The sequence below is a fragment of the Pyrus communis genome, chromosome 9 (assembly GCF_963583255.1).
Source record: "Pyrus communis chromosome 9, drPyrComm1.1, whole genome shotgun sequence".
Lineage (NCBI taxonomy): Eukaryota > Viridiplantae > Streptophyta > Magnoliopsida > Rosales > Rosaceae > Pyrus > Pyrus communis.
Genome location: NC_084811.1, coordinates 6999923 through 7222644, shown reverse-complemented (window position 1 = coordinate 7222644; position 222722 = coordinate 6999923). Strand labels below are relative to the sequence as shown.

Here is a 222722-nt window from a genome sequence, read left to right as displayed (position 1 = left end):
GACCTTATATTTTTTTCAATAAGTAAAATTATCATATATAATAGTATTCTTGTTTATTAGTACGTGAAAAGTCTTATGTTCGACTCACGTGAATGACAATGAAGTTTAATATTTGTGTTAAGTATAATACCTAGTTATATTTGACAAACTGGTTTGTCTAGTTTAGCAAACCAAGACAAAATACTAGTATAAAGAATATTTCTTATGGGAAGTATTATTGGCACTCTAAAAATCTCATTCGACACTCTTCACAAGTGTATTTTTCTTTCCTAATATAGAAAGTTTGGAGTGTAGAATGAGATTTTTGGAGTGTTAATAATAATTCCCTTTCTTATTTCTAGTTTACTAATACCAAATTAATTAATTAGAGTCTTTTTGGTAATCATATCAAACTCTAATCTTGCTGGCCTTTAATTAATTAATTTGGTTAAGGTAAATAGAAATAAGAAATATATTTTATACTGCTAATTTTTTGGTTGAGTCAAATTGTAACATCCCGTCCCAAATTTCATTTTAACGTACGTGTGAATTTACGATTTTACCCCCTAATTCGTTTTTATCACATTAGTGTTGTATGGTGTGGTGTGTAGGACCACACACACTCATACACTCTCTTTTCTCCCGGGATTCCCTCCCTCTTTCCCTCACTTTCTGTCACTCTGTCTCTCAATCTCTCTCTCTCTCCCCGAGTCCATCTTTCTTCTTCTTCCTTCTGCAAACATACGGATATACACACAAACACACTCAAATCTTCACCAATCGAGAAACCAAGACCACCCTCGTGCTCGTGAGGCTAAGAGGAGTCCAGTGGTGCCATTTCCAGGTAAGAACTTTGACGTTTTCACGTCGATATCACCATGGCCGATTTGAGCACTGTTCATGCAAACCTAATCTAGCTTGTTTTAGGAGATTCTAAGCTTGTAGTTGTGTTTGTGAGGTTCCCAGGAGCTTGGGAGTGTTTCGTTGGACGAGTTTGGACGTCGGGATCGTCCTGTTCAAAGTTGGCCGAGTTTTGACCTTGAAGACAGGTATAATTCCTTAATTTGTAGGCCTTAAAACTAGTCTATCGTGATTCTACTAGTCCTAAGCTTCATTTTGGTATAAAGATCGTGAAAAATGGTTGAAAAACGAAGGAGAAAACACGGTTGGAAAATTTCCCAGTTTTCCGGCGCCGTCGCCGGCGCCGGAGGCTCGCCGGAGAAGAAAGGGGAATATTCCGTTAAGTTTAACGGAATATTCCTAACGGCAGTGGACGGCGTCAGTTAAGTTTAACGGAATATTCCGTCAGTTTAATGGAATATTCCTGACGGCGTCAGTTGATGCCGTCAGTGTGCATGGCACGTGGCCGCGCGTGGGGGGCCCGTAGGTCCGTGCCTAGGACGGCGCGTGGGGGCGCGTGCGTGGTCCAAAAATTATTTTAAAAATATGGGTGTGATCCTGAGGTTGTGTAGATCACGTTGGTATATTCAATTGTCCAAATTGAGCAATGTATGAGAAGTTATTACGAGAAGTTGGTTAAGTGCTTTTAAATTAACGTTTTCGTAGCTTTTTCGCGTATAGGTGATACGTATCCCGAGGACGAGCGTACACACTCGAGGCAGGGGGGCTACGACCCTTCCAATTATCAGTGAGTGGGCTTTTGTTTTCCGTATATACCTATATACATATTAATTCCCAGAAATTAAATAGAAAAGGTTATTTGTTTTATGCCATGCATCATATGAATGTGGTTTACGCATCATCGCACGTATTAGTAGTAGCATACATATATATATATGTGTATTTGGTGCTGTGGACGCACAGGTAAGTGGTATTCATGTTTGTATTTCAGTAGTAGTTTGAGATGCTTAGAGAGCTCATAATCTGCACCCCCGGTGTTAGTGCTCCCGCCCAGAGAGGGGCAGAGTCCTTCACGTGATGTTCACCCGCACCACACGCTCGCCTTGGATCCAAGTTAGGTGCAAGCCTTGTCGTGCAGACCACATTAGGTGGTTCCGACTCGTAGGTGACCCGCGATTATTCGCACAGTCTTCACGTGATCGTAGCACTAGAGCGTATATATTACACCCAGTCCTGTCGTACATACCACGTTAGGTGGTTCCGACTCGTGTGCAGATTCAGATGTTGAGTTGAGATTGGAGCTCTATCTGCAGCTGTACAGGTCACGTTAGGTGATTCCCGGCTGCCAGATTATATGTTATTGATGTGAATTACGCTTGAGCATTTATATTTGATTATGAGATTCTGTTGTGGCATATTCTCGAGCATAAATGGCATATTGTGAGCATGAATGGCATATGGTGAAGCATGATTGGCATACCTATATATACGCATATATGTTCATTTTCTGGGAAGTATACAGGTTTTACGGCGAGGGGTTAAAATGTATTTTGCTAAAGAGTTTTCAAAGAACTTTGTTTTTGCCCACTCACGCTTTTGTTTTTGCGTCCCTCCAGGTTCTAGTGGTTTAGAAGGTTCGGTGGTCTTTCCCAGAGGGCGTCCCGGCATTTCTGACAGACACTCACCATTGTAGGGTCACCTTCGGGTGTAAATATGTCGTATCTTTTCCGTTTGGACTGTTGTAGACTTGCTCTGAGTTGTGTCTCACATACACTAGTACTTTGTATGCTAGTTAGTTTTTTTATTATTAGTACTTTTATATTACTATCTTAATAGCTTCCGCACGCGCACATGGCTACGTCACCTTCGTGTGACGGCCAGCACGCCCTGATCTCGGTCGGGGTGTGTCACAAATGATATCGTATCTTATATTTTTCTTAACGGTTTTGTTTACTTTGTCTTTGTGGTTTAGTGAAACTCAGGAATGAGGTTTTTAAATTCGATTTTAATATTAGTTCTAAAGCTACCTAATCAACTATTATTTGCATCCCTCTCTTTTGCCCTCATTTTTCTGTTAAAGGCATATTTCTTTGTATTTTCTTCCTATAATTTCGAATTATTTTACTTGGTACCCTAGTCTCTAACTCCCACTTAGTTTTATTATACTTGAATATATATATAAGATTTGTCCTTGTTGTATCTAAAAAATCTTGTTTTTTTTTTTTAACAGAAAAAGATAAAAAAAAAAAAAGCCTTTGCAATTGCCGGAAATATTAAGCCCAATAAAGTTTTTTTCAGTTTGGGTTTGGTAGAGATAATATTTTTTTGAGTTGGGAGCAATTTAACCCAATTATAAATACAAATGGGAGCTTGCTTGAGATGCTCTGCGTTGTCAAGAAGTTTTTACTCAATTTATGTAAAATGAAAAAAAAAAATTGTTAAAAGAAAAAAGCATTACAGAAGCTCAAAAAAAAAAAAAAAATTTAGTGCAACGCTATATTTTACATTAAAAGGAGGAGGAGTCAAGCTAAATCACACAATGGGCAACCTAATTTGGTATCGAATTTGTCATCCATGAGATTTGAACCTAAGACCTCTCACTTACAAGAATTAAAACAAATAAAAGCACCTAATAGCCCACCTGTTATTTGTAGATTCGATCAAAGTTCCTTTACATGTGTGAATTTTTAGAGTTCTTCCAGTATTTTTCTCTCTTGATATAATTTCAATTCATCACCAAAACCACATAAAGTTGATATATTTAAAGGAAAATATTAGCAGGACAGAATTTTTAAATCAAAATGTGTAAACCAAATGATGTTGTTATTAAAGATTGGATTTTTATTCAAATGTTGATTAACGTGCTTATTTTTTATTGGTGACACATTATTTAGTTTACGAATTTTGTTTAAAAATTTAATTCCCTTAACATTGTTCGTATACAAATTAGAAGGCAACAAAAGGAGATTAATAGATTAACCATTTGCTTTTAATACCTGTAGTTTTTTCGAGCAAAGACAAACGGCTTCGTTAATTCCACAGAAGAACTTGTTAACCTAATTAGTTGACCAGTTAAAATAGTTATCTCTCATAAAATTTGAATGTCCTTGCATTATCGAAGTTGGCGGGTGTGACGGTTTGGTGCTACTGGTTAGTTTAAGGTTATTGTGATGTGAAATTGTAGTTAGTACGGATGTCGTCCTTTTCAGTCATACGGTTTTGTTCTGCTTGGAAAATTTGAAAAAATAACTAAAATTTGGACTTCAAATAGAATTATAGTTATCCTTTGAGATTTATGATAATTATAACCAAAAGTTGATATGAAAGTACTAATATATCCTTGCATAATAATTGTATCAAAATAAAAACTCAAAAAATGGATATTTAAATCTATTTCCACTGCAAGTTCAAAGACAAAACATACCAAAATCATATAATGCAGAAGAGGAATGCCAAATAAAAAATGATATTAAATTTGAAATCGACAAAACCCAGCTTATAGATAATCATCTTCTTTTTTATGCTAGTTAGATGTCCCAAACTAGTGAAAAAAAATTGCGAAATGCAAACGAATCAATGTATGTGGCGGGGTGGTGCCGCAGTAAATCTATATAGACATGCTCTCCAAGAGGTATCAAACATGAGTGTTCACAGTTGGAGCAATCTTCCTCAGTTGTCCGCGAGGCATTCACGAAAACAAATGATGTTCGATAGGTGTTGCCGGAGAAATGACTAGATGTGAACTGGATGTGCTTGAGCGATGTCAATGAAAATGCTGCTAGCACAAACATTACCCTCTCACTGGGCAAACACGAAACGAGGAGAGGAAACCATGTCCAGAAAACTAGGATACCCATGATGTTCAATCCTTTGTTTGGGACATTCTGCCTCGAAAACAAGAACAAGATGTCCGGATAAACAATTTAACCCTCCCCACCATCTTAACCAAATAACAAGTTTTGTTTATCACGCACAAATCAAACTGAGAAAATCCTTGTGTTTGAGTTTTTTTGGATCTGTATTCAAACACTCTCCTTACTCTCAATTTCTATTTTAAGGGTATATTAGTATTTTTATATCAATTTTTTGTTATAATTATCATAAACTTAAAATTGTGACTATAATTCTACATTAGGTCTAAATTTTGGTTATTTTTCCAAATTTCCCCTGTCTATTCCTATACCACCATAGAAAAGTCGAAGCATGGATTTTGCATTTGGATTGTTTATGGTATACGAGACCAGAATACATATATACATGCCTTTTATGTAAAGGGATTCTCATTTTCTTTTTCAAAAAAAGGGATTAGGTGTGGGGCCCACTCCACATTGAACTTCAACGATCCGAACCGTCTATTTTTTAAGTCTTAATTCATAGATCATTCTTACAAAAATTTAATTCAATCTGAAATTATTTGTCTATTTAATGATCAAGATAAACTTTCATTGTTTCTTATATAACAAAGTATTCGTTAATTTCTTTGAACTTAATTAGATGTCTTAAACATTTCCAATTTGGCTAATATTTTACAAGGATGATCTATGAGGTGCAACTTGAAAAATAAACATGGTGTGGACCTCACAACTAATCCCTATTTTTATAAAAATATGGGAATCTCTTCCCTTAAAGTTTCATATATATATATGTAGAGAGAGAGAGAGAGAGAGAGAGAGAGAGAGAGAGAGAGAGAGAGAGAGAGAGAGAGAGAGAGAGAGAGAGAGAGAGAGAGAGAGAGAGAGAGAGAGAGAGAGAGAGAGAGAGAGAGAGAGAGAGAGAGAGAGAAGAATCTGAGCACTTTGGAAGCTTGAAGGTTAAAGGAATTGCAGAGAGAGTTTTTTAATTTACTAAACAATGGTATTCTCTGTTGTGACATATGTTCTTATCAATATGTGATTATGTAAATTCTAAGTAGAGATAAAATAGGAATTCTTTGGGATCTAGAAGATCTTTCCTAATATACTTTGTATTACTTGGAGAACAAGTTTCTCTCCTCCTTATTACTATAAATAAAGGCACAAGGACTGGGGAATTAACACACAATTCCTCAAGCTTATTCTCCAATCTCTTACCCTTCCCCTTGCTGCACCTCTCTATTAAATATAGGTCACAACACGTTATCAGCACGCTCTTCACGCTGTGCTAAAGAGAATTTATTCATCTTCAATCAGGGGAGTATTACGTTTCAATTATTTTTAATTGATTAAATTTTGATTTTATTTGAATTCATATACTTTTATTGATTCAATTTTATTTTTTATGTTGAATGTGATACAAGCTTTGGAGATGGAAAGCCGAAATTGAAGCAATAATTTTCAGCATTAAACCAATTCATCAATATCATAACGTAATCAGGTTCTTCCAAAACAACAGTTTTTAACTCGATATTTTTACAGCCCTGAACATTCAGCATAATACATGACCTAACTTTACGTTTTTCGAATTTTAGGTTCTACATAAATTATGTATGTATTATAATCATAATCCTTTGAATTATGTGAATTGATATTGGTATGAATATATTGAATATGCATGAATTGAATTATATATGCATAAAATTGAAAAAAAATTAAACTAGGGTTTCGAAAACCCAACCGCCATAAAGAGACACGGAGCTGCGATACACCAGAGCATCGCCCCTGCTGCACTGAGAACCTGAGAAAACGACGCCGTTTTGGCATCACTCCCAACCTTGAAAAACCCAGCCTTGCCTGAAGCCAAGACTACGGATTTGCCGTCTTTCTTTCTGGACACCACGACCTGCAGTCGTGTTAGTTTGGGTTTTCATCGTCGACTGTAACGACGTTCTTTGAATTTCTGTTGAAATTCATCGAAATCACAGATTCCCGAATCAAATCCCATGGGTTCGACCCTTCCCCGACGTTGAGGATCCTCCTCCGTCGTTGAGATTGGTTCCTCGATGAACCATCATGCATCGAAACTCACTCCCAAAGTTTCCCGACGAAGACACCGTCGCCAAAAACGGCAGCGCCGGCTTCCTTCTCCAGCGTTGCTGGGGTGCTTTTTGGTCCAGACCCGAGCCCTATTGGGCTTGTTCTCTTTTGGCCCGCAACAACTGGAAAAAAAAAAAAAAAACTGGGTTTTTTTTTTCCTCCTGGACTCGCTTGCAGCAGCCCAGTGTAGCTGTCTTGCTCGGCCTGCGTGGCTGTGGTGCTCCCATGTGACGCATCACACTGGATCGCGCCCTACTTGGGCCTTGCCATCTGAGCTTGCGTCTGCAGCCCTTATCTATGCACATGGGCTTGGCTTTTCCAGCCCAATTATGGGGTTTGGACCTTCTATATATTTGTTTTTGCAATTTCAGCCACCGATGCGCCACCTAATTTAATCACCTAATTCTTTTTAAGCTTTACTGAGTTTATATTTTTCTCCCAATTCTTTCTATTGGCCCGAAGATCAATAATTAATTAAATCACTATATATTCTTGCCTACATGCATTTTTCAATTGCTATATATTTTTTTCTTGTATATATATTGCGTTTGTTTGCAGGTGTTATGAACCTGAAGTTCATACTTCCGAACCCGAAGTTTCAGAAAAGTGCCACTGAAACCTGAACTTTCTTAACGAGCAACACTCATGTTGAGACCCGAAGTTCTCCATGCTTAAATCCGTTTAAACCAAACCATGTCCTAGAACCTGAATGTTCTAACTCTGATGTTTATGGAAATTTTACTTCCTAAAACACCAATCACATTCTTGTTTCCACCATTCAGCGTATTGTCAAACCGTAACAAGTTCGATTTCACTGATTTGGAAGTTTTGAATAAGAAACTACTTTATGTGGATACAAGACATGACACCTTGCTTGACTATGACTAGTTGCGAAATCATTGTAGCCAGTTCTTCATTCGAAGACTTATGCCTGAAGCAAAATCAAATGGAAGTACCTCACTATTGAGGACTCCATGGCTCTTTGACACGCTATGGACCGTTTCCAATCATGCAAAGATAAATTCTTGCCCGAAGCAAAACATGATTGAAACCTTTACGTCCATGAATAAATACAATTCTGAAGTTTATATCCAATCGAATTTTGCCTGGGAGAAAACCTTTCTCGTCCACCTAAAAACTTTAAGAATAAGGGATAGTGTTCCTGAACCTCAACCCTACAAAATCTAACTCCATTTTGACGGAATAGATCATTGGTTATGCACTTTTCAGTGCTTCTACCAATATTGTTGAGGAGTACCATTCCCGTAATCAATCTGTGAAACTAATTTTGCTTCACCCAACACATTTGGAAGAGCGAAATTTAACATGGAAGGCCCTATTGGTCGAACCCCTTTCTATATTTGGTTTACTTTGCAAGTAATTTATTTTGTTCTCGGATTTAAGATTGGTGTTTGGATGTCACTATTATTCTCAAATAAAGAGTTAATTAACGAAATTACCACATGTGACTACAATTAACTCAGGCTTAGGTATGTTTTGTGGGGAAGTTACCAGTCTGGTTCTATGCTAACTTCATACCTAATCATCCCCTGACAACCTTTCAGGCTTGTCCAACCTGATTGTGGGGCATGGCACTGCCCTATATTGTCCAATGGTACTAAATTTACCATAAAGGGAAGCCTTATACTCACTCGTTCTGGCAAAACGCCCTTTTTGAGTTTTAAGGATATTCGAGAGCACTATTACCATATTAAAACCAATGTAGAAAAATGGAGTAAAATTCCTTAGCATATTACCATATTGCACTTCCTATGAATATAGCCAAATGCATATTCTAGAGAAGATGGAACGCTTAACGAGTGGATTTACACTCATTCAAGCCACTAAGTGGCTGGCTAGAAGCCTGTGATTCCAAGGGAATTTTCGTTATGGATGTACGTTTGGAATATCTAGGATGATTCGTGATGCGCCGTTTTGGGCATCCTTTACCAGAAGTAAAGAAATTGTATTGGACACGTATTATACCTTAGCACCCTCCATCTTTTCTACAAAGGATTCAAATGGGACATTTGTGGACTAATTCAGCCACTCTACGAACTCTTTAGATACTTTATAGTATCGGTTGATGCTTCTACACGTTTGTCACACATGTGGCTGTTGTCCACAAACTACATTCTCCACACTGGTAGCTTAGATTAACAAGCTTAGGGCTCACCACCTTGATTATCTAATCAAGTTTATTTGATTTGATAAGTTGGAGAATTTACATCAAAAACGTTAACTTTTGATGGATATTGCATGTCGGTTGGGTTTTGAAGTTGAACATCCAATCCCATGTTCAAACCCAAAACGACCCAGCATACGCATTCATTAAATGCCTTCAAATGATTGTGCGATCGATTGGTCATACGTACCAAAAGTTCCCAATCTCTGCTTGGGGCTATGCAATATTGCAAGCAACCATATTTGTCCGCCTGAGGCCCATCACGACCCAACCTTATAAAGCGCATGTCAGTTGGTTACTAGATACGGACTCGATATATCGCATATGCGCATCTTTGGTTGTGTGGTCTATGTGCCATTTTACAGCGCCTTTACGTGCAAAGGAACAAATGGGTCCTCAGGGAAGGATGGAAATCTATGTCAGTCATGATTCTCCTTTTAATATTCGTTACTAAGAACCTTTGATAGGCGATCTCTTTACCGCTCGTTTTGCGGATTGTCACTTTTATGAGACAGTCTTCCTGTCGTAAGAATGTTAACGTTCCTAAAAGAACAATGCGAATTATCGTGGATGTCCCACTATGTCTCATATGGATCTCAATCTAGATCATCAAAGTATAACCAGACACTTCCTCTGATCTAGCAAAAGTGATGAGATCACATATACCAGCTGCAAATGTGCCTGCAAAGAAGAATGTACCAAATGTACGATGGACCTTAGTCCTAAAAGCAGGAACGCCACAATTGTGGCTGACCCTCGTACATTGGCGGCTAGCCAATCAATATGTCATACACCAGAAGCTTGATGGATCACTCAGTTCAAGGATTCACTTGCCCAAAAATGAAGGAATATGGCATGAACAAATCCGCCCCTCGATTGTTGTCTCAATCCTTTTCATCTCATGAGATTAAATCCATATTACTCCTGAGACCTGAAGTTCTCGGTCCTGTATACTAATTTGGATGAGATATGGAATTGAAATGAAATTATCATAGATGATGTTTCATTTATATGGTTACTACTGACATAAATAAAAACCAACGATAACGAATTGCGTTCCGTTGATTAGTGTCAACATAGAACTGATTGGTCAACTAGAAGAATCAATCTATGACGAATGAGAAGAATGAAATAGTGAAAATGACTCCTTGTGGAGCAAGGTTTCTCTCATACGCCATGTGATTGATTGCAGCATTATAAACGTGGTTGTAGTATCTCTGGGATTGTGATACGAACCTATATGGAGTTTGCAAATGACTTACATGTACTAATTCAAATAGTTCTAGACCACAAGAACATCTTCTCGGTCCTCAATAGGTCATCACTTTGCGGATGCAGAACTATCCGGGCGAATGTGGTATACCCGTCTAAGTGAATATTTGATTAGTTAGGGATATATGTCCCTACGTGTACAAAATCCGAAATTGCTAGAGTTGAGAATATTAACTCGTACCTAAATCGGACTTTAAGATGAATGATCTTGGGAAAACTCGACATTACCTTGACCTGAAGTTTCAAGCTAGTTCTAATGGTATTCTGGTCCACCACTCAAACTAGACCTAGAAGGTATTACATTTTGAGTATACCCTGATTGTCTGTATGCTAGATGCAAATGAGACCTTTATGAAGGGTATGGAGCATAAGGTTCCATATTTGAACGTAAGGCAGCCATATCTAAGTACCATGGGCGTTTGTTGTACTTAGCTCAAAGGCACTAGATTGAACATCTTATGTGCTGATAATCTTTTGCCATAAAGCAGCACTGTGCCTAACATGCCACCACCCAATTTGGTGTTAAAGACGTTTAACGGATTTGGGCTTTTCTATCCCTATGTATCTCAGAATAGATCACACCCCTTGATATTCGGAATGATGTCTACTTTGTGGGATTCGCTGAATTAGACCATTTGTCTGACTGCACAAGGTACGTTCTCGCATGGTTATGTCTTTACCATTAAGGAACACCGCAGTATCTTGGAAGTTAACTAGATAGACCTTTTTGTTGTGAAACCTTTGAATCGTTCCAAGATTCATTATGTCTCATCACGTGAGAGATATGGTCGAGAACTCTTGTTGAGCATATTCAAAATCCCTGCAATTTTCATCCATCGTTGAGTCCCAACGACGATCCATAAATACAGCGCCGTATGTATTGACCAGATCATGATACATCCAATAAGTCAACACTAAGCATATTGCGTCTACATCAGCATCAGAAGATTAAAGTCAAGCAGTCTAATCCTAAATGACCTTGCCGACCTTTACAACATCATTGTTGAAGTCTACCTTTTTCAGAAGCTTGTCTAAGGAATTGGTATGCGTAACTTTCTCACTTGCGATGCTTGTAGTTTCATTTGGAAGTTTTGTCAAACTCAAGGGGAGTATCCAGAAGTTTACTCACTTGATCTTAATGTACTATTTTTCCCTACGATGAGGAACATTTTTCCCACTAGTTTTTTTCTACCTAACTAGGTTTTAATGAGGCACCCATCCTGGGCTGATCATACCCTTGTGAGCTATTATACTTGCGTCCAGAAGACGTATAGTTTTGACTTAATGCAACTTCTCACTTTTCTCCTTAGCCTATGAGTTTTTCTCCCATCTTGGGTTTTACCATAGCGAGGTTTTGAAAGTTTTACTACCCATACATTCTTCCGTTTGTTTTGAGACTTGCATTTGCTACTTGTGCCGACTAAATGAGACGACTTCATCAACTGCTTCTACATTTGCCTGAAGATCTGATGCGCCATCTACTTGAGTATTTGCACACTCAAGGGGGAGTGTTGTGACATATGTTCTTATCAATATGTTATTGTGTAAATCCTAAGTAGAGATAAAGTAGGAATCCTTTGGGATCTAGAAGATTTTTCCTAATATACTTTGTATTACTTGGAGAGCAAGTTTCTCTCATCCTTATTACTATAAATAAAGGCACAATGACTGGGGAATTAACACACAATTCCTCAAGATTATTCTCCAATCTCTTACTCTTCCCTTTGGCCAGACCTCTCTATTAAATATAGGGCACAACATTCTCATTATTTTTAAAATTGAACAATGAATATTTTTTAAACTAAACAATCTTTTTACATTATTCTAAAAAAAATTTCGCCAGAGTTTGAGCGCTTAAACAATCTTTTTTCCATTTTGACACTTCATGTCACTGACACAAATTAAGGGGACATTAGCTTGTCTGGTTGTAAATGTATTTTTGTATGTATTTAAATATTACTTTTGCAAATTGCAATGGAAATAAATATTAACTGGTGCACCACATGGATGTCTGTTAGCAGCCAGGATTCCAGGACAGCGATGAAGCGGGAGCACCGAACGCTAGTCGTTTTGACACCCTAAAATAAGAATAAGTCTTCCCTGTTGAAAGTTCAACCGCAGCTGCTGAAAGATCAACAGCAGCTGCTGAAAGATCAACAGCAGCTGCTGATAACCAATTAAACATAGATACATATTTTTATTTTAATATTTTTAATTAAAACTCGAACATGTGTCCGCGTGTGATACTCCATCAGCAGAAAGTTGTTTCCCTAAAATAATATGCGACATGAATCTATTCATGTTTACAAAGTCAAAAGAATAAAATAAAATAGTAATTCTTGCACGTCAATCTCCTCCGAATACGCTATCTTATAATAATAATAATAATAATAATAATAATATAATAATTATTATTATTATTATTATTAATATTATTATTATTTGTTGCTCCTTTACCAAAATACCCTTAATATTAATATAAATAATGCATCTAACCATATTCTAACTTTTCTTTTAGTATTTTCTGGAACAAAGTCTTCTGTAATCTTCAAAAAAAAAAAAAAAAAAAAGTCTTCTGCAATCCTGCACCGTACTGTAAATGCATCCAACAATTATGTCTTACCTAATTCTGTTTATTCAAAGTCTCTGCAATCATTGCTTTGACATTCAAACAATTATTTGCAGAAGATTTCATAAAAAAAACAAAATTAAACGATTGACAGTACGAGATATACTGTTTAGCGAGTAACCCGAAATCAACTGTAGGTTCAAAGTTCAAATTGGCTTGGCACAGCGGTGAAGAAATTGAGATGGATGATGGGTCATTGAGCAAGGAATCAGGCTCGCACAAGTAATCTGGATTTGCAATTGGGGGTGATCGGCGAGTAATTTATAGGGACCTGGATTGCCTCCTCTCTCATCCCATACTCTTTTTATCCTCTCCTATTTCTATGATTACGGTTAAGCTACGTTAAAATTTTATATTTCCATTGTTTTTTATCTTATTCTTTCTATAAAAAAAATCAATATAAAATGTTGATGTGGCTTAACCGTGACCACAAAATATAAAAGGGGATGGAAAGGGTATGGGATGGGGAGGGCAGACAAGCCAATAGAGTTATAAAATATTAACGTGACTTAACCATGATCACACAAAACAGGAAGGCACATGAAGTGGGAGGGCAGAGAATCTACCTCCACAATCCAACTCCAATTTATAAGGAAGGGGCTATTACTTCTCAGAGGGGCCGTCTGTGTTTGTGGTACAGTCTTGCAAAACAGTGGTGGCAGTGGTGGAGGAAGCGACAGCTATGGAATAAAAAAAAAATAATAATATCATAGGAAGATTTAACCAACCTCATTCCCCTTAATGTAAATAATATCGTTTTTCAAAACAAAAAAGAATAAAAAAAATAAACATTGTTAGGGGTAAAACTAGAAACTTGTTAGTTATTTTGGTTGAGCTGTGTCCTAACCATTAAATAAAATTATTAAATGATTTTTTTGTTAAAATTCAAAATTTTAAAACTCCTTTCATTAATTTTCGTATAGAAGATTTATATATTGTAAATTAAGCTATATTCCAGAAACTCAAAAGATATCAATACATGATTTAAATAGAGCCAATCTATTCCTACAATCAAGGGAAATCAAATATCCTAAATAATATTGTCTTATAATATTTCAGAATTGTGTTCATGACTTTATGCGAGCATTCATTGATTAATCGCCAACTTAATCAAACTGTTAGCTGGATATACAATACCATTCATTTTATACGCCTGCACGTTCCACGTTTCAAAGTCCTTAATTATCAAAGCAAGTAAAATTTATTGCTTACCTTGTCAGCAACTTCTTTTCAAATGCCTATATAAACATAACATATATCTTCACAACAATGTACGATTCTCAAACTTATCATTTCCCCATCAGCTAGCTCCTTTGTTCCCCATATGGCACACTCAGCCTTTGTGCTAGCTTGTTTTCTAACTCTGTTGGCTTCTTCAGTAGCCTCTGGTGCAATTGTTGAGCATTCTTTTAGTGTAAGTCGAGCCTCAATTTTGGATATGCTCATGAATGTTTCTAGCATCGCTAAAACCGGATTTTGACGTTCAAAATTACTTCTGATTTAATTTGATGGAAAAATTTAAATAGTTTCATAGAAGCGGTTTTTCGAAGCAATATTCAAACATGCCCTCCAGGATCCTTGTTTTATCATGCATATTTCTCACTAATTATTTAAATGTTTCCTTTGAATAATAGTAGTCATAATAGTATTTTTTTTATTTCAACTGCTTCAGGTGAACAACTTGACTGTTAGCCGATTATGCCGGAATCAAACGATTACTGTAGTAAATGGATGCTATCCCGGACCAACAATATATGCACGAGATGGAGACACACTTATCGTCCACGTTTTAAACCAGTCGCCCTACAACATTACTATTCACTGGTAAATAATAGTTTACATATCCAAAATCATTTACCGCTCGACATTATTCTAGAACAAAACAAGAATTCTATTTGGACACACTTAATGACGCACCATTCAATAAAGATGACCCATCAAATTATTTAGGACCCACAAGTATTAGAGAGTGTTGAGTTTTGTGTATCCAAATCACGTTACTTAGAACAAAATGCAAATCCATATTTTCTTAGTCATTTTTTTTTTTTGGTGGATTAGCAAACACCCCGGGGAATGTTGGGTTATGTTTTATAGTTTCTTTCTTAATGCAGGCATGGAATCTTTCAGCTTCTGAGTGCATGGGCAGATGGACCTGCATATGTAACTCAATGCCCTATACGCCCTAGACAAAGCTTTACATATAAATTTAATATCACCGGACAAGAAGGCACCCTTTGGTGGCATGCCCACGTTTCATGGCTCCGCGCAACCGTCCATGGCGCACTCATAATCCACCCGAAAGCCGGTCGATCCTTCCCTTTCCTCAAGCCCGCCGAAGAAGTTCCTATCTTATTAGGTAATTAACGATCAATACCATTCAACATAGTTAACATTCATCATGATACGCACTTAAACAGTAATTTTTGTGACTAATTATAAAATGTTTGATGGAATTGCAGGAGAGTGGTACAATGGTAATGTTGTTGACATTGAGGAAGAAGGTTTGGCTACCGGAATTGCTCCTAATAATTCAAATGCTTACACCATAAATGGACTTCCCGGTGATCTTTACGACTGCTCTCAAAATCGTATGTAACCATGTATGCATGCATGTACATTTGTTTGTTTTTATATATTACTTATGAATGATGAATATTAACAGTTTAACATCAATTTATTAGAGACATATCAACTTAGTGTGGTGAGAGGAAATACCTACCTCCTACGCCTAATCAACGTTGCACTCAATAACCAACTCTTCTTCAAGATAGCCAATCATAACATGACAGTTGTTGCCATCGACGCCTCCTACACCACTCCATATGTCACCGACGTGGTGGTTACTGGACCCGGTCAAACCACTGACGTTCTTGTCAAATTCAATCAACCTATCGGATCTTATTACATGGCCGCCACTCCGTATGCTAGCGCAAACATCGCATTTGATAACACGACCACTAGAGGCGTCATCGTCTACAAGAACTCCAAGTCATCAACCCCCATTATGCCGACCTTGCCCAACCCTCGCGACACGTCGTTGGCCCACAAGTTCTATACTAATCTCACTTGCCTCATTGGCGGGCCCCAGTGGGTCCCGGTCCCACTTCAAGTGGACAAACACATGTTCGTGACAATCGGCGTGAACTTGGAAGTGTGTCCCAAAAATGCCACATGTCAGGGCCCACTCTTTAGCCGATTGTCCGCTAGCATGAATAACGAGTCATTCGTGCTTCCGAGCAATACTTCAATGATGGAAGCACATTTTAATAACGTGAGCGGGGTTTACACCAGAGATTTTCCTGACAAGCCTCCAGTAAAGTTTGACTACACGGACACAAATGTCAGCTTCGACCCGTCGCTAATATACGCACCAAAATCAACCAAGGTCAAGATGTTAAAGTTCAATTCGACGGTGGAGATCGTGCTTCAAAACACAGCATTTTTGGCGATCGAGAACCATCCTATCCATCTCCACGGCTTCAATTTTCACGTGCTGGCACAAGGGTTTGGTAACTACGACCCGATTAACGACCCCAAAAAATTCAACTTCATTAATCCACAAAAACGCAACACAATTGGTGTGCCGGTCGGAGGATGGGCTGTGATTAGGTTTCAAGCAAATAATCCGGGTTAGTTTTTTAATCACCTCATCAATTAAATGCCTTATATTTAGTTATTTTATTATTATTAATTAATGTTTGGTTATTTATTCTAAACAATTGTCTTAGGAATCTGGTTCATGCACTGTCATTTGGACGTTCATCTGTCATGGGGGCTAGCCTTGGCTTTTGAGGTTGAAAATGGACCGACTCCAGACTCTACTTTGCCTCCGCCACCACTTCATCTGCCCAAATGTTAGAAGAAGTTTGGAAGAGACCTCAAAATATTGTTTCCTTTTTTGTACTCTTTGAATTATAATATCGTGGTCAATTTCGTTCTTTTGGTTAGAAATCAATTTAACTTTGTAATAAAATTAGTCACAAATGTTATAAGTTGGTCATCATTGTTCGACTAAAATTACAATAGATTGTTTGATGAAAGTGGATTGTCTGCCCTCCCATTTCTATACTCTTCTCATGTCCTCCTATTTGTGTGGTCATGGTTAAGCCACGTCAACATTTTATATTCCTATTACTTTTTGTTTTATTATTTCTATAAAAAATTAATATAAAATATTGACGTGACTTAAACGTGACCACACATCACAGAAGGCTATGGGAAGAGTATGAAAATGGGATGGCAAACAATCCACCTCCTTGTTTGATTACTAATATTTGACGTGTCCTAATTCATTGAATGAATGACGTCATTGTTTTTTCTGTAAGTAAAATAATCATAGATAATAGTATTCTTGTTTATTAGTATGTGAAAAGGCTCGTATTCGACTAACGTAAATGACAGTGAAGTTTAATATTTGGATTAAGTATAATACCTAGTTATATATGACTCATTGGTTTATCTAGTTTAGCTAACCAAGAGAAATAAATACTAGTATAAAAAAATATTTCTTATTTCTTGTTTGCTAATACCAAATTAATTTTTACCAAATTAATTAATTAAAGTATATCTGGTAATCATATCGAACTCTAATCTTGTTGGCCTTTAATTAATTAATTTGGTTAAGTTTGTAACAACCCACATCGTCCAAGGGAGTGGATTCCGTAAGCCTTATATGTATATTCCCATCTCTACCTAACGCAAGGCCTTTTGGGAGCTCACTGGCTTCGGGTTCCATCGGAACTCTGAAGTTAAGTGAGTAGTGCGTGAGAGCAATCCCATGATGGGTGACCCACTGGGAAGTTCTCATGTGAGTTCCAAGAAACAAAATTGTGAGGGCGTGGTCGGGGCCCAAAGCGAACAATATCGTGCTACGATAGAGTCGAGCCCGGGATGTGGTGGGGGCCCAGGCTGGGATGTGACAATTTGGTATCAGAGCCAATCCCTGGCTGGAAGTGTGCCGACGAGGATGTCGGGCCCCTAAGGGGGGTAGATTGTAACATCCTACATCGCCCAAGGGAGTGGATCATGTAAGCCTTATATGTATATTTCCATCTCTACCTAGCATAAGGCTTTTTAGGAGCTCACTGGCTTCAGGTTCCATCGGAACTTCAAAGTTAAGCGAGTAGCGCGCGAGAGCAATCTCATGATGGGTAACCCATTGGGAAGTTCTTGTGTGAGTTCCTAGAAACAAAACCATGAGGTCGTGGTCGGGGCCCAAAGCGGACAATATCATGCTACGATAGAGTCGAGCCTAGGATATGGTGGGGGCCCGAGCCGGGTGTAGACATCGAAATTTCAGTAAAACAAATGTTCACCAATGCATTAAAGTTTTGACGTGTCAAGGCATACATGGCATACGCCACGTGTTTTACAAATTGTACACATGGCGTGTGACTCAACAAAATAGGAAGAAATACCCTTGAAGATTAAATAAGTTTTTCTTCTCATTTTGGGCAATGACAAGGTAAGCACATTTCAATCCATTGAAGATCAAAACAAGTTTTTCTTCTCATTTTGGGCAATGACAAAGCATACACATTTCAAGTTTAAAATGGTGTTAAGTGGGAAATTAGGCCATAAGTTAGACCACTTCGGGGGCGTTTGTTTGCCCTCACTAAGTTGGACTGGACTGGATTGGACTAGCTATTAGTCCAATACTGTGTTTGTTCCATGCTGGGACTAACATTAATGAGACTAAAGGGGACTAGCATGGACAAAACCTTTCACTAAGAGGTCTTAGCGAGACCCCCCAATAACCATGGGACTAGTTAAGACTATCCTCTCTTTCTTGTCCTCGTCATGCTCAATGACCATTCCCGACAGACTCCTCGTCATCTCCGGCCACCTAGATCAATCATTAACTTTCCGACTCTCTTTCAGATCCATTTCACAACCAACTTTCATATAAAATATACCAAATTGAAGCTGGGAGTGACAAGATTACAATTTTACCTGAATCGAGGCCAAAATGTGGTCGAATGTGGCCGGAAAATGGCCTGGAAGTCTCGGCATGTTTGGGCTTCTTCAAATCCATAACAGATTCGAGCATTCAAAGCTAAGATCTCGGTCTAGGGATGGTGATGAATTTTTTGGCGGTGCTAACTTCATCCAATTTAACGAGGGTTGGCCGGAAAACACATCGGGAAACCTGCAACTCGTTGGATAAATTGGAGCCGTGAGGTTCCATTCGAACAACGCATAGCTAGAAAGGGAGGGAGGATAGAGAAATAGAGACTGGAATCAATAAGGAGTTTGACCAGGAATGAGAAAGAGACATGAATTGAGAGGTCTAAGAGGAAAAAAAGAGGGAGAGGGTGGGATGATGAGAGAAGAGGAAAAGAGTGGGACGGAAATGGTAGGAAAAGATGAAGAAAAAGATAAGATCATAATAAAATATTAATCATTTATATATTAAATAATATAATATTAGAATTTGTTATTATCCAGCTTCTTAGTCCAATACTGCACCAAACGCTTCACTAAGTTAGTCCAGTTTAGTCTAGTCTAAGCCAGTCCAACTTAGTCCTTGAAGCTAATACAGTCCGAGATAGTCCGGCGCAACAAACGCCCCCTTCAAGTTTAAAATGGTATTAAGTGGGAAATTAGGCCATAAGTTACACCACTTCAATTTCAATATTGCATTAAGTGGGAAAATTAGGCAATGGTGCTTGGAAAGGAAAAAAATATTTTGTGGTGGTGATTCATTCTCAAAGCCTATAAATAGGCTTCTCCATCAAGGTATCAAGCATCAAGGAATTCACAAATACATTTCTCTACTCCAAAATTAGAAGAGAATTCCCCAAATCCTTGAAGCTTTGAAACTCCAAAGCTCTCAAGCATCCAAATTCCCAAGAATTCCGAAGGATCAAGAAAGCACTCTTCGTTCTTCGTCAAATCCTCCTTCAAGATCAAGCCCCAACGGCCCTTGAAGAACTCCCACCAACTCAAGATCAAGCCCCGACGGCCCCTTGAAGAAAGTGTTCATCATTCATCATCCGTTCATCCTAAGATCAAGCCCCAACGGCCATTTGGATCAACAACCTCAACAAACCCATACACCCATTCTTCAAGATCAAGCCCAACGCCCCTTGAAGATCCGTTCAACAACTGTTCACCCAAGATCAAGCCCCGACGGCCCTTGGATCAACAAACAAATCCACACATCTATTCTTCAAGATCAAGCCCAAAAGCCCTTGAAGAAAACCAATTGTTCATTCAAGATCAAGCCTCGACGTCTCTTGAAGAAAACCAACCGTTCTTCAAGATCAAGCCCAAAAGCCCTTGAAGATCCGCTCATCCATCAACATTCAAGATCAAGCCCCGACGACCCTTGGATCAACAAACAAATCCACACACCTATTCTTCAAGATCAAGCCCAACAGCCCTTGAAGATCCGCTCATCCATCAACATTCAAGATCAAGCCCCGAAGGCCCTTGAAGAAACTTACAACTGTTCATCCAAGATCAAGCCCCGACGGCCCTTTGGATCAACAACTCATCAATAAATCTACATCTTACGAAGATAGAATCAGAGGACCAAATTTGAGAGAGATCGTAACCCCAAAATCATAAACACAAAAATATTATTTTGTACACGTTATTCTGGTTTCTTGTTTCAAGGAATCTTTCGTGTTCACAAATTTGGCACGCCCGGTGGGACCATCTCTACCTCTCATCTCTGTCTCCGTTCAAGATATTTAAGCACAGTCCATGGCTTCAAACAAAGAACAAGTCATGACTATCGGCACTACCTCCATTGAAAAACAGTTGGTTCAGATGAAGGAAACAATTGCAAGGCTGCTAAAGACTGCAGAGGAGAAAAACTTGCAAACCGCCGGACTCATCAACCGTCTGGAGGCGCAACATGGCGTCAAAGTGAAACCAAGCTCTCTTCCAACTAAGAAGACCGAAGAAGGCTTTAACCCAAATGCCTACGAACTCATGTCAAAGGCTAGGCATGACTTTGCTTCCTCTTCAAATCTTGGAAAGAAGGTTTCAAACACCGTCAACGACAAAAATCGCGACCTCACCGAGACTCAAAAGAAGTTGAAGGAGCATGGTTACGGAGTTGACAACAACCAAAGCACACCTCCAAAATCAATGGCATCAAGCAAGGGACAAGCCGTTCTTGCAACCACCAAGGGAAGAAGCATAAGCACTTCCGCCGCAAATGGAGCATCCATTGGTGCCACAACCACTTCTCAACATGCCGCTGCAAAGTTGGTACTGCTAAGCAAGCAAGAGCAGCATCAAAGGCGCGAGTCGGTCATCCACCTGACCTTGATGGGGGCACCAAAACATGCTATTGAGGCGCACAAGATGACACCCGAAAACGGCCAATGGGGTTCTTCATCAGCACTATGGATGTCTGAAGGAAAGTCGTGTCTATTGGTTGCACAAGTCATGACCATCGGTGTCACCTCTGTTGAAGAACAACTGGCTCAAATGAGCGAAGCAATTGCAAAGCTTGCACAGACTGTGGAAGAAAAGGATTTGCAGATCGCCGCACTCATCAACCAACTAGATGCGCAGCTCGACATGAAAGTCGACCCAAATGTTGGTCCATTAAAGAAAGAAGTCGACGAAGAAGAGGAGCCTCCAGTGGAGAAAGTCGAAGAGAAGCTGAAGCTAGACCAAGCAACGGCGTTCATGGAATCTCTCTCTATCCAGCAGCTACAGGAGATGATCGCAAGCACTGTCAAGACACAGTACGAAGGAAGCTCGCATGACTCCGTACTGTACTCAAAGCCTTACTCCAAGAAGATTGATGCTTTGAAGATGCCAAAGGGTTATCAGCCCCCAAAATTCATGCAGTTCGATGGAAAAGGCAACCCGAAGCAACATGTCGCCCATTTCATTGAAACTTGCAACAATGCTGGGACAGAGGGAGACTACCTTGTCAAACAGTTCGTACGTTCGCTGAAAAGTAACGCTTTTGACTGGTACACCGACCTCGAACCCGAGTCTATCAACAGTTGGGACCAGCTAGAAAGGGAATTCCTCAACCGTTTCTACAGCACTCGTCGTACTGTAAGCATGCTAGAGCTGACCAGTACGAAACAGTGGAGAGATGAACCTGTCATCAACTACATAAATAGATGGCGCTCCTTAAGTCTGGATTGTAAAGATCGGCTTTCTGAAATCTCTGCCATTGAGATGTGCGTTCAAGGCATGCAGTGGGGACTACACTACATCCTTCAAGGCATCAAACCACGAACATTTGAGGAGTTAGCCACCCGCGCCCATGATATGGAGTTAAGCATCACCCGTCATGGGAAGAAAGAACAGATCGCCGACTACAAGAATGACAAAGTTTTGGGGCCAAAGGTGGATAAGGCTGCGTGGAAACCCACCAAGGAAGCAATGACGGTCAACACAACTCCAGTCAAAACCCATACACGAGGCAAGGCGATTCAAACCGAAGCTTTTCGTGATCAAGAGATACGTAGACGCACTTTGAAGGAGCTTGAGGAGAAGACTTATCCATTCCCCGACTCTGACGTGGTTGCCATGTTGAAAGACTTGCTTGACAAAAAGGTGATCGACCTACCTGAGTGCAAACGGCCGGAAGAGATGAACCGTACTGACAGTCTAAGGTACTGTAAATTCCACCGCTTCATTGGTCATCCGACAGAAAAGTGCTTTGTGCTAAAAGATCTCATCATGAAGTTAGCTCAGAAAGGGATCATCGAGCTAGATCTTAATGATGTGGTGAAGTCAAACTATACCACCGTCACTTCTGGCTCTTTGAACTCAAAATCTTCACCTCAACCGCTGGGGGCATGCTCCAAAACCATGTCAGTCACGTCAAGTGAAGTTGAAGGATGAACTTATGTCACTCCAAAGAAAATGCACAAGAAACATAGGTCTCCTCCACAAGTTCACCAATCGGAAAGGGGGCAAAGCAGCTACCGTCAACCTTCAAAGCTACATGAAAATGTTGAGGATGATGAAATTATGACACCAAGATCGTCCGTTGCCATCACGATGCGCGATTTCTTCCCAGAAGACTTCTTCAATCACTCAGTCAAGACTCCTTGCTATGAAGATTGCAAGGAATGCCTCTCTAAGATCGTTTGACAAATTCAAACACGCTCCTCGTTCGCACGAGCCTAAAAGGCGACAACCAAAGCTCCTCGTTCGCACGAGCCTAAAAGGCGACAAGCAAAGCTCCTGGTCCGCATGAGCATAAAAGGCGATAACCAACGCTCCTCGTTCGCACGAGCCTAAAAGGCGACAACCAACGCTCCTGGTCCGCATGAGCATAAAAGGCAACAACCAAAGCTCCTCGTTCGCACGAGCCTAAAAGGCGACAACCAAACGCTCCTCGTTCGCACGAGCCTAAAAGGCGACAACCAACGCTCCTGGTCCGCATGAGCATAAAAGGCAACAACCAAAGCTCCTCGTTCGCACGAGCCTAAAAGGTGACAACAAACGCTCTTTGCCTGCACGAGTTGAAACTGCAAGCGGCACCAAACGCTCCTTGCCTGCACGAGTTGAAACTGCAAATGGCACCAAACGCTCCTTGCCTGCACGAGCTGAAACTGCAAACGGCACCAAAACGCTCCTTGCCTGCACGAACTGAAACTGCAAATGGCACCAAGCTCCTTGCCTGCACGAGCTGAAACTGCAAACGGCACCAAAACGCTCCTTGCCTGCACGAGCTGAAACTGCAAACGGCACCAAACGCTCCTTGCCTGCGCTGAAACTGCAAACGGCACCAAACGCTCCTTGCCTGCACGAGCTGAAACTGCAAACGGCACCAAAACGCTCATTGCCTGCACGAGCTGAAACTGCAAACGGCACCAAACGCTCCTGGTCCGCAAGAGCATAAACTGTGTACGGCAAAATCATCAAAAAAAAAAAAAAAATCATCACTCATTTGAACTACGTCATGACTTGATCCCTCCTCAACCAAGGGTACGTAGGCAACTTGAAACTTCAAAACTTCAAGTACAGTCACATCATCAAAAAAAAAAAAAAAAAAAAAAAAAAAAAAAGGAAATAACACATCTTGGTGATGTATATGTTTTATCTGTATTTAGCACAATACACTAAATAAGTAAAGCATGTTCATTGATCTCCGAGAAATTACAAGTGCGTACAAAAAAAAAAAAAAAAAAAAAAAAAGAGATGGAGCTTTCATAAAGGTTGTTCACGTGAAGCCCCACTACTTGGGAAAACTACAGAAGCGGGAGGCATCAAAGAAGAGGCCTCAATACTTGGTGGAACGCTAGATGAGCCAGGAAAAAGGTGCCTCTGGAAAAAAGCAGCAAGCCTTTGACGGTCACTTTGACGGTCACTTTGAATTCGACCACTGGATTCTTGCAGCTCATCAAGCTTCCTCTTCATGCCCGTCGAATAGTTATTTGCAAGCACATGCAAACTTCTATTCTCGTGCTTAAGCTGTTTGATCTCTTGCTTAAGAGTTTCCACCTCCGCCATCAATGATTCCACTTGGCGGGATCGAGCAAGTAGGCGTTGGCCCATGTTGGACACAAAGCCTGTGCACTGAACACTGAGAGTTAGGGACTCTTGAACGGCCAACTCATCGGACCGTTCTGAAAGCAGCCTACTATCTTTTGGAGTGAGGAAGTTCCTAGCTACTATCGTAGCTGTTGTTGCGTCCTTCATCACAGAATCTTCACCTGTCAAAGGGCCATTAGAAGATAAGAAAGAAGGGCACCATACATTTACCTGACGCGGCGCACTCGGATCACTGCTGAGACTCAAATCTAAGCAAATGTTAGACGGGTTAGCCATTGTCAAAAGGTTAAAAGAGAAATGTGGATGGAGTAAAATCAGAAAGGGCCGAAGACGATTTTCACAAACGGGCGATCTTCAAAGTGTGCATGTTGGAGGTAATCGATACCTCTATAAAAAGCCAAGGCGACACGACCACCGATTCAAAAAATCGGATTTTCCTGCGTGAAGTTCGGCGACGCTTTCGCGGCTTTTCAGATAACGCGTTCAACTTTGTCAAAAGATCTCTGACAAAGTTGAAAACACGTGAAGGTTATCATCCCAACTACGCGCCTTTGCCAACAAGCGTGGTGACAGAGCCGCACCCGTGACTACTTTTTCGAAGAGGCACTCGCTCAGAAATCGAAGAGACGCTTGTTAAAAAATCGAAGAGACGTTTGTCGACAAGGGTAAAAGAACATAACCACCACTTGCTATTGGGAAATCCCTATATATGTCGACCTTCATCTTTTATGGCAAGGCAGACCTGAAAAAAAAAAATGCCCAACTCTTCCTCACCTCTGAGGGCGCACTCCCAGCAAAGCCTTTCGAAATACTCAATTTTTTCTTCTTCCCCAAAGAAGATACCAGATGCCTGGAGTGCAGATGACCCAGGAGGAAACGGTAGATTGAAGTATGTGGAGACAAGCACAACAAATACATATGCTGATCCATTCGCCGCTTCTTCAAAAGCAAAGGTATCTCATATCATCAAGGGCGAAAGCAAAGGTATCTCATATCATGCTTTTTCCCTGTCTTTTCCTTTGCCCTTGTTCTCACCTGCCAAGACAAGGACAGAGAAAGCAATATGTCGGAACCTCCACTCAAACTTGCGCTGCCACCAAGAAGTGAGGGTCCATTCAAATGCAAGGTTTGCATTCAACTCCTGCATCAGAGGACAAATACTACAAGAGAAGATGCCACACCTGCATAAGGAAATACCACTTCTGCAAAGGGGAGCAAGTAAGGCAAGTAAAAATGATACATCGAAGCATGTGGAGACAAGCACAACAAATATATGTGCTGATTCATTCGATGCTTCTTCGAAAGCAAAGGTATCTCATATCATGCCTTCTCCATGTCCTTTCCTTTGTCCTTGTTCTTACTCGCATGGCAAAGTGAAAGAGAGCCATCAGCCGGCACTTGGAGTCAGTCTTCCGATCTGGAACCGACTACCTGGAATCTGTTCCCTAGTTGCTTACCTAGCGTTGTTCTCGAGTAGTCATCTTCAACGGTTGATACACTTCCAGAGAAGAGACCACATCTGCTTGGAGAACAGCTAAGATGAGTGACAATGAAACATCAATCTTGTGGATAGTCAGCAAACGCAACAACTGCATATGCTGAGTTATCCTCTAACCCTCTTCAATACGAATTGGAAAGATTGAACAAAGAAACAGGTCATCACCTCCACCTCGTGCTTGCCTGCCATGTGTCTGAATCCTGAAACCGCTCATGGTCCTATTTTCACTCAAGATCAAGCCTCGATGGCCCTTGAAGAAATCACAAGCCCGATTCAAAATCAATTGTTCTCCACCCTTGAATCAAATTCAACTCCAGATAAAAGGAGTAAATTCAGACCTTCAGGGGAGACCAAAAGAATTTGCTGCCCAATTCAAGAGTAGCACAAAGGAAAATCAACGATTGGAGGAAACCAGAAAATCTTCCAGTCGAACTCAAGATCAAGCCTCGATGGCCCTTGAAAAAATTTCCTGCTGCCCAGTTCAAGAGTAGCACAAAGGAAAATCAACGATTGGAGGAAACCAGAAAATCTTCCAGTCGAACTCAAGATCAAGCCTCAATGGCCCTTGAAGAAATTTCCTGCTGCCCAGTTCAAGAGTAGCACAAAGGAAAATCAACGATTGGAGGAAACCAGAAAATCTTCCAGTCGAACTCAAGATCAAGCCTCAATGGCCCTTGAAAAAAATTTCCTGCTGCCCAGTTCAAGAGTAGCACAAAGGAAAATCAACGATTGGAGGAAACCAGAAAATCTTCCAGTCGAACTCAAGATCAAGCCTCAATGGCCCTTGAAGAAATTTCCTGCTGCCCAGTTCAAGAGTAGCACAAAGGAAAATCAACGATTAGAGGAAACCAGAAAATCTTCCAGTCGAACTCAAGATCAAGCCTCAATGGCCCTTGAAAAAATTTCCTGCAGCCCAGTTCAAGACTAAGCCTGTGGAAAATCAACGATTGGAGGAAACCAGAAAATCTTCCAGTCGAACTCAAGATCAAGCCTCAATGGCCCTTGAAGAAATTTCCAGCCCAGTTCAAGACTAAACCTGTGGAAAATCAACGATTGGAGGAAACCAGAAAATCTTCCAGTCGAACTCAAGATCAAGCCTCAATGGCCCTTGAAGAAATTTCCAGCCCAATTCAAGATCAAGCCTCGACGGCCCTTGGGTTGACATCTACATTAAGGGACTTCAAAACGCATCTTCTACACGTGACAAGCACATGTCTACGACGCGCCTTGAAGTGGGGGCATTTGTAGACATCGAAATTTCAGTAAAACAAATGTTCACCAATGCATTAAAGTTTTGACGTGTCAAGGCATACATGGCATACGCCACGTGTTGTACAAATTGTACACATGGCGTGTGACTCAACAAAATAGGAAGAAATACCCTTGAAGATTAAATAAGTTTTTCTTCTCATTTTGGGCAATGACAAGGTAAGCACATTTCAATCCATTGAAGATCAAAACAAGTTTTTCTTCTCATTTTGGGCAATGACAAAGCATACACATTTCAAGTTTAAAATGGTGTTAAGTGGGAAATTAGGCCATAAGTTAGACCACTTCAAGTTTAAAATGGTATTAAGTGGGAAATTAGGCCATAAGTTACACCACTTCAATTTCAATATTGCATTAAGTGGGAAAATTAGGCAATGGTGCTTGGAAAGGAAAAAAATATTTTGTGGTGGTGATTCATTCTCAAAGCCTATAAATAGGCTTCTCCATCAAGGTATCAAGCATCAAGGAATTCACAAATACATTTCTCTACTCCAAAATTAGAAGAGAATTCCCCAAATCCTTGAAGCTTTGAAACTCCAAAGCTCTCAAGCATCCAAATTCCCAAGAATTCCGAAGGATCAAGAAAGCACTCTTCGTTCTTCGTCAAATCCTCCTTCAAGATCAAGCCCCAACGGCCCTTGAAGAACTCCCACCAACTCAAGATCAAGCCCCGACGGCCCCTTGAAGAAAGTGTTCATCATTCATCATCCGTTCATCCTAAGATCAAGCCCCAACGGCCCTTTGGATCAACAACCTCAACAAACCCATACACCCATTCTTCAAGATCAAGCCCAACGCCCCTTGAAGATCCGTTCAACAACTGTTCACCCAAGATCAAGCCCCGACGGCCCTTGGATCAACAAACAAATCCACACATCTATTCTTCAAGATCAAGCCCAAAAGCCCTTGAAGAAAACCAATTGTTCATTCAAGATCAAGCCTCGACGTCTCTTGAAGAAAACCAACCGTTCTTCAAGATCAAGCCCAAAAGCCCTTGAAGATCCGCTCATCCATCAACATTCAAGATCAAGCCCCGACGACCCTTGGATCAACAAACAAATCCACACACCTATTCTTCAAGATCAAGCCCAAAAGCCCTTGAAGATCCGCTCATCCATCAACATTCAAGATCAAGCCCCGAAGGCCCTTGAAGAAACTTACAACTGTTCATCCAAGATCAAGCCCCGACGGCCCTTTGGATCAACAACTCATCAATAAATCTACATCTTACGAAGATAGAATCAGAGGACCAAATTTGAGAGAGATCGTAACCCCAAAATCATAAACACAAAAATATTATTTTGTACACGTTATTCTGGTTTCTTGTTTCAAGGAATCTTTCGTGTTCACACCGGGATGTGACAATTTGGTATCAGAGCCAATCTCTGGCTAGAAGTGTGCCGACAAGGATGTCGGGCCCCTAAGGGGGATGGATTGTAACATCCTACATCACCCAAAGGAGTGGATCATGTAAGCCTTATATGTATATTCCCATCTCTACCTAGCATAAGGCTTTTTGGGAACTCACTGGCTTCGGGTTCCATCAAAACTTCGAAGTTAAGCGAATAGCGCGCGAGAGCAATCCCATGATGGGTGACCTATTGGGAAGTTCTTGTGTGAGTTCCTAGAAATAAAACCATAGGGGCATGGTCGGGGCCCAAAGCGGACAATATCGTGCTACGGTAGAGTTGAGCCCCGGATGTGGTGGGGCCCAGGCCGAGATGTGACAAAGTTAAACTAGAAATAAGAAATATTTTTTATATTACTATTTTTTTTGTTGAGTCAAACGATGTGACAACCCGTCCCTTATTTTATGATTTTATTAATTTTAAAATAGTGAATTGACAAAAAAGTTCTAGAGGCGAGATTGTTGACTTTTCGTTGACCGTTTTTCATGAAGTATGCGAGCTATTATTTTACCGTATTCTCAAAGTACCTGATGGTACAAACGCGTAGGCGCAAGCGAAATCGAATTCGAGGTTACAATGAAGATTTTACGGAACTACGAATCTGAAAAATACTTTTGTAAAATTACTATTTTAGTTATTTTTATTTTTATATTATTTTAATTAAAATTTTTATGGCCATGGGGCCCACATCCCAACTTTCCTCTCCTACCTTGCCATCTGGCACACTGTCTCCCACATTTTGGGATTCTCTCTTTCCACTCACCCATCTCTTTCTCCCCTTCTTTCTCTCAATCTCCTGGACCTCTCTCTCTCCTCTCTGTGCTCCGCTGCAGCACTGCCACCACTCACCTCGTCAGCAAGCCGCACCCCCATCATCCTCACCTCGTCTATCTCTCTACCTAAGCCCAAAAAAAAAAACAAAAAAAACAAAAACTCGAACAACTCTCGAACCCGCACTCATATCGGGAAAAAAAAACTGAAAATGGAGAACTGAGGCGAGTTCTCATCGTCTCCAACAAGGTAACGTTCGAAAACCCTTTAAAACCTAGTAGATTGTGTTTTGTTGTATATTTCAAGTAGTTTTGAGAAGTTTGGTGACTTTTGGAACGCAAAGGAAGTTTCCCAACCAATTTGAAGTTAAACGAAGCCGAGGAAGTTTCCCAGGCAATTCCAGTTCTAGCTTTCTCCTTGCTGGGTTCTGCGGGTGTAACCCGCGAGTCCAATAGGTCAACACGACCTGTTTTATATATATATATATATATATATATATATGTATATTAAAAAAAAAAGGCTTAACCCCAAACTCACCACAAACCATAAGCCTAAACCTTTGGGCCACTTTTCCAGCCCGGCCCATTTTTGAAATGGACTCAGAATATTATGAGAATATTCTTGAAATATTCCTTGTGTTGACTTTTTCGAAATTTCTCAGAAACCCTTCTAGGCTAATTTCGATGCCCCGAGTCTGTTTTTAACATCCATTTAGTGAAATTCTAAATTTTTAACGTAGTTTACCACTGGGGTGTCTGGGTTGACTTTTTAGGGTTGACCATTTACATTTTACGAAAATTGTCCGGGACCCTTCTTACCGTATTTCGACACGCTGATTCTGAATCCACCGTCTGTTTCTCCAAATTCAAATGTTTTAATTGAGTTTTACTAATGGGTCTCTATTATGCTTAGGTACGATTAACATCGGTGATCCATATTTACACGTTCAAATGGCTGTGACCTCATAAGTATGTGTGAGTGAGTCTTTTCTTTTATATAGTGTGTGTGTGTGTGTGTGTGCGTGTGCGTGTGCATGTGTGTGTGTGTGTGTATTTGTTAGTTTCCACATATAGATTTATTAATGAATTTTCTACGTGATTGCCATAATTAAATTAATGGTTATAAGGAAATGTTGTATTATTGGGAAATTATGATTAATCCTACGGGATGCACATGTAGACGGACTAAGGGAATGCCTTAATTATATTTACGGCTCGGAAATGGGATTATATTGACTAGAATTGTTGAATTATTGTGGCATGATTATATTTATGTTATCAGCTCATCGTGTGCTACACTGGTGTTAGTACTTGCCCGGGCTAGGACCAGTCTTCTAGTGTATATTCACATCGCACCGTACGCTCACTTTGGATACATTGTAGGTTCCAGTCTTGTTCTAGATTGTTATAGGCAATTAGGACTCGTATGTGATGCACACAGCGCCAGTCTTTACGTGATTGTAGTACTAAAGCGTAAATCATTATTACACCCAATCATGTTTATGCCAGAATACCTCTGCAATGAACTCGTATGTCAGCATATGACGATGAGCACTCATTTTGATATACGTTTATGTGAGTTATTATGGTTGTTGTACGCTATGGTTTATTTATGAAATTTTGTGAAATTTTGCATTTTCAAGTTGTTACTATTTATGGTAAGTATTATCATACTATATGTAGTATGCTATGTATTGAAACTATACTTGTTTTACGGTGAACGGTTATTACATTTTCAAAAAGGTTTTACTAAAATTTATTTTTAGGCCCACTAAGATTTATTTTTAGGCCCACTCACCTTCATTTTTTGCCCCTCCAGGTTTTAGTAGCTGAGCTTTCATGTTGACGAGGACTCTTGGAAAATCTTGGTATAGTGACTATATTCGATGGTATAATTCTCAATCTACTTCTATTGTACATTACTTATGCTTTGACATCACATGTGAATTGGGTTCAATCTTGCTTACATGCGCACTCTTGCATTTAGGCACTTTTAGGTTTAAATTTACTCACTTTTTCCATATCACTACACTTTATGGCTTCGCCGCCCTCTTGGTGACGGCCATCACAACTCGATTCGAAGTCCAGGTGGACATACCGAGTCAAGGTGTGTCAAACGACGCCATATCTTATACTTTTCTAACATTTTGTTTATTTTGTCTTCATGGTTTAGTGAAACTTAGGGATAAAGTTTAAAATTGACTTCATTATTATTTCTAAAGCAACCTAATCAACTATTATTTGCAAGCCTCTCCTTTGGCCTCATTTTTCTGTCAAACAATTCAAACTAGAATTCTTTGTATTTTCTTCCTATAATTTCGAATTTTTTACTGGTTACCTCGCTCTCTAACTCCAACTTAATTTTATTATACACTTCTTTTTTTATTCTTTCTATTAAATTTAACGTGTCTTACAGTTTTGTGAAGATTACTTTAATTGCTCATGTTATGAGTTCGAAATTTTTTCTCAAAACATATATGAAATTAAGGCCTTATCTCACAAAGAATTATGGCTCTGCCACTTAACCTTTTCACAGTAAAAAAATGTTTTGTGGACTTTATTAAATTAGAAAACATTTTTTAATGATCGAATTTGCTATTATGATTATTCAGATAGTTTTTTCTTTTTTTTTTAATAGTCTAAATTTTCAGTTGAACAAAATATTACAATTATAATCAGATAAGTCGTTCCTCATTGATTTGAAATTTTCGGGTATGAAGGCGGAGATGGGGAAAAAATATTTATCAGAGTGTAATGACATGCCATCACCGATTCGACCCACTATCTTCCCCACATGCCCTTTGATTTTTACAAAAAAAAAAAAGGGGCATTAAGATATAGGTCCAAAAAATTGACGTACTATTGGCTTTAGTCCAATTTTTTAAAATTTCTGATTTAGGTCCACTTAACTATTTTTTTTAACCTATTTTACCCCTTGTTTTCAAATTTTGAATATTTAAACATCTGCAACCCACTAAACATTTAAAAAACGTTTCAATTATTTACCCGTTTAATAAAATAAAATATTTTTATCATAGATTAAGTTGCAAAAATATACAACCTAATTAAAAGGTACTAATACATAAATGTACATATACCTATAAGTAAGATATCAAACGAAGAAAATATATTTAATCAATAGGTAGATAAACGAATTGAGAGGTACAAATACACAATTTACCTACCTATAAGCAAGATAAATTACTATGTAATATAGGAAAACATATAGAAGCAATCTGTGGTAGAGATAGATAATAGAAATAGAAAAATATAATCTACCTATAATAGAGGTAGGTTATATAACAAAATCTTGTGATATAGGTAGATTAATATCGGCCATGAAACCAATTAATTTGAGTAAAAATACAACTCAAATGAAGATTCAATTTTGACCATGAAATTAACTAATTTGAACACAACCAGCAATTTGATGAAAGAAGCCAACCGACCTCCATTCTTTGATCAAACATGAATCAAATTTCATATATAGTGGAAGCCTGAGAAGAGAAGAGGAAAACTGAACAATGATGAAGAAGAAGAAGATTCGCAAGGCAAATGATAAATCCTAACTAAGAAAAAGGTTTTAGATAACAAACCAAAAAGAAATAATAGATAAATGAAGAAGAAATGAAGAGGCGTATCCTGACTTGGAGATATATAGGAAGTAATTTTATTCCAACAATTATCCTATCATTAAGGGAATTTTATTCTTTAAACCTCAAATAGGTAAAACTTATCACAAATACTAATCCTAAAATCAAGGGATAATATTGATTACTTACAAGTAATTTTAGGAGTAAATTGGTATGAAAATGAAAAAACTGACATGGAATATAATTGGACTTATCTCAAAAATGACTCACAAAATTGGATTCATATCAAGTTTCCCCAAAAAAAAAATGAAAATTAGTTGTGGGACCTACTCTACATAGAACTTTAACAATTTGAACCATCTATTTTGAAAGTCTCAATTTATCGATCATCCTTACAAAAATTCAATTCAATCTAAAATCATTTGACTGTTTAATTATCACGATAAAATTTCATGTTATAGAAACATCATTAACATTAAATGCGAAGTAGTAATGTTTCAAAGAAGACATTTTTTTGTATTATCATCATATATATTGGCTAAATTGTATTTCCGATGGATTCCAGATGCTGCAATTAATCAACAAAAAAAACTGTATGCAATTTTGACTATTTTGATCACCTATATATTATATTTGATAGTAAAATGAACAGAGCTTACGTGCAAGTGCAAAACATACGTCAAAAAACCAGATCGTGGTTGCCACTTTCCACTAGACCAACTTCTTATCTTTCTTCTCTTAGTTGTAGAGAAGTCTTCATTTAATTTATGTAAAATAATACAATTGTTCAAAGAAACAACAAAACAAAATAGGGTAAATCTCAGTTTACTATCCTCAAGTTTCGTGATTTTCAACATTTAGTACATGAAGTTTTTTTCATCTCAGAGTCATACCTAAAGTGTTAATTTTGAAACAGTCTCATACATCCGTTAGTCTGTCTGTTAAGTTTCTCGTTAACTGATGATGTGGCGCTCATGTGGACAATGATTGGGCGCCACGTGCAAGGCCGTCTCTGAGATTTCAAGGGCCCTATTCGGAATTTATAAAAGAGTCCCTCCTTAAGATAGTTAAAAAAAAAATAAAAAAAAAAAACCAATGTATTGATGTTAGAAAACAATCACTTAAATCAAAACAAACTTTAGCACTCACTGATTGCAAGTTTACAAATGTCATTAATTATTCTTAAAAAAGTTGCTAACACAACATTCACTAAATAATCAAAAGCAGTTCAATCTTAAACAACCAAACATGAAGAAAAAAACTTCAAAACTCTAACTTTAAAATTTCCCTTGAATATATGACATTATTATATAAAAAAATTGAAAACCCATCGTTTTTTGGGGTGTTATTATTGACAATGAGAATATCTCATTGTACTCTAAATTTTTATATTGAGTAATGCTAGGGAGACTAAATTTGTAGTTAAAATTTTGTAAATTAGACATATGAGTTTATATACGTGCTTATTTCTTATTGGTGACACATCATTTAGTTTACAAATTTAGTCTTTTTAGCATTACCGTTTTATATTTAAAAAGAAAAAAAATTACGCTTATAAGGAATGCAATGAGATTTTAAAATGCTAACAAAAGCCATTTTCTAAATATAGAACATTATTACATAATATTAGATAGCAAAATTTTGGGGGCCCCTTCAAATTTGGGGTCCTGTGCGATTGCACCTTTCGCTTTCCTCCAACGCCCCCTCTGACCACGTGTCATTAAGGGGCTCACGTAGAAATTAAAAATTAAAAAAAAATTCCCGTCCAAATTTAAAATATTAAAATAATTAATTAAATTAAAAAATTAAAAAAACAAAAAAAAAAATACAAAACTTAGAACCCCCTTCATCTTCCTCACCCGAGACCCTCCATGGCTCCATCCCCTCCAATGCAGATTCCAATGACAAAACACGACCCAAATCAACCAAAGAATCAAAGCACACCTCTTTTCGACATGATCAGTAAACAATCTCACTCATCCTAGACCCCTCCTCACACAAACCAACGCCATTTCTCCCACCAGACCGCCTCAGCTTCCTCGAAATCAGAATCTGAACTCACACGAAATGGAGAAATTTTTAGTTATGACAGAAACACAAGTGGTACACAACGTGTTTTAATAGGAGTCGTGGGAAATTTTATTTTTTAAGTTATTAACTTTTTAGCATACATATCTCACCATTTGTATAATGACACGCCAAAATTTCATGTCATATATTCTAACACACAAATTAAACCCTATAATTGTAGTATGGGTAAGTAGGGATCGTTCTAGGCCGGGGATTAGGAGGTATTGCTAATCTACTTAAAACTGACTCAAAAACACAAAACTAGGCTTGAAAACATAGCTTTTGGGAGTGTTGGAGCGTTTCTGGGGTGTCTTCTATCCTTGTTTTAGTTTTACAATTATGTTGATTTCGTTGTTAATTTCTACAATTATGTGGAACTAATTTCTTTTTAGTTAGAGGTGAATTCAAAGCCATGAACATATATGTGATATGAATTGATTTTCTACAATATTGTTTCGTAAAACATGAATGCGATTTATTTATCTGTTTGATTGATACTTATTCTTGTATGTTGATTAAGGATGCTTACTTAGTTTGCATACATGAATTTGATGCTAAAATATAAGGGAATTTCACCTAATCGTTATGAACTTATATTTACAAGTAGTGGAAGTCACTAGTCATGATTGTGTTAAATAAATCCATGGCAGAAGTATCATGCAGTTCATAGTTACGAATCCCTTGTCAATGCTTATGATTTTCACAAAGCTTAATGATCTTTGATTGTATCTCTATTATGCTGTTCATGTAGGAAACTATTGAAGAATAATTTGGTTGTCAATACGTTATCCATCCAATTCAATGAGATTAGGAAAATCTGAAAGTTAATTTGTACTTCTCATGATTAATTTGGGGCATTGTCATTCATGGTTTAAAGGAATAATAGCTAGAAATCGATTTATATGAATATGTGTCATGTGTGGAGAACGACCCTCTAACTAGCCTTTCACTCTTAAAACACCCAATTTCGTGTCTAACCTGTTTAGTTTATGCAATCTGTTTAGTTTAATTAATTTCGTCCAAATCAATCCCCCCCTTTAATTAAGTGTGTTAGATTAGTTAGAAACGTGTTCAAATCTGTCCAATTTAGTGTTTTGAGTCTGTTTGCTAGTATTGTGTTGTTTAGAGTCTGTTTAGTGTGTTTTGAGTTTTTAGTGTCTGGTTGAGTGTTTCTAAGTCTAGTTTTGTGTTTTTGAGTCACATTTGTGTAGATTAGCATCCCTAGTTAATCCCCGACCTAGAATGATCCCTACTTTCATATACTACAACTATCTTAATAAGGTTTAATTTGTGTGTTAGTTTCTATCACATCAAATTTTCAAATTTTGGTGCCGTCGCCGAGGAACGAACCCGAGTCACCCCCGTGACAGGCGGGAATACTTACCACTATACTACAACGACAATTCACACCATCCATCTCTCACCACAATTCACACCACACATCCATCACACATAGAAGAGAGCAATTGAGAGATTTTTAGAGAGTTTCAAAGGTGTGCCATAGCAAGGAGAAGGAAGGAAGGGAGAAGTCTTTGTGCCGTGCCTATGCCCAAGCTTTTGGGAGTGCTGAAGCATCTCTGGGCTGTCTTCTATCCTTGTTTTAGTTTTACAATTATGTTGATTTCGTTGTTAACTTTTGCAATTATGTGAAACTAATTTCTTTTTAGTTAAAGGTGAATTCAAAGTCATAAACATGTATGTGATATGAATTGATTCCTCCAGTTATTGTTTCGTAAAACATGAATGCGGTTTACTTATTTGTTTGATTGATAACTTATTTTTGTACGTTGATTAAGGAGGCCTACTTAGTTTGCATACATGAATAAGTTATCAATCAAACAAATAAGTAAATCGCATTCATGTATTACGAAACAATAACTAGAGAAAATCAATTCATCCATCACACACAAACTAAAACTAACTAAAATTACTCCGTGTACCGATCACGTTGAAAAATCACTCCGCGAAATGGATCACCCTCCCGTCCTCCTTCCCAAAAACAGGACACATATGAAACAGCATCCAAAACGGCATCCCGTCTTTCCGATAATTCAGCAAATTAACATGGACAGCTCGCTCCTCCCTGATGGCCTCCCGGACCACCATGACCGACCGCCTGCAAGTCCCCGGACCCTGAAACACTCTGCCGTTCCTCCCGACCACCTCGTTCTTCGAATATCCCGACATTTTCAAGAACCCTTTGCTCGCAAACACGATTGGGTGCCCGGAAATCCAAGGGTCAGTGATCATGAAGCTGTCGGCCAATTCCCCCAGAGCTTCCTGGACCCAGAGCGAGTAGCGGCTGATGAACGACTGCTCAATTAAACCCAGCTCCGATTCCATCGTCCCTATTCTCCAATCACTTCCACAAAACCTTCGCTGCTCTGTGTTCGATCGGGTCCCAATCCCATGTGGGCACCCGTAAAGTTAAAAAATTGGAGAAAACCCAGTTGAGAAAACGAGCAGAGAACGCAGAAATTCAAACAATTTTATCAATTGGAGTCGCCCATTGATTACTGAGTGAGTTTTTTGATACATGAAATGTAAAGATAGCAGCTTTGATGAACATTTCTTGTGAGAAAGTGAGCTTGTAGTGAAAGGGAACCCATCAGGATTTTCAAATTCGAAAATATCTAGTGCAGGTTGTTGTGTTTTCGAATGAACAATAATCGCTGAGAAATACCCATCAATCGTTTTTTGTTTAATTAGTGCGAAAAATAAATAAATCTGAATTTCCCTTTTTTTCTGTAGCAATATTTGACACAACAGTGTGTACAAACCCACGAAACAGAGAGGCTGTAGCAAACTGTGCAGAGTCACAACAGTGTGTACAGGACTTTCAAATTGGAATTGAGATTGGGCTCGAGGGATTGGATTGTTGTGGTCTGGATTCTTGGGGAGAAGGACCTTTTGGGGTTTTGGGACACCCTTGCTTCTGGCGGGTCGGGGGTGAGACTTTCAGTTCGACATGTTCTCCCTCGCACTGAGTCCGATCGGCTTTCGATTGAGGGCAAGAAGAAAGGAGGGGATGGAGGGGTGGAGCCGTGGAGGGGGGGGGAGGAGATGGAGGGATGTCGGGTGGGGAAGACGTTCTGAGTTTCTTTTTTTTTTTAAATACTTTTATTTAATTATTTATTTTAATATTTTAAATTTGGACGGAAATTTTTTTTTTGAATTTTTAATTTTCACGTGAATCACTTAATGACACGTGATGCTCAGTTATTGTTCACAAGGGCATCACATTATTAGTTAATGGGAACTTAAGAGCCAGACTAACGTATATATGAGACTGTCTTAAAATTAACATTTTAGGTATGACTCTTGAACGAAAAAAATTTCATCTACTAAATGTAAAAAACCATAGAACTTTAGGTAGTAAACTGAGATTTACCCAATAAAATAAAAGCACGTAATTAGGCCACCATATATAGACTCGATCAAAGGTGTTTTACGTGTGTGAATTTTTAGGGTTCTTTACAGTTTTTTTTTTTTTTTCCTGATACGATTTCAATATATCACCAAATCATCAACCACGGAAAGTTAATATATATAAATGAGAAGGCGACAAAAGGGAAATAGATAGAGCGATTACTTTTGCTTTTAATACCTGTAGTTTCCTCCGACAAAGACAGACGAAATCGTTGATTCCATAGAAGAACTTTTAAGCCTAATTAATAATTTAATTAGATGAGTCAACCAAGTTAAAATAAATTTTGAATGTCCTTGCATCTTCAAAGGTCGTGGCTGCGATGGTTTGGTGTTACGAGGATGATTCTTTATCCTTTTAATTTATTTATTATTTTATGTCTTTCTATTTGAATAATCATGATTAAGTCACGTCAACATCTTATACTAATTTTTTTTATAAAGATAATAAAACAAAAAATAATATATGAAAGAAGAGAATGAAAGAGAATGAAAGAGAATGAAAATATAAAGGTAGAGAATCCTCCTCCGGTATTACGGGTTAATTCAAGGTTTATGTGATGTGAAATATATGGATGTCGTCCGTTTCAGTCATGCGGCTTTGTTCTGCTTTAATGCTTTCATTTTTGAAATTATTATTTTTTACATTAGTCACTTTGATGTATAATTAAAGTATATAATAAATATCGTTTTTATATATAACTCACTTTTGCAATTGTACGGGTATCTGTGGTGGATTCATGATTCAAATTTTGGGGAGTCTCAATGTTAGATAGAAACGAAAAGCAAAGAGCGTAAAAAATATTTTGGTTTATTCAGTGAGGTATTTTGTCGAACACTTGATGAATTTGTTATCATTAATCAAATCATGTTACACATATATCAACAAATATCGACATATGCTGAAGTAATTTAATGAGTGATATCGAGAGAATTTGTACTGTCTCACAATCTGTTAAGATATGTTTAGTAGGTATTACATCAAATACTTAATATATATATAAAAAAAAATCCGTATTAAACATTTGGAGGTTCCTCACATTTATGTTCTAAAATTTTGGATAGTCTTACACTCAAAACGAATAATAAAAATTCTTGGATAGTATGTTTATTCATCCACGATATCGACACGAATGATGTTGATTCTTGAATAGTCGATTTGAGTCATAAAATATTTTTGTCAACAGCTGCACCGCATGCGTATTGACCATGACGGCTTCAGGAATCAGAACGTGTCTTTTGAATATGACACGATGATTAAAATAGGCTTGACAATGTCTTTGAAGTGACCATTGATACAACTGTGGAAGGTGCCCTGCAGAAGTTTTGTATTTCTGGGATTTTAATAGGGACAAAGATTGTCTGCCTTATCACTTTTGATGTTTTCTATGCTATTCTGTTTTGTAAGATCATGATTAAGTTATGTTCATATTTTATATTATTTTTTTATAGAGATAATAAGATAAAAATAAATAATAATATAAAATATTAACGTGGTATAACCATGATCACATAAACAAAAGAACACGCAAGGACACCGAAAGAAAGTAAGAAAGCAGACTGTCTTTGTCCTTTTAGGTCAAAGATGGAATGTACGTGTAGTAGTTTAGCCTAGGGTTTCACCAAATGAGAAAATGAGCTGAAAATACCAATTGAGTCCCTGTCTGTCACACGACAACGAAAATAAAGTAGTTTTTTTTACTCAATTTACGGAATAGCATAAAGTAAGACACCAATGATACAAGGAGTTTAGATACACAAATATAAAGTTTAGGGATAAAAATCTAATTTTGTATCGGGGATAGCTAAAAGTAAAATTTTAATTTAGATAAAAATTGCATCCCCCTTTGAGGAGATGATCACATTCTTTCTTGTGAATAATGTATCTTGATTGTACAAAATTTATAATTGAAATTATTCAATTTTTTAATCTTCATTCGAATAACATCTATATCAAAAATAATTTTAATCGGAGATCATTTAATCATTTAAATGTATAGAACGAATCGACAGTGTAAGTATTAAGTAACATATTCATGATGAACCGTCCATTTTTTCGATATATTCGGATGCTTAAACGATCTCCACTTCAAATGATTGTTTGTATGAGTGATCTTCAAATGAAGATTAATAAATTGAACGTTTTCGATCATTGATTTTATTCGGTTAAAATAAGTTATTCGTAAATACATAATATATACATCCTCACATTGAGAAATGCAAGCATTATTCTTAATTTATTAAGTACTGAGAATTCCTCCTAAATTAAATTAAAAGAAAGAAAGAAAAATATTTACAAACACACACGAACTTTTCCACTTTATAAAAAAACGAAATTTGGTATTTCCAATGTCAACGTTCTTCCGAGCCGATCAGTTGTTTACCAATCGAGAAGAAGTCTTATTATGTTTACATTGAGAATTCAAATCCAAATCCAAACGTGTTCTTCTAGTTCGTCAGCCTGTAAAGTACGTAGATTGGCCACGGTCAAAAGGATCTTATTCAACATGGTTTGTTTGCTTCCAGAACCAAGTTTCTGACTTCTGTTCATATATCTTTATGCTAGCATTCTCCGATGAATCGCCTACTTAATCAAACTGTTAGCTGGATATACAATACCAGTCATTTTGTTCTACTTTTCAAAGTCCTTAATTAACAAAATGATAAAAATTTATTACCTACTTGTGGAAATAATGGGTTCGCAGCTTCTTTCCAAATGCCTATATATAAACAACATATATCGATCTCTAAGACATCACAAGAGTAATACAATACCTTCATAACAGTATACGATTCTCAAACTTCTCATTTCCCCTTCAGCTAGTTCTTTAATTTCTTCCCCATGGCACGCTTAGCATTTGTGCTAGTTTGTGCTGTAGCTCTATTGGCTTCTTCAGTAGCCTCTGGTGCAATTGTTGAGCATTCTTTTAATGTAAGTCTGTTCCCATAATGGCTAAAGAGCATTCTGACATCCAAAATTACTTCTGATTCAATTTGACAGAAAAATTCAAAATTTTTTTGGGTCATAGAAGCGGCTTTTAGAAACAATATTCAAACAAGCCCTTTGGGATCCTTGTTTTGTCATGCATATTTCCTCACTAATTATTTGAATGTTTCCTTTGAATAATAGTAGTCATAATTTTCTTTTTATTTCTATTGTTTCAGGTAAACAACATGACAGTTAGCCGACTGTGCCGGAATCAATCGATTACTGTAGTAAATGGGAGCTATCCAGGACCGACAATATATGCACGAGATGGAGACACACTTATTGTCCACGTTTTAAACCAATCACCCTACAACATTACTATTCACTGGTAAATATTAGTTTACATATCCAAAATCATTTACCCCTCAACATATTCTAGAACAAAACAAGAATTCTATTTGAACACACTTACTAACGCACCCTTCAATAAAGATGACCCAACCAAATTATTTAGGACCCACATGTGTTACAGAGTGTGAGTTTTATGTATCTAAATCACTTTACTTGGAACCAAATGCATACCCATATTTTCTTAGTCATTTTTTTTCTTGATTAACAATCCCCCAGGGGAACGTTGGGTTATGTTTTGTTCATGTTGTAAAGTTTCTTTCTTAATGCAGGCATGGAATCTTTCAGCTTTTGAGTGCATGGGCGGATGGACCTGCATATGTAACTCAATGCCCTATACGTCCTGGACAAAGTTTTACATACAAATTTAATATTACCGGACAAGAAGGTACCCTTTGGTGGCATGCCCACGTTTCGTGGCTCCGCGCAACTGTCCATGGAGCACTCATAATCCACCCAAAAGTCGGTCGGTCCTTCCCCTTCCCCAAGCCCGCCAAAGAAGTTCCCATATTATTAGGTAATTAACAATCAAACTATACAATTCAACTTAGTTTACATTAATCATGAAACACACTTAAACGGTGATTTTTATAACTAATTATAAACCGGTTGATGGAATTGCAGGAGAGTGGTACAATGGTAATGTTGTTGACATTGAGGAAGAAGCCCTAGCTACCGGAATTGCTCCTACCGGTTCAAATGCTTACACCATAAATGGACTTCCCGGTGATCTATACGACTGCTCTCAAAATCGTATGTAATCATGCATGCATGCACGTCAATTTATTTATTTTTATACACTACTTTTGCATGATGAATATTAATAATTTAACATCAATTTATCAGAGACATATCAGCTCAGTGTGGTGAGAGGAAAGATCTACCTTCTACGCCTAATCAATGCTGCACTCAATAACCAACTCTTCTTCAAGATAGCCAATCACAACATGACAGTTGTCGCTATTGACGCCACCTATACCACTCCTTATGTCACCGATGTGGTGGTTACTGGACCAGGCCAAACCACTGATGTTCTCGTTAAATTCAATCAACCTATTGGATCCTATTTCATGGCCGCCACTCCGTATGCGAGTGCAAACATTAACTTTGATAACACAACCACCAGAGGCATCATCGTCTACAAGGGCTCTAGGTCATCAACCCCCATTATGCCCTCAATGCCTAACCCTCGCAACACACCGTTGGCCCACAAGTTCTTCACCAATCTCACCGGCCTCGCCGGCGGGCCCCAGTGGGTCCCGGTCCCACTCAAGGTGGACGAGCGCATGTTTGTGACAATTAGCGTCAACTTGGAGATGTGTCCGGAAAATGCCACATGTCAGGGCCCGCTCTTTAACCGATTGTCTGCTAGCATGAACAACGAGTCATTCGTGCTTCCGAGCAATACATCCATGATGGAAGCACAATTTAACAACGTGAGCGGGGTTTACACCAGAGATTTTCCTGACGAGCCTCCGGTCAAGTTTGACTACACGGACACGAACGTTAGCTTTGACCTGTCGTTGATATACGCCCCAAAATCAACCAAGGTCAAGACGTTGAAATTCAATTCAACGGTAGAGGTCGTGCTTCAAAACACAGCGTTCTTAGCGATCGAGAACCATCCGATGCATCTCCACGGCTTCAATTTCCATGTGTTGGCACAAGGGTTTGGTAATTACAACCCCATTAATGACCCCAAAAAATTTAACTTCATTAATCCACAAATACGTAACACAATTGGTGTGCCGGTCGGAGGATGGGCTGTCATCAGGTTTCAAGCAAATAATCCAGGTTAGTTTTCCTAAGCACCACATCAGTTAAATGTCTTGCATTTTAATTATATTATTAATAAGTAATTCTGATTATTTGTTGTAAACTATTGTCTCAGGTATCTGGTACATGCATTGTCATTTGGACGTTCATGTGCCGTGGGGGCTGGGCATGGCTTTTGAGGTTGAAAATGGACCGACGCCAGAATCCACTTTGCCTCCTCCGCCACTTGATCTGCCCAAATGTTAGAAGTTGTTTGGAAAACCTCAAAATATTGTTTCGTTTTTTGTATTCTTTAAATTATAATATCGTGGTCGATTTCATTCTTTTGGTTACAAATCAATAACTTTGTAATAAAATTAGTCACAGATGTATTGTAAAAGTTGGTCATCATTGTTTGGCTAAAATCACAATAAATTATTTAATCATAATATTTCAAGTAGTCTCCTAATTTATTCGCCGAATGACTTGACAACCTTTTGTTTACTTAATCCCGTTATCTCTGGTCTCTTTTCGTTTCTTTTTTTCTTTTTTTTTTTGTGAACAAGTAAAATTATCTAGTCGTATTCTTATTCATTAGTACATAAAAAGTCTCATGTTCAAGTTACATTGATGATAACAAAATTTAATATTTATGTTAATTACGATACCTAATTATGTCTGATTCATTGATTACTTCGTATAGACACTCCTCCTCTTAGAATTATCTCATCTTAGAATTACACTGGAATATCCTTGTTTGAAAAGGGCAAAAAAAAAAAAAAAAAGACAACTACATCACTTGGATCTCTCTGGGCTGTATTCCCTTTTTGAGAAGCAGGCTTAGGCCTAAATGATCTGAATCATAAAAAAGTTATTAAAGATAATCTTTAGTTTAGATCTTATAAACTAACAGCTGTTAATAATATCTTAAGAAAAAATGCATTCCTTGTAAGCTTTTTACTGAATCTTCACTTTACCTAACGTATAACATGCTAACAACTATGGACGTGACTGCTTACAATTTACTATTGTCCTAACTGACTATTACAATTTGATTTCACATGTATTAATAATTTCTCCAGCATGTGATTAAGTTGTGCCCTTGTTGTCCAAGTTGACTTCGAAATGAGTTGGCATCTTGTTATGATAGCCTTGATCACATTGCATGGTCGATTTCTATATGTGGGACGTGTATTCACCTATCTAATAGAGGTGATGAGTAAAAGTGAATCAAATTACACTACTGGTTTAAATGTGTGCGTTTTCTGGCATCATCTACTCTTAAACGATAAGGCTCTGGTACATGCATACTATTTGAAACAGAAATTTGGTGGTCTAGTATTAGGGATTACGCTTCATTAATGTTACAAATCTCCTCCAAAATTCCAGAGGAGCACCATGCAACATGCATGGCTATAAGGGACGAGGGGAAAATGCAGGATGAAGCTTTCTTCATGAATATTCTTGCGAAACAGGACGAGGGGCATGTGCTGAAGCATCGCTATAACTCGAAATTTCTTCCATGGCACGGTGAGGATTGGAACGTTGTTTTTCGCATCGATAAGGCAAGAATACTCCTGCATTTTAATTAAAACAGTTGACAAAGAATGTAAGTACATTTTTTTTACCCAAAAAATAAAAAAAGTTAGTACATCAAGTTAGAACACTCTAATACCACGTTAGATAATCACTAAAGCTCTAAGATTAAGAAAAATCGTCAATCTTCTGCGCGTAGATTTTGCGAGATCTTGATTACGTAACTTCTCCAACAGCCATGTTGAAGTAAAGCTCAATAATGTTAGGGCACCTGTGATAACACGCTGTTGAACAAAGCATATTGAGAACTCGAGGGTCGAAGAGGGTATCAGAGGAAATTCCAATTGCCTTCCTATCAATACCGCATGCCTTGATGCACTCATCCGTCTCTATGTACTCCGCCATCTTCTCTACCACCACTCCCGACGTCTTGCATTCGTGTCCAACCTTTCTGCCTTTCTTCACCATCGTCTCCAACAAGCGCTGTTTACCGAAAATGCGCAAATCTCATTTGGAAAATACTCACAAATAATCTCACCCATAAATTAAAACCAAGATTCTAAACACAACGCACAATGTTCTTAAGTTTAATTAATTTCGAAATGAACTATTAACACTTTAAAAATCTCATTCTACACTCCTCACAAATGTATTTTTCTTTCTAATTATAGAAAGTTTGAAGTGCAAAATGAGAATTTTGGAGTGCTAATAACAATTCTCATTTCGAACTAACCATGTTTAATGATTAAACGTAATGACATATGTGTACCTAGAGATGCATGGATGAACAGGGAAGAGAGGAAGAGAAGAAAAAGGAAAAGAAAAAAAACGATCAATAAATCCATGTGGTTAATATGTGTAAGATTGTCGCCAATTGACAAACAAAAAGAGATTAGTTTGTGAGTGGAGAGGTTTAAGTGAAAAGTAAAAGGAGATTATTATGAACTATATACAGGGAGGACACCGGTTTAAAGGTTCTTAATTGTTTCTAGTTTAGCTTCATGAAATTTCAAGCTCTTGATATTTTTTTTTCCTTATAACGGAAACCAGTAGCTTGGCAGTCCACTCTTGCAGAGCAAAAAAACTCACAAAAGTATTTCAATCTCTCATACCATCATCGTGTGATACACTAGCGCTAGGAATCAAATTCATGACGTGTCATGTGAAATATGGATATGAAATTCATCCCTAACCACAAAATCACTCTGTGATGGTTCTCTTGTATTGATATTGCAAATATCGTATTTCTGCCATTGAAGTTTCAAGAAATTGTGCGGTACTTATATATGTGGGTTGTAACAAGTGACTGAATTACAGTACCACAAAATACATGAACGTGGAAGTAAAAATGTATTTAGAGGCCCATCTAAGTCGGACCAAACTATCCAGAAATCGTAGCCCAATTCCGAAAGAGTTCGACAGGATTGGACTTCTATGCTGGATGGCAAATCAATAACTTTACTGTGGTTTGTGGACAATTACGTTAGCACATGACCAAAATTTGCACTATATTTGTTGGCCTTTTAATTTTTATTTTGTATAGAGAAGCCGCAGCGTGAGTTTCCAAAAAAGAAAAAAAAACAAAGAAGCCTCAGCGTGAGAGTGGCAATTCAAACACAGAACCTCAGTGCATGATAAATGTTTTTAATTACTTGAGTTATAATTATTTTTGGTTCATTTATCATGAATGGTGAGTTAGATACCAAATTGTTACTATAGCAAAGCAAAGCATAGCAAGGAAATAAATTTTAATCAATTGAAAACCCCCAAATTAGATTATTTGGAATTTTGGAGAAGAAATGTATAAGCATTGTATGTATTGATCTGACATTTGTAAAGTAAGTAACACAATTACTTTTGATATAAAGGTTGTATATCTCAACAAATCCCACCCACAAACAAAATGAACCGAATTTCCCCCTCTTCTTTTCCAACTAATTTAATTATTCCTCACTTAATATACACTAATATTATATAATTCAAAAGAAATTATTTGCAGAAACTACATAGCATGATTACATAGGACTAGGAGCAGATGCAGGTTCAAATGCCTCAGAAGGGGGATATGCCGCACTCAACCCTGATGGTAATTGGGAGCCGTGAGGACTAGGGGCGGCCTCGCCAGAGCTCAGAAGCGCGATCATGGCACGGTGAGGGTTGGAACGCTGCTTGTCGCAGAGATCGGGCAAGAATACACCTGCATTTTTCAAAACATATAATTAAGTTCTATATTAGATTATGTTGCATTGTACAGTTCTTACATACAAGAAGGATAAGATGTATAATATACAATCGTAGTAAAACTTGGTCATGTGATCAACATATGATACAATCAAATTATAAAAAAAATGTTGCATATACCAGTTGTATGTAAGAATATTTCGTTGAATCACATGCCTCCATTTTATTAAAGTGTACCATAGTAAAAGGGGTTGATTAAATTAGAAGGAAATCCATCACAAGGAAGGTATCACAATGCCATCAACATGACAGAAAAAGAAAACGAAAGCAGACCAAAGTGAAGCATATTCCTAGGCAACATTTTTAAGCATGCCTAAAAGTATTATGGGGTTTTTCTATAATAAATCAGTGTATGAGATATATCAGTAATTAAATGTTTAAATTAAAATTGTTAAAATAGCTATGCATATCAAACCGATTTATGCACTAGTGTAACCCATACACCAATAAATTAAATAATTCTCGATCTATCTTACTCTTCTTTTGTTTTAATATTAGTCCTAAAAAGAAGAGAAGGAATGTTTTAGGTGTGACAAAACAATCATTCTTAACCACCTGGAAGTTTGGAACCACTAAATAATATAATTAATCGAAAATAAAAAACTTAATTAATGATTTGTGAAAATATTCTTACCCTCTCCAGCTGCCAAGTTGAAGTAAAGGTCAGCAATGTTGGGGCACTTTTGGTAACAAGGAGCAGAGCAGAGCTTAGCCATGAACTGAGGCTCAAGGAGGGCATCAGACGAAATCCCAACCGACTTCCTATCAATCCCACAAGCCTGCACGCACTGATCTGTCTCTATGTAATCAGCCACTCCCTCCACCACAACTTCTGATGTCCTGCACTGATACTCTATGCTTCCATCTTTCTTGGACGTGGTCTCTAACAAGCACCTTTTCCCGGCCGACGACACCGAAAATGCACAAACATCGTTCGGCAAATCCTCGCATATAAACTCACCTGAAAAAAAAAATGATCAAAACAAGTTTAATAACTGCAAACCATTTAATTAAGTAGTTAAAGAACATTGTACATAACCATAGCCGATCGAAAACACATTGTCATAACCAACTGACCTAGAACTACATGGATGGATAGGAAGGAGAGGAAGAGAGCCAAAAACTTGGTGGAAACCGCCATGTGTGGAGGATCTGAGAACTAATGTGGGGTTTTGTTGGACAAACAAAAACTCAGGAGAGAGATTTATTTGTGATATTAGAGTGAAGGGAGAAGGGTGGATTTATAACGAGGAGGAGGTTATGAACTGTGAAACAACAAAAGGCAACGACTCGCTATATATAGAGATGGGAACGTTGAAATATAAGGCGGCGTCTCTACATTCATGGACGCGTTTGCAACCTTCCTGCAGGTTGGTGAAACTGTACGTCTACGATCCTCTTTGAATTTTTTATGTTGGAGCCCAATTTGTCATTTGTTCTATTTTCTATTTTTTCTTATTTGTTTTTTGGTTATTATTATTATTATTTTTTTTTTGTTTTGATTTTGTTATTGTTTATTGACTTGTTTTATTTGATACGTGTTTTATTCTTGACCCCTATAGTTAAAATGCAAAGGTGTGGAAAGCCTGCAATTTGAAATTTCTTCTCTCTCCATTTGTGGTGTTAGGGTTTGTTGACATTTAATTCGTATAGATGCATGACCGACGTTGTACATATTGAACTTTCTGTGTGGCTTCTTGATTATATATTCCTTTTCCATTCAACAAGTTGAAAATTAATATATGGCTTTTTAGCCAAAATAATTATGAGAATGACGTAATTCCTCATTTTGATCTATGAAATTTAAATTGATAGAATTTGTGTCTGAGTTTGTCCATCATCAATTATTTTGGTCTTTTCATGAAAAATCCCCATTAAATAAGAATAAAATAACAAAATATCCTCAATTTTGTCAAATCATTTTGGCCTATTGTTAGGGTATTTTTATCATTTTGATTCTTATTTAACAGAGATTTTCATGGAACAACCAAAGCGATTAATGTGAACAAACTTAGGGGCCACTCCTATTAATTTCTCAAAGACCAAAAGAATGAGTTAATTATGTCAATCTCAAAAACTATTTTAGCTAAAATACCTTTATATATATTAATGAAGTACTTTAACTGATATAAGTTCTTGTAACTTATTGTCTTTGTGATATAACTAAAAGCCAGCAAGGTTAGAGTTGGATATGATTACCATAAAGACCTTAATTAACAAATTTGGTCAAGGTAAACGAAAAATTAAAAAAATATATTTCTACTTCTATTGATTTGTCTTGTTTAGCTAAACTAGACAAACCATTAAGCAAATATTGCATAGTCACGAAGGTTTGTTGGACCTAAATAACATGACAAATGCAATGAATTTGACTTTTCGACACTTGTAATAAATTAAGAAAATAGAAATATCATGTACCCATGCTGTGCGTTTCCAATATTTTTGCTTTACAACTTATAAATTCCATTTGATTTGGACTAGGTCATATTAACGTGGCTAACAACCATCTCGAACCATGAATATGTTGATGGCTAAACCAAAAGTCGTCATCTTGGCGGTGAAGTTAATTTCCTTTGTGTACATTAAACGACAGCTAGGGTTACACGCGTGAACTACTGTATGGTTCACTCGGCTTCAAAGGAAAGTCTAGATCTTCATGAATGAATGTCGTCTCGTTTTTTCTCCGTAATTTTCAGGTGCATGCCATGTCGTGTCGCTGTTTAGAGAAATAACTAATAGAAACAAGCCAATAAATTAGGTTCCGATGATTTCTAGAACACCAGATCATTGCTGCGAATTTATTCACACGGTAAACGACCTAATCATTTGTCAAAGATTATACTTTTTGAGATGTACGGTGTTTAGTCTATTGACCCAAAAAGAAGTATGAATGAAGTATTATAACCTCATGCTGCATGGCTTGAGCATCACCACCCGGTCAAGTACCGTCGGACGAGTGTAATTTATTCTCTTTACTCAACAAATTTCAAAACTTAAACCTGTCTAGGACAACTAATATGGTAGTGATGCTCACGGTCGGATAAGGAATGCGAGCAAAAGTGCTCCATAAGTTTATAATTACTAGTAAAAAATATGGCTATTCACATTAATTCCATAAGGGGGCGTTTGTTGCACCGGACTGTCTCGGACTGGACTAAGTGCAGGGACTAAATTGGATTGGTTTAGACTAGACTAAGTTGGACTAGCTTAGTGAAGCGTTTGGTGCAATGTCGGACTAAGAAGCAGGTAATTAACAAACTATACTATTATATTATTTAATACATATTATAATATATTTTTTCTTATTGATTTAACATTTTTCTTTTTTTCTTTTCTTAAAAACTCTAGTCTCTCTGGAAACTTCTCACTTCTCCTCATTGGCTCTGTCCCAATCCCTCCGTATCACCCTCCTTCTCCTTCTCTGTCTCTATATCTCTCTTCATCCCCAAACTTGTTTTCTCCATCAAAATTGTTTGCAGAGATGACTGGAGCAAAGGATTGCCATTGCAAGTCTACAACAATGTTTCGTAACTCTGTTACTGCACTGTCAATCATTTCATGAATTCAATAGCAAGGAAGCAACAAAAGATGTTATATTTCTCTATTCAATTAGCCAGATTCGAAGTGAGAACTTTATGCCAATCTATTAGAACTTCGTTCATCTGTGCGATATGGGCAGCAGTTAATAAATTTTTCTTTCTTTCAATTTTGGTGGTTGGAGTTTAAGATTAGGCGGTGGGTGTGTCCGCGCGGTGGTGAGCTGCAGTTGTCCCCCTGGCTCGGGCCACGGAAGAGCAAGCGTCGCCGACTGCATGGCCACGGTGACAGTGCCGTAGAAGAAAGAATGGAAAGCCCAGGGAATGGAAGTCGGGATTTAGCAAGGGGAAGCTCGAGTCTTGCTGTCGGCCTCGCCTTCATTTTAGTCCCGCTTAATACCTAGCAAAAGCTCGGGACTCATTAACGAGGTTTAGCGAAGCGAAGACCGCCTCCTAGTCGAGGCGAGTCTCATTTACTTTAGTCCAAGTCCTCACCAAACGTAGGATTATAATTCTACTTAAGCCAATCCAAGCCTGTCCCACTTAAGGAGGTGTAACAAACGCCCCCTAAGTGTCTTTTAGGTTATTCATTCTGTTTTCAGTGTCAATGCTTAAAAAGTTAACAACTTAAAAAAGAAAATTTCTCACCACTTAGAGCAACTCCACCCCTATCCACTTTGCGCCAGCACCCAGCCCATTTATCCACTTAATTGAACAGTAATAGACCCAATGAACAGTAATAGGCCAAAGCATCTCCACCCCAAAAAAAATGTGTTGGCACCTAGTCTAAAAATGTGCTAGCACAAACGATCTCCACCCCTACAAAATGCGCTGGCACCCAGTCCATTTAAAATATTAAATAATTTTTTTATAAAATAATAAATAAATAAAATAGTTATAATTTCGGATAGGATTTTTAACCAATCTCGTCACGCCACGTGTCATTATCCGAACGTACTATTTTTTTAATAGATTTCCGCTAAGATTTTCAACCAATCCCGACAACCCACGTGTCACTTCCTGTTTACAATAATTTAGGCAAGATTTCGATAAGATTTTTAACCAATCTCGTCACGCCACGTGTCATTATCCGAACGTACTATTTTTTGAATAGATTTCCGCTAAGATTTTCAACCAATCACGTAGTGCCACGTGGCATTGTCCAGAACCTCATCTTCTTTTTTTTTGTCCATATAAACCCTACATCCCTACATCCATCCTCACACTAAACTCAATCCTTTTTTTTAGCTCAGAATTCTTCTTTATCGTTTTCAAATCTTGAGTTCTTACAATGTCTTCTTCAAGGAGAGCGTATAAACAGTTACAAGAGCAGCAGAAAAGGTTGTTGGCACAACAGGAAGAATTGGTCAATCTTGACCAAGGTGGAGGTGGAGATGAGGCCTTCGCAATGGAGGAGGATGAGGATGATCACCATAAAAGGCGGAGGGCCTCACATTCCCGCCGTATCATGGAAGCTATGGGTCAGATAGCCAAACCCGGTCGTGCGGCAAACATCGATAGAAGAAGGGAAAGACGAGGTAAAGATCTCTTGGAAGATTATTTTATTCCCAACAGCGTTTTCCCTGATCATGTTTTTAGACGTCCTTTTAGAATGCAACGAAGTTTGTTCGCTAAAATCATGAGTGATGTTTGCAACCATGATCCATATTTTATGCAAAAAGATGATGCTTTTCATGTTCTAGGTCTTCTTCCTGAACAAAAAATTACGGCTGCCTTGCGAATGCTTGCATATGGAGCATCTGCAGATCAAGTGGATGAGATCGCAAGGATGGGAAAAACAACAGTTCTGGAGTCCCTGATGCGGTTTTGCTCTGCAATTGAAGCCCTCTACACCAATAAGTACCTTCGGCAACCCACGACAAGGGACATGCGAAGGCTTCTGAGGAAGGGTGAGATGCGAGGCTTCCCTGGCATGATTGGAAGCATCGACTGCATGCACTGGACATGGAAAAACTGTCCAAGTGCATGGCAAGGAGCTTATGGTGACAGAAAAGGAGCCAAAAGCATCATTCTGGAAGCGGTGGCTTCTTTTGATACATGGATTTGGCATGCTTTTTTTGGTGTTCCAGGAGCTCAGAATGACCTAAATGTCCTTGCCCAATCTCCTCTGTTTGACGAACTGCTACAAGGGTGTGGGCCGAGATGCACATATTGAGTTAATGGTAATAAATACGAGGGACCATACTACCTTGCAGATGGTATTTACCCAAGGTGGTCAACATTTGTCAAAACAGTGCCACACCCGCAGAGTGAAAAAGAGAAACACTTCGCAAAGTGTCAAGAAGGGTGTAGGAAGGATGTCGAGTGTTGTTTTGGTATCCTGCAAGCTCGTTGGGCCATTGTCAGGGCTGCAGTTAGAATGTTTGATGTCGAGGCTCTTCGATCCATCATGATGACGTGTATTATTCTCCACAACATGATTGTTGAAGACGAGTATGATTATGATGCCGTCGATGAATACGAGCCGGATCCGATGAACAACTCAAGAACACAAATCTACTATGCTCATGACCGGACCGAAGATCCCGTGCAACACGAGCCGTTGGAACGGGATGGACGTTACAATGAATTGATCGTTCAACGATACACTTCATTGCAAGAGCCATACTGGCACATAGCCCGCCAGAATGACTTGATTGACCATCAGTGGAGATTGCACGAAGGCGAAGATAATTAAAATAAGGCTTGTGGTTGAAGAATAAAGTGTATTGTTTTTTAAGTAATCTTATTTAGTGTGTTTGCTTTTTTTTTTAAGTTTAAATGGTGAGGTTATGTAATTTTATTTGGTGTTTTAAGTTTAAATGGTGAGGTTATGTAATTTTAAGTTTAAATGGTGAGGTTATGTAATTTTAAGTTTAAATGGTGTTTTATGTAATTTTATTTGGTGTTTTAAGTTTACATAAGAAATTAAATAAAGTTCTAAAAGTAAATAAGAAATTACATAAGAAATTAAATAAAGTTCTAAAAGTAAATAAGAAATTACATAAGAAATTAAATAAAGTTCTAAAAATAAATAAGAAATTACATAAGAAATTAAATAAATTTCTAAAAGTAAATAAGAAATTACATAAGAAATTAAATAAAGTTCTAAAAATAAATAAGAAATTACATAAGAAATTAAATAAAGTTCTAAAAGTAAATAAGAAATTACATAAGAAATTAAATAAAGTCTGTGGAGTTAGGATATGTGGTGCTAGGATCTTGGTTGCTAGGATTTCTGTAGCTGGAACCCCCTTGACTTGTTTCGGCATCTCTTGCACGCCTCCTTCGCACGACATCTCTTTTTTCTGATGTCCAAAAATATTTTGAATTCGGAAACAGTCCTACTAGAGACTTGTTCATAGTGTCACGATCTGTTTGAGCTATCCTTTCTTCTCTAAGCATCTCATTCTCTCGATGAAGTGCTTCTCTAATCATCTCGTTCTCTCGATTAACTATTTCTCTTTGTCTCTCAGCCGCCGCATCACGAGCCTCAGTAGCTGCAATAATTGCTGCCATAGCAGCAGCTTTTTCCTCATCTCTAGTCTTTTCCCATGCCATGTTCAGTTCACCTTGACGAGTAAGTTCCTCCATATATTTAGTGTAGTCATTTTTGGAAGAACTACCTTTTTTCTTTGATGCCTTTTTACCTTGAGGCCTGAGGGACTGACGAGTCGGTTGGGTCTCTGGCACTTGTCCAGGCATCCCTTCCGTGTCTTCAAATGTGTTGGCTTCTTGTTCGGCTGTGTCTGCTTCTGGCGAACTGTGTAGACTCATACCGTGCATGACAACTTCTGGACCGGTTGCCACAATTTTGTATTTAGGGCAATCTTTGACAATTTGCCAACATTCCCATTTGTTGAATGATTTGTTATGGTTCTTTGCATTGTAGAATGCTTGTGCTTGTAGTGTCTATAAAAATTACATAAAAATTACATAAGAATTGTGGAATGCATAAAAATTATATAAAAATTACATAAGTATTGTGGAATGCATATTACATAAAAATTACATAAGAAATTAAATAAATTAAAATATTGATGTGGGTGGAATGCATATAAATAAATAAAAATATTGTTACCTCATCCGCTAAACTTGTCCCACTACTCAGATTACCAGAAGCATGAGAGATGGCGTTTTTCCAACAAGTAAAGGATGCGTTGAGTTTTTTCCAACGACCTTGAAGACCTTGACTAGATCTTGCATCTTTTCCATGTACATCGTTGAACGATTTCGTAATTTTACTCCACATTTATCGCTTATCCATCTCATTACCCGTAATCGGGTCATGAGTAGTGCGAACCCAACATTCACACAACGTAACATCTTCACTGAGCTTCCACGAAGTCTTTTTTTTCTCTCAAAGTGTACAAAATATTCAAATGTAGAAAGTGTAGAAAGTGTAGAAAATATTGAAATGTGGTGTAAGGTGGAAGATGAGGGTTAGGTATTTATAGAAAAAAAAATTAATTTTTTAAAATTTTTCTGTATTTTTTAAAAAAATTTTGACATTTTTTAATTAATTTTTATTAAATTTTAATGTTGTAATTAATCTGGACCGTTGGATTTGAAAAATAATCAAATCCAACAGCCAACACGCTGCCACATGGCCAACAGTCAAATTTCTGACCGTTGGGCCTTTTTTTTTTTTTTTTTTAATTTTTGGTGAAATAAACGTGGACCGTTGATATGTGATCGGACGGTCCAATTTAAAATTTAAATTTAAATTTTTTTTACCGTTGGAAATCCAACGGCTCTGAGGAGGGCCACGTAGCCCTCAGCCGGATGACTGCAAGTTGCCCTGCCACGCGGGCCCCACCGCCTGCAAAGCCTGTCGGCTACTCCCCTGGCCTCCCGCGTGTTGTGCACGCGCCAAGAAACGGACCGGCCTCTGGGTCTGTCCATTTTGGGCTGGGCTCTTGACTGGCACGGGCTGGGTGCCAATCACTTTTGCGGGCTGGAACTCATTCCATGCAAGCCGGGCCATTTTCTTCACTTGGTGCCAGTCAATTCTGTCCGGGCTAGACTTGCTCTTACATAAAAACACGTGATGTACCACCCGTATTTCGGTTACAATGAAAAATTTCTCCACCATGCATCCCCTAATGCATGGTCACTGTCCTCCGCCTAGGTTTCTATTGATCCTTACCGCACTACATGTGGTTTGGGTGGCTCTCTTCCAACGGTAATTTGGATTGCAGATCGCTGCATGTGTTTTTCCGACATGCATCACATCATCTTTTTACACTGAGCTATAATCCATATGTACACCAATACGCCATCTACTGGTGCACAAATGCACAGATACGTATCCGTGGCTAAATAACAGTGTGTGATGCCCTCAGGAGGGTAAAGAAAAGAATCTCCAACCTTGTCATTGATTGTACTGCTCCCATCTTTTTTTTTCTCTTTTAAATTAATATTGTCTGCAAAGTCCAAAGGGTGGAATTGAAGGAAAGAATATCAATGTATGGAAAATAAAAAGGAGAAGAAGGGTAGTAGATTACATCAAGGAAAGGATTTGTCATAGTTATATGGTTGATAGAGGTCTTCCATCTGCAAAGTTGTTCAGTTCTAATTTTTTAAATCATAGATAAAAAAGAATTGCCAAGTTATTGCTTAAGTTGTCCTCCGTTTGCTACTTCATATTATTAAAGTAAAATTTGTGTATTTATTTTTTGACATTAAAGTCCAAATAATAAATTTTCAGAAATTAAATATCGTTTGAGGTTTCAAGTTCCAGCCAAATCGTGCCAAAATTTGATAGCAAATCCCTTTCGCCTTTTATTTTTCTCCGTCTTTCTTTAGCTGAATAGTACCAAACAAATTTTGTTTTATGTTTATACGAGATGAGTCACATTCTCTTAATCACTTGATGAATAAGAAGTCGTGGTCACTCACCTTTAGATTTGATATCAAATGTTGAGATTAAAATATCAATAGCACATCTACTTATTCTTCACTTTTAATGTTAAATCTAAGGATGAGTGATCATGCATTCTTTGGTCACTAAGAGGACAAAATCCGAGATTACGAAAACCTATAACCTTCATTTCCAAGAACCAACAAAGTTATCACCAACTTTTCCCATAACACTTCGTCATTGCCAATAATAAGACCATGTAAATCTAGCCTAGAGGTATTCCCTTCTGCTAAATCTGGGTCACTTGTGTGGTGAAACCAAGCTTTATGCAAATTGCTAAGAGCTCTTGAGTAAAACTTGCCGCTACACCTTGTTATAAATTTAAGTTAAAGGAAAACTAATGAAAATGAATTGAAAATTTTGAGTTTTAATGATAAGGACAAAATAAAGGGTAAAGTAAATAGTACCATGATTGTTGGAGTTTGAGACTCTCTTGTCCTACATTGGTCAATAGTATTTTTTCATAAGCCTTTATATAGGCTTATTCCCTTTTCTTAGTAATTAGAACTTGGACCATTTGGAAATGGATTGAAGGCTTGGGCCTTATGGTTGCGTGAATTAGGCTTGAATATAATATAGCCTAAATACAATTAATATTAATTAATCAAGACAAGGGCCTTGGAATTTAAAATTAATCAGATTCATTAATTTTAATTTTCGGATTAAGTTTTTTACTTAATTTATTAATTAAAAAACGTTTTGATTAAAAGACACAGCTGTTAGAAAGAGTTGTACTTTTTGATTAAAAGATACAGCTATTAGAAAGAGTTGTGTGCTTTCAAATACACTGAACAGGTATTTGAAAGGGTGTGAAACAGCCTATATATTTGTAATCACAGTATCCAAGTGAGAATCATCTTTTCATCCTCCTTATCTTTCGTACAAAATTTCCAGAGAGTAAACACACAAAGCAATTCGCTAGAGTTCTATAATCCGGTGCGGGTTATAGAATTTGGTAGTTGTATCCTGGTCGAGCAGATGTTGTAGAACCACAAGTACAAGAGTGGGACGAAAATACTGTTCGAATGACATAGCTTTTACGCTAGCCTCTACCTTCTATGATCAAGTTAGTATCATTGATATTATTATATTAATTTATGTATTTATTGTATAATTTCATTCTGCACATCAAGTATATTTGGTAAATAAAATATTAGAATTTCAAGTTCTGTTTATTTCTGTTATATTTGTTTATTTCTGAATTGTTCTCCAACAATGATTGACTTTTTAGTGTAAAAATATGGTTTTTCATCAAATTAAACAATATCGTGGACTTTTCGTTAAAACTCTCTTGAGTTAATCCAAATACTTGGGGATCAAGGTTCCTGAGCCTAGGTTTTAAAGCCCACAATCATTAGCAATTAGGCTTAATGGAGTTGATTAACGACCTAAACCAAACATCAAATCCAACCCAACCCAAATTGCATTCCCACTTGTTATTTGTTATCTCCCTCCCCCTATTGGCCTCCTCCAGGAAACCATGATCGCAATACCAAACATTACAAAAGCAAGATAAGTGGGACCCAAAATAGAATAAGAAAAATATTAGAAATTGTTGCTAACCTCACAAATCCCACACACACAATCCAACTAAAAAAACAAAAAAGCCAGAAAATCAGACACTGAAAAGAAAAATCAGAGCAAAAATCAGAAACACCAAATCATGGTTGCAGCAACGTTAACTTCACCGTCGTCCCAACTCCTATGCTCAAGCTCTCGGTCTCTCTGTAACATCTCTCCTCTCCAACAATGTGTGTTGGGCTCCAAAACAGTCGTCTCGTGCCCTAACTTAACTTACAACAAGAGGAGGCATGCGGCTGACGGGGTTAGGTGCATGGCCGTGGCGGCGGAGACAACGGAGCCGAAGAAAAAGAGCGGGTACGAGATTCAGACGCTGACGAGCTGGCTGCTGATGCAAGAGCAGGCCGGGGTGATCGATGCCGAGCTGACCATCGTGCTCTCTAGCATTTCGGTTGCGTGCAAGCAGATTGCTTCTTTGGTGCAGAGGGCTAGCATTTCCAACTTGACCGGGATTCAAGGTGCGGTTAATATCCAAGGAGAGGACCAGAAGAAACTTGATGTTGTCTCCAATGAGGTTTGTGCTTCTTCTAATTCTTAACTAAAAATACAGACGTGAGTTCAGTCAGCTGGTTAATTTAACACTTGGATTCTAATTCCCTCCCATTGAGTTCAAATTACTAATCAATGGTTTTGGTATTTATCTGAGAAAAACAAAGGACAAAATTAAACAAAAATGTTTAAAATCCAATAAAGGCTCAAAAACAATTCCGTTGCCGGGACTTGAACCCGGGTCTTTCGGGTGAGAGCCGAATATCCTGACCAACTAGACTACAACGGATTAGCGATTTTGTTTTGGTCACAATCAATAAAATGGTTTGAGTTGGCCCACCTTCATAAATAGGGAGTTTGATTATGTAGCACAAACAGGTTTTCTCAAATTGCCTGAGATCAAGCGGAAGGACAGGGATTATAGCATCGGAGGAAGAGGATGTGCCAGTCGCGGTGGAAGAGAGTTATTCCGGCAACTACATTGTGGTGTTTGACCCACTTGATGGATCATCCAACATTGATGCTGCTGTCTCCACTGGATCCATCTTCGGAATATACAGCCCGAATGATGAATGCTTTGCACACATTGAAGATGACTCAACCGTAAGTCCACTAATACAACAATGTTTCCTTTGTTCATAAATTTCGTTCATTGATAACGGATAAGGAACTGTCAAATGTCATGTTATATGTCACATAAGTTGATAACTGGAGATACACTTACTGCTATGAGAATCTCATTGTAGCGGTATTTCAAGTCAATCACGCATTGTCATGTGTTTTAACTTTCTCAAATAACGGTGCGTAATTGACTTAAGATCTCACCATGGCATTTCCATTGCACAGAAGTTCTTCTCTAATGACAAACGTAGTAATCCGGCTAGGGTTTTCCCCAATTTTCGCAATTGAATGGTTGGAATGCTTCAATGTTGCATTGCAGCTTGATAGTGTGGAACAGAAATGTGTAGTGAGCGTGTGCCAACCAGGAAGCAACCTACTTGCTGCTGGCTACTGCATGTATTCAAGCTCAGTGATCTTTGTGCTCACAATTGGGACTGGTGTTTTTGCATTTTCGTTGGACCCCATGTACGGAGAATTCGTCTTGACTCAAGAAAACATTCAGATTCCGAAAGCCGGAAAAATTTACTCATTCAATGAAGGGAACTATCAGCTGTGGGATGACAAGTTGAAGAAGTACATTGATGATCTTAAGGACCCAGGTCCTAGTGGCAAGCCCTACTCTGCAAGGTACATTGGCAGCTTGGTTGGTGACTTCCACCGGACGCTGCTCTATGGCGGCATCTATGGTTACCCTAGAGACAAGAAGAGCAAGAATGGGAAGCTGAGGTTGTTGTATGAGTGTGCACCAATGAGCTTTATAGTGGAACAAGCAGGTGGGAAAGGGTCTGATGGCAATTCCAGAGTACTTGACATTGAACCAACTGAGGTGAGCACATTGTGAGTTTCTGCAGCTCACTTTGTAAATTGATTGACTACAATTTCTACTTTTGTTTCTGCAGATCCATCAACGTGTTCCGCTTTACATCGGAAGCATGGATGAAGTGGAGAAATTGGAGAAGTACTTGGCATGATCAGAATGTGACAACAAAGATTTAATTTTGTTTTGTGAGATAAAGTTGTATGAGAACTTTTTCTCAAGAAGAACAATGAACTAAAGAGACTTGGACTTTATATTTTGTTTTTGCTGAAATTATGAAAGTCAAAAGCAGACCTTGTTAAATATGAACAATCCTTCGTATTCGAGGAGAGAAACTTACATGAAACGGAACCAAGTACAAGCCATTAGCCTACGTAAGCCCAGGACTGCAACCAGAGCATATTAACTACAAAATTACATGTATTTCTACGGAGCATGAGACTCACGCCGTGAGTTATCTAATGATACAGCAACTCTAAGTTGTTGAATTGTTAACATAATTAGAAATCTTCAGCAGGAAGTCCAGTACCAAGTCAGCCTAATAGTCATTCCCAGAAACAGTCAGATCGTTGCAGTACAATTCTCCTAAGCCTGAGAGCTTCCGCGATTTTTCACTGCAATTGTGAAGGCATGCGAATTATTAATTCTAGACTTTTGAATGCAAATGAAAGGAAACATAAGAAAAGATGGTGAATTTACCAGGGCTTATAATCCTAATACATTTCGTCACAGACTTCATCGCGGTCAAGGAATCAGATCCTGCAACAACCACAAGTAACTCGTTAGATATTCAAGATGGATGAACAGGATGCAAACTTTATGGCAATAGAAGATGTGTTAAATTACCTTGCACATTCGTGTCCTTCTCTGATAGTACTTCTGTCACAGTTGATGTAAATTCTGACAAAACTTGATTGGCCCCCACGTTACCATCCACAGATTCATAAGATGACCTATATGAGTTTTGTAGAAGAGAACATAAGAAAATTGAAGTGAAATAAAAGTAGTGAAGAGAATAATGTAGTAGTTGTGATGTAAAGTATGGAAGGTAGAGAATACCCCGAAACCGTCGCAGTGGAAGCATCAAAGTTTGGTAGACCAAGTTCTTCACAATGAAGATCAAATTCACCTAACATTTCAGTGAAGGAGAAATCCGCCCCAATGGCATCAAAGTTCGTCAAATCAATGTCGAAGAGATCAACTTCCTTTTCAGACTCGGGTGATGAAATCTCATCGCCAGATGGTTTCTCCAAGCCCATTGGCACATCAGAACAGTCAAAATTGAGCCTCCCCTTTACGTGGGACTCCCTCTTACTTGTCTTGGCAGGTGAAGAAATGCAATGGTTTGTTTCCACAGTGTAGAAAGCTTTGTTTGGGCTCAGAGTCACTCTCTTTGAAGAAAAAATGGTGCAAGTTGGATTTACATCTGGAGGAGAATTATAACTGCAAGTAGCAGTGGAAGAAATCTCAAAAGGTGTAGACTTGCTGCCTTGAATTGAATTTGCTCGCTGAGGTGTCTGAGGACCAGAGTTATTAGTTGGGACAGAAAATGATGGCTGGTTGAACAAGCATTTAGCTGCAGTGGAGCCATTGGGAACCAAATCGTGAGGTGATGGGTGAACAGCCAAAGAGGATTGGGTGGATTTTTTATTATCGAGTGCATTACCTGATCCTGAAACCGCTTGTTCTCCTGCTCATTTTAAAGTTCAAGGAAAATAAACACCTAATGATATAAAACAGATTAAGAGCAGCACAACTTTGAAGAACATGCACAGTCCTATACCTTTGTTGTGCATATTGCTCTTGCCAGCGGGTAATTTGCTGCAAGATCTCTTAGCAGCATTCGAACCATTCACAGGAACGTTAGAACTCTTTCTCTTAGTTGTAGGTGGGTCAACTGTAATTGGCGAGCAGAAATTCCCAGGCCTCATGTTGGGGTTGGAAGGTGTTGACACAGGAGCAACTGGTGTTTGGTGCATCAAAAGACCCAATCAAAAGGTGCCAAAAAAAAACATTAAACCATGTTGAATTCATAACTTATAGAGCGATTATTCTTGTGGGTTTTTGCTAATTTATCACAGCCTCAAAAGGGTTCAAATATTTAAGGCAAACGAAGCGAAACACCTAAAAGTTGAAGCATCTAAGCCCTCAAAAGTCACATGCAACTTTCACTATATTCTCAATGAATGCAACAAATTTCTCAAACACAAACAAAAACAATAAGATATTACCTGCAACTGTATATTGTGGCCATCAATGGTTCAAATAACTAGTTAAGGCAAATAAATGTATAGTCTACGAGTTCAAGTTGAAGCATATGAGCTCTCTAAACATGCAACTTCGACAAGATTTCTCAATTCATTCAGGCAATTTTTCAAACACAAAGCAAACAACCAGACGGGGAGGCTTAGGATTGTACCTACAGCGGACCCATTAGACGGGTGAGACGGAGTAGCCATAATCATCGGCTTCAGAGCCACAGCCGGAGGTGCAGAGACTGTGGGGCTACTGCCGGCATTGTAAGTGTTCATCACGCTTTGCATCCCCTTCAACAGGGTTTGGACCCGGGTCTTCTCCTGCTCCACCCGGACCTTCTCCTGATCCAAAATCACCTTCTGCTCCTTCAACAGTATGTACTCGTCCAAAATCTCCGCCAAGCTCAGCAAACTCTTCGGCGCCTGCAAAAATCAGGAAAAAACCCAAATCCCAAATCAGACAAAAAAGAAATCTTTCAGACCGATTTCGAACAAATCGGGAAAAATTAAGCGGGTACCTCTCGAATCGGCGATTTGGCGATGAGGGACGAAGCTTCGGTTCTGAAAAGAGAGCGGGTTTCCGAGTAGTTGTTGTCGCAGAGGTATCGGTCAACGATGAAGGCGATTTGGACGGGGGTGACTTTTCCCTTCCCCAAATTCTCAGATTTCTTGCCTTTGGATTGCTTCCCCATTTTCTGAATATTGAGAGATACCGTGGAAAACTAGGGCTCGGATGGAAGCGAGGAGGAAGAAGAAGGAGAAGGAGAGGTTGAGATCTGAGGAAAGAGAAAATGGGAGAGACTTTTTAAGGAGGGAGTTTTAGGGAAAAGAGAGGAGGGAGATGCAATGGAACAACAGAAACCGCGCGAGTTTTTGAAATTTTGGGGACGAAGGATAAAAAGTTCCAAGCTTGGTTGGGCTCATTGGGCCCAACAAATCATGAAACGGCCCAAAACTAAATTCTGGGCCATCTACAAATCCAGTCATAAATCCAAAGGGACCGAGAATCCGCAACTCCCTCCTTATCTCCTCTCTCTGCAACGCTCGGAAGCTTGAGGATGACACAAGGACTTCTCCCATGGAGTCCTTGCCACCACTCTCTATCTCCCACCTCCCTCTTCGCACTCCCCCTTGCTTTCCCCACTACCAAAAACACCCAATTCCCAGTTTCCATTTCCGCCACTCTAGAACCAGAACCCGCCACCGCCACCGCCACCACCCAACAGCTCACAGCCAGAGAGAGAAGGCAGCTCAGGAACGAGAGGAGAGAGAGAAAAACCGGCACCAGCTGGAAAGAGGAGGTGGAGGAGAAGCTTCTGGAGAAGCCCACGAAGAAGTTCGCCAATTGGAAGGAGGAGCTCAACCTTAATAACCTCGCTCATGAGGGCCCGCAATGGTGGATCATCAAGGTCTCTCGAGTCAAGGGCCAGGAGACCGCCCAGCTCATCGCTCGACAGCTCGCCAGAAACTATCCTCATATCGATTTTAAGGTGTTGGGTTATTTTTATTCAATGTTTTGGTTTTTGGGATTTTTTGCAAAATTGAAGAAATGTGTCACTAACGTCTGTCTAATTTCCTTGATTTTAAGGTATTTACTAGTGTAGTTTAATGTTTTGGTTTCTGGGTTTGCTGCAAATTTGATGTAATCTGATAAAGATGTCTGCTTGATTCCAGCTGAACATGTTGAAATGAATTGTTGCCCTGTCATATGAGTATTTATTATACGATTCAATCTCTAGGCCGAAAACAAACCGTGTAAATATTTGCTTGTTTGCTATTCAGATATACGCGCCAGCTATCCAAGACAGGAAGAAATTGAAAAATGGTAACTTGGTTAAACCGAGACCCCTATTTCCGGGGTGTGTGTTTATAAAGTGTGTATTGGACAAGGAGATACATGACTTCATAAGAGAGTGCGATGGAGTTGCAGGTTTTGTGGGTTCCAAGGTCGGAAATACGTGAGTATTTATTCTTGCATGATAGGTTTGCTGTGTATTACTATTGCCTAATGTTATTGTTATCATAGTAGGAGAAGTGGATAGTTGATGTAGGAAATATGAAGAAACCTTTTAGATAGAGATGTCAATGTGTGATTTTGTTGAGAATTTACTTGTGTCTAGAACTGATTGAACTCGTCTGGTTTCATTGGTGGGAGTGGGATTGTACGACAAATGCATAAAGTTATGAAGTCATGTTATGTCTGCTCAATTATGTGATATCAAGCTACTTTTGGGCTTATGTGTTCGCTAAAACATACGAAGTAGATTGTGGGTTTAGTTTTCTGGTTTACTGGCGATTTTGCAATCCCCTGATAGCCATTTTTTTCTCTGTTCATTTCTAATCTTGAGGCCATCTAAAGTATATATCCTTCTAGACTACTAGCTACCTTGTGAGATTTCCAGTGAGTATTTATAAAATGTTATTCTCATATGTACAGGAAAAGACAGATAACCAGACCCCGTCCAGTGTCTGAGTTTGACATGGAAGCTATCTTCAAACAGGCAAAGGAAGAACAACAGAAAGCTGAACAAGCCTTTGAGCAAGAGCAGCAAGAAGCAACCCTCAATGATGCTACCGAATCTGATGGAGATTCTAAACCAAAAAGGCGACCTAGAAAAACACTTGATCCTCTCATAAATGGTTCGTCTAAGGGAAAGAGTGAGAAGCTCGTCCCAGGTTCTTCTGTACGAGTTTTATCTGGTGCTTTTGCAGAATATGTAGGCAGCCTGAAGAAGCTGAATAAAAGAACAAAAAAGGTATGTTTTTCAGGTATTATATATTCAATTTAAATGAGTGAAAATTGGGTGGAAATTAAACATGCATGTCCTCTCTTTGTTGTTGGGGATATGCATGAAAGAATTACTACTGTCTTCTGTGGGTTATTTTACTCAAGAATCTCAATATACTACATCAAAGACGTTCTCTTTTGGAAACTTAACAAAAGAAAGAAAAATTATTTTCATCGTGCAGGCAACCGTGGGATTTACACTATTTGGGAAAGAAAGCTTAGTTGATTTAGATGTCAGTGAAATTGTTTTAGAGACCGTTGGAAAAAAAATTGTTTCAGAGACCATGTAAATATGTTCAGTCATCAATCATTATTAAATGGTAAGTTTTTCAATCTTTTTTCCCTTGTTATATCTTACTTTCATCTGTATGAAAATATGTAGCACCTTTAAACTATAGTTTGATTTTCTGTTTACTTTGTCATGAAATGAAGATATACTGCATACTAATTAGAAGTTTCCAAAATTCCACTGTTATATTTTATTTGGTTAGGTGAGGTTCTCATTGTAAGTTTCTGATGACGCCATGCACAGATACATGGATATAAAATTATAAATCACATAAACAAGGCAGATTTTTCTGAAGATCCATTACCAACCTTATTAAATCGGAAATAGCTAATTTGGATTTGGCTGTCTTATTTGTGGTAAAAAAAAACTATTGCATTCATATTGGTGATGTATGTCCTTAGTTCTTCCTAGGTCACACTTTGGCCCCCCTCTAGGTGTTTTTCCCATGGGCTGCCAACTTCCTGTATTTGAAATTACGGTGACATATTGAGTGATGCATCGCTTATCAGTGTAGTCTGCTTTTGGTTGTGTTTTGGTACTTGTTTCTTACGCTCTTTCTGGTTACCTGGAATTAGGGTACAAATTAATCCATACTCGTGAAAGTTCTTTCAAGGCCCTTGAAAAATTTGCGATATGAAAATATATCTTCGTGTGCACAGATATGATAGGCGAGTAGATTATGAAGGGTTGTGATGGGACCTGTTATCATAAGAAGAAGAAAGATGGAGAAGCAGAGAGATAAGGAGAAAAAAAATAAAATTAAGACATTCAATATTTCATTCATACTTCTCACTTGAGAACGAAGAGACCTAAATACATAGAAGTTCAGGAAACTACAACCCGAAATACCTAAATGGACTTATTATACTTAAACGGGTGAGGCCCAATAGGATAGGAACCTCACAGGTTGCTACCAATTCTACGAAAGTAGTACATAAAAGTTGCAACGTAAAAATTTGTAATTGGTAGTGATGATAGGCTTCAGATCAACACAAGAAGACTTCTTTCATTCTTGAATGCTTTGTTCTTCCTCACTCTCCATACACAGTCGATTGTGACAGCAAAAGTCATCTTCTGTAGGGTAATACCGTAATAGCAAGGGATATACCTCTCCAAGCGAAACCAGCCCACACTATGATTTGGTCCACATGATACTGAACAAGGGAACTCCACAATTACTCAAAACCTGCCTCCGGATTCCCTCACTAAACGGGAAATCGAAAAAAGGGTTGAGTCTAGTGCTGCAAGACACAAAACACAATTAGCATTAGGCTATAGCTTTAATCTTTAGTTCAGCGAGACAGAAAGTGCAATTAGCATAGCTGGAGGGGAAGAAATAATGACCCTCTTTAAGGTAGCAATCTGCCTTTAGTAGGTAAAGGCCAACCATAGAATAAAACTCATTCTGTCAATACTATACCACACTACGCGGTAACTTCATGTTTAGACATTAATTTTCTCCCAAGTTTAGCTACCAGATGGGGTCGTTAGTCACCTTATAACATCTGTACCATTAGAATTAGAGGCATGCCAATTCCAAAGACCGCCTTGGACTATTGCTACTATCATGGCTTCATGGGGAAGGCTAGCCGGTCCAATTTAATTAGGGTTCCATCAAAGGATAAGCACTAAGGGGTGGCAACTTTTGCGATAAGGACGTAATCCTTCCATTCCCAATAGTATGACAAAGGAGAGTTAGGGAGCCACTCAGCATTAGAATCTTCAGTTCATGAGCAAATCTGTGTAGATTTGCAGAGTCAGTCCACTAACTCTACTTTCATGCTTAATTAGTTATTTATTATCATTCTTTCTTAGAAAACCAAGTTTATTATCATCTTGGGGTCCTTTAGTCATTATCTTAATAAGCTGCTAATTATTTTAATGGGCAATAAGGCAATTGAATCTGCCAGCACTTGCACTAAAAGCGATATCTTACTGGTCCGAAAAGTCACGTTTGCTTTTGCACTCAAGCGTTTTATGATTATACACGTCCGATATGCATATTCGTTATGATTCTGTTGTTTTTTTTCTGGATGTTTTTTTCTTAAGTTCTTTATCCAGTTCTTACTTTCGATTAAGAATATGTTGCGTTTAACCGAGTTCTGTTATATTCTTGCTTGCTTGCGTTCGTTGAGGCCCGTCATCTTCCATGTCCCTTGAACTAGCTGACTGAATTTGGCCAAGGCATTCAGATTATGGATTCATGGAGAGTGCTCACTCTTTGAGGTTTTTAGTTGATAGTAGGGTTTTTGCGCTTTGTCCTGGGTTATGGATGGGACAATGGAACGGGGACCAAATAAGTTGAATCGCAATACCCATAAAAGTGAAATTTGTGAACTGTCATTGTCTTTCATTTGGTCCCCTTGTCTCACTTTAATGCTTGTATTCCTACTTGTTATATGTGGTTCTAAACACGATATGAATACACGATATTGATAAGAAGGCGTTCTTTCGAGTCTTTCTGACATACAGCAATGTATATCAACCTGTAGATGTGAATACACCATAGAACTTTGGAACCAGGACTTCCTAGGGTGGTGCTATCTGCACACTTCTTTTACTTTCCACACACCTCTTTCAAGTTTCGGCCGTGGGATTGAATGTATTAAAGATTAAATGACGTAAATTATCAAGGGTGTATGGAAAGTAAAAATGGGTGTGTGGATAGCACTAATCATTTTCTATTATACTTCGCAGCATGAGATACTCAAAGGTTTTTTAACCATTACATCTTTGTTCAAAAATACAAAAGCGAAAATCTCCTAAGCACTGTAGATCTTTTATAACCTGTATCCCCAATTGTATGGTGGAATCTGTCATTTGAATGAAAAATGGAAAGGATCTTTGAAATTCACCGGAATCACCACCTAATGTCTTGGCCAACTGTAACTGACCACCATAACACCACCAGTGACCCAAAATATTGCTGGCAGTGGCCGAAGTATCGATGTCACACACCGCACCACTGTAAAGTAAATGACTACATGACATTCTCTATTCAATGCTACACCAGTTGTGTTCTGGAAGCCTTCGGTAAACTTGAAAGTGCTGATTGCATTAACCGACGATTCCACTCCTGCAAACTGGGATACTATGGTGACAGTATTTCAGTTACTGTCAAAATCTCACAGTGGTATCAATCGAAGGAGTTTTTTACGGTACCCCAAAGTATGAATTACTCAAGGTGTTTTAACTATTAATTATTTAAAAATTAAAAATTACAATCTAATGACTAAAACGCCGAAAATAACCCACATTCCCAAATAGTCTGAATTTTCTGTCACTCATAATACAAATATTTCTTTTATTAGTACTAATTTTTGAGCTTATGCAGTTTTAATTGTCTTTTTTTCTATTTTAAAAAGGATCAGACGATGGTTTTGTCACAGCAGTCAACTTTTTCAGAAATCGAAAAGACTTATAGAAGCATTTCAACTTCTCACTAACCACGATTGTGTGAAGGAATTGCTTAGGCATGGGAGCATACTTCGAGTTTGGAGCAGTATAACTTAGAGGGAATAAGGATCCTCGCATGATCTTCTTTGTGAAGATCTCGGGATCCTCAAATCACATTCGTTCATCGTATAATGTGTGGTCAGAAATCATTGTAAACTTTTTTATTTAAAATTTGATATAGACAATACCTGATGAAAACTAATCGTACAATATACGATAAACAGATATGCTTTGAGGATTCTCGATGATCTTCTCTCCCGTGAAAACCAATGGTCCATGTCCATGTGATAATTCCACCTACCAATAACTTACACGTATGACTACTTTTACTGCCCTCCAACCATTAATAAGTAATATATAAACTGCAAAAATAATTTAATAAAACAGTTAATGGACAAAATAAAGAAGTTCTTTATTAAACAAACAATTTGTTTTGCTTTTACAGTCAGGCAGTGAGATAATATGCAGATTAAATTAGATTAATTAGTTTATTCAGTTAGTGAAGGAGACTCCTTCCTGTTTTTGTTTAGTCCAAGAATAGTAGACGACACAAAAGCACGCGCACATCAGTTTTCTACTGAAAAGAGGTGCTAAAGCGAAGCACCGTGCACACCAACCCTATCTCTGTCTCTCGCGGCGCTTGGAAATTTTTTTATTGTTATCAAAATACGAGCGATATATTAGATGTTTTTATATAAGTGATAAAAAAATAAATTTAAGTTGTTAATTTTTTAACATACATATATCATTAATTGTATAATAACATGCAATGTAGTATCTCGTGTTCGGATCATAATAAAAAATCTCTGCGCTCGCTCGTCGGTCTGTCTGGTGTTCCGGATGGTCCCTCCCCTATCTAAAACCAAAAGGAAAAATGAACTGAAAAGAGAGAAGGAAGTGGTGGTGGGGTGAGGGAGCAAAATATTAAAAACTGTAAACTCCCGCTTTGTAATCTGCATAGACAGCTGTCCCACTTCCTTTTAAAACACTAAATTGACAACTCGCTCTATATTTCAACATATTCTACAAAATCCACTTGTCTTTTGTTTATTTCATTTGTTGCTACTATGGAATGGAAGTGAGCTTTTGTATTTCTTTCTTTTGGTGGAAAATCCACCTTGCTACCTAGTTGGACCTGGCAAACGAGTCGTGTTTATCATGTTTGTGTTATTTTTGTGTCACATTTTTATCTTGATAGGTTGTGCTGTGCCAACCCGTTATCTTAATTGGTTCTTAACTCGATAACAACTCAATTGGTTCACAAATCATGCTATTTCGTGTCGGTTAAAAGGGTCATGCAAGAAATTTTCATGTTTAATGTATAGATCTGAAAAATAATATCCGATCGATCCTATCAGGTTCTTAACAGGACCCAATAACAACTCAATTCGTTAACAATTCCATAACAGGTGATCGATAATGGCATGACTCATTAACAGGTTGACCTGAAACTTGATATTTTCGTGTCGTTTTTGTGGAGCCAAAAATAATCAAGAAAAATATGAAGGCAACACATGAATTTTTGGGTAAAAAAGACAAGATTACCCTCGAGGCACACAGGGATTTCTACGCTCAAGCAGTGGGCAATCATCCCTCAATCAAGTCAAAAGTGCCCAAAATAGGTATTTATTCAAAACCTAATTCATCCATCCTCATCAAATCTTCTCCACAAGGTAACCCCCAAATCATTCATTTCTAATTATATTAATTAGCTAATTAATTGATTTATTACCTAATTAATTTATTAATTAGCTAACAAATCATGAACCTCACCCAAAAAGTCATCCAAGTGACCGGTCATCCTCCTCCCAAAGGGGCCGGCCACACCCCTATATAAACCCCTTCATTTTCTCCAAAACCTAAGTTCTACACTCTTGCTAAATTCTCCAAACACTTTTCCTTCAAAATTCTAACTTTGGAATCGGAGGTTCATCATGGACGCGTGAGGCTCTTGGCCTTGACCTAAGGTGTTGTTTGTTTTGTAGATGCAATTTTGTCCAAGAACAAGGAGAAATAAATTTGCATCCACAATTTTGTATCGGGTTAACGGGTGAACTGATTATGATTATACTTTGCATAGTTGAAGCCATCTTATTTCATGATATACTAATGTTCTTTGGTCATACTTTTGGTGATAAACAAGTACTTGTTAATATTATGTTGTTGAAAAACATTTTGTCCAAACTCGACCTAATCAATAGTCTAAGTTTACATTTTAACGTTATAAGATGTTTATGTTGTCAGATAATCTAGCAAATATATTTCATTGTATTGTACGCTTAAAATCTTAAAAAGAAAAAGTAGTTTTATGAAGCTTATCATTATCAATAAAAGATCAAAAGTAACGGCCAACTCTGCAAATGCACAAAACAAACAAGTACACATGAAAATTTAGCAAAAGTAGAAGCACACAAGTGCAAAAAAAAAAAAAAAAAAAAGTCCTCTATTATATTCCCTCAGTCAGCAACAACTCGGTGAAAGTGACTCGAGAGTTCGCAGAAACGAGTAAACGTATTTAATTTTCACAACCTCCAACCCAACCTCCTCCTCCTCCTTATTCTTTACTCTCCTCCTCTGCTATCTTCCACTTCCAAACCCTAGAAAAAACCAAAGATTCCACCTTTAATTGCAAATGTATCTCTTCCCCAACCCCTAAAAACCCAACTGCTCAATCCCCACCCAGATTCAGCTCCATCCCACTTCATCCATGGCCGCATCTTCCATCTCCCACCACTTCGCCGCCGTCGCTTTCCTTATTTTCTTCCTTAGAACCACTTCCACCGCCTCCAACTCCTCCTTTTCGTTCACCCATTTCGGTAAAGTTTCAAACTTTGGGTCAGATATTGCTCTGTACGGAGATGCAGAGGTCGTCAATGGCGGATACGCAGTTCAGCTCACGAGTTCTGTGAGCTCGAGCGCCGGCCGAGCTGTTTACAAGAAACCCATGAAGCTGTATGAAGGTAAGCCTCGGAAATCCGTGTCTTTTTCGACGAACTTCTCGTTTTCTATTTCCAACGGCGGTGGGGATGGATTGGCGATTGTAGTGGTTCCAATGGGTTTTAATCTTAGCCTATTTGGTAACGGCTCCTTTGGGCTTTCTCTGCGAAATGGTGAAAGTAAATTCAAAGTTGTTGCTGTTAAATTTGATGCATTGAGCGATGGAAAAGTTCATGTTGGAATTGATGTGGGTAGTTCTGTTTCTGCTAAAGTAAGCAATGTTTCTGCTAAGAATTTGGGTCCAAGTAGAGGGAATAAAACGCAAGGTTGGATCGATTACGAAGCGGGTTCGAATCGATTGGAAGTTAGGCTGAGTAAATTCGGTGGTTCGAAGCCTGTTGATCCTCTGCTGTGGTATCCGATTGATTTGTCGAAAATGTGGGGAGATAAGGAAGTGTTTGTGGCATTGAGTGCAATGAGTAGGAATTCGTCTCAGACATGTTCTGTGTACTCTTGGAACTTTGAGCAAAGGCATGTGCCTCACTGGATGCACTCGCAGCCGCTAGATCCCAAGGCCGTTGCTAAGAACTCGAAGGCGAAGGCGTTGGAAAAGAAGAAGAATTGTACAGAAAGGGCTTTCGGAGCAATGGTTTTCGGTGTTGCTTGTGGAGCATTGGCGTCGTTTGTTGGACTGTATCTGTGGACCGTCCTTGGCAATAGGCGTCCGGTGGTGCCTGAGGAGTATGCTGAGAAGTCGAAAGAGTTTGAGTACGAGAAAATGAAAGTAGTTGCAGATAATAAAACCATCGAAGATGGAAAGCAGTAGATGCTTGAATGTTGGAAGGCTATTGTTTGTTGTGTTGTAAATCAATCTTGTATTGTTACCTAGTATTTTCGGGTTGTCCTTACTTGTACTAGTTGTAGTAAATGTTGCAGTCAATTGTCAAAATTTAGTAGGTTTTGCTACTTATTTTGTCCATTGTTGAAGCACTGGGATTCCAGTTTAGAACTCAGAAATGGAAACTTAGCATGGTTTTCCCCAACCTTTTAACTGCAATTCACCGTAAATTCGCGTAAACTGCTCAAGTTGTTTGCAAATTCTTACGGTAAAATCCAAATTTTCCACCTTGTTTAAAACTTGCTGTTTCCGGCCACTTAGTACTACGGTCTAGTGGTATTATTCTTCATTTGTAAGTGAGAGGTCTTAGGTTCGATTCTCGTCAAAGACGAATTTGAACCACGCTTTTCCAGGACCGTTGTAAGGTTGAGTCATTCCCTCCTTAGTGTAGATAATATCTTTTGTTCAAAAAAACTTTCGTACCAAATGCACTTTTGGACACTCTGTTGAAGGCTCGTATCTTTCTCTTTGAATCTCGACCCTCTACATTTAGCATTTGTCGAACATTTTTCTTTTGGTAGGTTTGATTCGTTAAGAATGGCATACTTAATCCTCAGTTAAGAGAGCATAAACCCGTAAATCATACGCAACACATGAACAAGAAATGCAGGGTCTTTTCCCATTCTCTCTCTTCACATGACAAGATGGAACATATACGATTCTAAAGAGAATTTACTAAATAACAAATTTTTCTCTATTTCTCTCTTCAAATGACGAGATGGAGCAGTATACGATTGAAAAGGGAATTTACTAAAATAACAAATAAGGCGCAGTAAATTTCTTAGATTCATACAAGAAATTATGCTTGTACTTTGCGGAAGAACATGCTAGTACTGAAGAGAAGATTCATATCACCATATAGAAGATTTCGGATTACTCAAGTACATATAACAAAGAGAAATTAAACGGAGATAATATTTTTGGGTTTTAACGATATTAAGACCTACAACTACAAGGAACTGCCTGTCGCATTGTCATACTCCAGCAACTGGAAGTTGCGGCATTTCAAACCACATTACATCTCCTCCTGAGCTTCCTCCTCCTCGTCCTCATAGTATTCATCCTCCTCAGCTGTGGCATCCTGGTACTGTTGATACTCTGAAACCAGGTCATTCATGTTGCTTTCAGCTTCTGTGAACTCCATCTCGTCCATGCCTTCACCAGTGTACCAATGCAAGAAAGCCTTCCTCCTGAACATAGCAGTGAACTGCTCACTCACACGGCGGAACATCTCCTGAATTGAGGTCGAGTTTCCAATGAAGGTGGATGCCATTTGCAAGCCGGTGGGAGGGATGTCACAGACAGTTGACTTGACATTGTGGGGAATCCATTCCACAAAGTAAGAGGAGTTCTTGTTCTGGACATTGATCATCTGTTCATCAACCTCCTTAGTGCTCATTTTACCCCTGAACATGGCAGAGGCGGTCAGATACCGACCATGACGAGGGTCAGCTGCGCACATCATGTTCTTCGAATCCCACATTTGCTGTGTGAGCTCAGGGACTGTGAGAGATCTATACTGCTGTGAACCACGTGATGTCAAAGGAGCAAAACCCACCATGAAGAAGTGGAGACGAGGGAAAGGGATGAGATTGACAGCAAGCTTTCGAAGGTCAGAGTTCAACTGACCAGGGAACCTCAAACAGCATGTTACACCAGACATAGTTGCAGAAATCAAATGGTTCAAATCTCCAACTGCATAAACATTACAATCAGCATACTGTATCCAAAAACAAATCAAAATCAACCTATTGAGTACAATGAACTGAGAGAAACTTACAGCTTGGGGTGCTGAGCTTGAGTGTGCGGAAGCAAATGTCGTAAAGAGCTTCATTATCAAGGACCATACACTCATCTGCGTTCTCAACAAGCTGGTGCACAGACAGGGTTGCATTATAGGGCTCAACAACTGTGTCTGAGACCTTCGGGGAGGGGAAGACCGAGAAAGTGAGCATCATCCGATCTGGGTATTCCTCTCTGATCTTTGAAATCAACAGAGTACCCATGCCAGACCCAGTACCTCCTCCTAGAGAATGACAGACCTGAAACCCTGCAATTCCAAAGAAAACCAACCTGAATTACATGAACCAATAAACCAAAACAAATGAAGTAACAAGTCACTGTGGAAACGTATCAAATACCTTGCAGGCAATTAAGAACAAAGCAAAAGAAATAGGAACATGTCACTGAGGAAGTTTATCAAACACCTCACAGGCAATCACAACACTCCATGGACAAAGAAAACCAAACAAACAAAACGATAACAAAAAACACTCAAGAAATTTATCAAACACCTCGCAGGCAATCACAGCACTCCATGGACACATCAAACCAAACAACCGAGACAATAACAATACACTCAGGAAATTTAACAAACACCTAGCAGGAAATCACAATTCCCTATAGACACCTATAACAATACACTCAGGACCTTTATCAAACACCTTCCGAGCAATCACAATTCTCCATTGACACATTTAACAAAACAAAAGAAATAATAGCAGGGCATCAGAAATATCATCGAACACCTTACAGGCAATCATAATTCCACACGAAAACGTAAAAAAAACACTCAATAAACAACTAAAAGATCAGGAAATTAGACAAATACCTTGCAGGCAATCACAATTCTCAGCCTCCTTGCGAACCACATCGAGAACAGAATCGATCAACTCCGCGCCCTCGGTGTAGTGACCCTTCGCCCAGTTGTTTCCGGCACCAGACTGGCCGAAAACGAAGTTATCAGGCCTGAAGATCTGACCGTAGGGTCCAGATCTGACGCTGTCCATGGTCCCAGGCTCAAGGTCCATGAGCACAGCCCTCGGCACGTACCTCCCGCAACTGGCTTCGTTGTAGTAAACATTGATCCTCTCAAGCTGGAGCTCCGCGTCTCCCTCATACCTTCCGGTGCCGTCGATGCCGTGCTCGGCGCAGACCACCTCCCAGAACTTGGCGCCGATCTGGTTGCCGCACTGGCCACCTTGGATATGAAGAATCTCACGCATTTTTTGGTTGAAAAGGGGATGAAAAGTTGGAAAGGGGGGGGGTTAGGGTTAGGGTTTGGGGTCTCTCTGAGAAAATTGCAGAGAGAGAGAGACGGATGAGAGAGAGGTGTGGGGACGAAGAGAGAGGATTTTATAGAAAAGTAGGTTTTTTTGGGTCGTAACGGTTGGATTTGAATGGAGAAGCGGGATTTTTTGTTTGAATGGGTTGGAGATGAGCTGTGATATTTTTTAGGGGATTGGAAATGGACGGCTCAGATTGGTTTGGAGCCTCTGTTTGAAATTCAAATTTCAAATTACAGCTGGATACCAGTAATTTGGCTCTGTTTTTTTAAATTTGGGAATAAACAGATACAATTTTTAAAACACAATCTGGCATTAAAAATGAACCTCTGACAAAAAGAAAAGAACTTTCCTTCAATGAAATGTTACTAAAAAAAGAAAATTAAAACGCATGGCATGTCAGTCAGTGTTTAAAATATTAATATCGGTAGAAATATCGATATTGATTATTATTGATGAAAAATTGCTAAAAAACATGATAATTTAAAATTATTTTTTAAGGAATGTCATATGAAGGCAATCGATGCTGATATCGAAATATCTATCTATATTTCTACAAATTTGCATATCGATATTTTTACCAATACCGATATTTTAAATGCTGCATAAATCTTAATTCTTAAAAAGGAAAAACCAAAACCCCAACCAATTCATCGTCTCCATCGAGCAAAGCCCCTTCTTTCTTTTTCTCTCTTTGTAAACCTGTTTCCATATGCCATGGCTACCGTTGTTGCACCCCCATCCACTTTTCTCTAGTCGTCCAAACCTCTTCCCCTCCCTTCTCTTCATCGTCTTGACACCTCATGGTTTATGGAGCACTAATTCGATTAATAATTGGTACAAGTTCAATCGATTATATTCAACAAAGTAAACATCAAATGATTTTGTTTACCCCCATTTAAATGTGTCGATCTTGTTGATGATATTAGGGGTGGGTTCAAAAAACCGAAAACCGAAAAAAACCGAAAACCGAACCGGACCGAGACCGAAAAAAACCAAACCGAAAAAAAAACCGAACCGAAATTGTCAAACCGAACCGAACCGAATCTGACCGGTTCGGTTTCGGTTTTTGAGGCTCAGAAACCGAACCGAACCGATATATATATATATATATAATTTTTTTGAATATTTATAAATAGTTTAGTCATACAATCATAACAAAACAGAACCTGTTGCCAAGTTGGTTTCAGTGATACTTTGCAAGCATGGAGGCATGGGTTCGAACCCTCATGCCTCCAGGATTTGTGAGATTTGTTTTAATTTTTTAATCTTTTTAACAAAACCCTTAACTCTAAGTTCTAACCCTAACCCTCCCCCTCCTTAGTTTTCATTCCGCTTGGCCTATTAATATGAATGTGAACTTTCATATTTCCTTTTTTTTTTTTAATAATTTTGGAGGGAGAAAGAAGAAAAAAAAAAAAAAAAAAAAACCGAAAAAAACCGAAACCGAACCGAGAAAAACCGAACCGAAAAAAAACCGAACCGAAAAAAACCGAAAAAAATTTGAACCGAACCGAACCGAACCGAAATTTCGGTTCGGTTTCGGTTTTGAGAAAAAACCGAACCGAAAAAAACCGAACCCAGCCCTAGATGATATGATGATGATGTTGCATATTAACAACCCCAAATACATTAGAGGGTAGGCCTTTGTTTTAAACGTACCAATGCATATTTATTATCTTTAATTTTTTAGGAAAACTAATAAAAATGGCTTGAAAATTTTGAGTTTAACAATAAGGACAAAATAAAAGGTAAAGTGAATAATACTAGGATTAACTTTTTAGTGTAAAAATGTATTTTTTCGTTAAAATAAATAGTACCAGAAATTTTTCGTTAAAATTTTCTAATTTTTTATGCAATCTTTGAAAGTTGAAACCCATGCTATACTGAATACACTTGGGTCAGCTCAGCCACGTGCTGGTTTTTCTTTATGCTCTTCATGAGCTCTTTACGAGTATATCGTAAACGTGAACCTCCAAAATTTTCCCTATGTGGTTATCGAACATATGGTTGACTAGCGGCTAACACGTAAGTCCCGTGTTCTTGAGGCCAAAAGGCATCACGTTCCAGCAGCAGTAAAGTCCTCGGTCGATTATGAAAGTTGTATTGTCCTAGTCGGCTGGATGCATGCAAATCTAGTTGTAACCAAAGAAAAGCATCGAGAAAAGTTAAAAGTTCGTAACCTGCCGTGGCATCCACGATTCGGTCGATCCGAGGACGAGAAAAATTGTCCTTCAGGCATGCCCCATTCACGTCCGTATAAATTGTACACATGCACCACTTGGTCGGTTTTCCGACCTTTGTTGCCTTCTTGTCCATCACAACGTTTGCTACTAATCTTGGGTAATCCACATTTCTGATAAATTCGATGTTGAGTAGTTTGTCCACCTCCACCTTCATGGCTTCATAACGCTTAAGGTCATAGGATCACCGTTTTTGCTGGACAGGTCTGTAGTGCTGCATCCATTGTGTTGCTCGAATTATATTGATTTCAAAGATTACAAACAAGCGCTCGGCTAAGACTGAATTCTATCTAGCTTTAGTTGTCTGACATCCTTACAAAAGGTTCTCCATGAACCCAGAGAGCCTTAAGCTCACCTAATCCTTACTTTTAGGCATATAATGCGTCTCTTGCATCGATCAACGTGCTGACAACTTTTTAACCATTAGTTGATATTCGACAATGAAGTTATGTTTGCTTCGTCGAGATTGCACACCCTTTTAGGTGATTGTGTGTTGGGCAATCTACTCGATCTTGATTAATTAATCATGTCAATCCAAGCAGCGAGCTGACCTCCTTTGTATCCCATTCTAGGATTTTGCTTTTGATTGTTGATTGACACGTACCTAATTAGCGTCCGAGTAAGATTGCTCCAAAAACTTTGCACCATAAAATTGTTAATCTTCTTACATCTCCTTGACAGTCAAAAAGCACTTTATGTTGCATGGTTGGCTAAATTAATGAGATGGATCAGCATAATGAGTCAATGAAAATTACCGAATTTAATTTCTATGGCTCAATTTGCTTGATCCCTAAGCTCTGAACATTAAGATAAGTTCAACGGATCCAATTCCAATGCAGGGAGGTCTTGCTGAAAAGCTTAAAACCTCTCGTTCTCATTACTTTCTCAATATGAAAAAAAAATTAAAATGAAATGGTCATCTTATTCAAAACTGCAAACCGATTGTGGAATCCTTCTCTCCCACTTCACACTTTGGAACGCACCATTAGAGAGGCTCCAAACAAGCCCTACTTCAAACTTATAAAGTTTACCAAACTACTTCAATTTGGCGAACACGAGATCTCAGTAACTTGAAATTATCTTCAATTCCCTCCATGGGAACTTGCAGAAAGATAACGCAGATTTAAGTAGCATCATTGATCCACAACACACACAAAAAGAAAGACATAATTTATCATTAAAATAAAAACAAATTGAAAAAAAAAAGGGTAAATTACACTTTACCACCTCAGGTTTGTGGTTGATTTCAATTCCTTACAACATCTTTAAAATATTTCACTTTCACATCTTAAGTACTATTTTATTTCAATATAATACCTCTATTACATTTTTCATCCATTGATCCGTTAAGTGCTGACGTGGCTGCCACATTTATGCCACATGGCTACCAAATGTCTGCCACGTGGCAAAAAAAAAAAGTTTTTTAAATTTTTTTTAAAACCTTAATCTTCTAAATTAAAAAAAAAAAAAAACAAGAGTTGAACCTGCAACCCCCTGCCCACCCAACCTGAAGAAGAAGAGGAGAAGAAAAGAAAGAAAGAAAAAACCCATCTTCATCTTCCCCGACTCCCCTTCCTTGCAACCCACCCTTTTCATCCCCCTCCCGTCTTCCCCAAACCCACCGTGCACCCATCCTCCACCTCCTCCTCCGCACCCACTACCTGCAACCCATAAAAGAAAAGAAAAAAAAAAAAAAAAACCCATCTCCCTTTCCCTGCAACTCAGATCCCGTCTTCCCCAATAAGGATCGGGGTGTGTAGAGGAGGGAAGAGGATGCGTGCGAGGGTGGGTGCGCTAAGTTTTGTTTTTTTTTTTCTTCCCTTCTTTCTGGGTTGTAGGTTGGCCTCGAGTTGGGGAAGGGGAAGGGGAAGATGGGTGTGCGGATGAGGTAAAGGATGGGTGCGAACGGATGGTAGACGATGAGGCTCCGAACCGGGATCTGGGTTTCGCGGGGGTGGGGTGATGGGATTTGGATTTTCTAACCTTTTTTTTTTTTTTTTTAAATTTAATTTAGAAGATTAAGGTTTTTTTAGAAAAAAGTTAAATTTTTTTTTTTTTTTTTTTGCAACATGGCGCATATCTGGCAATCACGTGGTATAAATGTGGCAATCACGTCAGCACTTAACAGATTAATAGATGGAAAATGTAACGGATATATTATATTGAAATAAAATAGTACTTGAGGTATGAAAGTGAAATGTTTTAAAGATATCGTAAGGAATTGAAATTGACCCCAAACATGAGATGGTAAAATGTAATTTACTCAAAAAAAAAAGTATCTCAGAATAAAACCGATGCTCCTCTTTCCAATATATTTTCAAATATTATCAAGAAAAAAAGAGGAAAAAAATAACGTAAAAGATTAATGATAAATATAAAAATTAATCAGGCTTAAATTGGAGAAGATGAACAAAGAAAAGGAGGGACTATTGGAGGTTCTGCGAAGACGAGAGACAAGGAGGGATTTCGGAAAATATTTATAAGGGTGTGAAAGTGACCGGACTTAACCTGTTTGGCAAGTGAGATAACTCAGTCGATGGGCCAGGGCAGTCACGCTCGCAACCGCTATTGGCTTAAGCTATTTTTCTTGCGGGCCTGGGCCTGGACGATCACTAACATGTTCCCCGCAAGCCTCCGGCCCATTTAAATATGTCAGTTTTGATATTTGGGCCCGTTTGAGAATACTAAGTACGAAACATTTCTGCTCAAAAATGCTTCAGGCCTAAAACAATACAAGAAGAATTGCTTGAATAAGCCTAAAGCAATTCTACGATCCGTCCTTGCTTTCAAGGCTTTAAGCCGAACGACATCGAGAATCGCAAGGCATTCCTAAGAAAGCAATAAGGGCTCGTCTTATATTTTTTTTTTCTCCTTTTAAAATGATCAGCTGGTGACTTTGCCACGATAGTCTATCATTCTGAAGGTCGATAATATTCACAGAAGCATTTCAACCTCCTTCTGGCCATCCACGTGCGATTCACCAGTGCCAGAAATCGTATCCAAAACATGCCATGTGAAATACGGACCTGAAATTCATTACTAACCCCCTGGTGCCTCGTGGTAGTTCAATAAGGGCTCATTTGGGTATTGTGAATGTAGGCTCTAACTTGAATTTACAATTTATGCTCATAAGTGTTTTTTTTCAAGTGTGCTATTATAAAACAAACAAGTTAAATTTTTGTTAAAACATAGTGCTTCTTTAAAAATGAATTTAAAAGAGCATTACAAAAAAGCATATAACAGAAGCTTCTTTATCGAAACCTTGTCAAAATACAATTAGAACGCTTTTGATGGTCAAAAACTTTTTTAACCCTCTAAATAACAATCTCAAACATTTCAACCTCATTTGCTAAAGCAACTTTATACTAAAATGCCCTGTTTAAATGTTACACAGACTGACAAGTGACTTATACCTCAGTTAATTAAGTAGCATTTGCGCATGCATATGAGTCCTCCAGGCATCTAAAGTCCTCTCGGAAAAATTAAAATGGTGGACAGATTGTATCCACATGTCCATCACCAAAAACCAGCCACTCGTTCAAGACTGCAGAGTGTTCATTTCCCAACTTTCTTCCCCAGAAATATTTATTAAAAAATTGGAAAATTAAAAGAACAACCGCCTTCCCAAGCAAAAATACCTATATATACAAAGCAAGAACAATACACAGCAAAACCCACACCCCCCAGCAAGCACCATTTTTTACAGGCCACTTTCAAGGACCAAATCCAGATTAGAGAAACCCAGCTACCACCAAACTCGAATATCTCAAAAATGGGCATGGTTTTTGGAAAGATATGCGTGGAAACCCCAAAATACAAAGTCCTCCACTCCACCGCCCTCTACGAAATCCGGCAATACCCGCCTTCAGTCGTAGCCCAGTTCACCTACGATCCGTCAGACCTCAAGGGCGACAAAGATGGCGGCTTTGCCATTCTGGCCAATTACATCGGCGCGTTGGGAAAACCCCAGAACACCAAACCCGAGAAAATCGCCATGACGGCTCCGGTCATAACCAAAACCCAAAACCCAGAAGGCGAAAAGATCGCCATGACGGCTCCGGTCGTGACGAGGGAGGAGAAGGGGAGGAAGACGGTGACGATGGAGTTTTTGCTTCCGGCGAAGTATGGGAAGGCGGAGGAGGCCCCGAAGCCGGTGGACGAGAGGGTGGTGATTACGGAGGAGGGGGAGAGGAAGTATGGGGTGGTGGGATTCACGGGAGTGGCGACGGAGAAGGTGGTGGCGGAGAAGGTGGAGAAGTTGAAGGAGAGTTTGGAGAAAGATGGGTATAAGATTATTGGGGATCATCTGCTGGCTAGGTATAATCCGCCATGGACTTTGCCTCCGTTCAGGACCAATGAGGTTATGATTCCGATCGAGTGATGTTTTAGATTTTGTTCAACTGTTTGTAATACGATGCTCTGTCTTTGTGTTTTTGTTTTTGTTAAGTATTAATAAAACATGTATTTTGTACTGTAGACTATTTTTTATGCTGGTTTGCAATGGTTTGCAATGATACTTACGTTTACTTATCCGTAACCGGGCGATGACCGATTGTAAAAGAAAGGAAGAAGTAATGAATCGAGGAAGGGAAAGAAAGATCTGAACTAATCACTTAGTAGATAACTTGATACATTTATTTCAATTTTTAAGTGTTTGATTACGAAGAGCCACTTGTAAGTGAGAAGTTTGACGTTCGATTCTAATCAAATGCAAGTTTGAACCACGTTATTGTTAGTCCATTGTGAGGTTAAGCACTTCATCCTCTTAATGTAGATAATATCATTTGTTTAGAAAAAAGTGTTTGATTACGAAGAGAAATTAAGAATCAAAATAGTTTCAATATCCTTAGCTTAGTAGATGCAACGAAGTTAGGAATCATAATAAGAACAATACTTAGCTATTGAAAATTCAAATGTCACTCTTACTTTCACCCAATCAGATTTGAACACGTGTCCAACTTGTGTTTATAATTTCAATTATTTGGACACTGTCCAAATCTGATTGGATAGTAATTAAATCCAACCTTTTTATTCAATAACATGGAAGAAAATGAAAAAAGAAACATTAAGGAACAACTAGTCTACCTCTAGCGATTTCAGAGCAATTATAAGAAACAGTTTGAACTAAATAGAGAAGAGGCTCCACAAGCTCTTGAAAATTCATCTTGCTATTTATACCTAACTTATCTAACCCGTCAGCTACAACATTACTCTCTCTATAAGCATGCTACAAATTCCAACTCTAGTTTTCTTTGATCAAAGTTCGGCACTCTGAGACAAGACCATAAAAAGGATGATTAAGGCTAAGAGAATCAGGAATGAGAGAGACCAGAATTCAACTTCTTAATTTACACATAAAATTGTTAAACTTTATATATTTCATAAACAACTAAAAACACTAACCTGAAAGAATCCATAAATAGTAAAGATGAATCATACAGGAAGGAAAGAGAGAGAGAGAGCGAGTTGGGAGGGTATTGAACTTTTGATAAAGTGATATAACTGTGAGATTTAGAAAAAAATAAAAATAAAAACTTGTTTGTACAAAATTATTTTGATGTCCACATTGTTTTCTTTTCTATTAGTTTCCTTTAGTTTTGTATTAAAATGTATAAAATTAATTTTATTAGTTTTTAGTTGACCAACAGTGTTTTATTGATACGTACGTGTTTTATTAATAATTAGTCATGTCATCTGCTCATACTGACACATAAATTTGTAACACCACGTGACTTGGTGACAATATCAACGTCATAGTCAATCCAAATTAGCTCTTATTTTCCCACACTAATAATAGTCCTGACCCAAAATCAATCCAAACCCAGTAACCAAAAATCCCTTACCGATCGGCCAAGCATACCTTATTCGAACATTTCTTGACCGCTGGTTCATTCCCAAGGCAAAGCTAGCCAGAAAGCCATAGGAGAAAGGTCTCATACACAAACGGATTAAATGGAATAGATTATCTTCATTTTTAATATTTCCGGTTGAACTTATAGCTTCTTATTATGCCCATTAATCCTAGCTCCGCCATTGATCGCATCGAAAAGTATGTTTGCAAATACTAATGTTGTACTTACGGGATCAAATATTGCAACTGAGCTCGAAGTTGACCTTAAAGGCAATGATAAGAGTTGTTCATGCCCCAAAGGACTGTGAAATGGAATGAAGGGAGGGATTCTATGGAATTTCACTCTCCTTTATGCAAATCATAATTTGACAAGTATGCATAACTAACTCAAAAAAAATCTCTATACATCTGTGTCAGACTATGATTGGCAGACAATTCAGAATAGGCTAAAAAGCAAGGGAAAATGACACGAAATTGGTTTCCCCTTCTAAATACTACAACATGTAAGTTTATATCATTCGACCACAATATAGGCAATCAAATGTATGCAATGAGAACCCAATCCCTACTACTTTGTTTCAGTGATCGACCTAGAACTTCAATGTTTGAGGGTATTCGGTCGAAACCCCGTCACCAACATCAATTGGGCAAGGGAAACTTACCAATCACCGGGTGTATGCCCCGTTCTCTATCTACTATCTCCTTACCCGATCATCCCGTGACATGAAAGTTTTTCTCCAACTCTACAAGTTATCTTGGTAACCTGTTCTGAATCCCATCTTTTGTGAACGAACAAAACAGATGACAAGAGAATGCGAAAAACTTAAAAAAACTGATATACAGTTGAGTAACTCTGTAATGTACAACAATAAAGCCATGGATCAAAAACACACCCACATCCTGAATTTGTATTTGGGACTCAAACCCAAGAACGAAAACAGGATGTAACTAGCCGAAAATTCGTAACAGATTACAAAGAGACATAACTTACATAAAGCATTTCACCCGGAGATCAGCTTCACTACAATGGTTACGATGTTCAAAATTATGAGCGGAAATCTGAAGAACTGGCATGCGTGTATAAATCCTATGATCTGCCCCTTAAGCGTGGTTCTCCGCTCTCCTTGAAATTGTAGCAAGGTCCACCCTCTAGGACCCAGAAAACGATCTTCGTTCAGTATTGCAAACGCATTTACAAGAAGCAAGAGGCCTTGGAATAAAGTCCACAGACCCATTTTCTGCACAACACAGGTTGAAAATCTCAGTTTCTAAACATCACAATCTTACATGGAAGGCATGTTTGGAGGTGCTTTTGAAATTGTTAAGGGGTTGATCGGGACACCATATGGAACCGTTTAAAAAGCGCTTTCTAAATACGTTTAGATTTAGCAGACAAAAACTTAAAATCGCTTACGGGACAGAAAATCTCTTTCAGAAGAAGCACCCGTGCTTGTGAAAGAAATACTTATAAAAAAAACACTTATTAGCGGGTAGGAAACAATTCCAACACCGCTTACGGTTAAAAAGCACTTATGAACATAACTGTAAAAGCACTTATCATCAATTGTTGAAATATCAGTCAAAACTTCAATTTCTTAAGCGCATAGAAAATTCAGTAAAAACTCCAAAGGCCTATAAATATAATGAAAATTCAAGCGAAAACAGGAAACTGATCAGAACTGAAAAAAGACTTGTTCTTTCGTATGTTAACATAATCGAATCCGTCCTAGGAAGAACAAGATGAAAAGAAATCTTACCGGCGATTACTTGTTCCAGACAACAAGTCGTCTCTCGGTCGAAAGCGTTCGCCTTGTTTTCAACGAAACGAAACAACAGCAAAGACTGAAAGTCCTCGCAAATCAAGGATTTTAGCACTACCACCACGTCAGTATCCTCCTAATCTACTTTTCATCCGACGGTCAGGAATCCTCCACGTGTCACCGTAAGAATAATCACTTTGTTCTGACCCGACCCGGATGTTCGAGTCCAATATATGACGACGACCCGATAAAATTTACAGAGGGACTGAGCGAGGTTTTGCTGACGGACATGGATAAACCCTAACACTCAGCTCAAACCATGGCTTCCTTTCACCTCTCTCTCCCACTTGTCATAAGCCCCAGAAGCGTAATTTCGAATGGGGTGGCTTTAGAATCTTTAAAGTTGAAAGTTTTCAATCCACAGTTTTTGCTACTTAAACCCCCCAAATCGCACAATCTAAACTCACCCAGAGCTTCCACCAATGGCGCCGACAACGGAAGCATTGAACCCAGCAAACCCACTCGCCGCGGCAGGAAAAAGGGGCCAACTTCTTCTTCTTCGGAAGCACCGAAAAAACCCAAGCGTTCGAAGAAATCCGAGACTGTGAACGGCGCCGTCGAACCCGAACCCGTAATCCAACCCGAAAACCCGGATTCGGAACTCGAGGATTACGACGACGGCATAGATTTCCCGTACGATGACCCGCCTCTGGTTTGCTGCTTCGGCGCCGCGCAGAAGGAGTTCGTACCGACGGTTCGGGTCTCCGACAACCGGATGCACCCGGATATATACTCGCAGTGGAAAATGCTTCAGTGGGACCCGCCGGAGTTTGTGAGAGCCCCCGGCGGGTCGCCCTCCAATGTGGCGATTTCGCACGTGCGGCTCGGCGGGAGGGCGGCGTTTATGGGGAAGGTCGGGGAGGACGCTTTTGGGGATGAGCTGGTGCTGACGATGAACAAGGAGAGGGTTCAGACGCGCGCGGTGAAGTTCGATTCGAGTGCGAAGACAGCGATGACTTACATGAAGATTAAGTTTGACGATGCGAGGATGTGGGCGGAGACGGTGAAGGAGTCCGCCGAGGACTCGCTGCTCTGCTCCGAGCTCAACCTCGCCGTGCTCAAAGAGGTATTGTCTATAGTGTTTACGTTGTATTTGCGTAAGGGCGATTTTGCTATTAGTAGAAACATGGCGGAAGTTTCATAAACATCGAAGTGCTTTCTGAAGAAACATTTGAAAATGCTTTCTTGAAAAACACCTAGGAAGTGCTCCTTGAATAAGTACTTGGGAAGTAGGAAGTGCATTTGGAAGAAGCACAGTAGGAAGTGCATTTTGAAGAAGCACCTAGGAAGTGCTTCTTGGAAAAACACTTTGGAAGTAGGAAGTGCTTCTCAAAGAAGCACCTAGGAAGTGCATTTTGAAGAAGCGCCTAGGAAATGCATCATGAAGAAGCACCTAGGAAGTGCTTCTCCAAAAAATGCTTTTAAATTTTTCTACAAATTGATGTTAGAACCGCCTTTGATTGTTTGCAAGGGCTAAAGCTTTTGATTGTGGGAAAATGTTAGCCCTTTTGGAGCACTCTCAAACAGGCTAAAGATGTCTATACAAAGCAAGTAGGTTGGGTTTTGGTATTACAGTTAATTGAGAGTGCAGCAATCGTTTGTTTGAGCACATCGTTCACCATGAGGAAGTGATTTCCATACTTTCGTATTGTTGTTTGGTTTCAATTCTTAAGTTGTTCGTTCTGCACTCTTATATTGTTTGTTTCGTATGAATTCTTATGTTGTTGGAAAGGGATGAGTTCATTATTATAATACGTTTTGATGTCTTAACGTAGGCCAGAATGTTCCACTTCACTTCAGAAGTTTTGACATCTCCCTCAATGCGACCAACCCTTTTCAGAGCAATGTCCTATTCCAAAAAGTTTGGGGGGCTTGTGTTTTTCGATTTGAACTTACCATTGCCTCTGTGGAAATCGCGTGACGAAACGAGGAAGTACATCGATAGAGCCTGGAACCAAGCTGATATAATCGAGGTTTCGAGGCAGGAATTGGAATTTCTTCTTGACGAAGACTACTACGTGAGGAAGAGGAATTCCAGGCCCCAGTACTATGCTGAGGAATTTGAGCAAACCAAGAAGCATAGAGATTATTACCATTACACGCCCGAAGAAATATCTCCATTATGGCACGATGGACTTAAGTTTCTCTTTGTGACGGATGGAACGCTTCGAATTCATTACTATTCCCCTTCGTTTCACGGTGTTGTGATTGGAACGGAAGATGTGCTCATAACCCCATTCACTTGTGATAGGACTGGTTCTGGTGACGCTGTTGTGGCTGCAATTATGAGAAAGCTGACCACTCACCCTGAGATGTATGAAGACCAAGATGTTTTGGAAAGGCAGCTTCGATTTGCAGTTGCTGCGGGAATAATATCGCAGTGGACGATCGGTGCTGTTAGAGGTTTTCCTACGGAAAGCGCAACTCAAAATCTGAAGGAGCAGGTTTATGTGCCTTCGATGTGGTAGTAGTGTAGATCCTAGGTCTCAAATGTTGTTCAGAAATTGTTCATTGTATTGTATGATCTCTCGAGTGCGGAAAATTTTGTCTATTTAGGAAGAACACGTGAGAAGAAAGATTGTGTCCAATGTACTTGCAATTTTAGCAGAAACCAAATGCAGATACCAAGATGAATTTAGGGTTTAGGGTTTAGCAGAAACTAAATGCAGATACTAAGATGAATTTAGGGTTTAGGGTTTATCCTTGTACTGTATTGTATAACGAACCCAAGCAAAAGAAGCCCCCATCTAATCAAGGGGAAAGTACTGGACTCTCGGATCACGTCAATTGTAAGACAACTCTCACAAAAACGGAAAACTCTTGTGTTTTGGTCGCATTGGCTTTGAATTGAGGGAGCCCGTACAATAATCACAAAAGAAAGCAGTAATTCATGTGCCGGAAAAGACTCGATGCCCGTTGAGGCATTCTAGGGAATAGTCGCCATACAGCCGGAGTCACCCACAAACTATGGGCGAGGGCTGCTGTGAGGCCGAGAGGAAGAATTCGAATTTGAAACCTCCGCTTTCATTATTAGGGAAAAAAGTACCGTTAGACCAAGGGCTACTTGATCTCCAAGAAATCACTTGCAGGACAACGACAAGTGAGAAATCTGCTTGAAATGTATGAAACTTCTTTCTATTATAGGTTATGTACGAAAAATTACATTCATATTCATCGCGAAGCTCTCTTTTTTTAGACTAAATCGAAGAAAGAATAATTGAATCAATGAATTACTATGGCAGCTCCATTTCTGACAACGGCAAGAGGTCTCTGTGCCAATCAAACTACTCGAGCTCCACTTCTCTGCAATCTCAAATGCTTCTCAATCTGATTTCATCATAAACCGAAACTTGCATTGCAAATCACAAGCGAACCCATAAAAACTTCTCGACCATGCATAGCAAGCACAGTTTCTGAGACCGAGCGAAAAAGCACTTCTTTCAAAAGCCCACCATTTCAGCTGCCATTTTGAGCTGTGGTAATGTGACATTGTGTAGTATTTTCTACAGCATGAGCTAGCCACATTCATTCTCCATCCTACTGCCTTATCTTTGTGACAAAACACTCATACTTCTTCTCTCATCAGACTTCACGCTAGACATTCGCTCCTGCGTCTTGTTACAGATGCAACCGGGAAAGGGATTTGCATAGAAGTTCTCCTCCAACCTTGGCGACTCTCCGATCTGTCTAGCATATGGTGCTCCGAGCCTGTCAGAATGCAGATTTTTAACCGAAGACGAAAAATTTTCCCATGATATTGCTCCCTTATCCAATTGATCGACAAGTTGAACAAACTTTTGTCTGAAATGGAATTCAAAAAATGTCAGAAAAACTTTCTCGTGTCTGAAATGGAATACTAAATGCATGGTACAAGAGCGAACCTGTCAGGGTTGATAGTCTTCCGAAATCCTTCAAACCTCCTATGTCCCTGCACTGTCTTTGCCATATTACCATCGTAAGTATAAACAAAGACATCACTCTCCATTGCTACTATATAATCCAAGGCTGCAAGGCGATTTTGGTATGGCTTGAAGGCCTCTAGCTCCTCTTCTGTTGCAAGGGTATTGTGCGAGAAGACATTCGGATACTCAGCGCGAAAAGCAGACATGCTGTTGCTGCCATATATCTCGCCAGCGACAATGTAGATCGTAGTCGTCGAAGGGTATCCCATGGCTTTAAGGAATAGGGTAGCCTCTCTTGGTGAAAATGGGCATCCGCCTTGGAGCCTTCGTTCTTCACTATCGATCACTTTCTCCTTCCAATGTTTGACGCTGTACCTCATAACCCGAAGCTCCTCGGACTCCTCTGCTGTGAGGTTGTGGCTGCAGCCGGTGAAGGCAAGCATGTCCTTCTCATATCTGCAATCAAGAACATTTTCGTTACTTCCAATACCTCAGGAGCAACGTAATACATAAGGAATAAATCAAAACAACAAAATTACCTCAAATGGAGAGCAATATAAGGATTGCTATTGTTCCTCAGTCTGTCAACCAAAACTCTCCCAAGATCCTCAATCTCATTTGCATACTGAAGGGCCTCGTAATTTGCACGGCACCTCAGCTTTTGGATGGAGGATGCAAGTCCATTGTTAGCAAGTCGGGAATCCGTGTGTGTAAACTTTATAACCTTATGCTTCTTTAACAACGGGATCATCTCGCTTCTGTAGTATCTCGCCTGCATACAAATCATCGTTAGATACATTTCGAAGAACCTAATCCATACACATTCGAAAATTTATTAACATGATCGCACCTTCGACCAAGAGACCGGAGCCTTCAGAAGAGGCTTCACGGCTGCATATTTGGTCGGCAAATACTCAATAATATCAATATCATCTTTCAAAACTTTCATGAAGTGCCTCCAGTCAAATATATCCTTAAAATCACTGCAAATACAAATATACGAAATAATTAATCAACAAAACATAGTTAATTAGCCACTAATAATCCTAACCGACAACATCATTTGCACAGAAATCTTACCTTGGATCCGTCCAAAAAGACTTATGGTCCAGTAGTGGAAGAACCAGGGTAGCATTCATTATCTTTGCAACGGCTACCATATCACATATCTGCACCATCAATTAGGTTGTCATGTCAGCATCCAAAACGCGTCTATAATTTACTTTTTCGACGAGAAGATATTTTAAAACGCTGCTCTAAATTACGGGGAAGGAGATTCGTGCGGGGGCGGGATTTGTAAAAAGATTATTACTTACCCCTGTTCTCATTTGATTCAATCCACCATTGGCATGGACAAGCAGATAACCATTTGTTTTCGATGCTGTTCCTGTTGGAAAAGAAATTATTGTTAAAAAATGGGATAAAAATTTATAAAAATTGACAAATTTGGGTAGGCAAATGCATGTAGACGTGTACTTATTCGGTTCTTGGGTCGAGCTATGCATTTATCAAAATTGTCGCTGTTGGGTTTCCTCCAAATTTCTGGGGTCTGCAAACGAAAACAGATTAATGAATATTAATCACAGATTAATCACTGCATTAAATTCGTAATACAACGTAAAAAGGGACAAATGCAAAACGAGAAAGATGTGAATAAACAGCCAAATAAGAAAAATCTGTCAATCAAATTAATCAACCATTGAAACCCCATTAGAGGTAAAAAGTAAGTTGGTTACTTGTTGGTTAACGTAAAACGTTAATAGCAACAGAAAGATTCGACATTTTCTCATCACTTTTCTCCATTTTCTCGGAAACCAAACAAGTAGTGAAAAATAAAAAATACCCAGAATTTAAATAATTGAAGAATAAAAAAATTAAAAATTCTGGGAGAATTGATTGATTGGTGACTTACAGGCAACTGCTCGAGAAGTCGCTTGAACTTGGTGGAGGATTCGGTTTCCAACAACCTCTCCAAAACACGTTTCGGCATGGAGTTGGATTCCTGGTTCTCGGCGACGGCCCGCTGCGCCACCAACCAATCGTCTTTCACCGTCTTCAGAATCAAAAGCTGGCCTTCCGTCCTCTTCGCAGCGTCCCTAACCACCTCGACGTGGCTGCTCAAGAACGAGAACTTCACGAACAAGGAGATAACCGCCAACAAAAGCAGCGCCCCGAAGATCTTGCGGCCCACGTTCCGCCCCGATTTCAGCGACTGCAACATCGCGACCGTCCATAGAAACCCGTCCTCGATCGGGAGAAGCCACGTGTCGGGCACGCAGAATAATAGCCGCCGACGGAGCAGGAGGTACTTCATCACGGGGTGGTGCGAATAATGGTTGTGGTTGTGGTGGAGGACGTGGTGGGGCCCGCATATTGTTCCGTCGAGGAGGCTGTCGTTTTCCACATCGTCGTCGTCGTCGAAGACAATGTTGTTTTCGGGAGGGAGGGTGCTCGTCGGGAGCCGCTCGCCGGCTTCCATGACTCCGTCAGCCACGCGTCGTCTGGTCTTCGTGGGCAGCGCGACCAGAGCCGGTTGTCTCGGACTACTGTTGGTTGAGCTGTTCGTACCACCGGACGACATCGCCGACCGGCACTAACGTTGTTAAACAAATATGCACCCGCTACGACACAGGATCCGATTCGGTTCTTAATTCCCTCGAAAAATCAACCGAATCAAATGGAGTTCAGCACAGATGTTTATACTTGTATGAATTTTTCCATGTGCTTTTTGTAAAGTGGGATTCGTTTCTTCCTTTTCTCTCTCCAATGGCGGATCTGCGGGATGTTCTGATTTGTAGAGAGGCCGGTTTTTATCATTGCTGAAGCTTAAGGAGAACAGCAAAATGACGACTTTGCCCCTGGTGAATCCCAGAAACGACTGAGTACGCCTATGGGTTTGTTTTTCGTTGCAGTTCTGTTTTCTGTTGGTAAAATAAAAAATGTTTTAAAGCAAAATGGTTAAAACCTTCCTTCTTCTTTTTTTTTTTTGTTGAAAAGGTTGAAACTTTAAAACGGCAGGAGTTTTCTCCTAAAAATAAAAGTGAATTACCTTACCCTAAATTTTCTCTCTTTTTGTTGGGTGGCTGGAGTTGTGGACAAGTTAGGGTTGACAATTAAAATCCGATATGAATTCGTTTTTGGGTAAGTCATTACTTGGTTCATATCGTAGAAATTAGATTACAATTTATGTATTATAATATAATTATGTGTTTTAACGTTAGGGGTTTGAAAATTTAAAAAGGGAGCCACGACCTCCTTAGGGGTCTGCCTTGCCTTCTTGGACCCACCTAAGCAACAGCTTAAGTTGCGATTCTCACTTAAACAAAAAATCGATAACTTTCATTTAAATTTTTTTTTTTTTTTTTTTTTTGGTTCAATAAATTGGTAGAGACTTGTTGACACACCCCGACCAAAGTCAGGGTATGATGGCCGTCACGTGAGAGTGACGTAACCATGTGCACAGTGCGGAAGCTAAGAAATAATAATAAAAGTACGAATAAATAAAAACCAAGCTATACACTAAGTAGATAACATACAAGTGCAAGCGTAAGTGTGAAAAACAATATTCAGAGCACAGAAGACCTAGTGTAGTTCGAGGGAACAAACACTAAATAAACACACCTAGAGGTGGTCCTACTCTGGTGATAATCTGTCAGATATGCTGTGAATCCCTTGAGAGCCACCAACAGAACTATCCAAACTAGAACCTGGAGGGGCGCAAAACAGAAAGCATGAGTGGGCAAAAACAAAGCTTTTCAAAACCATTTCATTAACAAAGTTCTAACCCCTCGTCGTAAAACCCGTACAGTTTCCCAGGAAATAGAATATGCACATATATATAAAACATGCTCATAAATATGCCATGTCGAATGCCTCTAAATAAAATGCAAGTACTCAGGTAATATCAATCAATGCCATATAATCTGTCAGCCGGAGTCACCTAACGTGACCTGTACGGCTGAATCTAGAGCTCAAATCCACAACTCTTTAACTATACCTGCACATGAGTCGGAACCACCTAAAGTGGTCTGTACGACAGGACTAGGTGTAAATAAATACGCTCAAGTGCTACGATCACATGAAGACTGGGCGAATAATCGTGGGTCACCTACGAGTCGTAACCACTTATAGTGGTCTGTACAACAGGATTGTGCACCTAACTTGGATCCAAGATGAGCGTGTGGTGCGGGAGGTGAATATTACGTGAAAGACTGTGCCCTACTCTGGGTGGGAGCACTAACACCGGGGGTGCAGGTTATGAGCTCTCTATGCATCTCAAATCATTACTAAACACAAACATAAACCATAACTTACCTAGCACTTACTTGTGCGTCCCCAGCACCAAACATATATATATATATATATATATATATATATATATATATGCAACTACTAATGCATAATTAAATAGGCAAACGCAAAGCATGAGCATTTAAAACATATAAACGTTTAATTTCATTTTCTGGGAAAATCACAAGTATATAGGTATATACGGAAAACCAAAAGCCCACTCATTGATATGTAGAAGGGTCGTAACCCCCTTGCCTCAAGTGACTGCGCTCGTCCACGGGATAGGTCTCACCTATATGCGAAACAACTATAAAAACGTTAATTTAAAGCACATAACCCAAACTAGGTAATAACTTCTCATACAATGCTCAAATGGGGTGTATGAATACACCAACGTGATCTACTCAACCTCACGAACATCCCCAAATTTTTAAAATAATTTTCTGATGCTGCACGCGCCCCCACGCGCCGGCCAAGGCACGGCCACACGCGCCGCCCACGCGCAGGCACGTGCCTGGCACATCGACGGCGTCAGTTAACGCCGTCAGAAATATTCCGTTATGTCTGACAGATTCCGTTAAAGTTAACCTAACGCCGTTAGGAATATTCCGTCGTCTTTTCCGGCCAATCTCCGGCGCCGGAAAACCGGGAAATTTTCTAAACTTAATATCTCACTCGTTTTTCACCCAAATTTCACGAAATTGGTACCAAAATGAAGCTTACAACTAAAGGAACAAATCCTTACCACTTTTAAGCACTAAAACCAACAGAATCTCACCGGAAAAACTCCACCAAATCCGGACAAACCTGCAACTCACGATCTCGACGTCTAAAACTTTCAAACGAACCACCCCGAGCTTCCTAAGGACCTTACCAAGCTTTCTACAAGCCTAAAATTCCCAAAAACACATGAATTTACATGTGCATGAACAGTACCCCGATATGAACCTCTTGGGTTCGACATGAAAACGAAGGTTCCCTTACCTGAAATGGGTATGGTTGAACTCCTAAGAACCTCACGAGCACAAATGTACAGTTTTCTTCCTCGATCTACCACGTTTTCGAGTGTTTTAGTCTTGTCCGTACACAAGCAGAAGAAAAGAGAGAAAGAGAGAGAGAGAGACTCGGGACAGGAAGAAGATGAGGATGAAAGTGTGTGGGTGCATGTGTGGTCGAAAATCAGCCCACCAAAACTCCAAAATGACCACACAACGAAACAAAACACTTGGGGTAAAACTGTCATTTTACCCTTACGGTACGAAAAATCCGGGACGGGCTGTCACACTTGTTGGATACTTGGATGAATACTCATTATATGTTTGTTCCCCATATTTTCAATATGCTATAATATTTAATTATATGTCATTTTATATTGTAATTTATGTATCATAATACAATTATGTATTTTTGAAAGTATAAATAGGTTCTGCCTAATCCGCCTAGGCGCTAAATCCTAACTCATCGACCAACTAGCGCCTAACATCTTTTAAAACCATAATTATGCCTTTTGATCTAAGAAACCTCACTACTTTCTAGTTCTAATAATTATGTTGTCTAGCAAGCAATATTTGAATACTATGCTAACTTTGTTTTTCTCGCAAGATGACTCACCTAATTCACGTATGCGTTTCTGACAATATTTTCAGTTAGAGTGGAAAGCTAGCAAGATGCGTGCTATGCCTTGTGCGTGTACACTTTGTTTATAACCTCTAACAATTAGTTTTATTTCTTTTCTTATGAAAGATTAACAAACACAATCAATGGTGACTTCCCAAATCATGCAAACTTGTTACCCGTCAAGATTCAGTTTGCTACTGACTTTCACATTTTTGTCCAGATGCCCTATTCTTCATCTATGGGCAATTTTAATTTTTCCATTTTTAATTTATATTTGTTTTGGACGCCAGGCTATTTGCAACTGAAATATTATTTTTTGATTAGTTAGGATGTTTTTGTGATCTTCTTAATGTTGATATATATCGTGTTGATCTAATACCATATTTTCACACTACTCCGAAGTTAAGCGAGAAGGGGGCTAGAGCAATCCCATGATGGGTGACCCACTGGAAAGTTGCTCGTGCGTTCCCAAAAACAAAACCGTGAGGGAATGGTAAGCCCAAAGCGGACAATATCGTGCTACGGCGGTGAAGCGGGCCCGGGAAGTGATCCGCCCCGGGCCGGGATGTGCCGACGAGGACGTCGGGCCCCTAAGGGGGGTGGATTGTGACATCCCACATCGCCCAGGGGAGTGATCCTTAAATGTATATTCCCATCCCTACCTAGCACGAAGCCTTTTGGGAGCTCACTGGCTTCGGGTTCCGTAGGAACTCCGAAGTTAAGCGAGAAGGGGGCTAGAGCAATCTCATGATGGGTGACCCACTGGGAAGTTGCTCGTGAGTTCCTAAAAACAAAACCGTGAGGGAATGGTAAGCCCAAAGCGAACAATATCGTGCTACGGTGGTGAAGCAGGCCCAGAAAGTGATCCACCCCGGGCGGGGATGTGACAATAGTCTTTATACGATGCTCCGTTAAACTGTATTATTATATCTGATGTACCGTATCTTATTTTCAATATATTGAAAAATCTATGCACTACTAGTAGCTAAATGTTTCCAATAAACCCTTCACACCTGTGAATCTTACTATCAAATCAAATGTAACTAATTCCCTACCCATAAGGGTAGTTTTTTTTTTTTGAAAACCCCATAAGGGTAGTTTGGATATTGTAACGCACAAGACTTTCCGCCGTGCAAGTCTCGTACCTCAAAATTTTACTGTTGCACTTTGGGAACGTTCCTCGATCCTCGTTTCCTAGCTGTCAGTTTGTCATTGGACACGGGACGGCAGCCTCTGACTGCTGACATTCCCGCCTTTGAATAAAACATTCAACGCACCACGTGGCACTACTCACGAGCCCACAGCTCGCATACAAACACAACACTTTTCGTGTTTTACCGTACCCTCTCGTGTCGGCACGTCTAAAATCTAACCGTTGTAATATGAGTGCGACTGCTTCTGGCTTTATAGCCGTTGGATTTGACCAGCCTGGAATTCAATCGCAGCGGTTGATTTCTTGAGCTAAATGATGAGGAGCAGCATTTCCCATATATAGAGTAAATAAGGGTACATCATTATAGCTCGTGTGAATTAGAAAATAGTACTTTAATGAAATTTTTTTTGGTATTGTTTATTTTAACAGAAAATTATATTTTATACACTAATAATATGTATATTTAAGGATTGAATACAATATTTACATGTATTTAATATAATTATTATCGAATTATTAGATATATTCAATATATGTATTTATATAATTACAATTTGACTGTCGATGTGATGATTGTAATATATATATATATATATAAGTATTGTAGCAAAATCTATAAAGTTGTTAGATTATTGATATTGGATGTCACGTTGATGATGTACATGTGTAATGGAAATCTTTCTCTAGTCACAATATATCACACATGAGATAAACTTTCTTGCAACAAAACACATAATCTTCTCTCTCACACACAAACACAAGAGAAATTGTTCTCTAAGGAAGCCCATGCGATTTCACCTCCGCTCAACAGACTAAGAGATCCCATGTATTTCAGTCTCACACATACTCATTTTAGTGGATTCCATTTGGACAATCATGTGACTTGACACGAAACTCTATATTCCCTACTTAAAAATTCTCCATAAACACGCATAAACAACCTCATATTTTGGTTAATTTGACCTCATTCGTGTAACTTGACAACTCCTTATTGAAGATATATATTCAGACTATTTGACACTTATAGGCTGAGTGAATTACACTAAATTTGTGGTGGAGTCATGCCTACAAATATATAAGCAAGGACTAATCATTGTGATTTTCAACCTGGCTACCGAACTATACCATGACCTCAGACTTATGGTAGCCAACAAAATGCGTGTCAAAAAAGGGATGTATTAAACCCAACAACAGGATACAAACTTACTTATAATGATGATTTTACTGCGTTGGTTTTTGAAGCTAGTTCCACACTCGTATGATCTTTAATTGTTTTACATAAAAAGTGAGTTATTATTTTTGAATAACGTTGCATGAAAGTTTTTCTTGTAACAACATGTAATATAGGAAACATTACATTATTATTTTTATGGTAGGTGAAATAGGATAGAAACTTAACTATAATGAGAATATAGGTGTTGTGGTGATATTTTTTTACCTAAAAATGTATGATTAATTTGAAATACTGTCGCATTCCATATAAATTTTTATCGTGAAAATCACGTCGCATGCATGTTTTGTTTCTATTTACTAAGTCAAGAGCGACAAAAATTGTATTTGAATTTCTTGGATTTTTATTTTTGTTTGTTGTTCCACAAAGAATTAAAAAAAGAATACAGAAAGATGTGAGCTTGAAAAGTTGTTTATTCCAAATTGAGGGGGGTCCACACGTTACGCCTAACAGATAGATTTGGTGGTGAGTTTAGGCGGTACCGCATCTCCGCTAAAAATAAATTTTCGTCTTCTTTGTTTGGCCAATTAGTTGACGTGTATCGTGTGTTATGAGCTCTATGTATTGTTACATTGACATTTACATTACATTAAAGTTTTGTTTTGTAGCAATATAAAATATAGAAAACGTTACATTATCTTTTTTATATGTGAAATAGGATATAACTTACTTATAATGAGAACGTGATTGTGATGATGAATAAAGTAATTATGTGTTTTAAAATTTTTGCACAGTAATTTTGTTTAATTTGAGATACCGTCACGTTGCATGTAAATTCTTATCGTGAAAATCACGTCGCATGCATGTTTTGTTTCTATTTCCCAAGTCAAGAGACAAAAAATTGTATTTGAATTTCTTGGTTTGGATATTTTTCTTGTTCTTCCTCAAAGATTTTAAAAAGAGTAAAGAAAGATTTGAGCTTGAAAAGTTGTTTATTCCAAATTTCAAACCATAACAGAAACAAATAAGCATGTAGTGAGAGGGTCCACACGCCAAAACCAGCACGGGATGATTTAGTGGTTGAAAGCGAATTTCAGGTCTGTATTCCACACAATACATCTTGAGTTCGATTCCTGACACTGGTGAATCACATAATGATGGTTAGAAGGAAGTTAAAATATATTTATGAGTCTTTTCAACCCCTAAAAAATCCACACACCACGCCTAACAAATATACTTGGTGGTGGGTTTAGGCGGTACCACGTCTCCGCTAATAATAATTCCACTGCTTTGGTTGGCCAATTAGTCGACGTGAGTGTGTATGGTGTGGAAGACTGGAAGTGGGAATCTCTGAATTTTAGGTTGGGACTTGGGAGGGAAGGACACGGACGATGTCAAACTCAATGGCCCTCCACGAAGCCTAAAGTCCTTCAAAACGCTTTGACAGCAGAACAGAAGCATCAAGCATGGTTGGTGATTGGAGAATTGGACTTTCAAGTGCTACGTTATCACCTCCAAGTCTTCCAAGCTCCACACACACTCCATACTCAACTTTAAGTACAAAAACAAAGAAATAAATTAGAAAAAGAAAAGCATTCTTGTCTTGGCTAATAAAGATTTTGGTGTCACCGACGCATGAGATTTAGGCTATGTTTGAGCGAGAGATTTCTAAGTCCTAATAAAGAATTGAGGTTAGGTTGCAAAAGAGGGTTTGTTGAGTTGAGAATTATCGTCCTCTTCACTAGACCAAAGTCTAGGTTCGAGTCTTGTTACCAACAATCCCTCTAGTAGGCTATTCGTAAAAACAAAACAAAACAGGACTAAGACCTCTTCTTTACGTCCTCAAAGTGACTTGTGGTATTACCCCTGACCCTGGAATGGGGTAGCCTCCTCTCTCTCTAAACATTTTTCAACAAAAAAAAAGAAAAAAGAATGGAGGTCAGGTTAGAAAAACTCTCCATAAGCATGGCACAGTGTAAATATAAGAGGCATTTCTAATCCCCTTTATCTAGTATTTTGTGATCAAACATTAGGGCATGTTTGAGATTGCAGTTGTAAAGCGTCTTTGTAACTTGCCTGAGCTATAAGCTTCAGCTGGAATTGTTGCTATCATTTGAACAAAGCAACAGCAAACTCTACATACAGAGTTCGAGAGAATTTTCAGTGTGTCGGAATATAAGATTGTACATCACGTGTTACTATACGAGCGGTGAGATATTTATGTCAAAAAATTAACAACCTAAAAAATAAAACTTTCCAACTTATATAATAACTACCATTCTTGTTCCAAACGCAATGAAAAATTTCTAAGAGTTCGATTGAAGTAATCATTTATTTGAAATTGGCACAAGTAACTAATTTCACAAAAAGCGTTTGGCCAACTTGCATCTCCAAAAGCATTCAAGACCTTGACAAAACCTCATGAACATTTCAACCACAATATTCTATTATACAAGAAAAACAAACTGAATAATAATATTTAAAAGCATACGTTTACACTGTACCGATAACTCATCCGCAACAAGCAGCAATGGAAAAATTTTTAGTCTTTGACTCTCTCCAACGATGCATCGGACTCGCATCCGTGTGAATCGAATTTGAGACCTCCAACCAAAGTCTACCGACCGCCTCTAGACTCTTGTGCACAAAGTATTATGCCTTTTAAAAATACATCTCACGCAGATGCAGCAACATTATTTTTTATTCTCACCGAAAGGAGCAAACCACTAGCAAATTTGATATAGGATTGACAATCTTCAACTTTACAACTTCAACCACTCCAAGCAAGGGCACAACCCCCAGCAAAACCTGGAGGGATAGTAGTCCTTTAAGTACACCTCCCTGCTAAACCCGATGATATAGAAACTGAACAACCGAGTACGATGAGCCATGGTGACACGTGTAACTGGCACAACGGAGATTGTGTGCCTCTCACTTACCACCCTTGCAGTAAGAGGTACATGAGCTCTGTCTGCAATGACTTCGGAGGAGAACTGGTTAAGAAAGAAAGAGTCGGCAAAGAAGGCTGGCGTGCACTGGTATGCCTGAGTGTTGCACAACTGGACTCCTTTTGCTCTGTGGAAAACCTCATCTGGAACAGATGCTGCTCCGCTGGTTGCACTTACCTTTCTGGTTGAAAGCGTCTTCCTGCAAGAGAATAAGCATTTTACTTCAATATGCTGTTTCATACAGGATGATGTTACATAAGCATAAGAGGTGCAGTAGGAATGTGAGTTGGATACTTTTTCGTATCCACGCGGCCAGCACTTAAAAAAAAAATTGTGTACGCATGTGTGAACGCGCGGGCCTATTACTCATACAGTTTAATGATCCCCCAATCAGAAACCATTTCAAAAGACATGATAAAGAAATTTGGAAATGATATGAGCAATGATGGTCACTTGAAAAAAGAAATGTGGTAATCTGGATTTTATTGCACATCATATGAAAACATATCATGGACTTTGTGCCACAGCCTATGAAAATATATCATCGCTAATGAAAATCATACCATTTAACAAGGGCAACATTACGTGTCAAAAGAGAACCATTCCCTTGGCATGTCAAACATTTTATTAAACCACGAGATCCACATGTTGCACAAGGGATCTTTCCTTTACCATTGCAACTCCCACATCTGCATAGACAATATACTAGTGAGAGACGGTAAAAATTTAAAATCTGAATAATACATATTGCATAAGAAGGTTAGATTGTATAGTCCTCAGATTATAGCTTGAAACCAGATTAGAGCACCAATTATTTATAACTAGATTAGTAGGCAATAATAAGCATCTCACATTGAGTCGGATCCATCTTTATGAGCAATTAAGCCCCTTCCATAACAAGCAGAACACGTAGCCATCTGATTTTCTTTGTAGAATCCAGGTTCTTGATTTGCATTGCATGTAGGACACACAATACCACCTCTTCCCCCACAACCTGCAAATCTTTTTGAACATTTTGTTAGATCACAAGAAGAATATATACTATCACTAAAGCTGTGGGAATGACTTTCTGTCCAGAAGATACTCATAAATTACCACACAAGAAATAGATCACAAGTCCAAAGTTCAGAGTCTGTAATTCCTGAAGCCTTACCTGAACATTTTTCAATGGACTCAGAATGAGGAATTATTGCCCGTGATTCATGATGGGGTATGAATAAAACAGGAAACTGAGACTTCAAATCCAATTCCCAGATTCCAAGTTCTGGCCCCTTATCTTTTCCATCAATATTGCCACCAGGGTATGGCTGCGTTTCTCTTAAGGTTTCCCTTTCTTCAATGAAAGTATCCAGTGTTCCCACATAAACGTTGCAATCTTCTACTTTTTCAATTTTCCAGGTCCGTGCGGGACGACTTCCCCAACAGCATCTATGCCCAACATGATCAATGAGCAATTCTCGTATTTCTACTTCATCCAGGATTTGCCTATACGCAAACATTCAGTTTAAAAGAATATTCTTCACACTACAATGTTGAACTTGAGAAAAATACCATAACAATTTCCGCAGACTATATGCAAGGGTAAAATGATAAATACAGATTTTTTATGCATGTAAATGGGGAAAAAATAACAAGTGAAAATTTCTAAGAGAGCAAGACGGAAGAGGTTAGGGCAATACTAGGTTTAAGTAAACCTATATGACAAAATGACAAGCAATCCTCGTAGAAAAAAAGGTTATAGAATGACAACGTCTGAATCTGGTACGTATTACTTGAAAAGCTCCCCTGATCCTCATATGTTTTTAATTTTCACTTTTATACAATGACCCTTGAACCCATTTCATGTTTTTGCATTTACTTTGACACGATCTAACCTAGTACCTATCGCTTTTTTCACCCGCAATGTCACTTGACTCATGTTCTGAACCTCAAGAACATAAACAGGCATTTTGGTTTGTAGTTTCAAAAAGACAATCAAACCACTATAAACAATAAGTAACCGGGAAATGCTTAAAATGTGTGATCCTTTCCACCATGAATTTAGAAATATAATCAGTTCAAACGCAATGTGTGTATCTTAACAATAGATGCATTCCACCAACCATACCTATGGAGTTCACTTGTGGCGCCACCATAACCTTCTCCATATCCACCTTGATAAGCAACAGCTTGCTCTGCAAGTTTGTAACCATCACAATCAATGACAAACAGCAAAGATTCATAGTTCTAAAGTAAGTCCAACAATGTAACCCTCCTTTTCCCAACAAGACAACCAAATCAAAAAGGAAAAACAAGTCAACCCAACACTGTACGTAATGAACTCAGCCATATTGTTCTAGAGGAGATCAAAAATTTCGAATTAATTGAGAAGCTAAAAATCTTAAAATTTAAACATTGTTCTCTACCCTCAATTTCTCAGCAGCCAAACAGAAGATAAAACTCAAAAGTTTTAATTTTTTCAACGAAGTTCACTTAAATATCACAAATGACAGCTACCCAATAATCAAAACGCAAAACCCACATCGAAAACATCGCAATTGGGATATAACAAAACACAAATTTGCATACCAGAAGGATCAGGCTCCTGCGGACTAACCAGACCGGCATGGATAGAAGGCGGGTAGCGATCAGAATCAGCAGCCGCCGACCGTATCTCCTCGACGCTGACATCGGTCCCGGCCAGCGCCGCCGTCGGAATCACCGACCCAGCTCTTCCCACGTACTGGTACGAGCTCCATTTCTCACTCCCCTTCTCTCCCAATTCGCCGCTTCTCCCTTCAGCAAACGATCACAAAAAATAAAACCCATTAACAAAAACGGAATCCAACCAAAACAATCAAACATTTTATTTGTTGATGAAATCAGAAAGGTTGGGAATTGGGGGAGTGGGAATGCACCTGATGAAAGCAGAGGCTCCTCCATTGCTGTGTGGGTGTGAGAGAGTGGAGAGGATGAGAGAGCTGGAGATCGGTGGGCTAATTATAACGTGGGATTTGCTTCGCCATTAAGGCATATGAATCGAGTCAATGCCAATCCAATTAATTTTAGATTGATCGGTTGGTCGTGGACTCGTAGGCGCGAGGAGGAGCTGGTCTTTTTACCGCTTAGCGCGGGGAAGGATTAACCGCCAAACGGTATTACTTTCGCTACTGTTTATTTTAATAAAAAATTATATTTTTATACTAAAAAGTTAATTTTGATATTATTTAATTTACTTCTTATTTTGTCCTTATTGTTAAAATTCAAAATTTTCAAATATTTTTCATTAGTTTTCCTTTTATACTAAAAGGGGATAGAAGATTTGAATTTGAAATACAATGAATTATAGAGAAAGACACTAACCACATAGCAATCCACCACTTATGAAAGTGCTTTAGAACTATAACAAACAATTTAAGTTCTTACGTCAACCATTGTCGGAAGTGCCTTCAATTATTTAGACTAAACACACTTTCATTTTTAGCAATAAAAAGTTGTTTTTGACTTGTTTGGCAGAATTACTTAAAAGTATTTTGAATTTATAAAAATACACCGCTCAAGTGTTTCTTAGGGTTTAGGAAACACTCTCAAATAATTTTGCATAAATCACTTGAATTTTTAGTAATAATTTTGAATTATTTGTAAAAGTAAAGTGTTTTCTCGAGTAAGAAAATTCTCAAACGCTAAATTATGTCAAATTAAAATTTCACAAGTTAGGGTTTGTCTTGGGCCTAAGACCAGTAGGCCCAAAAAATGACAGTACCCAAAGCGTACTAATCACACAGTCCTCGCATACACATCGTATAATTCCTCCTGCCGTATATAAACCCTTCACTGAATCCTCCTCCCCTTTCTCCTAGGGTTTCCGTCTTCCCAACACACCAGCAGCCACCAGAGACGCACAGAGCTCCGTTCGAAAATGGTGAAGGAACGCCAAGGAGAGCGCATCAGGTCCCCTCCAAAATCCCATCTCTTAAACCAATCCTTCGTCAATTTCTCCAACCACTTAATAATAATCAAATTTCTCATCATTTTTTTTCTGATTTTTTTTTTTTTAATAATTTTTTCGCAGACTTTATGTGCGAGGAACTGTTCTGGGATACAAGAGGTACTAAAAATGGAGTTTTTCTGATCTGGGTTATTGAGCTAAGGGCGTGTTTGGCAATGGGTTTTATTAACATGGGTGTTTTTGCTTTTGGGTTTTTTTTGCAGGTCCAAGTCGAACCAGTACCCGAGCACGTCGCTGATTCAGATCGAGAATGTGAACACCAAGGAGGATGTGGCGTGGTACGCCGGAAAGCGGCTGGCGTACATCTACAAGGCCAAGGTGAAGAAGAACGGTAGCCACTACCGTTGCATTTGGGGAAAGGTCTCCAGGCCTCATGGAAACAGTGGCGTCGTTCGCGCCAAGTTCACGTCCAATCTTCCCCCCAAATCCATGGTAATTGATTTGTTTGGTTAAATCTTTAAGTTGCCAGTTTTGCTTAATGTTGATTTGATTAGGGTTTAATTTGTTGATTACTTTGGTTTGCTTAATTAAACAGGGAGCTAGAGTCAGGGTTTTCATGTACCCCAGCAACATTTGAGGTACTAATATTTTTCGTTTATGTGTTAGTTTTAAGGGCATTGTGATTTCAATTACTATTGCACTTATTCTGTTGCTTTATTGCATACCCGAATAGATGAAGTCGATTTCAATTACTATGGCACTTTATTGCATACCCGCATTAACCAAATAGTTATGAATGGGAGGAATTTAGGCCTCTCCTGGTTTACGGGTCGAAAACTTATTTCATCTGATCTCTAATAGAATGGTTGAAATTAACAAGTAGTTCAGATTATTAATTGCTCTCACAACAAAGCTATGCAAAAATACTGCACTCTATCGGGGTTGAACCTCAGCGAGACTGTCAAACCACCAGGATGTCCCGGATGGACTGAAGGATATGCGAATTGAGTTTTAATATATTTAGAATAAGCAATTTTCCCTGGTACTTGCACATTTGCATAGATGTTTTTTGTAGTCAATAGTTTCGTTTCTTTCCCCGTGTGTGTGTTTCTTGTCGTCATTGTCGTCGTTTCATCTGTTCTGCAGGTATGTGGCTAATGTAGATGATGGAATGCATTGGTGGTGGAGCATTTGAAGTTTTGGTTTTATTTCATCTAGAATCGTATTTAGACTTTATAAATTTTCTTGTACTTGTGAATGTGAGATGTTTACAACGATGCTTGGTGCTTGTTTTGAATATGCCTCTTGTTATAAAGTCTTCTATCTTGTTTCTGCATTCCATCGTGAATTATCTGCAAGTTATGCGTTTCGCTTTTAGTAAAGAATGAAAAGAATTTTATTGCGCGACTCTTTGTTGTGTCGCAACTGCTTGGGTCTGTTTCGATACATAAAATTTATATGCGACTGTTTGGGTCTGTTTCGGATGGTGTGTTTTGAGAAGCTATGAGTTTTGATTCGGTCATTGAATACCTCTTGTATTAGTTGATCCCACTGCGTAAAGCCTTCGTTAGGCTTCTCTGTTTTCCACCGCCATTGTGGCGATGATGAGCCTAGCAAATGTGTTGATAGTGCGTCCGCGACTCCGGGCAGAAATTTCTCTCTTGGAAAAACAATGGAGATTCGCATTGCATATGATGCAAATCGCTAGGGGAGGGATCGTGTAACCGGAATTTGAACATAAGTTCTGTTTTACTTTGGAAAGAATCAACAGGAGAGGGTTAGGAGGACGGGAATTTGAACTTAAAATCTCTTTTGACGTTGGAAGGAAAAGTATCACTATAACTACATCAATGTAAATTGCATGGTTAGAGGTTAGAACTGCCAAAGATTTTTCCTGTTTCAGAAAGAGTTTTAGTTAGAACAACCTTTGCTGTCTCGAATTTTAATGTTGTAAAGTTGAGGATGTTCCTACAAAGGTAAAGCGGTGTCTCAAGGGTGGAGAAATTTTTTAGTGTCCAGAATGTGGCTCGATATATACCAAGTAGAGTATTTATCATAAATGATCAAAATTTATTACTCAATTTCATAAATGTCAATTTTTGAAAATGAATTCAAATTTAGCCGAAATTACACTCGAAAAGACTCAAATACCCTGAAAATAAAAAACAATATAAACCTAAGTCTAAACCCTCTGAGACAAAAGTATGCACTTTTGCCGATTCATTCACCAACAACAAAACATGCAACTTTTGTAAGCTGATGAATGGATATGGATTCACTGAGTAAAAATTATTATCGGTGTATATGAACGATGAACCTATTAATTGTAATCGTAGTTTTCTTTAATTCTAGCAAAGAATTAAAGTTTCCTTTGATCCAATACCCACCTATACCACATACAAAGCAACTGAATTTTATGGTTTATCACCGGAAAAATTGTTGGCAACTGGATTCCATGAAGATGATTCAATTTTGGTGGAACGAAAATTAAGAAAACCCACATCAATGACAACTCATATAGGATTCAAAGGTTAGAATAATTAAATGAAATCATCGGTAAAACAAGCCAAAGAGCTCCAATCAAAATCCTATGGCAGTTTCTTTAGAATTCAAAGGTTTTAGTCAAATTACCCCTACCAAGTTGGGGGAATTAGAACCCATGAAAGAGGAGGTGGCCATTGTTAGTATTTTAAGATATTTCCATGGTGTTGATGCTTACTTTCCAGTAGTCAAGTTAGTGTTCCTTGGTGACAACTAAATAGTATGGGAACTTAAAGGATTTTTGTTGTAGTGTAATTTGGTTCTAAAGTTTTGGGCATTAAAGTCTATTCAAGCACATTTTTTGTTATTGATAGTTTTTATAAAAATGGACATTTTTGAAATTGAGGGATAAGTTTTGGCTATATATGATAAAATCTTTACCAAGTATCATAATACAAATGGTTGAATTTTTTTTTTTCAAGGATCAAATTAATTGTACTGTGATATTTGATGTACCGAGCTGTATTCCGGTAAAAATTTCTCTCCATGGTGTGGGGAATGGTAGGTAAGCTCAGTGACTTAGTGACTCAGTGCCCCCTATCCTCCCACATCACCTCCTCCACCAATATTACGCGTTCACATTAATCTGTGAGAAATATCTTCGACTTTGCAATCATGTCCTCTACCAATAAAACAAAACTGGCACAAATCTTTCCAACCTTTTCACACTCCCCAAATCCCCACCCATTTTCAGAAACACGACGACGACATACGCGTACACATCGTCAAAATTTGGGCACTCCCCTAGCCGATCCCACTGAGTATCGCCTCCTTGGTGGTTTTTTGCAGTATCTGTCTCTCACTCGTTCGGATCTTGCCTATGCGGTTAGTCACGTTACTCAGTTCATGCATCCCCTACGAATACTCATCTTATAACTGCCAAACAACGATTATTAACGCTCCAAAAAACTCATGTCGCATTGATCCGCCTTCGTTTGTCGGCTCAACTACTTCTGTTTTATGGCTTTGTACTAATCACAAATTTCTTTCTTTTTCATTGACCCCACTGCCCACATGACAGCAAGAAGCTTAACACTCATAAAAGCACTCAATACACTTTTCTTTTCTTTCCAAAGTTTAAATCTTTCTTTCCCACTTCGCAGTTCACAGGGACAAGGCATATGAGATGATGTTCATAGTTTTTCTGCTGTTCTCGCTGCACAATGGCGAAGCAGCGTCTTCGTCGTCTTCTTCTTCCTCGGCTTCGAATTATTTAATCGGCCTCGGAAGCCATGACATAACAGGGCCTGCTGCCGATGTGAACATGATGGGATACGCAAATGCAGAGCAGATTGCTTCTGGGATTCACTTCCGGCTTCGAGCTCGCGCGTTTATTGTGGCGGAACAACAACAGGGGAATCGTGTGGTGTTTGTGAATCTGGATGCATGCATGGGCTCCCAAATTGTGACAATTAAAGTGCTTGAGAGATTGAAAGCAAGGTACACATACACAACCCTCCTGCTAATGTTTTTTTCTCATTTGTTTGAAGGTTTGATTTTTCTTACTGGGTTTCACTAAAATTGCTCCCTATAAGCATATATTAGGGAATCATAAAAATACAGCCTATGGAAAATGAGCTTATTTGTGACTGTTTTCAGAACGGTTAAAAGCACCAAAAACGCTTTTGACTGCGTTTAGAATAAAGCTAAATGCTTCAAGGCCTTAGAAGCGTTTTTAGGAAACCAAGTTCTCTTTAGAAAGTACTTTCATGACTTTATTTTAGAAAATTTTGACGTATTTCTAATAAACGCACTTTAAGCAAAAGCGCTTATGAGTAGAAGAATGGCGTTTATATACAATTTAGTGTGTATGTTACTCTATTTCATTTTGTGCAATCAAGGTATGGGGACCTTTACACAGAGAAGAATGTGGCAATTAGCGGGATTCACACTCATGCAGGGCCTGGGGGCTACCTTCAGTATGTTGTGTATATTGTGACTTCTCTTGGGTTTGTAAGACAATCATTTGATGTTCTTGTTGATGGCATTGAGAAAACCATTATTCAAGCTCACGAGAATCTCCGTCCCGGTTCAATTTTTGTGAATAAAGGTAAGGAATTTCACTCATAATTTCTGTAGTCTTGTTACCATTTTGTGATGCTATTTTAAATCTTTTGTCATGGTTTTATAGGAGAGCTCTTAGATGCTGGTGTTAACCGCAGTCCAAGCGCATATCTCAACAATCCTGCAGACGAGAGGAGAAAATACAAGTATGATGTTGATAAAGATATGACACTCATAAAATTTGAAGATGACGAGTGGGGCGCTATAGGTAGCTTTAACTGGTTTGCAACTCATGGAACTTCCATGAGTCGTACAAACTCATTGATAAGCGGAGATAACAAAGGAGCTGCAGCACGATTCATGGAGGACTGGTTTGAACAGAAAGGTGTTAAAGGTTTCGATGGCCTATTTGCCAATAGATCAGATACTGGCAGAATCCCCAGAAGAGTCTCAACCCTAGTTCCTAACGATGATGCGAAAGGTAAGTGAAATTTTTTTTGTCCATGATTTAGTGTAGACTGTTCGGCTTTCTAATAACAAATGGTATGTACGTAACAGGCAATGAGTTGATGACACTCGCCGCCTCCTTTCAACCTTATAAAGGACAACCTGTGACAAGGCTTTCAAGTTCTGCAAGACGGGTTAGGAATGCTTTGAGGAAGGCGGAAAAGCCTGAATTTGTATCTGCATTCTGTCAATCAAATTGTGGCGATGTAAGCCCAAATGTTCTTGGTGCATTCTGCACAGACACAGGACTTCCGTGTGATTTCTATCACAGTACCTGCAATGGCAGAAATGAATTGTGCTATGGCCGGGGACCAGGGTACATGTTTCTACAATCTCCCTCAGATTCATATAATGGTGAAACATCATACCTATGCCGTTTTGAACAATTTCTTCATTTGGCAGTTCCGATGAATTTGAGAGTACTCGCATAATTGGTGAAAGGCAATTCAGAAAAGCTGTGGAACTGTTTGACAAAGCAACTGAGAAGCTCAAGGGGAAGGTTGGATACCAACATGCATACATAGATTTTTCCAGCCTTGAGGTCTCAGTTCCGAAAGTTGGAGGGGCTGAGGTAGTGAAAACGTGCCCCGCTGCCATGGGGTTTGCCTTTGCTGCAGGAACCACTGATGGCCCTGGAGCTTTCGATTTCAAGCAGGGCGATGACCAGGTAAGAATTATCTGGAGCAAGTTTGTGCCTTCTTTACATAAATCTTGATTGGTTAAGCAACTCAACTTTGCCATGATTGTTTTCTTTCATGCTTCTGTAGGGTAATGCATTCTGGAGATTGGTAAGGAACGTGCTGAAGGCACCAGACCAGGAGCAAATCAATTGCCAGAGTCCGAAGCCTATTCTGCTTGACACTGGGGAGATGAAGGAACCATATGATTGGGCGGTATGTATATGTAGCTTTTTTACTGGCTCCATGCCAGATTTGTGATGCTGTTAGCGGAATAACTTATGGTGCAAGGCATTACAATTTGAATAATTTCTACGGTGTAAATGTAATATCAGAAGATAAATTTTTTGTCCGAAATTTTTAATTGGCACTGATGAAAATATGTCTAACTACATCTGCAGCCCTCAATACTACCGGTTCAAATTTTACGAATTGGACAGCTTGTCATTCTCTGTGTACCTGGAGGTACAACCAAACCTATTGTATCGTGTTTACACCCTTCGCGCCATTATTGTTCCTCAACGTAGTAAACTAACCTAGATATCCGTTTCTTCAGAATTTACAACCATGGCTGGAAGGCGCCTCCGCGATGCTGTCAAAGGGGTCCTTATCTCCGGAGGTAGGAAAGAATTTGACAACAATGTCCATATAGTCATTGCAGGGCTAACAAATACATATTCACAGTATGTTACCACCTTCGAGGAGTACAAAGTGCAGAGATACGAGGTTCGATTCACTCATCCCTCAACTTTTGTGGTTTGTTCATTCTGTAATTTATCATGTCTTCCAAAATTAGGAACATAATGAACAGAATGGAGTGTTACATTCCCAGAAGAAACACGAATTCTGATTTTTTTTCACTTTTAAGGGAGCCTCCACGCTTTACGGACCACACACACTTGAAGCGTACATCCAAGAATTCAAGAAACTAGCTGCAGCTCTCGTCAATGGCCAAACTGTCGAACCAGGTCCACAGCCACCAGACCTCCTCGACAAGCAAATCAGCTTACTAGCACCAGTTGTCCTGGACGCCACCCCTCTTGGTGTTAATTTTGGGGATGTTAAAACCGACGTACCTCTGGATTCCACCTTCAAGAGAGGCAACACGGTTGCAGTCACCTTCTGGTCTGCTTGCCCAAGGAATGACCTCCTGACAGAAGGCACATTTGCATTGGTTGAGATTCTACAGAACGACAAAAAGACATGGGTTCCGGCCTATGATGATGATGATTTTTGCTTGAAGTTTAAGTGGTCACGGCCTGCAAAACTTAGCCCTCAGAGCTACGCAACTATTGATTGGAGGATACCGGAAAATGCAGCTTTCGGTGTCTACAGGATTAGCCATTTTGGTGCCTCTAAGAATTTACTCGGGTCCATTCGCCATTTCACAGGTTCTTCAAGTGCTTTTGTAGTAGCTTAGGCAGTTGGACATGCTGCACGAATGCACACTACCAACATTTTAAATTATGTACCGACGCTCCCCACAAGGCTTATTTGTATTGTTGCACTCCGTGCAGAGTGTAGCAGTAGACCGAGGCAGGTGAATAGTTCTTCTCTGCTATATCTAACGTCTTAAGTCAAAGGAGAAATTACAGATTAGTGAAGATTAACGAACTAACGATGCTTTGCCCAACACTAATTACCACCAAACGACACAAGTCCAACCGAAAACCAAACCAAAGTTGCCGGCCTAACGTTGTCTTAACGGAATATGCGACGCCGGCAGTCGACATCTTAATCGCAATCATCAGTTAATTACAACGTAATCAACATCCCTCTCTGATTCCTTCACTGTCTCCGCTTATTCAAAAGGTGCGCGCATTTTGTCCCACTCCAATATTTCAACAATTCAAAGCTGACAATTACCTGAAAAAAAATATTTAAAGGAAACCAACTACATGATTATCACGCGCAACCCCAACCGTCCGATGAAAGAAACAGCAAACGCTCTCACCATTTGTGGGCCCCGCCAAACCATAAAACCGGCATCACCCGTTGACTGTTACCACAACGTATAACTAAAGCTTGCGCCTTACATCCTCTTCGCACTCTTCGATTCCATTCGATTTGGTTTGATTAGATTCTATTCGATTGATTCATATTCGATGACGATGTCTGCGCCGATCGAATGGACGACGGTCTGGATGGTCGCCGCCTGGTACGGCTCCAACATCGGCGTCCTGCTTCTAAACAAGTACCTGCTCACGAACTACGGGTTCAGGTTTCCGATTTTTCTGACGCTCTGCCACATGACGGCGTGTTCGGTGTTCAGCTACGTCGCCATAGCTGTGATGAAGGTGGCCCTACTGCAGAGCCTGAAGTCAAAGGTTCAGTTCGCCAAGATCGCCGGGCTCAGTGTCGTTTTCTGCTTCTCCGTCGTTTGCGGTAACGTGTCGTTGAGGTACATTCCCGTGTCGTTTAATCAGGCCGTCAGCTCCACCACCCCGTTTTTCACCGCCGTTTTTGCTTTCTTGATCATCAAGAAGAGGGAGGCTTGGCTTACTTATGCCGCCCTCATTCCTGTCGTTGCAGGTGTCATCGTTGCTAGTGGGGTAATCTAATCTTTCTCCTTTTTTTCTTCATCTATGTTCTTTTCTGATAAGACCGTCTAACAAATATGTTATGTTATACGACTGTTACTATGATATGTGAATATAAATCTTATAATTCAAAAATATAACATAGTAGACTTTCTAACAGCGTGACATCTAAACTATATATGGAATATCGTATCATTGCATAGGATGAGAGTGTATCCTTTTCTTCCCTCCTATTGTGTGGTATAGGAGACTACTTATGTTCTATCCATAGCGCATGCTTGAAATTGGTTTTAGAATGGGTAAAAGTGCTTTTAGATCACCGAGAGCACTTGTGATAGCACTAGATAGAAGAAGTTAAAAGTGCTTACGGGTTAGAAAAACACATGAGAGTTTCAGGAAGAACTTGGATTTTTATAAAAATTTCGACGTGATTCTGATAGATGCGTTTCATACCAACTACAACTAAATTTTATTTGAAGAGGTATCATCTGTTTCATACCGACTTTCACATGGTTGCAGGGCGAACCAAGCTTCCAATTTTTCGGGTTTATTATGTGTATTACAGCTACATCTGCAAGGGCATTCAAATCGGTTCTTCAACAAATTTTGCTTTCCTCTGACGGGTGACTTTTTCTTCGATTCATTTTTGCTGTCTCAATTGTTTTTGTGGTATACAAGTCAAGGACTAGACTTAACGATTCATACTTTATTGTTTTCCAGGGAAAAACTGGACTCTATGAACCTGCTGTTGTACATGGCACCATTAGCCGTGGCGTTCTTACTTCCTGCAACACTGTTGATGGAGAAAAATGTGGTTGGAACAACAATCGAACTTGCTCGAAAAGATATCAAACTTATTTGGTACCTGTTCTTCAATTCTTCAATGGCTTATTTTGTTAACTTGACCAATTTCTTGGTCACCAAGCATACAAGCGCTTTGACCCTTCAGGTAATAATTGTGTTCACACAATGACATATTTTAGTAATCTCCTTCTGCACAAGACGGGAGAAACTTGCACTCAAACAAAATTGTCAAGGTGGCGGTATCTTAGACCTATCATGTGACGCCGTTATGCCTTAACTTGCCCACTTAGTATCGTGTTATTGATTTGAGATACTGTCACTTTAACGTCTTATTTGCATGTAAATTATTTCTTCATTCAGAGAGATAGGGTTTTTAATTTTGACTATATAATTGGTCTTTCTTAAAAACAGGTGCTGGGGAATGCAAAAGGGGCAGTTGCTGTGGTGGTTTCAGTTTTGATATTTAAAAATCCAGTGTCATTCATGGGGATGGCGGGTTATGCACTCACTGTCCTTGGAGTTATTTTGTACAGTGAAGCCAAGAAGAGGTATAGTCGAAGCCATCTCTAGGGAAAATGTTTGGGGGCCAATGCACCTTTTTGTGGAGAGATTTTTTAATGTGACGGGAATGCAGGGTGGTACATCACGTTTTTCTATATAAATGGTAAGATTCTTGTGTTAAAAAAGTAATAACGTAAAAAATAACATTTCCTACCACTTATATAATAATACGTAGTGTACCACTCGCGTTATGACTACAAGGAAAAATTTCTCCTTTTTGTGCCCACTTTCATCTTCTTTTTTGTCCATGCCCAATGCGCTTGCGGTGATTCGAACTTAGAAATATAGAATCTTTTTCGACATTTGAAAGAGAAGTACCATTAGTTCAATATATAGTGTACACTTTTGTCGGTATTGTTTGCAAATTGTAAAATAAACTCTTTCCGAGAAATGAAAAATAGCTCGATTGCAGTTAATCAGTAGCAATATGCAGGTGGTATGAAAAACTATTGATTTTCACTTTGTTTGGGGCAGTGTTTGCTCAAATACGTTTCGAAATTAACGTTACAATGATTAACTGATCATACGACCAGTGGAAACAAAAGATGTATGTGTGTATCTATTTTTCTATTTAAAATGGTAAGAATAACGAATGTTCACCATAAATGGCGAAGTCATGAATTGTGAAGGGCGAAATATAAAAGGATAGAAGTTTTTGACTTCTTTTTGTCGTGCTCCATAAAAACACATTCGGTTGCGAAAACTCGTCAAACACTTTCACAATCTTGTCCGTTTCTCTGCATTTGGAATACAATTCAATCAATGCATACACACAAACACATTCAATGCAACCTCGTCATGCTTCTTCATACATATTATTTTCATATGTGAGTACATTAACCTTGCACATGCCATCAGAGCAATGAGAGTAGTGAAATTATTGAGCTTTTCATCATTGCTTTTTGACTCATCATGTTATGGAAGAGATACAAGGTATCTTCCCATCGATCTCTACAATAGCTTATGAGCATGGCATTCAAAAGAGAGAGACACTTAAGTGGGGTGTTTCATTAAACACCTTGCGGGTATGACTGATTGACTCATAGAATTTATAAGTATGCATATTGGGCTCTATTCGCTCACTCAATATTGCATTAAAATACCTCTTGGGCATCATATACTGGTTGTGGCACATAATGGCCTTAAATAGAGTCTCATAGGACTTGAAACTTCTCTACACACACAGTTCCTTTATACTACCAAACAACTTAACAGACTTTTGAATACTTATAGCCTCATCGTAGTGCTCCTTAACGACACTGTTCTATGTTTTTTTTTATCATAGACCAAAACAACTTTGTTTTGGCTTGCGTATTAAAAAAATAAAACACAGAAGAAGTAATGAAGCATAAAACACAGAAAGTAACGAAGTAGTGCAGCAGATTCAACAATAATTCAAAGGACCAAAAGGGTGAAATCCTCACTCTCAATGACGATTTTCAGTAATCGAAGAAGCGGCCACCCCTCCTTATCCTCATGTAGCTTCACCATGTTCACAGTCAAAATTCCTCAAATAAGCCGTGTGTTGGATTATCTAGCGCGATTTGCACCCACACATTGTTATTTGTATACTACTGCACTCAGCACCTCATCTTAAGATTCAAAGTTATTTCCCCTATAGTATCACTAGTGAAAAAAGTTACGTCATCACAATTAAGCACAAGTTCGTATACTTCTCGTATTAAGTGAGTTGAACTTGAGACCAGTTATCTTGTTTTTTGAAAAAATAAAAATAAAAAAGTGAGTTGAACTTGAGACCTCCTTCCACTTAAACCTTGACTCCTTTTTTTTTTTTTTTCCCAAATAGAACCTTAAATTTATTTATTTTAATTTTTCGTTAAAAAACCAAAAGCCCACACCAGCCCTCAAGTGGATCAGCCCAATAACGAACCCAAGAAACCAAACCAGTAAACCAGTCTCCTCCTTCTTCCAAATCTGAGCCCCTCGTCCCGTAACCCACCCGCCAATCAACACAATTTCAGAGTTTCTTCTTCTTCTTCCGCCGATTTTCCCCAATTCAGTTCAGGTATTGCTTAAATTTTTTTATTTATTTTTTTCTTAATCCCACATAATTTAATATCTAATTACTAATTCACTTCAATTTCTATCGGATTGTATTAGGGCTTGCGGCGGTAACTGAATACCATACCCTTTTCAGACTTGGGTTGCTCGAGCTTACGACCGCCGACGACGTTGTAACGAAGAATTTCCGGTAAGTCTATTTGCTCGTCCCGATCAGTCCAGAGAAAATTGGAAATTTGAGATTCTTTGGAATGCAATACCAGCTTCTAATTGCATCCTGAATTGGATTCAATGGAACCAAACCGAGATTTCATGCTGCAAATTCCAATTTTTAGGATCACCTGCTTAGTTTAATTCCTGATTGATACAGAGTTTCGAGAGAACATGTGAAAATTCAACTTGTTGGTATTACTTTTTTTTGTAGCACCCACCTGAACCTTGTAGATTAGCTTATCGCAGTTAGAATTTTTTCAGGTCAACCTTCGTTTTATTCAATGATGTTCTGCCTGTGTGGTTTCTGTGTTTGGTTCTTACAACTTAGGAATACCTTGTGGCTGACTGCTTACCTCTAGATTCGTCTTTTGCTTGTGTAGATTTGTGGATAAGCTATAGTCTTTGCGCCTTCTCGTGTCTGTCTGTTATCAGTCTTCGATAATTTCCTTAATTCTGGTCATAGACATGCGAAATAAAAACGCTAATATCGAACCAAATTCTGGTCAATCTAGTTTTAATTTTCAATCCCAGATAAATGCATCAGTGCTTATACATCAATTGCCATCCATGTGTAAGTGCATAATACACTCTTTTAAATAACCCCAATATGAGGACTTATCATTTTCAATTCATCTACAGGAGAAGATATTCAGTCTCGTAATTGTATACTGAAGTGGAAATTGTAAGCGTGCTATAGTAAGTCGCAAACTTTATACATCGATTAGAAGAGGGTAACAGTATAGTGAAAGATGCTTCAGATCCGGCTTAAGAGTGTTACACCACCAGAGGGTGCCGCAGGGGCAAAACACTTGGCAGAAGAGACTGTGACTGTCGCATGCCCTGACCACCTTGTCCTTGCTGATCTTCCTGTGGCAAAGGGCATTGGTGCAGCAACCACCACTACTCTTGTCAAGTCTGTAGGCCGCAGGTCTCGTCGGCAGCTTGGAGAACGTGTCCACTTTTGTGTTAGCTGCGATTTTCCAATTGCTATCTATGGACGCCTGGTACGGACCAACTAAATATGTCTTTCCATATCTTCGAGTTGCTTTCCCTTTAAATTTTTCCCTCCTTGTATTGGGTTTCAATATGGTCTTGGTGTTATTTTCATAACTTGAGCCTCATACCTTTAGACGCTGGGGAAATTAACTAGCTTGTGTTCTTGCAGAGCCCTTGTGAGCATGCCTTTTGTCTGGATTGTGCTAGGAGTTACTCAATATGCTATCTGTAAGATTTCTGAACTTTACATGTGTTCCTTTTCTTTCGCCTAGTGAAGGAGCAGAAGGGTTTTCTTGGGCTTGCATGTGTACTTTTATTATTTAGAGGAGGGCTAACCCAAGGGATTTAAATTGAGGGATAAAACACTATAAGGCTAAACTTGTTAGGAATTGGCTCGTCAATGGTTGTGTCCTATTTTATTTAGGATTCTTTTAGGAAAGCGAAAGGTGCACATATTCTTGTCCTACAAGGATTAGGAAAGAATTAAGTTTTCTTGAACTATTAGATTAGGAATCTTAAAGCAGAAACGGAATAGGAATGTGAGTAATAGAATAGGAAAATAAATCAGAAAATAGGCATGTAAACTGCACCCTGTACCTATAAATAGGGTGCGGCAAGGGGCAGAGAAACAAAAAGAAAATAGAGACAGCTGAGAGAAGTCAGAGGGATTTGTTCTTGGGAACTTTAATGAAAAACCACATTTTTACACTAAAAAGTCAATCCTGGTACTATTCACTTTACCCTTTATTTTGTCCTTATCGTTAAAACTCAAAGTTTTCAAGCCCTTTTCATTAGTTTTCCTTTTGTTCTAGGGTTTACAAAAGCACTGTATGCTCTATTATCAATTCAAAGAAGTCGTGTTTTCTCTACTTAAGACAAATCACAACTGGACTTAGGCAAAAGTTGTCTCGAACCAGTATAAATCTTGTGTGTTTGTAGTTATTTTCTATTTGCTAAGTTTAGTCTACTGCGATATATATCAAAGAACAAGTTCCATGGGGAGATGAAAATCTAATAAAATTTGCATCAATAAATTATTGATTACCACCATGCATAGGATTTAGTTGATGAATGATTTGAACATCTAACTTTCATGATTTATGTTTCACAGTTGCGATGAACGCATCCAGAAGATTCAGACAATCAAAATGATGGAGGGGATCTTCATTTGTGCAGCACCTCACTGTCTGAAATCTTTTCTGAAGAGGGGTGAATTTGAATCTCATATTCACGAGAACCATGCATACCTTCTTCAGCTAAATGGAGACAAAATGGATGGAAATGAATCAGAATCTCAAAATATCAAACAATGTACAGTATCTGAATCCACTGCTCGTGCTCCATCAAGGCCAGTATTTTCCCCTGGTTCAAATTCTCAGCTCCATGACCGTGAGGACAAAGCTCGGCTTCAACAGTCTAGAGAACAATCACTTCCAAGGCCAGTCATGCAGCCCAACCCAGCCCCAGCTTTTGGGCAAGTTCAGAATAACCCACCAGACCCCAGTCAGCCCCCAGGCTTTGACAGGCCTGCTCCCCACAATCTCTTCCATCGACAAAGCTATGATTCAATGGGTGCTCCAATGCAGGAATCTGGCCAGTTTTCCGATAAGCAGCAAGGAATTTTATCTGAGACTCCCTTTTCTGAATATCCACCCATGCATTCCATTCTGCCCCCCAATTATGAAATTCCTGTTAATTCCAGTCAAATGAGGATGCCCCTTCCATATGGCTTTCCTTTTCCCAGTGATGGATCCCAACAATTTTATGGTGCTCCCTATGAGATGGCACGACAGGATTCAGCCCCAGATGTTGGACCAGAACAGGGGTCGTTACTGGGTTTCGCCCCAGGTTCAGTTGGGAACATGAATTTTCCAGCTAGTTATCCACAGTCTTGGAATGCAGGACAGGCTGGTGTTCCTTTTGAAGCTTCAACAGGGGGTCAAGGAAATACAGATGGTTTCTCTAACTCTGCAGAGTCTCAAGGAAAAGCTGCATTTTACCAAGGAGAATATGGACGGAATCCTGGGGGTTTGCCCTTCAATTCTCCGCAAATGACCAACAAAGCAATGGAAGCAGTGCAGGGTGGTAACACTATGGATCCTAGGGACGGCAAAGGTGTTTTAGCAGCACAGCCCATGTCACTTCCTCCGCCGCCTCCACCCCCACATCACATGTCCCAACTCAAACGTAAGTTTTATCAAGGCGATACTGGACGAGACGGATAGGGCTAGGTCTGGAAACATGACTACCCCCTGATGGATGGTGGTGGCCATGTCCAGAAAAGATTAATTTTTGTAATTTTTCCCTTTTTTTCCCTCCCTGTTACTGGTTGCTGTTATATTGGTCCAAGGTTCTCTCTGAGTACTTGTATTTCCATGCTTCCGGTTAAACTTTTTGTTCCAATTTTTAATAGTTTGCACGTGTCGAATTTAAAAATGAAGACAATACATGTATAGCCGTTTTAGAGGTATGCGGAAATCATTTCTCCTTAATGCTGCTTTTGACGGTAGTATTTTAAAATATTTCTCAAAAAGGGGAAAAGACGAAAATATCATTTTGAATGGGATAAAAAAGGACAAAATGTTTGGATTGGAAATGGAATATAAGTGCAGATAACAACTGGATTGACACGAACACCACAAAAGATATAAATAGTTAACACAACTCGATTACCATCGTTACATGCAACCATGCAAGAGTGGAGTTATTATATATAGGGAAATTGCTAAAATGATCATTTGGCAACTCTCAGTTGCTGATATTATCAATTTTTATTTTTGTCCTCGATGTTCGATCAACGTCGTTGATTTTTCATTTTGATCATTTTAGCCAATCTCGCTCACGGAACCAAAAGGTTAATAATAATAATAATAATGCTATGTACGTAAGAATGTGTTACAGAAAATTAAAAATTCAACTCAAAAACTTAAAATGAATCTAGGAAGGTCTCTTTAAGAATGTCAAGCGAGATATTTAGTCAGGGCGAGTCATTTCTAATTCTATTAAATCTAGTCTCTGTGAGTGACAAACGCGAGACTACATTAACCCTTAGTCCAACCAAATTTAATGAAGACTAGTGATGACAAACATACGCGTCCTAGAGAATTTGCACGAAGTGGTATTTTGGGAAGCAACAAAATATTGATGGTATTTTTGTATGACAACATGAGAGGTAAGTAAAAGGAATTCGATAAACTACCCTCTTACATTAATCAAATTCTTGAATTTGTGGTGTGCAATTCCAAATTTAACGGTATTTCATTACGGATTTTTATTCTTTACTGATAAAAAAATGAGGGAGAAAAGACTTATTTACTTTCTTTTTATGTTTACTAATTAATAAAACACTCATTGTCAATCAAAATCCTATGAAATTACCAGTTTAACCCTCTAATTAAAACATAACATGAATAAGAAATATGAGGTAGAAATATAATTTCACACAACCAAATTTTGCTGTTTTTTTTAAAGCCTCACATACATGCAATCCTAACATATCTCTAATTAAAAAAATTAAAATAAAATAAAAAATTTCCTCACTCCCACATTCTCTATCACTTTCTTCGTCTCTCCTTCTATTTCAAAAACAAAAATAAAAAATTTTCTCATACATTTTATGTGTGCCCATATGTTAGTTTATATAACTCATAAATAATTATGTCCTAAATTTTTTGGGTTTATATAGGAAAAGACTTATTACCCGATAGGTTTAACTGTAATCAATCAATTAACCCTCAGATTATCCTGTCCTCGAATTGTTGGAAGTAATTTGCTCTAGTGGCAGATCACAGACAAATGCTTATAGCGTTAATTACGTGTTTTCGATATATAAAAAGCGCGTATATCTAGGCTTAACAACCACGGCTCGGCTCATTGCCGCAAGAAAAAGTGATTTAGCCACTACAATACCGCCTCTAAGCGTAAGTGATTCCAACTCCGAATTTCTAAAATTTCCGATTTGAACATCGAATTTCTGTCGAATTGTACACTTTTCGTTTTCAAAAATTTAGTGGAATTCGTTGATTTCGTTTAAAGTATGTTTGGAAGAGGAAAATAAATTTGAAATTTAGATAAAAATTAGAATTTATAAATTGATACGCACCAATTTTCTTATTTAGATTCTAAATATAGAAATTTAGAATTTTTCACATGAAAAAAAAAACTTGGAATTTAGGATTTGTAATTCCCAAATTTAAATTTCATGTAAATAGGTGTAATTTCTTAATTGCTATGATTGAGAGTTTAAAAATAATAAATTTTGTATTCAATTTCATTGTTCTTTTACATTATGTTTGAACGAGGGAAATGAACTTGAAATTTGAGTAAAAGTCAAAATTTATAAATTTACATGTACAAATTCTCTTGTTTTGGAGTCATAAATATAAAAATTTAGAATTTCTGTTTGGAAAAATAAAATAAAATTTGGGACCTCAAATTCCCAACTTTAAATTTCATATAAATAAGTGTCATTTCCTAATTTTTATGATTGAAAGTTTAAAGATAATAAATTTTGTATCCAATTTTATTGTTCTTTTAGGTGAACTAAACAAAAAAATTTACAAATTCTAAAAAATAAAATTTCGTTATTTCAATTTTCGTCATTTTTAAATTCGTTGGTAATCTTAAATTTTTCCACCCTAACATTAGGTTAACCAGACAAGAAAATTCGTAAATTCTAAAATATAAAATTCAGTCATTTTAATTTCTATCATTTAAAAATTCATTCGTAGTATTAAATTTCTTCGTCCAAATATAGTATTAGGATCTTCTGGAAATCGTTGATTTTGTTTAGGGTTTTCTGGAATTCGTTGATGGGTATATTATCAATTTCCCCCCTGAACTTGTGACCATTAGCCAATTTCCCCCCTCAACTTTAATTTTGGCCAATTTCCCCCCTGAACTCTCATGATTAGTCAATTTCCCCCCTCAACTTTAATTTAGCCAATTTCCCCCCTCAACTCTTATAATTAGTCAATTTGCACCCTACTGTTAAATTTTTAATTTGATCATAATTAAACAAGTGTGTGTAAGAAACTAAATAAGATGTATGTTAATCATGTTCCTATATCTTTATCCTATTACAAATAGATTAAAATTTAGAATTTTACAATTTATCATAGATAGTATTATTAGTCATAATAAATCAATATGGAGTAATTTTATTTGATTTTTGACTATACAAAATTGATAACAAAAAGGATTGATGTGTAAATTTTTGTATGTGAATACAATTTTCTTTGTAAAAGTGAAAGCTAAGTTCAAGTAAATTGCGGAGAATCGAGCTTTAGTAAAAAAATGGCTAGTCTATTCATAATTTTCGACTCCTTATTAAGAATAACCCATTTTATTGAAATAGGTTTGATCCATGAGTTTAGGATTATTATTTCTTTTTGTTATTATTTCTTCTTCTACATGCTTTAAACCCGATTCATAACTTTTTCTTATAATCAACCCATGTCACATACTAACTGTATTATGTTTTTGTACATTTTACCCTATATTATGCAGTTGAGTTTATGTTAATTTTAGTACTTTGTTGGAAGCTATTAGAAAGATTGAAAATTAAGAAAAGAATAGATGGAAAATTTAAAAAAAAAATAAAAAATTAACAGTAGGGTGCAAATTGACTAATTTTGAGAGTTGAGGGGGGAAATTGGCCAAATTAAAGTTTAGGGGGGGAATTGACTAATTATGAGAGTTGAGGGGGGAAATTGGCCAAAATTAAAGTTCAGGGGGGAAATTGGCCAATGGTCACAAGTTCAGGGGGGAAATTGATAATATACCCTTCGTTGATTGTGGTAGTGCCTGGAAGGTGTTTGATGATATGCCTCTGAGATTTTGCAATGCCATCCCGTTTAGCTGTAAGCCTTACCTGAGCAATCTTGTGAGAGTGTAGTTACGATATATTGTTGCAAATGTTGGTTGCAGGAAAGGATTATCTCTAGAACCTCTGACCACCGTCTTCAGGAGTCGCTACGATGGAGCGCAAGCGTGAGTTCCGGGCATCTACAAATCCTAAAGCTGAAGGAACTTCTTCTGAAAGTGGAATAGAGAGATTTAGTGTTCTTCCGGAGGAAGTTGCTCATCGTATTCTTTCCTTACTCAATTTCAAGGACCTCACTCGAGTGGGTGCTCTGTCCAAAAGATGCAGATAATTTCATCTCTCAGTTCCAGTGGTGGATTTTGGTACAGTTTGGTGGACAGATGAAAAAAAAAGTGGATTTAGCGACGCTGATGATTTCTTTTTATAGATACTTGGATTTCGTGGTCATAACAGGCTGCAGCAAGTCTGCATCGGCTTGGCTTTCTATGCAAGCGATGAAGCGAAGAAAGGTTCAGATGATCATTCTCGAGTAGTACTCAAGTGGATTCGTAATGCCATAAGGTGTATTGTTGAAGAGCTTGACGTCCATTTCTCACAGCTTGCAACTAATAAGTTTTCGTTGCCATCTTTCGTCTTCCATTCTCAATCTTTGCGCTCTCTATCGGTGTCCTTGGGTATGTTCGATTCAGAGAATGTTGAAGCGCCGTCTCTATCCTTTTCTAGTAATCTCCGTTACTTATCATTGCGTTATGTTAACACAGTAGACGAGGGTGTTTTCAAATGAATCTCAAGTTGCTGTAAATGCCTCAAGGAGTTACGTCTTTGTTCTATCAAAGGTATACACAATATCTTCATTGAAAGTTCGTCTTTGGAATCCTTTTCTTTTTTCAATGATGGTGACGTCCATCTTAATATATCTGGTGAGAAACTTGAAAATCTGGATATGGAATGGAGTGGTCGCTTTGTACCAACAAGCATAAAAAGCAGACATCTTTGAAGATTTTTGCTCCAAATCTTAAAAATCTGAAATGGCACGGCAATTTAAGAAATACCCAAAATCTGGGAGAGTTAAATAGTTTGGCAAGAGTTGAGATTTGTTTAGAGCCTTGGAAAAATGAGTTTGACAAAGTATTTGAGGTTCTTCGCAGTATATGCTTGGCAAAAGTTCTTATTATACATGGGAAGACCATTAAGGTAAAGTTCACTCTATCCTTCTGGACCTTTTTTTGTAAAAAAACTAGTCTTGTGACTTGAGAGTTTTCACTTTTCAATCCTGGAGATTGCATTCTTCTTGTGATGATATATTTGATGTGATATTTGTGAGGCTTGCTGTAGAAATGTAAGTTCTTAATTATTTATGCGCAAGCTCTCTCCGATGAAGTAACTTAAAAAGCATTAGGCTTTAATTTTTTGACAAATTAATGATTATGTTAATCTAGATAGTGATAATTCATGTTGTCTTTCTTTCTCACTAACTAAGATTTTTCTTGATAACTTGCAGGCTTTGAACAATGAAGGTTCCATGCCAGCACTTATATTGGATATATAATATTTTAGACTTGCGCATACATTGTGAGAGCTTGGATGATGACCTTGTTCCTGGAGCGGTCTCGCTTCTTAGGGGACTGCCTAATCTGAATATTTTGGGCATAAAGACTAACTTGGAGAGGTTGACTCCCGAAAAAGTAAGTGAAATTCTATGTTTCCTATTCATCTCCCTCTCACACATTTCTTGTAGTAATTTGTAGAATCACTTGCTTGTAAATTAGGGCGACTTTATTAAAACCCAACAATTTCTTAAGAAATCCTATAAAAAGAATGAAAACTCAAATTTAACCCAGATTAAATAACAGCAAAAGGGTTAGCTTTTTTATTTTGTTTATTTTTTATGTAGTGATATTTTACGATCAGGGGTGGGGGTTTTGGGCTAAGTCACACAAACTGGGCAATCCTAATAATTAGGTTTTGAACTCACCATCCAAGTTGGTCAATTTTGAGACATCCCACTTACAAATTTGAGAAGAATATCGTTAGTCCATAGTAATAGTGGCTATGAGCCAAGTGTTTGAAACCGAAAACTCCGAAACTGCTGCTATCGATATCCAGAAACCTAACGTGGTCATCACTAAAAGTCTTTAAGTGAAACTTATATAATCTCTGCACTAGCTTCATTACAGTGTAAAGATATAAGTTAAAACAAATCAAATAGACTCTCAAATTGTGTTTTGCTTTTTGGGTCTTCAAATGAGGCATGAATATAATTTTGGAGTATGATTTCAAATTTATTTGATTTTTCATAAGACATGTTTGACAAACCAGAACTTAATGCGTAATGTAACATCTACTGATCTTCGTTATGGAGGTTCGGCAGTGTGCTATCATACATCCTTCTTCGGGTGTAATGGGGTTAGTTTTTGAATATATTGCGTGTACTTACATATTCTTTCAGTTCTTTTGACAGGGGGTTGAATCATCATATTAAGTTTGATGAATTTATGGAATAGTTAGGTTAAACAGAGGCACCCAAAAATTATCGTCAAAAGATAAATTCGGAAAGTTATGTTTTTATTTGGTAATTTTGAAATAATTTTTTTTTTTTTTTGGCACAATAAATTCATTTGTTTTTCTGTTTTCAGGCAAGTCACTTTGGTAATGAATACTGGAAACTACAAAACCTTGCTTTTATTCATCAGCTTAAGGAGGTAAGCATCGAGAATTCCTATGGCTCTAATGAAATCGAGTTTGCAAGGTATATTGTGACATCCCGTCCCGGGATTTTTAAAAACGTACTAGTGAAATGACATTTTAGCCCCTAGTTCGTTTCGTTATTTGGTTTTGGTTGTTTTGTGTGGTGTTGGCAAGCTGAGGGCCACACACACACACTGTCTCACTGTCTCCCTCTGTCTCTCTCTCTCTGTGAGTTCCCCGAGCCCCATTCCCTTTCCTCCTCTTCGAAAACGTACGGACAAACCCACAACCACCCTAAACACTAACAGATCGAGGGAACCAAGGACATATTTAAGCTCGTGAGGTCGAGGGGAACACAACCGTAGCAATTTCAGGTGAGAAACATTTTGTTTTCACGTCGTTTCGAAGTGGTCCGAATTGTGTACTGTTCATGCAAAGTTTGTACATTAAGTTTTTGGGTTTTCTGAGCTTGTAGATGTGTTGGTGAGGTCCCAAGGAGCCTCGGAGTGCTTCGTTGGACAAAATTGGACGTCGGGATCGTCCTGTTCTAAGTTGGCCGGTTTTGGAGAAATTGCACAGGTATAATCTCTTAGTTTTAGCCCTTAAAACTTGTTGGGACTTGTTCTACTAGTCTAGGGCTTTCATTTGGTCCAAAAATCACGAAAAACGGTTGAAAAATGAGTGAGAAAACCTGAGTTGCAGGTTTTCCCAGGTTCCGGCGCCGGCGACGTTGCCGGCGATCGAAGGAAGAAGGCGACGGAATATTCCGTCAATTCTGACGGAATATTCCTAACGCCGTTAACGGAACCAGTTAGTTTTAACGGAATATTCCGGGGTTTTAACGGAATATTCCTGACGGCGTCTGTTGACACCGTCAGTGTGCCTGGCACGTGGCCGCGCGTGGGGGCGCGTGCGGGGTCCAAAAAATTTTCTAAAAATATGGTTGTGACCCTGAGGTTGTGTAGAGCACGTGGGTATATTCATTTGTCCATTTTGAGCAATGTATGAGAAGTTATTACGAGAAACGGGTTATGTGCTTTAAAGTTAACGTTTTTATAGTTGTTTCGCATCTAGGTGACACGTACCCAGAGGACGAGCGTGCACATGCGAGACAGGGGGGCTACGACCCTTCTACATACCAGTGAGTGGGCTTTTGTTTTCCGTATATACCTATATACATTTATATTCCCAGAATTTGATAAAAAAGGGTTATTTACATTATGCCATGCACTTTATTATTATCGTTTATGCATCATTGCATGCATTATTTGTGGCATACATATACATATGCATATGTCATATATATTTATATGTGGGTGCTGTGGAGGCATAGGTAAGTGCCAGGTAAGCGTTAATTAACGATTGCATTAAATAGTGGATAGAGATGCTTAGAGAGCTCATAACCTGCACCCCCGGTGTTAGTGCTCCCGCCCAGAGTAGGGCACAGTCCTTCACGTGTTGTTCACCTCCCGCACCATACGCTCAGCTGGGATCCAAGCTAGGTGCATAGGCTTGTCGTACAGACCACAGTAGGTGGTTCCGACTCGTAGGTGACCCGCGATTATTCGCACAGCCCTCACGTGATCGTAGCACTAGAGCGTATATACGTGTTACACCCAGGCCTGTCGTACAGACCCCTTTAGGTGGTTCCGACTCGTGGGCAGGTTTAGATGTGGAGTTGAGATTTGAGCTCTATATGCAGCCGTACAGGTCACGTTAGGTGACTCCGGCTGCCAGAGGATTGTGTGATTGATATGACTCATACCTGAGCACTTGCATATCATTATGAGATTTTGACATGGCATATATTGAGCATGAATGATATACCCCTGAGCATGATTGGCATATCTATACATACGTATATATGTTTATTTTCTGGGAAGTATACAGGTTTTACGGCGAGGGGTTAGATTGTATTTTGCTAAATGGTTTTAAAAGAGCTTTGTTTTTGCCCACTCACGCTTTTGTTTTGCGCCCCTCCAGGTTCTAGTTGCTTAGCCGTTGCGGTGGTTTCCCTTGAGAGCTTTTCGGCGTTCTGACAGACACTCCCCATTGTAGGGTCGCCTTCGGGCGTACTACTGTTGTTGTTTTATTTGGACTGCTATAGACCTGCTCTGAATTTGTATCGCACTAACTAGCACTTATTCTAGTACTTGTATGCTAGTTTTTAATTATTCGTACTTTTATATTACTACTTATTAGCTTCCGCACGTGCACATGGCTACGTCACCTTTGTGTGACGGCCAGCACGCTCCGATCTCGGTCGGGGTGTGTCAGTTTGGTATCAGAGCCTAGGTTTGGCAGTCCTGTGTCCTTGTGAGTATTCTAATAATTTTGGTGTCTTCTGTCAGAACTATGCCGCCTCGTCGGGAACCCCGTCGCTCTTCTGAGCCTATGTTCCCCGATATTACTCAGTTGGGGGAAGCTTTTGCTACAGCCCTTCAGGCAGTGATGCGCCCTCCCCAGAGGACTCCTCTGGAGACTATGTACAACTTGAAGCTGGATAAGTTTAAGGGCAGTGAGGGACCTGAGAGCGCAGAGCGCTGGCTAGAACACATAGAGAAGACTTTCCGGGTGCTACATAATCAGGGGAACTTGCCTATGGAGAGGTGGGTCGAGACGACCGCTTGGTTTCTGGATACGGAGTCGGCAGCTTGGTGGGAGCAGAAGCTTCGTAGGTTGACTCCGGATCAGAGGATTGATTGGAACGTGTTTACGGGGTTGTTTAGGAGAAGATATGTGCCCCCTGAGTACATTGACCGTAAGAAGCAGGAGTTTTCCGAACTGAAACAGCGGAAGATGTCAGCGAATGAGTACTACCGTAAGTTTACGGACTTGTCCCGTTATCACCCTGATGTCGCTGGTAATCCGGCGGAGATGCTCCATCTTTTCCGTCTGGGCACCAGGAAGAAGTGGCGTTCTATGGCGTCTACGGTCCACAGCGAGACTTATCGGGACTTCTATGAGATACTGTTGAGGATCGAGGACTCCGAGAATATGTCGAGCGATACGGATGAAGAGAAGGACGGCAACCAGAAGAAAGATGACAAAGGCAAAGGTCAGGCATCGCTCGGGCCCCGACAGACTCAGAACTTCAAGAGAGGTGGAGCTAGTTCTAGTTCTTCGAGTGGTGGCTTCAGTGCCACTGGGCAGGGTCGTGGAGGTAGATTTTCTGGTGGCGCTAGAGGCCAGAGGCAGGGCGATGGTGGGCGAGGCAGAGCCCCTATTTGCCGCAGGTGTAACAACCGACATTTCGGTGAGTGTAGACGTGGTAGCAACGGTTGTTTTACATGTGGACAGGTGGGACATAGAGCGGCAAATTGTCCCCAGGGTCAGCAGCAGCAGAAACCGCAGCAGACCTTTATGCCACCACCTGCACCGCTCCAGCAGATTCAGGGTACTAGTAGCTACGGCCAGACGGGTCGAGGTGGTGCTTACCACTATCAGGGTGATGCTGTCCCTTATGCTCCTGGGCAGTATCAGTACCCTCAGGATCCCTATCCCCAGGGTGGCTATCCCCAGTATTCAGGCGGCTATATGCCGTATCCTCCAGCTCCAGCGGGTGGTTCTCAGTGGTATCAGGGAGGACAGTATCAGCAGGGAGAGATTGCCACTAGCAGTGCAGGATCTTCGAGACAGGCAGGCCAGCCCAGTCAGGGGTGTGGTGCTCAGGGACGCGGCGTTCAGGCGGGCAGAGGCCGCGGCGGGCGTCAGCAGGGACAGGGGCGTCTTCACAATATTTCTCTGCAGGACGCTCAGAACAACCCAGACTTGATTATGGGTACGTTGAACATTCTTGGTTGTTTTGCTAGAGTCTTAATTGATTGTGGAGCTACACATTCCGTAATTTCTCATACATTTGCTCAAGCGACGCAACCTCGCCCCACACCCCTAGGGTATGATTTAGAGTTTGTTATGCCTAGGGGAGAGAGTTGCGTTGTAGATTGTGTGTACCCGGGGTGTCCAGTGATCGTAGAGGGTGTTGCTTTGTCAGCCGATCTTATCCCGTTAGATATTGTGGACTTTGATGTGATTCTGGGCACGGATTGGTTGCACTTCTATCGTGCCAACATTGACTGTTATGGGAAAGTGGTTACGTTTCACCGACCTGGACTACCTGTGGTTACCTTCGTGGGTGAGCAGAGTGGGGTGAGATATGGCGTTATTTCGGCGCTACGAGCGAAAAAGTTGTTAACTAAGGGTTGTCAGGGGTATCTGGCTCATGTGGTGCTGGATGAGGTTGTTACTAGCAGAATAGAGGATGTGAGAGTGGTCAGACACTTCCCTGATGTTTTTCCTGAGGATTTACCTGGGTTACCCCCAGATCGAGACGTAGAGTTCACCATTGAGTTTATTCCAGGTACCAATCCTATTTCTTTAACTCCTTATCGTATGACTCCTGTGGAGTTAAGGGAATTGAAAGTTCAGCTGCAAGAGTTAGTAGATAAGGGATTTATCCAGCCTAGTACTTCGCCTTGGGGTGCTCCAGTGTTGTTTGTGAGGAAGAAGGATGGAACTTTGAGGCTGTGCATCGACTACAGGCAACTCAATCGGGTGACGATTAAAAACCGTTATCCCTTGCCTCGTATCGATGATTTGTTTGATCAACTGAGAGGTGCTTGCGTGTTCTCTAAGATAGACTTGAGGTCTGGTTACTATCAGCTGAAGATCAGTAGGGATGATGTCCCTAAGACGGCGTTCAGGACTCGTTACGGTCATTACGAGTTTCTGGTTATGCCATTTGGGTTGACGAATGCACCAACCGCCTTTATGGATTTGATGAACCGAGTATTCCAGCCTTACATGGATAGATTCGTTATTGTCTTCATTGACGATATTCTGGTGTATTCTAAGTCGAAAGCGGAGCATGTTCGACATCTTACTTTGGTGTTGAAAAGGTTGAGGGAACACCAGTTATATGCTAAGTTTAGCAAGTGCCAGTTCTGGTTAGACCAAGTTGCGTTCTTGGGGCACGTCATTTCTGCTCAGGGTATTTTGGTTGACCCTCAGAAGGTTGCAGCGGTAGAGAGTTGGGAGCAACCGCGAACCGTCACCGAAGTGAGAAGTTTCCTTGGTTTGGCAGGGTATTATCGGAGGTTCGTTAAGGATTTTTCGGTGATTGCCTTGCCGTTGACGAGGTTAACAAGGAAGGATGTTAAATTTGAGTGGGATGATAGGTGTGAGCAGAGTTTCCAACGGTTGAAGCATTGTCTCACTCATGCACCTGTTTTGGCACTCCCAGACGATAGCGGTGATTTCGAGGTTTATAGCGATGCTTCCTTGAATGGTTTGGGATGTGTATTGATGCAGCATGGTAGGGTGATTGCTTATGCTTCGCGGCAGTTGAAACCTCATGAGATGAATTACCCTACACATGATTTGGAGTTGGCTGCTATCATTTTTGCGTTGAAGTTGTGGAGGCATTATCTTTACGGAGAAAAGTGCAGGATCTTTACGGATCACAAGAGTCTCCAGTATCTCTTTACTCAGAAGGAACTCAATCTTCGTCAGCGGAGGTGGTTGGAGTTGCTCAGCGATTACGATTGCACGATTGATTATCATCCTGGTCGTGCGAACGTAGTGGCTGATGCACTTAGCAGGAAGTCACAGGGCCGTATTAATGCGTTGTACGCTAGTCGTGCTCCTCTTTTGGTGGACTTGCGTACTACGGGGGTAAGGCTAGAAGCCGAAGATCGAGATGTGGCATTACTTGCTAATTTCCAAGTTAGGCCGATACTTGTTGATCGGGTGCTTGAAGCCCAAGTAGCTGATCAGGAGACTCAAGAACTTATTCAAGCTCGAGAGCAAGGAAGGAGGCGAGACCTCAGAGTTCGTGATTCGGATGGCATGTTGATGCTAGAAGGTAGAATGTTCGTGCCTAAGAGTGTGGTGTTGAAGAAAGAAATTCTCGATGAAGCACATATCTCGGCTTATGCCATGCATCCAGGAGCTACGAAAATGTATCATACCATTCGACCATTTTATTATTGGCCGGGTATGAAGAGGGAGATAGCCGAGTATGTGAGCAGATGTGCTGTTTGTCAGCAAGTTAAAGCAGAAAGGAAGAAGCCGTTTGGGTTGTTGCAGCCGCTTCCCGTTCCAGAGTGGAAATGGGAAAATATCACCATGGATTTTGTGTACAAGCTCCCGCGTACACATAATGGCTTTGACGGCATTTGGGTGATCGTCGATCGACTCACTAAGTCGGCTCATTTTATTCCTGTGAGAGAGAAGTATTCTCTGAGCCGTTTAGCGGAGTTGTTCATTTCGAAGGTTGTGAAGTACCACGGTGTCCCAGTGAGTATTGTTTCGGATCGAGATCCACGATTTACGTCGAAGTTTTGGGTAGCTTTCCAGGAAGCTTTGGGCACGAGATTACTTTACAGCACGGCGTATCATCCACAGACAGACGGACAGTCAGAGAGAACTATTCAGACCTTGGAGGATATGCTGTGAGCTTCGGTGTTGCAGTTTGGTGACGCTTGGCACCAAAGGTTGGATTTGATGGAATTTGCTTACAACAACAGTTTTCATTCGAGCATTGGCATGGCGCCATTTGAGGCCTTGTATGGCAGAGCTTGTCGCACACCGTTATGTTGGTCAGAGGTTGGAGAAAGAGTTTTAGTGGGTCCAGAGATTGTCGAGGAGACTACTCAGAATGTTCAGGTGATTAAGTCTAACCTGAAAGCAGCTCAGGACAGGCAGAAGAGTCTAGCGGATCGGCGTGCTACGGACAGAACATATGAGGTCGGAGATTGGGTATTTCTGAAGCTTTCACCGTGGAGAGGTGTTGTGCGGTTCGGAAAGAAGGGGAAACTGAGTCCTAGGTACATCGGACCATACGCGGTCACAGAACGAGTTGGTGAGGTAGCTTACAGGTTGGAGTTGCCTCCGGAGTTGGCTAGAGTGCATAATGTTTTTCACGTGTCTATGCTCCGACACTATGTTGCTGATCCATCTCATGTGATACCTCCTCAACCGCTTGAGATTAACCCAGATTTGACGTACGACGAGGAGCCGGTGACGATACTAGATTGGAAAGAAAAGGTCCTGAGGAACAAGATAGTGAATTTAGTGAAGGTTTTGTGGAGGAATCATTCCGTTGAGGAAGCCACGTGGGAGACAGAAGATCGAATGAGGGATTTGTACCCTCGTTTGTTCTTTGGCCACTAGGGGCTGCTGTTTGGTTGTTTTGAATTTCGGGACGAAATTCTATTAAGGTGGGAAGGTTGTGACATCCCGTCCCGGGATTTTTAAAAACGTACTAGTGAAATGACATTTTAGCCCCTAGTTCGTTTCGTTATTTGGTTTTGGTTGTTTTGTGTGGTGTTGGCAAGCTGAGGGCCACACACACACACTGTCTCACTGTCTCCCTCTGTCTCTCTCTCTGTGAGTTCCCCGAGCCCCATTCCCTTTCCTCCTTTTCGAAAACGTACGGACAAACCCACAACCACCCTAAACACTAACAGATCGAGGGAACCAAGGACATATTTAAGCTCGTGAGGTCGAGGGGAACACAACCGTAGCAATTTCAGGTGAGAAACATTTTGTTTTCACGTCGTTTCGAAGTGGTCCGAATTGTGTACTGTTCATGCAAAGTTTGTACATTAAGTTTTTGGGTTTTCTGAGCTTGTAGATGTGTTGGTGAGGTCCCAAGGAGCCTCGGAGTGCTTCGTTGGACAAAATTGGACGTCGGGATCGTCCTGTTCTAAGTTGGTCGGTTTTGGAGAAATTGCACAGGTATAATCTCTTAGTTTTAGCCCTTAAAACTTGTTGGGACTTGTTCTACTAGTCTAGGGCTTTCATTTGGTCCAAAAATCACGAAAAACGGTTGAAAAATGAGTGAGAAAACCTGAGTTGCAGGTTTTCCCAGGTTCCGGCGCCGGCGACGTTGCCGGCGATCGAAGGAAGAAGGCGACGGAATATTCCGTCAATTCTGACGGAATATTCCTAACGCCGTTAACGGAACCAGTTAGTTTTAACGGAATATTCCGGGGTTTTAACGGAATATTCCTGACGGCGTCTGTTGACACCGTCAGTGTGCCTGGCACGTGGCCGCGCGTGGGGGGCTCGTAGGTCCGTGCCTGTGCTGGCGCGTGGGGGCGCGTGCGGGGTCCAAAAAATTTTCTAAAAATATGGTTGTGACCCTGAGGTTGTGTAGAGCACGTGGGTATATTTATTTGTCCATTTTGAGCAATGTATGAGAAGTTATTACGAGAAACGGGTTATGTGCTTTAAAGTTAACGTTTTTATAGTTGTTTCGCATCTAGGTGACACGTACCCAGAGGACGAGCGTGCACATGCGAGACAGGGGGGCTACGACCCTTCTACATACCAGTGAGTGGGCTTTTGTTTTCCGTATATACCTATATACATTTATATTCCCAGAATTTGATAAAAAAGGGTTATTTACATTATGCCATGCACTTTATTATTATCGTTTATGCATCATTGCATGCATTATTTGTGGCATACATATACATATGCATATGTCATATATATTTATATGTGGGTGCTGTGGAGGCATAGGTAAGTGCCAGGTAAGCGTTAATTAACGATTGCATTAAATAGTGGATAGAGATGCTTAGAGAGCTCATAACCTGCACCCCCGGTGTTAGTGCTCCCGCCCAGAGTAGGGCACAGTCCTTCACGTGTTGTTCACCTCCCGCACCATACGTTCAGCTGGGATCCAAGCTAGGTGCATAGGCTTGTCGTACAGACCACAGTAGGTGGTTCCGACTCGTAGGTGACCCGCGATTATTCGCACAGCCCTCACGTGATCGTAGCACTAGAGCGTATATACGTGTTACACCCAGGCCTGTCGTACAGACCCCTTTAGGTGGTTCCGACTCGTGGGCAGGTTTAGATGTGGAGTTGAGATTTGAGCTCTATATGCAGCCGTACAGGTCACGTTAGGTGACTCCGGCTGCCAGAGGATTGTGTGATTGATATGACTCATACCTGAGCACTTGCATATCATTATGAGATTTTGACATGGCATATATTGAGCATGAATGATATACCCCTGAGCATGATTGGCATATCTATACATACGTATATATGTTTATTTTCTGGGAAGTATACAGGTTTTACGGCGAGGGGTTAGATTGTATTTTGCTAAATGGTTTTAAAAGAGCTTTGTTTTTGCCCACTCACGCTTTTGTTTTGCGCCCCTCCAGGTTCTAGTTGCTTAGCCGTTGCGGTGGTTTCCCTTGAGAGCTTTTCGGCGTTCTGACAGACACTCCCCATTGTAGGGTCGCCTTCGGGCGTACTACTGTTGTTGTTTTATTTGGACTGCTATAGACCTGCTCTGAATTTGTATCGCACTAACTAGCACTTATTCTAGTACTTGTATGCTAGTTTTTAATTATTCGTACTTTTATATTACTACTTATTAGCTTCCGCAAGTGCACATGGCTACGTCACCTTTGTGTGACGGCCAGCACGCTCCGATCTCGGTCGGGGTGTGTCATATATTCTCGAGCATGCTCAAAATTTAAAGAAAATAGTCATTGTTCATCGTGATGATGATGCTCCATCAATAGTTGCTGGGATGGTGAGTAGGAGCAAGATGATTTCCACTGCCTTAGTTCTCATTCAACCGGACTACCCTATGTACAAAATGAACTATCCTAGACGGGGATATCATATTTCGATTTTGGGACCTGATGTGTGGATTGAGAGATCTAAGATAGTGACTCAGAGATCTTAGTTAGCGATTCAGGATTATATTTTTAAGCAAACAAAGGGTTTTCTGGGATCTAAGAAAACAAGGTGCTTGTGATCCAATATCTTAGTGGATAAGGTGATAAGTTTTTACTTATGCGTCTCAGGTTCGAAACTGTTATCTCCCCTAAATATTGTAATAGTTTTTGAAACTTCTCCGTCATGGGCGGAGGCAGCTAAGGCCTACTGGGGACAGCTGCATCCACTGAAGTTTTGTGAGGGGAAAAATTATGATGACTTTAGAAGGTGCAAAGAACATATCGGTCATATTATTGCTACTTCTTTTAGTGAAACATAAAGAAAAAGACATACAACTCGAATTTTACTATAATTTTAGTACTTTAAATAATTTCAGTTATATTCCCATCACTGTAATTCCTACAATTTATGGCTTAATGAAGTTTGCAAAAAAAGAAAAGGCAATGAAATTATGGAAGATAGGGTTAAGGTCGCTCGCGTTAAAGAAAATTTGTAGCTCCATCCATGTTCTCCGCTTCCCTTAATATAATGGAAATTACACACACAAAGAAAAAAAAAAAAAGAGAATTAAAGTTCCATGCGTAGCCTTCTACTCTGGCAGCTAATGGTCAAATTTAAGATGTGCTACATTATAATCCTAAATAACAGAACAATAACAAAAGAAAAAGGGTCCGTGCTTTATCCTTCTACTCTGGCTGCAGTGACAAAACAATGGATATGTAAAACCCTAATGTCACCTTTTAGTGTTATATTTTTATTTGTTTGAGACGTATTTAATCGGTTTTTTTAATTGAAACTTAATGGTAATTGCATTTATTTGTGTTGGAAGTATAGAAGGAAATTGAGTCGCAGGCTGGGCATTAAGGAAGTCCGCGAGCCAATAAAAAAAAAAAGTTAATTATAGGGAGACTAAATTTGTAGATAAAATTTGCAAACCAAATAATGTGTCACCAATATGAAATGAGCATGTTTATCAATGCTTAAATAATAATCCAATCATCAACTTCTATATCATTTAGTTTACAAAATTTTCACGAAAACTGTTATGGGAAAGTAACCTGGAGGCCAGCCAGTCAAGGTTTAGAATAATTCGCCAACCTTGCTTTACAATAAGATATGCAAAGTAATAATCAAATCATCAACTTCTATATTTAAGATAGGCAACGCGCAACCTCACTATTAACTATTAACAAGGAATGAACAAGAAACTGAGCCCACACAATTCATAACCATCCCTATCCAATTAATCTGCCGCAAGCCCAAGCTTTATCAGCATTGACTCTAGAAAGCTAGCTCTATTCCACCCGATACTATGCCTTGCTCATATCAAATTTCAAGGCCAAACACCCGTTCTTTCCACGCTGAAAATGACCAACTTCAGAAGCGATCAAAGAGTTATCTGGCAGAATTGTCGATTTACAAGGACTTTCTCCCCGATTTTGTAAAGGGCATTGCAGAGGGCAATCGAACGTAGTTGAATCAAGTCCTGAGGGTCAACTTCCTTGGGTATGAGAGGCACCATCGTGTAATTAAGTGACTTATAATAATTATGATGGGCTTTTCTTGTCATACAAGTAATACAAGTCATAAAAGATTTGATTTCCAAATCCTATTGGGATTCCTATTTTTAGTTTACACAATCACATTGATAAAGAAATACTAATTACAACAAACCTTAATTTAGTATAGAATATGGTTTGTAATTAAAAAATAATAATTTAGGAGGTAGTGCCGTGTATCTCAAGGTAGTACTAGTCTAGGGTTTAGGGAGTGCCTATGAAAAGCACCTCGACGTGAAACATATTTTGCAAAAAGCGGGACCTGATTGCCGAAGAAGAATTGTTTCAGGCACCACCACCTGTTAGTGCTTTTTTTTTCTTTTTTCTTTTTCTTCTTCTATAAAACTCGGATTAAACTTGGATTTCTGTCTAATCGTACACTTTTCTTTTCGAAAATCTGTTAGTCTCGTTCATTTCGAATAGGGCTTTCTGAAATAAGTTGATTGTGATGATTTAATTAGGTATTCATATTTCGCAAAGGCCTCCTGTTTAGCCCTTGTGACAGTCGCGTGTGTATAGTTATGATCAATTGTTGCAAAAGTTGGTTTGCATGAAAAGGAATATCTCTAGCAGCTCCGACGACCACCGCCTTCAACAGTAATTATGACGGCCCCCCAGCATAAGCTCCAGGCATCTGCAAGTTGTGAAGCTCAAAGAGCTTTTTCTGAAACTGGGGTAAACAGATTTAGTAATCTTCCAGTTGCTGTTGCTCATCATATTTTTTCCTTCCTCGATTTCGAAGGCATAACTCGAGTGGGTGCAGTGTCCAAAATATGCAGAAAATTTTACTTATCAGCTCCAGTAGTGATTCATGCAGTGCTTGCGCATTAGCTGGAGATTCTGTCCAACCAACCCAGAGAAGAATCTTTGTGGTGATCGTTTTAGTGATGTTCATTTTCGAGTGCTCACGTGGATTCAGAATGCAGTTAGGTGTAATGTTGAAGAGCTTGATCTTCATTTTGTGAACATTGTGCCTCCGTTGCCATCTTGTATCTTTCATGCTCAATCTTTGCGCTCTCTATCAGTGGACTTGAATTGGAAGATTTTTAATGCACCGTCTCTATCCTTTTCCAGTAATCTTCATTACTTGGAATTGAGAAGAGTGAAAATGTTAGACGAGGGGGTTTTCAAATGGATCACATGTTGCTGCAAATGCATTAAGGAGTTACATCTTAGTTTTATAGAAGATATACAAAGTATCACCATTGAAAGTACGTCTTTGGAATCCTTTTCTGTTTCCGTTATTTGTCAACTCCGCCATCTTAATATTTCTGGTGAGAAACTTGAAAATTTAGATATAGAATGGATTTATTCTACATCAACATGGAGCAAATCCTTGAACATTTTTGCTCCAAGTCTTAAAAATTTGAAATGGAAAGGCACATTGACGTATATCCAAAATCTGGGAAATTTCAAGAGTTTGAAAAGAGTTCAGATGTATATTTTCGATCCTCGGAACAATAAGTTTGACAAGGTATTTGGGATTCTTAGCAGTATATGCTCGGCAAAAGTTCTTACTATAAATAAGAACACCATTGAGGAATACTCGGTTAGAATTTGTTTATTAAGCAATTTGCTAATGTAATTTAGAAGCATTTTAGGTTCTGGTCCACTTTCTAAGAATTTTTCTTGAATAACTTACAGGCTCTGTCCAAGGAAGGTTCCGTGCCAGCACCGATATTTGATAATATGCGTAACTTGAGCATACATTGTGAAAACTTGAATGATAACCTAGTTCCTGGAATGGTCTCTCTTCTTCGGGGAATGCCTAATCTGAATATTTTGTACGTACAGACTTCCCCTAGACCGTTCCTGTTCACTCCCAAAACAGTAAGTTCGATTCCGTGTTGCCTAATGATTTTCGTTTCAGGCGCACGACGCACATATTTTCCTTGTGGTAATTTCTATAGTCATTTGGTTACTTTTCGCCAGCAGATAAGTTTTGCAAGTTATATTTTTGGTAGTTTTAAATTAATTCGCTTTATGCTTGTTGCCTCTTGTATATTTTCAGTCAACTGGCTTTGGTTTGGACTACTGGAAAATGCAAAACCTTGCTTTTATAGATCAGCTTAAGGACGTAATCATAGAGCATTCCCATGGGTCAAATGAAATCGAGTTTGCAAGGTATATCCTCGAGCATGCTCAAAATTTGAAGAAAATGGTCATTGCTCTTTATAATGAAGATGCGTAATCACAAGTTGTTGCAGAAATGGTGAGTAGAAGCGATTTCCACTGCCATAGTTTGCACCAGTGTTCTAAAAGTTCCCGTCTAGCGCCACCTACGCACTAGGTACCTGGCACCGTCACAATTAATCAATAGGAGTTTAAAAGATAAGAAAAGTGCCTAGACTTGCATAAGCACCCGTCTAGGTCGCGACTTTCACTTAGACAAAAAATTGATAATTTTATTTTTTCAATAAATTGTAGGAGATTTGGATACGTAGATGAACACTCATTATACCCTTATTTCCCATGCTTTCAAAATGTTCTAGTACCTTATAATTCATGTCATTCTATTTTACAATTTATGTAACTTAATACAATTATGTATTTTATTTAAGTATAAGTAGACATTTATTTATATGTTATCTAACAAATTTAACTAAAACTAAAACAAATGCCTAGGTCCTGCCTAGACGCCTAGTCGCTAGACCTCTGCCTATCAGTCGACTAGCGTCTTTTAGAACCTTGGTTTGCACTGTGGCATCCGGACTGACTCTTACACAACCTCAGATTCCGATTCGAAGGCATAATATTGGAGCAGACAAAGGGTTTTCTCGCATCTAAAAGGAAGTCTTTGAAATTTTGAGAGAAATTTATGTATGCCCTTAATAATTTTTACCAGTCGAAATGAAACTCAGAGAATATGTCAGACTCAAACTTCTGGTATAAACTCAGCATTAGATTACAAAAACTCATGGCACTTTGACAGGACATTTCTGCAATATCTCTCAAACACCACCTCCTTGCAACTTCACTCAAACCTACATTGTCTTGCAAGGAACAAAATAAAAAAAAATTCAACCACACTCAGACGCCTCGCCTTAGCACTCTCGTGACCTTAACCCAAAAGGAAATTCAAAACAGGTATTTAATGAGAGAAGACAAATCAACTTAGCTTCTTCTTCTCCAAATCCTCGTGTTGAAATCTGTTTACATACTCATAATCTAGTTTAACGTACAACTGCAGCAATTTCCGGTACCCCATCATGACATATTTGTCCACGTAATCTTCACACCTCTCGTAGAGCGCTGGAACTGTTAGAACGATTGCAAGACCTGCCATACAAGGGAAGCAAAAACATAAATCAACTGATTAAGTTTACAACATGTGAATCTGGTGATGTCTTTGATCCAAATGGAAATGAAACTTTAAACTTACTGGTGTAGCTCAAAGTAAGAAAATCAGTCAAGCCACCAACAAGGTAAATCACCAAGAGGGATGCAGCTACTTTGAAGAACGACCTTGAGTCCTTTCCCAGAGAAATATCTTGGAAAGCCGAGAGCAAAGCGTTTACATGAATGCGGATGAAAGATGCCATTTCGTTTACCATTTCTTCTGATAAATGCAATTTAGGCAGAGGAGGAGCTGGTCTGTTCACAAAGTAGAGAGTGGCAAGATTGTAGCACATTTTGTATGTTGACACATAAACATATGCTATTTATTCCAAAATTTAAGAAAGTGTTCGGATAACATCAGCAAAACATGAAACATCTCGAGAAAAAAAAAAAAAACTACATACCAGGATGTTATGTGTTTTTCTTGTAACGAAATAATCAACTGATTTAACCACATAATTGTTACAATTCAGGAAAAGAAGCAACGGTTTTTTCGTTTACCGGTTAAGAATGGCAGCAGATTTAGCCCAGAGAAAGAGAGTGGTCATGAGGAGGAGGAGAACACTTGAGCCAAGTGACAGCAGAGTGTAACCAGACTTCTCAAACACCACCCAAACAGATAAAGTTACTAGCAGTATCCCCAAAGTCACATTTTTCTGCCTCCACAGAATCACATCTGCAACTGTAAAAACCACAAAAATCACATCTCAACCGGATCAAGAATTTGTTAGGAATTATAGATCAAATGTAAATAATCCCGCATTGGAAGGATGATAGTCATCTCCCTAAACTTCACCGAGACTTTTTGTGATAAACCCCACACACCTGAATGAACAATGCATCCTTACTGGATACAGTATAACACCATAAATCAAAGTGAAATTCAACTTACATTCATAAAGTTTATACTTAACTTCGAGAACTCCAAGATACTGGATTACAATTTTAATTACTACTTTAATCACAGTTTTAATCAAAATAGTGGTATGACGAACAAATCTGACTTACCAAGACCTCCTCCAAGGATCTCATGAAGTGTTCTTTTCCTGTTGAACAACCTTTCAGATGAAGTCATTTCCAAAATTTAAATCCTGGAATTCCAGTTCAGATCCAAGACTCAAATAAAGATGTTGGCTTTGAGTTTTCAGAGGATCCTTAGTAAAAGAGGAGTAATGGGTTCCACGTATGTTATTTATGTTTATATATATGTTATGTATGTGTATATACGGATGAATGTTAAAAGGTGCGAGTGGTGGTGGTCAGACAGTCATAGCTTCCAGCTGAAAAGCGTCTTCTCATGGCTTTTTCGAGTCCGGATCTGCTGTTCCCGAATCCCCTCTGATCACCCTCTGCTCGCTCTCTGCTGTTGACAAGTGTCCTATGGCATCACATCAAGTTAACAACGTTAACGTTTGTATCTATCTACTCGATGTTGATCGGCGGTGGGTGGATAGGTGAGGTGAGATTTTGGTGGGAACGATTTTGAACAGACGAGAGGCGATGAGGAGCAGATGGGGTTTTTCAAGTTTTTCTTTTATTTTTTTGTTATACAATTGTAATAATATCGGTTGTTTTTTTCAAAAAAAAAGAAAAAAAAAAAAAGAAAGTTGATGGCCTGTCCTTAATTCGTGCATACAACCAACGATATATTCTCCTCTTCGTACATCTCTAATCACGAGCAGTGACGATATACATTCCCCTCTTCCTAGGTCTCTAGTCACCTGAAGAGCGGTGTAGAGAGGAATGTATCGCTCGTGAACAGCCAAGAATCTCCCCTTTAAAAACTACCCCCAACAGATGAAGCAAGAAACTAGACCTTTGAGAAAATGTGACAGAAACTAAATCCTAATGTCTTGAGCCTATAAGAAGCATTTATAAAATGAAAGATATGTAATCCATTGGAAAAAACTGGGAGGTTATTTTTTCAAGTTTATACAAATTGAGTTGACGAAAGTATAACAGAGTTGTATATGCGGTAAAGTGCGATGACTTTGCGCCAAGGATTGTAAGTCAACTGTGTAACCTGACATAGATCAATGATCCTCAACCGGTAAACAAAAAATCTAAGAAGACGTATACTTTTCTTTTCTCAATCAATTTTCTCTTGGCTGCCTGAACTTTCATTCTGAGGGTTGCCAGTACTGATCTGAGGGTTGCCACTAATGTTCTGAGGGTTTACGATGCTGTTCTGAGGATTGTCAGTGCTGTCTTGAAGGTCGGTGTTGTTCTGAGGGTTGTCGTTGCTGTCCTGAGGGTTTCCAATGCTGTTCTGAGGATTGTCAGTGATGTCTTGAAGGTTTCTGGTGTTGTTCTGAGGGTTGTCGATGCTGTCCTGAGGGTTTCCAACGCTGTTCTGAGGATTGTCAGTGATGTCTTGAAGGTTTCTGGTGTTGTTCTGAGGGTTGTCGATGCTGTCCTGAGGGTTTCTGCTGCTGATCTGTGGGTTTCTGGCTTGAGCATGGGCAATGGATGGAGTAGAATCCAAAAGACTGGCAGCTATAGCAGCTTTCAAGTCCTCATCTTCCATTTCTGAAAGCAAATCTGCTTCCTCATTTGATAGAACTTGTGCCGAAGATTGTGGATTCAAATCTGTTCCCTGAGGTTCAGCATTTGTGGAGTTGCAGGATTTAGATATCCTCTCAGCATCTTCAGGTGAAAGCCACTGCCCGTAACCATTAGAAGCTTCAGAGGATGAGATGGGACACTCTTTTGGGAAGTTTCCTCTCACCAGGAAAATGCTCCAACCGGAGCCTTTTAGTGTGTCCAGATAGGCTGAAAGGTAAAACTTTGAGAGGTGCAATGGTGCCGCATAAAGACTGTCGAAATTATACCACTCTCCACTCACTTTCCGGATACAAAACCAATGGTCCTGCAAATGACAGATAAATGCATTTTCAAGCTCAGGATCAATCTGGGCGGGCTCAGCAACCGGAGAATCAAGGGGGATGACCTGCAGATCCCAAACCTCTAAAGCCTTTTGTAGAACCTGCAAATGAAAACTTCAATGGTTTGCAAGTTATGGAAATGCTACAATCTCTTGTGGAGCAAAAGTCATGGTCGAAAATAATGAAACTGCAATCTGATGTTACATCAAAGCTTAAAAAGTGAATTAATTAAAAAAGAACCAACTACATACTTGTTTATAACCACTAACTGATTTATTCGGCAGCAAAACAAGATAAGGAAATTCAGTACAAAGCTAAATTACCAATATATCAACTCACTCTGGAATCACACCCAGCAAAGTAAAATGCTACAGAACTAAAAATATTTCCAAATTTGGTAATTACAATTTTGCAAATGAGAAAATCTAGTTCAACGTAATAATATATAAAACAGTACAGATAAAAGAACCTAATTTAATAGCTCATTTTGCATTTCCATGGTCATAACATCCACAAGATTTATCGTCAATTAGGGTAACGACAATCTGCTCAGGCTGGAGGAAGTTGTACTCTCCATGGGTGTATCAAAACTTGTTAACTAATCATGAAGTCTAAAGCATCACTTACTAGCTTGCATTGATGAAATAAACTAACATGAAAACAAAAAGATACCCCTGGGGGAAGCCCATTTTCCACCAGAGATTTGTGACTGGGAGACACGGTAAAGGCAGACACGGTAAAGACCATGGCAAAGCAAAGTGTAGGTAGTATTGGTACTCTTAAATTCTTCGTGCTAAGTGAAATAATAAATCTGAAAAGCAAAGAATAATGAATAATTCAGTTTGACTCACCAAAGCATCGTAATGACATCACCTTCACCATTCATAGACAACTATGCTCGCAAATTCTTCTATCGCTCATTTAAAACATCCCATATGTATACATATGCATTTTATACACACACACGCGCACACAAACACACGCATACATAGGGGAATAATCAAGTGTGAATCCCTTCATCCAAGTTAGTCTTACTAAAATACTGGTCTGGCGTATTAGCATAAGAGAAATGCTAAGGGGACACTCTCAAAAGTGGGACTTTCTCAAAAGTGGGACTCTCCATGGACTCTTTGCCACCTCATGTTTTTGGCATAATGTTTTATAATGTTGGCCTGGGAATGACGTAAAACTGTGAGTTAACAGAGAATCCACTTTTGAGAGAGTCCCCTTAGCATTTCTCTTAGCATAATACAGAGTCATCATTGCCTCTCAAACATAGACAGTTGATACCACGAAAAATGACAAATTTAGATATTCTAATCCACCAAACATGTGGCCACACACACATGAAAGCAAACAACTAATCATACTAATCAATGATTGGGTCCTTTGGTATACATGACCGCAAGCACACACATGGAAGCCAATAACTAATCAGAGTAATCAATGATCAAGTCCCGTGGTACTGCCACTCAGCTGTTACTATCATCTCCAGTGAGAAACAAACACATGACAAGCTTTGCTTGATCAACGATTGATCAAGGCATACATCCCACGGAAAGCCATGCCAAGACCAACCTCAACTAAAAAAGGTGCCAGTTAACATGAAATTCCAGAATTTCTTGCACTCAAACAACAACCACAACAAAGCCTTTTCCCACTAAGTGGGGTCGGCTAAGAATAAAATTACCACACCACTCCTCTTATAATTATCTAAAGGTTCAAGAAGCACCTAATCAATCTCACGACAAGAAAACCCAAATGGAAAGCATCATTTTCTGCAAACACCGAGCCCCATTCGTGAGCTATTAACAAACAGAGTCTCATATAACAAAAGACTTCTTCTTTTTTTTCCTCCAACTAGCTCAAATGTTAAATTCCAAAACGCAATAACCAAATGCAATAAGGATTCATATATCACTGAATCAGGACGATAAAATCACAGACTAACTCTGTAAAAAGGGTTCCTAATTGTACACATTTAAGTTATAGTGAAAAATGAAGAATGAAAACAATGTCGATACTTCCAAACAGAAAAATCGAAACTTTGCTTAAATAAGGGAGAAAGAATAGAAATTTGGGGATTGGAATTGGGACCCGACCTGAATACTGAAATCGCCGTCCAAGGAGACGTTATGTGACTCCTCGGAGAGGAAATCACCGGCGTGGGAGCCGCCCTCGACGAGCATCATCTGCCGCTCCTTCCGATCGAGATCGGAGGCGAGCGCCGCCAAATCGAATTCAGAGAAGAACGGACCCTGCAGCACCGTGTTCACGCAATGCACCGCACAGAGCTTCGACTCTTGTACCTCGTGGTACAACATCCCTCCGTTGCTCGCCCCTTCCATCACAGAAAAAAAAATCCCCAAATTACAAAAGAAAAAAAAAGGAAACGAAAACCCTAGATTCTTAGAATCTTTGCCTCTGAGACGAATTGAGGAGAAATTGGATGTGAATATTTGAGGGAGAAAGCTATAAAAGCAATGAAGAGCAACAGGAAAGATTCCAGTTTTGCATTTTTAGCTGTGACGAGACCGCTTTGGTGAGGGACCACGTGCTTGAAACGTGTAAAGACGCGCGAAGACAAGGTTCGTTTCACTCTGCCTTTTCATTTATTTATTTATTTTCTTACTCAAAGTGGGAAGCAATACCTATTAGGGCTGGGTTCGGTTTTTTTCGGTTCGGTTTTTTCTCAAAACCGAAACCGAACCGAAATTTCGGTTCGGTTCGGTTCGGTTCAAATTTTTTTCGGTTTTTTTCGGTTCGGTTTCGGTTTTTTTCGGTTTTTTTTTTTTTTTTTTTTTTTTCTTTCTCCCTCCAAAATTATTAAAAAAAAAAAAGGAAATATAAAAGTTCACATTCATATTAATAGGCTAGGCGAAATGAAAAATAAGGAGGTGGAGGGTTAGGGTTGTTTTGTTAAAAAGATTAAAAAATTAAAAAAAATCTCACAAATCCTGGAGGCATGAGGGTTCGAACCCATGCCTCCATGCTTGTAAAGTTTCACTGAAACCAACTTGGCAACAGGTTCTGTTTTGTTATGATTGTATGACTAAACTATTTATAAATATTCAAAAAAATTATATATATATATCGGTTCGGTTCGGTTTCCGAGCCTCAAAAACCGAAACCGAACCGGTCAGATTCGGTTCGGTTCGGTTTGACAATTTCGGTTCGGTTTTTTTTTCGGTTCGGTTTTTTTCGGTCTCGGTCCGGTTCGGTTTTCGGTTTTTTTCGGTTTTCGGTTTTTTGAACCCACCCCTAATACCTATCCAATCCAGTTCAACGTTAGAAGAGTGCCCAGGTACGTCAATCTTCACATGTTACTTTCTACTTTCGATTTAGTTAAAAATCGTATTAGAGACTAAGCCCATTTTTTTCTCTTTTAATATAAATAACATCGTTGGTTCAAAAAAAAAAAAGTCAGATAGTGTTATTCATGCATATATTTTTATTTCTTATGCACCTTTGTTAATTTTTCGTCATTGTCTTCTTCAATTCATTTTATTCGACGGCCAAAAATTAAGATTGATGTTTGAAAAATAAAAATTAGTGTGTGGATAGTATTACCGTAAAAGTAAACTACCAACACTTTATGAATCAACATTTATTTATAGAAGTAATTTCCGCACCCCTTTTTTAACCTTTTTATTTTTGAAAAAGCACTTGTCTCACTTAAATTTCATGATTTTTTTGGCTAATTATATTTTAAATCCTATAGGTTTGAAGTGATTTTTGAAATAGACATCTCTAATTTGAGTGTGTAATCCCCAAGGTTTTGAAAATTGTATCCATTTACACTTTTGTATTTCTGAAATTTGAATGTCTAATCTTGCATTAAATTGATGAGTTTTTTTGTCAATTTGGTACAAACACATTAGCCTATATAAGGATCTCAAGATTACCACGTCATCAATTCAATGAATTATCATACAACCAATACACTGAAGGTACAAACTTAAAAACAAAAAAAAAAAAAAAAAAAAAAATCGAGTAAAAAGTCAATCATTCGTTCAATAGATGGATTGGGATGAAGTATTATTGACCCGACTAAAACAAACCTACCTCACTTGAATATCAATAATGCTTAAACATACATTAGATACACACACACATACATATAATTTAGTAGTTATTAAATGCACTGTACTTCATTTTAATAAATGAAATTCAAAAATTAACTAACATGTAGTGAGCGTACAATACCCAATTCATATGATTTAAAAGACATGAATTTTGGATTATATGACACTCATACAAAAATTAGGAATAAGAAAGAAAGCAATTAATACCATCCCATGAAACCCCACAGCCTAAAAATGGTGTGTGGGGTTGGTTTACCCATTTTCTTGGGCAACAATGTGTTTCAACAATTCCAACCCAATGCCAACCCGAATTTATTGGGTTAACCAACAAGTTGTAATCCAACTCGACCAACCCACCCGATACCCACCCTACTATCTAGATAACATTGTGTATTGGCAGCCATTCTACAACAATAACAAAGTCCTATTCCACTAAGTAGAGTCTGTATGATTGTATCAAAGAAAGAAAAACAAAGGCTAATAAAACAAAAAAAATACTATCATTCTATTCAGTTCGAAATCTCTCTCTCTCTCTCTCTCTCTCTCTCTCATACAAGCAGATCATAATGGTTCCTGCCACTGTAGAGGAGCCTCACAACCTTTCTGGGCTTTTTGTTTCTAGAACCTTTTGTAAACTCGCTTCCATATTCTGCAATCGGAATGAAACCAGAACCCAGTCCACCATTTGTATGCTGCAAGTTATGTGAACCAACAGATCACAACTAAAACACTAAGTAAATCTCACTATAAATCCGATTAATTGGAGAGAAAACACACCAAGAAAATATGCATTGCTAACGATCTCCACCATTATACTAAATGAAGATGCTCCGTGCACAAATAGTTAGACCAGTCGATGATTTGGAGCTTTTCATATGTCAGTTTTGAGTTATCTCCGAAGCTAAAATAGATAAGTTGGTTGGCATCAATAAAGATAATACATTCTTAATGGAAAAATATACCTCATGCTCTGGTATGTAAACAGTGATTGGCTGCCCACACAACTTTGACAGCACCTGCAGTATTGAGGAGGGTGATCGGTCACACAAAACAAGCAGAGAGAGAGAGAGAGAGAGAGAGAGAATTCAACACTCACCTAAACTACTGCAAGAAACGAATTACAGCAACAAATATGAGAAGTCGTATTTTTTTCTAACCTACTCGACAAGAAATAGCATTTGGTTTAAAACATCAACTCCCACGATACGGATAATCTCCTATCGGGGACCAATAGCCATTAGTTGAAGCCTAAATTACAGTAATTAGTTAACTTAGGATACCACCTAAACAAAACTTGATTGATAATATCTAAAGCTGACAATCCAGTGATACTATTTATAATACATACAGTGACAAAGTGTTAGAAATAAAAGAGTCTGATCAAGAAAACTGACCAGCAGCTCAGACTCTCCTCCCCAGAAATCCGGTCTATTGATGCGCTGGCAGTAACTGCAGAAAGACATTTTCAAATATAGGAGATTAATTTCCATTATAACGACATGCTAAAGCACCTGCCAGAACAACAAAACCTGATACAACTTCTGTAATCACGAGGAGAAAGATAGAGGTCTACCGTTTTAAGGACTCATCGACAGTGATTGCCACCAAAGCAGGTTCATACTTAGGGCGCTCTTCCTCATCTTCGCATATAACCTCTTTCACAGCCATTCGTAGTTCGTCTATGGATTCACAGTAAGTTACTCAGTCATGCTCAATTGCCACCAAAAATCGTAAGAAAAATCTCCAAGCCAAAACTTAGTGCAACCTAAGAGACCAGTCCTAAACATTGTCCTTGCAACCATTTTTAGAGCATTTCGATATCATAAATTCAACAAAATTTGACAATTGCTTTCATGACGTCCACATTGAAATCGAGAACTTTTATGTAGAAAATCAGCATATACCTGCATCATCTTTCTCTTGCCTTGGGCTAAGAGGAACCCCTCTATTCAAAGCCATTCCCTTCACCTGAATAAATTTTAAAACTTTGAGAGAGAGAGAGAGAGAGAGAGCTCAAAATTTTAGTTTTAGCAGACGCGGTTATGCCAGTTGGTCAGGAAATTTACTTTTACTGGTTGTAAGTCTGAAATGTAAAAAATCTCAAAATACCAGAGCACGACATAGACAGCGCCCGTCGCCGGTAACTTTCTGAACCGAAAAGCGTTCAACTTTCTTCATCGCCGACGATCTTCTGCCTCTGTAAAAGCAAAAAGTACGAATTAGGGGCTTAATCCTTATGAAATTAAACGAAAATTATAAAACGGTGAAATGTTGAAATGTTGAAAAATAGAGCGGGAAATTACAGTGGCGGTCCGATTCTAGCGAAGAACCGGTGGCTGTGGTCCCCGAACGCCGCCGTTTGGTGCGACGGATAATTGGAAGTTGAAATTGAAAGCACGGGGGAGGAGGCGAGCTCGAACCGAGCAGTTCCATTCCTCAACTGCTCGAGAACTGACTCCGCCATGGAAAAAGCTGCTCGGGGAGACGACCGTGGATGGAATGTGAAGGCTGAGACCGGATAAAACAAATGCGTGGGGTTTGAAACGGCGTTGTTAGATAGGGAGACTTGGCCGTTCGTTCGGTAGTTTGGGCCTAGGCTTTTGAATTTTTCTATGCGCGGGTAGCCCAGTCCCGCCTATAAACAGACTGGGCCTAGGCTTTTAAATCGTTTTCCTCGTTTTCCAAATTCAAATCTTCTGTGCTCATTTTATATGTGGTCTTTGTTATTGATTGACATGTATTAGGTTTATAAAAACAGAGTGAAGGAGGATTTAAAACGTGTTAATCAATGATAGATACTAGGAAAACCACACACAAAATGAGTGCAAAACTTTATATCTTATTCTCCTCCTTATATTTTTCTCCAATTATTACTTGTATCGTTGTTCATCTAATTATGCGCTTTTATTTTAAGATCACCTTTACAAAAAAAAGAACCATCAAATTATAGATTACTTTGACCTACTTTGTTCTAGTAAGATTTGCGCTTGAAAACCTCAAAGCTTTGACAATTGTAATTTGCAATTTTGTTCAATTTCATGTACGTTGTTAATGTTAAGAGCAAAAAATGGACTTTGTATATGTTTATAAATAATTCGGCTACTTTTCGTATTGTCAATTGGTTTTATAGTGAAATCTTAACTTTTTTCATGGTACCAGAGCAAGTTATCCCATGTACGAAGCTCAATGACCATACGTGCTTCATGTTACCCAATTGTGTTATTCACATGTTAGGTTTAAAATTTCGATACACGTAAGAAAGCATGTGAGAGTATTAATCTTAGATCTAGAAAATAATTAAAATACTCTTCATATTGTCAATTAATTTTATTATAAAACCTCAATTTTTTAGAGTTAAATTAAAATGGCCCCAATGGCATGGCACCGTCTACCAACCAACAACCTAATAACCTAACAATGATAAGAATTAAGAGGGAGTTTCCAATATTTTCCACTCACGTCCCTCCATTTCGGCATTGCCTACTAATTTGGATTTTGGAGGGGCCGGCACTATCTGCTCCATCTTCTTGTCCTTGTTTCATGAAATTTTACACTGTTTGGGGTAGTTTTAAGAATGTTCGCATGGGAAGCACTTCTGCGTTGATTCATTACCTAACACTGCATTGCCCATTATTTACAAAAAGAGAAATGACCTCTCGCAAAACGAAATTTTTGTTACCTCGTACTTTTGACATATTATTTTATGATATTGTCATGAAAATTAACGTTAATTTTTGAGGTGTTAGAAATTTCATGAAAAGTCCTATTTATGTGCACAATAGATTCATTTATGTACCCATTGTACCGTCTACTAATAATTCTCCAATGAAGGGGTTTAATTAATTTAATAAAAGATATTAGGAGTGTACCCCTATGAGATTGAACATTGAGGGCATCGAGCCCAAGTCACGTGCACGCAAGAGCCAGAAACACACACGTGCCTGGACGAAGAACCAAAGGGTCCATATCCTTTGACTCCTCTCCCTCCCCTCAACAGACATATTCTCTGCCATCCTATTTTCCGTGTTTTCTTATTTGTAGAGTCACAGTTAAAACATATCAATATTTTATATTTTTATTATTTTTTATCTTATTATCTTTATAAAAAAATAATATAAAATATTAACATGACTTAACGTGACCATACAAAACAGGAGGACGCGGAAAGGGAAAGTCCAAGAATCTGCCATCCCCTCAACGGCCAAACCCAAAAATGCTGGCTATTTATTTATAATTTTCCTAACTCGTTCGAACCAGGCCCCTCCCTTTCCCCTCCCCCACCGAGTCAACTCACTTCCAACTCGGAAGCCATAAGAAGTATCGCCCAACTCACGCACACTCGGCTCTTAAGAAAACCCCAACAAAACTGCGTCGCTCTCCTTGGCGATCTCCACGAAGCGCCATTTCTCTCTCCTCTATCACTCTCCTCCCTCGCATTGCCGATAATAACACTCATTCATCTCTCTCCGCCCCCATTATCTTTCAGATCCTCCTCTCTCCGCGCCTTCTCCAATCCGCTACTTTCCGGTAAAGTTCAAATTTTCCCGAGAAAATTTCAGCTCTCCTTTCATTTCTCACTAAGCTCTAGAAAGAGAACACTGCAATTAGGTTTTTTGTTTCGTGCGTGTTGAATATTTGGTTCGGTTTTTTTGTTTTCGATTATTTTTTTCTGCTTGATTGCTAAAAAATGGAGGAAAGATTGTGATTTGGGGGAGAAAGTTTGTATCTTGCTGTTAAAATCGTGGAAAATCAGCTCAATTAGTTCGATTTTTAAGTTTTTGAGTTTAATTATTTGGATTTTTGTTTTGGCGGGGGGTTGGGAGCTGCTAATTAGAAGCTAGCTACTATAGAAATTGCTTTGATAATCTGATTGGTAATTGTTGTTTAGATTCACAATTTCGGAGCTGGATTTGGGAATCTGTGATCTGATTGGCGAGATTAGTGTGTAATTTGGAGGAATTAGCCTTCGGGTCCGGAGAATGGCTTCGATATCTCATTCTCCACTGGCGTTCGCCGGAACAAGCACCGCTTCGGATCTTTTCCGGAGCTCGAGTAATGGTGTTAGCGGTGTTCCGTTGAGAGCCCTAGGGAAGGTAAGGTTGGGCATGAGGAGGAACCTTGTGGTGGCCGCCAAGCTCAGGAAGGTTAAGAAGCATGAGTACCCCTGGCCCGAGGATCCGGATCCCAATGTCAAAGGTGGAGTGCTCACTCATCTCTCTCACTTCAAACCATTGAAGGAGAAGCCCAAGCCGGTTACTTTGCCATTCGAAAAGCCGCTTGTTGATATCGAAAAGAAGATCATTGATGTAAGCCTTCTTGCTGGTTTAAGTTTATTTTTTTTGTTTGGGAATTTGTCATGCTTTGGAAGTGTTTTTTACTGAGACATTTATTGATCACAGGTGCGGAAGATGGCAAACGAAACTGGGCTGGACTTCAGTGATCAAATTATTTCTTTGGAGAATAAATACAACCAGGTTTGATGAATAAATGCATGGCTCTTGTTCAGTTAGAGAATTAGTAGCTAATGTACAGATTTCGGTTCTCGTTCAGTTTCTGGTTCTCAAGTTTTCTCTGGACTTATATCTTTTGGTTTCAGGCTTTAAAGGATTTATATACGAATCTGACTCCTATACAACGTGTGAATATTGCACGACATCCTAACAGGCCAACTTTCCTTGACCATGTGTTTAGCATTACTGATAAGGTCTGATACTGACTTCTTTACATACTTACGGAGTTTGTGCGTATTGTCAATTTGATCCTTTATTTCCCTTTTTGGAGAAAGGGAGTCAATTAGTGGGTTTATTGGTGGTGGAAATAATTGCACACTAAATGGTTTCTTTAGTTTAATATGTACAGTTTGTGGAGCTTCATGGAGACCGAGCAGGGTACGATGATCCTGCTATTGTCACTGGTATAGGAACTATAGATGGTAGAAGGTATATGTTCATGGGTCACCAGAAAGGTAGAAATACGAAGGAGAACATTATGCGTAACTTTGGGATGCCTACTCCTCACGGGTACTCTAAGTGATAGATACTTGTGCATTTAATAAGATACAAGATATAAGATTAGCTTTCATGTCTAACTTAATATTACTTGAAAAAAAATAATATTGGAACACTATCCATGCAGTTACCGGAAAGCTATGCGCATGATGTATTATGCAGATCACCATGGTTTCCCAATTATTACTTTCATCGATACCCCTGGAGCATATGCAGACCTTAAATCTGAGGAACTGGGCCAAGTATGTTGTAGCTGTAACTTAAATTTCACATGGTTCTTATTTAGATTTTGTATTGGGTCACCTAATTTGTTTGTGTTACAAACATTCAGGGTGAAGCCATAGCTCACAACTTGCGGACTATGTTTGGTCTGAAAGTTCCTATTGTCTCTATTGTCATTGGAGAAGGTGGCTCTGGTGGTGCCCTTGCCATTGGTTGTGCTAATAAATTGTTAATGCTTGAAAATGCAGTCTTCTATGTTGCCAGGTAATTTGGATTTGGCTTTGTCTTGTTCAATATCTTAGAGAAGTTGTTCAAATGGAAATGTGCTCGTCTTTTCTTCATTGTTTGAGTGACGAGATGATTCTCATGTGGTGGTGTACTAGTATATTAACTTTGTAAGATATATCTCTAAAGGGGTCACTTCCCTGGAAGGAGGCTGAGACTGTAGGTCTGCCATATATCCAGATTAATTCCGTTCTTTTCTGATCATTAGTTCAGAATATTGAGTTCTATATATGAGTAGATCAGTGATTACTTTCAGGCTTGTTTTCCTTTTTCTGTTCAGTTAAGCATAAAACTAATTTATTGTTTTCTTCGGGTTTTCTCCTTTTTTCTTGTTTTTAGTCCAGAAGCATGTGCAGCAATCTTGTGGAAGAGTTCTAAAGCTTCTCCAAAGGTCTATGCGACAGTTACTATTGTCTTAGTCTTTATTTGATTAGTTGATCATAGACTATTAAAACTTCATTTGTATTTTCTGCAGGCTGCTGAGAAGTTGAAAATTACTGCAACTGAGTTGTGCAAGCTGCAAATTGCAGATGGCATCATCCCTGTATGTTTTGCAATCCTACCATTTTAGCTTTCTATATGCGTCTTTGTTTTTAGAATGCGGATATGTCGAAGAAATAATGTAGCTTGATGACATTGTTGTTTCAAATATTTCTGTGGTGCTCCTTGGGGTGTGCTTGATAATATTCCTTGGTTCCTTTATCAAACATGTCCTTGTCATTGGAATCACTGATACATTAGAAATGGTCATTCCCAGCTATGATTTTTTTTTTTTCTTGATAATCTTTGACTTTGTTCGATTTTGCCAATCTGGCATAAACTTTCTATTTTCTTGCCTTTAACAGGAATGCCATACAGATTCTTTTACTCAAATTCGCTGTTTTTTCCTTTGTTTCATTATCCAAGCTCACCCTGTCTCATGGGAAACTTTGACATTCGAAGAAAGAACATTCCCTAAATGCACATTATCTTTTTGTTAGTGTTCAGTGTTGCTAATGTGGCAGCTAAGATTCGATTCAATTTTATCCCCTTTAACAGGAGCCGCTTGGTGGTGCACATGCGGATCCTGCATGGACCTCTCAACAGATTAAAAATGCAATTAACAAAGAAATGGATGTAAGTGACTTCTCTTCTACAAAAACTAAATTTAAGCTATCATATCCTAACTTATGTCTTTGGTTTTGTTCAGGAGCTCCATAAGTTGGACACAGAAGCATTATTAAAGCATCGCATGATGAAGTTCCGGAAAATTGGTGGGTTCCAAGAAGGAATTCCTATAGATCCAAAGAAGAAAAAGAACATGAAACCAAAAGAAGTGCCTATCCATGTGAAGACCCCGGTTGTGGATTTGGAGGGTGAGGTTGAAAAGGTAAAACAGCAAATTTTGAAAGCCAAGGAATCTTCTAATGAGCCTTCATTGGTGCCACTGACTGAGACGATAGGAAAACTGAGAAAGGAGGTGGATACTGAATTTTCTGAGGCAGTTAAAGCCTTGGGCTTGAAAGAGAGGTTTGCGACATTGCGAGAAGAATTTGCAAAAGTAAATGCACAGAACCAACTCCTGCATCCAGCTCTAAAAGCAAAGCTTGATAAGCTTAGGGAGGAATTCAACAAGGGGCTGCTCACAGCTCCTAATTATGAAGACCTAAAATATAAACTCGACATGTTGAAGGAATTATCTAAAGCATATGATCTTGCAGAGAGCAACAAGAAGGCTGCAAAACTGAAGCAGGAAGTTAACAAGAAATTCAGCGAGATCATGGATCGGAAAGATGTTAAGGAGAAGGTTGTGGCACTTAGGGTTGAGGTTGAAAATTCTGGGGTGTCTAAATTTGATGATTTGGGTGACAGCCTGAAGGAGAAAATCGTGGAATTGAAGAAAGAGTTGGCATTTGAATTTATTGATGTCCTCAAGTCATTGGGTTTGGATGTTGAATTAAAAGCAAAAGAGCCAGTTGAGCAGACTTTGCCCTCAGAAATTAAGAACAAGATCGAAGATCTGAATGGAGAAATTAATGAGAGGATTGAAAGTGTAATCAATTCGACAGACCTGAAGGACAAGATTGAGCTACTGAAGTTGGAGATAGCAAAGGCAGGGACGACACCCAATTCAGCAGCCAAAAATAGAATTGTGGCATTGGAGCAACAAATCAAACAAAGCTTAGCAGCAGCTGTGGAATCTTCAAATTTAAAAGAGAAGCATGAGAAGTTGAAGGCTGAGATTTCCCAAACCGTTGGATCGAATGGAAGTCTGAAGAAGGATGATGAAGATCCTTACTCCTTTGATGCATCTACAGCAGTGGGTGCAAATCGCACCTTCGGTTAATGTGAGTTCATCTATTCCCTGTTTCTTTAATGAGAGTGATGCACTACATTTTCCTTGTTGCTTATCATTTGATATGTTTCCTCTCTGAATGCTGAAATTAACAATTTTTTAACGGTATCATGCATAATCAAAACTGAGTGGATCATATTTTCAGTTGTAATCAATGTATTAAAAGCGTGAGGAATGGGTGAGGTGTACGAGGGATAGCTCAGCCTAGGTGTGAGGCGAAGCCTCACGGGACCTAAATTTTTTAATATATACACTGAGTGTACACATATATTACATTAAAAAAAAAAAAAAGATTATTAATCAATAATCACCCCGAGCACACACATATATACACATATATTATATTATATTATATTATATTATATATATATATATAATAGAGGATGAAAAGTAAAATGAGCACACATATAATAATGCATGCAGATAGCGCACACATCCATTATATAAAAAAATAAAAATCAGAAAAAAAAAAAGCAGAGAGATGATAGTGCAAGGAAGATGAATGAGGCAGTTAAAACCCTACCCAAAATTTGGGTTTGGGAGTTGAAAAAAAAAAAAAAAAAAAAAAAAAATCCCCCGAGGCGCGCCTAGGCGGCTCCTGCGTCGCCTTCCGCCCACTCCCTCAAAACAGAGGCGGCAACCCTCAAGCCCAGCCTCACAGGGAGCCTAGGCGCGCCCTGAGGCGAGCCTTTTAAAACATTGGTTGTAATTCTACATGTTCTTCATTGGGGAGTCTACCTTTTCAATTTACACTCATTAGCTTACGCTTTTTTCTGCAGTACTTGTCTTTTAGTCGGATTGTTTGCTGATATGGTGCCCGGAAAGGAATTTGTTCGAAACAGATGGAAGTGCCAAAAGTGGACAAATAGGGTAACCTTGAGCTGTTGTTACTGCCTTTTAGCATCTGTTGACATCTTGCAATAGCGTACAAGTTTTGCATCTTCGAGGAACAAGGAGACACATCTTAGCTCCATAGTTTTCTGAGAGAACTTTTTAAATATATATCAGGTTTCTATAATTTATTTGGTTTTCCCTTCTTTTTCTCAATTGAGTGCATTTCTGTTTCTATAAATAGATTCCGAATAATTTCAGTTTCGCTTTTTATAGATTCGGATTGCTGTGTATAGATTGTGTGGGGGAGGCTAATAAATTGTTTTCAATACTTATCTTTCCTTAACCCCTACTGTTTTTATGATTAAGGCAATATGCATGAGTTGCAGTGCTGAAAAAATCTTATGCTGTTCAAGATTTTCCTGAATTGAACTTTTCTACTCTTTGTTCTTCGGAACAAGAATTTCGCTCGGGTCAATATAGTGACAGCACAAGGGGATCACGGTCACCATCCATATTGGCTGCAGCGAAATTCTTGTTCCGAAGCATATGTAGGCTGCTATCTGATTGTAGCGCATTGTTGTTCACACCTCATGGATTTTAATACGCCGCTAATCATTTGTTTGTGCGAAGTCCGCATTTTAAACACATGAAAACTCATTTTTTTCAATCTTCAACCAATATCATCCTCATGAAAACTCGTTGAAAGTAGAAATCTTTCTGTGATTTTATCGTCGATGTGAATATTTTGTTATTATCAAGAGTATGTCCATCCCTTTTCAATTGGAGTTCAACTTTTGTATGGATGATCTTTCCATGATGATCCATCAAATGATCAGTTCTGAATCTTCTAATCATGAGAAATAGTAGAAAGTGAGTCATGAGAAATAGTAGAAAGTGAGCATGAACACTTGTTAACGTCGTATTAACTTTACCAACTTAACGTATTAACTTTACCAACTTAACGTAGTCGATACAAGAATGAGATGACGGCTTTGCTACCCTTGGGATAATCCTCCCCAAACTTCTCCAAATACCATTCATGATTCGTACGCGCTCTAGGCACCAAGTTGGCAGTAAAGAAAAGAATCCAAATTCTTGCCAGATTCTTTTTGTAAGATATTGGAAATCCATAAATTATATCCGTTAATCGTATATTGTGTCGTCAGAAATTATTTTAAATATTTTTATTTTAAATTAAATCTGACAAAACCCTATCGATGTATGATAAATGAACAATTTCCAAGATCCTTACCAAAAGAATCCGGAAAGGACATAAAGGCCTTGTTTGGCAGATCAAATAAAGGATCGAATAGGATTAGTTATACGGACCCGGGTGTTTGGCGTTCACTTGTACTAAATAAGTGCCGGATTAATTTAACCGGTCTGCTTATTTAACACGGTATACGCCTGCTTAATAAAACCAACCAAAACACTCGGATTATTTAGTTGGTTTCACTCTCCTCTCTCGTGAACTCGGTCCTCTCTCTCTCGCCTTCTCTCGGCATCATCGTCCTCCCCGTCACCTTCTCTCGGCATCGTCGTCCTCCCCGTCGCCTTCTGTCGGCATTATCGTCCTCCCCGTCACCTTCTCTCGCCATCGTCGTCCTTCCTGTCACCTTTTGTCGCGCCGCTTTCTCTCGCCATCTCTGCTCTCCTAGTCCTCGTCGCCTTCCTCGTCGTCCTCTCCTTGTGGCCTTCCTCATCACCTACTTGCCGTCCTCCCCTGCAATTGCGGTCTTGCAAAGAAACATGGTGCGGCGGAGAGATGATTTCAATTTGGGATTTTTCTACAACTGACTATTTGAATTTATTTGGGATTCTTCTGCAGTTGGGGAAGAAGAATTTGGGATAGAAAGGGAGGGTGTTTGGGGGGTGCGGAGAGACCTGGGAACAAAAAAATGATCACTTTTTTTTTTTAAATTTTATTTTAAGTTTGATTCCTCCTATCCAGTATAATATCAAACACAGTATAAATAATACGGTCATTAGTCTGATACTGCACCAAACGTTCGATTAATTTAGTTAGTACTATCCAGTGGCTATTTATCATATCCGACAGAAATAGTCATTACAGTCCGAGCTGCCAAACAAGGCCTAACCTTGCCCATGATCACGTCATCACTGCCCATCCTACCCACTCCATTATCTCCCCATAGTAGTTTGGGCAGCTCAGCTCACCAACTCAAACCAACCCTCTTTTGGCACTTTAAACCCCCACCCTCTTTTTTAAACCCCACAAGGACCCTATCAGAACAAATATTTACACCCATGCCATAACCAAACACCGCCAACCCAAGCACAAACCGACACCAAAACCACCCGTCGGATTCATAATCCTTGTACTGAGGAACCCACCTGGCCTGAAGATACGCATTCAACATATTGAACCCAAATGCCATCGCCGCCACGCTCACCGGAAAACAGCCGGTTGAGGATTTGGAACTGGCGGTGTTGCGGTGGAGGAGGAGCGAGAAGAGGATGGTGCGGTGGAAATAGTGGCAGAGAAAGGGGTCATGAGCAAAAGGGCTTTTGGGTTGGACGAGTGGCGGCCGGAGGGGAAGAGGAGGAGTGTGAGCCAGAGAGTTGGGCTTTCCATGACCATTAGGAACCAGGCGAGGGGAGGAGACATGGTGGGGCTTGCCGTAGGGGGCTTGGAGGAACCGGAGGGAGATGAAGGTTTGGGGGAGCTATGAGGTAGAAAGCGAGGAGGCGGTTGTGGAAGAAGGTCTGATCTGATAATGCCATGTGAGAAATGGAAGATGATCGGAGTTTGCAGTGAAGTGGGGAAGGGATAAAAGCTAGATGGGATTGGATTAAGATCGGATTTGTTCGCTAATTTTGAGGTAATTTTGTCGGGCAATTGGCCTGCACTTTGTGATTGTCAAATAATGATGATTTGATTCTGGAAAGTACATCAGCTAATTTGGTGGGTCTTTTGGAAGGGATTGTTGGCAGGTGTGCATTCAAATGTAGGGAAATTTTTCGACACGAATGGTATATTACGTATTTTTATATAAGTGATGGTTATTTTTATATAACTTGTGGGAAATTTTACTTTTTAAGTTATTAATTTTTTAACACATATATTTCACTATTTATATAGTGACACATGATGTATCATTCCGTGTTCCAATCACACTGAAAAATCTCTCCCAAATGTGGTCCCAAACCCAACGCGGGTGGTAACTGGAGGGTTGTTTTTTCTCACAACCTTCAAGTGATGCTTTATTTATTATCATTGTATTTGTTTAAATTTTAAAATCTGTGTCTATCTATTATACATATCTTGAAATTTAAACTGTGTTTCAAAAAAAAAAAAATCTTGAAATTTAAACTTATTCAACAATAATAAATATGATGGTGAGGAACTGGGCAATATTAATCTTTACCGTTAACTTACTTTTGAAATTCAGTTAGTATGATTTGGCAAATGATGTTTCCCAAATGTTGGTGGGTAACTAAGCTGTTTTATTAAGACAATTCTTACACTAGATAAGATAAGCATGTGGTTTGATGAAGGACCAACGAAGAATTATGTGTTTTCCGAAAAGTGCCCTGTAAATATCGTGGTATGAGTATTCCAACCCAAATTTTCTTGTGTCTAACTGAAACTACTCGGAGATCCATCACTAAGTGAATAAGAACTAGTAGTGCATCGATTTTGTTGACATTAGAGTTCAAGTTTGAACGACTAATGGTTATCAATATCCACTAGTATTTTTGTTTTGTTTTTTTATTCCACACACATCAAAAGTTAGAATCACAAGAGAAACATGCTCCTAAAATATCTCAATATCCAAGGTAATGGAGGAGGTTGCAGGGGTGAAGGCAGGGGAGGAACTGCATAGAACATAGAGCTTTTGTCAACACCGGCAGGGTTTCCAGTGGACAATGCAACAAGTGCAGCAACCGGACTTGCAGCTCGGCTCTGTGTGGTTGTAATTTGAACGAACATCCTGGAAATTGTCGTGCCCATCAGGACCAGTAACTATGGCCCCAACAATTGTATTTGGATTCGGTTTCTTACTGTCTCTCCATTTTAATCCCCATTTGCAACCATACTTCTTCTTTCTGGTAATGGATGCTCCTCTATGGTGGACCTGCTGTGGAAAACGTTCACCAAAGCGGACAATGTAGCTTATGCCCCAAGGATTTTTACCGAGAATGTAATCGATTTGGGTCGTGGCAGACCTGCGCAGTTCTTCGGTAGGGTAGAAACTGGATCCGCAATGCCATCCAGGTAATAATCGTTGTATAGTTGAGCTAAAAAAGCTGCATGGACTACATACTGAAGAGATCTTGGCCTTCTATTGTTCAATTCAATCAGCCCTCCCTTTGTTCTCTTGAAGCTAGCAAAAAGGGGAAGGTAGGAGCACATTGTTTCATCAATTTGACGGTGGAATGTCCCCAACTCTCTTCGTAAGGGTACCCAAAACTGAAGAACAATCTCAGCCGGCTTAGAAGCAAAAAAGCACCAGCATGCCTGTTGTCCCAGCTAAGTACCCTATTCTTAGGGTCAGTCCACAAATATTTTTCACGAGCAGCCAAGTTGGGGTTAGTGACAAGTTGAAGATAAGATAAGTTCCCTGTTGCAAGAGACAACCAAGATCCACCCCACAAAAATATTCATCCCAAAAACCAGTGGAATTGTAGATAGGGGAAAACGGGTCTGCATCCACCTTATACTTTGCACGTTGCCCTTTGGTAGCAAATCTGAAGAGTAAATTAGCACCGTGAACAAGTTTTTAAAGTAATCTGTATTGTCTTTGAAAACAATGGATGCAGAAGCTAAAGCAGAAGCCATTTCTGCAGCAAAGGTCAGGCAATTATAACACTCATGTTGGATTCTTGGATGGTCAATATCCTCCAGACGTATCCAACAGTCGTGAGTTTTCTCCTGATCACCACCACCAGCGGACTCAGTATCATCAACCCCTCCAACATATATAACCATATTGCCAATGGAATCAGCTGCGGAGGAATTGAAGGTCTTGAGAAGGTAACATGTACTCACTTGATGATGTCATTCACATGTTTTAGTTCTCCCAGTGCCGCATATTTTGCACTGTATTCGATCACACTCCAACTCAACATGGTCATGGCAAAAGATGCAGGAAAGCTGTACTTGCTCGCGTCTCCACCGTCATAATATCCACCACCAGATTTTTGGTGTTAGAGTCGCCATCACTCAAGCAGAAGTCACCTCTCCATGAAACATTGTTGTACTTGGGGAGTTTTCCGGATCGTTGGGCATTGAAAAATAAGAGGGCTTGGTGAAGCGCTGTGGTGTAGTTGTCAGGCTCAGACGGGTGGACATGATGGTGGCTCCGTTGGGCAAGCTTTACTATAAGAGTGATTAAAGCCACCAAAATGCCAACCATCACCACACTCTATATGGTGACGCTAAACTTTGCACGACAAATCTTCCTCATCGACATAAACATCGTCTTTATTTCCTGGCTTCAACAGTCACCCTTGCTTCACCTTGTCCGGCGGCGGTGCCCCTACCCTATCTTCCGCCTCTCATCGTCTTTATTTTCTGTAGCATACCCTCTTACGCACATTTATTGTTATGCATCACTTTGTACTATTCTCTCAACAGACAGCTTGGTGTGGCTGGACAACCAAAAGGGCATCTATATGGGGTTTGGTAACTAAATTCATTACATTTCAACATACTCTTTTGTTTTGGGTCTTTTCATCTTTGGTTTTTACTTAGTTTTGGGTCATGTACTAGAATAGAGCATTCCAAAACTCCACCTAATATTTAGCTTTGTTCAGAGTGTGAATCTCGTATTAGAAATTAATTTTGCGTAATAATTCAAAACGATATTTGATTTCTTCACCTCCTTTCCAATTGGTCTTGATATTGGAATCTCAACTTTTTGTATGATATCAAAGAGTAGGTTCGTCCACATTTGAATTCCAATGACTACACATGCTCACGTCATTTAGTTAAAATTATTCACGTTTAGACTTGAAAGCCTGTCACACATGATCTTCAACTTCAAGCAACGAGAGATTCTTAAATATCTCTATTTGTATATCTTCTTAATGAAATACACACAAAAGATATGCAACTAATCACAATATAATTTCTCTCATGCAACATGTAAGAACTTTGTTGTGGATTAAAATGAGACCAACTTTGACGTTTATATCAAACCAACAAAGTTTATGCAATGAAATGTCAGTTTCACATCAACAATTAAAATCACATATGCATGAGTGAGCAATTGACTGTAACATAGTTATCGCTCATTGTAACAATTGATGGTCTTCGCAGTAATAAAGCCTCTAAGGGTATATGAGTCATTCTAGGAAATGAAAAGGACAGAGGAAGGATCAAGACTCGAGTGAGTTCAAATCTTTTGTATCTATTTTATGTGCCATCTATGCGACATGTTTTATTTATTGACACCTGATTATTTATTTTAATCCCATCTAACAGTGTTTCTTCAATAAAAGAATTAAAAAAAAATTAAAGATAATCAAGACAAAAAAGACACGTATCACTCAAGTACATAGATATAGAGGCTACAGAAGATTTGAACTCTTAAGACCCACCCAGAAGAGAAGAGTATCAAGATGGCCAAGTATTTTTTGGGAAGAATAATATTTGGCTATTCAAAGGATGAGTATGAGTTTCAATTAAAAATTGTTCGTTACCAATTCATAGAACTTCAAGTTTATGATTAGAACCATTTATATATAAATAACTCTATAAAAATTGTCTTTGCAAAAAACCAATTAAAACCAAGTTTGTTTAGTCATCAAACTGTATACAAATAAGTCTATGTATTTGCTACAATAGATTGACTAGACGACCTTAGTTTTAAGTTCTTTTTTGCAAAGATGACAGAGTAATTCATAATATAAATAGTTATGATCATAAGTACGAAGCTTTGTGATACGAACACAATTAGTTTTGAGCAGAAGTTTCTCCTCAAAATAAACCAAACGAATGAGGATTCTCGCCGGATCCTCTTTGTGAGGATCTCGGGGATCCTTCAATCACATCCGTTCATCGTATATCGTGCGGTCAGAAATCATTGTGATTTTTTTAATTAAAATTGAATGTAAACAGTACCTAACAAAAACTAGTCATACGATGTATTATAAACGGATGTGATTAGAAGATGTTCGGAATCCTCACAAAAAGGATTCGGCGGGATCCTCTCTCAAACCAAACAATTGAATCCACGTGGTGGGTTGTGATTTGAGAGAAGTGTCCATCACTTAAAACTCTACGTTTTCTTTTGTCGTTTTCACAGTTCTGTCAATCTTAAGACATGCCATTTCTTCTTTCCAATTTTCACGTTCCTTTTTAATGTGATACATGATATCCTTTTACCAACCCTTATTTAATTATGAAAAAAAGACTTATCTGCGTCATCGTAATGCATGTATTTAATTTATTCGAAGTTATTAAAGTGGAAACTACTTTTTGGAGAATATGAGGATCAACCTTAAAATGGTGTTTCAAACTTCATCCATCTTAAAATACAATTATTGTCTCATCCTTCACCCATTTTTTATCCCATTATTTCTTAAATTGTGTTTCAAACTTCATTTTCTTGGACTTTACTCTTTAACGGACATGGAGAGAGATTTTGCACTATTATCAAAAAAATATATATTTTATATGACTGTTTCACTTATTACGCGATCTGCACACCATAAAATTAGAAAAATAACCAAAAGAAAGGTGAAAACAATTACCCACATCACATAACATCCTGACCCAACAATAGAATCTCATTTAAAAAAGTGAGTACATAATTACATTATTGGATACAAAAGCCACGATAATAGTTGAATAAATTTTACCACCAGTTAAATCTGAACACATTAACTGCATTTTCCTCTTTGATCATAGAATACTTGTGTCACGTGGCGGTACCTAAAACCAAATGAAAGTAGTTTTTATTCTTTGGTAACAAGTAATTTTCCTTTCTTTTTGGCCAAACAAAGTAAGTTTCCGTTTTTGATAATTTACTCTAGGGTTATTTTCTTCAAGTTTCACACTTTTCACACGTGTACAGGTAGTTACATTTTTTTTTTTTTTTTTTTTTTGAAAAATTCAGAGTCATACGCTTGTATAAATTCATCGTTTTTTTCTGGAGGGTTTTTATCCGTTTTGTTTATTCGATTCTCCGAAATGAATCGTGCATTCCTCTCTCTCTCTCTCTCTCATGACATGGATTGATTAATGAAACCATCTTGAATTTTTACTCTCTCTCTCTCTCTAAACCTACACACCCCACACTTTCTCTCTCTTAGGGTTTCGCAGAGAGCTTCCCAGTTGCGAGGAACAAGATAAACAGAACAATCTTTAGGGTTCTTGGCTTTCTTTCAACTTCCAGAGGAAGCCGCTGGGTTTGCGCTGATCGCGGAAGTGTTAATTTCTCACGGCTACTTCAGGGGCACGGTGAATCGGCTTCCGATTGCAGTTTCGTGAGGTTTGAGTTCTTTCTCGATAACTGTGAAGCTTTTGGAGTTTTGGAATTCGATATTTGTATGGGAAAGTTATGGTTTAGGGTTTGTGGTTTTGGTTTGCTAATTTTGGTGCTGTTAGAAATTGGAGGGGAGATGAACAAATGGAGGGTATTTTATGGGGATAGGGCTTTGGGCAAAGCAAATTTAAGCAAATTTGTAGTTAGATTAAGTTGATTAGGAGTACATTACATGAATTTTATACTTTTGCTCTGCTTTCCCATGTAAGCCAAATGCCGTATTTCGGCCAAACAGTATAGTCTACATTTTCCTTTTTCGGTTTCGAGACAAAAGATTCTACGCCTATACAGGAGTATCGGTTTGTAAACTATGTTACTTATTAGCTTTTAGTTTCTTACATGGATTGGTTATTGACAATGTGCGCATTTGTGCAGCTGACGGTTTGAAGCAATATTTGAATGTAAGGTTGTTTACAAGTTATCAAGGGAGAGTCCCCCTGACCATTTGATTCTGCGTTGGTAAATGTAGTGTAGAGGATTATGAATGATTGCTGTCATGGACTTGAATGCCTCGCCAGTACCTGAAGAAGATGAGGATACTTTTGAGAATCATATAGAATACATTGCCCCAGAAGAACGTATAGAGAGTGGAGCTGATATAGCACGGCGGGTACTATTTTTTTCTCGTTTAAATGGCCTATCTCTTGCTCATGTAGTGGCAACTGGATCATATCGTTTCTTTTGTTAGTGTAGTTATTATTCTGGCCATATATGCTTTTGTTTGGGATCTCCAGCGAGATTGAAAGCATTACAGGGCATTTTGCATTGTTTTTGATTGATTATAGTTGGGGGCATTCATTACATCTGAAGCTTATATCTTTCCATGGCCTTTGGAATTGATGGATATTATTTTGTATGCAAAAGGTTGTATGGAAACAACCATAAACTTGGTGGAAGCCCTTGCAACAATTACGGTCATAAGATGGGGATTTAGAAATTCAAAATAACATAGGGGACAAAATACTTTATGCTGCTATATTGAACTGCATGTACAATTTTTTGAAACTAATATGTTGCTTCCACCTCGCTGTGGGGCAAACAGGTTTTTTTGTCTGGTTATATGGGGGAAATTATGCCTTCGGAAGTTTTACAACTCTCTCTCTCTCTCTCTCTCTCTCGCTCTCTCATGTGCGTGCACACATTCCCCATGCGCACACCTGTTAGCACACACACAGCGGTTCACATACACAAAGATTAGCCATGAAATCTTTTCATTCTTTTTCATTTTATTTTATATATTATGTATATATGTTGATCTCAACATTTTATGTGCCTGGCTGCTGATCTTGTGTTTTCCTTGTATTAGGAGCGTGAAGAAAGACGTAAGCGATTGAAACGAGAACGCCCAGATGAAAAACCAGTGCATGTTTCTCAACCCCCTGCATACGATTCATATCAAACAAAAAACCCCAAAATTTACGACAAATCTAGGCTCCCCAATGGTAAGTATGCTGTCTGTAGTATTTTTTTAGGTTTACTAATATGTTTTTATTTCCATAAGTTGCATTGCTTGGTAGAAGTTATATAGAACTACATTTTCATCACTTCCATGACAAGCATTAACTGAATTATTACCGTTTTCTGTTATGTTAAAAAGTGATTCACCCTTTCATAGAAACTTTTTTTCTTTGGTATTGGTTTCTTGTATGGAGACTGAGTTTAATGCTATAAATTTTTAAACTTCAATATTATTTGTCTTTTTAATCTTGGAATTAAATTTCTTCTTTTGATATTGAGTTAGCGGGTTTGACCTTTTAGATTTTCCAATTATTTGAACCAAACTCTAAACTCATGTGGAGATATAGTGTGCATATTGATATGTCCCGACTGTATGTTAAATGAATGTGTCATGATTTATTTTTTTATCATTGTGCTAATTAGTGAGATACATTTAAATCACTAGTAGCCTTCTGCACTTGTTCTGTGTGGAGAGAGATGCTTTCTCCAAAATACATATAGAAGTGAAGAAGATAAAATGGGAAAATAAATTTGATTCATTTTATGGATGAATTTAATTTCAAATGCATTAGAATGCTCAACTCTGGTTCGGATGGAGAGGTGGTTGTAGATGGTTTTGGGGTGGTGGTCCCAACTGGAGTGAAATATGTTTCTCAAAGGAGTGTGAAGAAATGGAATTGGATTTGTGTTGTGAATTCTAGTTTTTATTTTTTTATTTTTTTTATTTTTTTATAAAGATGAAATTGATGAAGTAATCGGTTTACTGCCTTTGGGTGAGTTTGGTAGTTCACTTACCTAGCTATCCCTATCATTTAATTCTTATTAGTTTTGGGATGATGTGGAAGGGAAGTGTGTATTTGAAATAAATAAAATTTGATTCATCTTGAAGACCGTGGCTCAAAAATACTGGTGTTCCCTTTATATACTAGTATGGATAAAGGATTTTAGACCTTTATCTGGGGAAATAGTTTCTGTCTGTAGCACTTATATGACTCAGGAATGTGCTTATTTGGTAATACTTTTGTTGTTATAATTTGTGATATTATTTTAAAGTTGACTAGCTTAAGAATCCTAGTTTGTTTTCTGTATTTGCATCTAAAGAGTGTTTTAGTTATTAGCTTCAATTGCCATCTTCTTGGAGCTTAACTTCTGTCATCTCTAATTACATTTTTCATCATAATGCAGGTTGGTTGGATTGTCCGGCAGCTGGTCAAGAAATATATTTCATGATACCTTCTAAGGTGCCACTGGGTGAATCGTACAATGATTGTGTTCCTCCTGGTAAAAGATACTCATTTAAACAAGTGATTCATCAGCAAAGAGTTTTGGGAAGAAAGGTAAGGCTGCTGAAATTATGCTCCTTTTCTTCTAGTCTTATTTTTTTTCTTGATAATTGAAAAGTAGTTTTTGTCACATGCACTAGCTGTCAAAGTTTGGATACTGTATGTATATATTTCTTTTTTGGACAACAGGAGTTGAACTAAATAGTACCTCTATGAGAGTCATTCTGTCTTGTTCAATTGTTGAAATGATTTTAAGGTCGTCTTCACTCATTTTCAGCTTGGTCTGGTGATTGATTTGACAAATACTTCTCGCTATTATCTAACATCAGATTTGAAGAAGGAGGGTATTAAGCATGTCAAGGTGAGTAGTAGATTATGGTACAATTTGTATTCCTTGGTACTTCTGTCTGTATTTTATTATTTATGGAATCGTGTTCGATAATGTAGATTGCATGCAAGGGGCGGGATTCTGTGCCTGACAACCTTTCCGTAAATCAGTTTGTATATGAGGTTTGTTTCATTTTTCACACTTGCCTGTCCACTATGTGTGAATTTTTTACCAAATTTTTTCGGCTGCAGGGATGATTCTTTTGTTATTCACTTCCATTTCAATTGCACTGTCTGTTTCTCAGTTTAGTTATATGTTTATTTTGGCCACGGGCTTGCCTATTTATATGCGAGGAAGGAAGCTTTTTTATTTATTATTATTTTTTTTTCAAGATATCACATATACTCATTGTTTATGTAAGTAAAATTCTGGTTATGATGCTTTATTAATTATTCTCATTTCAGGTTATACAGTTCCTGTCACGTCAAAAGCATTCGAAGAAATATATTCTTGTGCATTGTACACATGGGCACAATCGCACAGGGTATATGATCGTCCACTACCTAATGCGCTCATTACCAATTTCAGTCACTCAGGTAATTATGAGGACGTTTTAACTGTCTAAATGTAGGGTAAACCAACCTGCTTTTATACTCTTGTCTTATTCTTGTTATTTCTCTGATGCTACATTGTATTACACAGGCATTAAAATTTTTTGCGGATGCACGTCCTCCAGGAATCTACAAACCTGACTATGTTGATGCTTTATACTCATTCTATCATGAAAGAAAGCCTGATACGGTTGTCTGCCCCTCAACTCCTGAATGGAAGACTTCAGAATTTGATCTTAATGGCGAAGCTGTTGCAGACGACGACGACGACGATGATGGGGTTCCTGCTGCTCCTGTAAATAATGTATGCACCGTCTTTATAGTGGAACTCTTTTTATTGGATATGATGTATTTCTTTGCCAAATGAATGACACTTGAAGGTCGGACAATCCAGTAAAGTGGTCATCTGTTTTTTTTTTTGCATGGCATTGATGGAGGAGTAATTTTTATTTTATTTTTTTGTAATGTGTTCTGTTCATTATTTGTAATCCACCCCATACTTCCTGTTTGATCATGTAATGGAAACAAATGACCTTTTGCTTCGTTATCATGATACATGTTTGTTTTTTATTGTTGTCTTCACTGTAGTTTTAACATACCTCTTCTATTTCAGGAGAGTCTGGATACAAATGGATTGATGACAAATGATGATATCTTGGGCGATGAGATACCTTGGGACCAGCAGGAGGCAATGCGGCAGTTCTGCTATCAGACTCTTAAGCTGGTTAATGTTGGGGTAGGCATGTTGAGACCTATCTCTATTCTTGATGGTTTTTGGCTTTTGCTTCTAACTCCACAAATATCTGAGATCTTGAGTTAGCCTGTTTTGATTTTTTGTCACATATTTTAGCTTAATTCCAAATTGCATCCCATTTTAGTATTTTACTAGAACTTTATTTTCTTTCATTTCAGCCTAGAGGAAACTCGCAATTCCCAGGGTCGCATCCCGTGTCTCTTAACAGGTGATCCTTGCTCCTTTTTTTGGTTTAGGTTTCCTTTTTTCTAATTTGAGCATATAAAATTTCTTCATTTTTACCAATTGTAACTTTCTTTGACTCAATAGTGATATATGCGATAAGCTGTACAATTTCATCATAACTTGGTGAGCAGTATCTTGAAATGAACTTTCTTTTGTTAACATGCTTTGTGCTGTGCATTTTAGTAAGAACATTTGATCTGTAAAGAAAAGTTTGATGGGCAATTATCACGCAATGTTTCATTTGGATTGATAACTGAAAATGGTAACTCAATGTCGTTGTTGACATCGACAATGAATCTATTGAAATTGGTGGATGCTTCTGGAATTGATATTTGAAATGTTGTATGTAAGCACAGTTTGTAGTTTGTTTTCTGCTTAACAAAGATATATTTCTAGCACTGTTGAAGCTTAGTTTGAAAAGAGACCCAACGTGGCTTGACATTTGATTGCATATTAGATATTTGGAGGTGTAATGTGCTTGGTTTCGTAATAGTTGGCTGATAGATGACAAATTCCTTGTGCATCGGTAAAGACTCCTTGAGTACTGCGTATCAGATATTTACTCTATTCTCATATATTGTTTTATACATGTCGCAATTGAGTATTATAGGTCTTTTTTACTTGGTAATGCTCCATTTTGAGATTGTCATCTGAATGGACTTGCTTCTCACATACATGCAGGGAGAACTTACAGCTGTTAAGGCAACGTTATTATTATGCTACATGGAAGGCTGATGGAACACGATATATGATGTTAATAATGATGGATGGGTGTTACTTGGTTGATAGAAATTTTAATTTTAGAAGGGTCCAAATGAGGTTTCCCTGCAAACACACAAATGATGTATGTATACACTTACTTTTGCAAGGTTAATGAGGGAAGATTTCATCTCCCCATTCAGCTGTATCCTTCACAAGTTAGAGTGACCTTGTTTGTCTCTTTTTTTTTTCTTTTCTTTTCTGTCTTGAAGGGTTTAGTCGAGAAGACTCACCACTACACATTACTGGATGGGGAGATGGTAATTGATACCGTGCCTGATTCACAGAAGCAGGAGAGAAGATACCTGATCTATGATATGATGGCAATCAACCACCTTTCTGTCATAGAGGTTGGTGTGCCCTTTTTCTGCGCCTTTTTTTGTATCGCTTTTAGGGTGATCTACCTTTTAAATTATGGTTGCACAAACTTGAGAATTTAAGATATTTTATTTATAATCACATGGTATATGCTATATGGTTGTGTAATTTACCACTTGATTATATTTTTGAATTCATTTTTCAAACTTTGGCTAGATTTTTGTGCAAGCAAACATGTAAGTCATTTGCCAACCGGTAACACACTGTAAACCGAACACAGGGAGTGAACTTTCGGATATAAAAGGAGTCCTAAATTTTGAGAAGTAGTCGGGAACGTGCACAAAGGTCTCTGTAGGCTTGTGTTTTGTTAGGTATGGAACAATCAACTTGAAGAGATATCTGCACTGTGATTTTTGACATCCGTATAATCATCAGTAGTGGTATCTGCACTGTGATTATATTGTCTTAAATTGTAAAATAACAGTTGGACCCATCGTCAGTATCTGCATTGGTAATGGGGTGTTCAAGGTTGTAAATTGCCTTAGTATATTATGTTCTGTAATGTTAAGCTACCCATTATACAGTCTAATAGTTTAGCATTGTTGCAGCGGCCTTTTTATGAACGGTGGAAGATGCTTGAGAAAGAAGTCATTGAACCTCGGAATTATGAGCGCCATAATATATACCAAAGCAGGAATCCTTACTATAGATATGACCTGGAACCATTCAGGGTATGTATCAATAAACTCTGTGTTCAGATGTCGAACTTCATTCCGCTGTTTACTTTTCTGCTGGGATTGATTTTCTCAGTGTGTTCAATCAGGTGAGGAGGAAGGACTTTTGGTTGCTCTCCACTGTAAACAAGCTTTTGAAGGAATTTATTCCAAGGCTTTCGCATGATGCAGATGGTCTTATCTTTCAGGTGGTTCTATGAAATATGATTCGAACATTTTTATTAGTTTCAAATTACTTGGTTAGCTGTCAATATAATTTGTTTATTGCCATGTGAGGTCCTATTATTGGTTCTAAATTAGCTGTCCTCTCTCTGATTTGGTTGCAAAGAATTAATAATTTATATTTTTTATATGCTAGGGTTGGGATGATCCTTATGTTCCCCGCACACATGAAGGACTTCTAAAGTGGAAATATTCTCATATGAACTCGGTTGATTTTCTCTTTGAGGTTGTGCCATCAACTTTATTGGGTTATTTTTTGAAAACTCTATTTTGTCATTTAAACTATTTTTCTGTACATCTCTCATCCCTTTCCATATCTGCTGTAATTTCGTCTGTGCTTGTTTTCTCATATGAAGCTGCTTGTGTGGACAGGTAACTGATGATGATCGGCAGCATCTTTTTCTGTATGAACGTGGAAAGAAGAAACTAATGGATGGAAATAGAGTTGCGTTTAAAGGTCGACATGAATATCTTCAGATATACATATATATTTTTTCTTCTGTTTAAAACGTGACTCTGTATAATCATGATCTGTACAGCTGAAGTTTTGCATTGGGGTGCTTCAGATTTTTTTCTGTTTAAAACGTGACCTGGCAGGAGCTTCTCCAGAAAGCATTTCTATGACTCAAGCATTTTTTTGGTTTTCAGAAAGCACTTTTAGCTCTTCCAGAAGCAGTCTCAATAGGCCCCAACCTTATAAGCAGATTTATTTTATTTCTTTTTGTTTAAACCGGTGGACATACATGTGGATACACGTGGATTGATCCCAAAAAAGAAAAATGTCCGGATGAGAACCTAGATAAAATAATGGTTGCTTTCCCGTTATTGCTTAGTGTTTTGGGAAACCTAGATAAAATAATGGTTGCTTCATCGTATCATCTTCTACAATCTAATTGACACTAACATCTAGTATTATGTTTTGCTGGGTGTGATTTGGTCATGATCCTGTTGTGTTTAACCTAATGCTTTTTTTGTATTCCTATGTAGCAGATGGTGAAGACCCCACTTCTTATTCTGGAAAAATAATCGAGTGTTCTTGGAACGGTGAAGAACAAGAATGGGTCCCTATGCGCATCAGGACTGACAAATCAACTCCAAATGATATCAATACGTACAAGAAGGTCCTTCTCCACGTATTTTGAATTTGTTTTTCTTGTTTAATCCCCACTTTGGGCTCATTGATTGCCGATTTTAAAACAGGTCATGCGAAGCATAAAAGACAATATCACGCAGGACATCTTGTTGAATGAGATCTATGAGATAATTCGCCTGCCTATGTATGCTGATAGGATACGGAGTGATAGCAAAGCAGCCCAGCAGCATGCAAATGCAGCACGAAGGAGGTGACTTGCGGAGGTTTAAGCAACACTGGAGTTTCGTGCAAAGGTTTGCTGATAGCAGGTTAGCTTAGTGCTGAGGCTGCCCTCGGACACCTGCTTGGCAAGTCGTTCAGAGTTCTATATGGTCGTATCAGCTGGTGAATCACATATTCAGTGTAACTTCCTAAGCCTAGCTATAATTCGTAATGAGTGCTGTTCTGGCGAGTTGTTTGATCCAGTTTGGTACGGCGATAGCCCCTGGGATTGCTGTCACATTTATTTGGTTCTGATAGTAGTTCAGATGAAGAGGAGTAGGGTTAGAGTCAGATGTGTATATTTTGACGACGATATTGTTAAGTTGTTTAAAAGGTAGGCATTTTTTTAACGACCTAAGTTTTTGCCTTTCCCTTTTCATGTGAATATATAACTTTGGGAATAGGCAAGTCAACGACTCTACTCTCTCGAAACCCTGGTTTTAGTTACTCGTGTTTTTGGTGTTGTATTTGTTTTTGACCTACTCGTCGCAAATCATCACCGTCTATTGGGAATCCGGATCCTCTTCGGATCTTTTTTCAGAGGATTCTAGAAATTCGTGAATTGTGTCCATTCATTGTACATCGTGCGGTTAAATTTTGTCTAATATTGTTTGTGTTTAATTTTAAATAATAAAATTTAAAATGGTTTTTAACCGTACGATAAACATACACGATACACGAATTTTTGGAATTTTTACAAGGAGGATCTGGAGAGGATCTTTATTCGTGTATTAGCATGGGACTTCGTATGATTGCTCGAGAGATTTGTTGTTAACAATTGTTTTTAGAGATGATGCATCTTTTAGTCCAATTTGATCATGTCCATAAACGTGGACTCCTTGATGACTTTTCGGTTCTTCTAGTGTTTTGACATCCAAGACTTCCCTAGTTTGGAGAAGTTGCCGTTCTCTCTCACGTTAGCACTTATTAGAGTAATTTTGTCCCTCAAAAAATGCGTCAGCACCCAGCCTATTTAATCCACTCAGTAAATAGTGATAAATTTCAATGAACAATAATAGGCCAAATTCATCTTCATCCCTAAAAAAAAAATAGCCTAGTCAATTCTATTAAAATATTATTATTTTTTATTATAAAAAATAAAAAATAAAAAATATATTTTTAATTTCTAACTTTAAAAAAATAAAATAGTAATATTATTATTAAAATATTTTTATTTTCTCATCTTTCACCCCTCTTCCTCATCCTCACCGACATTCGCCCCTGCACTTCCCTTCCATTCCCATCGCCGCCTCCAAACCTCATCCTCCCATCCTTCGACGCCGTCACCCTTCTGTCCTTCAAATCCCAAGTTGACCTCAACAACAAGCTCTTTTACACCCTTAACGAGCTTCAACTATTGCATCTCCACACCTCTTCATCGTCCGCTTCGTCCTCATGTCCTTCTCCCTCCGTGGCTCCTTCCCTCTTGACACCCTCTCCTGCCTCGACCAGCTTCGCTCCTCAGCCTCCACAACAACTCCCTCTCTGGCGCAACAAAAAAAAGGTGTGGTTGACATCAACATGCGTTATGTAGGCTGTCCCATGGGTCTGTCGATTTTGGGCCGGTCTCTTGCCTGGCTTCGGCTGGGTGCCAGCTTATTAGGCTGGGCTGGAGTGTTTTAGCTGGGTGCCGGGCTGTTTGGGGGACTGGGTGCCAGGCAGTCAAGCCTCAGTGGAAGCTCTTATATGTGGCAAATGAGTTGTGTTTGTTGTGTTCGTGTCGTTTTTGTGTCATAATAGTATCTTAACATACCATTTTGTGACAACCCCATTATCTTAACAAGTGACTCGATAATGGGTCATGCAAGATTTTATCAAGCTTAATGTCTAGACCTACAAATGGATTGACCAGAAAACGACTTGATTCGTTAACAAATGTCTAGACCTACTCATTACGTGTCGTACCTATTATCTTAACGAATGATCAAAAAACGACTTGATCTGTTAACAAACTCTTAATTAGTAACACAATAACAATCCTACTTATTAACAGATTGACTTGAAATATGTTATTTTTATGCCTTTTCTTGTCGGATAGTGCAAAAATTATTTCTTTTAATAAATAACGTGACACTAAACCATTTTATTTGGCCTCACTTTTTTGACGTAATTTTCTCAAACTGAAGGTGCAAATGCCAATCACAGTCCTCGACTGTCGACTCTGCGCACCCACCCATGTCCTAAATCCTCTCCGACTCACTAACCCACACCGCCGATACATTTCTTAGAACCCTTGTTAGCAGCTGGGGTCTATCTTCTCCTCCGCAATTTCGTCCCCATTCTGATCGAAACGAACCGGATCATATGAAATTCCCGGCGATTAGGGCTTTTCTGATCTGTCTAATTCTCTGCGCCGGTTCGAGCTTCGTTCATGGCGAGGAGCCGGCGAAGAATAAGTTCCGGGAACGAGAAGCCAGCGACGACGCCCTTGGATATCCGAACATGTATGCATATTCATTTCTTAATCCGTCTTAATATCCCGTGATTAGTGTACACTCACAGAGATTTTGTTGATGTTGGGTTAATTGTGTTTGGAATTCTTGCATTTGATTAATGCGTTGGATTTGTGCGTGTGGTTAGAGATGAGGATGCATTGTTGAATACGCAGTGCCCTGCGAAATTGGAGCTCAGATGGCAAACGGAAGTTAGTTCTAGTATATATGCTACGCCCTTGATCGCCGATATCAATAGGTACAAAAAAGATTGTGTTTTGGTTGGAAATTCTGTACATTTACCAGTGCATTTTGTGAGTACAATGGGGATCAGTTCTGTGTCCAGCATTGATTTGTGTGATCTTTTTTTCCGGGTATTCGTTTTCTCTTATTGCAGTGATGGAAAGCTTGAGATTGTGGTTTCTTCTTTCGTCCACTATCTTGAAGTTCTTGAAGGTGCTGATGGAGACAAACATCCCGGTACGAAAATTCCATTCTTTGTTTTACGTTAAGCTGGCTTGAAGTTTGGTGAAGTGATTTTCCAAGTACCTGCTTGATGATTTATCAGGTTGGCCTGCTTTCCATCAGTCGACCGTACATGCGAGTCCTCTCCTGCATGATATTGACAAGGATGGTGTGAGAGAAATAACTTTGGCAACCTACAATGGTGAAGTTTTATTTTTCAGGTAATTCAGTTACATTGCCCGAGTAATGTTACTAAATATATTACAATGTTTTCTCTCGACTCTGCAATTATATAACAGCCTACACAAGCTCATAAAAGTTTGTGTATAATTTTTTTTAGGGTTTCAGGTTACATGATGCTAGATAAACTTGTAGTACCTCGTAGGAAAGTTAAAAAGAACTGGTATGGGGGTCTGCATCCGGATCCCGTGGATCGCACTCATCCAGATGTCCATGATGATTCTCTTGTCATGGAGGCTTTGGAATCAATTCATCGTAAGCTATTTACATGTTAAAGTAGTTTTTTTCTCACAACCACTGTTGTTTTTTTGAGGGTATCCTTATTCATATCATCTGCTTTAGTAGACATTTAGGAAGAGCATGCCGAGCCACCTGAAACAGTTCTGACTTCATATTATTGTGAAAATGTTACTTTTTAACGGGAACTAATCGTATTTGCAACTGTTGGTTATTTTTGTAGAAACAAATGGAAATACAGCTAAATTAAACAATTCTGCTTCTATTTCAACTTCTGATTCAAACACTTCAACTATTATTTCAACTCCTGATACAAACAATTCAGCTACTATTTCAAAAGAGAGCAACCTTGGCATGGTAAATGCATCAAATCCAGAGAATAAAGGGGAAACAAATTCAACTCAGGTGGAAACAGTCATCAAGCTGCCTACAGGCACGGACAATTCTTCTGTGAAAAATTTATCAGAGGAAACTGTTAATGTAGTGAATGGGACTAGTTCTGGGAGACGGCTTTTAGAAGATAAAAAGTCAAGTGAATCGCAGGAGGGTAGTTCTGAACCCAAAGATAATAATAAGGAGGATGTTCCTGTTGCAACTGTACAAAATGAGGGAAGCTTGGAAGCAGATGCTGATTCATCTTTTGAGTTGTTCCGTAGCAGTGAGGAACTGGCTGATGAATATAGTTATGACTATGATGATTATGCTGATGAATCAATGTGGGGAGATGAGGAATGGGCTGAAGAGCAGCACGAGAAAATGGAGGATTATGTTGATGTTGATGCACACATACTCTGCACTCCTGTGAGTTCTAACGTTAATGTTTCTTTTATACACATATATAGGCACACTGCACATGGATTTATTTATGTAGACATGATATTTAGTTACTATTTGCCATATGCAAGTTAAATTTGGTTGATGGTTTCTTTTTTCCTTCAGGTCATAGCAGACATAGACAATGATGGAGTATCAGAAATGGTTGTTGCTGTATCTTACTTCTTTGATAGCGAGTGAGTTCTCTTCCATACTGTCAAAATTCACTTATTCATTAATATTTTTGGAGTGGAATGCAATCACATCACATTTAGCGCTTTATCCTCATTTTGCACTGTTGGAGTTAAATCTGCATTTTGAGTAGTTGTGATGACCTGGTATGGCCGCCAATGAGTTCAAAACTATAGCACTATTTGTATTGACCAGGAGGCACTCATGAGATCAGTAGATATGTTGTAAATGAAATAGAAGAATAATTTAAATTTGTAGGTAGATTGTGTATGATCTAGTAATTTACCATGCTATTGGTTTCTTCCTTCAGATCTATACAATAAATTGTAATAATCCTTTTAAGTTTTATTTCCTGCAAAATCAATTTAGTGCGCTTTCTTTATCATTTGTTATGCAGCATCAACCAAGATTGAAATGTGAACCATATATTGGAGTTTGCTTAGTAATTAATGGTTTGATAGTAATCTCCCACCTTGTACATTTGCAGGTATTATGAGTCCAACGAAGATCATCGAAAGGAATTGGGTGACATTGATATTACAAAATATGTTGCTGGCTCAATAGTTGTGTTTAATCTCGACACAAAGCAAGTTAAGTGGACTGCGGAACTAGATCTGAGTACAGAGACTGCGAAGTTCCGTGCTCATATATATTCTTCTCCAACTGTAGTGGATTTGGATGGTGACGGGAATCTGGACATTCTTGTTGGAACTTCCTATGGCTTGTTCTATGTCTTGGATCATCATGGTGAGTTAACTTTTCTTACTCTCATTGCTGCAGTTGCTGGCATTTTCCCCTCAGAGAGCATGAGTTGCTTTAAGTTCCCCGGCATACAAGACGCTGGATTATCTTTGATGTTACATACAACTCTTTTTGTTAGTGATATCAAAACTAAACTGTTTCTTTTGTTCAGGCAAGGTCAGAGAAAAATTTCCTCTTGAAATGGCTGAAATTCAAGGAGCTGTTGTTGCTGCTGATATCAATGATGATGGAAAAATTGAACTAGTGACTACTGATGCTCATGGAAATGTTGCTGCATGGACTACAAAAGGAGTAGAAATTTGGGAAAAGCATCTTAAGAGTCTAGTTCCCCAGGTACGGTTGAGGGTTTGATTGGATATTAAGTAGAGTGCCAGTACAATATTTGGTGGACCACATTTTTGGGTCAGTTGTTTTTTGGAAATTTCTTTTCTGCTCTGGACCTTATGAGTTTAATTTATCATTTTCCTGGGGAGATTATAAGTTTTCAACTTGTATGCACTATGCTCAAATTTATGAGTGTCATTTTCTCAAGAACACTACATATTTGTTTCTACGTATTAGCACTGTCAAGGTTTCTACATATATGTGATTTAATAGACATTGCAACTCACCTTATTTACTTCACAGTGAATCTAATGTACATTTTTGTTCCTCAGGGTCCCACTATTGGTGATGTTGATGGGGATGGCCATACTGATGTTGTGGTTCCAACTTTATCCGGCAACATATATGTTCTTAGTGGCAAAGATGGGTCAATTGTTCGTCCTTATCCATATAGAACTCATGGGAGAGTTATGAATCAAGTTCTTCTAGTTGATTTAAGTAAAAAAGGAGAGAAAAAGAAGGGACTCACCCTTGTTACAACTTCGTTTGATGGTTACTTGTACCTAATTGATGGACCTACATCATGCGCTGATGTGGTTGACATTGGTGAAACTTCGTAAGTTATTTTTAAATCCTTCAATGTTCCTACATCTTTACTTATTTCTCCTCCTTTTCATGATTTACCTGAAACATTGATCTCTGCATGACAGATATAGCATGGTCTTAGCAGACAATGTTGATGGTGGAGATGATCTTGATCTTATTGTTTCAACCATGAATGGCAATGTTTTTTGCTTCTCGACTCCTGCTTCGCATCATCCCCTCAAGGCATGATAGATCACAAGCTTGATCTGTCAATAGTTTCTTCTGTTGTCTTCAGTTTTTCTTTTTTGCTTTTTGTTGGGTGATAATGTTTTATTTTTAATCGTCTTTAGTGTGTTTCCTTTCTCAGGCATGGAGGTCGCCTAATCAAGGAAGAAATCATGTTGCAAATAGGCATAACCGTGAAGGTATCTTTGTTTCACATTCATCAAGAGCTTTCCGTGATGAAGAAGGCAAGAACTTTTGGGTGGAGTTCGAGATCATAGATAGCTATAGATACCCATCGGGGTTGCAAGCACCCTATAATGTCACAGTAAGTTGCTCATTCCCACCAATTATTTTGGCCAAAGTCAACTACACGGTCCTCCCTCCCTCTGTTTCTTGTATGCACACGCAGGTAGCTTGTATATACAATATAAAAAACTCAATTCAACATTTGTTTTCTTTCAAACTATGTAGGTAACGCTGTTAGTGCCAGGTAATTACCAAGGAGAGAGAAGGATAAGAATAAACGAGACCTACAATCGTCCTGGAAAGCATAATATGAAGCTTCCGACAGTTGGTGTAAGGACTACGGGTACTGTTTTGGTGGAGATGGTTGACAAGAACGGGCTCTATTTTTCAGATGATTTCTCCCTCACATTCCACATGTATTACTATAGACTGTTGAAATGGCTGCTTGTCCTACCGATGATTGGAATGTTTGGCATACTTGTAATCCTACGTCCTCAAGAAGCTGTGCCTTTGCCATCATTTTCGCGAAACGCTGACTAAATGTTCAACCTTTATCAATGCAAAGACAGATGACGGACATTCTCACCCGAACAAGTGCAGAAACCATGGCGGATATGACATCACTGCACCCTCCGGTGAATATTTTTGATGTCCACGCTCAGATTGATCTTGGTTTGGCCCCAAAGAAACCGAGTTTTGAACAAGTAGATATCGGAACTTGTAACATGGTTGGATATGAGTTCAAGGAATGAGTACCAAATCGAGTTTTTTGTTGATGATTGTTTTAGAATAGATGTAATGCAAACCAACGGATATTCATTTACACGAAATTCTCTCTTGATTTTATAGTGGATGATTATCTATAAATTGGCAATTTCAATTTATTCAAATTTACATGTTTACTTGGAAAGAATTGGCATTGAAATTATTTCGACTCTTCAACTTTTCGACTTTCTATCTGTATGCTAGTGCACGAGTACTGAAATAATTCTTCGAGTTCTTCTCATGCGTTTACTAATACATATGACATCAATAAGTACGTGAATTTGACATTACAATTCGTAATTCAGTACCGTTACTACCAAATTCACTACTGTCTCTACTCTTCCTAGCCACACCAATTCATAACTTTTGCTATTCCAAGTAAACATGCCATCAATATGTTTGCTCTCAAAACCGATGTCCCTACTACATGCTCCTATTGAACTCGTGCTGCCGACTTTAAAGACCATTGTTATTGACATTCTAAAAAAGTCATCTGGCACGGTCGAATGCACCGTAAATGACTTGCTACAGGCCAAATATGAGCAGATTCATAATTTGATGCAAAAAGTTTATCATATAGTAATATTATAGCCAAAACTATACAGACCCAGAAATCTAATTCCAGGAAACCCTTGTCTATTTATCTCTCAACAAGACAATACAATCATGTTCAAAAATACAGACCAAAAGTAGAAATACAGGTCCAATATGCAGAATTGAACTTGATCACAAGATAAAGTAGTGATTGTCACGCTCTCGTTTTCATTTTTTGTACTTGCCTTTTATTTCTGTGCAAAAATTAGAAAAAAAAATCGAAAACGTGAGTGCGAAAATCACTTCAAAGTTCTCGTAAAACGAGAGCGCTAAAAGACATGCAAGACAGGCCTCTTCCCGAGCCTCTTAATCTCTCTGTCCATATTACCCGAAAGCATCAAAGCAAACATCTTGAAATCGCAGAAAAGGGACCAAAACGGATGCCCGAACGTCGCCGGAATATTCCCCTCCACGAAAAAATGGCTGTACCACGCCAATCCGTACCCAGAGAGAGGCACACAAAGCAGAAACCGCCAATCGAACAGCAGCGAACAGAGGAGGAAGAAGATAGAAGCTAGGGTTCCTGCAAAATGCCACCGCCGCGTCGCTGGTTTCGAGTGCTGGTTCATGTAGAAGGCCCAGAACTCCTCCAAGCTCCTGAAATTCATAATCTTTTGTGAACGTAAGAGCAACCCAGTTCAGGATTCAGATTTTTGTGAAGACCCAAGTGAAAAAAATGATCAGAATTTGGATTTGGGAAAGATTTTGGAAGCTTTGAAATTAAACCCAGAAAAATAAAAGAAGAAAAAGTAGCTGGTGGATAATCTTTTGGGGGTTCACTGAAATTTTGAGCAGAGAAATCTTGAGGATGGGACGAAAGAATAAATTCGGAGTTTTGGTGATGGATTATAGTTTTATCCGCTGTGTGGTTGGTGTTTGTGGAAGGATGCAACAGAGCAGGGTGAAAAAAGTCTGAGAGGGTGAACAGTTTCTGTGCGTGAGTGGATTGAATAACGCAGGATTTATTAGAGACTAGAGTCGTCCACGGCAGTGACTTTGTACTTATCATCGGATTTTTGTTATTTTTTCTTGGTTTTGACATGTTGATTAATTGAACAGAACAAGGGGGATTGAAGAGTTTTTTTTAATCCAAGAGTTTGATATTTCATTTCGAGAACTTGCATGAGACGCGATCACCTCAAGTGACATTAATCCGCATGATTATACATTAGTAAATCAGAACGCTATAGTGTTTATAAAGCCACTTTATGCAAGTAGTCTTTATTTCTTAGATGTTGGTTTTTCAGAGCATCTTCAACAGGAGATCAGACAGATATATTCCCTATCAAAAGTTGCATGGTCACTCAACATTTGATTTGATACGAAATGTAGAGAGTGATGATGTCCCCTCATCACGAATTGGTCATCAAGTGGAATGCTTTGGAATAAGCATTTTATAATTATTGTTAGCCAAAAAATCTCCAACGGACAAATTTTAAGAGTTTGATTTTTTTTTTCTTTACAAACAATATTATTACATTAAAAGGATAATGGAGTGAGCTAAACTTTACAATGAATTAGCAGTAATATGATTCAAATTCGCATTTAACGATAATCAAAATTAAGACATCTTAATTACAAATGAATATGAATACCATTATATCGTAATACTAAGTAACAATTTTAAGAGAATGTTAAATACTCATCTTAGCTAAAACATATAAATTTACATCTTTAAGGTAAGCCAACCAATTAAAAAAGAATAATCATTAGAATTTTAAATTTACATCTCGCTATTAAAAGAACTGAGAATTCAATAGAAAGTAAATGTAATTTTTACATCTCAAACGCATCACCTCTCCATTATGCTCTAAGGTATTAATAGTTATGTACAACATCCAATAATGATGAGTAACACCATGTCGGTCAGAACGTCACAGTCATCCGATTGTGAAATGCTGCTTCTGTGAAGAATGATTCTCTTCTCTCTTTTTTACCTTCATTTTCGTTCTCTCTTATTTAAACGATCACAATTAAACCGCATTAATATTTTATATTAATTTTTTTTATAAAAAAACAAAAACAAACTAGAGAATATGAGAATAAATGATAGAAAAATAAGGGACGAGAATCCTAGTCCCTGTTCTATTGGCCCCATATCCATTCAGATCGCTTGGTGGCAACATATGCTTGGAATTCATTGGAGGACACAAGAAGGAAATTAATATGATATATAAAAGAAATTAAAAAAAAAAGAAAAGAATAAACCTTATGAGTGGATGACAATCTTGCAAAATTACTGGCCAGCAGAACTTATGAGGCACGGCTGCACCTCCCATCATACATGTGACGACGATATATATATTTGTAGTGGTTTAATATGATTTTTTGTTGATGACTTAAACGGTTTGGTGATATTCACTCGTTCAGTAAAAATAAAAGAGAGCAAATACTTGACATGAGAATTTTTTTTTCTTCTTAATAAACGATATTATTTATATTAACATAGTGAAAAAATAAGTTAAGTCTTTCATTATATTAGCAATAACGTAATTTAAATTCGCTTTTGGAATTTGACTGCAGTCCAACAAATAATGTTACCCAAACATTATTGTATATTTTTGTAACAAATAACCATACTGACAATATTTGCGTGTAGCAGTTTATTGGTTTCATCGGGTCTGGAGTGTCATTGCTCTGCCTAAACTATGCCAAAATGCCCGAGGCTGCAACGGTACTCCTCACAGCAGCCTTGTGCTTGAGCTCGTTCAGTTAAGCCCGCTTTCCTTAGGCCATCGCCAATCAAAGGTTCCAGATGGTCAGAGGGCTGAAAATAGTCCGAAAACCGTCTCCAACCAAGAGCTAGGCCAGAGGGCTCATGAGCCCTACGGAATCTGAAAGTGCCAAAGGGTTGGCCGCATGCAGCCAGCCAGCCAGCCAGGCCTGGGCTGGTTGGAATTTTTTTTAAAACTGTCGGTTATAACCGACAAAAATAAAAGAAATAGTGTCGGTTATAACTGACACAAATAGCATGAAAATTTTTGAATATAACGGCTAGCTGATGTCAGCTAGCAGTTATTTTTGAATTTTTTTTTTATTTACAAATTTTTTTCCTATAACTTCTATTCTTAAATTCTATGTTTTTTCTATAACTTCCTATAACTTCTATTTTACAAAATTTGTTTCATATTTTTTTTAAATTCTATTTTTTTCTATAACTTCTATTTTACAAAATTTGTTTTCTATTTGTTTTTAAATTCCATTTTTTCCTATAACTTCTATTTCACAAAATTTGTTTCATTTTTTTTTAAATTCTATTTTTTTTTCCTATAACTTCTATCTTACAAAATTTGTTTCATATTTTTTTAAAATTCCATTTTTTCCTATAACTTCCTAAACCATTATACAACATTAAATTAAATTAAGTAACATGAAACAACATTAAATAACATTAACCAACATAAAAATTATACAACATAAAAAAAACATTTAACAACATTTTTAAAAACATTTAACAACATAAAACTTAAATGCCTACTCCATGCTACTTTTGGCCCAAAGATGTGCAACAAGATCTTGTTGTAGGTACTTGTTTGTGGCACGAGAACGTATCATTCTATAGCGCCTCATGTACTCATTTGCACCCATTTTTCTTCCAATTTGGAATTGGATGAGGACCCACAGTTGGAATCCGAAGAGGATCCAAAGTTGGAATTCATTGCAAACTTGAATTGAAAGAGATTGAATTAAAATAGATTGAATTCAAAGTTGCGTGAATTATAGCCTAATATCGACCCTATTTATAGCAAAAAAAAAAATTAAAATCCAACGGCTAGCTGACGTCACTTAGCCGTTGGATTTGAATTCTAGTTGTAGTTTTTAAATAATAAATTATGTTTGGCCCTATGGCCCTTTAGTCCTTGGTTGGAGACGGTTTTTTGTGACAGAGCTAAAAGGAGCCCTATAGCCCTCGGTTGGAGATGGAGGCAAATATGATAATGTACTGTTCATTAAAATATTAATATCTTAGAGGGCCAGAGAGCTAAAACGAGCTCTCTGGCCAGCTCTCGGTTGGAGATGGCCTTAATACCCAAGTAAGTTCCACCCATCTAAGCATATGACAGAACATTCAAACTAAACTAATGCAGTAGATAGTCTGCCAAAATAATCCAATCATAGCCATTAGATGTTCGGAATTTTATTTCCGATCTGATCCTAGCTCCTGTGGTTTCATTTGATCAGGATATAGCGCCACAATCCGCTGGATTCCTCCACGGTATGTTCCTTCTCATTAGACTGCTGGAAAGGGAATGTTTATATTATGTTGTCTTCTCTCTTAAATTGGTTAGCTGACTACAACGATTCAATGACATTCCGTGTCAACAGGAATTTCAAATTCAGCCGGGACAGTGGCGGCGATAGTAAGCACGATAGGAACTGGTTATTTTGTACAATGATTAGAATCATTTCAAGCATTTCTAAGTGTCACTACAGAGCTATAGTTCGTGACGACACTCTTTTGGAACCTATTTGCTACCGGAGAGCGCGTCTTCTAGACTGAAATGTCCATCAATTTTGCGCAAGTAAACGAATGTTAGGTTAGGGTAGGAAAAGATGAACATAAAATATTGACTTGGGAGTTCAAAGTTTTGGGTCATTTTTAGGCTCGAGCAACTTTTGCTTATGCAAAATGTTTGTTAAGTGCTTCTGTAATGCATTTGTTATTTTCATTCATTGCTCTTATGTTATATATTTTCAAATTCATTTGTAAGAAGCAAATTAATGTATGATATTTTATTAAATTCTCAGTGTGAAACATTCACTTTAGCAGAAATAATGGCCCCTGTTGGTAATTTTGAAAACAGGAGCCGTATAGATGGAAGCTTTCCTTTCAATTTTTGGAGAATCAGATTTTCCGGCTTGGATCACTCGGACCTCCGATTTGCTGATGTAACGACTCTCTCTTGGATCATTTGTGGCTGTGTACGCCCATACTGTCAGCCAGAGCAGTCCAATGGAGGATAAGAGAATAAAGGGACCAGAAATTCCCATCGTTGACAACATAACCGGAGTTAGAAGTAAGCCAATGACATTGCCGAGGTGAAATCCAGCCATAGAGATTCCAACTGCACTTGCTCTTTCTTGGGTCGGAAATCACCTGCTCATATTACAAGTGACATGAGGATTGAATTCTGCTAAACTTTTAAGTATTGCAAATCGAACGCGTCTGATAGGTTGTTTACAACATTCCCTCATCTCTGCTATATGCAAGTGAACTTGGTTCATTTGTTTTTCCAATTCATGTATGGTTCAGTACTTCAATTCACGAGCAGAACTTGTTTACTTGCTCTGCAAGTTACATAAAGCACACACACCGGTACATCTTTTGGTAACGAATTAGGTGACCCTAGCATTATTGTAACTACACATAGAGGTCGAATCTAATTAATAATTATGAGCAAGGATTAGGGAGACATTATATTACCTTGATAAGAGGGTGCTTATGGACGGGAGGGCTACACCTTTAGTGAGTCCAAAGAAGGCACAAACGGCCAAGAGGCTGGTGGTGGAATGGTTGGCAGCCCATGGAGTGAGGAGAGTTGCCAAAGACCACATGGCCACACCCCATGCCATCACTGTCTTTCCTCCATATCTGTCTACCAAGGCACCTCCAATCACTGATGAGACTGTGTATCCCCATAGAAAAGATGACTAGATTACTGCAAAATGAATCGTTCGCATTCTAAATTGTCGATAATGAGAAGGGAAAAGAAAAGCCGAAGGGCCAAACAAGAAAAATAAATAAATTAACATCGAAACACAGAGAAGTTAGTGCAGGTCGTTCTCCTTTTTCGAACGGCAAACCCTCAAATCCTCATACACCAAATTAACAACTTTTTGTATTTTTTTTTTTTGAAACCCTAGAATTACTTTTTGGGAAGGCAACTTATTAGAAGGGGAGAGATATTTGAAATGTCCAAAATAACCTTGAACAAAAGTCATGTGCAAGACTTTATGGATGGAATACTTAACAGAGTTAAGGTGAGATGATAAATTAATAATTTCGAAAAGTTATTATGACAATCGCTTAAAATTTTAATTCATATGACATTTCAAAAAATTTCTCAAAAAAAAAAAAATATATATATATATATATATATATATATATATAGATCCATTACCATAGTATTATTGTGTGAATATTTTTTTGTCAAAATGTTGTCGATGTATCCTCGAGTTTTTTTTTTTTAATCACAAAGGGGGACAACTGGTCGAAGCCACGGTTATCCACCTCTTTCGGGCCTAGAGAGGCTATGGGAATTTCACTCTGCTCGTGGCCACAATCAAGTAGACTCACCAGCTCGGAGCATCAAACCTGTGACCTTCCACATTTTTTTTTGTTTATTGAGGAGCCGCAGTCCGCACTCTTACCTCTGGGCCACTTGGCACTGCCTTTAAGGGCAAGTTATGAATAAGGTTGCCTCTTGATTATAAAATAAATAAGTTTACATCACTAATATTACGATTTAGTAGTATTTCTTTTTATTTGAATAATAAGAGGCCTAAGTTCGACTGATGTGGATACTTTGGTGGTTGGGACATTTTTCCTTATCTCATTGTATCCCGTGTAATCTCCCCTCCCCATGTAAATTATAAGTGGTAAATTATATATCCGGAGTTATCCGTAAATATCACATCTATTATAGAAATGTAGTTTTTCAATGGTTATTATTAGTGTAGCATTCCTACTAAATAGGGATTTATGTAACCCTATATATTGAAATATTTTACGCGGGTCATATTCAACTTGGTAGAAAAAAAAAATTGACTCGTATGGATAACGAGTTCCAAAGTAATTAAATATTAGACAAAAGATACCATGTAGAAATATGATTCCTTATATTGATGTCGGTAAAATGTTACAATATATATATATAGGGTAATAACAATCTCTATTTAGGTAAAAATTCTACACTAAATTACAATTGGAAATTACATTCTTATAATAGATGCGATCATTCTGAGGAAAATTATGGAGTAATTAACGTTAATCTAACAATACCAAATTATGGATGGCTTATTATATGGCTGAGCCAAAATCTCTAACCCGCAATTTTGCTGTAATTTTTATAGGAAAACTAAAAATATGGTTGTGCTAAAAAAATAAAAGGATACAAGATATTTTTTCAAGAAAAAAATTTACTTGAGCTATTTATATATTTATTAGGTATTGAAAGAATCGAACTAATTAACATAAAGAAGTCACATAACATTACAATAAGTGAGAGATTTAGGTTTAAATTTTATAAATAACGAGTTTATTATCAATTTGTTATCTACTTTTTAGTGTAAATATATCATTTTTTTTTTAACAATCGATATTATCTATACTAAGGGGAGGAGGTGGGCTTAGCCTCACGATGGGCTAGTAATAATATGGTTCAAATTTTCCTTTGGTGATAATCAAACTTAAGACCTCTCACTAATATCACTACACCGTAGTACTAAGTAACAAATATATCATCTTATTAACAAAGTTAGTAAAAGAAAAAACAAACCCAAAGGCAAAGTCCCTATAGAAAGGATAATACGAGAGTACCAAATTATGCAGTCTTCAATTGTTTAAGGAACCTTTAAGACTTAAGCCATGTGACTAAGGAAATAACTTGTTCATTTATTCATTATTATCCTTATTATTCTCATTGAAAACTTACCCTTTAATTTATCTCTATTGTTTTAAAATAAATTAATTGTGGTGCATATAATATAATACTTAAATATTCTCATATGCCCAACCCAAGTGCAGTAGGATTTTGTGAAGGATGGTTCTATTTAAACTTCTAGAAAAAGAGGAGTTACGAACTCAAGACGTATGAGTAAAAAAAACTTTTCAAATTTTCTGGTCTAGGGTTTTCTCCTATAAAAAGGATAGTTAGAAGAAACCCTAATTTGAGTTGGGAAGAAAGAGAAAGATTCATGAGGAGAAATCCATAGCTACAAGCCTACAAGACGAGGTATGCATCAATCCTTTCATAACTTTGTAACTTCAATTTAAGTTATCCAATCAATTTCTTTTCAAGTTAACCTAGTTTGTAAAGCCTCCTCATCAAAACTTTGGATTTGAATCTCAGATTCTCAATCATTCTTCACAATTAGGGATTATCTATCTAATGCAAGCCATTCTTGAAAACTATACCAATAAACAATGAAATATTTAGAGGAAAAGGGAAGATTTCCACCTAATTGGTTAGAGAATTCTTTGAAGGGTAATGCTAGGGAGAAAAAATTGTAGACAAAAGTTTGAAAACTAAAGACATGGAAGTTGATGATTGGTTTATTACTTAAGCGTTGATAAACATGCTCATTCCTATTGGTGACACGTCATTTAGTTTGCAAATTTTGTCTCCAAATTTAGTCTTCCTAGCATTACCCTTCTTGAAATTGAAACTCCAAACAAACTTACTTTTAACTTGTGATACTTTCATCTTATTTTAGAGATATATATGATTCATGTCTTTTTATTTTTTATTTTATGGTCTATTTATCATCAAATCGACGCGATACGACCATTTTGAAACTACTTATGTAGGAAGAACTTATACTCAAAAGCAATTTTTCTAGAAGCACATCGAAATTTCTTAAAAATAAGCACTTGAAAGTGCTTTTGGAGAGAATTCTCCATAAAGTGATTTAATGATTCATACACTTTTAAGTTTTTCTGTCAAGTGTTGTTGTAAACGCTTTTGGTTGTTTGAAAGTCTTGTTAAGCCTTCCAAAAGTAGTTCACAACATGTCTTCAAAGCATTCTCAATGTAGATACGAGCCTTTAGAATTTCGAAAGATTCTCGAAAAATATGTGGTTAAGTTAGGACTAGGAATAGAAAAAATCATCATGGATATGAGTAATCGCGGTGTCATGTCCAGGTGAGGCGAATATGGTCCTTTCCATTTCAAATTTAAGAGTGTTATAATAGTATTCAATAGGCTGATACTATTTACACACCTCTTTTTACCTCTCACACACCCGTGATTAATTTCTGTTCTTTGATCATCTTCGATTCATTTGTCTGACACCCAAAAATAAGACGTGTGTAGAAAGTAAAAAAAAAAAGTGTAGATAGCACCACCCTGTTTAATCTTGCTATAATTTTATATGGTATCTTTTATTGCATTTATACATATAATATAATGTGATATGATTATCTTCCAAATAAGAAATAATAATAAATAAAAAAACGTAACAAGGCCGTAGACTTTTAGTTGCCGTCCATGGTTGAAACTTTTAAATTGTCTATGGAAGTTTTGTAGAACTCAAAAAGTCATCAATGGATGATGATATCATTGTAGAATCCTTTTAGGATGTTTTTGTTACTGATTGTTGACTTGGAGGAAAACATTTAAAACGTACTGAAGAAACCACCTTTTCTTTGTATTTATTTATTTTTTTCCCTTCATTTCTCTTTTTATCTGTGTTTCCCCTGTTTTTCCGTTAGTTTTTCACTACCATCCCATCCCCTTACGCCTTTGATTGGTAAGCCCCAAATTCGGACCTTCCCCTTCATCTTCTTCCTGCTGTTTTTTCACCCACATGGTTCTAATCAATCCATCTTCTATCTATCCCATTTGGCCCTATCTTCCTTCACTCCCACAAATTTCCAGATCTGTAATTGCTTCCCCCTTCCCTTTTTTTGCGGGTTAATCGAATGGTGCTTATAGCTCTGGCTCGGATGTTTACACCACCACCATCCACTTGTCTGCCGTTCTCGGCGCTGTTGCTTGTGGGATTTTCCACTGGCTTCCTTTCCTTGGTGGTTGCGATTTGGATATCTGTGGTTCTTGTTGCAGGTAGGTGGAGTCTTCTTTTCGTTTATGGGGCTTTGCCTTGTTGGATCTTCGGCGTCTGCAAGGGAAGCTGGTTCGTTGTTGATGGTTGGTGCTCGGACGGCGATAGAGGAAACTTAACTAGCTGCTTGGTTTTTCTGGTTTTGTGTTTTTCTGTTTTGGGCCTCAAAGTTTGCGTTGGACTCTTTTTTATGTTGCTATGGAGGCTTATATCTTTGTTTTGTGCTTTTATTGTAAGTGGGCCTCCATCTATGTATATGCGTGTGCTTGGTAATAGGTGTATGATTTTCTCCCTTCTTTTTTTCTCTCCTCTTCTCTTCCTTCCTAATTAAACAATCACGGTTAAATCACCTCAGCATCTTATATTAATTTTTTATAACAAGAGAAAAACAAAATAAGAGAATGTGAGAGAAATCCTTGGTAATAATATTTACCTTTGACCAAAAAAAGAAAAAGACGTATTGAAGGATGACAACTTTCAATTTTGTTCAAGTCAAAGCTACAAAATTATACTCATGAAAGAAAGTTATCACTTTTAATCTTAAAAAAAAAAAAGAAAAAAAAAAGGTAGGATTTATCCTCTATTTTTTCATTCAATATGCTTTAAAATAGTGAGTTATCCTAACCAAATTGATCTTCTGTGACAAACAACCAAATTGATCGTCCGTGACAAACACAACCTTACGGTTTACTGATGGAACAAATTTCTATAGGGAAATTTATTAAAATCCAAGTTCTTGGGTTAAGTCACCAATTAGCACTATGATCTAATGATATTCATCTTTCCTTGTAAACAAGAGACATTGAGTTCAATTTTCGTGGATGAAGGGTTTGATACTAAATTTTTTTGGCCGTCCATGTAGCTTGATTCATATTCCACTCCCTTAGAGCAAATATGTTATTGTACTTGGTTAGCTCAAGTTGTGAAGGAAACTGGTAAAATATAGGTTTTCAAAATCCCAACGACCGTTCATTAGTAAACTTTTTATTTTATTTTATTTTTTTGGAAACACTACCTTTCATTAGTTTGAAAAAATGGTAAACGAGCAGTTCATGGATCTGAATCCTTGCTTGAAATTTTTCTGCAACCCTCGAAATCGAAGGCTAGGCCCCGCCCATATGTTAGCGACTGACCACCATCTCGATAATCTCTGGATTTTGAAAATTAAGAAATGACACCTATAGCTGCTTAGGCGTCTATGTGGAGCTACTTAAGCATCCGCTTAGATCTGTCTAGACATCCACTTAGGTTGTGACTCTCATAGAGACAGAAAATATATTACTTTCATTTTGCATTTTTTAAAATAAATTGTAAGATAATTAAATACCTGGATGAACACTTATTATATTATATTTCCCCATGTTTTCAATATGTTCTACTACTATCTTATCTATATGTCATTTTATTTTATAATTTATGTATTTTCTACGCACAAACATGCACGTATTTATATAATATATAATAAGTTTACATAAATTCGCCTAGTCCACCTAGGCCTCCACCGAACGGCTAGACCTCAGTCCGCCGTTCGACTAGCGCCTAACGTGTTTTAAAACCTTAGTTTAACTACATAATCTTTTATCGATGATCATTAGATAGATTTTTCAATATACTTGAAACGCATCAATTTTGCCATGCGCTTATATTATAACACGTAGTATAACAGAAACTTGTACACATAAAAATTTATGGTTCATTAGTTCCCTCCTCTAGTTCCTGTATTATGATTTATTAATATTATTATTTTACATTTTTATTGTTTCATCCCGATAGATATATTAAATGCAAAATTAGCCATCAAGATTCAACACAACATTGCTTGCTTTCTTCAAAGGTTTCTCTTTTCAATTTTCAGTTTCTCCAGGGACCAGAGGTGCAAACCAGAATCCACAAGTTTCCAGAGTCCGAAACCGTCCTTCCCACCGTTCCTGTCAAAGGTACATTTTTACCCCCACACTCGCTCTTCCTTTTTTCTGCACAGTTTCTCACAACCCATTAATGGCGGTCGCCACCTGAAGCGAATGCATAAACCTTGTTTTTCATCTGAACCCAAATATACTAAACACATTAGCAGAATTTCCCAAACATTAATTTTTTAGTGTAATGCTGTATTGTTTGAATAGGACTTGACGAAGATGCAAATTCCACCGCAAAGTTATATATTTTAGGGTTTTGGCAGTTGCTCTCGTCAGCAAATGGTTCCCTTTAGGTTCTGTTTGGTTCGCCGGGAAATAGGTCGGGATATTTCCCGGGAAATGTTCATTTTTTGAAGTTTCCCGGCAAACTGAAAGATCTTGACCTCGATCGAAATTCCATTTTAGTGCTGACGTATTTACTGTTTGCAATTGTACTGTTAACATTTTTTTATGCATGTCCGGCAACTTCACATTCTTTGCTTTTTCTTGGGAAGGAAATTACAATGTGTTTGGTTTTTGAATTAAAATTTAGGAATTTTTTATGTTGTTTTAAGTTTTAGAACAATACTTGGCTACCCAAAAGATGAGTACGAACTCCTACTCAAAAACTCTTAATGTTTGAATCATAGAGTTATGTGCTTATGATTAGAACCGTTCATATTATCAATTATACTGTAAAGATCATCTCTGCAAGAACTGAAATAAAACTATGGTTGTTTAGTCAATTTATTCTAGCAAATGGTTTGTAATGCGTTCATTTGTTTTTATATAGTTCGATAACTAAACAACATTAGTTTTAATTTATTTTTTGTAGAGGCGATCTGTATAGGGTGATTTATAATATCAACGGTTATGATTATAAACACGAAGTTTTATAAATTGGCAACGAACAATTTTGAGTAGGAACTCCTACTTATTCTTTGAGTAGCCAAATATTGTACCAAGTTTTATAGTAAATGATGATGGAGACAATGCTATTAAATTCATGCTTAGAGTAGAAGTTTTTTGTTGGTGTCAGTGATAATGACATTTCTATTCTTAGCATTCAAAACACTGGTATATTGGATGCCATTAGTTTCTAAAAACCATATTGAAGAGGATGGGTTTAGAATTCTTGAGTTCTGTTTGGCGAAATAAAACCCGTTAGACACGAGTTTTGTGCTCGGACAAGGGGTCTCAAACTGTAAGAACATGAATGCTGAGTATGTAACCGATAGCTGCAGGGCTAAGATTGGCCATAGGTCTAAAAGGTTTATCTTTTACGCATATAGTTTCCCAATTGGATTAGATCCCATGAGTTGGGAGCTGACTTTGTCGAATTTCTTGCTACGCATGTTTTTGCTAACTGTTATAGGATTAGGTTAATTATAACTAGGTGCGATGCTTGAGTGAGCACTTGTGCGCGTTATCTTGATATGCATTGTTGGTTCATCCTCAAACAACTTAAGCTTAGCTTAAGTTTTTGGTGTCCAGTGGTAGTCTAACAGCGGTCACTGTTCTCTCTTGTGCTTCTGGAAGAAATGTGTTGTCTCTTGTTCTTTTGGATGGAAGTCTTCCCTCCTGGATGAATGGTAGGCTTCAACCCAGGTTTAAGGAGGGGTTAAGGAAGTTAGATCAGGGTAGTGCATTTGAGTTTTTCGAGTTTTCTTTGACTTCTTTTTGAGTTCTTGATCTAGCCATTCCACTGTGTGGGGGTCCCAGGATTGTAGAGAGCCAAGGTTTAGTGTTAAATTCGACGTTTTTACATTCCTTGTACAAAATGGAGTAATGGACTCTAGGTGTGAAAATTTGTATGAATTTGTTTACTATCTATTGCTACATTGAGTATAAGCCAGAAAGTGGCACCTGATAAAGGTGAGAAAATTTTCTACAGGGTTTGATTAGGATTTGAAGGATAACATTGCTAAAATGGCGCCATCCGGAAGTCGTAGTGGTCATGGCAATCAAGAGACTGCTAAGAAAGCTTATTTTCCAGTGGGGGACCAGCTGCAAAATTGGAAATCACCTTTTGGCCTCTATGCTGATTCTGACATGTTGGTGTGGTTGAAAGGACTTGCGTTGGACCCTTGTGACCGTAATGCATCTCCTGGTTCATCTCGACAACTATGGAATCAGAGTCTTAAAGTGCGGAAATTCTTGCTTCTTGGTAATGCCGAATCTCCTCGGGTACGTCCAATACAACATTGTTTTTTTCTTTTAAATCTCATTCCATTGTTTTCTGAGTGATAAATGTGTATTTGTCAATTTGACCGAACCATTTACCATATTAGTACGTAGGGATAACGAACAAAACTCAGCTCACATCCTAACAAATGCACATTGCACTAGTGATAAGACTAGATATCCTGTTACATACCTGTTATCTACTAGTTTTATGCTAACATATCCTATATTTTTGTTCGATCCCAAGCCTTATTTATCCTGCATGTCAAGCATACCTTAGGACCATTTCTTCAAAGATCTAACTTAGAATTGACCCCTCATCCAACTCATAATTGACTCATCATCGTGTTTCGTTGTTTGAGGACTTATCCGAAATAACATCATATTCTTGATAAGCTCTTCCACGATCATTACTGGAAATAGAGGGCTACTGAGCTAGCTTATTTCTTGACATAATTTTGTTTCTTCTACTTAATGACATAACATTACTCAAGTGAAATGTTTCGGTATCCAAATTCCAAAACATTTGACCCTTGCTTACAATTGGTGATAATTTCTCTAGATTTGAGTTGCTTTCTTTGTGTTTTAAGGCAATTGCCAGTTCAGAAGTTATCTCTTGCCATGAACTTCATTCTTCAGCCCCAATCTTATGAAAACTACCTTTCCCTCCCTTTTTTGTACAGAAAAAGCGAAAACTTGATCAGTTCCTAAAAGGTAGTAAGTTCGCCGAAGTTTCTCGATTGGATACAGGAAAATCTGATGTCCGTAGTGTTAAAAGAATGAGTACAGGGCATTCTGTCTCGTCATGCTTAACCAATACAAATGCCAACCATGAAATTTCCAAACCTCGGCTTGTCTCTAACTCGCACAGTTCTGGAAGTTTGTTGACATTTGAAAATGAATATCAAGGGAAGCCATATTCTACAAATTTGACCATTAGGGACATGGAAAATTCTGGTCCATCTTGTAAGGATAATTCCGCCTCTCGTATATTTGATACAGATGAATCAAACAATGGTTTGAACAAATTTAATCTGGAAAACATGAACTTATGTGATGAAACTATTGAGAATGTTAATGATACAGCTGACAGCTCAGACTCTCCGAGTTTAGACGAGAAGAGTACAGAATTTGAACGCGCATTGAGGTTTATGATTTTTAGTGATGATTATCTTCCAAGGTCTATTCCTGTGAGAGATATCAACGGTTCATCTCACCACTCAGATTCATCCAGATCAATAAAGCAAAATCTGAAACTTAGAGAAGCAGTGAGATTACTATTTACAGATGGTAGTCTTCCGAGGTCTGTTGTTCCGATTGGTCCTTGTTTTCAGGCGGACGTCCCAGTATGGACAGGTCCAATAAACAGTAAAACTCCTTATGGTGGTGATGGTGATTCAGCAGCGTCAAAGTGGTTGGGCACGCGAACGTGGCCCATTAAAGGAAAAAGTGCCGGAACCACTGTGAAAGCACTTGGGAAAGGGAGATCCAACTCTTGTTCTTGCATTTCTCCAGGATCTGTTGGTTGTGTTAAACAACACATTCATGAAGAAAGACTACTCTTGCAATTTGAACTTGGTCCTGCCTTCCGGAGTTGGAAGTTTGGCGAAATGGGAGAATTTGTTTCAAAGTCATGGACGTCAACTGAACAGCGGACCTTTGAATCTCTTGTGAAAGTGAAGCCACTATCAAATGAAGCAAGTTTTTGGAAGATTGCCTATAAGCATTTCCCTTCCAAGTCCCGGAAGAGTATTTTGAATTACTACTACAATGTGTACATCCCTAGACGTATGAGCCTCCAGACCAGATCCTCCCTCGATAAAATTGACAGCGATGATGATGAGACGGAAGAGTAACAGAGGTAGCTGTAAAGATGTAAATGTAGGGGTAGCTTGATGTTGGCTCTGTTGTATGCTTTGTCCCTTTAGGTTTAGCTCCAGGGCAATTTTGAAGACTGATCAGAGCTATTTTGGGTTCATAAAACCTTACACCAAAATTGAAAGCAGTTTTGATACTCGGTTACCTCTGTTTTGCTTTCTTATGAACTTGTTTGCTGTAATCTTTTTGTATTTAGTTGTCTCATATCTTCTTGGTTTTTATTCCAAATCCAGAGAGAGCCTATAGAGATTAGGCCTTGGATTTGTTCTAGCATTCTTTCGTCATGGAACGTAGGGTAGCAGTCAAGTTTTCCGATTCCAAATGTTAATTATTTTGAAGAAGATGCGACCTCAACGTCATCTCGGAGGTCTCCGGGGCGTGATAAGCGAAAGAAGAGTGAAAGGCAGAAAGATACAAGAACAAGATCCAGATGTTGCCAATTGAGCATTCGGATGTGAAGTACTAGTTCAAAATAGTGATGGCAACAACGTGGATAGGGAACAAAAAAAGAAGGAACTGCTTGATGTAAGTGTTCCAAGTGTTTACTAACACTTCAGGAATCAATCAAACATACAATTAGAGCTCACCCAAAATCAGGATTATACTCCTGAATTTTTAGGAATTGGACTCCTTATAGGGAGGTATATTTGGATTCCTAGAAAAGTGTCCAACTTTTGTTTGCAAGCCCTTATAGGAAGGTGTATTTGGGATCCTGTCCTTGAATTAGATCCTTATAAATGAGTGCATGTAATAGAGTTAGGTAAGTTTTGGATCGAATTTCGAGTACTTAAGTTAAAAATCAGAGTACGCGTAATAGACGAACGGACAAACGGTTTACAAAACGTATAGATTACTCAATCAACTAAACAGAAGAAAATGCCGAGACGGCTATATAATTCAAAGAGAATATATTGTGATCAACATAATTCTCATACTAAACTACAAACCATGTTTATAAAATGCAAAACTTAAGAAACGCTGATTTAGATGGCTAGGCCTAAATCCAAACAATAAAATTACCAATTAATTTTCCAACACTCTCGTCAAAACTCATGGCGGTATACAATAGGAATTTGCCAACAGACATATGTGGATGCAAGCTTTGTTATGCTAACTTCTGATGCCAATTCTCATATGAAATGCCATCGAATGTAAGTGCAAGATTCTACTGCTAGTGTCAGTGCAAGATTCCAACATCAGTGCCAATGCAAGATTTCAATGTCAGTGCAAGATTCCAACTTCCGAACAAAAATTCTATTTTCTCTAATCACTCAAGTAGTCACAAGTCCAAGCACTCGAGTGATTGCCATAGAAAATAAAAAAACCTGACAACATAAAATACATTCCAATTCTCATCCTATTCTTTTTTAGGTTTCAAACTTTCGGATTTGAATTGGATATCATATTTTGGAACTTTTCGGTTGGGAGTCAATCGGAATCGAATCTAAGAGTATATTTGTTTGGGCCCAAAATAATATTATTGGGCCGAGCTTAGGTTTATGTTCGGTCCAAAGCTCTTCCAAAAAATATTATGGGTCGTCCAATGGTCATAAGTTGCCCAGTCAGGTTGGCTGAGTCCTATTGCAAGAAGGATTGATCTAGGTAAGAGTGAATGAGTCGAGTCCTAGTATAATAAGGAGTCTCAATAGAATGAGGATGCTCAGATTTGAGAAGTGAATATGGCCGGATAAAGAGTGTGGTTCGGCCATGACAAGATTGGCTGTTATAAATAAGAAAAGGGGTGCATCATTCTAAACCCTTTCCAATTCAACACACAAACTGCCATGCGCAAATTCTCGTTCTACGCGAAACCTCACAACAACCTTGAGATTTTTATTTTCTTTTTCCACCAATACATCTTCAGTTTGGATAAACAGCACTGTGAAGGCAATCGATGGTATCTTCAGTTTGGATAAACAACACTGTTGCCGTAGAATTAGCTGACCGCTGAGCACCTTCAGGTTGGATAAACAGCACTACATTGAGGCTGACTGATTATCTATCCAAGTCTCGGTCGAAAAGGATTTTCGAATCCTTATTGGCAGATGTCTTCTCATTAGCCTTTTCGGCGAAGTGAGGTGTTACAAGTTACTACATTCGGCACATTGAAAGCCAAATTTGATATTGAACTTCGCAAAACTAGCAGCCTTGTCTTCAGGCTCTAGAACCTGAAGGTCGAGACGTGTTCCTTCCTCGGCCACAGTCGCAAGATCAATAAGTTAACAGCGCGCCCAATGCGACATCAACACATTTTACTCCTTGGCCGAGCTCGGGCGACCAGGTGGCACGCCCCGCACACAACCGAAAGGCGTAGTTAGCTTATTGATTACTCGGCCTGCGCGCTACATAGGCTTGGTAGTTTTTAGGGTCAACAATATTTCAAATATAGGTTAAGCAAAATTGGCTAAAGCAGTGTACTCCCTCAACTGCACAAGTTTAAACCCTATAATTTAGAAAAATTTAGTGCAAATATCGCTTATACAAAAAAGAAAGAACAATATTTGTCAGGGAGTACTAATAAAAAGTCTCTTGCAAAAAAATTTTTAATTGAAAAATACTTAATCAACGCTTTTTTATTATTAGGACGTCTTTTGTATTATAAGGAAGAAAAAAAAAAGAGAAAAGAGTTGCGCTTCAGACCACCTCCAATGGTGGGTTAAATGTTAAATTACCCCCCAAATTTCCCCCCCAAACCATCTCCAACCCATGCTAAAACATTGGGCTAAATGCCAAATGTTAAAGTTGGGCCAAATAACCCCCAGAATCCCCCCCCCCCCCCGCGCGACTGGACTCGTTGGCCTTTGGGCCAGTCTCGGCCCGTTCACTCACCAACGCGCCCCGTCCGTTCCCGACAGGGTGGGCCCCACTGTCAGCGGGTTGTCGGCCACCCAGACCACCTCCAACGGCTGCTTTTCAAGGACCGTTGGTTGATCCAACGGTCCAGATTTAAATTTGATTTTTTAAAATATGTTATTTTAAAATACATTGAATCAAACGGCTGAGATCAAATATAATCAAATCTAACGGCCCAAATTTAAATCTAATGGTTAAAATAATTTAAAAAAATTATTTAACTCAAAATTCACGCAAAAACTCTATAAATACCTATGTATTTGTTCAAAAAGCTCTCTCCTCATCCGAAACCACCTCCGAAAATCATGAGTAGGAAATCTCGGACGCTCGATGAAATAATCTTTCATCATTCGATCATGATACTCTTCTCTATCATGCTGCACATATGGATGCCCCGTGACAGAACCACGATGGCTAGATTCGCCATGGTGCTCAGATTGCATAAACGAGTTGATAAGTTCAACTTCGGCGTTGAACAATTCTGCATCCTCAATCTCCATCCTTGCTTGGTATTGTGCCATCTGCATTGCCATACTACGCCTTCTTCTATCACCCATTGATGAGATATTGAGGATTTTTAGGAAACAAAAACTCTTTGAAAGTTGAAATATTGGTCAATATAGAGGATGATTGAAGGTTGAAAGGTTATGTGATCAACAAATATTGGACATATGTTTATATAGAGGATGATTTCTGAAAGTTTGGTGTTGAATGGTTGGTGAAAGTTGAAAGTTTGGTGTTGAACGGTTGGTGAATTGAAAATTTGGTGTTGAAAAGTTGGTGAATTGAAAGTTAGCCCAGGGTTGAAAGATTGGTAAAAGTTGACGGCTTGCTTTGTGAGAAATTTAGTGATTTTTCAATATTTATCGAAATTTAAATTTTTTTAGATTCAAATGTTCATAAAATTAATTTACGACAGTCTACATATTTATTTTAAAAAAAAAATTAATTTAAGAAAAAAAAATAGCCTAAGTTCATTTTTTAATAATCCCGGGCTAAAATTTTAGGCCAGAATGGTTGGAGTAGAAAAGTTGTTTCTAGGCTAAAAGCTAAATTTTCCAGGCTAAAATATTTGACTTTTAGCCCAACCATTGGAGATGGTCTCATGAGGGTTTTGAATTAAAAACCAAATGTTCTTATTAATAAACAAAGTATCCTTAATATAAAAAGGCGCCCTCAATGATAAAGAAAGTTGTCTAAACAATTTTGAATAAAAAAAAGTTTGTGATGGTCTTTTAATTAATTTTCTACATTTGTTATGATCAATTATATGGATAAACTAGATATTATGAGTATATACAATCAAATTGGTTTCAATTCCAATCAAGAGAATTAATAAACAGTTTATTTGAAATCTTCACTTTCACTTTGATTTCAGATAGTTTAGTAAACAAATTTGAGGAATCTCTACTCCTCAAACAAGTATTGTTCATTCCGATTATGAATTACTAAACATGTCAATCATTGTTATAGAAGAAGAGAAATGCTAAGTAGATTCTCTTAAAGTGAGACTTTTCATTAACCCTCTGACACCTCACGATTAATGTTAATTTACGTGTCAATATTATAAAATATTATATAAAAAATAAGATGATAAAAAATTCATGAAGAATTTTACTTTTAAGAGCCTTTTCAAAAATTTTATATAGAAGAAACAAGAAACAGTCATTAACAAAGATTGCATGAACCCCAGAAGGTGTGATTTTAGACAAATATTGCCAAACAAAATCTGATGAGTAAAATAATAAAGGCAAGTAAATCACAAACAAACCCCGAGGCTGAGTTGCAGACAGACGTAAGACATTAGTAGCCTACAACCGTTGACAAAAAAGTCCAACCATTACCTTAAACAAATCATTATCCACCTCCCTTCCCCATTGAGGCCATTGGATTATGAGCCTCCTCCTCTCTTTTTCTTTCCTTCCCTCCTTTATCTCCTCCGAGAAGAAGCATGTTGGGATGTTTTCATGGCCACTTTTTGACTCCTGAGGCAAATTGTGGATCATGGAAACCTTTTACACACCCCAAAAAGAGGTGAAAGAATAATATCACGACTTGTTTCCAACAATATTCTAATTTAATTTGGACAAAAAATGATGAGGATCTAAATTTGGATGCAAATGAGTGAAGAAGTTGAGGTTTTACCATAAAATCAACTTACAATATGAGGAGTAGCTCAATTACTTATAAGCACATACAAGGTTCTTTGTTTCCCGATGTGGGATTTACTCTCAATACACCAGCTCACTGTGGTGAATTTTATAGTCTAACATGTGAACAACACATATCGGATGACATGAAACAAATGTTGCTGTTGGGCTTCACTTATGAGATAATTTGCTCTAATATCATGAAACAAGTTGAGGTTTTACCGTAAAATCAATTGATAATATAGGAAGTAGCTCAACTACTTATAAGCACATCTAAGGTTCCTCATTTTCTCGATATGAGATTCACTTTCAATATGGAGCATGTTAGTTTGACCAATATTCTAATCTAACCTAAATTGCAGATATGGAGGATTGAACTTTGGTTACGAGAGGAAGCACATTAGTTCGAGCAATGCTGAAATTTAACATACATTACGAGGAGACGGATTCGAACTTTAAATATAAGAAGAGCAAACTGATCTAGTTAATTTGAGAACGCCTAACTGGGTGCAACTGAGAACTTTTGATTGGTTTGATTCCTTCAACATGGTGGGAGGGCCCCATTGGGAAAAGAAATGAGTAAGAATCTCAACTTTGAGAGACAAAATTGCTAAGATTGGTTCATGTTTTTGCCAATGGGGATTTGGGTCGATCAAATGATCTAACATGCCTTTACATGTGTTGCGTTTTGTGGTCAAAGTTTCATTTCCTTTGCCTTTTACTCACAGTGTTATAATGGACAACGAATTTATAGGCTTTTGTGTTTTCTTGACTTCACACTTTTGCTTGGTTTTTTCACAACCTCACTTTTCACTTTATACTCTGGTCAATATTGCCTGAAATATTCCTACTTTGTTCATATATCCACATGATACACACCATAGAGAAGGTCACTTTAATACTTCTTGATTTTTAATTAATCTTGATCTAAATTGTTTTGGCTATTTGCAGTATTGCACAAATCATCGATGTGGTGCGAGTCATATGTCAAATTTTACGTTTATAACTAAGTTTGTTACTAGTCTCAGTTCAAACCAAACATTTCTTTCTTAGTTCTATCAAATTTTACTGCATGCAATGGTGAAAAACGGTTCGATTTGTCGAATTGAAGTGGCTTTGGATTGGATTGGATTGGATTGTGATTGGCAAGGAGCTTAACTATATGTATATTTTAAGATTTTATTATCTTCATGAGCAAGATTAAATATATAAATCACACCACATGATAATTTCAGCAATTTAGACAATTGTTTTTGTTATTGCATTTTTGGAAGGAGGCAGATTGTCTACCCTCCTATTTGAGAGTCATTCTCATCTTTTCTTATTTTGTCTTATATTGACGTGACTTAACTATAACCGCATAAATAAAAAGAATAGGAAATGCATCCAAAACAGAAGGGTGACAATCTGCCTCTTTTTCGAAATGAACGAGCAACATGTGCCACTGCCACCCAACTAATTGTAAAATAAAATAAACTCGGTCGAAACACAATAAGTCAATTAGTGGCAGCCGACCAATCATTTCATATTCCATTCTCTGCATCAAAAGAAAATAATTACGTAAAGCTAATAAGGGTTGGTTTAGTTGGTAAGAGTGTGCTTATGGTTAACTCTTGCTGTTGGTAGCAGTTGTCGTTAATACGCAATTTGTAAATTCCTACGTAAATCTATATTGGTAGCAGTTGATAGTTAAGCGTTATGTAAGTCTCTTTTGACTTCAGGTTGAAGATATACTCTAGAACTGGTGGTGAGAGTAGCAAGTCTCGCCCCGCCCTTGTGTAAATACCATAAACGTATGTCATACTATTTTTCGCAATTTTTATGGATTCGACCATATGAAGCTGCTGAGTTTTGGACATTTTTCTCCAACTGCATTCACAGAGTCTTGTTTCCTTTTTAGGTAATTTTATGTAATTAACTCACTAAATTTTGATATATCTCATCATCCAATTGGAAACAAATTTGAATTAACGCGTAGAGTGAGATTAGTGCAAGATTAAAGAAAGATTAGCAGCAGCAAGGATTCTGGTGTGAGAAAAATGCATGCGGAAGGCAAAGCTCTGCCATTACAGATAACGAGACGAATCAAGAGCGAACCAAACATCTCAGCAGTGAAGGAGACCAGAGTCAACACAAAATAGCAACATTGGGCTCTCTCTCTCTTTCAGAGTGGGGTCAAATGAGACTCTTTCTCCATTTCGAAAAGACTGACTTACGTCTGAAACGCTATTGTGCCGGTATCTCAAACTAACGATACTCTACAATGTGTTTAAAACTTTCTCACGGGCCAGTGGTTTGAGATACAATAGCGGCGTATTAGTTAAGTCCTCCATTTCACAATGATGGTTTTCCGCATTCCATCTAACAATGGGAGAAAAACTTTTCTGTACCTTGAGACGCCATGGTGGCAGACAAATAATAGAATGTTACAAGGAAAGATTAAAACACTTGACATTGTAGTATTGCCCCAAAACGCCACTGCATGTAAGTGATTTCCCGCTTCAACGGGGACGGAGTCTACTACTGTATGGGCCACAGCATAAGAAAATCGAGTTTTTATGAGACAAATAGCAAAACTAGGAGAATGAGGCCCTCCGCCGACATTGTTACTGCAAACTCCTCAGGACTCAAAGGCTCGATCTTCCCCGATGAGCCATTTATGCTCAAGACAAGAAGCAAAGGGAACAAATATTGGATCCTAAGGCAGGCAGGCACATCCCTTCTCTTTCGGAGATTGTCGTCTATCTCCGCGGATACATCCCTTCTCACGTCACGTGATATCTCCGATTACATTATATCCAAAATTTACAAATTGCGCACGCAAGAGGATGGAAAAATGAATCGACACTAATTAACTATGATTAGAGACGAAAGAAAAACACCGTAATTGTTGTTATTTCAGTAATTGAAGCAAGTAAATCACTAATCACATGAAAAAAAGAAGGAAAATTTCATTTTTTTTATCCCACCAACCAACAAGAATGCATTAGGCAATGTGTGGTTTTACACAAGAAATGCAGCAAATGAACAACATGAACTTTAAACCCTTACACAAGAAACAACACCTCATTTCATTCATTCATCTTTCAGTACAATCTCAGTACGCTTCTGGCAATCGAATGAGCATGGCTGGACCTGCTTTTCCCGACTCCGCCGCTCCTCCAGCTGCTCCTCATCGGCGTCAAATAAAACCTCAGCAATCCGTTGTCAATATGGTTCGGGGAATACCTCGCGCTCCGGTTCCGTTCCAGCAAAACCTGGTCGTCTTTCTTCTTCCTTCCGCCGTTCCCATTTCCAAACCCGTTTGCCTCGACCACAGGAACGCTGCCATTGCTCTTCCTCATGCTCCCGAGTGCACCGCCACCAAAACCGCCATACCCATGAGAACCATTCCTCCAACTAGCACTACTATTACTCCTCATAAGCTTAGGATTAAAGCCCTTGGCTTCCCCATTCCTCTCGCCACCACCGCCGCCTCTGAGCTCCGGCCACGACTCCGAAAAAGACCGCTCCACCCCGTTAGCTCTAACACTGCTATACCTATCGTCATCCTCATCTTTGTTCCCACCCCTCCTGTGTATAAAACTCCATATATTCCACGCCTTGCTCCACCTCCTAGACTTTTTACACCCTTTATTCCTCTCCCCATTTCCCACCACCGATGCCGAATCACCGCCGCCCCGAAACGACCCCGTTTCAAAGGTCTCCGAGCAGTCATCCCTCAAAGAATTCGAGTTGTAAAATTCCCTCAAATCTCTGTTATCCGGAACAGTCGTGGGCGACACCTTGGCATTGCCATTGGCATTCGAAACCGACTTCATCTCATCAATATCCGCCACCACCGCCTCCGCAGTCTTCCTAATGGAGTTGGACCGGTCGAGGCTCTTCCTCCGGCGAGACGACGAGTCCAAATAATAGTCCCGGGTCTGGGCCGACCCGCCCGGAACCGTCTCCTCCTCAATGGAATTCATGGGCGGCTCCTCAACCGGAATTTGAGCGTCGCATCTCGCCACGTGGACCACCGGAGCGTCCTCGACCACCGAGAGCATCGTGGGCATTCTCGGAAACGTCCTTCCGATGAGGTACCCGTCCCACGAGGCCCGAGGCTCGTCAAAGGAGTACCTCGGGTCGTCGAACGACATCCGACCCGCGTCGAGCGAAAACCTCGGATCCGTGTCGCAGGAACGCCGGCCGAAGCCGTAATCGGCGATCTCCGACTGGGTTTCTCTGAACTGTCTCCCGATTGGCTTCTCCACCGGCAATGTGGCCGATCCGCAGCCGTTCCGCCGCTTCTTCAGCTTCTGCTTCTGCCTCCATTTCTGTAATTTTTTGCTGAAAACTGAAGCTGCTGACCAGAAGCTGCCCGCAATCTCCTTCAGGTCTCGCTTCTTCGTCTGTGAATCAAGATCTATATGATCTTTCATGGGCTTCAAGTCCTCTTCTTCGAATTGTTCCGTGACTGGTTGCGGTGGTTGAAATTCTTCTTCCTCCTCCTCTAAGATTTCTGGAACTTTGTCTTCTGTCACATTGGCGACAATTGTTTCCTCGCAAATTTCAATTCCAAAGTCTTCGCCGCCGCTGCACTGATTTTCGTCCTCTTCGTCTTCGTCTTCCTCCTTGGACTCGAAGACTGGACCTCGAAAGCTGGAAGAAGACCCACCCAAATTTCGGGTCTCAACCTCAGCGTCAGTAGGCGGTGCCTCCTTCTTGTTAGGATTCCGTCCGTCGTCCTGGTGAAAGAGTGTCCAGAGAGTGTTCCGAACCCTAACGTCGCAAGACTTCCTCTGCGGCTCAAACACGCCGGAGAAGCCCTCGTTTTTAGAGGCAGAGAAAGACTTGGTTCGTCGGAGCTCCGGGAAAAATGAGGTGGGTCGGTTTTTATTGGAAGAGGAGGCCCCACCACCGCCAATGGGGGGCTTGAAAATGGCCCTAAGAGCGGCGGCGGCGTTGGAGGAAGTAGGGGGTTTTCGAGAAGTGGAAGAGGAAGAAGAGTTTGTTGAAGGCTCCAACACGGCAAGGCGTTCGCAGAGGCATGAGGGGCAGAAGCCCGTGAAATGCTCTTCCGGGTGGCGATCGCAGGAGGTGGAAAGTCGGTGGGCCTGAGGCAGCTGCGACGGTTGAAGCGGTGGCGGTGGCGGTGCAACTGCTTCTGCGCTGGGATTCATAACCGATGGCGGTGCTCTGTGTTGTTGGCCACTCTGCTGCTGCTGCTCATGTTATGAGAGTGAAGCAGAGAAGAAGGAGAAGAGTGTGACTGTTTCTGATTGGCTCCAACGGACAGTGAGGGGGGAGAGAGAGAGAGAAAGAGAGAGAGAGAGAATGGGGAGTGAGAAGCACAAAAGGGAAAATAAATGAAATGAATTGAATGTGTATTTATTTTTATTTTTTATTTTTTTGTGAGGGGTTTTAATTGATTTTCTCTGGGGGCACTCGCTAATGAAAAGACAATTATGGGCCTACTGAATCCTTAATCGAGGTCAGTAAAGGATCAGGATCCTCTCCTAATCTAAGGATGAGGATCCTCATGTCTAAGGGATGTGGGCTGTTGGATGAAAATTCAACGGTTATAATTATTATAACTTTAAAAGGATCCTCTGTTTGTAGCCGTTAGATTTTCATCCAACGGCCCACATCCCTTAGTCATAAGCATCCTCATCCTTAGATTAGGAGAGGATCATGGTCCGTCAGTAAAAGCGGATATAGGGGCTGTGTTTGGGAAGTGGGTCGCTTAACCCGTTTTGGATGGCTTCGGACTACGGTTTTGATAGCCAAATATGAACACCTACTATTTTATATTTACATATTTACTTGTTAAAGAAAACCTGCGAGAAATTTAACTCGTCATTAAATAAGAAAATGGATTATTTTCGAATCTCTTTCTTTTAATCCATCAAGTTCGGAGATTTAGGTTATTATAATTTGATCAAACAGTTACAAACAGAGACTCACTTTAAAAGTTATAATAACTTTAGACGTTAAATCAAATTTCAATGGTCTGGATCCTTGGATTTGATGGATTAGGAGGAAGAGCCCATTAAATAATGCTAAGTGGAATAAGTTTTCCTCCTTATATTGACCTAGTTTTAATACGCTAAATATGAATGTTTATTATTTTACATTTACATGTTTACTTGTCCATGTCGAAGAAAAATTTGTGAAAGACTTTACTTGTCGTTAGATAATGATGAGTGGTACAAGTTTTTCTCCTAATCTCGATTTGGTTTTGATACGCCAAACATGAATATCTACCATTTCATATTTACATGTTTACTTATCTATTATCGAAGAAAAATTTGTGTTAAACTTAACTTGTCATTTGATAATGTTGAGTGGTACAAGTTTATTTTTCCGACTCTCGACCTGGTTTTGATACGCCAAATATGAATATATGCCATTTTTAGATTTACATGTTTATTGAAGAAATATTTGTTTGGAACTTAACTTGTCACTAAATAATAATGAATGGTAAAAGTTTTTCTCTTACTCTTGACCCCTATTTAACAATGTAATATTTTAAAATAATTTCTTTGATTTTAACTTTTCTTTAAGAAAACGATATTTTAAATTAGAGAACTTTAACGAAAAGCTATCGGTTATTCACTTTAACGAAAAACCACATTTTTTCACTAAAAAGTCAATCCTGGTACTATTCACTTTACCCTTTATTTTGTTCTTATAGTTAAAACTCAAAGTTTTCAAACTCTTTTCATTAGTTTTCCTTTTGAATTACTCTTAACTTGCAACCAGATCATTTAGACTAACATAAGAAACTTTGTAAAAAGTTCTTAGTACGGTCAACAACTCTTTCCGATATCATGTCAATATTTTAGAGATTTGGATAAGTGGTCCACTATTTGTCACCAACTTACATTTTATATTTTTACAACAGATTAATTATAAAAGTTTTTCACATAAGGCTTTAGTGTAATTAGAAGTTGAACGTATACAATGTAAGTTATTTTTCAACATTGCATTTTGAAAAGTTAAAAGTTAAAGTGATTAAGTATTAGGTATTTCTTGCCAATTCATTCTTTACTTTATTTATAACTTTCTCAATATTTAAATTCTTGCATTGTAAATAAGTAAACATGTATGACAAAATTATTAGTCGCATGCCAAGATTCGGAAATTGCAATGTCCTCCTACCACCGAACTTAATATCAAATATTAAATCTTGGTATATGCACATTGGTGGCAAGATTGAGTTTGTATTCGTAACAGCTAGATTATAGTATCCACTTGCCAAAAAGAGTGTAAAACGTATGTTGATTAGTTAGCTTAGGTTTTATAAAACATCACTAGTAATGTTTATTACGAAAACAATCATTTAAATCTCTACCACCTTACCATGATCATCACAAAAAACACCTTAACCGTTATTGTCGCCATCAGTAATGACACCAATTTTGCTACTATTGTCGTCACACCACTCACTCCCACTGTTATCACAACCACCCTCCACCACTATCGTTGTTTCCATCACCACCACCACTCCCAACTATAACATCACCATCTATGCTGCCGGCACTCCCACCATACTTTCCTTCAACCCACGCCCTCACCATCATTGTTCGATCACCCTTTGACATCATCATTGCTACCTCCACACCACCACTCCCGGCCACCATCACCATCTACGCTACCACCAGTCCCACCACCATTGCCCTCTCCTCGTGCCACTATTTCCACCACATATAACCCACCGTCATTGCCAAATATCTTAAATATATTACAAAAACATTACTACCAAACTCTAAATTTATTATTTTTTACACTTTAGAATATGGTACCAAACACGTTTTCAATTTTTTTATTTAAAGAAATCATTACCGGATTAAACCACTAGATAGGTTATAAAATCGTAGAAATGCAAAGTTGTATCTATCATTTTTATTTTACAAAACAATTATTCGAAATTCGTTTTGTAAAATGTCACCCGAAGAACCCTAGACGTCTCAAATACCCAGTTAGCATTAACCAAATTGCTTGGCTTTTTGGCTAATAATAATAATAATCTTTGTTTTTCTTTCTTGATATATTGTTTTATATTGAATTTGTAAGAATGCTTTGGATTTTCAAAGATTCCTGTCGAGTGAGAAAAAGCAAAAGTAAACCCACGCCATCACAAAAACGAGGGAGAGCGCTCTTCTGCCCTGCTGTTGCTCTCTCTCACATTTCGCTTTCTTTCTTTCTTTCTTTTCGTCCTTTTTCTTTTTCCTGTTTTGTGTTCTTTTTGTTTTTCGGCTTCCCATCGATCGTATTCTCTGTTTGTCATTCGCTTTCCTTTCCCACTTGGATCCATTTTTCTGGATTCAGATCCTCTCTGGATCAATTCTGTCCTGACCTAAGGATCAAATAATCTCATCCGTTAACGTAAAATTATGCAGCTCAAATTAATTCTTTTGTCTTGGCTTTGAATGAGACCACTTCATACTCTCCCTCCCCACGCTGCGTGCTTCCCCCCCTCCCCCTCTCTCCCTCATCTCAGATGTAGAGAGCCTCCATGAAAATCTTTCAAGTTGCTCACTATTTCACGAGTATTAGCATCAACTGCATTGAGACAAAATTTCACCGTAGTATGATGAAGGAGAGAGGAGATTTGGAAACCAAAGGGTTTAAATATGATTATCCCATTTTAACTAATACCGAGGCGTTTTGTGGTAAAAACTCACACCTGACGTATTGGACATGTGGTAAAGTTGGGAACAGTATCGGTGTCATTAGAGTAGGACGGGCCTGGCCATCCAAAAATTCCAACATGGTATCAGAGCCCACGATTGCGGGTCTGTGCAAGCCAACGAGCTTGTGTGCAAACCAATAAGCTTGTCACCATCGGAAAGGAAACAAGTCTGAACTCTTAATATAGAAACAATCGCTGAGTTCCAATTGAAAACAAGCGGGCCCAACGTGAACTGACCTCTAAGTTTCAATTACCAATGTGGATCTCCACGTGTGAACCACTAAATGAGGTTACACGTGAAGGGGAGTGTTAAAGTCTCACATCGTTGGTGGGAAAGGAAACCAATGGGTTTAAATATGATTACCCCACTCTAACTAATACCGATGCCTTTTGTGTTAAAAACCCACACCGAACGAGGCAGGTGGTAAAGTTAGGGACAATATCGGTGTTATTAGAGTGGGGTGGGCCTGGTGATCCAAAAATCCAACATGGTATCAGAGCCCATGGTTTGGGCCCGTGCAAGCCAATGAGCTTATCACCAAGAAGGAAACAAGTTTGAACTCTTAACATAGAGACAACCGCTAAGTTCAATTACCGATGTGGATCTTCACGTGTGAATCACTAAATGGGGTTACACGTGAGGGGGAGTGTTAAGGTCTCATATCGGTGGGTGCAAGAAAACCAAAGGGATTTAAATATGATTACCCCACTCTAACTAATACCGAGACCTTTGTGATAAAACCCCACATCTGACGGATTGGGCATGTGGTAAAGTTAAAGACAATATCGGTGTTGTTAGAGTGGAGTGGGCCCGACAATCCAAAAATCCAACAATAGAGACGCAGCATGAGAGAGAGAGTTTTTAGCTGTGAAGGAGGAAGAGTGATCTCAGCTGCGTGATTTTATGTGAACGGCTATGATTATTTGTTCTCTAGGGTCCGCATAGAAAGGATGTGGAGAGGATTCTGATGACATTTTCTAAACAAACAAACAAAAAAACTAAACAAAAGCAAACAAAATGATAGTTGCACTCTCCAAACAGTACAGCTAAAAACCCTGTTGCAAATTCATCACTTGTCATACTCACACACTAACATACAAACGGAGACAGAATGAGACTCGGATCACACCTAAACAAATATCAAGGCGGGAAAATGCGACATGAATACGACAGTATCTCAAATTAAATAATGCATTGTGTAGAATTTTGGTTTCCTTCTTGATATTAGAGTAAGTTAGTTTGGGTGTGAAGTCTAATTTTACATGCAATTCACATCACTTGCAAGTGTGATGTGTAAATACCATGTCGAGAAATTAAGGAATCTTGCATAGGTTTATAAAGACGGTTAATCACTGTTTATAGTCAATCGATTTTATAGTGAAATCTCAATTTTTTTTAGCAAGAAGGTTAAAGTATGTAGTGACACATGATAAAATTTTGGACACCACTACCAAATTTGGTGGTTTCCGTTTCATGCAAATCAAGTCCCATAAAAAATCAAAACATACAAAGAGACACAAAACATAACTTTCCCACCAAATGTCAACCGGCCGATAAATGAAGACGCCAAGACGATGATATCTTAAACTAATCACAGAATGTCATTCAAAAAAGTTAAAACACGTAACTGCGAGTGTGATGGGGTTTTAGAACAAAATTTGGTGTCAGTTATGTCCTCTCTCTAAATTTAAATAAGCTTTGGCCACATTCCATTAATTGATGAGAGCATGCATGCATCTTTTATTCAGAATATGACGTCCTACATGTCTTTCTGCATTTGTGTAAAGAAATGGGCACTTAAGCTAGGGTTGGCTTTAGCTTGGCCTGCCTTTATATGCTTGGCAAAAGGCTTTGCATATATTCCTGCCCTAATGTTTGTCTGCCTCTACCTCTGCCTCTGCCTGCTGCCTGCTGCCGCTGCCGCTGCTGCTGCTGCTGTACACATAGATTCTCAGAGAGTTTCTCTCTCAGACTCTCATCTAACACAAAAATGGACTTGCGTTCCCACATTGGTGAGAGCCTTCGGTTCCCTATCCATTTTCTCCAAAAGGGCAATTAATCTGCTTTTCCAATAATTTACTTGTGATTCAAAGCAGATATCATCACCTTCCAAAATGTTTTTATATATTCATTCTTTTAGGCACATGCACGAACAGTTTGGTCATCTATTTTGTTTTGCACTTTGACAAGATTAAGTTAATCTGCATGCAAATTGTGCTTAACGTGAAAGTTATAATTTTTTGCTCGAACAGTATTCTAATATATTCTAAACTACCAAAAAATGGGTTCAAACATGAATGTAGAGGTTTCCACTAAAAAAAAAAAAAAAAAAAAAACATGAATGTAGAGAGTTCTCCCTGAAAAGGTCACATGGGGTGCTTTTGTAACATGCAGTACTGTAGGACCATATTATATTGGAAAAGGCAAAAAGAATCGACCCCAGTCGAGTCGAAGGTTTGATCGCTGATTGATGCAATACATGGTTGTACATACTTTAATTGCTCATGAAAAAGAATAAAATGTGAATGATTTACACTCGTATATGTATGGGTTTACGATCTTATAATATTCAAAGTTAATTTTGAGACTCGTATGATCATTTTAAAACCCAGGAATCCAACATAAGCATAATATATCCAAATTGTTGATTATTTGATTTTTGTATGTTTCAGTCTGCGGTTTAGATTTACAGTCTGACACATTATATGTTGAACAACCTCTCTCGAAAAAAATCTAATAAGAGAAAGGACAACCTCTATCAGAAAATATATAATAAGAGAAATATTAAATTCGGCGTAATGTTAGATTCACAGTCTAGCAAAACATTTATGCAGTTGATATAATTTGATTTATGTTGATAATAGAGTATTACCCTTGATAATGCATTTACATTAACACTGGTCTAACTGAGAGTTGAGACCCCACAAGTTATTGAAGACGTTGGTGTTTCCTCATAAAAATAATTAGTGGTATAGAAAGTAGTTCAACTTCTTAAAAACCTTTGTAAGGTTTTTTCTTTCACCAATGTGAGATGTTTTTACCTTTACATCCTCACACGTCCCCTCATGTGTGATGAAATTTCAAACCAAACACGTGAACAACACAAATTGAGTCACGTGAAGCACGTGTGACCGTTGAACTTCACATGTAAGCCAATCTGCTCTAATACTATGAAGAAGTTAGAGTTCCACTATAAAATTAATCGACACTACCACTATAAATTTTTTTTTTTACCTCCATTATCCTCACAGTTATTACAAGCACCGCTGATTCACGAGATAAACCGCCGGCTGAAAATCAATACAACCAATTGTACCTAGCCAGCAGACCTACCCTTAATCGGTTGCGCATCACGGGGTCCCATTAATCTCACAACCTTACTCACTTCACATGCGCTAAGAATGCAACCAAAGGAGTATGTTTGAGAGAGAGAGAGAGAGAGAGAGAGAGAGAGAGAGAGAGAGAGATTTGGTGGTGTTGTGACCCTTGTGGGATGGTGAGACAGTGTGGTAGGGTGGGGATTTACGAGAATTGGTTCTGTCACGATCGTCAATTTGTCAGGTGGTGTTAGTATATGGATAATGTTTGTGTTTGTCACCTCATGGTCCTCATCTCATTTATGATTAACATGATTTTATTGTACGAATATTATAATTGAAAATGTTTATTTTTTATCATTATCTAATATCATATTTTCAAAAAATTATTCGAATTAAACATTATTAGCCATTTTTATGCACTAAATAAATTAATGGACGGTTTTCATAACAAATAACATCTGCATAATGAACTGTTTATTTGTTTGATGCATTTAATGGCTAAACGATGTTCAAATTTAATGGTATTTTACAATATGATCTTTAGAGGATTATAAAGAAATGAACGGTTTCGATTATAATGTTCATACTGTAAAAATATGTTACTCGTAAATAGGAGAACAAGTAGGTTCCTTCACAAGTGGAACATAAGCATTATCCTTATACTAACGCAAGCATTATCCTTATACTAGCGCAAGCATTATCCTTAATGTAATATACGTGTTATAATATTGTTATAAATGGTATTTATGACAACAACTTATGTACTGAGTGTATGAACCATGCCCACACATACAAAAGCTCTCTTAAGAGTTAACTCATCATGTCACATCTAACTGACTCGTAGTTGTTGGTCTCAAAATTGGTCCCGGCCACAAGCTGAGGATTTTGGGATCTCTTAGTCTTTCTTGATTTGTGGGCGGGCGTGTCAAATCATTGCTTAAGGTCGAGCGAGTAAAAAGAAGTTGGTAATTTTGTTTGCGCTTTGATTTGACTTCTTTCAATGCGATTGAGTACTGAGGAAGGAACGCGTCTCGATCATAAGTTCTATGTGCCTTAGGTGCAAGAACTTTTACTAAGCGTAAAATGGGCATTGTTTTGCAAAAGTCAAATGAAATGGATTTAGTGGTTGATGAGGCGTTGAGATGGGTGTTGCACGTGCGGACACCATGAGTGAATAGATGATTGGAAGCAAGTTTGGTGATTATTATGGTCATATGAGATGAGATGGGAAAGCTAATCGCATCAACCAAAACGAACTAGTCGATTAGATTGAATTGATAAGTAATTAGGTTAGATGTTCCTATTGTAAGAAAATATAATGCAAGAAAGTAATCTAAGTGCGAGAAAATAAAAAATTACGCCAAGTGCAAGAAGGTTAAAATCATTTTATAATGAAAAATCAAGTTAAAATACGAATTTAATTGCAAGCTATGGCGACATCACGAAAATAAAAAAAATATAAAAAGCACGTAGGGTGCAGAGAAAATAATAAGATGAGTTTGTGTTTGGTTTGTGACTTCTAACAATGTCCTAGAAGATCCTATTTACACTAGTTGAGAAGAGTATAAATTTATTCTAAAAAATGAAGAATAAATTAATATCAAAGTCTTAATTTTTAAAATTTAAATAAAAAATCTCTCACAAAAAAATTATTTTTTCAATAAATCGTTGTATAAAGTGGCAACTTACAGAAATGTAAGTAAAGCAAAATATATAATATAAAGTGTGTGAACGTTATATTCTGTGCATGGAAAGTGGCGTAAAGTGTTGGGGTGTCTTCTCAACCTTTACTTTATCCTTTTCTAATAAAGTAACTTAAATATATAAATGTTATATAGAAAAAAAAAACAAATATATATAACAAAACAAATATATAAGCTCAAATGGGTTCGTGGTTTGTCTCTCTCTCATAGGGCAGAAGGTTTGTCTTTCTAGAGTGACGTTTGTTTGGTTGAATATATATTATTGGTAGATCTCATCAGATAGATACATAATTCTCAATATCCAAACTGGATATCAATATTTTTCAAGTTATAATAGTTAGTGCGGAGAAACATATGTAGAACAATAACAGAGATTTTAATTTGGCAAGTCGCCCTTTATTACATTGGTGGAAAAATGTTGAGTCATTGCATAACAACGACGGGGTTCAAACTTCGTCGGTGACTCATCATCTAACAACAAATCTAATAAAATTTATCGTTTGAAAAAAAAAAAAAAAATCTCCAACCCTAATGTGGCCCGGGCATGCATGCAGTGGCCCCACAACCTAGAAAACATGGAGAAGTGATCCTCTTCGGATCTCCTCCACCAAAGTCTCTAGATTAAGTGATTCGAGCTTTTGAAATTTCATCAAACGGCCAAAAATTATTATAGTTTTTAAGAGGTCAAAACTGGTGGGCCGTTGGATAAAATTTCAAAGATCCGGATCACTTGATCTAGTAGCCTTGATGGAAAAGATCCAGAGAAGATCTTTTCTTGAAAACATGTGGGATATATAAGGCCATTGTTTTCAATTTGCATATCATTTTCTTGGAATCGATTTGTATATTTGTGTGGCAGTCCACAAATATATATAGTCCCCACAAAATATATGTCCCTAAATGAAAACTACTTTCTCAAATAAATCATTGTAAGGTCTAGTCTATGTATATTGCCTATATATTGTTGCTTGCATTATTTCTTTGGACTACTTTGAAAACGAACCATTTCTTAATTTTGTTGTCCTTCTCCAATGTACACGTTGTTCGCAATGTAGTATATACGTGGAAAATAGACAATCACATGCAAAAATAAAATGCACACAAATTACAAATTGATTTTTCTTATTGATGAGACGAGGGAGTCAGAAAACCGGCCTTTTAATAATTGAAAAAGGAAATACCGTATCAGGACAAGTTTTTTGTTTTTTGTTTTTTTTTTAATATCAAAATCACTAGACACCCGCATACTAGATGACGTAGACACTAGTTGGTATAGATTGATGATTAATTTCTTTTTATTAGCACTAGCTTAATTAGTTAAAATGCCACTATATTAGGTTAATCATACCATAATTTACCTCTATTTTTACTCCCATGCCTTTTGTTTAGTGTGAAATCATTGCATGATCCTCCCAAGGCTAGCAAATCCATTATGTTGATAATGCAGTGCACTAAGTTAGTATTATATTTGCCTTTTTAGTCAAAATGATTTTTTAGATTAAAATAATTCTCCCCTTCATCTTTGATGATGAAAATTAATAGAAGTGGTTCATGAGTTTGTCCATCATAAATCATTTCGGTTATTTCATGATAAACCTGCTAATGTCCTAATTAAGTGGAGTGGTTGGTTTGACAAAAATAACCTTTAAAAGGTGGTCACTTGGTCGTTCATGTGATAATTTAACGAGAATTTTGACAGATTTTTCATGGAATGACAAAATGATTTACATTGAATGAATGCAAAGGCTACTTCTATCGATTTTCATTATCAAAGATCAATGTAAAAATTATAAGAATCTTAGAAACCCTTTCGGATAAAAAGCCTTATATTTTTGCAACTTGCATGTGTAGGGATTCACACATCTACTTATCGGAGGGTAATTAGCTAGCCAGGGTTTTCTCTGAAACTAGCAGAGTCAGTGTTCCATTGTCTCATACATATTTTTATTTTCTCTGCAGTATATAGCGACATGGAAATGATCTGATTAGAACTGTTCGAGCATGCAAGAGCAAAGACAGATCCATTAGGAGGGTCAGGATCGATCATCAAATTTTTTAGGGTTTGTTTTTTCTGTAGTTTTGAGAAGAACTGAAGATTCTATGTAGTCAGATTACTTATAGTTTTGTCTCCCCAAAGGCCGATGCTTATATGCTTTATGCAGTGAGATTGAGCTTTCCCTACTTCCTTTATAACTTTGTCATTTTCTAAATTAAAAAACAACCTAAGAATCTCAGTCTTGTGAGATATTTGAGCATGTTTAAGCGTTTCAAAACAAAAACCAAATAGTATAGAGGACCCAAATTGTAATGTAATAATGAAATAATGCTTCTTACTCTATCATATATTGACCTGGATTCGTTTATCTGAACATTAATGTTTGGATTTCGTTTGCATATGTTTTCGGTCACTTGGCTCGCTCTCGGCCATTGACTGGTGAACATGTAGGTTATATATTTCATTGCGCTTGTCGCACCTTTCTTCACCAGACTCTTCCATATCAACTTTTTTTTATCACATCCTCAACAAAGTTGCTTCTCATGAGATAGAAAAAACCCTACGGCTTAAACTTTAGATTTCAATTCTTAATTTTTGAGCAAAAAATTAACATGTAATGGGCGATTGAGAATGACAAAATAATACTTGGGATTGATCAAAATGGCAATTGGATCACAAGTGGACATCCGAACGCACGAAAGACCGAAAAATCACGCATCTATTGCATCGCACCATGAAAGACCGAAAAATCACGCATCTATTGCATCGCACCATGCATGGTCGAACTTTGTAAAAATTTATGGTTAGGGTTGTGGTTACAATCAATCTTGGTAGGATAGTGTTATCTACACTCATTTTTTTCACACAATTCTTTCAATTTCCTACTATTGAGTTGAACGAATTGAAAAAAATCAATAAAAAAAATTAACAGAAGTGTATGACAAGTAAAAATAAATGTGTGAATAGTACTATACTTTTGATATACGTAGAGAACGGAAATGATAAGTTGGGTTTACATTACCCTGCCGTATGATAAAGCACGCACCTTTCTCATTGAATCATTATTATTGATTATTCTCAAACGGCTTAATACAGCTCTCTCCTACTCAAATATTGCAAACATAAAACATGCACAATCACAAATGCACGCGCACCCACAGATTCCACTAGTTGCGCGCAAGCCATTATATCCAATTATGCTGTTTTATTACACCATCTTTAAGCAAGGTTCTATAAGCCTCTAGGTATTTGTCGAGTGGCAAACTGAGACTTAGTGTCTAGGCATAATAGCTAGATTTGAGTAAATTTGTTATATATCTTAAATAAGTGTTTGTTTATACTTAAAAATATATAGTTGTATTGAGATACATAAATTGAAAAATAGAATAACTTATAGATTCGAAAGTATTAGAACATATTGATAATATGGGGAATCATAATATAATGTGTGTTCATCAAAGTTTTTAACAAGTCTCTTACAATTTATTAAAAAAAAAAACGCAAAATGAGCGCTATTAATTTTTTGTCTGAGTGATAGTTGCGACCTAAGTGGGTCTAAGCGGGCTAGGCGAGCACTTAGACTGGCTAGGCGAGCGCTTAGACGGGCTAGACGGACGTCTAAGCAGGTCTAGACATCATTTCTTAATTTTCAAACATTTAAAGATTAATCGAAGTGGTGGTTAGCCGCTTAACACCTAGGTAGTGCTAGGCAGAAATTTTTTGAACAATGTCTGTAAGAGAGTCTAAAACTTGAATTTGAAATGTTATGTAATATTTTTTGTGCTACAACAAAATTGTTAAATGCATTTTTAGATTTAGAAAATATCCGACAATCTCTAGATTTAGAGGGTCCCTAATCCCTATCCCACTCTTCAAACATTTTTTTTTTCGCTTATTAACAGATGTGCTTGGAAAGGTTTATAAAAATGAAATACTCAAAAAAGGTCAGATGGTGAAAGGTTATTCTAATTCATTTTTTTAGAACAAACCGCATGCCTCTTATTTGATAAACGCAGTTTGGATTGCTAGAGATCGACTGAATACTCTTCATGTTTGCTTATTGTTTTATTCTTCTTAGTTAGATGCGTCGAGTATTGTGGCGGTGCGACTTCAGCTCATGTTGGTATAGTTTCATGATTGAGGCTTATGGTTTAGACAAAAGCGTTGGTTGTTTTCAGTTTCGTGGACTCGAATAACATGTTGTAATCGATTTTGGTTACGTGAGTTTCTTGATTGTTTCCGTTGCTTTTGTGCGTTTTAGTTTTTTTCTTTTCAATGTGAAGCATGGCGCATGTTAACCACATATATTATTTTTACGTCTATATTGATATTCATATCTCGTGCGCTTCATTGATTAAGATTGAACAAGTCATATTGCTTCCGGTGATAGAGTCCAAGTCTTGTTAAATAAAGAGATGTCACGGTGCACATTTAATTGTGGAAAATTGAAAAGGGCAAAAGGTATGCTCATGATTACAAAGGGAAAATGGTTGCAAAACGACAATGTAATTGAGTTCTCCTTTACCCCACACGCATACGCACACCACATACAAATCAGACGCTTTTGATTTCCCCCATTTTTTTATCTTGTTTTTGGCTTTTTTTTTTTTTTTTTTTTTTTTTTTTTTTTTTTTTGTAAAAAACATATATATATATAGTTTGTCTGATCATCCACTTTAAACGAACCAAAAGGATCCTCGTTAGATTTTTTTTTTGGTGAGGATTCTGAGAATCCTCTAGTTACATCTTTTTATTGTATATCATGTGATCAGAAATTGTTTTAAATTTTTTATTTAAAATTGAATATAAACAATACTTGATAAAAACTGATCATACGATGTACGATGAACGGATATGATTGGATGATCCTCAAGATCCTCACAAAGAGGATCCGTCTCACTTAAACAAAGCCTCCATCTTGGACCCAACATGCCTGCCTGCCTCCCTTCTTCCTTATACTTCATTCACATTTTTGCTCCGCAAAATCATGGATTATTACGAACATAATTACATATATTCTCAAAATATATGCATGATCAATATCTCCATTTGTGCCGGTAATCACTCCACATGGCATCTTTCCGACCGAAAGATCTCGAACCAACGGTCCACTACTCGTTTTACTTTTATTTTCGTGCATGTCGTAAATAAATTTTTGTAAAGATTTATGTCTCTGTGGTCTCTAAAATTGCCATGGAAAGAAGTATATGATTAGACAAATTTTATTGTGAAGGAATCCCAAGACACGAGGGCAATTTCTAGGCATACGTACATGAGAAAGGTGAAGAGGGTTTTGAAAATGAGATTCTTTGTGGATTTTATGTCATTTTATATAATGTTAATTTTCGTGACAACGTTATAAAATATTATATTAAAACATAATATGACAAAGAGTTCATGAAAAGTTTCATTTTTGATAGAGTTTTTTTAGCATTTCTCTACATACACTACCACCCATTCTCTTTGGAATTTACAAAAAATCCAAAGAGAAGTGTATAGGAGAGTCAAAAGTGAGACTCTCTGTTATCTCATTTTTTTGACACAATATATAATACTTACATAAAAATTAATGTTAAACTATAAGATGACATTCTATAAAAAACCATACATTGCGAGTGTCTCCGTAACATTTCTCAGTTCCAAAATATAGACCTTTGGTGCATGTGCAAAGTCTTGAAATTTACTTACACAAAAAAAAGAACTTGTAGTATATTTTATTATATAAATTGCAAGAAAATCATCACTTTTTCCCCTTCAAAGGGTTAGGGGATGTGGATAAAGAAGAAAAGAAGGTCTTTGCATTTTTACCCTTTGTCTTTTTTAGTGGTAAAAGTAGAGAGAGGCTGAGGAATTGTGATTGGACGGAAATGATGTGCTAAAAAGACAGAGTTCAAACAGGACAGATCCCCAATTTTCCACATTTTTTTTAGGGATAGAACAACGTAGATGTAACACGCATTTCTTCAAGTCTTTAAATTAATTTGTTAAATTGGGCTATAAGGGGCCTAATACATGATTTTGGAGGCTGGGCTTTCATTGTTCCAAACTTCCAAGGCTCCGAGCTTAAGAATTTTGTTGATACTTTGATGATATGTTTACTTATCTGGAATCGTACTGGATATATTCTACTTCTCGACCTCTCGTATGTTCTACGTTACAATTCATCATCCAATATCTAAGGTTCTAAACAACTAGGAATTAGATTGAATGAGGGACGCTAGTTGATTTCATAACCATCCCCTCTCTCCTGTATACTGACTTCTCCCATTAATCACTTTCCTCATTTCCAAGTAAGCAAACATAAACAAATTTATGTCAACACGAAAATACAGACCTACATATTTGAGTAAAAAAAAA

The 222722-nt window shown here is 38.4% G+C and overlaps 25 protein-coding genes, 2 non-coding genes and 5 pseudogenes across 32 annotated transcripts; 16 read left to right on the top strand and 16 right to left on the bottom strand.

The window, feature by feature from the left end:
• The first annotated feature begins 14201 nt into the window (after positions 1-14201).
• LOC137744114 (laccase-7-like) lies at positions 14202-16736 on the top strand. Its single transcript, XM_068483981.1, has 6 exons — positions 14202-14291; positions 14550-14701; positions 14989-15233; positions 15337-15465; positions 15559-16506; positions 16606-16736. The coding sequence occupies exons 1-6, from the start codon at positions 14202-14204 to the stop codon at positions 16734-16736; spliced, it is 1695 nt and encodes a 564-aa protein (XP_068340082.1).
• A 12563-nt stretch (positions 16737-29299) lies between these two features.
• Positions 29300-37848, bottom strand: LOC137744290 (protein TWIN LOV 1-like; annotated as a pseudogene).
• A 3393-nt stretch (positions 37849-41241) lies between these two features.
• On the top strand, positions 41242-43862 carry LOC137744019 (laccase-7-like). Its single transcript, XM_068483880.1, has 6 exons — positions 41242-41331; positions 41565-41716; positions 42009-42253; positions 42361-42489; positions 42583-43530; positions 43628-43862. Exons 1-6 carry the CDS (start codon positions 41242-41244, stop codon positions 43756-43758), a joined length of 1695 nt encoding a protein of 564 aa, XP_068339981.1. The 3' UTR covers positions 43759-43862.
• Positions 43863-46857: 2995 nt separating this feature from the next.
• On the bottom strand, positions 46858-48543 carry LOC137746006 (uncharacterized). The gene is made up of 3 exons (XM_068486048.1): positions 48346-48543; positions 47903-48229; positions 46858-47224 (listed from the first exon to the last, which is right to left on the bottom strand). The coding sequence occupies exons 1-3, from the start codon at positions 48407-48409 to the stop codon at positions 47043-47045; spliced, it is 573 nt and encodes a 190-aa protein (XP_068342149.1). The 5' UTR covers positions 48410-48543; the 3' UTR covers positions 46858-47042.
• Positions 48544-58301: 9758 nt separating this feature from the next.
• LOC137744872 (fructose-1,6-bisphosphatase, chloroplastic-like) lies at positions 58302-60540 on the top strand. Its single transcript, XM_068484681.1, has 4 exons — positions 58302-58822; positions 59176-59400; positions 59738-60244; positions 60318-60540. Exons 1-4 carry the CDS (start codon positions 58391-58393, stop codon positions 60387-60389), a joined length of 1236 nt encoding a protein of 411 aa, XP_068340782.1. The 5' UTR covers positions 58302-58390; the 3' UTR covers positions 60390-60540.
• TRNAE-CUC (transfer RNA glutamic acid (anticodon CUC)) lies at positions 59014-59086 on the bottom strand. Its single transcript has one exon. It is a non-coding gene; the product is annotated as a tRNA-Glu (tRNA).
• An 85-nt stretch (positions 60541-60625) lies between the features above and the next one.
• LOC137744871 (uncharacterized) lies at positions 60626-63195 on the bottom strand. The gene is made up of 7 exons (XM_068484680.1): positions 63009-63195; positions 62655-62913; positions 62019-62198; positions 61295-61925; positions 61082-61188; positions 60935-60994; positions 60626-60849 (listed from the first exon to the last, which is right to left on the bottom strand). The coding sequence occupies exons 1-7, from the start codon at positions 63180-63182 to the stop codon at positions 60821-60823; spliced, it is 1440 nt and encodes a 479-aa protein (XP_068340781.1). The 5' UTR covers positions 63183-63195; the 3' UTR covers positions 60626-60820.
• Positions 63196-63506: 311 nt separating this feature from the next.
• Positions 63507-65726, top strand: LOC137745705 (uncharacterized). Its single transcript, XM_068485703.1, has 4 exons — positions 63507-63980; positions 64273-64448; positions 64928-65246; positions 65461-65726. Exons 1-4 carry the CDS (start codon positions 63549-63551, stop codon positions 65566-65568), a joined length of 1035 nt encoding a protein of 344 aa, XP_068341804.1. The 5' UTR covers positions 63507-63548; the 3' UTR covers positions 65569-65726.
• A 5813-nt stretch (positions 65727-71539) lies between these two features.
• LOC137746084 (L-type lectin-domain containing receptor kinase VIII.2-like) lies at positions 71540-72937 on the top strand. The gene has a single exon (XM_068486145.1). It carries the CDS (start codon positions 71731-71733, stop codon positions 72784-72786), a length of 1056 nt encoding a protein of 351 aa, XP_068342246.1. The 5' UTR covers positions 71540-71730; the 3' UTR covers positions 72787-72937.
• A 655-nt stretch (positions 72938-73592) lies between these two features.
• LOC137744909 (tubulin beta-1 chain-like) lies at positions 73593-75991 on the bottom strand. Its single transcript, XM_068484723.1, has 3 exons — positions 75470-75991; positions 74639-74908; positions 73593-74553 (listed from the first exon to the last, which is right to left on the bottom strand). The coding sequence occupies exons 1-3, from the start codon at positions 75861-75863 to the stop codon at positions 73874-73876; spliced, it is 1344 nt and encodes a 447-aa protein (XP_068340824.1). The 5' UTR covers positions 75864-75991; the 3' UTR covers positions 73593-73873.
• A 3229-nt stretch (positions 75992-79220) lies between these two features.
• On the bottom strand, positions 79221-79311 carry LOC137746371 (small nucleolar RNA snoR27). Its single transcript, XR_011069841.1, has one exon. It is a non-coding gene; the product is annotated as a small nucleolar RNA snoR27 (small nucleolar RNA).
• A 2503-nt stretch (positions 79312-81814) lies between these two features.
• LOC137745767 (heme-binding-like protein At3g10130, chloroplastic) lies at positions 81815-82642 on the top strand. Its single transcript, XM_068485775.1, has one exon. The coding sequence runs from the start codon at positions 81939-81941 to the stop codon at positions 82545-82547; it is 609 nt and encodes a 202-aa protein (XP_068341876.1). The 5' UTR covers positions 81815-81938; the 3' UTR covers positions 82548-82642.
• Positions 82643-83934: 1292 nt separating this feature from the next.
• Positions 83935-85890, bottom strand: LOC137745015 (protein transport protein yos1-like). Of its 2 annotated transcripts, XM_068484863.1 has the most exons (3): positions 85775-85890; positions 85009-85255; positions 83935-84796 (listed from the first exon to the last, which is right to left on the bottom strand). In XM_068484863.1, exon 2 carries the CDS (start codon positions 85250-85252, stop codon positions 85019-85021), a length of 234 nt encoding a protein of 77 aa, XP_068340964.1. In that variant the 5' UTR covers positions 85253-85255; positions 85775-85890; the 3' UTR covers positions 83935-84796; positions 85009-85018. The 2 variants fall into 2 exon arrangements, with proteins under 2 accessions (XP_068340964.1, XP_068340963.1); XM_068484862.1 differs by lacking the exon at positions 83935-84796 and having other exon boundaries at positions 84820-85255.
• Positions 85891-86026: 136 nt separating this feature from the next.
• Positions 86027-88475, top strand: LOC137745014 (fructokinase-like 1, chloroplastic). The gene is made up of 2 exons (XM_068484861.1): positions 86027-86903; positions 87613-88475. The coding sequence occupies exons 1-2, from the start codon at positions 86097-86099 to the stop codon at positions 88303-88305; spliced, it is 1500 nt and encodes a 499-aa protein (XP_068340962.1). The 5' UTR covers positions 86027-86096; the 3' UTR covers positions 88306-88475.
• A 481-nt stretch (positions 88476-88956) lies between these two features.
• Positions 88957-92508, bottom strand: LOC137745013 (O-fucosyltransferase 19-like). Its single transcript, XM_068484860.1, has 8 exons — positions 91652-92508; positions 91216-91288; positions 91056-91126; positions 90820-90908; positions 90590-90722; positions 90279-90511; positions 89719-90195; positions 88957-89638 (listed from the first exon to the last, which is right to left on the bottom strand). The coding sequence occupies exons 1-8, from the start codon at positions 92318-92320 to the stop codon at positions 89383-89385; spliced, it is 2001 nt and encodes a 666-aa protein (XP_068340961.1). The 5' UTR covers positions 92321-92508; the 3' UTR covers positions 88957-89382.
• A 7861-nt stretch (positions 92509-100369) lies between these two features.
• Positions 100370-103962, bottom strand: LOC137744824 (uncharacterized). Its single transcript, XM_068484631.1, has 7 exons — positions 103816-103962; positions 103487-103693; positions 103026-103092; positions 102072-102403; positions 101771-101912; positions 101482-101607; positions 100370-101117 (listed from the first exon to the last, which is right to left on the bottom strand). Exons 1-7 carry the CDS (start codon positions 103838-103840, stop codon positions 100733-100735), a joined length of 1284 nt encoding a protein of 427 aa, XP_068340732.1. The 5' UTR covers positions 103841-103962; the 3' UTR covers positions 100370-100732.
• A 764-nt stretch (positions 103963-104726) lies between these two features.
• LOC137745727 (large ribosomal subunit protein eL33w-like) lies at positions 104727-106182 on the top strand. The gene is made up of 5 exons (XM_068485729.1): positions 104727-104848; positions 104970-105005; positions 105110-105338; positions 105442-105484; positions 105993-106182. The coding sequence occupies exons 1-4, from the start codon at positions 104817-104819 to the stop codon at positions 105481-105483; spliced, it is 339 nt and encodes a 112-aa protein (XP_068341830.1). The 5' UTR covers positions 104727-104816; the 3' UTR covers position 105484; positions 105993-106182.
• A 1814-nt stretch (positions 106183-107996) lies between these two features.
• LOC137745724 (neutral ceramidase 2-like) lies at positions 107997-112206 on the top strand. Its single transcript, XM_068485727.1, has 10 exons — positions 107997-108212; positions 108491-108827; positions 109229-109437; positions 109519-109872; positions 109950-110214; positions 110301-110565; positions 110666-110791; positions 110977-111040; positions 111132-111301; positions 111444-112206. The coding sequence occupies exons 2-10, from the start codon at positions 108514-108516 to the stop codon at positions 111993-111995; spliced, it is 2319 nt and encodes a 772-aa protein (XP_068341828.1). The 5' UTR covers positions 107997-108212; positions 108491-108513; the 3' UTR covers positions 111996-112206.
• Positions 112207-112597: 391 nt separating this feature from the next.
• On the top strand, positions 112598-114489 carry LOC137745726 (probable sugar phosphate/phosphate translocator At3g11320). The gene is made up of 4 exons (XM_068485728.1): positions 112598-113127; positions 113635-113738; positions 113836-114064; positions 114331-114489. Exons 1-4 carry the CDS (start codon positions 112681-112683, stop codon positions 114487-114489), a joined length of 939 nt encoding a protein of 312 aa, XP_068341829.1. The 5' UTR covers positions 112598-112680.
• Positions 114490-116381: 1892 nt separating this feature from the next.
• On the top strand, positions 116382-120101 carry LOC137745301 (E3 ubiquitin-protein ligase HAKAI homolog). The gene is made up of 5 exons (XM_068485233.1): positions 116382-116506; positions 116602-116692; positions 117355-117719; positions 117881-117939; positions 118823-120101. The coding sequence occupies exons 3-5, from the start codon at positions 117465-117467 to the stop codon at positions 119934-119936; spliced, it is 1428 nt and encodes a 475-aa protein (XP_068341334.1). The 5' UTR covers positions 116382-116506; positions 116602-116692; positions 117355-117464; the 3' UTR covers positions 119937-120101.
• Positions 120102-123689: 3588 nt separating this feature from the next.
• LOC137744289 (putative F-box/FBD/LRR-repeat protein At4g03220) lies at positions 123690-136247 on the top strand (annotated as a pseudogene).
• A 1843-nt stretch (positions 136248-138090) lies between these two features.
• On the top strand, positions 138091-139678 carry LOC137744288 (putative F-box/FBD/LRR-repeat protein At4g03220; annotated as a pseudogene).
• Positions 139679-140371: 693 nt separating this feature from the next.
• LOC137744170 (reticulon-like protein B12) lies at positions 140372-141994 on the bottom strand. Its single transcript, XM_068484038.1, has 4 exons — positions 141835-141994; positions 141328-141508; positions 140870-141081; positions 140372-140766 (listed from the first exon to the last, which is right to left on the bottom strand). The coding sequence occupies exons 1-4, from the start codon at positions 141899-141901 to the stop codon at positions 140597-140599; spliced, it is 630 nt and encodes a 209-aa protein (XP_068340139.1). The 5' UTR covers positions 141902-141994; the 3' UTR covers positions 140372-140596.
• Positions 141995-142714: 720 nt separating this feature from the next.
• On the bottom strand, positions 142715-146266 carry LOC137745236 (ataxin-3 homolog). 2 transcript variants are annotated; one of them, XM_068485152.1, is made up of 2 exons: positions 145814-146266; positions 142715-143695 (listed from the first exon to the last, which is right to left on the bottom strand). In XM_068485152.1, the coding sequence occupies exons 1-2, from the start codon at positions 146057-146059 to the stop codon at positions 142916-142918; spliced, it is 1026 nt and encodes a 341-aa protein (XP_068341253.1). In that variant the 5' UTR covers positions 146060-146266; the 3' UTR covers positions 142715-142915. The 2 variants fall into 2 exon arrangements, with proteins under 2 accessions (XP_068341253.1, XP_068341251.1); XM_068485150.1 differs by having other exon boundaries at positions 142715-143812; positions 145814-146263.
• Positions 146267-147927: 1661 nt separating this feature from the next.
• On the bottom strand, positions 147928-150315 carry LOC137746155 (OVARIAN TUMOR DOMAIN-containing deubiquitinating enzyme 3-like). The gene is made up of 7 exons (XM_068486236.1): positions 150100-150315; positions 149906-149993; positions 149701-149764; positions 149370-149475; positions 149191-149245; positions 148759-148812; positions 147928-148488 (listed from the first exon to the last, which is right to left on the bottom strand). Exons 1-7 carry the CDS (start codon positions 150258-150260, stop codon positions 148345-148347), a joined length of 672 nt encoding a protein of 223 aa, XP_068342337.1. The 5' UTR covers positions 150261-150315; the 3' UTR covers positions 147928-148344.
• A 1729-nt stretch (positions 150316-152044) lies between these two features.
• On the top strand, positions 152045-157808 carry LOC137745238 (acetyl-coenzyme A carboxylase carboxyl transferase subunit alpha, chloroplastic-like). The gene is made up of 12 exons (XM_068485154.1): positions 152045-152323; positions 152685-153102; positions 153196-153270; positions 153393-153500; positions 153656-153816; positions 153932-154046; positions 154136-154290; positions 154651-154702; positions 154787-154855; positions 155350-155427; positions 155501-156638; positions 157426-157808. Exons 2-11 carry the CDS (start codon positions 152776-152778, stop codon positions 156635-156637), a joined length of 2277 nt encoding a protein of 758 aa, XP_068341255.1. The 5' UTR covers positions 152045-152323; positions 152685-152775; the 3' UTR covers position 156638; positions 157426-157808.
• A 630-nt stretch (positions 157809-158438) lies between these two features.
• LOC137744287 (steroid 5-alpha-reductase DET2-like) lies at positions 158439-160497 on the bottom strand (annotated as a pseudogene).
• A 743-nt stretch (positions 160498-161240) lies between these two features.
• LOC137744286 (endoglucanase 9-like) lies at positions 161241-163199 on the bottom strand (annotated as a pseudogene).
• Positions 163200-165634: 2435 nt separating this feature from the next.
• LOC137745895 (uncharacterized) lies at positions 165635-174413 on the top strand. Of its 4 annotated transcripts, none has more exons than XM_068485931.1 (18): positions 165635-165942; positions 166466-166606; positions 167303-167438; positions 168640-168791; positions 169015-169098; positions 169185-169247; positions 169530-169661; positions 169768-169980; positions 170290-170412; positions 170589-170638; positions 171337-171499; positions 171627-171764; positions 172341-172463; positions 172556-172654; positions 172825-172914; positions 173061-173145; positions 173679-173809; positions 173889-174413. In XM_068485931.1, the coding sequence occupies exons 2-18, from the start codon at positions 166481-166483 to the stop codon at positions 174033-174035; spliced, it is 2055 nt and encodes a 684-aa protein (XP_068342032.1). In that variant the 5' UTR covers positions 165635-165942; positions 166466-166480; the 3' UTR covers positions 174036-174413. The 4 variants fall into 4 exon arrangements, 3 of the variants coding, with proteins under 3 accessions (XP_068342032.1, XP_068342031.1, XP_068342033.1); XM_068485930.1 differs by having other exon boundaries at positions 166372-166606; XR_011069732.1 differs by lacking the exons at positions 172556-172654; positions 172825-172914; positions 173061-173145; positions 173679-173809; positions 173889-174413 and adding an exon at positions 172013-172103 and having other exon boundaries at positions 166372-166606; positions 172341-172457.
• A 1735-nt stretch (positions 174414-176148) lies between these two features.
• LOC137745067 (protein DEFECTIVE IN EXINE FORMATION 1-like) lies at positions 176149-181503 on the top strand. Its single transcript, XM_068484940.1, has 13 exons — positions 176149-176486; positions 176623-176733; positions 176872-176954; positions 177043-177160; positions 177280-177434; positions 177640-178217; positions 178356-178426; positions 178909-179168; positions 179335-179516; positions 179840-180123; positions 180218-180335; positions 180460-180642; positions 180789-181503. Exons 1-13 carry the CDS (start codon positions 176347-176349, stop codon positions 181101-181103), a joined length of 2598 nt encoding a protein of 865 aa, XP_068341041.1. The 5' UTR covers positions 176149-176346; the 3' UTR covers positions 181104-181503.
• A 340-nt stretch (positions 181504-181843) lies between these two features.
• On the bottom strand, positions 181844-182881 carry LOC137746240 (uncharacterized). Its single transcript, XM_068486315.1, has one exon. The coding sequence runs from the start codon at positions 182528-182530 to the stop codon at positions 182192-182194; it is 339 nt and encodes a 112-aa protein (XP_068342416.1). The 5' UTR covers positions 182531-182881; the 3' UTR covers positions 181844-182191.
• Positions 182882-205597: 22716 nt separating this feature from the next.
• Positions 205598-207985, bottom strand: LOC137745803 (protein OCTOPUS-like). The gene has a single exon (XM_068485815.1). The coding sequence runs from the start codon at positions 207829-207831 to the stop codon at positions 205753-205755; it is 2079 nt and encodes a 692-aa protein (XP_068341916.1). The 5' UTR covers positions 207832-207985; the 3' UTR covers positions 205598-205752.
• Positions 207986-222722: the final 14737 nt, after the last annotated feature.

What these genes read in the sequence shown, in the direction of transcription:
- LOC137744114 (XM_068483981.1), top strand. Translation starts at nt 14,202, where the DNA reads ATGGCACACTCAGCCTTTGTGCTAGCTTGTTTTCTAACTCTGTTGGCT. An exon ending in TACAACATTACTATTCACTG is followed by an intron (nt 14,702 to 14,988) that starts GTAAATAATAGT and finishes TTCTTAATGCAG; the next exon opens with GCATGGAATCTTTCAGCTTC. An exon ending in GTTTCAAGCAAATAATCCGG is followed by an intron (nt 16,507 to 16,605) that starts GTTAGTTTTTTA and finishes CAATTGTCTTAG; the next exon opens with GAATCTGGTTCATGCACTGT.
- LOC137744019 (XM_068483880.1), top strand. Translation starts at nt 41,242, where the DNA reads ATGGCACGCTTAGCATTTGTGCTAGTTTGTGCTGTAGCTCTATTGGCT. An exon ending in AGAAGTTCCCATATTATTAG is followed by an intron (nt 42,254 to 42,360) that starts GTAATTAACAAT and finishes ATGGAATTGCAG; the next exon opens with GAGAGTGGTACAATGGTAAT. An exon ending in ATACGACTGCTCTCAAAATC is followed by an intron (nt 42,490 to 42,582) that starts GTATGTAATCAT and finishes TCAATTTATCAG; the next exon opens with AGACATATCAGCTCAGTGTG.
- LOC137746006 (XM_068486048.1), bottom strand. Translation starts at nt 48,409, where the DNA reads ATGGCGGTTTCCACCAAGTTTTTGGCTCTCTTCCTCTCCTTCCTATCC. An exon ending in ATCCATCCATGTAGTTCTAG is followed by an intron (nt 48,230 to 48,345) that starts GTCAGTTGGTTA and finishes TTTTTTTTTCAG; the next exon opens with GTGAGTTTATATGCGAGGAT. An exon ending in CAACTTGGCAGCTGGAGAGG is followed by an intron (nt 47,225 to 47,902) that starts GTAAGAATATTT and finishes TGAAAAATGCAG; the next exon opens with GTGTATTCTTGCCCGATCTC.
- LOC137744872 (XM_068484681.1), top strand. Translation starts at nt 58,391, where the DNA reads ATGGTTGCAGCAACGTTAACTTCACCGTCGTCCCAACTCCTATGCTCA. An exon ending in TTGATGTTGTCTCCAATGAG is followed by an intron (nt 58,823 to 59,175) that starts GTTTGTGCTTCT and finishes TAGCACAAACAG; the next exon opens with GTTTTCTCAAATTGCCTGAG. An exon ending in TTGACATTGAACCAACTGAG is followed by an intron (nt 60,245 to 60,317) that starts GTGAGCACATTG and finishes TTGTTTCTGCAG; the next exon opens with ATCCATCAACGTGTTCCGCT.
- LOC137744871 (XM_068484680.1), bottom strand. Translation starts at nt 63,182, where the DNA reads ATGGGGAAGCAATCCAAAGGCAAGAAATCTGAGAATTTGGGGAAGGGA. An exon ending in GTCTAATGGGTCCGCTGTAG is followed by an intron (nt 62,199 to 62,654) that starts GTACAATCCTAA and finishes ACCAAACACCAG; the next exon opens with TTGCTCCTGTGTCAACACCT. An exon ending in GAAGGACACGAATGTGCAAG is followed by an intron (nt 60,995 to 61,081) that starts GTAATTTAACAC and finishes TGGTTGTTGCAG; the next exon opens with GATCTGATTCCTTGACCGCG.
- LOC137745705 (XM_068485703.1), top strand. Translation starts at nt 63,549, where the DNA reads ATGACACAAGGACTTCTCCCATGGAGTCCTTGCCACCACTCTCTATCT. An exon ending in GGTTCCAAGGTCGGAAATAC is followed by an intron (nt 64,449 to 64,927) that starts GTGAGTATTTAT and finishes TCATATGTACAG; the next exon opens with GAAAAGACAGATAACCAGAC. An exon ending in TGAATAAAAGAACAAAAAAG is followed by an intron (nt 65,247 to 65,460) that starts GTATGTTTTTCA and finishes TTCATCGTGCAG; the next exon opens with GCAACCGTGGGATTTACACT.
- LOC137746084 (XM_068486145.1), top strand. Translation starts at nt 71,731, where the DNA reads ATGGCCGCATCTTCCATCTCCCACCACTTCGCCGCCGTCGCTTTCCTT.
- LOC137744909 (XM_068484723.1), bottom strand. Translation starts at nt 75,863, where the DNA reads ATGCGTGAGATTCTTCATATCCAAGGTGGCCAGTGCGGCAACCAGATC. An exon ending in GAATTGTGATTGCCTGCAAG is followed by an intron (nt 74,909 to 75,469) that starts GTATTTGTCTAA and finishes TTGGAATTGCAG; the next exon opens with GGTTTCAGGTCTGTCATTCT. An exon ending in CAAGCTCAGCACCCCAAGCT is followed by an intron (nt 74,554 to 74,638) that starts GTAAGTTTCTCT and finishes ATGTTTATGCAG; the next exon opens with TTGGAGATTTGAACCATTTG.
- LOC137745767 (XM_068485775.1), top strand. Translation starts at nt 81,939, where the DNA reads ATGGGCATGGTTTTTGGAAAGATATGCGTGGAAACCCCAAAATACAAA.
- LOC137745015 (XM_068484863.1), bottom strand. Translation starts at nt 85,252, where the DNA reads ATGGGTCTGTGGACTTTATTCCAAGGCCTCTTGCTTCTTGTAAATGCG.
- LOC137745014 (XM_068484861.1), top strand. Translation starts at nt 86,097, where the DNA reads ATGGCTTCCTTTCACCTCTCTCTCCCACTTGTCATAAGCCCCAGAAGC. An exon ending in ACCTCGCCGTGCTCAAAGAG is followed by an intron (nt 86,904 to 87,612) that starts GTATTGTCTATA and finishes GTCTTAACGTAG; the next exon opens with GCCAGAATGTTCCACTTCAC.
- LOC137745013 (XM_068484860.1), bottom strand. Translation starts at nt 92,320, where the DNA reads ATGTCGTCCGGTGGTACGAACAGCTCAACCAACAGTAGTCCGAGACAA. An exon ending in TGAATCAAATGAGAACAGGG is followed by an intron (nt 90,909 to 91,055) that starts GTAAGTAATAAT and finishes TTGATGGTGCAG; the next exon opens with ATATGTGATATGGTAGCCGT. An exon ending in TCTTTTTGGACGGATCCAAG is followed by an intron (nt 90,723 to 90,819) that starts GTAAGATTTCTG and finishes TTGTATTTGCAG; the next exon opens with TGATTTTAAGGATATATTTG.
- LOC137744824 (XM_068484631.1), bottom strand. Translation starts at nt 103,840, where the DNA reads ATGGAGGAGCCTCTGCTTTCATCAG. An exon ending in GTCCATTGAAAAATGTTCAG is followed by an intron (nt 101,913 to 102,071) that starts GTAAGGCTTCAG and finishes AAAGATTTGCAG; the next exon opens with GTTGTGGGGGAAGAGGTGGT. An exon ending in AATGTTGCCCTTGTTAAATG is followed by an intron (nt 101,118 to 101,481) that starts GTATGATTTTCA and finishes ATTCTCTTGCAG; the next exon opens with GAAGACGCTTTCAACCAGAA.
- LOC137745727 (XM_068485729.1), top strand. Translation starts at nt 104,817, where the DNA reads ATGGTGAAGGAACGCCAAGGAGAGCGCATCAG. An exon ending in ACTGTTCTGGGATACAAGAG is followed by an intron (nt 105,006 to 105,109) that starts GTACTAAAAATG and finishes TTTTTTTTGCAG; the next exon opens with GTCCAAGTCGAACCAGTACC. An exon ending in ATCTTCCCCCCAAATCCATG is followed by an intron (nt 105,339 to 105,441) that starts GTAATTGATTTG and finishes TTAATTAAACAG; the next exon opens with GGAGCTAGAGTCAGGGTTTT.
- LOC137745724 (XM_068485727.1), top strand. Translation starts at nt 108,514, where the DNA reads ATGATGTTCATAGTTTTTCTGCTGTTCTCGCTGCACAATGGCGAAGCA. An exon ending in TCCTAACGATGATGCGAAAG is followed by an intron (nt 109,873 to 109,949) that starts GTAAGTGAAATT and finishes TGTACGTAACAG; the next exon opens with GCAATGAGTTGATGACACTC. An exon ending in AGGAACCATATGATTGGGCG is followed by an intron (nt 110,792 to 110,976) that starts GTATGTATATGT and finishes CTACATCTGCAG; the next exon opens with CCCTCAATACTACCGGTTCA.
- LOC137745726 (XM_068485728.1), top strand. Translation starts at nt 112,681, where the DNA reads ATGACGATGTCTGCGCCGATCGAATGGACGACGGTCTGGATGGTCGCC. An exon ending in GTGTCATCGTTGCTAGTGGG is followed by an intron (nt 113,128 to 113,634) that starts GTAATCTAATCT and finishes ACATGGTTGCAG; the next exon opens with GGCGAACCAAGCTTCCAATT. An exon ending in CAAGCGCTTTGACCCTTCAG is followed by an intron (nt 114,065 to 114,330) that starts GTAATAATTGTG and finishes TCTTAAAAACAG; the next exon opens with GTGCTGGGGAATGCAAAAGG.
- LOC137745301 (XM_068485233.1), top strand. Translation starts at nt 117,465, where the DNA reads ATGCTTCAGATCCGGCTTAAGAGTGTTACACCACCAGAGGGTGCCGCA. An exon ending in TTGCTATCTATGGACGCCTG is followed by an intron (nt 117,720 to 117,880) that starts GTACGGACCAAC and finishes GTGTTCTTGCAG; the next exon opens with AGCCCTTGTGAGCATGCCTT. An exon ending in AGTTACTCAATATGCTATCT is followed by an intron (nt 117,940 to 118,822) that starts GTAAGATTTCTG and finishes TATGTTTCACAG; the next exon opens with TTGCGATGAACGCATCCAGA.
- LOC137744170 (XM_068484038.1), bottom strand. Translation starts at nt 141,901, where the DNA reads ATGACTTCATCTGAAAGGTTGTTCAACAGGAAAAGAACACTTCATGAG. An exon ending in GATCCTTGGAGGAGGTCTTG is followed by an intron (nt 141,509 to 141,834) that starts GTAAGTCAGATT and finishes TGGTTTTTACAG; the next exon opens with TTGCAGATGTGATTCTGTGG. An exon ending in TCTTACTTTGAGCTACACCA is followed by an intron (nt 140,767 to 140,869) that starts GTAAGTTTAAAG and finishes CTTGTATGGCAG; the next exon opens with GTCTTGCAATCGTTCTAACA.
- LOC137745236 (XM_068485150.1), bottom strand. Translation starts at nt 146,059, where the DNA reads ATGGAAGGGGCGAGCAACGGAGGGATGTTGTACCACGAGGTACAAGAG. An exon ending in ACGGCGATTTCAGTATTCAG is followed by an intron (nt 143,813 to 145,813) that starts GTCGGGTCCCAA and finishes TTTCATTTGCAG; the next exon opens with GTTCTACAAAAGGCTTTAGA.
- LOC137746155 (XM_068486236.1), bottom strand. Translation starts at nt 150,260, where the DNA reads ATGGCGGAGTCAGTTCTCGAGCAGTTGAGGAATGGAACTGCTCGGTTC. An exon ending in GCTAGAATCGGACCGCCACT is followed by an intron (nt 149,994 to 150,099) that starts GTAATTTCCCGC and finishes TTGCTTTTACAG; the next exon opens with AGGCAGAAGATCGTCGGCGA. An exon ending in GCTGTCTATGTCGTGCTCTG is followed by an intron (nt 149,765 to 149,905) that starts GTATTTTGAGAT and finishes AAATTTATTCAG; the next exon opens with GTGAAGGGAATGGCTTTGAA.
- LOC137745238 (XM_068485154.1), top strand. Translation starts at nt 152,776, where the DNA reads ATGGCTTCGATATCTCATTCTCCACTGGCGTTCGCCGGAACAAGCACC. An exon ending in TGTTTAGCATTACTGATAAG is followed by an intron (nt 153,501 to 153,655) that starts GTCTGATACTGA and finishes TAATATGTACAG; the next exon opens with TTTGTGGAGCTTCATGGAGA. An exon ending in CAATTAACAAAGAAATGGAT is followed by an intron (nt 155,428 to 155,500) that starts GTAAGTGACTTC and finishes GGTTTTGTTCAG; the next exon opens with GAGCTCCATAAGTTGGACAC.
- LOC137745895 (XM_068485931.1), top strand. Translation starts at nt 166,481, where the DNA reads ATGATTGCTGTCATGGACTTGAATGCCTCGCCAGTACCTGAAGAAGAT. An exon ending in AGGGTATTAAGCATGTCAAG is followed by an intron (nt 169,099 to 169,184) that starts GTGAGTAGTAGA and finishes TCGATAATGTAG; the next exon opens with ATTGCATGCAAGGGGCGGGA. An exon ending in TACCAATTTCAGTCACTCAG is followed by an intron (nt 169,662 to 169,767) that starts GTAATTATGAGG and finishes TGTATTACACAG; the next exon opens with GCATTAAAATTTTTTGCGGA.
- LOC137745067 (XM_068484940.1), top strand. Translation starts at nt 176,347, where the DNA reads ATGAAATTCCCGGCGATTAGGGCTTTTCTGATCTGTCTAATTCTCTGC. An exon ending in TTGATCGCCGATATCAATAG is followed by an intron (nt 176,734 to 176,871) that starts GTACAAAAAAGA and finishes CTCTTATTGCAG; the next exon opens with TGATGGAAAGCTTGAGATTG. An exon ending in GTTGACATTGGTGAAACTTC is followed by an intron (nt 180,124 to 180,217) that starts GTAAGTTATTTT and finishes TCTGCATGACAG; the next exon opens with ATATAGCATGGTCTTAGCAG.
- LOC137746240 (XM_068486315.1), bottom strand. Translation starts at nt 182,530, where the DNA reads ATGAATTTCAGGAGCTTGGAGGAGTTCTGGGCCTTCTACATGAACCAG.
- LOC137745803 (XM_068485815.1), bottom strand. Translation starts at nt 207,831, where the DNA reads ATGAATCCCAGCGCAGAAGCAGTTGCACCGCCACCGCCACCGCTTCAA.